This window comes from Periplaneta americana, chromosome 12, assembly GCF_040183065.1.
Source record: "Periplaneta americana isolate PAMFEO1 chromosome 12, P.americana_PAMFEO1_priV1, whole genome shotgun sequence".
Taxonomy (NCBI): domain Eukaryota; kingdom Metazoa; phylum Arthropoda; class Insecta; order Blattodea; family Blattidae; genus Periplaneta; species Periplaneta americana.
Window position 1 is genome coordinate 36,567,681 of NC_091128.1, and position 273,751 is coordinate 36,841,431.

The window sequence follows — 273,751 nt, forward strand, 5'->3', positions numbered from 1 at the left end:
AATACTGAATCGATTTGAATATAAAGCGGGAAGACGCAAACGACAATGGTAAATGTCAGCCAATAAGCAGTAAAATTAAATCTTATTGGTCGTCTCTATATGAATCACTCAACTCTTTGAATTAAAATTATATGTTATAATAACCCATTATTGACAAACCAAATATTAAGTATTTAACAGAGTTTTCAGTGTTAAATCACTTTTATAGACTATGCTTTTATGTGCTTTTAATAAGGGCAATAGAGAAAATCCCTCAATCCCTTTTCGATAAAAAAAAAATCCCTACGCCGAGCGATAAATCCCTCAACCTGGCAACACTGTAAATACCCACATCCAGAGCATGGATAAATATATATATATATATATATATATATATATATATTTATCCATGTCCAGAGCCATTCAATTTTATATATTAAGATGTTCAGGACTTTTTTACCCCAACTCCTGATCGCTAGATCATCGGAAGCGTTCGAGTAGGCGGTGACTTAGATACAATGTAATGCGTGTTCGTATTCCATGTGGTCTGGAATCTCAGCAGTCTTGAATCCTATATGTTGGGAACATGCAGTGAAATCAAATTTCAGTCCTGGAAGTGGGCGAATATTAAAGACAACGTTTAATGTAGGTATGTATTTTATAGGTATATTTGGATAACTTACAGAACACGGATTCTTTGCTTTCCCTCTTACTTCAAAATTCCAACCTTGTGCACACAAAATAAATTACTGTCACTTGAAATGTGCCTTTTCGTAAGCATGATGATGCGCATTCGACAAATACAGACAAATCTGCTCTTTTTAGTATTCTAAGATATAAATTATTAGTGACGAATCCGTATACTGAAACTTTCCCAAACGTTTTTGCTTAAAGGAGCAGTCCGCGATAAAATTAAGTTAGCTTTAATCAAACACGTTTTTAAATCTAAGTAGAATGTAATTTACCGCTTGTCAATGCGAGGCATGGTTCTTGAGTTACTGACTCCGCACAAATACTTATGACCTCACAGCCACTGAACTGGTGTGATTGCGTAGTAGGCCGAGAACATCCCGAGTGCAGCGCTTTGTTTTAAATAATCTCGCGCCGTAATACACGTGAACAGAATTTCGGACTTAGTTGTGAAGTTATGTTTTCCTTTTCATTTAATCATAAAATAGCACATACCAACGTTGTGGTTTTATGTAGGGCTATTTTCTTTTATAAGAACGACTTTGAACTACAGTAGACTAAACAGAAAAAATTGTATTGTAATACAGTTTAAAATGCCGTGGTGTTGTGATTTTTCATGTTCAGAGGGAAGAACAAAAGCAGAACATGGAGAAGGGATATCATTTCATGTATTTCACTTCTTGTCTACGCGGATGATGTGAATATGTTAGGAGAAAATCCACAAACGATTAGGGAAAACTCGGAAATTCTACTTGAAGCAAGTATAGAGATAAGGTTGGAAATAAATCCCGAAAAGACTAAGTATATGATTATGTCTCGTGATCAGAATATTGTACGAAATGGAACTATAAAAGTTGGAGATTTATACTTTGAAGAGGTGGAAAAATTCAAATATCTTGGAGCAACAGTAACAAATATAAATGACGCTCAGGAGGAAATGCCTGTTATTATTCAGTTGAGAAACTTTTGTCATCTAGTCTGCTGTCAAAAAATCTGAACGTTAGAATTTATAAAGCATTTATATTACCGGCTGTTCTGTATGGCTATGAAACTTGGACTCTCACTTTGAGAGAGGAACAGAGATTGAGGTTTTTTGAGAATAAGGTTCTTAGGAAAATATTTGGGGCTAAAAGGGATGAAGTTACAGGAGAATGGAGAAAGTTACACAACGCAGAGCTGCACGCATTGTATCCTTCACCTGACGTAATTAGGAACATTAAATCCAGACGTTTGAGATGGGCAGGGCATGTAGCATGTATGGGCGAATCCAGAAATGCATATAGAATGTTAGTTGGGAAGCCAGAGGGGAAAAGACCTTTGGGGAGGCCGAGACTTAGATGGGAAGATAATATTAAAATGGATTTGAGGGAGGTGGGATATGATGATAGAGACTGGATTAATCTTGCTCAGGATAGGGACCAGTGGCAGGCTTATGTGAGGGCGGCAATGAACCTCCGGGTTCCTTAAAAGCCAGTAAGTATTTATATATACAGGGTGTATCAAAAATACGTGTACAAACTTCAGGCATGGGTTCCTTACACCAAAAGAAGGAAAAAAGTTCATATGAACATATGTCCCATAATCCTTTGTTTCCCCGTTATTCATTTATTACTAAAAGTTTGCATTCAACGGCCTTCGAGGTCCAACCTCAAAACTTCATTTCTTTATGCACTCATTCATAGAAGGCTGTGACTCGTATCAGAAATGGACTGCAGATGGCGAAGTGTTGCCATGGAGACTTGTTTACATGTGTCATTTGTCATTAGTCTGTCTTCAACGTTGCAATTGTGAACGTGGAGTGAGTTAACGTGTTTCGTTCAACCATGGCAGGACGATATTCATTTCGTGAGCAGGCTGACATCATTTTTATGTATGGTCGCGCGAATGGTAATGGACGCGAGGCTGTACGGCTGTATCAGATGGCGTTTCCAGACCGAAGACAACCGAATCATCAAACCTTTGTTGCTGTGTATCATCGCGTTGCTGAGACAGGAACCGTTGCACCACAGATTGGTGATCGAGAAAGACCAAGAGTTGTTCGTATGCCGAACCTCGAAGAAGACATTTTACACTGTGTCGAAGACAATCCAGGTATCAGTACAAGACAATTGGCTGTGGCAACTGGTACATCTCACAGTACAGCATGGAGGGTACATCACGAGCAGCTCTTGTATCCGTATCATATGCAACGTCTGCAGGGCCTTTCGCCTGCCGATTATCCACCACGGGAGAACTTTTGCCGATGGTTTCTAGCACAAATAGCCAATCCATTGTTTGTCTCATCAGTTTTGTTTACAGACGAGGCAACGTTTGGGAGAGATGGAATTACCAATTTCCACAATGAACACGTATGGGCAGATCGTAATCCTCGTGCTGTATTTCAGGCTAGACATTAGCAACAATTTAGGATTAATGTGTGGGCTGGAATTGTAGGTGACTGTCTGGTAGGTCCATACGTTCTACCAGCACGTTTTACAGGTGCTATCTACAGGAACTTTATCCAAAACACTCTTCCAGAATTACTGTACGAAGATGTGCCTCTGAACATAAGACAAAACATGTGGTTCATGCATGATGGGGCTCCAGCACATTTTAGTCGCCTTGTTCGAGATACACTGACTGGTGTCTACCATGACAGATGGATAGGCAGAAGAGGACCAGTTCAATGGCCAGAACGTTCTCCCGACCTCAATACTTTGGATTTTTATCTTTGGGGGCACCTTAAACAATTGGTTTATGGAGCAGACATCCCGGATCAAGAAACTCTTCATCGACGTGTCACGGAAGCCTGCGAAACCATTCAACATCATCCCGGAGTATTTGAAAGGGTGCGACAGTCCATGATTCGATGAGTGCATGCATGTCTAGAAGCAAGAGGAGGACATTTCGAGCATTGGTTATGAGTTTTGTGTGTTGGCATATTATGAGTGTACCAATGTGTTGAACAGTTCCTAACGGGGAAACAAAGGATTATGGGACATATGTTCATATGAACTTTTTTCCTTCTTTTGGTGTAAGGAACCCATGCCTGAAGTTTGTACACGTATTTTTGATACACCCTGTATATATATATATATATATATATATATGTATATATGTATATATATTATATAATAGACACAGAACCTGTACCACTGACATTAACAAATAAATATATTAATGTCAGTGGTACAGATATCATACTATGAATATTATTTGAGTAATAGGATAAAGCTCCATATTTTTACATACATCATACTGCTGAGGTCACAGAAGCATGGGGTTTTTCTTTATATGTCCATATGCGCCTAAATGCTGTGCATATTTAAGAAATTCACGTTCCAACCTTTCATATTATAGAGTCAGAGAGTGCTAAATCAGAATTGGGTGTTATTTTATTTTAATTTCAGTAAAAATGATCACTCCACGGTTTGAACTGAATCAGACGACAACCCTTGTGACTATTACCATCCACGCACCATATGCCAGTGTGAAAGATGCTGAGGTATATGTTGATGGGACTGATTTTCGTTTTGCATCCTCTCCATACTATCTCAGGTAAGCAAGTTACAGCATAACTTTTGTAAAGTAACATGCTGCTGGCTGCAAATGATACACTTAAAGTAAGTCAAAATAGAAGACTGAATGATACTTTTACAATAAGGTGTTCTCAGTCTACAATGGTTCTTGCGAAACAGATCATTAAGTACAATTCAAGTCCCAGTATGCTTGATATGAGCTTAGATTATAAACAACTCACTGGATTCTTATTGGCCAACATGTATGAAGAATTAACATGCTGATGTCAATAACAACTCGAGTATTGGATGAAGATACATTGGTACTGGTACTAAGACAATTTTATTTAGGAAATGAGGTGTGAAATCTGAGGAGATAAAGATGATGTTCAGTTTTAAAAACTATAGATTGCATAATAGCTGAATACAAATCTGCTAGAAAGCACAAGAAGCTCTAGTAAATTCTGTTCAAACTGAACTGTGTATAGAAGCTTTGGTTTATACTTCAGCAAAAGAACTGGAGGTTTTTTTTTATCTGTCTGTCTATATATCTGCCTGCCTGCCACCTGCCCGCTCATCGATCCATCCATCCACCTACCTACCTACCTTTTTTTCCTTTTTTTTTATGAAAATGCAGTTAAGTCCCTGTTATCGGTAAAATAGAGATTATGTCCCTTTCTTCCTTTTGATTGTGATGATCCAAAGCCACAACCAGATCCGCCCTTCAGCTGTCTCAAACCACATGGGAGTACAGTAATGTTTTCTGTGAGTGTCGATGTCCAACCTCCCAAGATGGGATCTTCAAGCAAAGATATTTTTGACTTCACGTATTCAGTTAATCTAGCCATGTGTTAGTAGAATTTTGACTGAAGTACTTTCTGATACCTGCTGAAGACGGACAGTACATCGGCCAGAAATGTTAAGAAGCTCAAGTTATCCAAGCAGAGAAATTTCAGGTGACCATAGCAAGAGGTATTCTCACAGTTTTTTGTGAAGTACAAAACTGAAGCCTATCAAGACCATAGCACGGCCTCCACCATTGCATACGTAAATTCAGTCCAGCTTTGATCATTTCGGAAAGAGTGACTAAATCAACATTATTCTTCTTAGCTATGATGCTGAATTCCCTGGTTCTGAGTCCAGACACTTGGAAAGAACTGCAAATTAAAGACATGTTCTGAAGCATGATATTCAGTTCTGGAACTGTATTGCAGACACTTCTCCATGCTAGGTTTGACCTGTGTATGCAGCACCATATCTTCAGAAGGGGTGGAGCCTTACTGCCTTGGGCATTTGTCAGATTGCTTCACCTCGCTAATACATTCAGTAGGGACTACAGTCCTGCCTTTTCACTTGTATTTAAGGATGCCCCATCTGTGACCATCGATGACATATTCTATAAAATGAAAGTGGTTGCCTTCTGTCCTACAACACTCTTCATTCAGTCACTCATTGTGGACAACATTTCTCTCCGCATAGAAGGCTCCTTGGCCACTAAGAATATCTTTTCCTCTTTACCATTGTATCAGCTATTTTTGTCATTATATAAAATTTTATGACTGGAACCGTCGCACCGTAATGATATTGGTATAGTGTAAATCAGACTCTGATGTATCATAGGCGAATTCAACCACTGGGAATGAGATGCCTTGGCATTTCTTGCCAGTCTTCAGTGAAACAAAACCAAAAAAAAAAAAAACATTGTACCATCAGGACGATACTGTATTGCCCTCAGATCAGTTACAGTGGGATCATTAGTTCCTCTTCCTGGGCGAATTGAATCATACAGCCAAAATCTCTTGTCAGCATAATTTCTGAAGAAGGAATATTCTAAATGCTTAACACAGTAAGGTGTGGGTTTCTTTCTTGCTTCTCATGTTATTGAAACATACTGGCTGGGCAGCGTTATGTCTCTATTTTTTAAATTGCATTGAATTGCATTGTGAACTGAGTCACACTCCATCTGAGTGTAGAAATTGCTAGGCCAAGGAGGGCTAAAGACATGACTGCATTTCTATTTTGGTATGTACATCCATCAGAGTACATAATTAATGGCAGAGGATTTTCTTTTATGCAATCAATCAATGCATCTATGACACAACTGGCGAAAACCGATGCCACCAGTTCTGCCTGTGTTTTGTCGAACCAGTAACATACGACATCATGATTTTACAAGTTGTAAATTGTAAAGTTATGCACACATAACTTAGTCTTATAATACACAGAACTTCTCTGTATGTATGGAACTATTTTGACTATCCATGGAGACTACATTGCCCAGTTCCATTTGAGCATCTTCTTTATTCTTTTCTTTTTCTTTTCGAGCTTCCTTCTTCTTTTCATCATGTTGTGGCCATACAGCTTCACTTATATTTCCAGTTTTGTAACTACAACAGATATCACAATGATCTTTCTTCAGGCTGTAAATGCTGATGTTACTTTCCTGAAAAAGCAGGGTGAAATATCTCGGCTCAGAGGGTCAGTATTTTCATGTGCACATCTCTGTTTATAGAAATCATATAACTGAATTTTGGAATGAACTATAGGCTGTAAATAAAGTTTGCTTAATGACTGTCGACAATAATGGGAAGGTAATTTAGGGAGACTGTCAAAAAATGTCGTGAGAAATTGTTTACCTTCTTCCTTTTTGGCATGAGTGTGGAAAACAGTAGAACAAGAGGACATTCCATGCTTTGAATTTTCTAACCAATACTGACACTCCAAGCTTTTATTGCAAGAGTATTCAAGAACAGTTTCTTGCACACTTGTAACTTTTCATTGCCCACACGGAAATGATACAACAAAGTACCTTTTCTTCTTGACTCACCAGTACTCTTTCCAGGACATTGTGTAGGGATTGCATCCACAAGACTATTCACATATTGTTTTCTCTGATCCAAGGTCATTTTATTCAAGAATGTATAAAGAAATCTCATGTCTTTCAGCATTCCCAATGGCATTCTCTGACACATTTGGAATTACATGATGCCCCTACTTTCCTTGCATCCCTGTGTGTGTCATGCGTTACTTTTCCAGTTGTCAGCCTTTTATACCCAACATAGGCTCCCTTTTCTTGAAGTTTTCACAGAACATTGTGCATATTTGTTACAACGGAACTCAGTAACTAATAGGTACAGAAGTATTCTTGTGTCAGATAACTGCATACAGCTCGAATTGGCGAGAAAAAGATGCTTTGCGGCACACAGATTGACGTGCATGTTTCTTTAATATTGTTGAGAAGTATTAAATTCAATATTTTCCTTCAACGATCCATACAAACTCTTCCCTATCAAGTGAGCATGTATTACATTTCAATTTATTACCAAAAGAAATGTAAATCTCCTTTATATCATTTTGGGTATATTAAACTATTTTCCGCCATATGGATTACCGTAAGAAAATACCTAATTGGAGGATATACGGCTCACACACTTTGTCGATAAAATAGCTACAGCATTATTTTATTCTTCTGTGTTGAAATTTTTCTTATTCAGTTACACGGTATTTCCAATAAATTAACCTGGATGCAGTTGGGCGGTATTGCATGTAATCTAGTTACGCGGAATTTCAGTAATATTTCAATATTGTTTCAACTCCTTTTTCTCACATTGACATGGTGAAATTACACTTTCCCGCGCTATCAAATGGTGCTCGCAATGTCAGGGATGCCAATGCACCAAAAAACAAAAAATTATCAAAAGTCAGTTACTGGTATTTTTTCACCAACGATATATATATATATATATATATATATATATATACACACATATGTAGGTAGGTAGATAGATAGCTAGATAGGTAGATAGATAGATTAGATTAGATTAGATTAGATTAGATTAGATTAGATTAGATTAGATTAGATTAGAGTTAGATAGATAGGTAAGTAGATAGATAGATAGATAGACAGACAGACAGACAGACAGACAGATCCGGATCGGATCGGATCGATTCTCATGCTATGATATTACGTTATTCGTTATTCTTTCTTTCTGTTTTCTGTTAATTATTAGTAATTGACTAATTTCATGAAACAAATTTGTTCACAGAGGTTGTACTGCATGTTTTCAACCCTGCGATTTTATACCCTTGGAAGCACATTGATTGTTCTTGATGTCTTCGTAGGTACAGCAAGAGCTCTACAAATAGTGACACTTGTAAGCAAGGCTATTGAAAATTAGGTACTTACGAAAATCTTGAGAAACCGAATTTGAATTTTAAAATAGTAAACTAAACTTTTTCCATGTAGCAAACCAAAGTTTTCGCCAGTTTGGAATTTACTTTCCATCTAGCCCGAGCTTGTTTGTATGTGTTCATGTTGTCTTTAGAAGGTGGCCCCAGTTTCGAGCTGATCTCTGCATTGTCCGTGTCTCGTGTCTTATCCACAGAATTATCCCTGTCCTACAGGCACTGGCTTGTAAGACCAAGAAAGGAGGTTACACAGATGAAGATATGCCCTATAATAGAATGGAGAGACTGTTTAATCCCAAATTCAAACCAAAAATATTATAGAATGGTGCTTTGGTGTTGGGGAAAAGAGGATTCCCAGTACTATTGTTAAATTTAATAATAAAAGTAAGAACCACCAAGGCAATTATTGTTGCTTGTGTGGTATACACAACATTGCTCAGAAGCAAAGCGAATGTGAACCTCCTTCTGAGAAAGTACTACTTTATAAGCTTACAGAGTATATGTGTCATTGTTTTTTATGGTAGCTCACATGAGAAGCTTGCTCATTGAAGACTATTTTGCTGCGGTGCAAAATAATATGTTGTGGTGCAGGATTTCAGTAATAATACTCTTTTCTGTTGTTTTTAATCCTTCAATGTTGTATACACTCTTTTAACACTTAGCTGCACAATCACTGATTAACTGTTAAGTTGTTTAAATTAATAAATAACGACTTGACACTCACCTCCATAATAGGAAACCTTCACTGGAACTCACTAGGACTCAGCAAATGATGAAAATAACATCAAAACTAGTCAGTCAGGTACAAAAACATTATTATTTAAAATGTTAACACAGTTAAATCGTTATTTATTAACTTAAATAACTTAACAGTTAATCAGTATTTTTTTTTTAATGCAGAACTTTGATTTTCTTTTCATATTCCTCTCGTTTCTATTTTTTCTGTATTTAACACACTTTTCTTTTTCAAGGTAGAATTTTCTTTACCCCCAAACATCTCTTTTAGGTGTAAGCCTACTATTTTCTTCTTTTTATGGAAAGAATTTTAATAGTCCTTCTGACCAGGGCGACCACAATGTTCTTTATACAGTTATCCTGTAAACAGTGACGCATAACAGATATTATATCACATTTGTGTTATTCAATAGTAATGAAACATAGTGCTTACATAAGTATAAATAACTTGATATAGGCTACGTTTGTTGTAAGAAACCTGCCTTTTACCAGTTGTGTCAAATAACATTTGGACTGGATTCCAATTCAATAAAAATGTCTGTCTACAAGATAATCACTTTTTCCAAGACGAGTGAATGAAATGATATCACTATATTATTTTAGGGTGAATGTTACTTATGTCCCGCCCACTATAGAGACATAGGACAGTTTTACACTAATCCTAAACATATTTAGTGTGGGCCATCCCAAACCCCGATCTCCACCACTAAGAGCGCCAGTCCTTATATACCCATCAGTCAAGGCCTTCTGACAAATAAAAGCAATTGACAATAGATATCTCAGTCATGACAACCTCATAAAATATCCTATCAATTGAATAATCGATCTTGCTACGTACAACATAATTATATTATATTATTATTACCCATTTCAGCGAGTACTGACGACCACTGCAAAATAAAATTTGGTCCAGGGAACATTCTCTTTTGGCACAATTTGGTCCAGGGAGCATTCTCTTTTGGCACAAGGATGATTTATGTAACATGTTTCTAAATTATTAGTCTTTTAAATACCAGTACATTAGTACTAACGACCATGCAAAATACGATAATTTGGTCCAGGGAGCATTCTCTTTTGGCACAAGGATGATTTATGTAACATGTTTCTAAAATTATTAGTCTTTTAAATACCGGTACATTCTTTAATAAATCACTGAAAAACAAATGTGAATATAGGGATGTGGAGTGACTACGAAATTATTATTATTTTTGGCGCATCATTTTTACGTAAATAACGACAAATAAAAAGTAACATGTCACATAACATTATTTTAAGAAATACAGGAAACAAGCATGAATAATATTCACCTTTCTTAATGATCTTGGGATAGAAAAAAAACCTATGGAATAGAAATTACATACAATTAATGTGCGTGTAATAAACAATAAGCAAACCATCTTCGATTAATCATTTCAAAACAACGTGAATATACCGTGGATTGTGTAGCAAAATAATTTCTTATATGTTGCTGCCCATGTGCATCATTGTTAACTTATGAAAACAAATGAAAATTAACATGGCATATAAACACTATTTGAAGAAAGATAGGAGATATTAAGTAATATTCATCGTTCTTAATGATCTTTGGATGGGCAATAACAATGAAATATGTATAAAATAGAAATTACTTACAGGTGAGCATATAAAAAAACAGCAAGTAGAATCATATCTGATTAATAAGCTTAAATTACTACAGTTTAGTGTAAGAGTGGCCTATATCTAATGATATCTCCCAGCAAATTACTTAATTATTTAAAAACAAAAAAATCGTGTTAGATGACTGAATTTGTGTATTTTTTCTGAAACTATACAAATATCTGTAGGCAGTCTTTTACATTAGATTGCTGATAATTGGTTTATAGCGCAACATTGGCAGTGATAAAAGTGAAATATTCGTTCACTGGGCGTTGGATACTCTACATTGACCTATTTTAGTTGACATTCATGCATATTTTCAAAGAAATGTTTTAAAATAAAGGTAGTTTATTAGTAACTGGTACTCGTTACATAAGCTGTTAATTTTGCACTATATAAACCAATTTTCGGCAATCTAATGTAAAAGACTGCCTACAAATATTTGGAAAGTTTCAGAGAAAATACACAACTTCAATCTTCTAACACGATTTTTTTGTTTTTATGAATTAAGTAATTTGCTGGGAGACATCGTTAGATATAGACCACTCTTACGCTAAATCTGAAGTAATTTAAGCTTATTAACCAAATATGATTCTACTTACTGTTTTTTTATATGCTCACCTGTATGTAATTTCTATTTTATACATATTTCATTGTTATTTTCCATCCGAAGATCATTAAGAACGCTGAATATTACTTAATATCTCCTATCTTTCTTCAAATAGTGTTTATATGCCATGTTAATTTTCATTTGTTTTCATAAGTTAACAATGATGCACATTGGGAGCAATATATAAGAAATTATTTTCCTACACAATCCACGCTATATTCACGTTGTTTTGAAATGATTAATCGAAGATGGTTTGCTTATTGTTTATTACACGCACATTTGTATGTAATTTCTATTCCATACGTTTTTTTTCTATCCCACGATCATTAAGAATGGAGATTATTATTCATGCTTGTTTCCTGTATTTCTTAAAATAATGTTATGTGGCATGTTACTTTTTATTTGTCGTTATTTACGTAAAAATTATGCGCCAAAATATAAAAAAATAATAATAATTTCATACTCACTCCACACCCTATATACAAGTTATACTAAATATGTTAAACATAAAAACGACCTATGTAACGAGTACCGGATACTAGGAAATTATCAAAATAAAATAGCCAAGATTTAAAAGTATTGTTAGTGATAAATGTACAATCTTAGAAAAACGTTTTGTCGCACACATACTTTGTAAGTCCCAAAAAAGGAGGCAGTGTGCATGATCAGATATAGAACGAAACAAAACTAATTTCTGCCTCCTTTCTGGGACTTATAAAGTATCTGTGTGACAAAGCTTTTTTCTAATACTTTACCTATTGCATCACCATCCAGTCTAACGCACCAGTACCCATTAAACTCGTCAATATTTTAGGATTTTGTCAAATTTTGTGGGTGGCTTACTTCCCTATCTGTTAGAAAAAATAATAGTGTCTTCTCTTCAGCCAATTCTTCTTTCAATTTCTTTTTCAAATTTTCTTAGGCACATTATGTCTCAAATTTTTCTCCGTCTTTTGGTGCCACTTGCAACTTCAGATCTTTCGAATACTTCATCCTACACTTTATTTATCTGCTCTACGTTGCAGAATCTGTTTTCTTCTTTTCAACAATGTCCCTTTTCTCATTAATTTTCCGTAATATTTAAATTTCTTCTTCCTCTGAACAGAAATTTATCTGTGTGTTTCTTCTTTTGGATTTATATCAACAGCAACGAGTTAGATACTATAGAGAGGCTAAAGACCTCTGATAAGCGCTCCCTGCGGAGGCCAATAGTACTATGGATCATTCCCTACAAAACATGGCGGTCTATAGTACCACCAGCCTCCGCAAGGAGTGCTTATCAAAGGTACACTGCCTCTTTGAATAATGTGTCCCGTAGTTTCCAATGAATACTTAATTTCATATTCTTGTATGATACACTTTCAATAATAATATTTCACAACATATAATAATAATAATAATAATAATAATAATAATAATAATAATATTATTATTATTATTATTATTATTATTATTATTATTATTATTATTATTATTAATTTGTATTAATTGTAGACTTGGGTCAGTGGAAGAGCAGGCCTTAACTCTGCCAGATAAAATAAAATAAATTATATTTTTCGGATACATCAATATTTAATGTAAACATTTTGCTATAGGTTTTGTAAAAAGCTGATTTATAAATAAAAACGTAATAGTTAAGACTTTAAAATTTCCAAAAATGTCTCATTCCCTCGGATTTAAATGAAATGTACCGTAAATCATAATATTCGTTGCTGGATAATTAAACCCTCTCAATACAGGTACCATTGCCCCAGAGAATTATAAGGTAAGATGGACTGAGCATAAGCGAAATATCTGTATTAATAAGTTTGTACCATCAAGAGTTTAGTATTTATTGTGTTTATAGGGCCTACTCCAATTTTTCTTTTTATTAATGCGTAGGGCTCTTTTTGTTAACAAAGAGGAAAGTTAGTACTTGCATCACACACAATTTGTCATTATTGCGTCAAATGTAAGAACAGTTTTATTCTGTAAAAGCCTCTGCCTAGTTGCGAGACACGTGAGAGATCAATATTTGTTTCAAATTATATTAGAGTACACGATGTCTCCATCACGTGAAAAGACGTGTAGCTAGCTGTGGCTCCTGATGTTTCTGATAATAATGTTAATCGTAAGTATCTTATCGTTTCAATAAATGTGGTGAGTTATGATCATGAGTAACTTTCTGTTAGTACCATTCTTTAATTTTTATGTTGCTTGCTAAGAGGTAATTTGTAGTTTTAATAATTGCACTTTTCAAAAGTTCTCTGTGTTAATTCCAATTTCAAATGCTTTTTTCTAAATAATTATTGAATTTTTTTAAATTTTCGCCACTACTTTTCCTATATTTTACTCCTATTAGTTACATACGTCGTCTCTCTTGAAATCACCTGGTGAGCACTGAAATACATGATTTCATATTAGGTTAGATTAGCTGTAAGGTAATTAAATTTGTGACGAAGTCAAAAAATTATTTATTTTTCTTCTGCCGAATACATTCATCCGTCTTTATGTGCTTTGCTTTGGTTGCATAGAGATTAGCTTGTCATTTAATATCTGGGCTATATTTAGTGAAAGTAATAAAACATAGGCCTACAGCTGTTATAAAACGTAAAGTTTTGTTAGTATTTTACTTTTTACTTATTAACATAGTCTTAATATGTAACTCAAATCACAATAATACTAACTTCATCACAGTAATTTCCTACAACATCCGAGCCACGCCCCTTTGTTTTGACTAACCAAAATATGGCGGACCAATGTTCAATTATCTTCAACTTTCAGAGGTCTTCAGCCTCTCTATAGTATCTAGCTCATTGATCAACAGCCACAGAAAGCAATGAAAATAAATGACAATAGATCATAAACATCTGACAAAACGAATGTATCATTTGCTACAAATGTCGCATGAGTATGTTAACTGGGAGTAAACTGTGATTAGAAAATGGTAAGAACGAAACAATGTTTACTGTAACTTTACTCCTTCCGTAAAATTAACTGTACTGTAGGTTAACTTTACTCTTATTTAACTGGGCATTGTAAGAATGATCTTTAAAAATTTGGTAGTTATTTGAATTATTTTCAAAAATGTGTTTTTCCTGTAGTTCATTTATGTATTACAATATTGTATGCGTAGTTTGGACTTCTTTTGAAATTATCTTAACTTGTCGCAGATTGACTTTTCCTGATGAATTACTGGAGGTGGGGGCATCAGATTATATGTACGATGCCGACAATGGAACATTTATAATTTCAATGGAGAAAGTTAACAAAGGGCGCCACTTCGAGAATCTCGATCTAATATCAACATTACTTGTTCCACCAGGAAAAGTGTTTTCAAGGAAGCCACATATTACTGTATTAAGTAAGTAAATTTAAAATATTGGCATGTGATTGTACAGAGTGAACCGTAAGTAATGTTATTAATTTCAGGAGGTTATTCTTTGGGATATTTCAAACAAAAAAAGTTCATACATTTTTTTTTTTTTTTTCATTTTCGCATCCTTTTCGAGATAAAAATAGATTTATATGAAATATTTGATAGCGTGTTTTGGGAAATCATTGATTTAATTTCCAATAGCTCAGTCAGTTTACGAGAGCAGTGTATTGTGATAATAAATTATTAAACAAATTTTAGTTGTGTCCTTTAAATGTACAGAAATCTTATTACTAACAGTCTTAATATATAAAAGTGAATGTAGGTATGTATGTATATACTATATATATTCTCTAAATAAATCTACACCCTTTCACTGATATTTGTCAAAGTTTGCACATTTCATCTTCATAACCATGAGAAAAACATAGGCTACATTAAAAATGGACAAATTAATTTAAAATATAAAAATGAATACGATCAAATGTTCATGTATAATATTAAAATGCAATCTTCTACAGTCAATTGTTCTTTATTATTTTCTGTTGTATTCAGCATCAACTTCACGAGGCTTTGGGAAAAATAACACGAAATTTTATTATAGCATTGTTGATACATCATGAAGCCCAGTTCATACAATAGGTACCTTTATGCAACCCAGGACCGTATTAGGAGTTTCTCAATACAGTTGTAGATATGAGCAGGTTGTTTTCCCCAACTGAATTCTTGAATTATTTAAAACCACAAGGATTGCCACCACATAATTTAATACTTAATATTGATTGAATCACTAATAGTACTATTGCGAAATATTGACTGACCAAAATTTTGCAGTGGAACAAGAATTGGTGTGAAAAACTCATGCAAAACGTAATAGAAGTGGCAAAATTAATTGGCAAAAGAAAACGCGATGTTTTTATTCCATGTATTCCTATGATACCCACTAACATGCCTTTCGATTTTAAGCAACTGCAATTTCAGTGTGACTATCATTTGTAATGGCCATATTAAAATAAAGCTCAAGGACAGTCACTCAAAGTTGCTGATATTAACTTACACGGAAATATCACTCCATGTTAAGAAAACTTCCGAACAATTTATACACTGTTTGACTAGGTGGGCGTGAGGATTGAATGCGTGTTTTGTTGTCTCCAGCAATGTAGGGGGCGAGCTGTGACAGCAAGCAGAGCATTTCCTGAATGTAGCAAGGAGAGGTTACATACATTCAAATTAATAAAGAAAAAAAGTATGTTGACCAAAGGTCTAAACAATTTATACATCAATTTTGGAAATGTAATTCTCATACGTATTAAAATTGCTAATTTTACATAGCGTACTATTATATTGTGAGTGTGTGGGTGAGTGATCGGAAGGGGAATTTTAGACACATTACAGCAAATGCATATGAAATTCTCGAAACAAACATCAAATCAAAGATGTACTCACCAATAATGTAACAGTTCGTGCTTATTCCCCTTCAACAAATTCATTCTCCTGTGAATGATCATGATAGTTAGCAAAAAAATGTTCGAAACACAAAAGTTTCTTGCACCAACCACACTTCAGCAGAGAGAGTTGAGGACACTCACTTTCTTGCATATGAAATTCACATGTGCCAGTTTCCCTTCTATTACAATGGTCAGTGCTGTTTTCAAATGTTTCGTTCGTGCTGCCAATTTTCATCCATATCTATGAGACAAACGGAAGCATGGTAAACATTCTTGATAATAGATCAATGGCGTGTTTCGGAATATTGTTACGTTCTTGCAAGTTCACATCAAAGTTATTTAACACTATAAAATCACATACATGTCGGTCTATTGTTTTGAACATTCGGAAAAAAATGTCTGTTTAATGGTTGCAGTTCACAGATTGTTTTTGCAGGAATTATATGCACTCTTAATTTTTAAGGTCCAAAGTTATTAGATAACATTATTTCACGTACTAAATTCTTATCTCTGTGAGGTCCCCAGGAATCAAGTAACAAAGAGTGCAACATAGCAATGTGAGGCAAAAGCGCAAACTCAATAAATTCACTGAAAAATTCTCCTGTCATTTTTCCAGATTTCGACCATCGCACAATTAAACTATGCACCTTGCTGGATCCCTCCTGCAGCACTATAAAGAGTCAGGAAAAGAGACGTGTTTGATTAGATTTTTATTTCGATAATCTCATATGCATTCATTGTAATGTGTCTATAATTCCCCCTCCCTCCTCCGATCACTCACCCACACACTCACAATATAATAACAACACTCTATGTAAAATTAGCGGTTTTAATGCACCCCAGAATTATATTTTCAAAAATGATGTATAACTTGTTTATACCTTTTCTTAACATAGAGTTGCGTTTCCTTATTATCTTTAATGAATGTAACCTCTCCTTGCTAATTTAGGAAGTGTATTGCTCGCTCCCTATGCTGCTAGAGACAACACTATATACAGTATGTATTCAATCCTCGCGCCCACCTGGTCAAGCGTAATACTGCAGAATCCCATTGGATGGTGGAGACCGCTAATCCCGTCTCTTTAACTCTCTCTAGCTCGTTCATATGTGCATCACAGTATGTAATATTAGAGATTTCAACATATCTCATGATGCTCTTTCGAATGATATATATTGTGCACGCACCCGATAACAATGTGACTTTTATTTCTAATAATTCACCCTACAATAATGGGTAGTCCACTCAACACAGCAACACAGTAGTCGCTAATGCACTCCACAAAGCGACAATGGCAATACACGTGTATTATTGAGAAGAACAACAATGTACTCCTAATTTCAATTAATGTTCACAAAGCACTATGTGCAGAACAAAACTGTCAGTTCTCAGTTCACAGTTCGCTTGCCTTGGCTAGTTCTTCTAGTTCACTCAAGTTCACTGCACATCGAACTCCGGTCATGCTGCTATGGTCCACGACATGTCGAACTCGAGTCTCTCCAGTTGCTGTCCACAACACGTCGAACACCGGTCTTGAAGGCTGGCTTCCTTGCTCACTTGCAGACTCACTTGTAGACTGACTGACTGACTGACTGACGACACTCACAGTGTTATTTATTAAACCGCATGTTCTAGAGTCTTCGATTCGCGTGCCTTTCAGAATCTCCGTGAGAAATCTGCTTAAAGATGCTTCCTTAATTTCTTCACTCCACGCCGTCATCGAAGTTCTCCTCCCCTTGCTCCTTACCGCGGCTAGCGTCAGGGGTTAGTGTTTCCATTTCCCCGTGCCTTTCTTCTTGCTAGATGCACGTGCAAACCCCTGACGCAAAGAGAATATTCCGAATGGCGCCACACTGCTCCCTCTTTAGGACTGTACTTCCCGGACAGTTGCTTGGTAAGCTGCTAATCGGTCCAGGTGCACCACCATCATCTTCCCTCTGGGCTGTCGTTGGATGCGGTACACCATGTCATTGATCCTGGTTACCACGCGGTAGAGTCCTTCCTAGGTGCACTGCAGCTTCAGCGATTTCCAATTGGTCCTGGTTGGTCGATACAGCCACACTAGGTCGCCCTCCTGAATCTCGCAGAGTTGGCTAATCTGTCGTAACGCACTTTCATCCTGTCGCTGGCCATCTTGAGGTAGTCTCTAGTAGTTGATGGACTCCATCCAACTTCTCAGTCAGTTCTGCCACATAGTCAGTCGCTGACTGGTCGTCGCTTGGTTGGCATGCCAAACAGATCACAGGCCAAGGCGCCGCAGCTGTCTTCCAAAGACCATATTGGCCGATGTCATCCCTATTGTATCGTGGACTGAAGCTCGGTAGGCCAAAAGGAAGAGGGGGACTCTGGCATCACAATCTTGCTGATGGTTGGACACAACCTTCCGTAAGTGCTCTTCCACGGTTTTGATGTAGCATTCCACCATGCCGTCGGACTGTGGGTGGAGGAGAGTGGTCCTGATTTTATTCACCCCCAGACGCTCGAACAATTCTCTCATCAGGTTGGATTCGAAGTTGCGCCCCTGATCACTATGCAGTTCCCGGGGCACACTGAATCGGCAGATGAAGTTGTCAAGCAGTGCGTCTGCCACCATTGAAGCCTCTTGGTTTGGAATCGCGTACACCTCAAGCCATATTGTGAAATAATCCATGGCTACTAGTAGGTAGCAGTTCCCTCGATCCGTGGCCGGGAATGGTCCAGCAACATCGATGGCGATTGTACTGCTGCGTGGCTCCCCTGCTGCGTGTCCTTGGTCCGCGACTGACTGCACATGTGTCGCATCTCCGTGTCGGTTCTCTAATGCAGCCAATAGAACCTCTGCCTTAACTTGTCCAGTGTCTAGTTGGCTTCCAGGTAGCCTCCGGTCACACCAGCATGAGTCTCCTCGAGCACTTCCTTCACCTTGCTTCTGGGTAGGACAAGTTCTATTTGGGTCCTACCATCGGCCGACTCCCAAATCCTCTTCAGGATACCGACCTTGACCGTGAAGGATTCTCACTGGGCCCAGTAGCTCTTGTAAGTGGTGCTACGGTTGGCGATGTCGGCCCACACTGGTCTCTGACCGGACTCCATATCACGCAGTAGCTGTCCAATCTTTGGGTCCTCCAACTTCCCCCCTCCTTATGGCGGCGTTATCCCATCCTGGGGTCAGCTGTGCGGCGATTGCTCGGACTGCGTGGGCGCCATCTCGCTCTTCTACTTTCAGGCAGTGTCTGCAGCCATCCGGGCATCAGCGTTGGAATGTTTCTTTCATTGGCGGTGTTTGGAGATGAGGTTGTATTCCTGCAGGCATTGAACCAAATAGGTGGTCAGCTGCTCCAGATTATTGAAGCGCAATAGCCAGGAGAATGCAGAATGGTCTGTCATCAGATGGATTTCCTGGCCACATAAATATTTATGGAAATTCTTCAGGGCTTCCACAATAGCAAAAAGTTCTCTACGTGTCACACAATAGTTTTTCTCAGCCTTGGATAGTGTTCGGCTGAAGTAGGCAATCACCCTCTCTTGCCCGTCCTGTTCCTGAGAGATTACTCTGCCGATGCCTACATTACTAGCGTCCGTGTCGAGCGTGAACTTCCTTCCAGGGTTGGGGTATCCGAGTACAGGAGCAGTGCAGAGCGCCTCTTTCACTGTTTGGAAGGATGACTCCGCCTCATTTGTCCATTGGAATTGTCGTTTCTCCTTGGTCAGGTGGGTTAAAGGCTTGGCGATATTGGCGTACCCAGCTACGAACCTTCTATAATAAGTGCAGAGGCCGAGAAAGTGGCACAACTCTTGCTTGTCCCTCGGTCTTGGCCATCCCTTGACAGCTTGCAACTTCTCTGGGTCCGTGGCCACTCTGTTGGTCCATATTACGTGCTCCAGTTAGCCGACCTTCTGGAACAGATGACATTCCTTCGTGTTCAACTTCAGCCTGGCTTGTTGTAGTCTCTCGAACACTTTCTTCAGGTTCTACAGTTGTTCGCCGAAGGTCTTGCCGCTCACGATGACGTCATCAAGGTAGACCAGAGAGCTGTCGTATGTCAGGCCTCTCATTACGGACTCCATCAGTCTCTGGAATGTTGCCGGGGCGTTGCAGAGACTGAACGGCATGAAGGTGAACTGCCTATAGAGAATGCCGTTTTCTCCTTGTTCTCAGGATGTAACGCCACCTGCCAGTACCCTGATTTTAGATCCAACGTTGAGAACCACTCCACTCCTGCTAGGGTATCCAAGCTGTCGTCATTTCGAGGAAGAGGAAAGCAGTCCTTCTTGGTGACGTAATTCAGTCTTCTGTAGTCCACGCAGAAATGCAGGTCCCCACTCTTCTTCACCAGCACTACAGGTGATGACCAAGGGCTGTCGGATTCCTCGATGACCCCTCTTGCTCTCATGCCCTCCAGTTGGTTGTCAGTCTCCTTCTGTTTGGTTAGAGCGACATGTTGAGGAGGTTGTCTCATTGGGCAGGTATTTCCGGTGTCGATGTGATGCTCAACTTTCTCCATTCTCCCGTAGTCGTCTTCAGACAGACTGAACACGTCCTGAAACTGTCAATAGATCGTGGACTTGTCTTCTTTCTCCTCTGCTAAGATTCTCTGCCAATTCTCGAGCCAGCTCTTTCAATGATGGGTCTAGTTCTCGACGTGATTGGTGATGCTCTTCGTTATCACCCAGAGGCGTCACAGACATTACCTCCTCGATGTTTCACCACCACCAGGCACCACCTTGTCCCAATTGGTGACATTTAGAACCCTCACTGGTACCACCTTCTGGTTTGGGAGTAGTGATCTGGCCACATAAACCCCATCTATCGGAGTTACTTGCGAATCGAAGAGCAGGTTTCTCTTAGGCTGTCCATCCAGTCATGCCAGTCCTTCTCGCAGCCTGCTGGGATTATCACTTGATTCTCCAAGGTGAGTCTGCTGGTCATGGGTTGGTCTTCGACGTCCCTCAGGAAGACTTCATTCTGACCAAAACGGAGGATATGGCGCCGGACGTCCACCGTCGCATCGAATAAGTGCATGGCGTTGAGTCCCAGGACAACGTCTTCAGTGTTGTTGGCGACGAACACTCACATCTCCAGTTTCCTCTTTCCCAAGGTCAAATCCAGGAAGACTTCTCTCTGGATGTGCAAATTCTCGCCTGAAGCAGTACGAAGCTCATATCGATGCAGCGGCGTCTTCCCAGGTAAACCATGCACGACTTCTGGCCTGGTGATAGTGAGTGTCGCACCGGTGTCCACCAGTACTCTGCATGGACTGTCTCTTATCCATCCTTCAGCAATCAGCCCATTGTCATGTCTTGTGTTAACTGGCTTCAGAATTAGCGGAGGGGACGGTGATGACGGCGCCAACTGCCTCTCCTAGCATCGGCTCCCTGTCTCTTCTGACTGTGGCCAGATCGGTCGCAATACCTTCTTAAGTGTCCAGGTTTGCTGCATGTTCAGCAGGTGTGCATTCCTTGTCCCCGTCACTCGTAGGACGTAGTCTCCTTTTAAATAACTTATTGTATGACAGATTCTCAAGGAACGTTGGTTCTGAAGTGATTCCGTATCACAATGACAGCATGATAGAGTGGTAACTAAAACTTTCGTGGTTCGAATCCTGCCTGGGAAGGAAACTTTTTTTTGTTCCCTATTCAAATTTATTCCCAATACTTTTCGATTGCAGCGATATTTTACTACTTAATTAAATTATTATTCCCAGAACAGGAATTTTACCAGCTTATTTTCTAATAGCTTTCGAAATGGGCTATTCAGCAGTCGGAACTACATCAATTTCAATAGATTACTCGCTATCTTGTGAATGGGGGTGTGGCATGCGCAGTGGCTCATTACGGGGACTTCGATTCTTCCGTTGATTCGGTTTTTTTTGCCACTACTGTACATGACACGTCATGAAGGAAAATATTTTCTTTGAAGTTCAGTACTTGGTTACATATTACGTCATAAGAAGCTGCCTTTACACAATAATCTCTTTCTTGGTCTTGTACATTGTCGAGAGGTCCAAGACGAATTATTAGATTTTCGTCCTGTTAAATTACTCAGAAGTGCCTGTCTTTTAAACACCCTGTTTATATCCTGTCAGAATAACAAAATCGAAAAATTTCACTTCACATGCATTTATTCTGTTTACTTTCAATGCTACACTAGTTGCTCACCATTATCCTCAACAAACTAAACACTTTTATTGCCAATATTATCTTTTCCTCAGAAATCGTATACCTACCCATCATTCCAATTAATTAAATCATTGACAATGTTCCCCGTTCATTCCAAACATTATTTCCCCTGGATCCTCGAGTCGACTAACAAGATATCAAGAACACATGAAATTGTAAAAACAACTGCCACAGTAGAGCGGAGACTGGATCCGAGGAGGGATGATTCGAGTCTGTCTCGGGTATGAATTGTAATTAAATTGATGCATCTGATTATAGTAACATCACATAGAGAGAAAAGGGAAGAGAAAAGACACTTCAGAAGACATATATTCGAATGGCATTTTGTAAACAAATTTTGATCTTAACCCTGGTTCTTCTATTTCCTGACAGAAGGTTACCCTCTTCACCCTAAATTCTCCTCTTTCTCCATCACTTTATGCTTCTTGGGGTGAGAGAATGGAGGCAGTTCTCACAGCAGTGGTTCAGTTCTTTGGGAGAATTACCATTTAGTGTAATAAACTTTGTTGTCTGTGTTTGATGTAGATGGCCAGGGAGAAGACGACTCTTACTCTTACACAGAATGTGCTGCCGTGGACCATCGTACAGAACCTGATGATTCATGTGTAGTAGTCAAACCTAAATATGGTTTTTCAAGACACTCCTCTCAAGTTTTCATTGGATTTGAGGTAAGGTTTTGATTCTCTGTTTAATGTGTGACAACTTTTCTGAACCCAGACATTAACATTATTTTTTGTTTAAGACCTGTTCATTAAATAAATGCAACCTGTTCTTAATTGCTACATGGTTTCGAACTATATTGTTCAAAATTTCTAAGTCACATTCAGTAGTACTGTCATACTACTGAGCCATCATATTGTGCACATAGATCTACGCAGCAGTTGATATACCGTCGACCGGGTATACTTTACACAAGGGGGGTAACTTTACACATTTCTAGAAAAAATGTTTAGAAAGGCAGCACATTACAGACAATGTGTAGCAACTCCGTGGAACTGATTCTATGTGACAACAGCACATATGTGTAGTAGACTGAAGTGTGTGCCATTATTAAAGCTGTTATACACAATTTTTCTAGAAATGTGTAAAGTTACCCCCCTTGTGTAAAGTATACCCGGTCGACTGTATGAAAAACTAGCTACTGATATTAACTTCAAATGTGTGAATAATTTCTTTGAAAGTTGTATTATAATGAACAGTGCATGCTTAGAGAGAGTTGTTGAATCTGCCTCCTGGTGAGGTGCAGCTTGAACCACATGATATTATGAGTTCTTCTTTTAGGATGCTTATTGAATTCACTGTCCCCAAACGTAGTGGTAATGCCCCACCTCTGCACTAACACCAGTAAAATGATAAATGAGGCTGAAATCAAAATGCTGTTATGTCTACTATTTGTTAGTGCTTGTAATACTGTTAGTGCACTTTAAATCTGGAGTATTTTATTGAATCAATAATTAAATGAGTAGTGCCAACCATAGATCGAAACAGCTTTAATTTTTTGTGGAAATACAATATCACGATATGTAGTAAAGACAAATAGTTAATTATGAATGAAACAACAGCGTGCAAGATAAATTTGAACTCTCAAAAATCGTCACAAGAAGATTCCAGGAAATAGGACTTTCTATCAATCCGAACAAATCCACAGCAATTTGTATTGAGCAGGAGAAGTTCAATGAAGACCCATTTGAATTTCGGAATAGTGAAATTACAACTTTGCAACATGGAGGAGCAGTTCGTTAGGTGTAAATTTTTCCAATGAAATTACTTTTAAACCTGCTCAAGTACTTCAAGGACTGCAAAATAAAATAGAAAAACTCACTTCTTCTCCATTATTACAGGCAGACCGAAAATTTATTGTATTAATACCGTCATCTGTCCTGGACTGATTTACCCACTCCAAACTATCAGGCCACAAAAAATTCCTAAAAAATTAACTGCTACTGACATTTTGATAAGACCTTAAAAAAATACTTCAGGCACCTGCAGACATCCCTAATGGAATGGTGTATGCGGAAAGAAAGAATAAAGATTTGCGACTCTTCTGTGCTAAATGGGAAGTGTATCTCAAACATATTAACACATGTAAAGTGCTAACCCTCTCAAATAATGATTATATGTACGCCACAAGAAACCTGAAAGAAGAAATATCTCTATCACTACAATCACTTGATATCCCACCTTCTGATCACCTTAAACATTCTCGCCTCAATATTATCGATGCAAGGAAATTGAGAATGGAGCTAAGAACAAGAGCCTTCCTAGAGTAAAAGGAAACGCATATGTTTATACAAGGAGTACAGTATATCCACTAACTCATGGATCCAAGACCATCGTAGTTTGTCATGCAGTGAATGGCGAGAGAGTGTCAAGATGACAGCAAATGTTTCTGCAGGTAGATCTGTACCTCTGTAGGCGTTATCACAGAAAGAAGAAACTCTTGCACACGTTTTGGGACTCTGCTCTCACAGTGATTTATTAAGGAATACGCGTCATCATAATATTTGCTCCATTATAGCTGCAGCACTAAGAGATAATGACTTCAAGGTTTAAAAACAAAAGCAAAGCTTACATTATTGACCTAACCATCAGGTTTGAAAGCCATCAGTCCCAGCGTTTAGAAGTCCATCAAGAAAAGCAGAGCATATATACATCTACTTAACGATATAGAGGTAGTGGGTCTACTCATTGGTCTACAGGAACAGTTCCACGTTTTCGAGCAAAATTTTGGAAATCTCTTTGTCTGGCAACATCTATTTTAAAAGAAATAACTATTGTCACTATCAGGGGTTCCCTACAAATTTTTAAGAAACATTGCTATTATCTAGCTTAATTATTGAACTTTTCAGAATTTTTCACTCTTGTAAACTTGAATTTTCTTTAACTGAACATTGTATTTATTGCATTATATAAATTTATTATTATCTGGTATGCTTCCTCTATGGACAACCTCAAAATTGGAGGAAGCAATAAAATAAAATAATAAAATATGAATTAGATTATTTTATGATGAAGACTGAAAGATGAATCGCGTATAGTTGTGATGGGTCATTTGTAGGCATGGAGATGTTGACTAGAGCGAAAAATGACTGTTAGTTGTTTTGATGGGTAATTTAGAGGCACGGGGATGTTGACTAGAACAAGGAATGACTGCTAAATATTGTGATATGTAATTTATAGGCACCGTGCAAGCTATTGCCAGCAGCTTTATCCTGGAACTAAATGTAGGAGAGGCACGACACTGACAATGTGTTTGTGGTCTAACGCTCCAACTCTTGTACTCAATGGAGAGTAAAAGACGCAGAAAAAGCAATATTAATATTACGTAGTGTATTGTTCTAATACATACAATAATACAGGTGAAATAATATTTGATACATTTTCTACAAAAATAGCACAGAAGTAGAATAAAGCGAATAGACACTGCCTATAAATCACATACAATATTATTACCAGCTCTGATTTTTCTAAGCAGTTATTGTATAAATGAATGATATTAACTGCTGTGCTAAATTATAAAGCTTAAGATTATGAATTATACTGGTTCTAGTCCTGATGGGAACGAACTAAAAGTTCAAGGATATGCAATGTACACTTTGTTGGAAACATAAGGTTTGGTCATCGCCAAAACCTTGCCCTTGACCCCACCATATTACAGGCCAGAAGTATTTCATTACAGGAGTCGTAGAATGGATTCAAGAGGCTTGTGGAAAGAAATAAATTTAACGTTTTGACAAATGAATTAATTTCGAGATAATAAAATTAGCATATTCATAAGTATGCATTGTTCATGGCAGTGAACTAGTTTTCTGTTGCAACACGAATGAAAATTATGCATGTACACAAGCAAACATACTATAATCGCTGGCACAATTAAATAAGTTAAGACCTATGACACTAATCATGATCTTAAAATAAGAGTATGATTTCAGGGATAGTCTCCTATTAGACATAACACAGAGTTGCGTTACTTCAGTAACACCTGATGTATTAGCTGTTACCAAAATCGAAGTGTTATGCACTGTTTTTAATAAATGAAAATGGGTCTCTCCTATTTTGCTCTGAGAATATTCGGTACGTATTGAACCACACTGTTCCGAATATTTGTAAAAACACTGACGGAACTAGCATCAAGAAGGAACAAATTTATATTCTGGCAAAATAAACAAAGTATGCAAGAAACTATGCGAGCTGTTTTAAAAATAAATATCTGAACTGCAGAATCATAATTCACTGTACGGAGATTAAAGTAGAACAGCCATCTAGTAGATGAAGGTGAAATTCTTAATCGCCGTCACCCAAAGTTTTAAATCCAATTTTATTGTTATGATGGCAGAGTTAGTGATACATTCATAACAAATTATAGTAATCTGATTATGTCACTGGGCACAAAGATGAAGTTATTGCTGATAAGGGATTTCCAGGAATAAAAACAAAACTTTCTGGCCATGGTGTTGTAGTGATACTTCATTCTTGCACGAGGGAAAATTAACAGCTGATGCAATCGAAAGAGCAAACAGTGTAGCAAGTGTAAGAATTCATTGGAAATATGTGTTCAGAGGCTAAAAATATACTGTACTGTATTTTAAAAAAAGTATCAATTCTACTTCTTCACCATGTCAATCACATTATTCACGTGTGTTTTGTTTTATCAAACTTACAGCCTTCAGTAATACAATGAAATATATTATAAAGCCTTAATAATAATATCACATATATCATAATGTGCTTTGTGTATAAACATTCTATGTTATGTTCAAATTAAAAATGAAAATGACTTTCTTGTGAATAAGTAAATATTAATATCTAACAAAGTTTTGGAAAGTAATAATAAAAATAGAAGATCCATGTAACTAATGAGTGTTCAGTCTTAATTGCTGGTTCCTCCAAACCCTTCAGGAGACTGATATATTATCTCTTTACAAATATTTCGACCTGATAAAAATAAATAAAATAAGGATATCATGTTGTGGAATTCACAATATTTCGAGATTTTTAAATTGCAGTCGTAAATTGGTTTAATATTACATTGTTTACTTCAATAAGAGTGCTACATAAATGGAGATCGCTCAATGATACTCATTATTATAATAATGATGATAAAACTGTTCTCACACAATTATTGCCTCGGTTATCAACATTTTCAAATGCTGTAATTCTGTGTGACTCCCAAGCTGCAATATCTTCCATCACCAACAACTCTAACTCTCCACCTTGTCCTGATATACACGAATGCAGGAAAATAATGAGGAACCTTAGTGAGCAAAACAAAAAAGTGGTCCTGCAGTGGATACCATCCCATTATGGTATCCCCCGTAATGAAATAGCTATTCTCTTGCAAAAAAAAGCACTAAAATCCTGCCCTATGTTTGTGAAGTACCCTACAGTCGAGCATCAACCATCATACGATAGAAGGTAAAGGACACTTACAAAAATCTCTGCAAGATAACATAAGCACCTCTGAATGGAAAGACAATGTCACTTCGGTACCAGATTGGCCAAGGAGAGAAGCAGTTGCCAAATTCCGATTAGCAACTGGACATGATTGCTTGGTAAACATCTATGCCGCATTGGTTTACTCCAGAATCCTAGCTGCCCACTCTGCAACCAGAACATCGTAATGGACTCAGACCATCTAATGGATTGTCCTCCACAACACTGGTAGAGAAGTATTGGGAAGCAAGAGAGTAAATGATGGCCCTCCAAATATAGATATATTCCATCATTCTTGCTGAGATGAACTATTTTTGTACTCTTCTCACTGTTTATTTGTTTACTTATCTCACACTATTGCATGTTGCCATTATCACGGCTAAAGATAAACTCTACATCCCTGCATTAAATAAATAAATAAATAATGATGATGATAATATTATTACTATCTATGATTATTTTATGCTCAGATCTAATTTCACTTTGTAAGGTAAGACAGTTGCAAACATCGAATTACTTCTGCCATAATGAAACTATGTTCACATGTCCACTAATGCAAAGATTATCCTCTCTTTCAAGAGAGCTGTTTTTAATAAGCTGTCCATAGGCCTATTTATTGACTGAAACCCGCATTCAATGGTAATATCGCACAATTCTTCAGTTTAACTATCAACATTTATAAACACCAACTGAAACAAGTCGTCCCGTCTCTATGAAAACTTATACACCCTGCCATGGCAAGGCGCCACTAGTAGTACATGCATGGTGCCTATATTACACTCGACTGTGTCTGAACCTGCGTTGGATCTAGTTCCTATTCAGCCTTGTTAAAATTATGTGATTTTATACTATTATTTGCTATTTAATTGCAGTCTTCACATCACAGTGTCCTTTATTTATTAGGCAATCATAAGATCAATCTCATCTCATTTTTCTTACTCATTTCCTGTGGTCTTCTTCTCGTTTTTAGAATGCTAATCTGTCACGGTGTAGGAACTTCATAACAAAAACAGAGTCTAATTCAATATTTTGTGGGGAGTCGTATTTATTCAAAAATGGTAATATTCTCACTTCATGTTACAGTGGGAGGCCAAAGAAATGCTTGATTTAGAGCATCCAGATGACATTCCAGAGTGTGATCGCAGAAAGCTGAGGGAGGATGCCGAAATGGCTCAATTTAGTGATGAGCACTATCTTGCAGATCGAGCTGACAGAGATAATATTGATAGTCTCCTCAAATTTGTACCTGTGTGGCACCAACACATACTAAATGGAACTGAAGGTAATTTAATTTATATTACTGTCATTGAAAGTTAACTTAACAACTGAAATAACATTTTCTGCTGATCATTTGATCAGAAATAAAATTTCTTTAAATATATGAAACTACCATGAAAGTGATATAATAGCATAAGGATTTGAATCAGTTTAATAGGCTACACTTATTACCATTTGGTCATTCTGATGCAGTGACACTACAGCATGAAGATGTCCAGAAACTGAAGCAGATCAAAGTTCGTGAATATTTACTAACTGCCAGGGAGAAGAATGTACTTCTTCTTGGACTCGTGGATATTCTGGGAGCTTACTGCTATGATCATCGCACTACTGAGGGTGATCCGACTTCAGAATCAGGATGGACGATCAACAAGCTGAGTTCAACACTTTCTTGGTTTGATGTAAGATTTGTGTGTATTAATAGTGATATAGAGGATCAGTGGCGCCAACTTATGGGCTCATGGGACCCGAACCCATCTAATAATATTTTGTCGTTTTATCATTATTACCTATGAGATTTATCTTAACTTATACCTCAAGTGTTTGAACCCACCCAATGTTTTAAAAAAGTTGGCGCCACTGTAGAGGATTGTCAGAAACTGCACCCTGAGCGCACATCACGCACAGTATGGCTGTGTTTGGTTGATCACTTGGTTGTGTGTTTTTAATTTTTACCCAATAGTAAAGCGAATGAGGCTATCACATGTCAAATTGACCTCATCTCGCCAAATACTACTTACTATTACTAATTCACTCAATACTAAATAACCTAGTAGTTGATACAGCATCGTTAAATAATCAATTAAAAATTCAGAAGTAAAGTACGGATCAAAATAATGATATTTATGATAGGAATCTAGAAGTATGTCTCGAAATATTCCTCACTGGTCCATTAGGACATTGCAGGTTATCAATGTACAATGTTATTGCATAATAGGATAGTAGTTTGTTTGTACTAGCGTGCTCAACTTTCATCCAGGTATCTTGGGTTCGATCTCCGGCCAGGTCGTGATGGAATTTGTGGTGACAATGGTGACAAAGCATACATTGTCAGGGTACTCCCATTTCTATCCGTCTTTCCACCATCACTCTCAGTCTTCTCCTTATTTCCTGTATTGTCTGCAATAGTAAATATAGGTTGGAGTGAAGTCTTGGGGGTAGTGCAGGTTTCTGATGAAGTAATACTGTATTACCTTTCATGAATCATGTATTTCAATAAAGCAAAATGCTAATAGATACTGCATATAAGTCAAAATTATCTGCGGTCCTGGTTAATACGTGGTTTACACGCAGTCCCTTGAACAGCGACTTATCGGGGTTTTGCTGTAGTTTCATTATCACAATTTAAAACTAGGCTCCATTCTCGTAGTACAAATCGCGCCACTTTAGTTCCATTGTAGTTTCTGCAACAAGGATCTTTTCTAGCTTGCCGCGCTATAAGTAACTAGTAACTTATTCTTCTACTGATATATATTTTACATTATTGATATAAATATAAAAAGCTATCTAGTTGTCATATTATGTTGCGTAATCTATTCTGCATATAATGTAGTTGGTGTTTATTGACTTCTGCTTTAAATGTTTGAGAGCAAATATCGAGTTTTGCAAAAGATGACAATTTTCATTGTCTTATAACTGCGACAACTTTTGCTAAAACTGATTTCACAGGGATACGCGTAACATGAATGTTGACATGTAACCACCAAAGACTCAATTTTGAAAATACTGACATTTAGCGATTTTTCAAAAAATGCTCCACAATTGTGTCTAGTAAGTGAGTTTAGAGACGTCTGATGAAAAATAAGGCAACAAGAGCTTTCATGGACAAACTTTATTTCCCGGGCAGATATACTGATATACACTAGTAGGGCTCTGGTACGCATTACTTTTCAACATAGTCACCATGTTTGTCCAAACACTTGACTGAGGCATTGATGCTAGCATGGAAGAAGTCTGCTCAAGTCCATGAAGCCATGTTATAATGGCTTGCTGAACGACTGTATCAGTGTTGAATCGCTTACCACCCAAGTGCTTCTTGATTGTGTTGATTAATGTCCACTATATTATTTTGAAATATGCCACAATAATTTTCTTTCATTTTCCTAAACTTACTTCTGCTGTTTTAACTGACACACCAATTAAAGACATTGTCAGATACTACTTAAGTGGCTTTAAGTAATATTTGTAAAAGAGAAAGTTGTAATTTGAAAAGTAAGGCTGTTATACGAATTGTAATTCAAGATCATAAAATTGTTAAATGAATTTCATTTGGTTTGCAAAAATGTTGAAATCTGTAGCTATAAAAGTCTGACAAATTTTGGATTAGTGGATAAACTAATGCTATGCACACATCAGTTAAATATGATATTTTATATTTAGATGAAAATGTTCAGTCTTCAACGTGTATCAGTCTCATTGTAACTTGCCGTGTTAAAACTAAATATTACTTTATTGTACGTCGTCTTGTAGGAATTTCAGACCGTCAGGGATGTTCTGGTAGCCCTCATGAGGCGGAGTCTGTGCTATCCCCTTTACAGAAGTTGGGACTTGTCAGTAGCAGTTGTGAAAGATTTGCAGCAGCTTCTAAAACTTGGTGAGTGCAAATATTCGTCCATTCAGCTTGGTTACCTGTCATTCTTCCTGTACTGTCTTATTGTCTTGAATATGTCTGGAGCTATGTGCTTACTGAGATGGGATACGAATGAACAAGTGGGGAACAGAGATTTGGACACATTATGAGGAATAGATTGTAAGGAACCAATTACTGTGCGGGTTAAGAGTTGCAGCCAAGACGTTCTTGACTGTCTCCCCAACTGAAGTAGAAGAATGGAGTATGAGGTGGTGAGAACATTATTCATGTTTGACGTATTTATACAGTGTGTTTGTAGCTCAGCCGGACCGTTCCGCAGTGGCCTTGGACTGGGTGAAGAATGGCGCGTGTGCCACCAGAGTACATGTAAACGACCGGCAAGTCATGGGTACGGAACACTAACTACGTTATTAACAGAGGCTTACCTGCATCACACCAGGTGTTGAAAGTGATGACCTTCAACTCGAACACATTCCCTATATCTCCGAAAACAATTCTGGTTCACTTACAAAAGTTCATGTTGACTCATTGCCTGTATTTCTCTCGTGATGTTGTCCTTCAATTCTTGTAACGTGTGAGGATTTGATGCGTACACTTTACTCTTTAACATTCTTCATAAAGAAAAATCGCACCGGTCGAGCTGGGTTCCTCCAAGTTGGTGACCAGGGAGTGCAATGGTGGCTCTTGTCCTCTTCTTTTCGGCCATTTTTCGTAATGTAATCAACCACAAGTACCCTGAAGCTTTGTGGTGTCGGATTATTCGGCTTAAGAGGTTGGGCGAGCTTTTCATGAGTCGGGTTGTGGAAGCTGGATAGTCCTGGGATTGTTCAATGTAGAGTGGGGAGCCACGGGCAGTTATTCCCGTGGTAGGAGCATAAAATTGTGTATCGCCTCTGGTGTATGACTTGCTGTTAGGTTTTTAATGTCCAGTTTGAAGGGTAGCTTGCGTGAGGTGGGTTGCTGGGATCGGGCTGTGGGGGGGTCCCCATGGCCGGCACAGACCAAGAAGAATTTTTAGGTGTTTTTCTCTTACCTCCCTCCCCTCCCGGTAGCAGGCTGACGCCGACGGTTCCGTAGTGGAGGCCAGTTCCAAAATGGCCTCTATGCGCACATCCTGCTGCTGCTGCACAGTTGTTTTTTCTCTGACACATATCATCAAGTGAGATGTACTGCCTGATATTGTATGTACATATCAGCCAGAACCACAATCAGAGACACTCAAGGAATTATGACCCGGAATTAATTTCTAAAAATCAAAGATGCTGCGGAATAACGAAACCTAAATTTTATATCTTATAACATAGAATATTACAATGCACTGTTCACATCCAAGGAGTTGCAGGCGGCACTAGACACATCCCCTGACACCTCTCCTGGCTCTGATAACATGCTTCGCCACCTCCCAGCAGCTGTTAAATCCTTTCTGCTGAGAATATACAACAGACTCTGGACTGAGGGGATAGTTCCATCTGCATGGCAATCCACCATTGTAATCCCAGTCGAGAAACTGGGAAAGGATCCTCCTTTCTGTAGAAGCTACAGATCAATTTGTCTCACCAGCTGTGTATGTAAGGTTATGGTAAAGATTACAAGTAAATGCTGAATATGGGTACTTGTATCAGAAAACCGATTATCTAATATCCAATGTGGTTTTCGTAAACTCGGATCACCCACGGACCATCTGGTTTGGTTGGAGACCACCATTAGAGATGCTTTCATCAAGGAGCAACTTGTGGTGGTCTTCATTGATCTAGAAAAAGTTTACGATACCACATGGCGTTATGAAATTTTTAAAACTCTTCATGTTTAGAGATTTAGTGGCTGTGTTTTTTTGCATTGCAATCAATGAAATTGCCTACTATGTAGGTAGACGAGTATCTTGTCTGTTGTACGTTGATGACTGCAATTTATATTACTGCTTGATATCTTCCATCTATCAGTCGACAGTTGCAAATGGTCATCAGCGTCTTTTCACAATGGCTTTAAATTCTCCACTTAGAAAATGCAGTACGTTCACTTGCACAACCATCGTCGACTGCATCCACATCCTGAACTGCGTCTTAATAGAGTGGAGTTGCAGTATACAGACATTGCAAAATTTTGGGCCTTGTCAGTGATTCTAAATTAACGTGGGAGGCCCATGTACGAGATTTGAGAAGGCGTGAAAAATCGTTAAATATTTTACGCTTTTTTTGGAAGTTTGCTGGGGTGCAGACCGTGCAATGTTTTATATATGGCTCAGCAAATAAATTGAAATTACGTCTTTTAAATGTTATCCATCACCATGGGATATTACTTGCTACAGGGGCCTTACGAACGAGTCTGATAGAGAGCCTGTATTGCAAAGCGGGAGAACCATGACTGTATCGGCGACACTGTATTGTTGTGCTCATATGCTGTTAAGTCTGCTCGCAATCTGAGCACAATTCTTATGACTGATTTCACCATTCAGCTCTTTACTGCTGGTACAGTGAGAATCCATTTAAACTTCATCCAGCAGATGTCCGGTTTCGTGAACTGCTCTCAGAGCTTGACATCTGCCTACCACCAGTCAGCACACTGAAATATACCACTACTGCACTCTGGATTATGCGTCATCCATGTATTCTTTTAAGAACTTTACACCAGCTTTTCTTGATTGACTTGTTTAGTGAACTTTTATCATGGTTTTCAAATTATTCTTTAGTTCATAATGACGGATATTTGGTAAATGATTGTGTTTCTTGTTCCTTTGTTGCAAATGGACATATATTCAAATGTAAACGGAGCCAACATACCAGTGTTTTTCCTGCGGAATTCTATGGTTTTTACAGAGCTTTATTGTTTTCAATTAGACAACCTCAGGGCAGATTCCTTATCTACTCCGACTCTTTAAGTACCATTCAGTCTCTGGAGTCTTTGAGTTCTGATGATCCACTTTTGTTGAGAACCCAGGAGCTTTTGCACACACTCCTAAGGTCTGATACTGAGATTGGAGTAGTTGGATTCCAGGTCATGTTGGGATTCTCGGTAACGAGACAGCAGATTCTGCAGCAAGGGACGGTTCTATGAATGGCTCTGTGGTGTATTGGCGCGAGAGGTGGTGGCAAGCATTCAAAATTACTTGAAATATAAAATTTGGTGGCAATGGGAAAGAGATTGGTCTCCACAAGATGGAAATAATTTGCGAAATACCATTAATACTGGTCGAGTTTGAGATTCATCTACAAGAACGTCACAGCACGAAGAAGTTTTACTTACCCGGTTGAGAATTGGCCAGCTGACACACGGCGAGTCTGAACCAGAGTGTGACTTATGCCGTGCACCACTTACGGTCGAACATATTTTATTGCATTGCAGGAAATAAAATTGTGTCTGTCGTCAATACACAATTCGGGAACTCTATATGACGCCCTTGGAAATTATTTTAATTCTGCAAATGCAGTTCTGGGATTTTTATCTTATACAGGACTTGACAGGGTGATATAGTTGTTATTGACTTGTTGTTGCTTATCCTCCAGATTCTATACATCTGGAGGTTACATCTGTTGTTTTATACTTAGTGTTATTTATACTTGACATTTCGGAGCTTCTACATCCGAATATTTTATGGAATGTTATTGTTTTGAATTTCGCAAGATAATTTCTGTCTGGTGGTGTTTGTTTTATTGTTTCGTTTTTAAACACTCCCTTTAGTCAAAGAACTGCTCATTTTTATAATTGCTACGAATCACCTTGTTGGTAAAACATTTGTGTACCTCCATTTTAATGTGACAACATTTTTATTTCGTGTTTGAATTCATTTTTTGTGTTTTTGAAAAAATTTTAGATAAGGGTGCAAATAGCCATATTAGCTGACGCCCTCCCCCTTTTTTTAAACCCTATTATCTAACTTCTGTATCATGCTGTCAGAAGCATGTATATTTTATTGTCCCTAATTTTGTTAATGATTTGTTGATACAGCTAGTAATTTTATAAGTTTTGTGATCAACCTTAAAAGGATGTAGGTACCTAAATTGCGTGTATGTTTATAAATTTAGCGGTTTTATTTCAGTTTTTATATATTATTTTGAAATAGTTAAGTCTAATAAATTATCCACGCATTTGCATGACTGATTCTTGTTGCAGGCAAACAGATGGCGCTGAAATGTCTGTTGGAGATACACAATGTCTTTAATAACTGTCCTCCTCGCTACATCTTAAATCGGCTGTATATAGAAGATTATTGTATTTGGATTCAGAGTGTTAATTCTGATAATCTCTTCCTGCTAGCAGATAAGATTGACGAGGTAATTTTATTTAATATTTATTTGCTTTATTATTGTAATGCATCATTTGCCTAAGATTTAAAACGTCAACTTGAAACACCAGACACCTGGGTTAAAATACTGGTCTTCATTGTTGTACTCCCGGCTTCCTTGTCAGGAATCCATTATATTATTATTGTTATTATTTTATCAGTTACTGTTGATAATATCTTCATTATTCATTATTTTTTCGTAGTGTGTTACAATCCAACTCTGCGACAGCTGAGTGACTCACGAAGTTCAACACTTCGCTAATAGAGGAAGATGCTCCAAGTGATTAAAAAAATTCTTATACTATCCTCATATATACGGGGTGGAAGTGAAATAACCTTGCAGATTGAAAGGGATGATAGGGTACACTGAAATGAGTCGAACGTCAATGTTACGTTTTGTGATTAAATGCACAGTTAATTAGAAAATTGAGTTGGACGTTTCAGCAGTCTGGGAACATTGCCCATAAGTCTCCTTTTGTATCACAATACAGATGTAAGAGGTCAACGAACTCAGCATATGTGTACTGTCTCGCACTGCCTTCTCTAGCTACAACGTTGCGATGTGGATTGCATCATTCAGTGGTTTTAAATTTATACTAAAACTGCCGACTTGTTGAAATACGATGGAGGAATAAATTATTCTTTGTTAGATTTTTTATCGATATGGAAAAAAAATCACGATGCAATTAGCAAAAGTTAACCGAATAAGAGTGTGTTAAACATTTGGGGGAAGAAAAAAGGTTTTTTTTTTTTTTTTCTGAGAAAACTATGAACTTTCCATCAATATGGTGTTACAGTTTTTTGTTACATATAACATGAGCTATTCGCTCTGAAGATGTGCAGAGCTGTTTCACTTCCACTCTGTATATTTGTATTATATTTTAATAACTCTTTCCATTTAATGAACTATGTTTCATCTTATTTATATTTGATTTTTGCTGTGAACCTCTATCTTGCCGACTGACTGCTCAATGTAACTAGATCAGGTGGCAGTGCATTGACAGCTGCTCAAACTTAGGTTCGATTCCTCCTTGGACTGGTTACCTGGCTTGTTGTTTTCAGACGTTTTCTCGAACTATAAGGCGAATGGCCAGTAATCACATAGGAAATCCTCAGCCTCATTTCCCTATCTCGAATTTCACTGACCGTAAAATAACGTAGTATTTGATAGAGCATCATTAAATGTATTTATAAAAAAAGTTAGCTATTTGTTATCTTACCATTTCCTTCTTAGTACAATGATTGGACAATGTTTATTTCTTTCTTTTAATTGTAGACAGCCTGAACACAATTCTTATGACTCATTTCACCATTCACCTCTTTACTGCCAAAATCCAAGAAGACTTCGTCCAGCAGATGTTCAGTTTCGTAAACTGCTCTCTGAGCTTGACATCCACTTACCACCAGTTTACACACTGGAATATATCATTACTGCACTGGATAATCATATACATTTGAAAATACGAGAATTGTGCAAATTCATTTCTATTCCAATAACTTTGTAGCTTGTTACTAATTAAAAATGTTGTGAACAAAGCAACTCGAAATTATACCATTGCTTTGCATTTTCTTATTGACATCAACTGTACACCTCTTTGCTTTTCCTCATGTAACCCAGGACGCCGCAAGGAGAATACAACAAATCAAACCGCTAGATGGCAGCACAGTCACTTTTTGCCGCTGCTTGCAATGCTAATCAGGAAAGCTTTCCAGCATTATTGTTAGAGTGTATTTGGTGCTATGAATGGCAGCTAGATGGCAGCACAATCACTTTTTGCCGCTGCTTGCAACACTAATCAGGAAAGTTTTCCAGCATTATTGTTAGAGTGTATTTGGTGCTATGAATGGCTTTTTGGTATATTGGCGTGAGGGATGGCAAGACATACAAAATTACTTGAAATATACAATATGGTGGCAACGGGAAGGAAAATGGTCTGCACTAGAGGGAAATAAATTTCGAAGCATGTAGAATACATTCAAAGATTGGGATTCATCCACAAGAGCATCACAGTATGAGGAATTTTACTTACCCTGTTGAGGATTGGCCACTGTAGTCTGACACATGTCCATCTCCTACATGATGAGCCTCACTGCAATGATATATGCCATGTAATAGATACAGTCAAACATATTTAATGGGCCAGAACCAGTACTTGGCATTCCTAATACCATAACCGAGGGAGTCATCAAGACATGGATTAATGCAAGACAGCAAAGTAGATGGACTCATCTGGATGGACATCGACACAGCAAATCTGTGATGGAGGAAATATCCCATCATTAACTGCTGTAATACTGCACCTAAGCAGACCGAAAATCAGAATAGTAGTTGGACTATTAACTGTCACTGCCATCTGAGGAAACATCTGCACACAATGGGTATCTTTAGAGATGCAGATTTTGTAATGAAGAGGACGAATCAGCCTCACATATATTCTTCGAATGTGATGCATTAGCCAACAGGAGATAGAACTTTTTCGCTGCATCAACTAAGAAGAAAATCTCCAAAAGGCTTCATTGTTAAGGTATAGCTAACCCCACTTCTGCTTCATGTCAATCTAATGTAATCTATGGTGAAACATAATTTATTGCATTGTAGGAAGTATGACTGTGTTCCTTGTCAATGCTTAATTCGGCAAAATCTATGTGACACTCTTGAAAATTATTTTAATTGTGCAAATTCAGTTGCGAGGTTTAATCCAGCACAGGATTTGATAAGGTGATTCAGTTTTTATTGGGTCGTTGTTGCTTACCCTCCAGACGCTTTATGTCCAGAGGTTACTTCTGTTGGTTTATATTTGTTTTACTGAAACTTGACATTTCGGACTTGTATATCCAAATGTTTTATAGAATTTTGTTTAGAAATTGCTGAATAATTTGTTTCTGTTGGCATTTGTTTTATTATTTTATTGTTTCTTTTAAGAATTGTTTGTTATGATATTTTCTAATCACCTTGTTCGTAATACATTTGCGTACCTTTTTTAACGTTACAGCATTTTTAGTTCATGTTCGCATCCATGTTATGGTATTGCTTGTGTTTTTGTTTTTGAAAGAATTTTAGATAAGTCTGCAAATAGCCATAGCCACTGACGCGCCCTTTTTAAACCACACTAACTTACACCTGCTATTTGAAAGCATATATATATGTTGTTAATATATATTTCATTTTACTGTATTACAGGATAGTACAGAGCTATTATTATCATATGTCCCAGAAAAGAGCGGCCAGCTAGTCGGCTGCACCCTGTGTGGTTTCTGCCGAGTGCATAACCATTTCTCCAGTGTTTCTCCAATATATAACAGTACTAACAATGAATGTTCAATAATTTGGACTGACCATGCTCACAGTCTTGCTGAAAATGGCCCCCGTTTGATGCCACACACAACTGACATCTTCTCATATATAGTCTTTTACTTCATCTATAGAATGAGGATTTTTCCTATAAACTCTATCTTTTAGTGTTCCTCATAAATAAAAGTCACAGGGTGTTATATCTGGGCTTTGTGGAGGCCTCAAATTATTACTGATTAGTCTCATATCGAAAATACGCCTCAATTCCCTCATTGACATGGCAGCTATATGAGCAGTGGCAGAATCTTGTTGGTAATAAACTGACACTTGTTCCACGTAAGAACATTACGTTTTGTGCTTGATTTTCGATTCTTCACTGAGCCTGTTTCTTTAAATCTTTTAGCGAGTCGTCTAATTGTTTTGGCAGAAGGCACAGGTCTGTTTGGAAACTTCATTCGAAATTTTCGTCTTGTTTGCTGCCTTTTATGTACGTATTGTACATAATTATACACATGTTCACACAGTGAGAATTTGTTGCTAGGCATTACCTAAATACACAATAATCCTAACTTTATACACTAACGTTGTACACTTGAAGAATCGAGAGTTTCATTACACGACTTCTAAGCACACTGAAAGACCGGGTAGCTCAGTTGATAGAGGGCTGGTACGTTCAACCAGAGGTCCCAGGATCGATACCCGACCCCAGAACAATTTTTTCCCTTGAAATTATTCAAATCTGCTTTACAGGGAGCTTTACCTGAAAGACTAGATTTGCATAATATATACGTCACTGTGTACGTTAACAGAAAACCACAATTCCAAGTCATACAGAGATTGTGTGCACTCGATGTGGGTCTCTGGCGTTTCGTCAGCCCACGCGAGTTGTATGGATATAAAGGGAAAAGTTGAGACGGTGTCGGGTGGAGTTCCCGGGTAGCTCAGGTGGTAGAGCACTGCTACATTCAACCAGAGGTACCGGGATCGATACCCGGCCCCGGAACAATTTTTCCCTTGAAATTATTCAAATAGTGTGTTCATCACTTTATATGACTATCAGTTTAAAACGTTACAAAATGTTTTATCATATTAAAATGACTTAGAACCACATTTTATATCATATTGTTTTTGAACAGTTTTGATTTTTATTTATAATGTGTGTGTGTGTGTATGTATGTGTGTGTGTGTGCGTGCGTGTGCGCGTGTGTGTGTGGTTTTTTTTGTAACTTTTATTCACACAAAACAAGAACGTAATTTTATTTTCACACCAATAATAATCATTTTCTACAATTTAATTCTACTCCCGTCAACAATGGGATTTGCACTCCACACATGACAATGACAATTTACTTGGATTATTGAGAACAACAATGAACTGTTAATCTTAACTAATGTTCACAAAGCACTATTTACAAATCAGAACTGTCAGTTCTCAGTTCACAGGTCGTTTGCCTTGGCTAGTTCTAGCTCAGTCACTCGAGTTCACAGTATCTCGAACCCCAGACCTTCAGAAACAATCCGCTGAACTTCGAACTCAGGTTCCCCAACTGCGGTCCACTGCACTCAAACTCAGGACTTCCGGCTCCACAGTTACGGACACAACTCAAGTCGAACTTCGGTCTCGAAGCTGGCTTCACTGCTACACAAGACTGGCTGGCTTGCTGCCCAACGATTACAACACTGCTCAAGTTCACTCGCGTCTCTTCTTTTATAACCAAACCATAGCTACGAGAAGCTACGATCTCGCGAACAATCTTCAGTTGTCGAGAAGATGACGCCTATCCAGACCTCTCTGGATTTCTCCCCTCAGTCACCAGCTGCTTACTTCCCCCTCACCCTTCGTCGCGTCTGCACTGCCACCTCGCGCCCCCCTCTTACGTCTGTCCCCTCCAGACCCGAGCGGCCGCAACCTTCGCTGCAGCGCTCGTTTTCTCGTGCGCCCCCGACCTCTGTGGGACGCGATCGACTCCTGACTGTCACAATATATATCAATTTGTCAATTTATGCCTCTGCACCTGAAGATGGTTTCTAAAAAATCGAAAATATTTGTGGATATACAACCTTGTGATATGAAATAACAGAAAATTGTTTCTGTATTAATTGATAAGTTGTTGAATGAAATTATAACAGCTTATTATTATATATACTTCAACTTGTCTGAAATCTTAACCACAATATGATTTTTCAAAAATATTAGTCTAGGCTGAGGAACGATAAAATTTGAACTCAGTGAACTCATCTGAAAGCTGCCATACTCTTGTCGGGGAAACCAAGTCTATCACATGATGTCACATTGACCCACTCATCCACACTTTTTCATCATCCAAATGTAGCTGATTCAGATAACTTCCTCACTCTACGGGCCTTTTGGTGATGGTTGGAGTTAACCCTCCTTTTCACAATTCTTTTAGTATACCCATATGAAACGTTTTCATTTCTTAACTAACATATCAGTTTTATCGTTACCATTCAGCCCATGATGGTTGGGGATCCATTGTAAAACTCTATCCTTATTTACATTTTTGATTTGTTTTACTGATGCAATGGGTTTCTTTAATCTTGTTCCATTTTAGGAGATGTAATTGAAGTAATGGACTGGATTGCAGCTTTAGAATCGGCTGGGAAAACTATATTTTTGCATTTGTGTACCCAAACAAATATATTTTGGAGTAATGAGAATGCAGCTATGGAACATGTCCTATCTGTGTGACAATGTAACATGCACTCTCACGCTTTCTTTCTAATTTTGTTATTGTACTCTTTTTGCTGAAGAATATGCCGAGCAAAGAAGATTTAGGACTAGATATTGTGGAGCTGGAGATGGCTGCTGATGTTGTTGTGGAAGAGGAAAGACACGCAGAAATGTTGAAATCTTTTGATGAAATGGCGTTGAATGCAGATCAGACAAGGTATGTAGTAGCATGCAGCTCTGCTTTGCAAATCTTAGCTGCTTGTTCTTGACAAATTCTGTTCAGTACGATAATTTGTAAGGAAAATTGCTTATGTTAAGTATGGCGAGGACTGTATTAGGCTTTATGATTGCTACAATTTCAGTTCACTGGAAGAGACAGCATCATCATCATCTGAAGATGAAGACAGTGATGAAGATGATAGTGAAGATGAACATCAGTCTGAGGTCCTCGATTCAGATGATTTGAGTTCGTGAGTGAGTAAATTAGTGCTGTCCCTAACCACGAATGTTTGTGCTTTATAAGTTGTAGTACGAAATCTTTTACTTTTCAACAAGACGAATTAGTTGGAGTTGGAATATTTTACCGACTGTGGTATTTGTACCATTTGCAGATGTGGTTTATACAGGTGGCCATTCCATTTGCATCGATTGTCCTGGGCAATTCCATTTTATAGGACTTACTGTGTTTGGAATGACAAATGTTCCATTGCTTTCAAGTCCTAACATGCATCTCTTATAAAGGATACTTATTTTTCACCATTCTAACAGCTGGAAACAATGGATCGAAGCAAATAAATCCAAAAAAGAAAAAAAGAGTTGGCAGATTAGACAATTTCTTGCCATATAGTATACCTATTCAACATCTTGTGTTCACAGAAGGACTAAGTAGCAGCTGATTCGTCGGCTGGCTAGACTACTTGAGTGAATATGTGATGTGGTTATTCCATTTGCAGAGAAATAAGGTCAAGGACACTCTGTTGAATACGCACTTCAGTTATTAGTCTATAAACATCATTACACTATTTTTACAAAGAAAAAGTATGTTTATACCTCAATCTTACGTTATTCGACTATGATGATGCTGCTGCTGAATCATTACCAGTAGTTGTAATTATATGTTCGATATTGTCAGTTCTGTTGTTAATTTCTCAACAGTTAGGGTCCTCTCAGACGAGGCCACTTTAGTGGCAAATTAGTTGCGCTGTGAACGCGAGTCAGTGGAGCTGTGAACGCACGTTAGTGCGCTCCTTAATACACTGAATTTTTGTAGAGAATTGTTCAGTCTTCCAGTTAACATGGTCGTAGAAGGAGATATACTTTTGGCAATTTTGCTCAAAGGGAGAAAGAAGAAGAGTCTGGGTACATCTATTAGTTTTGGAAACACTGAATCGAGAACTATTTCATACCTTGTTTGTTAATTTACATCAGGACAATAACAAATAATAATTTGAAAATTACGCAAATGAGGGACAATATAGCATAAAACATAAAACATAAAAAAAAGGTAAAGGTATCCCCGTAACATGCCATGAAGGCACTTGGGGGCATGGAGGTAGAGCCCCATGCTTTCCATGACCTCGGCACTAGAATGAGGTGGTGTGGTTGGCACCATGTTCTGACCGCCTTTTACCCCCGGGAAAGACCCGGTACTCAATTTTATAGGAGGCTGAGTGAACCTCGGGGCCGTTCTGAAATTTTGGCAACGAGAAAAAATCCTGTCACCACCTGGGATCGAACCCCGGACCTTCCAGTCCGTAGTCAGCTGCTCTACCAACTGAGCTACCCGGCCGCCACATATTTTTGTTTAATATTTAAGAATTCAAAATTAAATATAATAGGCAGCAAACATAATACCATTCATAGCACATAACACAACTAATAGGTTATCCTACAATATGTGGCTGTAGTGTAATGGTAAAGTCAATGGCAGTGATGTAATTGAACGCAGGTTCGAACCTGGGATCAACTCATTTTTTTTTATCTCTTTGCTAATTTATTTACATTATTTTAAATGCGTTATTTTATTTTAACATGAAATAAAGGAGATTTTACTACATAAATAGTATATCCATAATTGACACTAGTCCAGGTATTTAGTTGTTTATTATTACGATGTACCGACGTATATACGATATTTCCGTGCAGAAATTCTGCGTCATCATATGATGAAGGATGAGTGGAACAGAGAAAAATTCTCTCCGGCACCGGGATTTGAACCCAGGTTTTCAGCTGTACGTGCTGAAGCTCTATCCACTAAGGCACACCAGATTCCCATCCCGATGCCGGATCGAATTCTCTGAGTTTAAGTTTCACCTCTTGGGTCCCCTCTAGTGGCCTACCCTAATGCACTACGTCATAGATGTATGACAGTGGCACAATGCCCATACATGTGCAGAGGTGCACTTGTTATGAGTGACTAAGTGGATAGTGGACAGAGCATCAGCATGTAGAGCTGAAAACCCAGATTCAAATCCCAGAGCCATAGAGAATTGTTCTCCATTCCACTCATCCTTCATCATATGATGACGCAGAATTTCTGCACGGAAATATCATATGTACAGTTCCCCTTAAAAAAAATGAGACGACTCTTGGTCATTGGAAGTTAAAGTTCTACTGTACAACACGGTTCACTCGATATCGATGTAGCTAGGAAGACATCTGGTCGTGCATGCGTAGGCCTATTTTCATCCTACTCCAAAGTGCACACCAGTGCAAAATATTATCAGTTTCTGGTGTAGGTCTCTTTTTACGTCCTTGATCGTTTACCTTTAATGAAAGATTGAAATATATCGTGTAACACGAATGTCATTCGCCAAAATGCAAAAACAATATTAATTTTGAAATGACAAATGTAAGACATATGGCAAAGTCAGCAAGGACCACGACAAAGACAACAAGGACCGCGAGAAGAACAAATATCAGGACCATGGTTACATAGAAGAAACATGACAAACACCACGACAACGATTATGCCACGACATAGACCACCATAAGGATTAAAAGGACCAGGACCACGAAAAGGACTATTAGAAAGACAACAAGGACCGCGATAAGGATCAAAATCAGGACCTTGATAATATACTACGAGAAACACGACAAACACCACGACAAGGATTACGATAAATACCACGACATGGACCACGATAAGGACTTTGAAATTTACCAAGTTAAGGACTGTGACAAAGACAACAAATACTTATTAAGAACCATGACAAAAACAGAAAGAACGATAAGGGCCATTACAATAACTAGGACCACGACAAAGATAACAATGTTCACGAAAAAAAATATGACAAAGGCAACAATTATCACGGTAGGGACCATGCTCTAGAGACAACTAGAGACCCCATCTATCAGAGTTATTCGCAAATCGAGGAGCAGGTTTCTCTTAGGCTGTCCATCCAGTCGTGCCATCACCACCATCTCGCAGCTTGCTGGGATTATCACTTGACTCTCCAAGGTGAGTCTGCTGGCCATGGGTTGGTCCTCGACGTCCCTCAGGAACACTTCATCCTGACCAAAACGGAGGACACGGTGCCGGATGTCTACCATCTCGTCGAAGATCCGCATGGCATCGAGTCCCAGGATGACGTCTTCAGTGATGTTGGCGACGAACACCCACATTTCCAGTCTCCTCTTTTCCAAAGTCAAATGCAGGAAAACCTCTTTCTGGATGGGCAGGCCAGCGAATAGGGATTATAAAGAATGGACACTTCGCGTCGGTACCTTTGATGTAGCCGGGCTGATTTCAATGACCTTCAAACCAGCTAAAGTGTGAGATTCTGCTTTCTCCCTAGAGTTGGCGCTGACATCACACCAGCTAGCAGTCTACACAGCGGAAATATAACACACATAATTAATACATCTAGGTACATTATGTACTCAAATAAAATAAATTGAATCCATAAAACAATAAATCCATCATTAACTGTAATGTCTAGACTCTAGAGTTCCTTTATAATGAGAGTTGAGATGTTGACTCCAACAACAATTAAAATATGTAATGATTTGATAGCGCTGAAAATGGAAAAACAAAACTCTTACGAGAAGTAAAACCATATACCTATATTATATTATACACAAATATTAAATGAATTCGATACTTAATTTTATAACGTATTATATTATTTTATAATATAATTGATTATATCTGAAATATAAAATATTATTATTACAACAAGTTTGTCACTGAGAAATAAGGAAAAGCTGTTAACTTGAATTTATTTGAAGCAAAGCGTTACTGGATTATGCAATAAGGTAGGCGATGTTTGGATCCTGTGTCTCAATTCTATTCTCAACTATTATCTTAGCGTATGCTCGATTAGACTAACCTCTTGCGCTTGAAAGTGGAATTAAACGCTGCGCACAGAGAAACAAAACACAGGAAAATTCGCTCAGTGTCCATTCTTTATAATCCCTATTCGCTGGGCAGGCTGTCGCTTGAAGCAGTACATAGCTCATATTGGCGCAGCGGCGTCCTCCCAGGTAGGTCACGCAGGACTTCTGGTCTAGCGATGGTGAGCGACGCCCCGGTGTCTACCAGTACTCTGCATGGGCGGCCTCTTATCCATCCGTCAGCAATCAGCCCATCGTCGCATCTTCTGTTAACAGTCTTCAAGATCAGCCGAGGGGATGGTGATGACGGCACCGATGTACCCCTCCTCGCATCGGCCCCTTCTAGTTTTCCTGTTGGTGACCAGATCGTTCACAGTCCCTCCTTAAGGGTCGTATTCATAGACGAGACTTTGGACCAAAGTTGGCTTTGAAAAGTACAAAGTCACCATTTTCCTATTCACAGATGACACTTTGAGGAAAGTAAACTTCAGTCGTGACTTTACTTCGAAGTCGCCGAAAATCTAGACTTCGACTTTGACTTTCGTTCGTGGACAACAGGAAAATGACTGATATTTGGGAAATTGTTGAATTTGTCGAAAATATTGAAGACATCTAAGAGATTATTAAAGCTGCCCATGTTCCTTAGCGTATTATTATAGGTTATAAATTCAAATCGAGGTATAGATTTGATAAACAAACGGTATTAAAATATCCTCGTCATGTTTCAACTTTCATTGATGAATAATCAAAGAGATTATCTGTTCCACCAATAAATAATACAATTTATTTCATCGCGATTTTACTCTATTTTTACTATTTAATTCTATAGAGGATAGGTTATACAGTTGGAAATGCAGTCGTCATAATAATGTTTTCTGCATATTGATTTTAGATAATTTGTAAGTAATTTCTGTACACACATATAGAGAACGTCTCTTTCATAGGCTGTCATTGGTGGAATCTTATCTTCCATATCTTCACAACAAAATTATTTTACAATGAAATAATTTCAGGGCTTAATGTGAAACGAACGTAACTACAATAGATGTTTTATTCACAACAAAATTCTTAACAGGCAATACTATTTCAGATAAACTATACCATCATGTTTTGTAGTTATGAATTGTGTTATATAAAAGACTGAGTTACGATTTTTTGTGGCCAGGCAGAAGAACAAATTATCGATTGGTGTAAAGACCTAAAAATGTCAATTTTTGTACTTACGTTAGTTTCACAATAAGCCTTCGAATAATATTATTATTCTTATGTAAAGCTGCAAGAAATATTAACAATTACTTAACATGTACCGATGTTCAATCGTTTCATTGATTTGTGACTCAAAAGATGGCTTTGATTGTTGCAATGCCTACTCTATTTAAACTATCATTAATTTAATTCGTTTAGAAGGCAGTGATTTTGATTGCCAACATTAGAACAAGATCGTCAAATCTTGACTTACCAAAGCCAAAGTCAAATTCTCAGAAGTATTGTCTATGAATAGGACTTTTAACTAAGTTAAACTTTACTACGAAAGTCGACTTTGGGAAGTCTTCCTCCAAAGTCTCGTTTATGAATACGGCCCTAAGTGTCCAGGTTCGCCGCAGGACCAGCAGGTGGGCACTCCTCGTCTCCGTCGCTCGGGTGACTTCGGTTGACGTTCCTCGACGTCGGCCGCCGCGACGCTCCTAATCCGGTGCGATGCCGAAACGTTCGCCGTCAACTTGGCCGCCTCCATCCTGAGGGCCGCCGCCAGAACTTCGTTGATGGTTCGATGCTCAGCCAAGAGTAGCTGTTGTCTGATCTTGGGGTCTCGAACTCCGCTGCCGAAGGTGTAGGCCGCCTTTCAATCGACGAAGTTAGGAGATAGGCCTCTGAGGGCCTTATGGGCCAGTTTCACCGCCATCGCAAATTCTTGTAGGGACTCGTCTGACTGTTGAGTTTTTAGTTGGGTCCTAAATGCTGCCGCAAGTTGATGGTCACCATAACGTCCCTCCAAGACCTCCATTATCTCAGCGGCTGTCCCATCTTCTGGAACGCTGTGAAGTATCTCCGACGCCTGTCCCTGAAGCACGGTCAGCAGCTGGGTAGTCTTCTCCGCTGGCGTCCACTCATTATGTGCCGCGGTTGCCTCGAACTGGCGACGGAAAATCGCCCAAGACGTACTGTCGAACTTCGGCGTCTTGACGTTCGAATGTCTGGCTGAAGCCGATGGTTCCACAAGGCCACTATATGGGGTCCTCAAATCTGTTGCCGCTTCTTCCATGGCCCGTTGAACCTCTTTGGGAACCATCTGTTTATGTTGTCTAGCCTGGCTATCCACTAACGCGAGTATGTTCTTGTTTTCTTCACCATGTTGATCCACTAGCGCGAGTATGTGCTTGTTTTCTTTAGCATGTTGATGCATTAGCGCGAGTATGTGCTTGTTTTCTTTAGCATGTTGTTCCATTAGCGCGAGTATGTGCTTATTTTCTTTAGCATGTTGTTCCATTAACGTGAGAATGTTGTTGTTTTTCTCAGAACTTTTATCCAGCAACCGGTCTGCTCTTGATGATGCTCGAGAGCGCGAATTTTGCTGTCGAAATGGTCTACGTCCTGTCTTAATTCGGTCACTGCTTTGTTTACAGTTGCGAAATTCTCGTTTAGTTTGTCGAAATCGGATTTAAGTTCATCTTTGATGATGGAAACAATTCCATCCACTTGTGTCGAAACGCTACCAATTTGCATAGTGACGTCATTTTTAATCTCCGTTTTGACTTCATTTGTATCGCTTTTCATGCCTGACTTTATTTATTTATGTCTATAACAGGGCAAAGCCCCAATTACAATAGACAGTACAGATTTGTTTAAAAAAAACATAGAATTGCATCTAACATGAAAAAAAGAGATAAAACAGAAACAGATGCAAGATACAAGTGTAATTACAAATTAAAAATAAAAAATGAAAAAAAAAAACAAATAGAAACTACCTAAATAAAAAGACACATATATAGATATAAATGAAAAATACCAAATAAAAGTAAATTAAAAAGAGTTAAGTATAGATATCATAGCCAAAAATGTTGTTGTTGTTTTCTAATGCCAGGCGTTTGACAATAAAGTCATTTGATCTCTTGCACTCCAATATTTTTCAAAGATATTATCAATATTAGCCAACAATGTAAAATGTAGCTATAAGTGGCAAATTAATAATAACCCGTGCCGCTAGCACCTGTGAAGGGCCTAGACTGAACAGCGGGCTGCTGACCTCACGCCCACATGTCGAATCAGAGGTGGACGATCATCCAACCAGAATGGAGGTATCGTGTGGTTAGCATGATGATCCCCCCAGCCATTATAGCTGGCATTCGCAACCGGATTTCGCTACCTATCGTAGCTCCCCAAGTGCATCACGATGCTGGGTAAGCACCTGTTCCATAGACTGGCCGAAATTTCTTGAGAAAATTTCTTCCCCCATGAGGACTCGAACCAGCGTGCATTCTGTAACGCGAGTCCTAGGCAGGATGCCTTAGACCGTGATGCCATAGTGCAGGACAATTGGCAAATTACAGAGTAAATATAACACTATGTTAATAAATTCAGTATACAGAATTATATAGTAGGATTAATAGGCTTAATTTATTTATTTAAGAAATTCACTACTACAATGTGTCCCAATTTACTTCACTTAGGTCGTTTTTCACATGTCTGCTTTTACTACACGTATGTCGTTCTTTACCTCACTGATGTGTTTGTTCATTTCTGCTTTCATTTCCGTGATGACTTGCAGGATCCACTGTAGGTTCTCCATTTTGTCGACAATATCCTGCTTCTGACACCAAATGTGACTTTTAATTCAACAATAATGTTACTTTTATTCACAACAATAATGGCTTTCTATTTCTCAATTTAAACACTCCCGTCAACAATGGGTATTCCACGCCACACAGCAACACAGTATTCGTTATTGCACTCCACAGACGACAATGACAATTGACGTGGATTATTGAGAACAACAGTGTACTCCTAATCTCAACTAATGTTCACAAAGCACTATTTACAAAAATTAGGAATGGTCAGGGTCCGTCTGTGCTTATCTGCTTAACAGATATTAATTATTAGAATATTTGTCACATTATTTATTCAGTTTAACGTTTTCGGCTTAAATAAGACATCTTCAGAAGAAAATATTATGCCTAAAAATACATGAATAGAATTAGTACATGCATATGTATAGTAAAATATGGATAAATTAGTTAATTATGAGTCTATACCATGACAATAGTGAACTTAAATTAATTAAAATGTTAAAGGAAGTGCTATAAGAGCCATGGTCATAGATTATTAAACTACATACTAAAATGTTAAAACATATAAGGTATTATTATAACTGCAATATGTTGGGCTATCTGTGACAATTTCCAATGCTGACTTGAGTGAAGATGATTCAACTGTAAAGCGGAATGAAAAATTATATCAAAATATGGCCAATATAAACGAACATAATGAGAGGTTACATATAAGAACAATGAAATGTACATGTGTGAATCTTAAAGCTGTTGAAACTATAACAAGCTTAATGTAAGTTACATAAATCTGGTTACAAACACCGGGAAGCAAATTATGTACACGAACGCACGGAACAGTTGTACTGAATGTAAGTGAAGTTTGTAATATAATTTATATTGGAGCGGAATTTACTAATTGAGAGTAAATGTAATTTGTTAAGATGGCATTGACTTAGGTTATGAAAAGAAGGAGGTAATCAAAATCCAACTTAATATCGTGCGTACGGTGATGGTAGCTCTGTAGTCAGTATATGGTGGAAAGACAACTGTTTGGTACGCTGCATTTACAGTTCATTACAAAACCTAGGTAACAGCTGACGGTTGAAGGGGGGGAAGGATGGTTATAGGCTGATAAGCATGCACGTGGGTTGTGTGCATTCAAATTGAACAACGGGTTACACAAGTTTTGAATCTGTTCATTTAAAAGTGGTATGCCTAAATTGGTGGCCCGGGCTGTATGAAAGTCTTCAGCTGCATTAATATGTATACTATTATTTAGGGGAAGGATTATGTACAAAGCCTTCCTTATGTTGGTTAATAATATGATGAAAGGATCACCCGAATGGATATTAGTTATTCTTCGCTATACTCAGAGACTGATTTTGTTCTTGCACGGCACTCTGTGATGTGATATTGTTTGCATCTCTGCCCACACACGCATTCGGCGTTCGGGGTATGGAATGTCTTGTTTCTGCAAATTTTGTGGTGAAAGCCGTGTATGGCTAGTCTTGTAATGATATGTCTCTCTCTGCTCTTGATTCTCTCTGGTCCACTTGCGGTCAATCATTGCAGTCGTCCTGTAGAAGTCGGTCTATCTCCACTCTCTTCGCTCTTCTTTGATCCAGTAATTTGATGCTGGCTCCAGTAGATGGCAGATTGAGTCTTAGATCTTCTATGTAAAAAGTTTCCTTGGCCAATTCGTATGCTAATCTTGATGGTGCATACTTTCCCACTCTGAGGGCACACTTTACAAACCATGCTTTCACTTTCTCAATGCATTCTAAGTCATTGACTGTCAGCTTTTCCCATATTAAATCTAGTCCATACATCACTATTGGGGATATTGCCGTGTCGAGAAAACTAGTGGCTGTCTTTAGAGATAATGATGCAATGTTCTTTATCCTATATATGGCTTTCATGGCCTCTGCTGTCCTCTCCCTGATGTGGCAAGTGAATGAGTTCCTTGTCGTTTGTAGGATTACACCTAAATATTTGAATCTATTGACCGTTGTTAAGGGCTCGCTGTTAGCATCACTATGTCCTTTGTTGAAGTTCTCCCTCCCTTCCTGAATGTCATCAGCAGGTCTTTTGCATGTTGATGCTCAGTTGGTTTTCCTCTGCCCATCTATCTAGTTCCAGAAGGGTTTCCTGTAGCTCTTCTCGGTTAGGAGATCCTAGGACCATGTCGTCTGCATACATGATTAATTTGGTTGAAGTCTTTCTTTCGAGTATCTCGACAATGTCTGCCATCATTATATTAAACAGTAGTGGGCTTATGGGGTTGCCCTGTAGGAATCCATTTGTCTGTGTGATGGTCTTTGATCTGCTGACTCCATCGTCTATTTCGATGTAGTTGTATTGGAGAGCGTCTTCTATTATGCTGCCGAGTGGGTGTTCAGTGCCGATCATGTTCTTTATTTTTTGTATCACTAGTTTTCTGCTCAGGGAGTCGAATGCCTTGGTGTAATCTATAAACACAGTAAAATATTTCCCTTTGGGTTTATGTAAGGCTTCTTCTATTTCGCCCATTAGGTACCTGACCGCCTGTAGTGTGTTTCAGCCTTAAGTGAATCCAAATTGACATTAAGGAATTGCGACTTCTGCTTCCAGCCTATTCGTAACTGTCTTCATATATAATATAGCTTGATGAGGTTGTTTTCGAGTGCCACACCTCTGTAAGCATTGGGGTCACTTGTGTCGTCCTTTCCTTTGTAAAGCACTTTAATGATAGATCTCCTCCAGCTGTTTGGTATACCTGAGGTTAGGCATCTGTTGAAGATATTGGTCCATAATGGAAGCAGTGTACTGAGGGACTCTTTGATGTGTTCTGTGCAGATCTGATCCGGGCCTGGTGCTTTTTTATTTTTTGCCTTTCGTATAATGTCCTCTATTTCCTCTGGGGTTGTCGTGATTTTGATTCCATCATTGTGCCTTGTTATCGTTTCCCCTCTGTTCCTGGTGCAAGCGATGTCTATGTTGGTTCTGTTTAGTAGATTTTGAAAGTGTGACTCCCATTTACACATTGGTATTTCTTTGGCTCTTGTAACTGTTTTTCTTCTCAGTGCTATGAAAGGGTCATTCTTCGCTTCTTCGGCCATCTTCTTGGCCTCTTGTTCTATGAAGCTATCTTTGTATTCCTTTCTGTAGTGTGCATATATTTGGTGTTCCCTCTCTGTTTGTGTTGTCCTCACCCTGTGTAGTGCTGCTAGAGTTTCTTTTCTCTTTAATAGCACTCTGAATCAAACCATGTTTGTGCTCTTCTGTTTGGTTTTTTGATGGCTGCGTCTAGTATCATTTTCGTGGTGAGTTCGAGGGCTTCATCTGCTTTTCCTTCCATGACAAGCTCTTCTGCTTTTGCGGTATTCCATGTCGTTAGTTTCTCCATGTCTAATCTCCGTGATATCCTTTGTCGCTGGGTGTCGGCTGTGATTGTAGTGGTCGTGAGATGAGTATGTCCATTGCTAGTGGTATGTGTTTCCTGATGATGGCAGCGCCAGATGTCCAGAGCCCTCCATGCTTCTTGATGCTTAGTCTTCCTTTGTACAATATTAAATCAATTATACTGGATCCATTGTGTCCAAAGTAAGTTTTTTCGTCCTTTTGGTTTACTAACGAGTAGCCTTCCTCCAACAGAGTTTCTATTACTATTTGTGTTTTTTGATTGGGTTTGTCAATTCTGCAGTTAAGATCTCCGGAAATTATTATGTTTGCGTCTTTGTTTATCTTTGACAATGCAGTTGATAGTTTTTCGATGTCTTCTGCTGAGCTGTCGGGGTTCATATATATTCCAATGATTATTAGCCTAGATGTTTGAGCTATGACCATGTTTTCTTCCTTGTATGTCTCTTCTAGTTCTCCTGCAGATCCTCTTAGGAAGCATGAGACTCCTTCTGGTCTGCCTCTTGTTGGTTTGGCAAGTGCGTGAATCCCATAGAAATCAGGGATGTCGATTGGTTCAAGAAGGAATGTTTCTGTTGCAATTATTATGTCCGATGTGTTTAATGTCGGTCCGGTATGTGGCTCAGTGCGTTTTTCAGTCCTTCCACATTCCATAATATGATTCTTAGATGTCTCGTCTGAATTGATTGAAGCTCCTTCGTTCCTTTGTTGTTCTCGTAACAAGCGAAACCGCCTTACTAGGATCCCCTGTGGCGAGAATTGCGGTTCCGAGGTTCTGTCTAGCTAGTGGAAAGGAATACCAACTTTGAAGGCCTTCTTTTCCCCGAGCGTTGTCAATTCTTCATATTCTATTTGTCCTTCGATTCCATTTTTTTCCAAGAAATTTGTCACTTCTCCAGCTGTTGTTCCTTTTTTCGCTTTTCCCACATATAACCATGCTGTTTTTGTTCCTGCTTGCAGTTGGTCTTCCTGTTGTCTTGTGCCTATTAGGGGTTGGTCTCTTGATTGTGGGTTCTGTCTTCGTTTGTCTCGTAATTGATGACGCGTCTCATGATCTTCTCCTTCGTGTACAACTGGATTTACTTCTGCTAGTGTGTCCACTATCCTGCTATTTCGTCTCTTGTGAGTCCTGCTGTATGATACTTCTATGAAGTCTTCGTTCTCCATAAGGTCCTTGTCAACTTCCTCTGCCAGTTCCTCGGTTTTTTCTGCGTCTTTTATTTCATCTGTGCGTTCCCTGCTCAGTTCTCCCCTCGCCATAACTGCCTCCTTGTCAATTTGCTCTTGATCCTCTTGTATAGTGGGGATTGGAGGTGTCGGGTATCTTTGTGTTGGATATCTTTCCTTGCTGTGGTGTTAGTCTCTTGTTAGCCCCGTTCCGGGTTTTCACAAATTGTTCTTGCATCTTGTTTATGGATATGGTCAATTCATTAAGCTTCCTGTTCAGATATTCCCTTGTGCGGTCTATTTCTTGCTTGATCGTCCAATTTCCTGCTTTGTGGATTAGAAAGTCTTGTTTGCATTGGAAGCATAGCTATAAAAGTTTAGATTTCTTTTTCCTTGTTGTCTTCAGCGCGTTGTGTTGTCCCTGTTGTAGTTCTGCGCAGGCCATGTGGTGCCGTCTCTGGCAAGTTCCTTCACATTCTACTCAGCTGTCTGAGTCTTTGACAGGCAAGGGTCCAAGAGACAAAAGTCTTAGGCTTTTTTCTCACAGATGAGGCATTTGACTTTTTTCTCACAGATGGGGCAAGTGTCCACAACCCTGAGGAGATCATTTTCCTGCTGCGTGTGCTGGGTGCAAGCGTGTGGCGTGTTGGGAGTCTATACTTGTTTTTTTGAACATGACAGTTAAGCGGCCGAACTTGGAACTACAGTGCCATGTTGCCAATATGGACTATCACACTGCCAGCTGATGGTAGCTAACAATTGTCATTAAGATGGCTGACGTTAAAACATCCTTTGACAATTGACGCGAAGGTAAGAAAACAATACAAAAATCGACAGAGAATCAAAGACGAAACGTGCCAATGCTAACATTGTGTGCACAATAAATGTTGCCAAGAGAGCTATTAAGCACTCGCCATGTGGGAACTGTAAGTTTGGCAACTCAACCGTTGTTACCATAGCAACAGGCCTACCACGCTATATGACATTCATTTGTTTTTCCGATCGCAACGCTGCTGTCATGTCCCATCTCTCAAAAAAACAAGTATAGTAGGCTGTGACAATATGGCGGCTTTCGTTCATCTCCACGTGGGATTTTGTTTTTCCTTTGTGTTTGCACTATTTTGAGTATTAGGCAGTACTACCACTGGTTTGGCTGTAGATTTGTTTTGTCTTTGTGAGGCTCTTTCTCTTGTTATCTGCTGTCTTCCTATCTTGTTTTTGATTCGCTGCTCCTGCTCACAGCACTATCGATCACTACCGATCTATACATGTTGGTTAATTCGTGGCCCTTCTCGATTAGATGAGTGGCAAACTTGGATTTTCTTCTGTTAAGTTTGAAGTCTGCAATGTGTTCGCTATACCCAGTTTTAAAGTTTCTGTCCTATATATTTATGTGAGCAGTTCTTGCATTGTAGCATGTATATGCCTCCACTTTGGTGTTTGTCAATGGTATTAAGTTTATTAGGGATAATGTTATTTAGTTTATTATTTGTTCGGAAGGTTATTTCAATGCCATGTTTTTTTTTTTTTTTTTTTTTTTTTATAGAAGTTACTCAGTTGGTTAGAAACTTTTCCGAAATACGTCGTACTAACTCGATCTTTTTTAGTGGTGGGAGAGTTTACCATAGCCTAAGTGTGGTGTGTTGATAGTGCGAAAATTTGCTTTTGCGTTTGCAAAATAATTTGTCTATTACCTGTTTATTGAAGCCATTAGATCTCGCTAAATTAACAATATAATCATATTCTTATTTCTGCTTAAAGGAACCAATAACAATCTATCAATGAGAAACCTAAATTTACTAAACTTGTGTGTTTCAGGATGATTGGAATCATTACTTACGGAATGGTCGGTAGAAGTAGGTTTTCTAAAAATATCAAAGTTAATTTTAGAATTCATTGTAAATATACGTAAATCCACAAAAATTTATAGACTGGTTTTTAGCTGATTCGAAGGTGAATTTTATATTCGGATGCAAATGATTAAAGGAATTAGTAATACTGTCGTTAATGTTGTTGTCATTTTCATAAAAAAGCAATGTATCATCTACATGTCTAATGTAGGTAGTGATATTAAACTGATTTGAAAGAGTGTGTACACTATTGCTTTCCAAGTCCTGCAAGAAAACTTCTGCTAAAAAACCAGACAGTGGGCCACCCATTGCCAGACCTTTATTCTGCTGATATAAGGTGTTATTGAACGAGAAATAATTTTGCTTTAATGAAACATTAAGAAAGGTGAACCACTTGGTCTATTAAGGTAGAATTTAATTGAACCTCGGTGAGCTTTATTTTATGTTCAGGGTCTCATCAATAGGAATGTTTGTGTATAAATTGGAAATGTCTAGGGATAACAATTTAGTTCTTTTTGAGGGTTTTAATTTGGAAAGTAACTTAATTAAATTTCTAGTATTGGTAATTGTGTATTTATTGTCCAATGTCGAGTTGCGTTTCAAAAAATTACGTAAGAAATTGTTGACTTTGCAATTGGGCGCGTTTTGACTGTTTACTGTCGTGCGTACTGTGATGCTAGCTCTGTAGTCAGTGATGGTGCAAAGACAACTGTTTGGTGCGCTGCGTGTACAGGTTATTACAAAACCTAGGTAACAGCTGACGGTAGAAGGGGGAAGGATGGTTATAGGCTGATAAGCATGCACGTGGGTTGTGTGCGTTCAAATTGAAGAACGGGTTACGCAAGTTTTGAATCTGTTCATTTAAAAGTGGTATGCCTAAATTGGTGGCCCAGGCTATATGAAAGTCTTCAGCAGCATTAATATGTATACCACTATTTAGGGGAAGGATTATGTGCAAAGCCTCTCTTATGTTGGATAATTCGTGGCCCTTCTCGATTAGATGAGTGGCAAACTTGGATTTTCTCCTGTTATGTTTGAAGTCTGCAACGTGAGGTGAATTTTGTTCAGACAAAATAAATAGAGATACTCCTTGTACAAAAAAGAAAACTTCGTATCTTTATAACTTCGATTAATATCACATGCATCGAAAGAGAGAGCTTTCCTTTTATCTTCTGTCTTTGGGAAATGACAAAGAATTTGCAGGCTTCTTCATGCCAGCGCCGTTTTAAATCCACATCTGACAGCTCACTGTGACGCCACAAATGCCAAAGAAATTGAGCAAAAAGATCTGGAGATGCATTCGTCTGTGCAAAGAGTACAATAGAGAAGTCATATCTTTTTAAAACCGTATTGTTACAAGGGTACATGCATTTTTCGCCAAATGTACTTTTTAGTATTGAAGTACTGTAATTGACACTAACTTTTCATTTATCACCTTTCAATGACTTCTCTCGCCTATATGCTTGCGTGAATGTTTTCGTAAGTGTCCTGATTGTGAGAAACTAGTACCACACATATCGCATTTGAAAGGCTTCTCACCAGTGTGCTTACGTGAATGTATTCGTAAGTGTCCAGACTGCGAGAAGGAAGAACCACAGACTTGGCATGTGAAGGGCTTCTTGCCTGTGTGCACTACTGCATGCGCTTTTAGACCTGAAGCAGAGGAGAAACACTTCACACAGAAATCACACTTGAACGGCTTCTCGCCCGTATGCACGACTGCGTGTCTCTTGAGAGTTCCCGTGGAATCAAAGCACTTTCCACAAACATCGCATTTAAATGGCTTCTCGCCTGCATGTCTGCGTTCGTGCACATTCAAGTTTGAGGAACTCGAGAAACACTTCGCACAAACGTCGCACTTGAACGGCTTGTCCCCCGTATGCACGCGTGCATGCCTTCTTAAATGCTCTGACCGCGAGAAACGCATTTCACATACTTCGCACTTGAATGGTTTTTCGCCTGTATGTACGCGTGCATGCATTTTTAGATTACAGCACTGCGAGAAAGTCTTTTCACACACGTCGCATTTAAATTGTCGCTCACCTGTATGTTTTCGTGTGTGTATATTAAGATCTTCCAACTCCCAGAAACAGTTTCCACAGACATCGCATTTGAACGGTTTGGGCATCAGATCTTCTTCCGCTGTGTCCACGTCATATGATTCTTCCTGCAAAGTAGGAAGTAGACGACATGCACCGAATTTCTATGAAAACGTTTCAAGTTCACATTTAATATTTCGCATTCCACCACTCTGGAGTAATGGATAGCATGTCTGATGGTGAAGCGAGTGAATCTGCATTGAAATCCTGTTTGAGATTTTTTCCTGAGTTTTCCCGCAGTCCATTAAGGGCAAATTCTGCGTAACTTTCGGCGCTGGACTCTGGACTCATTTCGCTGGCATTATCACCATCTCACTCAGACGGTAGATAATCATAGAAGTTGATAAAGCATAATAAAGTAAGCGAATTAAAAACAGACTAAAGTTGAGCATAGAAGTCTGACAATCGCGATCTTTGGCAAATGGTACAACATGCAAAGTCAAAGACGTACTAGTAAGTGCTAACCTATGAAAAAACAGAAGGAAGAGATTTATATTACATGCAAGCATGTCATAGTGACAGCGTGACAATTAGCTTCATTCTGTTTACTTCAAACTCCTTGACAGATATTTATACAAAGCAGTATTTTAATAAATATATAATGGTCACTCAGTAAGTCAGCTTAGTGAGTATGGGTTCTTTGTTTCCAGTTTTCATATTCTGCTTGGAATTTCTTTTCTTATTTGTGATTTGAAATTACAATACGAAAAATAGCGGAATATAAATATCACCGAGATTATGAAATTTAAAATCTGCAAATCAGACACTCAGAAGACCTGTGATTTAATTTCAGGTTATAAAAGTTTCACAGCCAAACAAAACTGATTTAGAATTAATATATTACAATGCTTTCAGCTTAGATGATTATTCAATAATGAAATTCACGATCGAGAAAAGTGCGCCAAATTTTTCCTCAAGCCCTGGTCTTCGATGTGTCTTCAATCTACTACATGTGGCGCACAGCTTTACTCTCGTTCCACAGAAAGCTATGGTGAGGATTTCAGCAGCCTTTAAAATTCATCGTCCATAGCTGACTTCAGTTCCACTGCATGGTAACCTTGTGGCCAAAGAACATGAGACTAATGCTTATTGCACATGAATGTTTTCTTTGATTGTGAATAAAGAATGAAAGTTAGAAAAAGTTGTTTCTTTTTAGAAGTCCTATCCAAAAGTTCCTCACGCGACATAAGTTAACATTTCAAAGTTGAAAATGGAAAAACCATGAATTGATCTTTTATGTAGGTTTTAGTAACGATTTTTTCTTCAAACACTCAGTATCACATAGTTTTCGAGAAAAAGAGTTGACACCATTGTATTTTATGTTCCCGAATGAAAAAGGATGAAACTACGTCTGAAAATTCCGAAAAGTAGGAAAATTTTTAAGAAAACACATTAAGGAAAAACGTTGATGATTCTTGAGAAATGAAGTACAAATTATGAAGAGAGTATTCGCGGTTTTCAATGTAAATGTTGAATCTCAGGTCAAAGTTTGACAAACTTCGACAACAAATTAAATTTGACGTACATGGCAGCAATATGGGCAGGGCACATTACTACATATATAGTAAACTCGCATATTAAAGTACAAGTATGTTATTTTCGCCCCACTCGAAATTTCTTCACTCACTTCCAAATATATGGGCCATTTCTTTCTTTTTCTATTGGGAATGTTATTTGGACTAGTATGGGGCATTTGTTTCTTCTTCGATTAAATATTTTCCTTCTATGAGCATTCTAGTCAACCCATATATAGGCTACAACAGACACATATACTGGTACGAGGAGAGAGATATGTCCTCATGAGGAGGGCAGTGTTGGCGCAGGCCCCTGCTGTCACGAGGACTATGGCTGTACGTGGAGAGATAGTTACACCGACATGGTGAGAGTAGCTGATTTTCATCTGAACCTTGAGTTTGTGGGACAATTTGACATTACAAGTCATCAGCAACAGGGGTTGTTGTGCCAGTGATTGGTGGTGGTATAAGAATGTTACATGGTGCGATTGTGGTTATCTTGGCAAGGTATGTACTTTGTGGCAATTCCAGTTGTATGTGTTATTACGGAGTTCAGTCTGGAGGGAAAAGCTCGGCTTGGTGATAGTCGAGAAGTTATGATGTGCAAACATTGGAACTAGCAGTGTAGCCAGGGAGAAGCGTGTTATATTTATTGGTAGCCATATTGTCACCTTCATGTACCTCTTTATATATCATTGTAATAGTCATTGTTAAGGTCTTTCATTGTTAATTTTCCATTCATGTTCATTGACGTTAATTTAGTTGTTAATAATTATGTACCAATGGGGCAACTCAGAAATCGTTATGTAAAGGGAAGGGAAGTGGACTCCACACTGTAATGATTTATTCCAGGAAATTTCCTTCCTGCAGAGTACAGAGGTAACATAACATAAGTTACTAATTAAAATTACTCTACATCAAAGTTCTTAAATATGTCGGTCACTCCACTATAATTTGCTTTACTACGATTATGACCGAGTGAGGTGGCTCATGAGTTCCACACACGACTCCATCCAGAGATCTACAGTTCAATCCCCAGACTGACCAACCTGACTGTGGTTTTTCCGTGCTTTTCCACAGATACTTAGATAAATTTCTGGTTGGAATTTTCATTGCCACGGTCCATTTCCCTTTCTCTTACCTGTAGAAAAAGAATTTAGATTTCATATCATATCATTCATCTTTATCATCTCATTCCATAGGCATATTCGAGTCATGATGCATATCTTAGTCTGCTTGCAGTAACGGCATCCTCTCCGAAATCCTCTCTGGAATGTTAAATGTTATGGTTTATTTAACGACGCTCGCAACTGCAGAGGTTACATCAGCTTCGCCGGATGTGCCGGAATTTTGTCCCGCAGGAGTTCTTTTACATGCCAGTAAATCTACTGACATGAGCCTGTCGCATTTAAGCACACTTAAATGCCGTCGACCTGGCCCGGGATCGAACCCGCAACCTTGTGCATAAAGGCCAGCGCTATACCAACTTGCCAACCAGGTCGACTCCTCTCTGGATTGCAAGCCTTTCGGAATATCTCATTCCTTAATAGCACTTCTGAGAGCGCTCTGACTAGCCACTCAATACTACTGTGATTCTACTGGGAAGTGTGTCCTCTTCCAAAAATCAAAGTGTCCCAAGTTCCTCCATCTCCTAAGAAGTAATTTTTTAGTGAAGAGGGGTTCAGCATAAACGAACATAATGAGGACATTTCACAGAATGGGTCGTAACCGAGCAGGGGAGATGTAATTTCTTCTTCCTCTTCTTTTTTTTTTTAGGCTCTACAACTTTATTTGCTGAATGTTTTGGCCTTCTGTACAATTTTTCACCATTCCTTCCTATCTTGTTCATTATATATTATATTTTTAATTGGACATGCAATTTAAAGTGCAATAAAATACTGAGCATGGCTTTCTCTGGAAGGTAAGTACAGCTGAGGATTCCAAGTCATAGATTTACAGCACGTGACATTGGCGTGGCCCTGATAGAAAATTTTAGGTAAAATTTCTCGGTCATTTGTGATCCTTTGTACTGAATATCGTTTGCAGGGCTCGCAACAGACTGAAACATTCAGGAAACTTTCTGTTCTGTCTCACAAGAAATGGCTATTCTCCATTCCGGATCGTTTTAATTTCGTATTAATTAAAATCTGTATTACTTTTTTTTATTTGTTTTAGTAGGTTATTTTACGACGCTTTATCAAATCTTAGGTTATTTAGCGTCTGAATGAGATGACGGTGATAATGCCGGTGAAATGAGTCCAGAGTCCAGCACCGAAAGTTACCAGCATTTGCTCATATTGGGTTGAGGGAAACCCCCTGAAAAAATCTCAACCAGATAACTTGCCCCGACCGGGAATCGAACCCGGGCCACCTGGTTTCGTGGCCAGACACGCTGACCATTACTCCACAGATGTGAACTATTAATCCTCATAGGTACAGCGGCATAATAACTGTCTGTGACGAAAAGAACACAAGATCGATACTGGCGCAAGAAAAGGCAGCACACTCCAAGGGCTCCACTTACCTCAAGTTTATAGTTTATCGTATCGCAATTGGTTGGCACTGCAGTTTCCTCAGCTTTAATCTCCGATGTGAGATCACAGCTGTAGTTCTCGCATTCCATCTTTATTCCAGCCACGTGGAGATCCAATAAATTTCCTTCCTGTAGAACACAGACATCATGCATACGTAACTTATAACATCATCATAAAAGAAGTGCTTCCAGTGATTAACAGATGGCCATGACATCAATCGACATTATTCAAGATAAAATGTGCAGCTCCGAATATTTGCTTTCCTAGTTTGGCTATTTAATTATTGTACTTAGCATTAAATCCACATCAAAGATAAAATTCTTAAGAAATACAAATAATCTGAGAACAACTCCACATTCATTATTTACGTTCAAGTTCAATATAAGGAGCACGAGTAATGTGTAAGACATAATATAGTAGCAATATTCAGTCGAGAGGCACAGTATATCATTATCAATTTAAGTGCTGGCATGTCTGATCCATGTCTACAATTTCTTCACTGTCAGTGCAAGGTGGGGACGTATACAGAGCCCTTCACAAAACCCAACGAAAAGATAGAGAGTGTGATATGTTAGGCAGTCTTGGGCGAAAACTGCACAGCGACCTTGAGCTTCACCGAAAGCTGACGAAGTCATTGCGTAATAGGATGATTTCTTACCTGACCGAACTAAAGAATTTTAAGGGCAGTGAACATACCCACTAGTTTGTAGAATATCAAAAATATATTCTCATCTTAGCAAACGTTCTTTTCCACTCTATCTGAAGTGACAATGAACAGCTATCGATCAGTTAGTTAAGTTTAAAAAGGGCGTGTCAGCTACTATGGCTATTTGCGCCCTTCCTATCGATCATGCCGAAGGGGGAAAATTCCAAAATTATTTACCAAGAAGACGATTTCCCATTTCTTTTTATAATGATGTGAGATATGATCTCACTCGAACGGACTCAAAGACTCTCAGGAATGAACTTAAACATCGTGTGGTCTCACGCCAATAGACCAAAGATTAAGGAAGAAAATGTCTACAGTCCCTTCAAGTCACAAAAAGTATATAAGAGAGAAATTCTTCGGTATTTTCAGTATGTCATAGCTGTACAAACTCTCAACTTTTTTTTAGCTTATCAATTGCATCATGGTTACTGGCGTAGCTCAGTCGGCTGACCCGCAGCTCCGCCTGGGCGTGGATTCGATCCCCGCTTGGAGTGGTTACCATTGGTTTTTTCCGAGATTTTCCCTAACTGTAAGGCAAATGTCAGATAACCTATGGCGAATACTCGGCCTCATCTCGCCAAATACCATCCCATCGACGCTGAATACCCTAGTAGTTGATACAGAGTCGTTACATAACCAACAAACATATTGCATCATATAGGCAAAAAATGAAAGGGGTATCCTATCTTGTGGATGTTCTCAAATGCTTTGTGCAGTGAGCATATATGTAATGACGAGAGGAACCACAGAAGTTAAAAATGGATATCATTCAGAATTAGAGACTATAACCTTCGCAGGAACAAATAACAGATAAAATGAATAATTGTACAGAAAGGTGAAATCAAATGAATAAATAGGATAATAAATGAGTATAGGGAAAAAACAATCAAAGTCACAATCCTCTTATGGGTGGTGTTATTATCTAATTCAGTATATTACTGCAACATTTATTGATATTTATGATGCAAAAGAAGGAAAAGATGACTGTATCCAAGGTGATAATTCTTCTATACCAGTTTTGATCAGAAAACACTTACCAGTACAGTTTGTAGTAATATACGTACGGTACTGAATTACATTGCCCTTATGAAAATTGTGACTTTGATTGTTTTTTTCCCGTGTACTCTTCAAATATTTAGGTATATCATCAAGAACACTCAAAAACTATGGCATGAAGTCAACAAGATATCATCTTGTCAGTGGCGGCTCGTGAACTTGTGGATTGGGAGAGCTGCAGTAGATTTCAGTACATACAAATTTCACTTCTTGATATCATTACTAATAAGTATAGGACAAAAATAAATGCACTACATATCGAAAAACCAAAACTTCCTGACTTAGTTGGGAGATGTCTTTGGGACCATTTGCTAATCCCTAAGAAAAACAAATACCATCGATTTCAGTCTGAATTTCAGATCGGCAGACACTCAACTTACAATCTACCAGTTCATTCTGAATTGTCTTAGAATAACCTTAAACAGTGGCATGTTCCAAATGATTATTGAGAGACTCGTTTAGATTACTCACGAACTGTAGCAACCCACGAAATACATTAGGGTTCTTCGAATCGTTTTTTCATCATGTCCCCTAAGGGGAAGTTCATATTGGCCACAAAATTTGATACAATCAATATATATATTTTTTTAATAATTTCACGATTTTTTCTCACTTCTTGATCATGTTTGTTCTGTTCGTTTCACTTAATTGCACAGCAGTATGAGTTGCGTAATATAGCCAATGAAACAACATTTTTCAGGTGAGACTGCGAAGATTCGTGCATTTTGCTTTTTAGGGGCAAATGTCCTAAATCTGTCACACCACTCCTAGTCCATGCAGCATCACCACCGAAGAGGAGGCAAGAAAAACAAAATACAGATTTTTTTTTGTTCACATCCACGTAACCACAAATGCTTAGCGTAAATTTCATTTATATACTTCCTTACATACATGCACTATTTCGGCTGGATGAAGATTAAGTGAGATTTAAGTCGGGTAACGGACGACCCTTTAATTTCACTTCATTACATCAATATTCTCCGCAAGGGAAAGTTGAGTAAAAATAAAATTATTATTCTGTAATTCACACACACTCATGCTTGCAAATTTGCACTGGTTAAGTTACGGTATTAAGACGTCACACCAAAGCAACACTCAGATATACTGATGGTAATTTTCTAAAACTGGAAAAGAAGTCTCTTTCATATTTTACGTGCTTTATCTAAAGGATTCTACTCGTGTAATCATTTTTAGTTAAGGCAAATATTAGGTTCTGCTGGATATATACGTAATAATAAGGCAAAAGAGAATATTAATTTCGTTATATAACTCGATAAGATTCTACAACAATAAGTATGCAAAAAGAAAATAAAAATTTTGTCATTAAATTTCAAGGGAATAGAGAATCCATTTGACGCAGCATTACAATAGCAGTGTGGGAGGAGAGGAAAGATCCCTTGTGGCCTGGCTCTGCAAGCCACTGCAGCGAGATATGGGTTTCAAACAGCGGCAGTTTCCCTCTGCTTCCCTTCACCTCTCTACCCCCTGACCATGCAAGACACACTCTCTATGAGCTGACCACCCTGCAGATCACAGGACGACTTTGAATGCAGTGTCAATTCCAATACAGTCGACGTGCAAAAAGATTATGCATAAGATAATAGTACATATTCCCGGCCAGATGAAATATAAAGCAATTTACCAATAAAAGCTGTAACAATTATTCTACAAATTAAAAATAAATATTATTTTTATTTTCCTGTCAAAACAGGGAGTGCTGCAGCTCCGCAGCTCTTATGGACGAGCCGCCTCTGCATCTTGTGCGTCATAAAATAAGGATATAATTAATTTATATTGTAATATGTCTCACTGGCTAACTATATTTTGAAAGTTAGTTTGATTTCATTTATTTAGAAACACCCTGTATGGTCCGAAATTTTTACATTTGTGTTAATTCATATTCTGAAACCAAAATCACTGTCAATATACAAAATATTACTGGCAATAAAACGAATAATCATGTAAGTATAAAGTTATTGGCGTGCAAAAATATATATCAATAATTCGTAACGAGTTCACCTTTGAATTTATATTCTCCTCCCTCAATTTGAGAGAGAACTGTTGTAGAATGTTACTAGGAAGTAAAAATTATTTATTTATTATTATTTACGTATGCACTTCATCCGAAAGTACGCCATAATGGACTATTTATTGAAAATTAAACACACGAAAACATTGAAAAGTAATTCAACTCTCTTTATTAATACAAAACTTAAGTCACTGTCAATTTATTAACTGAACTTAATTCAATATACTGATACGAAATCAGTTTAAATCACCGTCATTGTCATGGCCGACTCCCTAGAGATTAACTTATTAAACAACAATAAGAAGACGTTTTATATTTCTTTAATCTGTGACGGTCTGTTACTATAGTTCTGCATTACGTGTATATAATCATGGCAGTCTAATATTTTATTATATATTTAGTTTCATCACACAACAGCATTAAAGATTTATATATGTTGTTGTTTAGTCAACTGTCCGAAGACACGTCTGGACCTCACAAGCGATACCAAGAAGGCACCACTTATGAGGCAACTAGGCCAGGAGATAATGGGGTACGGTAGCCAGTTCCTTTCCCCCTCCATCGCATACATTACCAACTAGCTACATATTACACTAGTCAGACTTCAGATGCATACAAACAATTGTTCTTCCTCATACACATATTGTCAAGAGAGGTGTGTGTCTAATAATAGATGTACATAACAGCCAGATCTTCAACCAGAGGACCATTTATATATATATATATATATATATACCTAAGCTGTAAAAATATCGAAGTTGACAGTCCCGTATTCATCCTTTTTTTTTTTTAAGTAAAATCAATATGAACATACCATTTTAAAGTGTTGTCGACAAAAATTCCAAGAAACTTAGGACTATTCACACCTGTAATATAATAATTATCAAAATTAAAAGAGAGTTCAATACTTGTTCGTAAGAGACCAATAATTTCTGAACTATGTAGCTGCTTTTTTTTTTTTTTGCAGTTGTACATCAATTCATTGTCACCTTCAGTGCAGAGAGTTATTGCTGTATCATAAGCATATTATCATTATTCGTAATTATAATGTTCCATAACAAATATTTATTTTCATCAATGATGCCTTCGGATAACATACCGGTAATTAAGATCAGAACTGCCTCAGTGTATTGCTTTATGTTATGTCTCTGAAGGCAAGGCTGGATCTTGCTCCCAGCGTGACGTCATCTGTGCTAACGACACCTGCGCACCACCTCATCATTATTCTTACACTATGGGCATTATGCAATCCTACCTCTGGTTCAGTAGCGACTCTTAGCAGAAGCTAGCTGCAATGCTGAATATAAGTATTATGTCTCAACAGTCGCCGTATCCATCAGGAGGAATTTCATTCACGATTTCAAGACTTGAACGTATGGAGTCAGATTTTAAGATTTTCATAGCATATTGTTGGGAGGGTTCTCTGAGTGTTCCGGTTCGAAGAGAGTATTAGTTCCAAAAAACAGTTCCGAAATAACAGCAAGCATCTGGCAACGTAATAATCAACAAAATATTATATTATTTCGGAACTAATTCCATTTCCAAAAATCTTAGACCATAATGCATTTCGAACCACGGCAACTGTTAGTCAGGTGTACTTACTTACTTACAAATGGCTTTTAAGGAAGCCGAAGGTTCATTGCTGCCCTCACATAAGCCCACCATCGGTCCCTATCCTGTGCAAGATTAATCCAGTCTCTATCATCATATCCCACCTCCCTCAAATCAATTTTAATATTATCCTCCCATCTACGTCTCGGCCTCCCCAAAGGTCTTTTTCCCTCCGGTCTCCCAACTAACACTCTGTATGCAGTTAGTCAGGTGTAAGTACAGTAATTTATACATACTATAAAACGTCGCAATGATTTGATCATTCCTTCTGCGAAATAAAGGAAATTACTACAGTACTACGTGATATTAGTCTCTATTAAAGCTTCGTTATTTTATTTGTAATAAACATTCAGGTTAGTTGGGCTACATTTGCACTGTTATGTTACCATAAACAAATTTTATAACACAACACAAATGCTATATAAATTGGATATAATAAGACAAAGATTTTATAAAATAATAATAGACACAATCTTACTATATGAAATTTCATTTTTTCTTGTTACTATAATAGGGTCATTCCATATCAAATCAACAAGGCGCTGAACCCGACCGACTCAGATTTCTTTCAAATTTTGAGGGTTTGTTTTACCTGCCGCGCCAACTAAAACTGCCGAGTTTCACATGTCCTGTGCTTTTCGTTTTCTGTCACTGGCGTTTCAAACATGAAGAAAAATCATATTTTTGTAAGCACACCGCTTCAATTAAAATTATATATCTCAACAACGTCTCCAGATAAATTTACAAAAATTGGGTGATACATTCTTAATATGTGATAGTTTTTATTGCTTATATTGATTTCTGCATGTATTCAATTACACTAAAAAAAACATGGTGAAACAATTTTCATATATTCATATTTAAAAATTCGGGGGTTCTATTTTAAGGAAAAAAATATTTAGTACGGCTCAATTAGTGATATAATGAACTGATAAGTTTCAACTTGGAATCATCATAGGTTACAAAGATAAAAATTACTATGTCACTGCAAGCGTAAGCTAACCGTATAAGTCGCGATAATTGTGTCCCACACATTCGTTGTATTTAATTATATTTGATCATATTCTTGAATGTCGCTGTGTAATTTAACATGTATTACATAATTCGAATTTTTTAAATTACTACTTGAAATAAATTATTGTCACATGGATTTTGTTAAACCTGAAGTTCTGTAAGAAATGCTTACCTTTCATTGTTGAGATGAAATAGCCTGATCATCTTTCCAGACAGGATGCTGCGTTGTTTCAGCTGCATTTTAAAACTGCTTAGCAAGTATAATACCCATCCTAAACAGCAAGACTGTATGAAACTTGTGTTCCAGGCACTGCGGTGGATTTTGCAAATCGAAGAGCAAGCATTTTTTCCTCTTCAATATAGCTTTTTTCAGTCACATAAACGATATTAATGTTTGGGAGATGATCTGTTGTCCAGTCGTACAATTCCCTAGGTGTAGTTATTTGTTTATCGGATGGTCTCTGCAAACTAGCACAAACCGCAAACCTTTTAAATGTCCCACCTACAACGTCGCTTGCTCTTTTGCCATGTGATATGCAAAAATAATGCAATTCTGTTAGAAATCCAAAATCTTCTTCATGTAATGTGAGGTTCAGGAAATTTTTTTCTATTTTTATACTGAGCAGAGAATCCTTCGGAGAAATACATAATTTTTGTGGTGAATTACAGATGTTAGTTTTAATGACTCCATTAGTTATTTTTTAAATAGATGTACAGCTGTAGTGTCATATTTCGGGCAGTGTGAAATTATTACCAGATTTTTAATAGAGACTGTATCAGATGACGATTCGTTATAATATATTACGAAAGTATGAATGGTTGTCTGCACATTAGTCCTATGATATGACTGAATTTCATCTTGGATTATGAAATAATAGTTTTCAGCGAACTCGCATAACACAACAAGCTGGCGTGGCTGTAGAAATGATTTCATATCACGTAGAAACTTACTCTGTTCAGATGATATAAATAAGTGAATCAGTAAATCACCAAGTTTCTCCAAGAGACAGTCGAAAAATTTGTCTGTGGGTTTCATTATGGTCTGAAGCATTGATCGGTCAGTCGTCCACTGCTTGTAGGTCACTGATTCACTGAAGTTTTATACGAAACATTTCTCTAAACCCTCTCTTATTTTGAATGGTTCAGGACATTCTGTACATTTCCTGAACAAGCAATTTATATGAGGAGGATTGCACACCATAGTAGCCAAGAAATGTTAAGTTGGAAGATATAAAGAAAAATTTTCTTGAAATCCACGTAGACCTGAAACTTTAATAAATTGCTTCCGGTATAAGTTTTACATTCTGATAAGGACACAAACACAGACAGTATAGTCCACTAACTCCAGCTAGAATACAATTTCTTGGTCAGGGTTAGAATTTTTAAACACTGCATATAATTAATTTCTGCTCATGTGATTTACTCCCTGATTCTTTAATCACAACAAATATTTCTTACCAGGCATCATTCTGCTTATCTCGTCAGAACAACAGAATTCTTTAACTTTACCGGCAACAGCCGCGAGCAAGGGTTTTCCAGGTTTCGGATTTGGTGAACACAAAATTCCCTTTCCCTTTGCCAAGACTTTTACTTTCCGAATTATGTATTCGAAAGCTGAAAGAAACTCTTTTTTATATTATTTACGCTCCAGCTTTTAGGTAGTAGTGTTAAAATGGTGATTTTCTCACTTTTACCTGAATTTTGAAAATTTTCCTGCAACTGAGACAAAATTTTAGAATCAGAAAGGTCCTGGTTCCTCAGCGTCTTTAATATCGAAGACTTTATCTTTTACAATATTTTCAAATTCCTGTCTCTTATATTTCTCTTGTTGTAGACTTTCTTGTTTAATAAGGAACACACCTTGGTCAAAATGACTTGTATTTAATGAACTTACATTTGCTGTAGAGTCGACGTATTCTACATTACTAGGGTCATTATGAGGATTCTGCGTAATAGCATCATATTATATTTTTATTTCTTTGCGACACATAGCGCACACCTTTTGTTCCTATTTTAAATCAGGAAATACATTACGCATCCACGATATAACACTTCTTAAATTTTTCCTCTAATTACAAAGCCCTGATTTCTCGAAGGGATTGCAGCAAACATAGGCCTATAACTTAAAACGCGACTTCATTACATCGCACAAAACTACCACATAGTACAAAAACTAACGACACTGCACTTGAAAGAGATCTCACGTTTTGTATAAATTGAAGACTGTATAAACTGCCACTCATGACGGCCTGACAGATCGATGACGCAGCTTATCAGACAAGTACGAACTCGTGCGCATGCAGTGTTGGTGTAAGACGGGTTTAAGTGCTACAAACCAATACATTGATATATTTTTTTTACTGATATTCCTGAAACGTTTCCAAAATGAAACTTACACCAAGGGGAGAATACTCTTACCTCTATAACATACATTTTTCGCGAAATAATTTATGTCCCGCATTTATAGATATTCAATGTTAAAATGTGTTTCACGTGACTATTCAATAAAGAATTCATTACTTTGATGTAAACCTATTTTTATTGAAACGTATGATCCATTAGCTTTAAAATAAGCCCAAGTTTACGAGTCTACCTCAATTAGAAGAGAAGTTATGAATTATTTTTGTTGACAAAGTATGCGACATTTTTACATTTTTTCTCGTATTGACAGAATTGCTGTATGGATATCGTGCATTATTGACGGCTAAAATTTTACATGATTAATTAACTTAAGGTTCTTTACCATCCCACCAAATTTAATGAAAATCTGAGGTGGTCGGGTTGAAAAGTCCACTTTTTGTGTTGATTTGACATGGAATGGCCCAATAATAACAATGTAAATGAAGCTGATTGCCAATCAGACTGAATGTTTAATAATAAAACGCACCCTACAAATTCATTAGAGTTAAAAATTTCGCTCTGTCCCTATCATACTCACCTGTGACGGAACTACTGTACATCCAAGGACAACACCTTGGCTGAAACTGTTATGGTTGGTGCGTGAAAAAGAGGATAAAAAAACCCGAAAAATCGCTACCATTCTTGAGTAAACTTCATTCGTGCTTCACAAATAGTAATGCAACATTTATTTTTGCTCTGTTCCTTTCGTAAATAATTGATAGTTACTCATTTGAATTATTTATCTCCTTTCAAACTTAAAACATTATGTTCATGCTTAATTCTGTATGTAGTATACATGAAAGGATTTTATTAATTTAAATATTAAGTATTTAATTGAAATTGTGCCAGTAATATGGAACAATTGTTCTGCTGCTATTTAATGTCTTATTCTGATTGCATATGCAATATATAAATATTCTAATCCAATAATAAAATTAATGTTCATTTATTCAAATCATGTCCAATAGAGACACTGCCACTGCACCTCTGCTCCGTTACCACACACTCAGTTGCTCAGGGCAAGTGAGCGAGCTAGGGAGATGCATAGTGCAAATCAGTTGATGACCACTGATGTATACCATACGTTATATTATGAGCAGTGGCAGCTGAAGCCACTTTGTCAGAGCAGTGCCAGGAAATTCAAGTTATAAACGAATAGTAACAATAATGTATCATTTTATGTCGTGAATATTTAATAATAATAATAATAATAATAATAATAATAATAATAATAATAATAATAATAATAATAATAATAGACATACTAATAAAATAATATAATAAATTCACGGAACCTTGAAGTTTTCTAAACTGTTCTATATTTGAATTTTATTTTCCTGTCATTTTCAGCAATGAGTTAAATGACTTTCTGGCTAAAAATGGGAAATCTCCCTACCAGATGTAAACTAAATTCATCACACCTTTCTTAGACTAATGCCAGTTGTAACTGAAAAGCATACAAGAAAAACAGAAGAAAAAATTTTTAATATCAGATCAACAAATCCATTTGTTTTTTGCAAAAACATTTTAACATTGTTTCCATGTTTATGTTCAAATCTAGTTAGTCTTTTCATTATGCATTTACTTTCTGCTTATCTTCATATGATGTACAAAGTGGATTTTATAATGGAATATTTTATTAATTCATAATTTATTGTTTCTCATCAACACAGCACAATTACATGCTTATGTAATGCCAGATACCGTACTGTTTTGCTTACACTCTTTTGAGTAATGTATTTGCTGGCAAGAAACCTTAAAGTCTGTGGTCTACCAGTTCATGACATAATGGCAAACAGGACAAACAAGTCTAGATTTGGAATTTCTTAGTCTAGATACTGTAAGAGCTGACTAGAAACTGGGATATACATCCCGGTAACTGTATGTAATATTGTACAGATACAGAATTAAAATTTGGAGCGAGTCTTGATGGCAGTACACCTGCATGTAGACAACAGTTTCGCATGGCTGTCCACAAGTAGCATATATACAGGGGCTCTTGTTTACCGCACATACACAGTGTGTTGTAAGAGAAACTTATACAATAAGGGAGCTCCAAATTTTATTTCCGTATCTGTAAAGTTTTACACGTCACATGTAGAAATCAGAACCAGTGACTTTCAATTTACCTCTGATAAGGGCTTCTTCTCTTCTGTATCAGTGTTATCAATGAATTGTACAGCCAACGGATCAATGTCGGGTTCCTTCTTGATCACATCCATCACAACTGAAACTGATTGACACATCATTCTGTATAATGTAAGCTATTGATATAATTTACAATATATCCTGCTGAAAATTTGGAATTTGTTCTAAACTAAATAGGCTACATACTATTAATAGCGAAATATAAAATACTTTTAATATAGATATTAATTTGTATGTTGGTATGAATTCGATAATTATGTGTAAAATAAGGTCGTGTGCATATGTGTGTGTATACATACAGGCTCACATGCATTATTGAAGGGTGCTAGTACCAGGAATACTCGTAAGTTACGGCATTTTATTTAATCAAGAAACACTTGGTCACGTGCTGTGGCGTCACGGTTTAACGCATCCTATAGGTCTAGTTTTAAGTGAAGTTCGATTAGACTTTTTTTTTGCGTGTTCCGAGAAAAATTACGGGGACGCAGGACAGTTATGCAAAAAAAAAAGGACTGTGCCGTATTTCACGGGACCAAACTAGGTTATTGTACGACGCTTTATCAACATCTTAGGTTATTTAGCGTCTGAATGAGATGAAGGTGATAACGCCGGTGAAATGAGTCCAGGCTCCAGCACTAATAGTTACCTAGCATTTGCTCATATTGGGTTGAGGGAAAACCCCAGAAAAAAACTCTATCAGGTAACTTGCCCCGACCTGGAATCGAACCCGGACCACCTGGTTTCGCGGCCAGACGCGCTGACCGTTACTCCACAGGTGTGAACATCTCTATGTTACTGATAACAGGAACTTAACCGCCATATTCGTGGAAGGGAAGGAAGGCCTCATAAATTTCTTAAGCGACTGGTTCAATCTAGATTAAAGGATGACTGACATTGTGAAGCCATTTTGCGAGCTGTCCAAGGATGCAGATATAAAGGCTGTATTTAATACCGTTGGCATTGATCTCGATTTATCAGAAATAGTCCCTGAGTATCGAGATCTTAAGGGTTTGCCAAATATAGACATCCTCTCCGTCAAAACACTTGCAGAAAAAGTGAAATATTTTGCCTCTTCAGCTATTTAAAAAATCTAGTAACTCTTTTTGCTCGTATCCTTGTGGCTAAGCCTCACAGTGCTGACGTGAAGCGGTACGTGAGCTCAGATACCTCCTTGAAGAGCACGAAACGTGCCAGAATGAGTACGGTACTGAAACCGAGAATCTTTATTTCTTTGTTCACTATAACATTCCACCTCTGGCTGAATGGAACCATCGGGAAGCAGTACCGTTCTGGCTCCGGAAGTGTGAAGGACGTACCCGACATCGTCCGATGCTGTCACAACAAGAGTACCTACTTCACTGGCATATCCAGACGTGCCGAGAAACACCTAGGAGACAGCCCACAGGTGGATAACGCCACAAAAACAAAGAAGGAGACATTTTAAGATACTGTTGGTGTTACGAGTTAATTTCTTACATCAATTTTGCATAATTATTGTACAACTGTTTACCGGTACATTACTTGTGCTTTTCTGTTTATTGTAAATGTGTGTAACTTATATAGGTCTAGACCTAATGAAAATTTCGATGAATACAAGGTTATTGCTTTCACTTCGTACCGGTATCTGTTGTTGTCTTTTAACTTTTATTAATGCTGCACAAAATTTGTTTTATTAATGCACAAATGGGGTATGACTGCACACTAAAAAAACTCTGCAAACAACACTGTTGTATACTGTATAATATGTGATCAAGTGCTTAACTAAACCATGTGTTTTTTTTTTTTTTTTTGTTATCGTTACTCTTTTTTATCGTTTCTATGCTTCTTTTTATGAGCTCTGCGATTTTCTTTTTTTAATGAACTACTTTTTATCCTGTATATTATGCCTTGTCCAATGAGGCAATCCCATAACTAGGAAAGCTGGAAGTGTATATTTTCTTTTGTAAATATAAATACTGTTTTCGTCATGTAAGAAAACGTCTGTTCGTAGCCGATATTACGGCACACTTGATCGTAGCGGAAGCTAGTTCGTCATTTCAATTGGAATCTTGTGTAGGACATACTGAACCTCTGTCATACTGAAAGGGAAGTGATGTTATCTGTATTTCTGGTTCATTTTGATGATATAATATTCATAGAGGTAAGTCTGTAACTGTGAAAATTACCAATTTTTCCATTCGGTGCATTATAATTCCAATATTATTGGAGTGGTCGGCGATGGTAAACTTTAGCGGTCCCTGCTTAGGTCGTTTGTTAAACGGGTTTCTCGGAAGCACACTGATGCAGTGTCGGTCAAATGCGAGATTGTTTGTAATATTGTACATCATGATTGTTTTTGTTTTAGGTAGGTGAGTAAATCGCCATAGCCTACTAGTAAGACACAATATGGGGAAATATATATTGGCAGTGATAGGCTACTGGAACAAAATTTATGTGAAACTAAGTACAAACTTTAAAAAATCGAATAATAAGCTGGACTCGAACTTTTGTTTGATGCTGGCAAGTACTGGTAATGAGTGACGTCGCCATAATCACAGCATTGGGGGTGCGGATGGGGTGCGAGCTTTAAAAATGGGATGGGAGCTATAAAAATGTGGTACATAAAAAATCCAAAATGTTCTCTCTCGTGCACTTGCGCACATACTATACATCTGTTTATTGATATTATTATTATTATTATTATTATTATTATTATTATTATTATTATTACTACTACTACTACTACTACTACTACTACTACTACTACTACTTACCTGGGAATGTGTGTTGAGTTTCCTAATGTAAAGCTATACGTCGATTACCATGGGCAGCATCATATGTGTTGATTAGATCCTCAGTGTCCAGCGCCTTTAGGATATCCTGCTCTACAGCAAGGACTGCATGGCCTGTTCTTTTCCGCAAGTCAGTTTTAATGCTGCGTAAACATGAAAATGTAGGTTCACATCCCGCACTAGATGCTGGTGTTATGATAGAAATTATGGAAAGTTTATGAATTTCGTGAAATGCCAATTTATACTCCTGAAGAAAATTAAGAAATTTTGAAATGTTGTCAATAGTGACATCATGTTCATTCTTACAATGTTCAATTGTTTTAGGGATTAGTTTCACTTCTGCTTCCACACTTTGTTCATCACATCCATAATGATGCACTAAGAGACGTGGTTGTTTCACATCCAACAAATTCTTAGAGCTGGGTTGCAAACACTTCATGCCTTTAATGATTGAGCTGTGTTCAGAAAATCTGCGTTCCAATTCATTTAAAATTTTATCAAGAATTGGCAGAAAGGCATGTGCATAGTAATCATCTTATGACTCAAGTTTCTCTTTATGACAATACTGTACAGTTGTCAAAAGAAAAAGTGGGCGCTCTCTAGACACAAATTTCCCTTTGGGTATCTCCGCTACAATTGGGAGACAGGTAATGTTACATGTTGTTGGACCACGTAGCCTGATATCTACAGCACAGTCTAATATATACAGTCGCGCAACTTCAACACTTTTTTTGCCAACGTTCACGACACTAGCGCTCAAGCGGCAGGCAAGGCGCTGGTCATAGGGTTGATACAGCCAACACGTGCTTTAAAGGTATGCGAGATGTTATAATAACGTTTTAATCATGCGTCGGAATAAAGGCAATGTGTGCAATGACGAAAATTGCAGTAACAACAAGTTTAAATCTCCGAATTTGTCGTTCTTCAGATTCCCTAAAGACCAAGAGAAAATCATAACTCAATCATAACCTATAATCCACGCTGTAGGTAGCCTACGTATTGTGTTCTATAAAACATTTATTAGTTATCAGTTACCTATTTGTCAGGAAGGGGAGTTTAAATAAAAACAAAGTAAATACAGTACCTGTTACAGTATATTATTGTTTTGCAGAGATCATGTGTAAATGTGTAACCATTCCGATTTTGGATAATGTATCTACAGTTTTTAATGCAAGTAATTCCATAATTTTTGTATTCGTGGTTTTTTCTTTATATTTTTCAGAAGTTGAATGTTATATTGCATTCAAGTAGGGATTATTGTGTTAATTTTTTTCAAGAATTCATGGCGTATTATAATCCTTTTGCAAAATATTCACTTCTTGAATAAATCCAGACTGTGTCGATTGAATAAATCCAGACTGTGTCGATAAATTTCTGATGTGTTGGTGTAGATTCATATGGCAGACGTATTAAGTTCTCAAGAAATAAAAGAGCCTTTTTAAATTTAATATAAAAAGCAATCTTTTCTGAAATAATTTGCATGACTGTTATTGGTGTTGATTTTACATTACCAGTGATTATTTGAGCCGTTCAGAGCAGAAGTGGTATAAGTCAAAATTAGGTAATGAGGTTTAAAGTAAAAATTCTGTAAAATACAGCGCAAAGTAGCAATTAATATATCCTTCGTGCTATTCACTGACTACTAATAGTTTAGATAAATTCAATATTAACTGCTACTTTGCGCTGTATTTTACAGAATGTTTACTTTAACCCTCATTACCCATTTTTGACTTACACCACTTCTGCTCTGAAAATAAAATTAGGCCTACATTTTCTGAGTTAATTGAAGTTACAATTTTTCAACAAAGTTGTGTATTCATTTGTTCTCACCTACGTCATAATAACAGTAAATGCATGTAAATTACGTATTATATAGGTAGGGTCAGTTAAAATTAAGCTTATGTGTGAAAACTGGAAATGTAATATAAAATGCGGTAAACTTTCCATAAAAATTCAAACCTTAATATCAGCACTATTAGCGACTCAAAATAATAATAAAAAAAATGGAAAAATAATGAACTTCATAAATCAATTTCTGTCAAATTAAGGTTTATATCTTCCCCTTTTTAATTTTTAAGTTTACGTCAGCGGCCGAGTTTGCCCCAATTTGCGGTATGGAAAATAGTTAATTTCTCAGGAAATAGGGAGAGGAGTTCACCATGCGATGTACCCTACGAGATGATATGCCCTACAATTTTGACTCTTCTCACAGGAAATATAGAGTTCCAATGGTTTATAAATATATTTAGGAATGAATTGAATTAACCGTCCACGTACAAACAATTATATTATTTCAAACCGTGATACGTGATCAGGGCCATGATTCAGTTGTAAGGAGCAGAAAGAATTATGTTTATTCCCAGCTTCTGAAACTTGTAGATTAACTGCGTGTGAATTTCTTCCAGGATTCTAAAGAAGAATTAGTAAGAACCATATACACTTATTGTATAGCATAAAAATATAAAATAAATTACGCAAAACCCGTTTTCTGATGTGTTATCATATGTAGTGTGCACACTTTTAACTTGCCTGCCGCTAGAGGCTACTGTCGCGCCAGCTGTCAAATGTTGGCATATTTTATACGTATGAGTTGCGTGACTGTATCTATTAGACTGTGATCTCCAGTCAGAATGAAAGTTTTTGCGTCTTAATCTGCAGCGCAATGGTAGCGTTTCAGGCAAGTGTTCGTAAGGTCGTGCGTTCGAACACAACCTAACGCGTTTTGTTTTTTTTTTTTTTTAGGAGAGAGAAAAAATATAATTGTTTCCGTTTCTTTTATGACTGTTTTAGTAATTAACATCAGGTTCATGAATGTATTGTGCCATGACTGTGTCATTATTCATTATGACATTATGGCTGCAAATGGAAAGAAATATTATATTTTCAACAAAAATATCTTTCGTGGCATAAACAAAACAAACTTACAGGCGTCTGCCTTAAAAGATTAAAGCAATTAAAAGTTAAAAAAAAAGCAAAACAAAACAAAAAGCCACGATTCAATATTTAGTCCATCTTCCTACCATCTCGATCACATCTGGCAGTCGAGTGGGCATGGAATCGACTAGTGTTTTCAAATACCGACTGTTCTCAGTCACGGCATCTCAGGGACCATGGACGAGCTTCCACAAATCATCAGGGCGTCTTGGAGGGAGAATTGGGCCAATTTTTCCGCATATGCCTCTTTACTTGTGCCCATATATTCTCTAAAGAGTTCAAGTCCGGAGAGCGACGAGGCCAGTCTATCAATTCAATATCCTGTCTCCTCGCAAACCAATCCCGAATCAATTGAGATGTGTGGACTGGATGATTATCCTGCTGAAATTGAAGAATTCCAACACGACACAGATAATCTACCACTGCGGGTACGCATGGCAGCGTATCTGTGGTCGAATCGGTACCAGGAGGACGATATACAAAAGTGGGTCCTTCATTTGTAGTATAAAAGGTGACTTCATCAGAAAAGCTTATTCTTTTCCAATCCCGATCACCATTTCCCACTGCGAAGACTAAACGATTCTCTATATGCTCTTCCTTATGAACTTCCCTAGGAATGGTACGTCGAAATCTCAAATTGGCGGCCCTTAAACGATTTCTCACGGCCTGGTCGTGGCCAGGGAAATTAACAACTGCCTTCAAAGTAGCAGCGGTATGAAAGGGATTCCTTTCAACCTCTGCCACTAATCTGGCGTCCTGTTGTGGTATTGAAATTTTCCTTCTACCACTCCCAGCTTTTCGGCCAAAAATTGCCGAGCGTTGATAAATCTGCACCCATCTCCGGGCTGTCCTTTCTGAAACGTTGAAACGCCTGCCTGCCTCGGATGCCGAAAAACCAAGATAAACCACAGCCCGTATTATACTTTCATTCGTTCCTGCACCTCTTTGTGGAGCCATGTCAGTCAAAGGCGCAGGCAGAAATGGCGTCGTGGTTTCCTCAGAAAATTAGCCTCTACCTAGGTCTTAAAATAACAGCAAAACATTCATTATACTAAAAGTATATATTCTTCAATAATTAGGAAATAATAATATAAATACTAGTTAGAGTCTTAGTAATAACTATATCATTTTCAAACATGAAGTCCACAGAGTTAAGAAGAATATAATTATTTTATAATCTCGACCTCAGTGTCGTAATTTCTTTTCGAAAAATCTGTATTGAACTGTATCCACGCAATACGTCCTTAATCATTGCTGCTGTTGCAGTTGGTATTACGACTACTAATATTATTGTCATAAACGGAGCCTTTTTATATCATTATTAAATATTCAGAATATAATTGAAATGAATGTTCAGTTGTAGTGTTTCTGACAATGCACTGAATTACGTTAATACCAGGTAAATGACATAGCTCAGTCTGAAGAACGTAGGAACGTCGGACGTCGTGAAATTCGGAATTGAAAGAATTGAAATGTCAACGTATCAGGCTCAAATCCTCGTGACACCTTTCCAATTTATTATGTTACAGAATAGTATAATGTAGTAATATAACAGTATAAGAAGAAAAAACTAACACTCGTATTAGGCAGCTGTATTGTTCTAAACCTAACATAAAAAATTTATATTACTTATACCGCTAACGAACGATAACAGAATACAAATGGTAATTTAAATATTATTTATATCGCTAACGAACGATAACAGAATACAAATGATAATTTTATTATTATTTATATCGCTAATGAACGATAACAGAATACAAATGATAATTTTAATATTATTCACGTCGCTGAAAACGATAACAGAATATAACAAATTATAACTTGAATATTATATATAGCGCTAAAGGAACGATAACATATAAATAACTTGAATATTATTCATATCGATAAAGAACGATAACAGAATATAAATGATAATTTGAATAATGCAGTACCTATTTATATCGCTAAAGAACGATTAAAAAATAAAATGAAAACTTGGACAAGGCCCGAACTCACAATCTTCAAATCATTAAGCGAGCTCTCTGCTTCTGGTCTACGAGGCGCAGATATGGAATGATTCCATAGTTCCGGAACTGCTTCTAAAAGCACATGCATCGTGTAACATCGCCGTGACTCGAAGTGGACTTAGAAAATATTCGCTGTTCACGAATGCGACCACTTTTTTTTTTTTTGACAACTGTACATAAATTTTTCCAAGTGCTCAGGAAGACGGCGTGACTTTTCACGCCTGCTGTCTTGAATTCCATTTTCTTTTTTTTTAGTAAACAAGCTTCTAGCCATATTTTCTAAAATCCTTCCTACAGTTTCGTATAATCTTAAGGTGATCAATAGTGCTTTCAATCAAAGTATACACACTACCATTGTCACAATCTTTACTCTGCAGAACATCAGACACAATTTTTATATCTTTCAACAAGGCTCTAAATACGCACAAATGAGCTAAAAATTGCATGTCTATTGAATTAAGTAACCCATAAGCCTCTTGTGATCGATCTCCTCTTCCTCTATCTTCCACTAGTCTGTGAACCGTGACAATAATGGCAGACAACATTTTCTTCGTAGTTTCGCAGGCTGCTGCTTGGCAAATCCACCTCGTCTCAATCAGAGCTTTCAGTTCTGTAACAGAGTTTTTCATTTCATGCTGAACATTAATAAAAAGGGAATGTGTGGCTGATCCTGATATAAAAACGTACAACTTCTGTAGTAACGAGAAAAAGCTATTGGCACTTTCAACATTTTTACAAACATCAACAATAACAATATTAAGTCTATGATGTATGCAATGAGTATAAATCATTAATTGAGGTACATCATTCTGAATAGAGTTTGTACACCACTAACTGATCCTTTCAATACACTGGCACCATCATACTGTAAGAGTTCACACCTGTGGAGTAATAGCTAGTGCGTCTGACCGCGAAATCAGGTGGCTCGGGTTCGAATCCCGGTCGGGGCAAGTTACCTGGGTGAGGGTTTTTCCGGGGTTTTCCCTCAACCCATTATGAGCAAATGCTGGGTAACTTTCGGTGCTGGACCCCGGACTCATTTCATCAGCATTATCACCTTCACTTCACTCAGACGCTAAATAACCTGAGATGTTGATATAGCGTCGTAAAATAACCCACTAAAAAAAAAAAAAAAGGAAAAACCATCATAAGTGTGTGCAATACAGTTTTGCATATTTATACTACACTTACTCAGTTTTTCGTTTATGTAAATTAGACGTGAAGTGGCGTCTAACTCGTTAGCTGGTCTAAAACCTAAAAAGCGTTCATGAACTTTGTCATTTAGGTAAAAACGAACGGTCCACGCCTGTGGAGTAACAGCGCGTCTGGCCGCGAAACCAGGTGGCCCAGGTTCGGTTCCTGGTCGGGGCAAGTTGCCTAGTTGAGGTTTTTTTCCAGGGTTTTCCCCCAACCCAATATGAATAAATTCTGGGTAACTTTCGGTGCTGGGCTCCAGACTCATTTCTCCAACATTATCATCTTCATCTCATTCAGATGTAAATAATGATAAAGGGTCGTAAAATAACTTACAAAAATAAAAACGAACGACGACAGATAACTGTTCAGTTTTACTTACATCTTTAGTTTCGTCTACCATAATAGCAAAATAATATTTGTTTGCTTACAACTTTAAGAGTAGCACTAGCAAGGACATTTAATATTTCATTTTGAATTGATGGATGAGTATATTTAGTTTGTTTTCTACAATGGGATTGTTTTTAGATATTAGCTGTAGTAACTCTAAGTAATTTCCGCGGTTTTCACTATCTTAGGTTTCATTGTTGCCGCTCTGAATGGTACCTAGTTCAGCAGTAAACTTGAGGATTTCTATTATTTGTCGAACATAGTTACGTACGATTTTCTCGCACCTTACTTGCATATGCTATCCTTATCAAGGTCCCAACTGATGTTTGTGGATCTCTTATTTTCATGTGTCGGTATTCTTCCCATGCAGCACAACTTTTCTTATGTGATTCAACATTTTCAATGTTTTTTATCCCTGTGTTGGCGGAAAGTGCTCTTTGCTAGTTGTTATATCCACCCTTTGTTATTAGAGACGAACAACGACCACTTTCAGTCGAAAAGAAATGGCACGCAAAACAAAATGCAGTATCTTGGGAAACACTATACTCCAGCCAGGGGAAAGTTTTAAACTATTCAGATTGGTAACTTCTCGCTTTTTCCAAATGTTCTTTTCGGGTATTTATTTAACACGAACTGTTGAGGAACATCGGAGACTGATTTAGCTATATCGAGGGGAAACCCTTTGCACTCTCATTAAGCGCGAGTACATCACACTCTATCGCTTTTGCTTCACTTTCAAACTCTATCGTAACATCTTCATCTTCACTTACTTTTCTTTGTTCTTGCTTAATTTTTGAAAATAAGTCCGAAATATAACGTTTTTTGCCTGGTAGACATTATAACAGACTGTAGAATTTGGCTTTTTACAACCAAATCACTTAATATATTATAATTATGAACAAAATATTATTTAAACTGTTAACTCGTAAGAACACACGCACTATGTTAGAAGTCGACTGAGTACTGCACTGTCGTACTAATGAAAGATTTCCTCATAGGTACATTATTGTCGTGATACGCACTCAGTTCGTAACACAGCTTAACAGTAATATGACGTCATATTATGAAAATTCAAATTCAATCTTCCTGAAACTTCACACATAGTCTTGTTGTTTTACGTAAATTATAATCATGTTAATTTCATTTAACAAACATGTTAAAAAATAATTAAAATAATCTATAGGCTTACCAGTAACGAATCTGACATCTGGGAATGTTCATTGTCGAGTTGACTGCATTGCACCAATACATATTAACTCTAACGACGTTCAAACAGATGTAACACTATTTAATGATGGAATGAAAACAAGAATAACGTTGATTTGTGTTTAACTGTGAATCCTGTAAAATGTCAAATGCTATGTACAGTTTGAATAATGACTAGTTTTTATTTCTAGTGTTTAATGAAATTTTTTTTACAATTATACAGGAATATGTTTGTTTTTGTTCTTCAAAATAACTTATGTATAATATTTTTTTAATTCCCCAAATCACGGCTTTAAATGCCCTTTGGAGTGTGGAAAGGGGTGCTCCGATTCTTTATGGGGTGTTTGCATACCCTTTTCACCCTCCTAGCAATGTCCCTGCCGGTAATGAAACACCTTTGAGCTGCCACTCACTTTGACAGCAAGCCTTTGTTAATGGCCTTTCCACATGTGTGCGTTGTGTACATTGAGGCATCTGGAAAATTGTTTGCTGTTAAATTCTTGTATTTTGAAGTTTCGTGAGTTAGATAGGCTATGTCATTATCCAAACTAGAGAAGATAACAGCAGAAAGGTGTGACAGGGAAAGCAGTAAGTGGAATCATAGAAATAGTTGTTTAGTCAAATATCCGAAGACAGTTTGAACTTCACAAGTGACACCAATAAGTCATAACTCGTATAGTATGATGCAAAATTTCGGTACAGTTGTACTGCCATGTAAACTTTTCTATGCCGGTCATTTTTCCTTTCAATGGGTGTACATGTATGTATGTATGTATGTATGTATGTATGTATGTATGTATGTATGTATGTATGTATGTATGTATGTATGTATATATATATATATATATATATATATATATATATATATATATATAATATAGTGAATAGGCCAGTTTCAGCAGCTTACATTCTGCAGCTAACTCTCAATCACTGAAATATCTGTTACAGTTGTGATGGATGTGATCAAGAAGGAACCCAGCATTGACCCATTGGCTCTAGACTTAAGTGATAAAACTGATCCAGAAGAGAAAAAGCCATTATCAGAGGTAAATTCAAAGTCAGTGGTTATGATTTCTACATGTGATGTTTATAACAATGTACAATATGACATAATGTTACATATATCACATTTTATAGTTAGGATACTTATAGTATATAGACTAAGAAATTTTTAGTCTAAAGTTGTTTGCCCTTTTTGCGTTTATTTCAGATGTTATATGCTCCTTTTATAATGTTTCAACAGCTGACAATCAGTGGTGGTTTCAACGGAATTTTTAAATAACCTGCAGCCAAAGTGCGTTTAATAGATCCTATTAATTAGTTGATATCTTCTATGTTTTGATGAATACAGTACCTAGACATATGTAAGTTCAAAAAGTTGAATCTTACTGCTTGTGACTAGGCACATGCATTGGCTCCCTGACGTTCTGCTTATAGCAGGACAGTCTCGGATGTCTGACATCTGTCCACCTGTTCTGAAAGAGAGTCTGGGATGCCATATGTCCCAGTTTTCCTGCAATATATAAGATAATATTGTTCATGCAATATTTAAAATTTCCCGATTTTATTAGCAATCTATATTCACCTAGAATGAATTCAATCCTCTCCAACATTCAATGAGCATGTGTTAGTACGAGCTAGAGTAGCATGACTGTACGTTTTTACTATTTCCTATGTTGGTCGTTCTGATTTTCTTTGCTTCTGGAATTTGCAGTTGCAGTTAGGCTACATTTCAATGTGAGCATCTTGTTTTACTTTTATTTATCGAAAATTGAAAAACTGCCTGTAGAAAGTGTAGTCTCTTCTTTTAGTGTAGTTTTGTAGTTATCAGTTTTTTACCATCATGCCTAAGTGAAAGTTTAATTTTTCAAACAATTTAAAAGTGCATTATCTTTATCTAAAAGAATTTTACAAAATTAACTCAAAAGTTGAGTATACTATATGCAGATCAGTGTTCAGCATCAGTAACGGAGGTAGTGCAGATATTGTGTACCATATAAAAACTAAAAAGCACGAAACTGTAGAATCGGAAAAATGCTCTTGTCTACATTCTTTAAGTACAAATGTATACGTAAGAAAGAATTGACTGCTCAAGAAGTCGTTTTTCTGTTCCACAATGTTAAACACAATAAGAGTTCAATGCATGGATTGTACAGTACTTTTATCACCGCACGAGATAGTAGCAGAGAAACATTTTATGTGGGGAAGGGGGAAGCTGTGGATTAGCAGTATTATGTGCATGTGCTGCAACCTCGGCCTCCTCCTGCCCCACCTAGAACATTTCTCTGCCATCTCTTAGTGCAACAATTGTATCTCTACTCTCTTGAAACAATTCATGAATAAGAAATGTACTGGTTCACAGACTAAAGGCAAATTCACAGCTCTTTAAATTTAACACTGCATGTTCAGAAGGAGCTCATTGAAGATTTAACAGATTTCCACTTTTGTGTATTATCAATAGACAAGAAAATGACATCTTATTGCAAAACTCCAAATTTTGAAAGTAAAATTAAATATCAGAATTCACCAGTTCTTGGAATGCATGATATTTCAGAGAAAATAATAGTAATGTCGGCAGAGAATGGAAATGTGTGGAGTAGCCTGTGTATACAATAATAGTTCACAATACTGTACACACCACTGTAGATATTCTGCCACTTGACGTTCAAACTGTTAGAGGAAAGATCTCTCAATGTTTTCGTTTCATTATTGTCAGAGTGAAGAGTTTAAAATTATTCTGTGAATTTACTGTCAGTTGATCAGTCATATTTATTTGTCAGAATTACAATTACGTAATCATATACAATAGTCAATAGAAACATAATCAAATTAAAATGTTAAAATTCCAAGTTTATATGGCTGTCAAAATATTCATTAATATGATAAGCCATTTTTAAAACAAATTTGAATCTTAATAAGCCAACTGAGTGAGTATTCTTAGGCAATCTGTTAAACATATCTAAAGAAATTACATTGAACCATTTCTTAGTCTTTGTCAACCTGACCATAAGTGTTGCAATATAAGTGGATATTCGTAGTAAAATACTTGTGAAGCTGGGATTGAGAAGTATGACTATTTAAATTAATTTTAGTATGGACTAAACATTTTTAAATATATTGACTAATTACAGTAAGAATATTAGCATTACGAAATAAAGGTCGACAATGAGCATTAAAGGATGAATTAGTAATAATTCGTTATGCTTTTTTCTGCAGAATTAGAACACTGTTAACAGTAGCACCATTACCCCACAAATGAATACCATAATGAAATACACTATGAAAAAATGCATAATATGCCAGTTTAAAATAAATACTAGGTACAAGAGCTTTTAATTTACACAAGAGATAAAGTACCTGGGAAAACCTTCTACACACAGATGCAATGTGACTCGCCCAAGTAAGCTTTGAGTCTAATGTAATGCCAAGAAGTTTAACTTCTGAAATCATTTTATCAGGAACATTATTTAATGAAAATAGTATTCGCTGAGTTCTAGTTCTGTTAAGTTTCAACCTGTTAGCTTCGAACCAACCAGCACCATCACATAAATAGGAATCAATTAATAAAGACAAATGATATATGTCATACGTAGTAGACAAAAAGGAAGTGTCATCAGCCAAAAGGATTGTGTCATTTATATTAAAAGACAGATCATTTATCATAATAAGAAACAATAGACGACCCACAACAGATCCTTGAGGAACTCCAGTAATATTAACAGCATTAGAAAACTCCCCATTGGTACACATAATTTGAGTATGATTATTTAGATAGGATCTAATTAAGTGCAATTCTTTACCTATGACTCCATAGAAGTAAAGTTTGGAACAAACGGTTTCATGAGATACACAGTCAAAAGCCTTGAACAGATCACAAAGTGTAGACATGGTACTATCATGCCTCTCAAAACCAATAACAACAGACTGTACTAAATAATTAAATGCATCAAGGTTGGATAATCCTGATCGAAAACCATATTGTGAATTGGAGATTCAAAATACCGAGTCAACTGTTATTTAATGATATTTTCTATTATCTTATAAAAACAAGAATTATTGATATAGGTCTATAATTTTCAATTTTTGAAGGGTCACCTTTTTTTTTATAAACATCCCTGTTTGAGTTTGTTACCTTTGAAGATACAGGGAAAACACTACTTGATATGCATTGATGGAATAAATAATAAACTTAATAAAATCAATATTAATGTCATACAAATCTTTACATTTAGAATTTTTGAGATCAAAAACTATTTTCATAACTTCTTGAGTAACAAATTTGTATTTAAAATCTGTTTCTATTATGAATCCAGTATTAGAAAGATAGTCCATAGAAGCGATTAACCTTTTCTAAAATATGTTAAAACAGAATTTATAAAAAAGTTATTAAAGTTATCGATATTAAATTCATAGTCGCACATGCGATTAGAATTTTTACATTCAGTATTTATGATATGCCAAGCCGATTTGCATTTGTTCAAAAATGAAATTGATATAAAATTCGTTAAATGTGCGTTTCCCTTCTTTTATGGCCAATGCATACTCCTTTTTGGCTGCAGTATATTAAACTTTGACATCAGAAACATTAGCTTTATAGTAAATTGCCCATTCAAGATACCTGTAGATTTTCAGTAAATAATCTTTTAAAATACTTAAATCCTTGGTATACCAACCCAACTTCTGTTCACGCATTTTGTTTGAATTAGTACTGTTCTCACTTATAACATGGAAGAAATAGTTGAATCCATATAAAAATGCAGCTAAAAGGTATCAAAATTACACTCAATATTAAAATTAAGTATACTATTCCAATCAATAGTATATAAATAGTCCATAAAAATAGCTTGTTGTCATTACTAAATTTACGTACGATACTTGTAGGTAATTTACTGTTGGATATAGAATCACCAAATACAATTTTAGTGGACAAACAATTATAGTCAGAAAAAGGAACATTAAAAATAATTGAAATTATTAAAGATCGAGATATATTGGTAACAATGTTACCAAGACAAGATTTCCCCCTATTAGGGTTGGTATTATTGCAGTAACAATTTGCAGCTCTTAAAATGTTAAAAAAATTGTAATCTAAAATCCGTATTAATATTAACATTTATATCAAAATCACCGCATAACACAAGACAATTTAAAAGAATCAAAAATCTAAACAACTTCTCCAATAACTGTAAAAACAAAAGTTTGTCACCTTTAGGGAATGATATATAGATAATAAAATCGTTTTAAAACTGGATAACACAGCAGCAACCACAAAATATCGTTTGTAACAAAACTTATCAACATCAGTTGTTCTATAGTGAATGTTTACATCGAGAAAAATAGCAACACCAACATGTAACTTGATTTCTTTATAAAATCTAGCAATGCAAATGTAACCATGTAGTATGATGAAGTCGGACTTATAAGGATTACACCAATGTTCCGTTAAACAAACAGCTAAGAATTTGTTTACATATAATAGTATTTCCAGTTCACCAATTTTATTACATATAGATTGAACATTTAGGCAGAGTAAAGTATCACCATACTGGCAACATCCAACACAGCAGAGATTAACCGGTGCTGGTTTTTTGTGGAACGTGAAAAATTTGTCTAACATAGGCATTGACAAGCCATATACTGGGATCCAATGCTGCACTTATGTGTTCTTAAAATGTATCCAGCTTAACAGAAGAATATAATTCTAGATTCCTGGATTCAAGCTTTTCACCAGATACTTCTGGAAATTTAGGCTACAGAAATTCTAAAACAGTCTCTAATATTTAGTATGAGGGACAAGTCTGTAAACATAAAGTGAGATAAGCTTAGGAACACCAACTAATGAAACAACATCAGAAGCACAAGAAGTCATATTACTAATTACTAACTATCGGAATATGCTTTTGTTTGTGTCCATAACTCTTCTTGAACAGTTTTCGTCCTTTCACCATCATCATTCTTATTAACTATATTCACAATTTAAAGGCTTACTGGTTGAATTTATTCTAGATTCCTCAATTCTGTTCTCACAAAGCACTTGATTTACAACACTAGTTGCAGGATTAGATTTGATTTCATTAACATAACGTACCTGCACATATCCCGGATCCACTGACATCTGTTACTTGATTTGTTGTTGCGTTGACTTGAGTTGACATTTTTTTTTTGTGATCCTTCGTCTTCTGACGAGTTACATGATTAGCAGAACATGCAATAGGCGAGTCGTTATCATTATGAGAGGACTTAACTGATTTATCAGTAGATGCAGAAATATCACTAGACACATTCACTTATAGCACTTGTAAATATTTTGTAAACAAGGTCACCTCATCGACTAAAATCTTGACTTTTTCTTTTAGTTCGTTACTAACACAATCCTTTTGATTCAGTAGAAACTTAATGACAGGAAGTTCAATAGAGCCTTCGTTATCGCACATATCAACCAATGTTTCATAAATGTCGTTATCATTATAATCACTTTTGTTATTCTCACTTTCAAACTTCGTTTAGTAGACTCGTCAATAAACTTAATTTCACTAATTAATTTTGCACAACTCGGATGATAACTGCATTGCATACAGTTTACACCATTAGCTAATTTTGACTTACATCACCTACAACATCGTGTAGAGACAGGTCCGTTTTCAGTCATGTGGTTAAGATACAATATGCAGATGGAGCGAGTACAGGCACGTCCAGTCACTACAGCAAACTCATTTAATGTCTGGTAGGCACTGACAAATCACACAAGACTTATGCCCGTAACTGCCTGCCGTCAGGCTTGGGTTCCGATGAAGCAACAAAGCAAGTTAACTTTTAAGACTGAACCCATTCAGCCCGGGTTTTATAAGTCCAGTCCAGGCGGGACCCAAGAAAGCCTGCCTGTTTGCTCGTATTCACGGAAGCCAGTCTGCTCTGATTAAGATGAAACAGTACTAGTTTGAAATCTAAGTTCGTTGGCTATTTAGTCACTTCAAAAAATTTTTAATTTATGGTCCAACACTGCAGAAAATTCTTGATTAAAGAAATATAGTTTTACAATTTATTGCATTACAGAATTTCATAAAATAATAAGATAAATATTATACATTTCATTTTTCTACAAAGTGTATGTCACTCAAGAAATAACGGCAGATAATTCTTGATTAAGGAAACACAGTTTTACAATTTATTGCACTACAGAATTCATAAAATAATAAGACAATATTATACATTTCATATATTCCTGCAAAGTGTATTTGACTCAACAAAATAGTAAAATTTCGTAACTTGTGACTAGTTGAGAAGGGAAGGGAAGAGAGAAGAGAAGGAAATATGTTGAAAAGATATTGGTAACAATTATTGTGAATATCAACAACTATTATAGAAAAATATTCCATTTTAACTTTTTCCTTATCAACATGAAGACCTGTAAAATGTATAAAAATTTTTCGTTCTTCAGAATATTGATTTGCTATTTAACTTCTGACAGACAGATTTCTTTTTATTTATGAAGCTGAAAGTTTGAAGGGTTTGCATTAAATTTATATTACTACGATGAAAAGGAAAGTACAAGTAATTTATAATAACTGTTGGCATTTAATGGATATTATGTTGACGAGAATTAGTTTTCTTTGTCTTTATTAACAGTACGTTTCAGAAGACAACAAATTAAGTTTTCAGTAGTTGGTCTATATCTGTAGGGTCTTGTCAAGTTTGAATGACTTGGTTGATATTTATTATGCATCTGAAAGCAGCACAGTCTGGCGCAGGTCAGTGAAACACACCAGTCCTTTCGGGTCACTATAGAGTCATTCCAAGTCAAATCGCACAGCAATAAAACACGACCTTCTCGTAAATGGTCAAGGTTTTTTTTCATGAATTCCACACGTCAAATAAGGAGACCCGTATTGTTTTATTTTCATAATTATTAATGATTTGTGTAGTTATGACTATTTGAAATTACGCAAATTATGCGCGCACTGTTACAAAAACTCACTTGGAACTCTGTGTCTACAAATAATTGTGGTTTGCGGTTTGGCGCATTTGAAAGACTAAATACAACACTTTTATTACTTTAGGCTAATCACAAATAAATTTAAAACTTGGTCTAATTTTTTAATTGTTTATTTTTCAAAGCAAAATTACTATATTATATAGCCAAGTTAAAAATCTGAAAAAAATATAGACTTGTTCCCTGATGTATTATCTGGAAACTACTGCATTTAGAAATGTGGGATCTGCATACATACATTTGTAACAATTTATTTTCCGGAGACATGCACGCACTCGCGATCCCCAGCTAATGAACTGCTTGTGGCCATGGGCTAGAAGGCTGCCCACGGGAAGTTTTACGAAATCCCCCGTTGCATGTAATAACTGACGTCACCACACTACAAAACAAATGCATTCATTCATCAAATGATTAATACCTTAAGGAACAGTAAATATCTTATCTAAAGTAATTTTATTATTGATGTAGATTCATTTTCCGGGCTGAGAGGCCGTGGCCACGGCCTCTCAGCCCGGAAAATGAATCTACATCTATAGACTCCGGCCGTGAAAGCCTACACTGCAAAATTTTATTATTGTCAGCTCAGCTAAGAGCGGGAGCCCTTCACAAAGCTGAATGTTTATACTGTAATATAGCCAAGTGTTTAACGATAGCAAGGCTGGGTAAGGCAGTAAACTTTATGACAGTAAACAGATGGCAGGAGACAAAATATAGAAGAGAAAAATAATCAGTCAGGGTTTGAACTTCATGGAGTGACGTGACTTCTATAATATGACATTAGTGACAGCAAAGATCGCGTGATATATAACAAGTGTTTAAATTCATTTGACCTTCCTAATCACGCTTTTCTATCAACTTCCGGATAGGTCAGGTGAAATTATATGTGAAGCTGGTAGTTCTTGTGATATTAATAAACATGAATCAAATGAAAGTGCAGACAGTTCACAATACAAAAACAAAAAGAATTTTAAAAATAATTGCTTACATGAAGACGATTATGGAATTAGCGCCGAATGACACTTCTTTGCGTCGACCTGGTTGGCGAGTTGGTATAGCACTGGCTTCTATGTCCAAGGTTGCGGGTTCGATCCCAGGCGAGGTCGATGGCATTTAAGTGTGCAAAATTTCGGCACATCCAGCGACGCTGAAATAACCTCTGCAGTTGCAAGCGTCGTTAAATAAAACATAACATAACACTTCTTTGCAACGTCGCATGGTAAAGGTCCATGTGATGGCATTGGAGGAACTGTTAAAAGACTTGACATGAGAGCCAGCCTATACAACATCCTATAACACCCTAAAAAAAAAACTGTTTGATTGGTCACAAAAAACATTTCTAACGTGTCATTTATATTTTGTCCATTGAATAAGCACAAAAATCACACTTAAAATTTGCAGGCCAGATACCACAATCTAAAAGCAATAACTGGTACATTAAAATTACATTCTTTTACTCCATTGTCAGAAACTGAAGATTTAATAAAACAATTTTCTTTCGAGAAAGGAGGTAGGCGAATGAAAATTTAAAGTGTAGTGCTTCTGTTTCTGTCACTATATATTCAAAGCAGAACAACATTTCCTTACATATATTGGCATTGAGAATGTGTCTTTGATGTTCTATAAACTAGTAGGTATATTGAGTGCTCAAGATTCTTATAGAATTGTTAAAATTCTTCAGTTCAGACATGTAAGATGCATTCTATTACAAAATGACTTCCTCTGCTTTTGGTGTAGCTCAAGGTCTCTGTGCAGTTTTCACCCAAGACTGCCTAACATATCAGCACTCTGTATCTTTTCGTTGGATTTTTTGAAGAGCTGTGTCTACATCCCTCCTTGCAACATAGATCAGTCATTCCTGCGCTTAAAACCCGTTTAATCCCATTGTCCTATGGAACGTAATTCACTTCATAACCGACTGCTGTGTCGAGTGCTTACTCTCAGTCAAATAATTCGACAATGTTTTCTGAACGCACTCTGTCAAAGATTTTCAACAATTGCTTGGTTTATTCCCACCTAATCACCAATGGTTGAAGTAACTGCTTGCTGGCTACGTCATGTCTACAGGTATGCAGACTTATTTATATTTCTGTTAGGGGTATATAATTCTAAATTTTCTATAACATTGTTGTCTGGAAATGTATGTGTGAGCCTCTATAGATGAACTCAAGTCGATGTTTCTACCAGTGTTCAAGATAAATGTGTTTACATTCAGTGTCATATCTATAAGACATTGGGACAATATAGATTATTTCTCTACTATGATTTTTTTCAGACAAGAGGTAATGCAACTTGGTGTCATCTAGAATTACCAGACTCCTCTTTTGTCTGGACCTTTCCTCCTAAGAGGCCTTTGTTTGGGGTCTGGGTGGATTTAAAAAAAAATCAAGAAATGTCCTTTTCGTAACTTGTAGATATGTCTGATCTTTTGAAATTACCTGATTTGACGCCTTTTTCAAGTAATTTGCCTGTAGGTGGCAGCAGCATCGACGAAATATACTCTTTGCCAACGATCATAACTCTCTTTGGTTACAAAATAATATTAAATTCACATTTTGTACGGTCTTTTTATGTATTTTGATAGTAATTATACATCCATTGGCTTTCATATTTAGTTAACTGTAAAATCATTTTATATTATTAAGTTTTATCATAAGTATGCTGCAATAAAATAGATACTGACATAATTTCAAGTATAATGTAGGTCTAAGCCTAAATTTAATTAGATATTTTCTGTCCTCTTTAATAATTATAGTTCCCTTGACTTTCTTATGTAGCTAAGTGTAACATCATAATTATTTTACTTTTAAGTATGATATAAGCCTAAATCTGTACAGTAAATATTTTGTAAGAAAATAGATATTGACGTAATTTATAGTATAATATAGGCCTAAGCGTAAATCTAAGTACATATTTTTTGTCCTCTTTTTTTTCGAACAATGTCCTCCTTTTTGAAGCTTTGTGACCTCTTTTTATCGATGTGAATCTGGTCATCCTACTGTCATCTGACAACCAATTAGGACAAATAATCAACCCAGCAATAAAGAAACGACTTTACTAATGTCTCCAAAATGGGGGGGGGGGAATGGATGGAAGGTATCCCCAATATCCCGATTTTCTTCACAAAATTCCTCTTTCAATGAAGGAATCCATACAGGATAGTGTGCAAGGGGAATCTGCCCCTGACATTTTATTTCTATGTCCAACAACATTTTTGACAAGATATTAGAACAGACACAAGTATACAGTCAACAGATTGCAGCATGGAAACTGCTGCTGACTGCGTGTCACATAATAGATTCCAAGAGATAAAAAAGAACCTTCATTTTAACGACAGAGAAGACAGATACTACAAAGTGAGGCAATTGTATGATTTAGCTAATGAATCTCTGAAGAAATACGTTTTCTTTGTGATAAGTTATCAATTTTATTGACGAAAGGATGGTGAAGTATTGAGGCAAGCACATATTGAAAATACATATGAGGGGAAAACCAGTAAAATTTTGGTATAAACTCTGGATACTAGCCTATGTAGTTATGATGGATATCCGTTTCAAGTTTTGCCATACCTACCAGGGAAAAAAGGATAACAATAATGAACCATTGTCGTTTAGATTTGTGAAATTGCTTGCATCCTTAATTGAAAACCCTAAAAAGCATGCTATTTATATGGATAACTTCTTCACATCCTACAAACTAGCTGTCATGATGAAAGAAAAAGGTTTCTTTGTGACAGGAACTATTCAGGAAAATCGCATCGAAAAATGTCCACCCAATCCATCTTTCAAAATGAAGAAAATGAAAGATGGGCTATCGACAAATGTTTGGATACAAATAATAATAATATTAGCATAGTTTGCTGGAATGATAACAAAGTTGTGACAGTTGTCACCACTTTTGAATGCCTCGACCCTAAAAAGGAGAAGTGCAATGAAGGACAAAAGGCTCAAGAACTAACAACGCAATCTCACATCCTATAATAAGTACAAGAATGGAGTTGACCTCTTCGATAACCTGATGGCTGTATACCACATCTGGATTTGAGACAAGAAGTGGTACTTCCCTCTATTCACAAATATCTTGGACACCATGGTGGTAACATCCTGGAAGCTCTACACTACTGCAGAGCTGGGTATTCATGACCTGCATATGTTTCGAAGAGAGTAAGTAATCAACTTATTTTATGATATTAGTAACCATATGACATACACTGCATATTTATTATTATTATTGTCCACACCTGTGGAGTAACGGTCAGCGTGTCTGGCCGCGAAACCAGGTGGCCTGGGTTCGAATCCCGGTCGGGGCAAGTTACCTGGTTGAGGTTTTTTTCCGGGGTTTTCCCTCAACCCAATATGAGCAAATGCTGGGTAACTTTTGGTGCTGGACCCCGGTCTCATTTCATCCGCATTATCACCTTCATTTCATTCAGATGCTACATAACCTGAGATGTTGATACAGCGTCGTAAAATAACCCAATATTATTATTATTATTATTATTATTATTATTATTATTATTATTATTATTATTATTATTATTTTCAGACTGGCAACGTTTTTCTTGAAGAGTAGTGGTACGCCGAAATCCAGACCAGGGCCAGAGTCGAAAAGAAAATGTCTTATGGGCGTCAGATTCGACAACATGGGCATTTCACAGCAAAAAAGTCGTCAGGAAAACAACTTCGGTGTGTCTGCTGTCCAAAGAGAAAGCCAACAACAATGTGTGTGAAGTGTAAAATGGAATTCTGTGCCAAATGTTTTGAGAAATATACATAGTAAAATTAATGGATGAAGATGTGAAAGAAAATTAATGTTTCTTAGTAATGTAAATTAATATACTAATAGATTTCTCATATAGCCACAATGTCCTATGTATAGGACACACTATATATTTGAAATTTGACTTTTTTTTTTTTTTAATCCAGTGTATACCCATTGAAACAATGTATCTGCGTTCGTTTAATAAAAAAATATTAAAATAAATTACGGATTACTCTTGTTCCTTATATTGAACTTCAACATAAATAATAAATGTGGAGTTGTTCATCAGATTATATTATGTACTTCGTAAGTCTATCTTTATGATCAGTACCATAATAAAATATCTACCCACATCTGAAAATAAACTTTCAGAGATATATATTTTATATATTACGTATACCTAGCAAACTTTTTATGTTTAACTTTTCACTTGTGTAATGTGAATTGGACGCCATTAGACATTACATTTAGACAGACATTGATCACTCTCAAACATGTTACATAATATACAGTATGTCCCACTCTTCTGCAGGAAGGCAGTTTATTGCATCTCCATATGACTCAAATAAAGACAGAGTTCGAGGACGACAGCTGTGATCTCACATCAGAGATTAAAGTTGAAGAAACTGCAGTGCCAACTAATTCTGTTCTGCTAAAGTGTAAAGATGAGGTAAGTGGAGCTCATGGGATGCAGTGACTTTTCTTCTAGTATTAAAGGGCCTGTTAACTTATGCATTTGTAGATAGAAAATTATTATAATAGATCAGATACAGAGTTTAGTTTCTGTGAAAACTCGACCATCATATGATAAATAGATTAATCCTCCTGCTGAACAGCGATGCAGTTGTTCATCCATTTCTAATTCCGAATGGTTGGGTAAGATGCACTTTGCTGAAGGGAAAATATTTATTTTGTAAAGGTATTTTGCAAGGCAGTCGTGAACTGTTCTTAGGTGAGTTGCCGGAATTAGAGTAGTGACGTCACACATCCCAGCTCTGCTAAGCTTGTTCGCTGCATCACTGGTTAGTGTGTCTTTTCTAGTGCAAGTACCTGGAGTTGCAACGTATCTTATAGTTATTTCCACGAGTTACAGCCGGAATTAGGTCATGGGCTATGAAAAGCCCAGAAGAGGTTGTATTAAATGAATATAGAAAGGAAACAGCGAGCATACAGACTGTCAAAGGAGCACAGATTGGCGTGTCTGCAGTCCATGTGTTTCTTCAACAACTCATCAACATTGCTCCTGCTGTTGTGAAATTGTCATGAAAGGAAGTGCTGAGTGCATTACATTTTTATAATGACTTTACACATTGAACACTGCTAAAATAACGGGAACATACATACACACTTATCGTTTACTCTTACAGACTATTCACTAGATTAATTCTTGAAATCCTCTAGATAGTGGAAAGAAAACATAATTAATAAAATCGTGAATAATACCCTGAGCCTAACATTGGGTATAGTCCACCACTTTGGAGTAATGGTTAGGATGCCTGACCGTGAAATGATTGGACCTGAGTTCAAATCCTGGTTGAGGCAAGTTATCTGGTTGAAATTTTTTCTGGGGTTTTCCCTCAGCTCATTAAGAACAAATGCTGGGTAGCTTTTGGCAGTAGACACTAGACTCACTTCACTGGCATTATCACCTTCATCTCATTCAGACACTAGATAATCATAGCAGTTGACAAAGTGTCGTAAAATAACGAATAAAAATATCTGTATATACATTTCAAACTGCCGGAAAGGAACATTTTATTTTTTTATTTTATTTTCAGTCTGACTCATAGCTGAGCTCGACATATCGACAGAATAACAAGCAGTTTGAATAGCATGTATAATGTGACCTCGATTTTGTCGAAATGCTATAACTCGAATATTCTATTTCTCGAAGAATTTTCTAGGTCCCGACCATATTATATGTACTTTACATGTTAATAGGTCGATAAATCGAAATTCGATATTTAGAATTTTCGATATCTAGAAGCAAAATTTTGATCCTAAAAGACAGGAAATACTCTATATTAGGAATTCTGTAGTGGCTGAGATGAACGGATATTCGCTTGATGATAGTAATTCAGTTCTCAGTATTGCATGTCCCAATGACGATGAAGAAGATGAAGAGGAGGTAGCCATCCATACTCCTGATGAATGGTTACAGTACCAACAAATTGTCAGTTGTGACACTAACTATGATATCTTCGTTAATGTGGACGCTCAAATTATCATGACTGAGAATTCAAGGGATGCAGATGTAGATAGTGCAAGAATGGACCAGAGTAGTGTAACAGGGGATTCAGAAGAAGATGACTTTGTCGAGATTCGGCAGGTCGAATGTTATCCACCACCATCTGCGAACCAGGCTTAGGTGCTCTAGCAATTCGACAGTCATATGTGAATGATAATCTTTTCAGTGCTGTTAATGTGTTGGAAAATTACGTGGAAGAAAACAAGATGAAAAGAAAATGACAGACTATTTGCAGTAGTACAGTATTTCTCTTGTCAAAAATAATCGTGCATGTACAGGTAATCTTTTAAAGACATGGTACGGTACGTTATATTGTAATTTTTCAATTAAATTTCAATAACTCGAAATTTCTATAAGTCGAACTATTCTTTTGATCCCTTTGCGATTCGAGAAATCAAATTCAGACTGTCAGATTGTAATACATAAATTTCAGTAGTGAAAAATAAATTAGTTTATTATCGAAAGTACAGTAATAAAAGGAATCAGAATTGGAAATCGGTTTAAATTAAAAACATAATATATATTCCACCATTATTACTGATTTCTTTCAATAAACATTCTAAACCTAAGAAAAAGAACTAAATTCTCTATACCTTTATAATAATAAGGTTACTTCAAAATGTTACCAAATGTTTCTTCTTTTTGCAAATTTTTAATAACTTTACCTCTCACATACATCTTTTGCGATGTTAATGATAACTCGTTTGGAAAAAAAATATATATTAATAATGGATTCCAAAAACCTGTTATAATGAGATTTTTTAAGTAAATTCAAAGTTTTGACTCTTATATACGATAGAAAAAGACGAATGGCTTTTTACCAAGAGTCTTGGCTATTAAATAAATATTTTATAGCAATAGAGGCCTACATATCGGGAGTTTTTATTGGGCAAAATTATTATTTTCAAAGTTCCTTGAACCACAAGGAAAAGGAACTCTTCACAGCTTCCAGCTTCTCAGGACAGTACACCGGAGCGATACATCATGGAACATCTTTGGCTACATAAAGACCTTACTCCTATTCAGTGCTTAACGTTCATATAATCTAATTTTTCTATACAAAATCTTTATTATGAGAACCCCTTTCATTTTAAGATAACAGGACCTTTAGCTTTACATCATTTTCATCACAGTTATTATACCTATACTGTACGTACAGGGATTTTGGCATATCACAGAGCCATTAATATTGTTTATGAAAATTATTTACTCCTTTATTTCAGTATACCCTGAATTTTAAATAGGCCTATGGTAATGTGTTAATATTTATATTCAAAATTAGTTTCATCTCTTACTGTTTTAAGGGCGGGGATGCAGTGCCTAGGGACAACCTGCATTTTGATTTTACAACTTTCTTCCTGTAACCTGAGTTCTTGTTATGATTTTTTAGCAACTAAGCATTGCTGTATATGCAAATGTTAATACTCGACTTACTGGTTTCTATACTTGTATCATATTCACGTGTTGTACCATACATTCATGGAAGAAAAAGTGGCCGGCTTAGAAACGTCTTCATAGTAGCCATGCAGTACAGCTGTACAGACATTTTGCATCATATTATCTTTAAGATTCCACTCACTATTTTCTCTCCCATGCCTTCAGAATGAAACTAAACTTGTTCTGCTGTTATCAATCTCTAATTTAGATTATGATATAAGTCACGAAATTTCTAAATATATGAATTTGACAATGAATGAAATTTCATGTGCACTTCATTTGTTCACTGTACACACATATGGAAGGGACATTGGCAGGACCGTATTTAGATATTCTGCCACCCGGGGGGGGGGGCAGTTTATATTCTGCTGCCCCATTCCTTATGCGATTAAGTGCAATGTAAAGAGTCATACAACTTAACTGAAAAAGTTCTTTAAAAACATTTCATGTAATTTACTGCAAAAACAAGTTTTTAAAATAACAGTTATCAAATAATTTTGATAAATTAATTTAATGTACTTCATGTTCCATTGAGCTCACCCAGCCGCAAACAATGCGAACATGTTCATTACGTCATCGTACTCCATACCGTTACCAGTCCAGATTCAATATAGAGTACAGTCAAGGCATCTAGACGGTCAATGAACTGACTCGATGACTGTTGGTAAGTTTTCACACTACAGTAATCATTGTTCATAATTAAATAATCACTAAATCACATACCAATCAACCTATCAGGCTACAATCACTTCATATATGCAATTATTCCAAATAAACAAACAGTGAGCATTATTAACTACGCCTCAGTTCAGTTTCGAAAATGAGTAAGGACGTTTTGGTTCAAAATTGTTTGCTAAATTAAATTCTAAGTCCAATGCCACTAATTTAATTTGTCAATCCCTTTCCATTAATTTCTTAGATTATTAAATGTTATTACCTCATTTCTCATTATTGTCACTCTTTTTGTAGCATAATCTCAAACAGGTATATTGACTGTTTAATGGATGTTACATGTTTATTGTCGCTTTGAGAATGAGAACGACATCGCGCCTTTTCACAGGTTAATTATTGGTAACCGCTCTTTTTTTTGTAGCAAACGTATTTTTTATGTGTTTCTGGCTTGTTCGAATGTCGTAACAAGATATTTTCTTGGAAAGATTTTATTACACGATTAAAATTTATTTACCAATATCAATTTTTAAGTTTATTTTTTCATTACTTATAACGAAATTCACGAACTCAAAAATGTCACCCCCTAGATTCTGCGGCCCCAGACTGCCTGCCCTCCGATAAATGTTGGTACACACATTGGCAGAGGTTTGTGTGGCAGCTCAGTGATGTAGTGCTTGCTCGTCTGTTTTTCTGCACATCTGCTTTTAATCCGTCTGTATTTCTCTCCATCTGCCTTTCTATTCGTCTGTTTTTCTATCCATCTGCTTTCTATTCGTCTGTTTTCTGCCCATCTGCCTTTCTATCCGTATGTTTTTATGCATATTTGCTTCCTAGCCATCTGATTCTCTGCATACCTGCCTTTCTATCCGTCTATTTTTCCGCACATCTGCCTTTCTAACCATCTATTTTTCCGCACATCTGCCTTCCCATCCATCTGTTTCTCCACACATCTGCCTTCTATCCATCTGTTTTTCTGCACATCTGCCTTTTTATCCGTCTGTTTATCTGCACTTATGCCTTTCCATCCGTCTGTTTCCACACACATCTGCCTTTCTACCCGCCTGTTTCTCCACACATCACCCTTTTTATCCATCTGTTTTTCAGTACATCTGCCTTTCTACCCGTCTGTTTCTCCGCACATCACCCTTTTTATCCATCTGTTTTTCAGTATATCTGCCTTTCTATCAGTCTGTTTTTCTGCACATGGACCTTTGTATCCGTTTGTTTTTCTGCACATCTGCCTTTCTATCCGTCTGTTTTTCTGCACATCTGCCTTCAATCCGACTCTTTTTCTGCACATTTTCCTTCTATCCGTTTGATTTCCTGCACATCTGCCTTTGTATCCGTTTGTTTTTCTGCACATCTGCCTTTCTATCCGTTTGTTTTTCTGCATTTCTGCCTTTGTATCCGTCTGGTTCCACACACATCTGACTTTCCATCCATCTGAGTCTCTGCACATCTACTCTTCTATCCGTCTTTTTTCATGCATATCTGCTTTCTATCGGAAGGAGGTTGCAACTGTAGCAATGATCAGTTGTAGTTACGTCACAGACACTGTACTGTAACACGCCTCGATGTTCTTACTTGAATCCGATGCTGACTGGTGGACCATTCTGCTTCAGTTGGTGATAGAGCCAAAATCCGTCCGAAGACAACTAGATAAGCCCCAAGTCCCTCCTATATAAACATCGGAAACCCATACTGCCCCCAGACTTCATCCCAGCCTATTTTCATTATTGTAGATGATGAAATGAGGAGTAGGTGAAGTGAGTTGGTGAAATGATAAAATGAAATGAGAGCACCCTGACAGAAACCCTCTGCATTATTTGTTTGTCCACCACAAATTTTTAATGAGCTGGTAGAGGATCGAACCCAGGCTGCCTGGATGGAGGACTATCGTGCTAAGCGGCCATTTGTGTAGGTTAACTTTCTTGTTTCTGTGCAAGTCACGTGATCTGGCTATGATACCATCCACACGAGCAGGGACAGATTTAAGTATATTGCCACCTGTAGGCAGTGCTAAAATTTTCCGCCCTCCAACTCGCACAAACAATTTATAAGCAGCTGTTATGCAGGTCATGTTTAGTTTAAATTAGTTTTAAATGAAATGTTACAATTCAGAAAAAAGTAAATTATGGGAATCAAAATACATGCATCTTACTTGTGAATTATAAATATTTCATTCCCACTTTCTTCACAGCATTGATAATGATGTCATGCTTATCTGACAAAGAACATCAGATTCGATGCAAAGAAACATATTCAAATTTTTCATTGTTGAAACAAAATTGGTTTGTGAAAGCCAGGCTGTGGTTTATTTTTGAGCATTGATTTTGTTGGTGATTTAACTATTAGGCATACGAGTATTTCTTACTTCTATAAAGAGTATATTAAGTAGGCTAAATTGAAAAATAAACTCCAACTCTTTATGGATACACATACACTCGCCTAATACACGACATAACTCTACACAGATACATATCATGCATAACGTGGCGCTTCGAAGTGGTGTGCAACTTGGAAATGTGTCACAGTCCTGCCATCTATCCGCAGTATGTAGAACCTGAATCACGTTAAGTGAAGCAGGTAGACATTAGACACACACACAACTTTCATATCGAATTTTATAGTGCATATGTTGGAAAGTGATTAAATAGTATTGTTCACGATATACATTTTAAATACAACTGAGAGTTGTGATTACTATTCATAGCGATAAAATAATAGACACACATCCAATTTGATTTTTAACAATACATTCTTGTTTATACAAGAAGTTAAATTTAAGCATTGTCATAGTATAATAATATGATACCAGTATTACAGTATAATTATTCAGCTGTACACTTTCCTTTTACTCTCGCCTTGACCGCGACAATGCGATAACAAAACAATATCCGACTTCCGCAAGGTGTGTAAGAACAAAGATTTACCAAACAGTCTTTTAAAAACACATTTCACTATAAAATTAAAATGCAAAGTAAGGAAGAGAGAGAAAATGCCGCCCTAGGCAGTTGCCTAGTCTTAAATCCGACACTGCCCACCAGGCAACAGTCACTCTGTGGTCCAACGAGGCCTTGTGTTAAACTGCAGATCTTTATCTCCTCTTTAAATTACAATTATCCCCAGACATTCGTCAGTATGTTGTTGGACATCGAATTTACATTCACGATAATTTTCTCAAATCACATTCACTTTGAAGAGTGCTTCGTGGACAGTCACATATTATGCATTGCTTGTACATTAATCAGTAAGTCGGGTTTTCAGACTTTGCATCTTTGCTTTAATTATTGTCTCGTTCGTTTTAATTATTTAAGGCTTTACTAGGCCTGTTTAGTTTACAGCGGAGTGTATTAGTAAACTCACTTTTATTAGATAATTATTGTGTGGGATCACGTACATAATATTTGAAGTAGTATTTTTAATGCTTCTAACCTTTTCGAATTTTGATTACAGTTTCTATATTAACTTTCACTGCTGCTTCTGCTCATTCTGTAGACTGAGTATGAGATAGTTACGCGTGTCTCTTTGCTGAATCACAAAATTCAACTACATTAGACAAATCTCCTCTTTTTCCATGAAACACAAGACGACTTTGGACGGACTGCTTCACCAAACACTCATGTGTGCTTTATTAAGTAATGGAAAACAATGTATTCACCCATGTGCATTCTGTTCTGCGAGCGATAGAGTAATGCAATAAATTTAGTTCCAATACGGTTGGCGCTTGTTTCCTCTAGTTTTTCAGCTATTACATCGTCAAAAGTTTCTTCTTTTTTTTTTCTTTGCAGGAAATGAGTGACGTTGACGTAGTGGAAAAGGATCTCGTGTTGAAATCTTTCAAATGCGATGTCTGTGGACAGAGTTTCTGTGAGCTTACAGACCTGGAAATTCATGCATGCATGCTAAAATGCGTTTGCTGCGGTGAATATTTCTCTTGTCTGCAGTCGTTAGACAGACATGCACGGTTGCATTCACTCGAGAAACCATTCAAATGCGGTATCTGTCAGAAGTGCTTTTCGCAGTCGACACATTTACGGATTCACCTACGCGTGCACACAGGCGAGAAACCTTATAAATGCCATGTTTGTGGAAAGCTCTTCTCCACTTCTTCACAGCTAAATGTGCATGCACGTCAACATACCGGCGAGAAACCATATAAATGCGACGTGTGTGGAAAGTTTTTCTCGCAATGTTCAAACCTGAAAATTCACGAACGTCATCATACTGGCGAGAAACCATATAAATGTGACGTGTGTGAAAAGACTTTCTCTCAACATTCAGGCCTGAAACTTCACGCACTCGTCCATGAAGGCGAGAAACCATTTAAATGCGGTACTTGTGGAAAGTGCTTTTCCCGTTCAGCGAATTTCAATCGACACTCTCGTGTGCACACAGGGGAGAAGCCATTCAAGTGCGATGTGTGTGGAAAGTGTTTCTCGAATTCTTCTTATTTGAAAATGCATGCGAGCCAACACACAGGCAAGAAACTGTTCAAGTGCGATATTTGTGGAAAATGTTTTTTTCAACTGCGGATTTTGAAAACTCACGCGCGTGTGCACACCGGCGAGAAACCGTTTAAGTGTGATGTTTGTGGAAGGTGTTTTTCACAGTCGGGTTGCCTGAGTACGCATTCACGCGTTCACACTGGCGAGAAGCCTTTTCAGTGCGATATCTGTGGAAAATGCTTCTCGCATTCCGGATCGTTGACTACACATTCTCGTAAGCACATCGGCCCGAACTCGTTGAATTGCAGTCTTCGTTAATAGTGGTATACAGATCTACCGATAAGAAGTTACTGGTTTTCAATGAATTTATTTTTTATGGGATTTTCAAAACTACAAATTTGTGTATTGATCGCCGAAATTAATTTATTATGTCTCATTCATCCCCGACAATAAAGTTTAGCCTTTGAAAGTGTGATATGCAAATGAGTGACATCGGCTTGTTGAATGATTTGTTCTTGTTGGGCAACGCGATGATTGTTGTTGCGTATTGTGCTAGTCGTCAGTTATTATTACAGTAATATAATCTGTGTACTGAAGTTGGACATTTACAAGACTATTAAACTGCCAACGCGACTCAAAGAGGTTTAAGGCGTTAGTGAGCGTGTAGCATTGCCACGGTTCCAGCGTTTCAGTAATAGACGAGACCTTAAACATTTACATTGCCATGGACGACTTGCAGCTTTGGAAGGAAATCTTAAAAAAAAAAAAAAAAAAAAATAGGAAGAAAAAAAACCGCGTGTCAGAAGAACTTGGTGCATGAAAAATACAATACATCCCACATTAAGGTGCATAGAAAATCATACAATTTTTATAGATCTGCACCTCATTAATTGACACGTGAACAGGCTCAATGCAGAGTGAATTTCTGTCATCAGCTTATCGCTAATCCCATGGATGATAGGTTTACCACTTGTGATGAGAAATGGATCTATTACTGTAACTGTGTCACCATCAGCCTACTAAAGTCAATTCCATCCCAAAGTAAGGTTATGTGTCCGGTGAAATTTTGAAGATCTGAATCACTGAGAGTTTCTTCCAAATGGACATGCAACCGCTGCGAATACGAGTTCATGAAGCTAGAACGAGTTCAAGAAGTTTTGAGAGAGATATGCAGCATTAGTTGTTCAGAATAGAATTTGCTTGCAGAAGGACAATGTCATCCCCATTCCACTCCAACAATCATGGAAAAAATCCAGGAGTAGTGAGGAATCTAATTTCTAGATCAGCCAGTGTATAGCCCTGATCTTGTGCCTTGAGATTGCTGTTTCAATCCATGGTCTATATCCTGCGTGGAAGAAACTTCCAAACTTCTCTATCCATTGGAATCGATATCCAATTCTTTACATCGAAACCAAAAATTGGTACCGTCTGGGATAACAAACCTCACTGTAAAGTGGCTCAAGACCTTAGAATCCAATGGTATTTACTTTGAAGATTACGTTAATTTCTTGTCACATCACAATCCAACTGAATTTTTGCTCCCAAACGGACATTACTTACAAGACTGTATCTATGTAGACTTCAAATTTTATATTTCACTTGATTATTTCTATTATTAGACAAATACGCATGTCATATATAATGATTGCAAAAGAAAGCAAGATATTACTTACAATCACACTATATAATGCTTTTTCCCATTCTGCCATGGAGAAGGAAAGGTTGACCTCTGTACAAGCGCCACCTTCAAGTCCGAATACGCATGGAAGTCTAAATTTTTTAGTAAAAGAAGGAGAATATTATGAGGAGCTGGCGTACAGAAAGCAACATATCCTTATTAACAAATGATGAAGGATGGATAGAACAAATAAAAATTCTCTTCGGCACCAGGACTTGATCCGGGTGTTCACCTCTACGTGCTGACGCTTTATCCACTTAGCCACACCAGATTCCAGTTCTGATGCCGGATCGAGTCTCCTCAGTTTAAGTTCTAAGTCTCAGTTTTCCCTTTGGTGGCCTAACCTCATGTATTGTGTCACAGAATATGTGACAGTGGCATAATGTCCAATGCACTACGTACAGAGGTGCACTCATTACGACTAAATGGCCGGGATCCGACGGGATGAGCGCCGTCTTGAATCACTAAGTGATTACTTACGCATATCATATTATTATGAGGTACCGAAGTACATATGATATTTCCGTGAAAGAATTCTGCGTTACTATATGATGAAGGGTGGATAGAACAGAGAAGAATTCTCGGAACTGGAATTCGGTGTGGCTTAGCGGATAAAGCGTCAGCACGTAGAGCTGAAAACCCGGGTTCGAGTCACAGTACCAGAGAGAATTTTCTCTGTTCTATCCATCCTTCACCACAATATGGTAATGCAGAATTCCTGCACTGAAATATATGTACTTCGGTACATCATAATAACTTGTTAACAGAGTTTTCAGGAAGAGAGAAATTCTGATGAAGGATATATACAACAATTGAAGCCATGAATTCCAAAACAACACAAGTCCTTATTTTGACGCTATATGAGTTATGGGTATCACTGGAATCACCTTGTCATAAACTTTCATATGACATTCAGAACGGCACAAAAATTTTCATTTTCAAACATGTTTCTCGAATGATGATAATCAAAACATCACAAAGGCATTAATAAATGTTGTTCTGATTCTCAACGCAGATGTACTTTTAGTAAGTGCGGCTCATTTCCAGAACAACACAAGTATACATTCCACCGACTCTCGCTGAGCGGAGCTGCTTCCACATCAGCTGTTACATTGTATTCTTGCGAAAAATGTTTCTGTTTTGGATCATTTTATTAAACATTACATTGCCCAGAGTGTGAAAAAAACTGTATATTTTCACTGATGCATGTACAGCTCGAAACTGAAACAACACTGTTGTCAAATATTTACGTCACTTAGTGGAAAGTGAACGTTTTCAATAGGCCTACATGAGATATGTTTTTTTTAGTGGGTTACTTTACGACGCTGTATAAACATTCATGTTATTTAGCGTCTCAATGAAATGAAGGTCATAATGCCGGTGAAATGAGTCCGGGGTCCAGCAGTGATAGATACTCAGCATTTGCTCATATTGGGTTGAGGGAGTTACTACCAGGATTCGAACCCGGGCCGCCTGGTTTCACGGTCAGAAGCGCTAATCGTTACTCCACAGGTGTGGACTGAGACATGTTTATCCTACAAAAGGCCACTCCTATCTACCCTGCGATAGAGATTTTGCTCGAATAGAGTTAAAGAAGATGAAGCAGGATACTGTATACACTCATCAGCAATGCATGGATATAATGGAGAAGATTGCAAGTAATATAAACATTGTTCACGTCGATCAATCCATGATTATGGATTACGAAACCTTCTTTGAAAAAGTGAAAGAACCTGAGCCATTGTCGAAACATGAAGAAAAGTGGAAAGTGACATCAGACAAGAATACTTAGTATCGCAGTATCTCTGACTGTTTGCACATCATCTAGTGGACTAGTGACACAGACTTTTCAGTTCAAACAAAATAGTGTTTCTAATTTGACAGTTTTAAAGAAAGCTTACAACAGTGAAATTACTACTATAGTTTTAAACCTATGAAAGCAAAATACATTTTGAAGTATATATCTTCCATTGATGGATTGCATCGGCCATACTTTGATTATGGAACCTCAGACAATGATAACGCTGCCTCAGAAAGTGAAGCCTGGGACTCAGAGTAAATATTTTCAGTGCCATGTATCTTCTGAAATCTTTCTAATATGATTTAACAAAAATTGAAGTGTTGCCATTTATTGTTTATGCAATTAAAAATTAACACTTCATAGTTAAAAAAAGTTTCAATGATTTCCAAATCAGCACAGAAACACGATTTTTTTTAATTTTTTATACTGAACCTATTCATAGAGTAGATGTAATACTTTTTAAGGCACAAAGTCATTATAATGTCTATGTACAGAAAAAGAAATCAAAGTAATATCTTTATTAGATTTAAAGATATACAAAAGAAACTGTTTATCTCAAAGGTTTGGTAAGTGGACTTGTACTTTTCTGGAATCTATGGCTTCAATTGTTTACCTGTTTCATGTGTTCTTCATATTCTTAAGATGTATAAAAAAGAATTGTATATAATGAACATAAAGTATTGAGTATATTATTTTATGGGTACTGTTTGGATTAAACATACTGACACCATTTCCACAATACAAGTTCCTACCCTTCCCCCTCCCATCTTCGACAGAATATGCTTTGGTACCTGTACACACTGCCATTCACGTCGACAACCCTTCTAATTATGAAATCCTAAATTAGACTGTTCACAACAATATTCACAGTCCTCCAAGGCAAACGCCGACGATGTTCGTCGAGCCCAGCGACGCTCGTTGATGTTCATCGCCGTAAAGAAACCATGCACATTCAAATCAACGGGACAGAATCCCAGCGAAGATCGCCGTAGCCAAACCGTAGCTTAAGCTAATAGGGGACGGTCGTTCAATTTTCTTCAAACTTGGCGGCGTAATGACCGCTCTATATTCTCTTTCTAACTCGTTGCTTCAACCAGAAGCCGTTGTCGCCTCTCTATATTTATATCAAATGCCTTACTTTAATAATACCGAACAGCTAGCAGTTTTGCTTGCGAACGACGCTGGTGCTGCTACCTACCTGCCGGTGTGTGGTGATACTCGCGAAACAAGCTGTAATCAACTGCAATGTATACTGTTGCTGGGCTAGTTAATAGTTTTATTAATTAGTGCTGTCTTAAAATGTCAGGGTGTATGTATGCTGTTTATAATTGTGACAATTGCAGCATTACAAATTGCTCCAAATCGTACTATCGATTTCTGACAGTTCATAAAACGTGAGTCAACAAAATTCGTTATTAGGCCTAATGCCTTTGTCTCTGTTGATAGAACAATAAAAATTAGCTTTTTTTTATTTAGGCGTAATAAATGAATAGAAGTTAAAATATATTGGAAATATTTCCGACAGTTCATAAAACGTGAGTCAACAAAATTCGTTATTAGGCCTAATGCCTTTGTCTCTGTGTTGATAGAACGATAAAAATTAGCTTTTTTATTTAGGCCTAATAAATGAATAGAAGTTAAAATATATTGGAAATTTTAAGGTTTTAGCAAATTAAGTTTTAATGTTGTCTACATGCCTATTATTACAAGCATCAGAATACTACCATTTTTATTTTTGCAGTTGTCAGCAATGGGTATATAAAGCATTATCACTAAAGCAAAGAAAAATATGTAACAATTAATAATTACAGAAAGTAATATGAAGTATGCAATATTCTCATAATATACAGCTCTGATATAAGGTAATTTTGCATTAAATACTATTCAACATTTCTAAAGTGTTTCATACATTATTCCTCATTAGTAACTCACGTTTTAAACAATAGTCCGAATCCCGCTATGTTAATATTTGTATATGTGGACGTAATTCCATCCCCCTCCGCTAGATGTCAGGTCCGCGATATTTCGTACTCACGGCAGTGCTACTAGTATAGTGTATATAGCTGTCCGGTATTCTTATAGGCCTAATACCGGTAAGGTATTTGGTTATATAACTCGTCCCAAAAACAGGTACTATTAGGCAGGGTGCACACAATCAGACGCGGCGCAACGCGACATTTTGTCTGTTGGTACTTGTCTCCCATTGATTTCTTATGATGCGATGCACACAGAATCAGACGCGGCGCGACGGTCGCTAGGAGACACAAGGAGACACGAAGAGACAACATCGAATGACTGCTTGAAGTTCGTCGCGAGGAGACTGTCTGATAGCTGCAGTGTACTGCGCATGCGTTACTAGTGGCTATGATTGCACGCTTTCCTTATCTACAAAAAATACTATTGTTGTGTAGTGCACATCATTCATAATGGAGCTTGATGCGGATGAATTAGGTGTTTTAGTACAGGAAAGATACGTTCTGTACAATCTTTGAAACAATATCACGACATTAATGTGGTTTCTAAAAATATGTGAAAAATTGCAGATGAGATGAAAGCACCAGGTGAATAATAATAATAATAATAATAATAATAATAATAATAATAATAATAATAATAATAATAACAACAACACTGCGTAACAAATTTTAACTTTTTTTTTTTTGCGCTGGGCATATGATACATGTTTTTATATGATTTGAGCCTCCTGAATACGAATATGACAATAAAAACAGTTGGTTACGGATTTTGAGAAATTTTAGAATTTATATCTATTCAAAATATTGCTTTATATAATGACACTAAGGTTAAATATTCACTGTTCAGAAGCAGTGGCGTATACTGTTTAAAGGGTTTGGGCTACCGCTGATCCTATTATTACACAAAATATATCTAACAATTACTTTAATTTTAATTACTATGGTAAAACTAATAATACAAAATTATTACATTATGTTATATTATAAACTTTTTCTTTTGTAATTTCCTTGGGCTACCGCCGGTAGCCCGCAAAATACGCCCCTGTTCAGAAGATTAGAGCTTTCTTTTACTGCATTTTCTTTTACACTGGGCATCAGGTACATCACGAACTAAAGTCCAACAATAGTCTGCTAGCATATTGATACTCCACTGTCCTTGGTATCTTTTTTCCATAGTTGAAATTTCTTGCTGAAAGCACTCACCATGCTCATCACTGAAATCGCCACAATTCTCGGCACACAAGTTGAGATGTGTGTGAAGGAAGTGAATTTTCAGGGACATTTTACAACCAATAGTTTCATACGTCAACCAGTGGCGGTTTTTCGGGGGAGGGAAGGGAGGAACGTCCTCCTCACATTTTTCTTCTTCTGCAAGTCAATACTAAATAAAATATGTGCCTTGAAATTCGAGAAAGATTCGATAATTTTTTATGTTCACAGCTCTAAGAAAACCTGGGTTGATTGAGTTTTAAACGACACGCGCTCATGTGCTGCGCGAAAACTGTGAGAAGGATGCGAGATTGTTAGTGGTGAGGAAAGGCACTCCGTTCCTCCTCTACTGCAGGCAATACACATAGATAACAGCGCACTAGCGGCCAGAGAAAGAAGCAGAGTTTTAAAGCAAGCGAATGAACGTGGTGGGAGGAGTTCCTCTCTGATTCTTCGCATGCGCGGTACATAGTGTAGCAGACAAACCGACAGGTCGCGTGGCAAGCTGGCTACTGCTGCCATCTAGCGATATTGCATTTAACCAGACTATAACACCATAGGAGCCATAATAAAAACAGTTTTAACACAAATCTGTGAAAGACAACATAATATGAACTTGTTGCTTAATTATAAATCAAATATTATTTATTGCACTTTATAGAGGATACTATTTATGGTTTGAAATTTTCGAGGATATTTGAAAATTAAAAGTCGGGTTTATATAGAAGAAAGCGGAAGTAGTTCTATATTACTAGACAGACGACAGCCAAGTTGCCAGTTTTATACAAATATTTTTGAAATTGAAAGTACTCTATTTTTAACATAAACAAAAAGAAATTAATCGGCCACCGGCAGCTCCTTTAAACCTTAAATGTTCAAACTATATTTTAACAATAATGGTAGTATGACTAGTATGACTTTACAAGAACTGACATTCTTCAAAATCTTGTTGTAAAATGTAGTCTACATGTGGCAACACAGACCACGTGGGTGGTTGCATTGTTCTCGCTTTTCTAACACTTCCGGTTCCGTGTTAGTAGCTAGTGTCTTCCAACACGTGTGATGCTGTAGTGTGCTCGAAAAATGCTGCGAGGTTGTGAACTTTTTGTAATTGTTAATTTGTGTAGTTATTCAATAATGAATGGAAGTGAAAACATATTATACAGACGTGGACAAATTATTAACAAAGTTGACGATTTTTATGACAAATCTGTTTACAAAATTTGACTTTTCAATTTAGACCACAGTTGACAATTTTGCATATTTCTATCATTACAATAGATAGAAATATGCAAAAATGTCAACTGTAGTTTAAATCGAAGAGTCAAATTTTGTAAAGATATATAATAAAAATCTTCATATTTTGCTAATAATTTGTAAATGTGCAAAAATGCCAACTGCTGTTTAAATTGAAGAGTCAAATTTTGTAAAAATATAAAATAAACATTTTCAGTTTTGCTAATAATTTGGAAATATCCAAAATGTAAACTGTAGTCCAAATTGAAGAGTCAAATTTTGTAAAAACATATAATAAAAATCTTCAGTTTTGCTAATAATTTGTAAATATGCAAAAATATCAAATGTAGTCCAAATCGAAGAGTCAAATTTTGTAGAAAAAAAATATACAATACAAATCTTCAATTTTGCTAATAATTTCGAAATACGCAAAAATTTCAACTGTAGTCTAAGCTGAAGAATCATATTTTGTAAAAAATATGTAATAAAAATCTTCAATTTTGCTAATAATTTGTCCACGTCTGTATTTTGGACAATTTAGAAAACTCAGTTTACAAGAACAGATTATTGCTATACAAAAAGGAAGGCCAACCCCAACACTATCTGGTCTTACATGTGGAACCAGCAAAGGCGGGAAACTGCAATTTTCCACAACATGGTACCAGAAAGCATCCTGGTTAACAGGTTGTGAACAAAGACAAATTCTTTTCTGTTTTCCGTGTGTTTTGTTTTCAATTTCCAAGGATGTTTGGTCCTTTAGTGGATTCAGTGACATTAAGAATCTGGGCCGCGTGATTCAAAGGCACGTAAAATCACGGGAGCATCTCGATAGCTCACTAAAATTAACATTCTTCGGTAAAAAAGAATATCGCATTGACCTAGCATTAAGTGAAGCAGCCAGGGTTTCTCGTGCGAAACACAATGAACAGGTGAAACAAAATCGGCATGTTTTATCCACTTTAGTGGACATTGTGTGTCTATTAGGAAGGCAAGAACTCGCGTTCAGGGGCGATGACGAAAGTGAAACATCGTCAAACCAAGGAAATTATCGCGAACTTTTCAAACTACTAATGAAGCGCGATGAAGTACTGCAAACGCATTTAAACAATTCTAAAGCGTTTGTTGGTTTGTCAAAAACAATACAAAATGATTTAATTGAATCAGTTGCCTGTCTTCTAAGAAAAGAAATAGAGGACGAAATTCATAAATCTGACTTCTTTGCTGTGGAAGCTGATGAAACTTCAGATGTGTCTCTCACTGAACAGTGCTCCATAATTTTGAGGTATGTAGATCCATGTGGTTATATTCAAGAACGCTTTTTTGGTTTCCACACTGTCACTGCCGATAGAACAGCCACTGCCCTGTACAATTTACTGGACCAACAACTGCAGCCATTGAATTACGAGGGAAAACTTGTTGCGCAATCTTATGATGATGCAGCAGTTATGGCGGGAGAATTAAACGGTCTACAGGCGAAGATCAAGCAGAAAGCTAAACGGGCATTATTTGTGCACTGTCATGCACACAGACTAAACCTAGTGTTGTCTAAGAGCTGCAGTAACATAGCAGGATGTAGGCTTTTCTTTGCCAGTATCGGTGGTTTCCCTTCGTTTTTTCACCAGTCTTCGAAACGTATGGAGGCGCTTACAAATGTGACTAAACTCAGATTACCAAAAGATACCCAAACTCGATGGAACTTCAAATCTCGTTTGGTTGAATCTGTAAAAGTGCTTAAGGAAAGTCTTCTAGTAATGTTTGTTGGAATTTTGGAAGACGACTCGAGGAAGTGGGATGATACGACAATTAGGGAAGCTAATGGATTTATTCGTCTATTAGAAGACTTTGAATTTAATTTCTTGCTTTCTGTTTTCAGCAAAGTGTTTTCGAAAACTAGTATTCTCTTCGACATTCTCCAAACGAAAACTAGTGATATTGATTTCTGCGCTAACCGTGTGAGTGAAATGATTGAATTTCTGAAGAAATCAAGAAGTGATGCAGCATATGAGAGACATTTTAAATCAGCTGCTAATGGAACTGGAGACTCTCTTCCTAAAATCAAGAGAAGATGCTTTGCAGCTGAAGATCCAGAAACACATTTCCGTCAGCTGTACTTTAATTTATTGATACACTGACAACACAAATGCAAGTGAGATTCGATGACCTAAAGAAATTATATTTTCTAAAATTACTCGATGCTACAAAATTTGAATGTTTTTCTAAGAACTTTCCAACTGTTGCATTTTCATCACTAGTGAACTATTTCCCTGATCACTTCGACAGTGAGAGTCTTAAAAATGAATTGATAGTGTTTTACAACAGTCGTGATCTACAGCAGAACTGTACTAAACTTCAAGAGTTACTAGTGTACTTTGTTAAGGAAAACATTTGCAAATGTCTTCCTAATATATACAAATTAGCGTGCTTATTTGCGACGATACCAGTGTCTACAGCAAGTGCTGAACGAAGCTTCTCAGCACTGAAGAGAATAAAAACTTATTGTCGAAACACTATGGGTCAAGACAGGCTATCTTCTCTTGCACTTATGTCAATCGAGAAAGAACTGTTGCTGCAAATGGAAAAAGATCCGAAATGGCATGATCAAGTGATGGAACATTTCGCAACAGCAAAGCAGCGACGAGCAGAATTCTTCTATCAGTAATGACTCTCATAAAAGGTAATCAACTTTGTTTTTACATATTCATGTAGACTAATTTATTGCATGTATAATTCAAGGTGGTGTCAATTTGTGCGGTTAACATCTTTCCTCCTCTTAAGAAATAAGCAGGAACCGCCACTGACGTCAACAGTAAATTTTTCACATAGTTCTCACTTCTACAGTTACCCAGAAAATTTAATACAACCTCCTTGAATGCAATCCAGACGGATCTCTCTTTTCCTTCCAACAAAGATTCGAAGTGATTGTCCTTCATTATTTTTCTAATGTGTGCTCCATTGAGAACTCCCTGTTTTATTTTTGAATCACTAATAGCAGGAAATGTTACAGAATGCGCGCTGGTTCAAGTCCACAAGGGGGAAGAAAGTTTCTCAGGAAATTTCGGCCAGTGTATGGGACCGGTGCAAACCCCGCATCTTGATGCACTTGGGGAGCTACGATAGGTAGCGAAATCCGGTTGCGAAAGCCATCTATAACTGCTGGAGGGATCATCGTGCTAACCACACGATATCTCCACTCTGGTTGAATGATCGTCCACCTCTGCTTCGGCATGTAGACGTGAGGCCAGCAGCCCTTGACGGGCTGTAGCGCCACGGATTATTAATAGCAGGAAATTTTTCCTGGATATGTTTAAATGCTTCAGTTTTATGATTCATTCCTTTAACAAAATTCTTCATTAACGCTAACTTAATGTGTAAAGGAGGTAAAATTACTTTACTTTGAGGCACAAGGGGTTGATGTATAATATTTTTCTTCTCTGGCTCTAGTAATTGTCGTTTTATTTTATAATGCTTATCTCGAGCGAGACTGTCCCATTCGCTCAGAAAGCAGCAAAATATTGTGTAGCCTAATTGCATTCCAAAAAGCAATGCTACAACCTTCAAATCCGCACATATAAACCATTCGTACTTAGAATATTATCATTAAAGCACACTTTAAAGAAATACATGTCTTACACAGAATACTAACACTACGGAAATCTCCTGGTAAACTGAAGCGATTTCGTATAGCGAATCTGTTTCTTCCCCTCCAAGTGGAACCGAAAAGGACAATATAACAATTTCCGCTTCTAGAAGTGGTTTTGATATGGTAGTCTATTGCAAAATATAAACTATAGTAATGTAATTAAAGCTCAGTGAAAGAAATACACATCTCAAGTAAAATTAGGTAAACTCAAGCGAATTCATACTACGAACCTGTTTCACCCCCTCCAAATAGACTCGTAGAAATGCAATGAAATAATTTCCCTTTCTACAAGTGCTTCTAACATGGTGGCCTACTTATACTAATATTATTTTCACATAATGGGTCTTCACATTTGTAAAACAAAATAATTACACACGAAATACGGTGATTTTTTTTATTAAAATGCATAGAAAATGAATTATATTGTACATTTCGAAAACAAGAATAGATGTAACATTGTGCTTGTTATTTTTTAATTCAGGAGATCGAAATGAGCAAGAACTTGTTAGTTTTATGTCTGACGCAAAATGGCTGTTGACCAGTGTATTTTGTAGTAGGTCTACTTCTCTGCTCTCACTATCACTCATTATTGATTTAATATTATATTATTTTCCTTTACTGTGAGTCGTGAAGTAGTCATAAACATAAAAATTACGTTTGTGCAGTACATTTAATTTTAAGACCTTCAATCGTAGTATAGATTTTTAGGCATATTAAGCGTCCTTAGGAAGTAATAAGTAAATACAATAGAAATTTTCATATCCACAGTCCTCTTTTATTGACGCCATTTTCTAGCATAGGCCAGTTTTTCAAATCCACACAGCCAGCAAATCAGTTGTCGCGAGGCGTTGTAAAGCAAAACGTAGCATAGCGTCGCGTCGCGTCTGATTCTGTGTGCACCCGGCCTTACAGTTGCGATGGAAGGGAGGATTATTCATTATTGATTTATATAGTGGTGTTGAGATAGCAGTTGCGAATCTATGTAGCAGTGAAATCAATAAATTTATTTATTTATTTTCTTTGTTATTTATTTATCCGGGCGTGTTGATTATGTTGGCTGAGATATAATTTTCCGTTGAAAGTGACGCGTAGACATTTGAGGTAACGTTTGTAGTGTAGTCATTGCTGGGGATTGGGTATCTTACTCTAGCTTGGGCAGGCCTGAATTTCCCAAGAGGCCTCATAGGCCCGGGTCTAGGGCGGAAATGGCCCCATTTGAAGAATAACTATTTTTGAAATGCCTTAGTCTGTGTGTCCGGAAAAAGAGGCATTTGAAACATCACGAACAATATTTGTAAGAGACACCTATAGGCTAGTAGTACGAACTCTTCGGAATTGCATTATTGAAAACTAGCTTGTTGGCACAACCTTAATTTAAATTACCCCGCTGTACTCTAGACGGTAAGTTGTGATATTATTATTATTATTATTATTATTATTATTATTATTATTATTATTATTATTAAAAATTTAGGTGGTATGTGGGTGTAAGTCAATGTTTGTTTAGTGATTTCTGACTTTTAAGTTACCGGTACAAAATCATTAGGCCCTACACCACTCATCTTGAGTGATCAAAGAGTAAGACTCAGTGGCTCACAATACAGAAATACAAGCGAGAGAAATATATATATATATATATATATATATATATATATATATATATATATATATTCTATACTGTAATTTCACACAACTATGGTCCAAACATCCGCGCTCACGAACACTTCGATATCTGAATTCCTAGTGACATTTAGTGATTACTTAAGAATTCAAGTAGAGAGCATAGATAGAGTAATATTGTGAGGTTTATGGAACGCACCCTGTCTACCACGCTTTTTCGCTAGTGAACTGTCAATAATTGACAATTATTGGAGTTATGTTTTGCACGTTACCTCGTCAGTTGCAAACCTTCTCGGCCACCGGTTACTACAACAAGCAGTTCTGTGTTCTTGGTGGTCTACATGACAGGTGATTTAGTGCTTACATACATTTAAGCAATATTTCTACAGTTGCATATGTATTTTCATATTTATTGCAAGAATAATAGGGAATGGTACTTGGAGTTCAACTATGGTCGTATAATTTTTGCGGACCATAGTTGTCTTCAGACTTCTGGTTTCGGCTCTTACATTACAGAATGTTTTTTTATAGTTTCTGATGGAGCCGCCTAATAAAATACTCACTAGAATACTACTACGAATACTTACTATGAATATTATTACTACCAATACAACTACTACGAATACTGCTACTACGAATACTGCTACTACTAATACATCCACTACGAATACTGCTAATACGAATACTACTACTACTACGAATAGTGCTACTACGAATACTACTACAATACTGCTACTACGATTACTACTACTAATACAACTACTACGAATACTGCTACTATGAATACTACTACTATGAATACTGCTACTACGAATACAACTACTACCAATACAACTACTACGAACACTACCACTACTGATACAACTACTACGAATACTACTACTACCAATACAGCTACTACAAATACCGCTACTACGAATACTGCTACTACGAATACAACTACTACGAATATTGCTACTACGAATACTACTACTACGACTACAACTACTACGAATACTACTACTACGAATACGGCTACTACGAATACTGCTACTACGAATACAGCTATTACGAATACTGCTACTACGAATAAAATTACTACGAATACAACTACTACGAATACTGCTACTACGAACACAACTAATACGAATAATGCTATTACGAATACTGTTACTACGAATACTACTACGAATACAACTACTACGAATACTACTACTACGAATACTGCTACTACGAATACTGCTACTACGAATACTGCTACTACGAATACAACTATTACGAATATTGCTAATACGAATACTGCTACCACGAATACTACTACGAATACAACTACTACGAAACAACTACTACGAATACAACTACTACGAATACTACTACTACGAATACAACTACCACGAATACAACTACTACGAATACAACTACCACGAATACAACTACCACGAATACTGCTACTACGAATACTGCTACTACGAATAAAACTACTACGAATACTGCTACTACGAATACTGCTACTACGAATACTGCTACTACGAATACTGCTACTACGAATACAACTATTACGAATATTGCTAATACGAATACTGCTACCACGAATACTACTACGAATACAACTACTACGAAACAACTACTACGAATACAACTACTACGAATACTACTACTACGAATACAACTACCACGAATACAACTACTACGAATACAACTACCACGAATACAACTACCACGAATACTGCTACTACGAATACTGCTACTACGAATAAAACTACTACGAATACTGCTACTACGAATACTACTACTACTACTACTACTACGAATACTGGTACTACGAATACTACTACTGCGAATACTACTACTACGAATACTACTAATACGAATACAACTAATACGAATACTGCTACTATGAATACTGCTACTACGAATACTGCTACTACTACTACGAATACTATTACTACTACGAATTCAAGTGATATGAATACTACTACTACGAATACTACTACTGCGAATACTATTACGAATACTGCTACTACAAATACTGCTACTACGAATACTACTACTACGAATACTACTACTACGAATACTGCTACTACAAATACTGCTACTACGAATACTACTACTACGAGTACTGCTACTACGAATACAGCTACTACGAATACAGCTACTACGAATACTGCTACTACGAATACAGCTACTACGAATACTACTACTACGAATACTACTACGAATACTGCTACTACGAGTACTGCTACTACGAATACAGCTACTACGAATACACCTACTAGGAATACTGCTACTACGAATACTGCTACTACGAATACTACTACTACGAATACTGCTACTACTACGAATACTGCTACTTCTACTACGATTACTTCTAATACTACTACGAATACTACTACTAGTACTACTACGAACACTGCTACTACTACTACGAATACTACTAATGCTATTCCGAATACTACTATTACTACTACGAATACTACTACTACTACGAATACTGCTACTACTACTACTACTACGAATACTACTACTACTACTCCTATTACGAAAACTACTACTACTATTACGAATACTACTATTACTATTACGAATACTACTGCTACTACTACTACGAATACTGCTACTACTACTACTACTACTACTTCGAATGCTGCTGCTACTACTACTACTACGAATACTGCTGCTACTACTACGAATACTACTACTACTACGAATATTGCTACTACTGCTACTACTACGAATACTACTACTACCCGCGAATACTACTACTACTACTACTACTACGAATACTGCTACCACTACTACTACTGCGAATACTACTACTACTACGAATGCTACAACTACTGCTACTACTACTACGAATTATGCTAGTACTACTACTGCTACGAATACTGCTACTACTACGAATACTACAACTACTGCTACTACTACGAATACTACTACTACTACGAATAATGCTACTACTACTACTACTACTACTACGAATACTGCTACTACTACTACTATGAATACTACTACTACTACTACGTATACTACTACTACGAATACTACTAATACTACTACGAATACTGCTACTACTACTACTACTTCTACTACTACGAATACTGCTACTACTACTACTACGAAAACTACTACTACGAATACTGCTACTACTACTACTTCTACTACTACGAATACTGCTACTACTACTACGAATACTACTAATACTACTACGAATACTGCTACTACTACGAATAATACTACTACTACTACGATTACTGCTGCTACTACTACTATTACTACGAATACTACTACGAATACTGCTACTACGAATACTACTATTACTACTACTACGAAAACTACTACGACGAATACTGCTGCTACTACTACTACTACTACTACTACGAATATTGCTACTACTACTACTACTACTACTACTACTACGAATACTGCTACTACTACTACGATTACTGTTACTACTGCTAAGAATACTACTACTGCTACAAATACTACTACTACTACGAATACTGCTACTATTTGAGAGCTTATTTGAGACATTGCCAAAGTTTATATCTCATCTGGTTCCAGAGAAAATCGTAATTAACTTCTTCAAGATGTGGCATTGTTTGATAGATATGAAAATTGATACTTAATAACTTTTGAATGGAAGGCAAAAAAATTTGTTCTTACGATTTCTATGCGTAACTATGTAACGTTACATTATAGTGATATTCATCAAAATCTTAGAGTTCAAGGGAGATTTTAATTCATAACTGTGTTGATTTGACATGGAATGACTCAAGAACCGTAACAGTGTCAACTTGTAGCAAGAAGTCAAATCTCTCCACAATCTAATACAACCTATTTGAACTGTCCTGGACAAAGTAAATAGACCTAAGTTGCTTACCATTTGTAATGCATCTGTAACATTCAAATATCAATAGAATTGTAAAAATTCTTATTGCTCAATTATTCCTTTTCCCTGTTTCCTTAATTTTCGTTGAATTACAAGGTGAAAACCCCACAATAGTAGAAGCATGTATTACTGTCTAAATATGTTGGAAAATGAAGTTTTGAAACCCTATGAAACAAATTCAAAACAACGTTTCTATTCAAATAGTAACACCTGCTCATATTATCTTGGCTTACATGCTAAATGAAAAATAGTGCAGAACAAAATTCTCTTAAGAGCACGAGGGAGAAGTGAGAAAGTAAATGTTACAAATGAAATCATCTTTCTTGCCATTAGTGGTAGCACTTCTGGTTGAAGCCATTTCCAGGAACATATTTTACTTCACACATGAAAGACAAAGATGACATGTTTGCTTGTGAAAATGTAACAAAATAAACAAAAAACATTGACAGTGAATTTATGGATTTTGTGCTTCTTGACAGAAATGTGATGCAAGTTCCGCATGCATTGAATGTATCTTCTCAAATTTCATCTTTAAAAAATAATAAATTGCCTAGACTTAGAAACAGCTATGTTAGTTGCATGTTACAAGCCATTAAATAAAACAGGTTTGCAGGAAGCTGCATTGTAGCTCTTAATGCAAATATCAAAGTAAACGCAAAAATAGCTCTACCAGTATGTAAATTCCAGACTTATTCTAATTTGTCATGTTTTCTGTAAGAAAACTGTACAATGTCAGTATAATATTACCGTATCAGTGCCAATATGAACTATCGTTAAACCTGCAAAAAATATCCTGGATTAACTTACAGGTAAAAAAATGCCGAATGTGTAGGCTTTGTGATGTATCTTGAATAAGATGACCATATTCGTCAGAATCGAAGCTGAAGCCAAGTGCGTAACTACCGTAAGAACCCCCCCCCCCTCTACCTATCAATGAATTTTACCGATCAGGTACAAATATTATTCTACACGTCCTCTATGCTTCTACACTTACGGGACATCAACTTATGAACCATGAAAAGGCGAACAAACTTGTGATTGAGAAACTGATTCAATAATATCATATTATATTATTAAATGCTAGAGTGGCATATATAACGTGCTAGGACTTTTACTAATAACTCTATTTTGTAATTGGGTTTATGTGATGAAATGCGAGAAACATTGTTATGTCATGAAAAGGTACGTTGTGTCACGATTTTTTTTCTTTTACCCACGACTGAACCTAATGTTCTAACTCTGCCTATATTTTTTACTCATAACTGTTCACTATAACCTAATGCTTTTCATGCAACTTAGTTCATATGTTCCATCTTCTTCATGGCTACAATATTTTGTCTGGGAGCATGTTATATTTAACTTACCATAACTAGCAGCGACTCAATTTTAACAGTACAACTAGGCAACGTTGCTTAAGCATTAATGGCTCATGTTGCTATGGGCAGCTAAAAAACTAGGCTTACTACTCCCATGAACTAAGTCATATGGAAAGGTTTTTTTTTCATAGTGTTGAAAGTTAAGCAATTTCATTTACAGTCTCAAATCATTGCTCATTTCATTTGACTTGGAAATCCGGAACATTCAAGCATCCAGCCGAACCTGGCAGGAACATGACCCTGAAAACCGAAACTGTCCCAGCCAAATCAGGACGTCTGGTGACCTTATCTTAAAATTATAGTAATTGTAAAATAATGCATTTCATTTCTTTTTTCTGGGTAACAACGTTACTACTACATAAAACAAGAGTTACATATACCTAACCTCAAATTCTCATTTTGTTTTGGATTCTAGCAAATACTCTCTAACATTAATACTGGAAAGCTTTCCTGTTTAGCATTGCAAGCGGCGGCGAAAAGTAATAATGCTGCCATCTAGCGGCTTGAAACGTTCGCACACTCCGTGCCATAGACAAATAACAGAGGCTCCGTGCGTCGTGCTGGGTTACGTGAAGAAAAGAGGAAAGGTGTGCATTTGATTTCAATAAGAAGCTGCAAAGCAATAAATAGTATACTTTAGAGTCACTTTGTTCATAATATTTTTAATTAATAACAAATTACAAAGTTATTAGAATAGAAATGAATTGATAAATTCTCATATTTTCAAATTTGATGAAATTTAGTTGTGCATGACTTTAGCAGCTTTCATACATCGCTTGTTTTGTTTTTTAACTGTATGGTTGTCCATTTTATTTTTGATGTAACAGTTTATTAGTGATGGGCCGCTCATGAGCGAGTCGTTTCGAATGAACGACTCCCGCTCTGGAGCGGCTCTCCGCTCCCTCCTTACAAAAGAGCGAGTCGTTCATTACATTTCGCTCCCTACTCTTGGGAGAGCAAGGCAACTTCACCTCGCTCTCTTGCTTCTGGCTCATTCCCAACGATCCGCTCCCTCCACAACAGCACAGCGCTCCACAGCTCCATTACAGCTGTAACGATACGCAGCACGTCTGTCAGTGTGGTCATGCGCAATGACAAAGAGTGAGACGTGCGATGTTTAAATTACACTTCAATGCAGACACGTTTAAACGTTGCCTATTGTCATGTTTCTGTTCTCCTTATTGTTAAATAGATCATGTTTGCACATTAGCCGTTTTTATGTACCATTGTACACTTTCATAATTGCTATTTATACTACTTTACCAACAGTGACGTCGCCAGGATCAGAGCAAGGGAGGTGCGGATGGGGTGCGAGATTTAAAAATGGGGTGTGAGCTGTAAAAATGTGGTACATAAAAATTTAAAATGTTCTTTCATGCACTTGCGCGCATACTATACATCTGTTTATTATTATTATTATTATTATTATTATTATTATTATTATTATTATTATTATTATTATTATTATTGCTCATCACATCCATTACGATACACTATGGGACGCAGTTTTTTCACATCCAAGAAATTGTTTGTTTTTATTCTTAAAATAATTTATTCCTAGTATTTTGTTAATAAGTTGCCCTTTGGGGTGTGGAAAGGGGTGCTCCGATTTTTTATGGGGTGCTTGCGCACCCTTTCGCACCCCCCTAGCGACGTCCCTGTTTACCAACACTTTCAGAACTGTTTTTAATTGATCTGTTTATACTACATATCGATACTTCACGATTGGTACTGGTTCGTAAAATAGCGTAAGTAATGTAAATGGGCTCTCTCCCTCTGGGATAACATGGAAACTTACCTTACTGTACGTGTACAAGAAGCTTTTCTCCGCATTCACAGACCGATGCAAACCGATTCGAATGTCTATTGCAATGGCATCTATTGAGAAGCATGTGTATTGTCATACAGTTAACAACCCGCTCTGCATTTATCGTAGAAGAGTCGGAGCGGTGCGGTGGTGAAGCGTGGGGTGAGTGATCACTAGGAGCGAGCTGGTTGAGAAAGAGGGAGGGCACTGTACCGCTCCGCTCTTTTGAACGACTCTCAATGAACGACTCCTCAAAAGGAGCGGGAGTCAAAGAGCTAGCTCGCATCAATGAACGACTCCGACCCATCTCTACAGTTTATTAACACAGTGAAATATTTATCAATGAAGACATTGGCACAGTCACTGCAAATGGATATGTTAACAGGGAGCACTACCATTTTAACTAGTTCTTTTTTTACACCAATTCTAGTTTTACAAATAACATGATCAATTTCTTTGAAAACATCAGAACACAATTGGCTGAGCATTAGAGAAACATCATTAGGGAAAACAATTTTTGAATCTTTACAGTATTTTTTATTTGCGATGTGCGTTGTTACGTCATCGTTGGGGTTTTCTTTACAAGATATATTTCTTCGACAAATTTATTATATGATTTATTCTGCTACACACCCAACCTGCAACGTAAGCCCTTGCATTTTCTTGCAACACGGTTTCTTCATTTGTATGCTGTACATTTTTGTCTTCAACAGTTACATCCAAATCGGAGACATCTGTAATACCGCCTTCCCATTTTTTTCTTTCTTTTCAAGCGCACTTGCGACATAATGAATTCATCATTAGAAACAATTTTGATTAAATAAGTATTTGAACTGGTTGTCTTCAGAGCTCTCACTTCCGTCCGAAGAGATGAAATAATTTTTTTGTGTTTAGATACCAACTTTTGAGCTGCAATCAGTTTCTTAGAAAGTGTCTTTATCTGAAGATCTTGAGCCATCTTTGACCTTTTAGGATTTCTTGCATCTTAAAAAATAAACAGGAACTTAATTTAGTGAAATATTAATAACGTCTTGAAAGTCTAGGGCTAAGTAAATAATATTTTGCGAATAACTAACTGAATCAGTTTTTATGAGAAAACATGAGTTCACACACTTTCTTCACAAAATCAGTGATTCGTATTTTTATGTTACGTATCACAATATGCGTCTATTTAGTTTGAAAAAGTCATGACATTCAGTATTTTATATGGAGAAACTATAAAGAAATTGTGCTTGGTATGATGGAAGTAAAGTAGTTTTATGCAGTTTAATAACTGATTCACTTAGCACAGAGAACATGTTATTGCTAATGTACTATCTGATTATGAGGTACCTGGTAGAGGACTATCATCGTTTCTGTCTGGAATCGGAGAACCCGTCGCCTCCTCGATGGAAGGTCTAATGCGTTTCTTTGGGGACCTTCGCGGTTCTTTCATCGTACTTTGACCCATATTTTCGGAAGAAGGAGCTGTTAAATTCAGTGAAGGAATAGCTGTTCTCTTCAGTCTGTTATTAAAAAAAATATATTAAAAATTAACAGGTCTATGACTCATTTGAAACTTCGGTACTTTTCCAATTACATCGTATTTTTACTTACCCCTGACTTTTCAAATTAGGGTTATTGAAGTCCGATGATCTAAAGTGATCTGAACATATTCTGTGATTTTTTACAGATACTCTGTTCCTCTAGTTTTAAACGTTTCGTCTAGGTCCTGTATTTTACATTTATTTACCCATATGGCACATCTATAAGACAAAAACAAATAACAGTAATAATAATAATAATAATAATAATAATAATAATAATAATAATATGATGATGATGATGATGATGATGATGATGATGGTGAGGACACGAGATCTGTCATGTGAATCGTGCGAGTGGGGAAAGAATGAGCTAACAGAAAGAGAGTTTGTTTCATGATTAAAATTATACGAATCTACTGACACGAAAGTTCATCTCAGACTAATTATCTTCCTTCTCCATACCCATTGGTGATAGCGACAACACATGATAAGGTCACAGACCAAGTTATCTACTGTCTCCTCTACTGTAATAATAATAATAATAATAATAATAATAATAATAATAATAATAATAATAATAATCATAATCATCATCATCATCATCCTGTGGCAGAAAAGTAATAGACTACTCGTATTTACATGACTACTCACTCACCTATCTGTATCTTTCGGAAATCTGAAGAACGATCTAGCATCTTTTTGCCAAGCGTAGTTTTTACAGAAGAACACAGTACAAACAATTCCACTTTTCCCTGACATTTTGTGGAACAACCATGAGAATAATCCTTACGACTTACACCACGTGTTGAAGTACAAAACTCTTGTTAGATGCAGTTTACCGCGCTACGTGTCACGTTATTCTCACTGTCAACATTCCCTGCCGCTAGATAGCACTGATGAGTCATTCGCCTCTCTTATCGTGAACTTTCCAGTATTAATGTTAGAGAGTATTTGATTCTAGCTATTTTTCAACTGATATTGTCAATAGATGCGCCCTGGATCAAGGTCGTACGTAGAGCAAATGCAGGAAGCCATCCAAGCTGTCAGAAAACGCAGAGTATAAGGAAGGCTGCAATAATGTATAAGGTCAAGAGAGAAGCTTTGTGCAAAACGATGTAACAATGTAGAGACAGCCTATTCAGACTGAAAATGATGAGGCATTATTTCGTTGCTATATTGTTCAACTTGCAGAATAGGGGTTTCCTATCACCAGCTTAGATCTTCGTTGACTTGTACGTAGTTAAGGCTGGTCCACAATAACCGGGAACGGAAACTGCAACGAGAACGGGAACGGAATAATGTAAAAATTAATGTATTTAAATGTGAGCATTCATAATAGTTAATTGTAATGTTTGCTGCCTTCATTTGTAGTTTATAAGACAGATATGTCAATGATCTTTCGGTTAATGGTGGGTCTATTGGTATCAGGTAGTGATATGCATCATCCACAGTGGATGGTTTGAAAGTACAGCCTTTGAAGACAGGGCCGGATTTAGGTATAGCGCCGTCCCTAAGCAGTGCTAAAATTTGCCCTCTCCGAACTCCCTCAAATAGTTTATGAGCAGCTATGTTTAGTTTAAATTAATTTTAGTTGAAATGTTACAATTCAGAAAAAAAAATTGATTGCTGGAATAAAAATACATGCTTCTTACTTCTGAATTACTGTATAAAAAATTGCTTTGCACTTTCTTCACAGAAAAGCACTGATGGTGTCATCAAGACTATCTGATGAAGCAAATCAGACTCGATGCAAAGAAACATATTCAAAATTATTCATTGTTGAAAGAAAATTGATTTGTGAAAGGCAGGCTCTGGTTTATTTTTAAATTTTTTTTTTTTTTTATGTTTGGTGCTTCAATTATTGCGAGTATTTCTTACTTCGAGAGGAAGTATAAAGTAAATTGAAAAATAAAACTTCAACTCTTTACAGAATAAACCTTTCATATCGAATTATATAGTGTACATGCTGGAAAGTGATTAAATAGTATTGTTGACGATTTATTTTATTGGAGATATAACAGAATTGTGGTTACTATTCATAGTGATAAATAATAAACACAGATCCAATTTGGTTTTCAACAATGCATTCTTGTTTATACAAGCAGTTAAATTTAAGCAGTTTTATAGCATAATAACGTGATACTGGCATTAGAATATAATTATGCAGCTGCACACTTACCTTTTACTCATACTGTTGGTTTTTAAATAATTCTACCCATAAATGCTAGTTTTGTCATTTGACCATTTTGGTGACTTTTGTGATCAGAATTGATTTTAGCCAGGATGGTTGAAACTGGTTAAACTAGTCAAAACTACCAACCCTGCACAAGGTTTTACTTTAAAGTAGCTAATAACAAAAGTATCATGACCACATGAACCTTGAATTCTCCAGCTTTAATTAGTAATTAAAATCCTATCCATAGGATCAGCATGCTTACCAGGCCCTTTAGCCAATAATGTTTCGTAATTAACTGTTTATGTAGACATGCTTGTTTGTGTAAGTGTATGCTCCTGTGTGTGATTGTATGTGTGTAGACACGCACACACGCATCTTGAAAGTGTGGACAGCAGTAAGAGTAATCAATATGTATGTACAGTATAATGACTTGTCCACTGCCGATAGTAGGATATTCCACATTCTTGAAAAGCAGAGAATAAGTTTGTAAACAGATGATGATAAGTCTTCGTCAACAGCTCACATTCTGCAATTGAATACAGATTTCTTAATCATCTCTTTCAGGTGCGATGGATGTGATCAAGGCGGAACCTGATGTCGATCCGTTGGCTATAGAAGCAAGTGATGATACTGGTTTGAAGGAGAAGAAGCCTTTGTCTGAGGTATATTGAAAGTGACTACTATCTGTTTTGTAAATGCGACTTTTATGAGAATATACATTTCGATTGAAAAGTGTTCAGGACATTAATTGTAACTGCCTTAACCAGAGTCAAAGTAAACAAGCCTAGGGTTCCTCGTCTATATGTAATAGGTAGTATATTTCTTTCACGTGCTTCTTATCGAGAAATGATCAGAATTCTTGATTCCAAGTGTGGTTTATAATATCCCTTAATGGAAGCTTCGTTTATAAACCCTACAAGTCACATTTCTATTTCTAACTGATTACAGCAGGCTATTTGATATGAATGTTCACGTGCACTAGTGCCAATTGAAAGTGATAGCATGATTTAGTTGCACCTTTATAACAAACAAACACCAGAGTTTGTTAGCATGATAATCAGCTCAGTCTGTACAGAATTGTCTTCGTCCAGGGTTTAGACTTGAGTCCATTCCTCCCAATTGATAAAACCATCCACGCAACGTATGGTTAATCAAACACAAATTTTTGTAAGCATTGCACTGTCCAGTTTAGAGGATGTTTCCAAATTACTTTATTTCTTATGATTTTTTATGTCCAGCTTATAAGATCACTTTGCTCCTGGCCTAGCAGGCAACATCCAGTTACTGGGAGTGGAAATGTCATTTAACCCAGGAGAAGGTACATAGTGGGGAAAAGACCGCACTTCGTTTTAATCTACACTGCTTTAATGGCAGAAAACCTCTGACACCCTCAGTCTTTGATATCCTTGTTGACAATTTGTGCACCTGAAATAATCAAAGTTCTGCTCTATTTCGAACAGATATTTGTTCTTTTTATAGTGTGGTGTTTTTCACCGCGTGCACTCTCTCATGCTACAACATGAAAATGCATTCTCCCATATCCCAATATGGCGCACGTTGCACTAAACTGGCAACATTGTGATGGTGTGACTTCCCCATGCCATCATAACCTTAATCAGAGCATTGTTAATATTTTGTGTATTTGCAACACTCACGGCTACCGGTGTGCACTTACAATTCTTTTCGTGTTGTGAAACAATCCTCACGTTATATAAATAACAGATTTCTTTCCTGTTTTGCGATTCTGCATTATTCATAAAATAATGATGTATTAGTTGTGTAACTTTATTAATTCTGTTAACATTACTTCCGTAAAATTAGATTGAATTTATTGTGAAATGTAAAACATGTTCCATATTTTCTAATAAGAATGTAATATTCATATCTGCAGATCTTTTCGTGTTATGTTACTTTATTTTTATAAAAGCACTAAGTATGATATTTTCCCCATTTGCATTAGACATTTAATTCAATCATTGTGTTGCTGTAATTTAGATTATAGCATTAAAGAAAACATAAATACTGTAAATAACTTTTGGGACACAAAGAAAGTAATGTGAGAAAGTAATAAAATGTTCCAAGGTTGTATTATTAAAAATCTTGTAATATATATAATAAAAATGTTATCACGAGACAAAATGCTCCTGCAAAAATCGATAAGTTAAGCTTAATAACATATTTTCAGTACCACGGTCTTTCTGACTGCATGTTATAATGCATATATGCCTTCCCCTGGGTTAAGGAACATTAAAACAGGCATTGATTTATATAATTCAGTTCGTCTATTAAGACCAATTCTTTATTTTATTGTTCCATACTTACCATTAAATTGTTTTGTAATGGTTTGGTGAAAAATGTCGTGTATTTTTCTAACTTAGATTTGTAGACTTTTGTTAAGTGTGGCAGTTCGAGGCATGGTTTACCTATTTTAATAATTTTCAACTTTTTGCTAAATGTTAAGGTGGAAATCTTTATATTACTACGTTCCTTTGAAGATTGACTAAGTTTCATTATAAATAAATAATAGCTAAACTTAATACTAAGTGACATTCATTCATCCATTCATAGTGTTCTGCAAACCTAGCATTGTGCAGTCTTTCCTGTTTTCTGCCTTCCTCTTAGTCTCCGCATATGATCCATACCGTATATCTTAAAATCGTCTATCATCTGATATCTTCTTCTGCCCCAAACTCTTCTTCCATTCACCATGCCTTCCAGTGCATCTTCAGAAGCGACATATTAAACATTATTTTTAAAGTAACACGTTGAAAATTTACTAGAAAACAACAGCAGCATTCACTGAACTTGACGTGCCTTCACAACAGCCATCTGTTCATGGCTTAGGTGATACATCTTCACTTCAGAGGGAAAGGGAACTGACAGCTAATGGAACAGGACGCATTCCCAAGCCAAAATCTGCACACTTCCACCCTAGCCTGAACACCGGGATCACGAAATCTGATGAGAGCAGTTGAATGCTGCCGCAGCTTACTGTGTGAAGGTGTTCGACATATCATCAGAGAACTGAACTGCAGCATAATTTTTACGTAATAAAATACTTGGTTAAACTATTATTTTAAACATTCTTTTCTCGTTAAAATTATGTGTGTGTTGCACATCCCGCACACATACAGAAAACGCCATTGGTGGATTTCATTATGAATGCCTATTCTGCCGTGATATGATATCCCATGTAGTCAATGCTGGAATCGCCTTCTCCTATGTTTCACTTTATTACCAGGCCTATTTAATTGTTGAACCTTTCCTTTATTGTAAAACATTTTCATATTATAATCTTTCATAGTTACGTACAATTGATTCTGCCATATTCATATAGTTAAGAAGTAAAATTGGTAACAGCCTGCCTTGTTTGACGGCATGGCTTGTTGCTATAGTTACTGTTCCCAACTTGCTAAGTTTGTCTATCTTAATTACCGTGTTTATATAAATTTCTCTTATTAATTTTATTACATGTTTGACCCTTAGCATGTTGGCTCGAATTCTAATTTTTGAAAATAATTTGTTATTTGAAAATCTAGCTTTCAGGTAAAGCTTCCTGTGAAGCAGACTTGAATAAATTCAAGGGAAAAATGGTTCCGGGATCGGGTATCGATCCCGGGACCTTTGGCTTAGCGCACTAACACTCTACCGACTGAGCTACCCAGGAATTTCACCTGATATGTCACAATTTTTCTCTTTTTTATCCACATAACTCGAAACTCGAGTGGGCTGACAAAATGCCAAAAACCGACATTGAGTGCACACAAACTCTGTGTGACTTAATTTGTTATTTCCTGAGGTGGTCTGTGAGGTCCCAAAGCTGTTGTCTTCTACGACTTTCTTGATCAGCAGTTTTCATTCCTATGTAAAATAGGTTCGTTGAAATAAAAATTTAACCACAAATTCGTACGTGAAATAGTAAAAAATTATAACAGAAGTGAAAGAACAAATTTTTAGCAATTTCTTTCTGTAAGTGCTGTTCTTAATATGGGTTTCCATGTAATTGTCTTGGATTGGCATGTTTGAAAATCTATTCTATGTGCAAACCATTGCTATCTAATGAAGTTCGTCTTGATTTCTTCTGCTTTAGTTAGGCCTACATAAGATATGCACTTTTATTCATCATAATCCGTTTACTTTCAAGAGGAACATAATGAACCTGGAACGTAAGGCTTGTAAATGCCTGTTATCTGTATTTGAACATCTTTTTCAGTCGCTATGAATGTATTGTCCCCTTCTTATTTTAATTTTTATAATTCTGGCCTACCAATATGCTGTAAGTACTGGAAATCACTGATGTAACATTTGAAATTATTCTTTAAACACGAAGTAGGACTATAAATTACCTGTTTAAGATGTCTGTGTTCTCCAGGAGGGAAATTCATTGCATCTACTCTCGACTGAGGTAAAGAAGGAATGCAAGGACCACAGCTATGATCTTACATCAGAGATGAAGTTCGAAGGAACGCCAGTACCAATTGATTTTCCTACAGTGAAATGTGAAGCTGAGGTAAGTGGCACTCATGAAGACGTATTTTTGTACGTTATGCTGTTCGTCATATACACCATCTCTATAGATTTCTCCTGCATAAAGCCATTAATACTCTTGAAAGCACTGTTCATTAAATATTTGTTCCATAGTTCTGTTATAAACTGCTCACATGCAGATAATACATCACTATTTATGTCCTTGTCTTCTGCAAATTGAAATGATCCGATTTCCCTGTGAACTGTAAATTCGGAATGCTAGGACTCTAGCTACAATGACATACCTATTAGATTTGAAATGTTAGCAAATTGCTGTGTGAATTAATTTTCTCATCCTGAAATGTAAGCTGCTGTGAACCGGAGGTTTTAGGATGTGGTGGTTCTTCTCTTTCTGAAGATAATTACGTTCTTTCTATTCTATTATTAAAAACGCCATCTCTTACTGCAGTTCCCACAGATATTATCGGTTTCTAATTAAACTGTAGCCTACTGCTGTTGTTAAGTTGCTCCTTGTTGCACATTAGCTTTATGATTTACCTTCTTAAATTTGAAAACTCTTGCTTTACAGGGACATACACGCGAATGTGTTGTGTGAAGAGAGACTGTTTAGGTTTGATTTTTATAATTTGTTGTCTGATTACTCGAAAGTGTTAAGATTTCTTATTAAAGAAACTAAATAAAGCATCACTTCTTTTGTGATGCTATTTTACATACTTTTTAAATTTCGATATGCCTGCAGTACGCTTAGGTTCTAAGTTAGATTGTACGTATGAAAAGCTTACATTGCAGCTTGAGACAAGTCAACTAGATCATCTTTTAAATCAAAAGTAAATTTAAAATATGAAGAAATGGTTAATTTCAAAACAAACAATAAGTTATACCTTACCGTACATTACAATATATTTGTAAATGGGAATAAGAATCTTCAATGAGACATACAGTACGAAACATACTACAAAAGAAATGCAGAATATTTTATCTTAGCATTCTCTGTAATTATTACTTTTTGTAGTGTCTGGTATGCATTTGAAAGATAGGAGGAATATTGTACTGAAGCTAAGATATGTCATCACAACAAAAATTTCTTCTAGAAATTGAGTTTTAAAAGTTTCCGAAATAAATTATTTCCATTATTTTGTCAGCAACATATTCCTGTTAAGTTGTGATTCATATTTCAGTATTTTTTGTCAGATTCATTTATGGTTTTAACAAATCCTGCTGAAGAAGATATCTGCTCTTTATAAATATAATTTTTTAGAAAATGAATGTACTCGTCCTTCAAAGCAGCAATCCAATTGTTTTGACTTCCATCTCGCCACTGTTTTCCCGAGAGAATGATTCTTAGAAATAGTATGAGGTGAGTTAGCTGAGTAGTCGCATAGCTACAGCAGTAGGCCAGTTGTCACAGTCAGTTGCTTCCTCATTCCGTGCAATTTAGTCGTTAACAAAATGCCTCAGTGTTCAGTTTATGGGTGTTCCAACACCTGGATATATAGGCAAGGACAGAAAGGAGAGAATATTCTTCTACTCATTTCTAAAAAGAGACCACTCTCCAAAGAAGCACTCGCATAGGTGCAATTCATTAAGAGAAAACACTTCATCCCAACATCTAATGAGCCATCCACACCTGTGGAGTAACTGTCAGGTGGCCCAGGTTCGAACCCGGTCGGGGCAAGTTACCTGGTTGAGGTTTTTTCCGGGGTTCTCCCTCAACCCAATACGAGCAAATGCTGGCTAACTTTCGGTGCTGGACCCCGGACTCATTTCACCGGCATTATCACTTTCATATCATTCAGACGCTAAATAACCTAGATGTTGATACAGCGTCATAAAATAACCCAATAAAATAAAAATAAAATCTAATGAGCCACCGGCATAGCTCGGTCGGCTAAAGTGCCTGCCTGCCGATCTGAAGTTGCGTTCGGGCGCGGGTTCAATTCCCGCTTGGGCTGATTATCTGGTTGGTTTTTTCCAAGGTTTTCTCCAAGCATAAGGCAAATGTCAGGTAATGTATGGCGAATCCTCGGCCTTATCTCGCCAAATACCAATTCCATCGACGCTAAATAATCTCATAGGTGATACAGCGTCGTTAAATAACCAAGTAAACAAAAAAACATATATTGCTGTTATCTGTTCTGATAATTTTTTAAATCTGATTATGTCGAATCTGAAGTTACGGAGTTTAAATTAATGCTCGATAAGAGAAGAGGGCTTACCCTTAAATGTGTGGTAATATCAACTGTAAGAGCTATGAATATATTGAATGTACAAGATAAGAAACGACGAAATTTACGATATGAGATAAATGAGAGGAAGAGGATTGTTTCCACGCTTCTTCAAACACCATGTAAGTTACTTCTACTTGTGACGTGATAATTAATGAGGACATTTCATCCCATCTTGTTGCTGAGTGCAAAGAAATAAATATAGGCCTCTACAGTAATATGGAAACTTAATGTGATGGACAACGTAATGATTAAATTATCTACAAGGACAAGTCAATTGGTCTGTGATAAGAATGCTTCCATCCAGAGTTCATCTTTTTTTTGGAGCCTATAGACCTCTCTATTCCTCGAAACCTCGCTCCAGTACCTAAGTTATCTGCAGGGGAATTGAGTCACAGAAAGTTCACCTGATTTCCAACACAACACTGATAAGAGGTAGGGTAGTTTATACTTTTTAAAATAATTTAATGTCAGACACAATCCAGAAGTTCGTGATAGAATTTTATTAGTATTGATTTAAAGAAAAAATTAGCCTTCATTAGAAAAAATACACTTCATATTATTACAACAAAATGATGTTTGCATGTAAAATTTAAACTACTTATTTAATTAATGACATTAATTATATAGATATTGTTGTGAATAAGTTGTTAACAATGGTTATACGCGGAAGAAGAAACAGGCCCCTGAACTGGGTCTCACCTTCTAATGTCTCTGTGGCCACTGCGAAAGACGACGAAACCCCACATAATTACCATCAGGTTCAGAAATTATTTGTAGTAGTTCAGAGGCAACACAGGAAGGAATCACAAATCTATTGTTTTTCCAATAGAAATCCAAAAGTTAATTCAAGAAATGGCAGTATACCACCATAATCTGTTGCTTGGTACTTTACATTGAAGGCTCCGTTTTTTGGATACATGCTTTGTGTTTACTGCTAAATTATGACTGGTAATAGCCTATTTAACATATCCATATCTAAAATTAATTTAGAAAACACCAGATTGTGTACAACACAACAGTAATTGCAAATCAAACTTTCAGGTATAACTCCCTGTAAAGTTGAATTGAATAATTTCGATTATTATTCAAATCAACTTTACAGGGAGTTATACCTGAAAGCTTGATTTGCATAATACACGTCACTGTACATTAAAGAAAACCACAATTTAAGTCACACAGAGTTAGTGTGCACTTAATGTTGTTTGCTTGACGGTTGTCAGCCCACTTTGAGGTGTGTGGATATAGATCGGTGTCGGGTAGAGTTCCTGGGTAGCTCAGTTGGTAGAGCATTGGTACGTTTAACCAAAGGTCCCGGGTTCGATGCCCGGCCCCGTAACAATTTTTCCCTCGAAATTATTATTCGCAACAGTAATTGTTTTTCACTTTGCACACTGTTTCACTCTCAACACAAAACATACACTCGCAATCAGCTGGCATGATATTACATTTTGCACATTTACACCAATAAAGTGTGTCTTTTCCCTCAAAATTAATATCTAGTGTTGGTTGGTCATTACACGTATACCTTGAGTCACTTCATGTTCAGGTTCGAACTGATAAGGCTTGATACGTGAAGCCATTTAACTGGCGTATTAAATAACGTGACTCAAGCAGACTGCGTGGTCAGCACCTGGCTAACTGACGTCACATGGAAGTTTTAAATTGCCAATAACTCAAGTTCCAATTGTTGCAGAGAGACTAAAGTTGCGCCATTCTATTCTCAGTTATCCAGCATTAAACTAACATTCGATATCTGTGTTATGTTCCCCTTTAAACAATTACTTTATTTGAATTAGGTTGTTTAGCTTCTTCTGTTTCTATTTTCACAGTATTTCCCATTTCATATCTGTTGCTTTTCTTATAAGAGTATATTAGCATATTGAACAAATAAAGTGTGACTCAGGTTACGTTAAGTAGGCCTACCTCTGTGTTTTGCTAGAGACACTTCACAAGGTACAATGACAGTTCTTATATATTAATGAAATATTTATGTAATGGCAGATTAGTTAATAACCACAGATCATTCTTTTAATCCAACATATAATTTTATGTTATTGCTGTCACATTTCTATGAGAGATTCAATTCAGTGATGATCCTTTTCTTTGTGCTTGAAGGATACAGGTTCAGTATATGATGTGTGTAAAATACCATGTTAACAGAATATGACATATCAGTTGAAGGAAGACTTAATTTTTTGTTGAAGTACGTAAAGAATGTTCTGATCACCGAGCAAAAGCAATTTGAGGAAGCTGCTGTCACTGCAGCCTTCAATTCACTCATAAACAGAGACATTAAAGTAGATGAAGGAAGTCAGCCTACCTAGAACGAGGATGAGATATTACGTGGCTTTCATATTATTATTATTATTATTATTATTATTATTATTATTATTATTATTATTATTATTATTATTATTATTATTATTAAATATAAAAATTGGAGATTTATCCTTCGAAGGGGTGGAAAAATTCAAATATCTTGGAGCAACAGTAACGAATATAAATGACACTCGGGAGGAAATTAAACGCAGAATAAATATGGGAAATGCGTGTTATTATTCGGTTGAGAAGCTTTTATCATCTAGTCTGCTGTCAAAAAATGTGAAAGTTAGAATTTATAAAACAGTTATATTACCGGTTGTTCTGTATGGTTGTGAAACTTGGACTCTCACTCCGCGAGAGGAACATAGGTTAAGGGTGTTTGAGAATAAGGTGCTTAGGAAAATATTTGGGGCTAAGCGGGATGAAGTTACAGGAGAATGGAGAAAGTTACACAACGCAGAACTGCACGCATTGTATTCTTCACCTGACATAATTAGGAACATTAAATCCAGACGTTTGAGATGGGCAGGGCATGTAGCACATATGGGCGAATCAAGAAATGCATATAGAGTGTTAGTTGGGAGACCGGAGGGAAAAAGACCTTTGGGGAGGCCGAGACGTAGATGAGAGGATGGTATTAAAATGGATTTGAGGGAGGTGGGATATGATGATAGAGACTGGATTGGTCTTGCACAGGATAGGGACCGATGGCGGGCTTATGTGAGGGCGGCAATGAGCCTTCGGGGTCTTTAAAAGCCATTTGTAAGTAAGTAAGTATTATTATTATTATTATTATTATTACTACTACTACTACTACTACTACTACTACTACTACTACTACTACTACTACTACTACTATTATTATTATTACTATTACTATTATTACTATTACTACTACTATTATTATTATTGTTATTATTATTGTTATTATTATCATTATTATTATTATTATTATTATTATTATTATTATTATTATTATTATTATTATTATTATTATTATTATTGTCTTATTTTGGAACTTCATGGAAGAGAGTTACTTTGATTTTGCATCGATACGATTACTCTAAAGAACGCAGTGTTTCATGGAGAACTTTATTTTCATTTTAACAAATAGCCTAATTTGGAACTGGTATACTCAAGTATTTGGAGTTAAGTCAATCAACAATAAATCTACATACAATGAACAATTAGAAATTCTAGAACGGAAGGATAGGATGTATGTGGTAAATTAATATACAGTATATAATGCAAGTTTTTTGAGAACAGTGGTTAAAATTTCGTAAACCTAATTGTTTTGTAAAATTAAGAAATAATTAGGAATGACAGCATCCTACAAAAAACATGCCTTTACTAGTATGGTACATAGTACATATTTATTTAAAGATCTATAAAAATTGTTCTTTCATTGGTTCAAAATAGCAATAAAAACTAAGGAAGACATGTATTAGCATTATTTGCAATTTCATTGTTTATTTCTATGTAATATTTGATCAACAATGGACACACGTATACTTCTTTTGTATGTGATATGTACGGTATTTCCTTATAAACCTTTATATTTCTTATATTAAATGTCAGACTGCAGTTAATTTAAGCAGAAGTATTTGGTTTTGAAGCTGTGTCACAAGCTTTCCCTGTATCCTCCTTTCTAAAAATATGTATATTGAAATTCCCACCACAGGGAAAACTGTTCACGTAACAATTGAACAAGCAGGAAGAAAATCATTTTATCTTACTCTTGTTCCAGGAGAAAAATAATGTGGTTGAACAATATCCTTTTATCGTTTTCTTCAGGATTATTGAGACGATCCTAATCTCTGTGTACTGTACCCATAGTTCTCAACTCAGAAATATAAATAACATTTTCAAATTCCTTTAGAGAACGAAAAGTTACTTTTGTTCAGATCAAATTTTTGAACATGAGAGGACAAAACTAAAATTCTTTCAATAATTTATTTTAATACACTGCTTTCTTAAATTGACTGAACATATTGGGAATTAAATAAATGGCTTTCCCAAATCACTATAAATTAAATTAACATTGCAATTAATGACATTATTTACTGTTCACCCTGTCTATGGGGCCTTAGAGGACCATACTGGTAGCAAATGCGGGATGGATGTTGAGTCATCGCCTCACATTCTATTGGGTCCAGGTCTATGCTACATCGCCACTTCAGGCATTGATACCTTCAGAGGCTCACAGTGTCTCCTGAGGAAAAATGAAATACAGCTGCATTGTGAAGCTGGCCATCCACTGCAATCCCCTGGGTTGGTTTATAGTTTATGGGATGCATACATTGCCGTTCTTCCCTAATTATTTGCGTAGTAGCTGTCTGCTCTCTTGGTTAGAAAGAAGAAGAGATATTTATTTCTAAATAACGCACAACTAAAGTGAACTGAAGCCTGAATGACAGTCTTTAAGAAATATGAATTTTGAGTTTAATGAGTAGAGCCCGGAATTTTATGTGCTAAAAGTTAAGAATGACACTGAGTGATAGATGTGGTGCCTGTGAGGAGGGTTTTAAGCCTAGTTCACAGGAGTCCAATATAAATATAATAATAGACAACAGAGTCACAAGGACTGGGTAATGAATCTTGTAAACTGTACGCTAATTTATAAGTGGTAGTTAAGAGGATTACAGACCTGTAATGGTGCTAAAAGGAAAATACTGAATGACAAGAATGACGTGTCAAAGAAGTGGGGGCATGGCTTCTATTTCATAAACTATGCCAAGGAACAATATTAACTTTTAGCACCTAAAATTCTGGGCTCTATTAGTGAGTCATTAATAATCTTCATTCTTGATACACTTAATGCTCTTTTCATTATACATTTATGACATTCTTTTTAAGTACCGGTAGTAGAGTTTATATACCGGTAGCAATCAGCTATGCATGTAGCTCAGTGTTGATGACGACAATGGGGATGAAGATTAAGAACTGTTTTCTTCTACTAAATATTGTAATTGGAGTTCATAGGAATAAATTTCAAATCATCAAGATACCAACTGTATGTACTAGTTTCTTCTGTCTTGTTTACTGTCGACCTGGTTGGCGAGTCGGTATAGATCTGGCCTTCTATGCCCAAGATTGCGGGTTCGATCCCGGGCCAGGTCGATGGCATTTAAGTGTGCTTAAATGCGACAGGCTCATGTCAGTAGATTTACTGGCATGTAAAAGAACTCCTGCGGGACAAAATTCCGGCACATCCAGCGATTCTGATATAACCTCTGCTGTTGCGAGCGTCGTTAAATAAAACATAACATTAACATTGTCTTGTTTACTGCTCTCTTTCAGGATGAGTGTTGTGATGTAGACACAGTGAAGGAGGAGCTTTTGACGGAAGCAACAGCACAGGAGGGTGATGTCATGGCGAAGAGGTGAGTGTAGCCTTGTTTGTTTACCCTTCGATTTTACTGTTTCAGATATATTTTCATGACATAATTCATTAACCTCCGCTCTTTTACGGCATTTTCTTCACCTCAGGAATTAATTATTGTGCAAGTGAACGTTTATATATCGCAGTGAAATGGCATCATTTCCACTACTACTACTTACTGTTCCTAGTACTACTACTGCTACAACTACTACTAATATTGCTAATACCATTTCGGCAAATAAGTGTAACTCAATTCCTTGTAAAGTATCCTACACTGAAATCTGTGTTCTGGCATCAGAACAATGGGATAATTATGGTACATTATTATCATGCCACATGCTCTGAAATCTCTCGCTGTGAACAGAGATGAATTAAAGAGTTTGTTTCTTTTAAAATTCAGATGTTGACTGTTTTGTGTGTCCTGTAGAGCCTATATTTAACAAAAAATACTTACATTACCAGTATCACTTGAAATGATTAATGTGGCTATAATGTTTCGTTTATTATATGCAAAAGAAAAGTTCTACACTGACAGAAAAAAGTAGGCTATCATATGATTTTCCCTTTTCATCGTAATATTATACTTAGTGTAAGAAGGAATATCGCAAAAAGTATGAGATAATTGGTTTATATTGTAAACATCAACATTAATGCCCAGTTTCCGATTAACTATAACGAAGAGTATTAACAAAATTCCTCCTTAACTTTATAACTTTGTAAGATAAAGCAGTGTAAAATTACATTTTCACTGGCGCAACAATGAGGAGTAAGGAGTAAGATTTATCCCCACCCCCAAAAATTCAGAGGGATAAATAGTACACTCCTAAAATAATGAGAGATATACGACATAGTTTTCAGCCTTCTTTGTGGCCAAAATTTCAATTGTACCTATAACTTTTAATTCATTTTAATAAGATGAAACAACTTCAAAATCACTTTACTCCAATAACGAAAATAACAAAATTCGAACCACTGCGACAAACTAAACGAATATTCTTTTTGTCTGCTCGAAACATCAAAATACTCAATTTTTTCATATGGGTGCTCAACATACTGTTTCGTGTTTTGTGTGCTCATTAATTTGTTAGTGCTACATTTTCATTAAATTGTTTTATAGTGCAAGGTTTTGGTTTTTTTATTTATCGATCGGAGTATTATTAATATTAAGTCATAATTATAATCTGTTCATTATTTAGCCTCTGTTCAAAGATTTGATCTGAGAGTCTATTGACTTTTGTTTGTCATTGTGAGGAATGAAAACAGTTTTAAGATAGTTGATAGTAGGCCTATAGCATAGTTAATCCACATTAGAATTATGTTGATAATAAATTATACATAACAAAATTCTTACCTTCCTCCCAAGCAAATTATGTTGTTGCGACAGTGTAAATTTCACTTATTAAAAATAAATATTGACATGCCAAGAACGAGGAGATTTTATAATTCCAATATTTAATTTGTATTTCAAAAACCTTGAGCTATATCTATTATATTCTCTATAGTATACACTTCCTTCTATCTACAATTTTTGCCTTCAATATTTCAATACGATATTGTAAGGTTGCAGTTCTTATATTCACTTATTTACATCTACTTTCCCTCATACACTTATATTTCCACATATCACAGTGATGGAAAATAGAACCCTCGACTCTAGGTAGGTATAAGTTAGAGCAATAAATTACATTAAAGGTGCATAAATTTAACACAGAAGTCCACATCTGTGGAGTAACGGTTAGCGAGTCTAGCCGCGAAACCAGGTGGCCTGGGTTCGATTCCCGGTCAGGGCAATTTACCTGGTTGAGGTTTTATCCGGGGTTTTCCCTCAACTCAATATGAGGAAATGGTGGGTAACTTTCGTTGTTGGACCCTGCACTCATTTCACCGGCATTATCACCTTCATCTCATTAGGTGCTAAATAACCTAAGCTGTTGATAAAGCGTCGTAAAATAACCTACTAAAAATATATAAAAAAATTTAACACAGAAGAACAAATTTATTTTCAATTTCAATATGAGTATTAATCACGTATGAACAGGTATGTACAATACATGCATACTCTGACCATACAACATACTGTATCTCTTATTTCCTCTGGGGAAATAAACGGTGATAAATTCGTAATTGCTATACAAGAGAGTCCAATAGGCATTTGAGCAAACTTTCTCACTCAGTCTACAGTTTTTCAAGTGAGAATTTCTACACGTCAGATAGTATGCATACAAGGTCGCTCAAGCCACCCTCGCTAAACCCAGCGAATAGTTTGTCTTTATGCAAATCTGGCTTTCAGGTAAAACTCCCTATCAAGCAGACTTGAATAATTTCAAGGAAAAAATTGTTCCGGGACTGGGTATCGGTCCCGGGACCTCTGGCTGAACGCACTAGCGCTCTACCGAGTGAGGAATTTCATCCGACACTGTCTCAATTTTTTCCCTAATATCCACACACATCGATTCCCGACCCCGGAACAAGTCTGCTTCACAGGGAGCTTTATCTGAAAGCTAGATTTGCATAATATATATGTTACTGTAGGCATGTTAACAGAGAACCATAATTTCAAGTCACACAGAGTCTGTGTGCACTCAATGTGGGTTCTGCTGTCTCGTCAGCCCACTCGTGGTGTGTGGATATAAGAGGAAAAATTGAGACAGTGTCAGGTGAAGTTCTTGGGCGCTGGTGCTTTCTGCTACAGGTCCCAGAATCGATAACCGGCCCCGGATCAATTTTTCCCTTGAAATTATTCAGTTTCTGCCTTTGTCTCACATATTTGCTGAATCTTATCTTCACGTCTTTCACAACATGCATCTACTATATTTGATAGATTTACGTTTATTTTATTTTATTTCATTTACGTTTATTTTATTTTATTTCACGTAATTGTAATTATTGTATATTATATATCATTACCACCGTGTGTATACCCAATTGTAGTATTAATAAATACATACACACACATAACATGTGCCAATGCTACACTGTTTCCAGCACTCTATTGGCTTAGGCCAGATGCCTTCTGATTCAGAAATTGCTGTAGTCAGCGATGTGTGCAATGGAGGAGGAAAGAAATTAGCCACCCTACCGCATTATCTCGAGGCTTAGTTGCCTCATAAGTGGTGCCTTGTTGGTATCACTTGTGAGGTTCAGACTTGTCTTGGAACTGTTGGCTAAACAACACCTCACAAAGGATAGGGCCTGGAGTACTCCAAATACTTATTTCATTCATCATGTGTGAAAGTACTAGGCAGCCCATCCTTTGCTCTATCACTAAATTGTGAACGTTCTGTGAACAGTATTCTCACGCCATTCTTTCAGAATTGAGAAGATGCTGAAAAAACATTATGGCTGTGTTCAGGAGAATGGGGCACTAGCCCACACAGTGAGAAACTCAATTACGCGAATTTAAAATGTGTTTAACGAACCTCCTTTAATCATGGCTTGTGGCCTGTAAGATGTTCAGATTTTAAACCCTGCAATTTTTATTTGTGGGGCAATCTTAAAGGTAAAGAGTATAGGAGCAATCCCTTACAGTGCAGGAACTTGAGAACAACTGGACCGGTTGTCCATCAGCCTTATGAGGGCAGTTAAAAGGAAACTTCATGGTGAACAGAATTGTTCATCCTCCATCATAAGACCACTTGCTGCCCGCCAACTGATTTTGTAAGGTAGAGGGTGGAGTGGGACTATCTGCCTAGCAATTAACTTGTTTTCAGTTTAATATAACTTGTTGAATGTACAGTTTGATGCTACATCGCAATTTCCTTCCACCTTATTCTCCTTCTTGATTTAAACCATCCTCTGTTCACAATTTTGCTCTCTACCATGGCATAAAACTTTGTACATATGTCAAATCCACTAGTCTTTTTCATACTTCATTTATTTACCACATGCTGCTAGTTTGTGGCTTTTCTGTTGTCACGTGACTCGTACCTTACATGAAGTGCATCTTTTGATTGCAGCAGTTTGAATGAAATGCTGCAGAAGATGCGCACAACTCCTGGAAATGCTGCATCCTCAGAAACTTCTACCTTCGACTGTGCCCTGGAACATCAGATTGACGGCGAAATTCTTATGACAGACAGTGCCTCCTTTAAGTGTGATATTTGTGGAAAATTGTTTCATACAGTCCACAGTCTCAAAAAGCATCTCCACACACACGCCGGCGAAAGGAGATTCATATGCGATTTCTGTGGGAAATGTTTTGCAGTATCAGGGAATTTAAAAACTCATGTACGTACTCACACAGGCGAGAAACCATTCAGATGCGATATTTGTGGGAAATGTTTTTCAGCATCTGCTACTTTAAAAACGCACTTACGTACTCACACGGGAGAGAAACACTTTAAATGCCATATTTGTGGAAAATCTTTCTCGGCATCATTTAATGTAAAAGATCATATACGTACACATACCGGCGAGAAACCTTTCAAATGCGATATCTGTGGGAAATGTTTCTCATCTTCAGCTAATTTAAAACCTCATGTCCGTACTCACACAGGCGAGAAACCATTCAAATGCGATATTTGTGGGAAATGTTTCTCTGCATCAGGTACTGCAAAAGATCACATTCGCACCCACACGGGCGAAAAACCGTTCAAATGTGATTGCTGTGGAAAACTTTTCTCGACAACAAGCATTCTAAAAGCCCATGTACGTACACACACGGGCGAGAAACCGTTCAAATGTCATAATTGTGGGAGATGTTTCTCAACTTCCGGTGATCTAAGAGTACATGTACGTACTCACACGGGCGAGAAACCATTAAAATGTGATTTGTGTGGGAAATGTTTCTCTGCATCAACTACTCTAAAGACCCATGTACGCACTCATACTGGTGAAAAACCATTCAAATGCGATATCTGTGGGAAATGTTTTTCATCATCGGGAAATCTTAAACCCCATGTACGTACACACACCGGCGAGAGACCATTCAAATGCGATGTCTGTGGGAAATGTTTCTCACATTTGGGAAGGCTCAGAGAACATATTCGTACACATACGAAGGAAACACATTGAAATATGCTAGCTGAGTCAAGTATTTCTCACATATTGCGGCTCTTGTACCAACACCAGACCTCTCCACTGAAACAAAACGATCGACAAAAGAGTCAACTGTTGGATAATAGTTATGATTTTTTAAAAATGAAAATATTTTGACTGGAGATTCTTATACTGTTCTTAAAGTAAATGACCATTCTTTACCAATAGTACAAAAACTGAGACCTACTAAACTTTAACAGGAAATTGTTTTAAGTATGGGAGATTATCAGTGGCTGCTCGTGGGTATTGAATTGGGGGGGGGGGGCTGCATACAAAAATGAACCAACAATTTATTTTATTTTGTGATTAGTTCCATGTGCCTTGTCTTGTCGGTTGCAAACTTTTGAATCATCTTATTAAAATCCGGTATGTCGTTTAACACAATCTTTACAATGGGAAACATAGCTAATGCGGTCACTTCTCTCATCGTATTTCTAAGATAGGATTTTACTCTCTTCAAACACGAAAAGCAATGTTCTGGTTCGGAAGTTGTGATTGGTATGGTGATAGCTATGCCTAGTAGTTTCACAACTTCTGAAAATGAGGTCTGCAAGCTCTCAGATAGAGCTTGACTGCGTCACTGATATTTCTGAATTCTTGTCTCTGATACAGCACAGTGAGTTGCGTTTTTAGTTTGTCTTTATCGAACACTGGAAAAAGCTTCAAACATACATTTAGGTCATTTTCAGGAAATGAGCTTTTGTAGCATTCAAATTTTTCTTGACACAAATGAGAAGATAATATCGGATGATCTATGAACTGGAATCGGGTGTTAGCTTGTGTGATAATGAGGTTACGCACTTCCTTGGCTGCTGCAACCCTTGTCTGAATCCCTTCGACCTTACGACGCTTGTTAGGGTTTTAATTTTCACAGATCTCGCTGCTCAACTTTGCACTGTTTTGTGCTTGCCTCATTTACTGTGATGTTGTTAGATGTTTCAGATTCCATTATGGTTTGAAAACATTCTAGCAATGGCTCCTTCCTCTCATGAACAACATTTACTGTTCTTCTTTTAAAACTCCATCTTGTTGCCCCAGCTGATGGAATTGTCTTTGAAAACATTAATCTAATACAGACTGTGAAGAGATCGAGATAAGAAAGCAGGGATACTGGATAAATTAGTAAAAAGTATGCGAGCCTTTGTATTTTGTTTAGCAGCTCTTTCCATTATGAGATTCAACTGATGGACACTTAATTTCACATTTCTCCTGAATTGTTAAAGTACTGAACTGAATAGACTGTAATATTGTACAGAATTGAACATTGTTACACATGTTATACTCACAACATTAAAGAAAATATATTTAAAACTGCTCGCTACTGACAAACTGCTGCAAATTTTGCAGCACCTGGAAACTCTGGATTCGCGGCAAGGGGCAGTGGGGGGAGGGGTAAAACTAACGCAGAAAGCATCCGAGACGAGACTGGCAGCTCCAGGGGAGGATGAAGCCAACCTATAGTCCTTGTCTCTAGTTTCGCTCTGGCAGCACCAGGGGAGGAAGTGACTTCACTAACGATTGCGTGCATGTTAAGGAGAGCGAAATTTTGAAAAAAAATTGGAGCCGCTAAATAGAGACTGTATAATAAATGTATTTCACAATATAAAACGAGACAAGAGCCACAAATATCTGGGGGTGCTGCAGCAATGCAGCCCCCCTTCGAAAGCTGCCCCTGGAGATTACTGAAAATGAAGTTTTATTGATATTCATGTCGTCATGTTTATGCTGTAATACAATGTGAGTTATGGAATAAATTGATAAAGTAATTTCTGAGTTTTCCTATATTTTCCAACACATCTTGTATAAGAAACTTAATTTGATAAAATAATACGACATATCTGCTTATGTCATCTAGGCACAAAAATTGTTTGGTTCATACCCTAACATTCTCTTCCTTTGATGATCACCACAACCATTATTATCATTCGAAAATAATTATTTTCCTATTTGCACTATAAAATGGATTAATTATTCTTTATACAACGAAACTGAAAAGTATGTAGTCTATCAGCTAATGCAAATAATACAATTTTCCTGTTTTAATTTTAAAATGAAAAAGTTAGGCAGACTTACAAGCAAAATCCATTGCAATGTCAATATCATTATGGTTTATTGGACAATATAGTTCCTTTCCTAGAACTGAACGTCCTTGTTTCACAGTTTCTCTTTTCGGTATAGTTATTCAACAATACTGCATATTTGTCGCTGACCAAATTAATTTCTGCACACTGTCCTTTTAAACAGACTTCTGGTTCCCATAGGAAGACGCTCATGTTCATAAAGTAGTGACATGGCCATTTCAACTAAAACTTCCGTCTGGTTTTTCACTTTCAAGAATTCTGCCTTGAAGATAGAATTTTCTGAACAAGTATGTAATTACGCAGAATAACATCGACCACTGATAATTCTGGTTTCATGAGGTTCCGTCTGTTTTTATTTTCTATTAAGAAATGCACAAGGCAAAGCCTCATCAAACACAAGAATGCCTTACAGTACGTACATTGGCTGCTTCAGGAATACAAAATAACAATACCCTGAGATATACAGTGCACTGCTCAATGCCACTTTTTGAGACAGAAATGTTCTCAAGCACATACAGTAGGTTTTATATGGAAGTGTGTGACATTGTGGCACAAAGTTAGTTCCTTGGACGTCAGAAATATCTAGCTTGCCAAATACCTAAGATTTCAATGTGATCAATAGCGAACTCTGCATCCTACTTCATATCACTCACACATACAGTAAATTGCCCACCAACCACCTCCCTATATTGGCCAATCCTATTTTCAAGCATGTCTGTCTGCAGCATAAATCTAGTTTATAGGTAAAGCTCCCTGTGAAGCAGACTTGAATACTTTCAAGGGAAAAATTGTTCCGGGGCCAGGTATCAATCCTGAGATCTTTGGCCGAACAGACCAATACTTTATCGACTGAACTACCCAGGAACTTCATCCGACACCATCTCAATTTTTTCCTTTACATCCATAATTAGTTTTATGAGAATTGATTTGTGATAACGCCCTTCATTCTGAACGTGCATGTACCGGTATCATGAATCTCTGTTCATGATTTGATCATATTTCACATCTCTCTAAATTATCATAAACAATCAACATCTCGATAAGTAATTGAGAACTAATTTCTAGCGGGAACATCAACACTAGCAAATAGCAGAAAACACACGATGTGGTATAATGGTATAGGAGATAGTACACCTCCATCCTTTCATATACGTCAATATTTTTGTTATGTAAATTCAGGCAGTAATGCCAACCATACCATATTATGGTATCCATACCATAATTTAGCTAATCGTACCATTTACGATAATGTTTCTATTATGGTACGCAAAAATCCCATAATTTCCTAAACACAAAAATACTCTAATTTGCTAAGTAGTAAAAAAAATCATCATACTTGTTCCATAATGTAGAATGTATTCAGAGTTGAAAGTATGAAAATTTATTAAATTTCTCTGTTGAATGTAATGTAATATAATACTTTATTGATACTGTAAATAAACACTTTCATTAATGTATAATCCTGCCTGAAACAGCAAAGAACTCGCCTCTCAACAGTAACTCAGTTATTCTGTTTATTTTAACATTTGCTATATAAGCCTACATTTATTATTCATTTATTCAGATCCGGTCTAGGTGGATTCCATCAAGTTGGTGACCAGGGGATGTAATGGTGGCTCTCGTGCATACCTTTTCGTACATTATTGTCTTATCACTACCCAGACCTCTTCGTTCTCTCGTCTTTTTCATCATTCTATTTCTCTCCTCCAGCCACCATTGCATGCGGAATGCCCAACATCATCACAGTCATTTCACCTTTCCACTCTGCTGTTAGATTTTGCCACGTCCATCTACATGACGGGATTTGTTAAGAATGCCTGGTTAGGCATCAGCATGGATGAATATATCCATGACATCAGTCTTCCTCCTCTTCTAGTTATTTATATAATACATATCACAGATCACAAACAGAAAGATGTGCAGCTCAATGCTTAAACGATGCCAACGTAGGATGCCAGAACAACTGTAAAGCCATCTGCAGGCAATTGCAAATCTGAAATCAGTAACAGCATTTACTATCTTACCAGCCACCTCTTTTTCTGTGTTGGTAACAATATTCACTACTATACCAGACAATTTTATTCACTGCTGCAATGTACATAATTTATATTCCATTTCAATTACAATTTTATGCTCCTTTTTACAGCCCACCTGCCAGTAACAATAGTCAGTAGTTATCAGCTTCGTATTTCGGGTTGGGAAGGGAATGGAAAGAGCATTTTTTATAACTCTTAAGAGAAGTATTATACGTGTTATATGTGTTCTTTTATTCTGTTCAACAGATTATCAGGTAAGGAGTTGATACTTACTGGGTTTTAAATTGAAACGTATTTACTGAAGTTTTATTGTAAATATAAATGAAACATAACTAGAATAATGATTAATGATTCGCTTCAAGCAAACAAATGTAAAAGAATTAAATTAATTGCTTGGTGCAGAAACCCATCATGTCCACATTTTGCAGTTTTTGAGATTTTTTGCTCATATGATACTATTTACATAGACGCATTGATTGGTATCAAAATCCCTCATGTCCGAGTTGAATTGTGGATGCAAGAATTGGCTAAATTTTTCATTTGGTGCAGCAACCCCTCATGTCCTGGACATGGGAGATTTTTATTCAAATTGTTAGGTTGCCTACATTTCGCGCGCATTTCTGCTGTTTTTTCTTAATGTTCTTAATGTGAAGAATATGTGGAAATTTTTTCAGTCTTGAGCACTCTGAAATGAAAGTATCATATTGATTTTACTGCAAAATATTCAATGACAATTTCAATTTAAAATTTGGTCGACCTCAAGTTGATACATGTTGTGTCTGTGAACAATTAATAGTAAAAATAAAAAAGTCCCATCTTAAATGAGAACGCTAAGCTTGTGGCAGTAGCAGAATAGATAGTTCACAGAAGAAGAGCCGATAAATTTTATAAGAACATAGACCATGTGAAAAACATGTGTCGAGAACGTGAAGATGTTTCCGGCATCTGCATTGATTACATACAAAATCTGATGCTTCCAGTTATTCCCATTCAAGACGCATTCTATTTGCGCCAACTTACTTACAATGTTTTCAATATACATAATTTAAAATCTGACAAAGCAATATTTTACACATACGGTGAAACAATAGAAAAAAAAGAGTCCCAACGAAAATATGTGTTCATTCAATCTCAGTTACATAATGAATATGTTAGCCCAACATTCGGCATTTCTATCTTTTCTTCAATGGCTGCACTGGCCAGAACAAAAATCATTGTGTCATTCGGCTCATGTTGGCATTAGTAGCGAAAGGAAGATTCGATTCCATCCATCAATATTTTCCCATCAGAGGACACATCTACCTGCCTTGTGACAGGGATTTCAGTATTGTGAAGAGAAATGTAAGGAAAAAAAGACAAAGTGTACTTTACCTCTGAATTACACAGAATTTGGTATCTCTTCTAGCTTTAAAAGTCCTTTCACAATACACATGGTCCATAAAGAAGAATTTCTCGATTTTAAATTAAATTATGGTTTATTTAACGACGTTCGCAACTGCAGAGGTTATATCAGCGTCGCCGGTGTACCGGAATTTTGTCCCGCAGGAGTTCTTTTACATGCTAGTAAATCTACTGACATGAGCCTATCGCATTTAAGCACACTTCTATGCCATCGACCTGGGTCGGGATCGAAGGTAAGTGTTCACTACATCGTATCGCACTGCTCGTATGAATACCCAACGGATATTTTAAGTGCAGTGCGTTCACTGTAACGGCTGTACTTGATCGTTTCATCGGATTCCCTATCAGCTGTTTAAAACATGACGTCGTACGATATTGACATTGCTGAAAACGGAGAAGTTTAAGGTTAGGTCTAGTAATTATGAGTGTTAGCGAATAAGAATTTGTAATTGCTTCATGCGTCTTAATTGAAGAGGAAGAAAGAAAGAGATATTGGTTACACAATATATATATATATATATATATATATATATATATATATATATATATATACATAAGAAAACAACTTGATTACTGTAATGGGAACTCCTCAAATTATACTGTATAATTATTCGCAATTTTCTACAAGCGAAACAAGTTTTCCGCCTGCCATTCTGGCGCGACACTGAACATGGCACAACATAATAGTAACAGTTGAGCAATCAAAATTTATTTATTAAAGAAGGCCTAAATAGGAGAAATGAGTGTTATTATTCGGTTGAGAAGCTTTTATCATACAGTCTGCTGTCAAAAAATCTGAAAGTTAGAATTTATAAAACAGTTATATTACTAGTTGTTCTGTATGGTTGTGAAACTTAGACTCTCACTCTAAGAGAGGAACATAGGTTAAGGGTGTTTGAGAATAAGGTGCTTAGGAAAATATTTGGGGCTAAGCGGGATGAAGTTACAGAGAATGGAGAAAGTTACACAACGCAGAACTGCACGCATTGTATTGTTCACCTGACATAATTAGGAACATTAAATCCAGACGTTTGAGATGGGCAGGGCATGTAGCACGTATGGGCGAATCCAGAAATACATATAGAGTGTTAGTTGGGAGACCGGAGGGAAAAAGACCTTTGGGGAGACCGAGACGTAGATGGGAGGATAATATTAAAATGGATTTGAGGGAGGTGGGATATGATGATAGAGACTGGATTAATCTTGCACAGGATAGGGACCGATGGCGGGCTTATGTGAGGGCGACAATGAACCTTCGGGTTCCTTAAAAGCCATTTGTAAGTAAGTAAGTAAAGAAGGCCATTATCGCACGCAACGGAAAAGTTGCTTATCCGAGAAACGTGGACGGATTTGCCGAGAGCCGATGCGTGCGATACGATGTAGTGAACGCGGTTACATAACAATTACAGTAAAGATTGTCATTTTCCGATCCGTGCGATTCGTTCGATGAGTGCGATATGATGTAGTGAACGCTTACTTTAAGGCAAGTTTGCAAGTCGACCAATAAATAGATTTAAAAAGGGTTAATTTCACTATAGAACTAGATTGCCGCGAACATATCTATCAATTAAAATGAATTTCCCAATTTCCATATGTAATTAATTTTGATGCAAAATTATTTTTGGTCACTGCAGACTTGTTCTCGCTACGTGCTGAAAATGCAGTTATGTATATCAAGTAATGTTGCGCTGATGGTCGTGTGACGTGATGAATATTTTAATACCGAACGATGTAAACAGGTATTACGCGATAGTATATTTATTCTTACTCAGTGTATGTCATGTTGTTAACATTGTTTGAGAAAATAGTCGAATTTGTAAGGATTTCTTGCGAATATGGATTTCAAAAGTTAAGGGATTTTATAGGGAAATATTTCAAGGAAAGGAACTTGTTCAGAAATGTAGTAAATTAAGTATGAAATGAGAGGTGCGTGGTAATGGAAGCGCAAATGTTGTGATTTATAGTGAAAGAAAGGAACGTACATACATAATACACGCGATACGATGTAATGTGAAGAACGCAAAACTTGTATTAATGCAATAACCACTGTAATACAGTGAAGCAGAACATATAATAATGAAATAGATTCAAAATGTCTATTGTAACTTACTTTCCACTTTGGCCATTATGGTAACTTAGCTCATACTGACATCACTACATAAAAATCATCAGGCTTTGAAAATCCTACAGTCGTATATGCAAGGTATAACAAAAGCCTAAACTATCCTAGCCGAACCTTTCACAGATTAGTAGGCCTATATACAAGACGTAACAAAAGCCTTAACTTAACTAAACAAAACTAACCTAATCTAACCTATCACATATTCGTATATGCAAGGTATAGCCTGAGAGCACACTAGCGTGAAACTTTCAAATTGTCAGCAAAGTCATGTTTTTATTACAGAGGAGACAGCTGGAGGTGTGAAAGCGAAGTAGGAAGGAAACTACCTCAACGCTGGTTTAACTGCATATTAAGTTACATGATTTATTTTATTCTTGATAATGTTATATTGGTTCAAATGAAGAAATTATCTATATTCCAAAGCACTGTTAAGTAGGGTTGCCAGATTCTCAAATTGAAAATAAGGAACGACTAGACAGACTGTGAACTAGACTAGACAGGCGATTACTGATTGCAGGCAGTGGAGTCTGATCGGAAAATATATTTCCTTTAAATATAACCATAATGAAGTTTATTCCTAGTCAATCAAAACTTAGCTATGTTACTTAAAATTTTCAGATATTATTTGCGAAGTATGCATAAGATATGCACACATCACAGCTTGTAGTGAATTAAAACTGACCATTTTTCATACTTATTGCTCTTTCTAGCGACCCTTAACAAAACATTATTGGAAAGATTACTATTATGCAGTTATCTGCATGATGTGTTGTAAATTAAATGTCAACAGCTTATATTTTATTTAGTTAAATGAACTCCTGTTTCTGTCATCCCTCCATTTGAAATTCATTGCAGAAAATATTCTTCCATTTAAATCATTGGATAAAGACATACAAATTTTATCAATACCAAAACGTTTTTAAGTTTTCCTTTGCCACTTGATTCAACAACAAGAACCCTTCTCTCAAAAATGGTCATTGGACATTCTTGTAACATTTTCCTGAAAATGTGTATTTTTATCATGACAATAAAGTTCTTTAATTAAAAAGATTTCTGAGTAGGTCTATATATCATCAATACACATGTTATCAACTTATCAACAAAAGAATGTGATTCAGCTATACTTAAACTTCAAAAACCAGGTGAATTTCTCAGGGTAATACATTCCATTGTAGAAAACATGTTGATTGCCAAACCAAAAAATTTATTTATGTGACTTGCACAAGCTTAATACATCAAGAAATTATTTTGTATACTTCATATCATTAGCATTAGGCCTATCGAGCCTATTGAATCATTGGTGCACTTTGTATAAAAAATAAACAATTCTTTGTTCAGGCTTCCTTTTAAATTCTTCATTACTGGTACTTGATAAACTTCACAGAATGTATTTTTGATAAAAACTCGGCAATCATAATTACTAATAAAAATAGGAAAAATACACTAGGTAGTGAGATTTTTAAGTAACGTGAAGTGCATTTTTTCTGATTTTGAATTTAAATATTTAAAATAATCCTAATTATTAACTCAAACAGCAAAAACAAACATTCTTTATACCATACCATTGTGACCATTCTTCCAATAAGGCAGCAAAGAACTGATCCTTATTTGAGTAACTTCTATGATGAACACGATCCAGTTCTTCCCAAAGTTGTTCAATAGGGTTAAGATCCAGACTCTGGCTTGGCCAATCCAAAAGTTTGATTTTTTTATATGCAAAAAAAGTTTTTTAAATGGCCGGAAGTGTGTTCTGGATCATGTCCTGCTGAAAAATCCAATTACGTGGCATATTCTTGCTCCCATGTGGAACCATATTCTTTTCAAAAAATATCACTATACATGAAATACTCCATATTTCCTTCTACTTGGTCGACCTGGTTGGCAAGTTGGTATAGCGCTGGCTTTCTATGCCCAAGGTTGCGGGTTCGATCCCGGGCCAGATCGATGGCATTTAAGTGTGCTTAAATGCGACAGGCTCATGTCAGTAGATTTACTGGCACGTAAAAGAACTCCTGCGGGACAAAATTCCAGCACATCCGGCGACGCTGATATAACCTCTGCAGTTGTGAGCGTCGTTAAATAAACCATAACATTTCCTTCTACTTGGTTTGGAGGACCAACTCTAGTTCTACAAAAACATCCCCACATCATGATGCTACCACTACCGTGCTTAATGGTTGGTACCTGGTATTTTTTATCGTCTCTTTAGTTTTATGGTCAACCTGCATACTGCACACCATTAGAAGAAAATAAATTAAATTTACTCTCATCACTCCATAACACCTTATACCAGTATGTAGTGTTCCATGTTTGATACATTTTTACAAACTCTAACCTGGCCTTCCTATTTTTTGGATTTATGAGTGGTTTTCGTGAAGGTCGCCTATCATTTAAATCACCAGCTACTAGGCGACGTTTCACAGTAGAGACATGTAGGTTCAGTCCATGGTGCTGCTCAAGATCGTCCCTAATTTGTCGAGCCCATTTTAGTGGATCAGCAACCGACTGCTTTCAAATCATTCTGTCCTCCTCACTGTTGTTTTTCGAGGACGACTAGACCTTGGTTTATTGTCTACTGACCCTTCTTGTTTTTGCCGTTGACTCCATATAGTTATGAGTTTTTGTGGTATATCAAAATCTTTAGCAATGCTAGACTGCGACTTTCCCTTCTCAAAGCGTTTAAAACAGTTTGTCTCACATCCACAGAGTATTCCTTTTGTTTTGGCGTGCCTGCTGTGGTCTATACAAATAAACAAGCACTGTCTAAATACCTGAACACCAATATTTAATGTACCATGCTACCAAATCAAACCACAAAATACTTATGAGTTAATGGAATATACATTTATATTGTTATTCTATGAACTTATCTGTTTCCTAGATACGAAACCACAGCACTATGATGCTACTCATAGAATGACATAGCTGTGTGCTTTGCGTTGTAACTGCATGCAAACAGCACTGTCAACATAAAACCTTTACTACAAAATACTTTTGAGCACTACTGTACATACTAAACTACAATGCTAACCTTCTGCTTATGGCAAGAACCAAAAAGCTGCAACATGAGAGAGAGAGAGAGAGAGAGAGAGGGGGGGGGAGAGCGAGAGAGATATCTCAGTTCCTCGCTGCACTGCACTGCAATCTGCATCTTGTGCAGAGGGAACAGTTTTGAGCTGAAAGTATGCTTTTTTTTTTTTTTTTGGGAGTACCTACTTAGAAATTCATTCTCTTTATACCTGACAAGTTAATAGATTTAAGAGTAAAATGTATCTGAGCACCAGTTGTCCCCCTTCATAGTGATCCTCTTTGATTAGGCAATGCTGCACTCCTGTGATTCATGGGAGCTGTGAAGCCATTGAAAGTCATATTCAAGGAGTCTATTGCAAAGTATGATACCGTACTAAAGATGTTCCATCCTTTTTTGTACAAAAGATGGTCCATACTTTTGTACACTAAAGATTTTCCATACTTTTGTGTAGCTGGTAATTAGTTTGTAAGGCATTTCCAGCAGCTAAAAATTTGCAGATATTTGCCAATTCCCGTAATCGTCTCTTTCAGCTCTGATGGATATCATAAAGACAGAACACGAGGTCGACCCATTGGCTATACGAACAAGTGATACCAGAGATGTCGAAGAGGAGAGGCCTTTATCAGAGGTGAATTGAAGATCATCACAATGTATTATCAGTGTGCAACAATATAGCGCATGGTGACCAGACGTACTCTATAAAGAGTACATGTAGGCCTACTCTTTTTCAGGTGCTTCTCTAAGTACTAATCATTTTTCAGGTATTTGCTTACACTTTACTCTTTTTGTGCTTCCAATGATTCCTTCACCAAAAATGCTTGTCAATTGTTTTCCACACAAAGTTGGCAGGATTTGTGCCATTTGGTTTGGAGAGAAATATGACTGCGCCAGAATACAGAGCAACCTGCTGGCATCCTATCCTGCCCTTACTCATGGTTGCAGTTACAAGTAGGGATGGGAGGTTACTCGAAAATAACCGGTTATCAGTTAACCAGTTATTTTAAAATTAATTTAACGTGAAGGAAGTTAACCTACCAAAAATAACTGGTTATTTTTTTAAACATTTTAAAGTCAGCCCGTCATTAGATGCTGGAGTTCATCAATAACGTCCTTAAACAAAATACAGAAAATAATAAGAGCTTATGAAATTGCATCTAGTTGATTACTTCACTCACAGTAAGGTTTATAGGCAAGATAAGTAAAAAATAACAGGAAATACATAATTTTGACACTTTTGACTTTGATTATGGCATATGTCGAAGGGCACTCTATTCTCTTACAACCAATAAATATTGATGTCAGAGTTTCTCGTCGTATGGATAGAAAACATCTACGACAATGTCCATCCCTGAAGTTCACCTGTGAAAGTGATCGCTATTAAGAAGCTAGAGACCTAATGAGACAATGACATAAAAATCTCAGTAATGTATGCCATTTGAAACAAAGCTTATCACCATTTGAAATGTTCCAATACCCGCAGATATATTATAAGTCAGTCAGACAAAGTCAGCCATTAACATAGGCAATATTATTGACTGATTCAAAGTCGAATTTCACTTTTCCGTCTATGTACAGATGAAGTAAGTAAAGCAGGAACCCATACCCCATCTAGGAATGGCCTACGAAACAGTTTGTACACAGGGTTGATTACATAGAGTACAAAATAATAAAAATAAAAAAATGTTCGGCTGATATTAAATTTGAGATAAACTTTAAACTCATTTTATTCAAGTGTACATTAAAAGAAATAACTGATTATTCAGTTATTGAGGAAAATTACCGGTTATCAAGTTAAACTGGAAAGCAAAAATAACTGGTAATTAATCAGTTAACTGTATGAAAATAACCGGTTATCAAAATAACAGATTAGTTTTGCTGATCCCTAGTTACAAGAACAGTGTGTCAGTCTGTGTTGACACATTTCGTTTATGTTTTTACTCGCATGTTTCATTACCTTCTCAGCTTCTCTGGAACTTAGAAATGTGTTCCTTAGTGCCTGCGTGTGGACCAAACTGGTACAAAACCCCTCAGTCAGGCTGTGTAACAAGTGGAAATGGCATGTCAGAAATGTAAATTTCAAAATTATTTTGAAAGTGATTTTCCGTGCATAGATCAAGTGAAAGACGATGATTACAAGGTTAGATGTATTACCTGTAACATAGGTTTGCCAATTCAAAACAAAGGAAAGCATGACATAGAGCGGCATGTATAAACAGTACTGAGTCATCCCATCACTGATTAAGTTTACATAGTAGATGTACAGTATGTCTCTAGATGCAAAAGGTCTCTAGTAGCGAGACTACTGCTATTAAACTTTGTGTTTGGACACTATTAAGGAAATTTAATGCAGAATATTTTTGTACAGTATGCTTGGAAAATTCACTGTCCAGAAAGTTAAAAGTGGAGGAACTCTCTGAAGTGACCTGTAACATTGTATCTACCGTTCTTTGACATAACAGTGCAATTATTATGGCGAATTTCTTATTTGCTTATTAGTGATTTTAATGTCACTGTATTAAGACTCAAGAATTTGCGAGCGGTGTGCTCTGTCTGCTTTGTACACTAATCATGTGATTTTCTCTATGGTTAAGTAATATTTTGTATGAGCTACGGAAGTTCATTGTTGAAATTTTAAAATTATTGTTTATTTAACGACGCTCGCAACTGCCGACGTTATCAGAGTCGCCAGTGTGCCAGAATTTTGTCCCGTGGGAATTCTTTTACTTGTCCATAAATCTACTGACATGAGCCTGTCACATTTAAGCACACTCAAATGCCATCGACCTGGACCGGGATCGAACCCGCAGCCTCGAGCACAGAAGGCCAGCACTATACCTACTACACTTCATTGTTGATCATAGGCAAGCTATAAGACAAATCAAGAAGGGATTCTGTCTCTGAACATAAATTGTACCTTAGTAAGTTTTTAATGTCTTGAAGTACTTCACAAACCTGAAGTCAGATTTTGTTCTCTATATCAGTGCTAGTATGTGAACATAATCCACATTTTCATCGCTTGAGATTTTCTTTTTATGAGTGTTGGTGCAGAGGAATGATAGCATCATAAAAGAAATACAGATAACACATAGATAAACCAGGCAGATAGATGAAGTTTGATATCGAATTCAATGACTATTTCCTCATTATTATTACAGCTGTCACTGAGTCAAGATTGTAGATGAATCAATGTCACTTGAAGACGTGGAATTAATCTGTGAGCTATCTGTTATGACAGTCTGGAAACTGCTGTTTTACCAAAATATTTATATAAGTGTGACATAATCCAATCCAAGCTCCTGCTTGCTAGCTTCAAAGGATTATCATTGAAATACTAAATACAGTTAGAACAAATCACGAGTGTTCCTAAAAGAGAACATTATGTGATGTGATAGTGGTGGTTCTCAGTTATTCCTTTGATAGCAGTCAGCTATGGGATAATGCCACTACAACTGTGTACATTTACAACATATTGCAATTGGACTTGATAGGATTTAAATTCGGGTCTCTGTCATTGGAAATTGCTGTACAAAGTACTAAGCTGGTGGTGTATCATTTCTTGTCTTATTCAATCTTTCAGGGAGATTCTTGTATCTTAATCACAATGAAGGACGAGCTGAAGCAGGAAGTCACTGTAGAGGAGGATGAAGTCTTCACTGAAAGGTGAGAGTAGTGTGGGAACCTTCGCTTCTTTTTTTCTTCCAGTGCTTCATTAAAATAATATGACGACGGAGCTATATATGATTATGACGACTTTATCGAGAAGTGCAACCATGCCAATGTGGAATTCCTTAGTTTTTTGAGTAGGTACGACAAGCTGTATCTTCATAGGGAGATGCAGAGTGTGAATATATGGCTTGAGACTGAGGAACAACACATTGATTTGATAGATGTGAGCCCTATTAGAAGATCTCATGGGCTGCATCTGCATTATAGAGGGAAGTAGCACCTTCTGCCTCTTACTGCCAATAGTATTAGAGATAGTCATGTTCAAAGATAAGAGTTATTCTTTGTTAGTTAATGTTAGGGCTTCACCCTTGTTAGGTTAAACCTCCAACAGTAAGAGGTTTGCAGCAAGTTGAATTAAGTGATTGAAGTTTGAAATAATGAATATTCTAAACATTGTAATTTAACTATTGTTCATTAAAATATTAGAGGATTAAAACAAAAAAACTGATGAATTGATGACTGCCTTAGAATTTCAAAGTTACGAACCGCCGAACATTAGTGCTATAAATAAATTAATAAATTTACTATGTTACCTGTACATGCAGTACACAAATTGCCACAAATTGCCACTGTTTAAATAAATCATTCGGACAAAGTTCCACAAATATGCAGTTTACAGGAAAAAAGCCCAGATGTATGAACTACACATACTGTCAAGCAGTCGCCTCACAAACGCGACAATCCTACTGGAATTATGAGATGATATTGCCACTTTCGCTGAAATCGCAAATCTGAGAGCATAAGCAGCGTATTACAATATTGTATTTTTAATTGTTATAAAGTCTACTATTATTTTATGTACCAGTAACTTTCACTAATGTGACTTTTCATTGCAGTTCTTGGAATATGGACGAGAACGAAACACCAGAGGCGAAGCGCCCCAGTGATGAAAGTTGTCGTCCTTCAGATGATCCTGCGTGGGAAAGTGCACTGCATCCCCAGCTGCTTCGAAGAAACGAGAATTTGCAGTTGCTCACCCTTAGTCGCACAGACAGTGGCTCATTGAAGTTTGATATTTGTCGAAAGATCGTACCATTCACCTACAGTCCTGGAGTACATCACAGCAGTCACGGTGCGGGAAGGAAATTCAAATGTGAGATCTGTGGGAAATGCTTCGCACGATCGGTTACTCTGACAGAACACGCGCGGACTCACACTGGCGAGAAGCCAATGCAATGCGATGTCTGTGAGAAGCGCTTCGCCGCGGCGAGACTTCTTGCAGCGCATCTGCGCACGCACGGAGGCGACAAGCCGTACGAGTGTGACGTGTGCGGAAAGCGCTTCTCACAGAAACGAAGTCTCAAAACACACTTACGTAAGCACGTGGAGCCAAGCAATTCAAACTACGAGAAACATTCTTCACTATCTCTGTAGTTGAAGTAGGTGTTCACTGCATGCACATAAACTGTAACTCATGTTTCAAGGGGAAGCAAAACAATTACGGAGGCTCTGGCCGACCTTTCACCCAGCCGCCATTATCAGCTTGTTGAATTTTTCTCCAGTGCCTCCAGTGTTGTTACTTACTTTCGATTAATTGTCGACATAACATAGTTTTCACCATTCTTAATGATGATTTCATCATATGTGTCAACACAAAAGCAGACGCAATAATGAGAATCGCACTCCAGTTCCAAGTGGCTTGGCACTCCCATGCCCCAGCTGTTGGGCGTTAAGTAACTGCACTAGCGTTCGATCTTCTAGGTCAAAGCCACGAGTTTTGCTAGTACAGTACATGTTTATTCAGCTATTGAATGCAATAATTTATTGTTACAAATGAATGCTTCAGAATTACTTTCAAACCTAAGTCACATATTTTAATTATTTGATGTTACAATCATTCTCTGGGGAGATCTTCAGTTGTGCAGACATTCATAAAACGGACCGGTCCCACTCCAGAATCTGCTGGTGAGTGGCGACTGGTCATATGCTGGTATACGAACACTTTCCTGTGCAGAGCAGTTTCCTGAGGATGGCCACTCTACCCTGTGACAGTCTGCTCAGTACTGCCATCATTTGTTCACTTGTTTCCTCCAACAAAGCCTAAGTCCCAAGATATTTATGTACCAATTTGTTTATGTAAGACTATATATGTCTGCATTTTTATATAAGGAAAATACGCAATATCTATTTGGATTTGTTACAGTTTTATTGCTGATGTCCCAGAATGGTTTGAATTTGTTCATTGCATTCTGTTTGAAATGACGAAGGTCTATCTTTAGTCCTACTTTAAAAGTGAGGGCAATTATTGCATTTAATTTTGTATTCTCGTCAGGTTACAGTTATTTGTTTCTCTTCAGTGTTTAGATATCTGTGTAATGTATTTTGTGTTTTATATGCTATAATAGGTTTAATTTTCTCAATGTAGACATTTTTATTTGTTATTCTGATAGATTCATGTAATGATTCTTTTCTTTTTGTGTTTGTGTATTGGTGCTGTTATTTAGCTTTTAATGTGTATATATTTTTATTAATGCGTAATTTTGTTAACAATGGGAATAATTTTAAGAGCAAGTTCTTCTTATATGCCACACATAATTAAGTATAATACGCCTATACTTTCTATTTTTAAACTCAAACCAGAGCGTTTAGAATAGAAAGTGTGGTAACTTGGCAAGGGTCTAATGCAAGATGATGTGCACGCGCAGCTTTGGATGAAAGTCGTCAGACCACTTTAACTGTTCTACTGTCAGAATATCACTCTTTCACGTAATTTATGTAATATAGTACTGTATTTAAATATTGTTTTTGTAAAATATACACTTGTAAAAATGGTAACTACAGTTTACACAACACTGCACTTTTAAAACTAATCACCTACAACCAATTCTATTTAATGTCCACCACTTTACTCTCACTTTGAAGTGAATAGTTCTTTATTATGGCCTGAGATTTTGTCAGTGAAACAAAAGAATGAAGTTGTTAAGATACCTCGTACCACTTTTGCTTGTTGGTACCTTCACTAGAAAATATGGTTATGTTATTTGTATTCATTAATGGTAAAAATTTAAAAGAAATATTATAAATAATATTAATTCCATCAAGCATTAATTTAACATTTTCATGATGAACATAGACACAAACTGAGTGCGTGCCACTTGTTCCAGGGACTACACGCTCTACGTCCTGCGGAATCTCGATATCCAAACTGGGTTATTAAGAAGACGGACTGGGTCGGACTTTCGGAGTCCATATCATTCGATGAGAACAGACATGAAAGTGTGGACTCCGTAGTAGAGCACTTTTCAAATGAAGTTATTAAGTCAGCGGAATTATCTATTCCCCGGTCGTCCTGGTGGACGGATGCCTGCAGAGATGCAATCCGAGACCGCAAACGTGCCTTACGCCAATTTGAGCGCCATCTGACCCAAGAAATTTTTGTCCAGTTTAAACGTCTTCGAGCTAAAGCTCGTTGCACTGTGTGCGATGCTAAGAAGAGTCCTGGACAAACTACGTCAATTCATTGAAAAAGAACGTCCCAGCTAACACTGTATGGGACAAAGCCTTATTGTTTTTAATTAGGCAACCCCGGGGCAGATTCCTTATCTGTTCTCACTCTCTAAGTGCCATTCATTCCTTGCAGTCTTTTAATTATGATGATCCACTTGTGTTAAGGACTCAGGAGCTGTTCCACACTCTCCTTAGCTCTGATTATGAGATTGGAGTAGTGTGGATTCCTGGTCATGTAGGAACTCCAGGAAATGAGGCCGTGGATGCTGCAGCCAGGGTTGGTGCACTGAATGGCTCTCTGGTATATTGGCGCGAGAGGTGGCAGGACATTCGAAACTCCTTGAAATATAAAATATGGTGGCAATGGGAAGGAGAATGGTCTGCACAAGAGTGAAGCAAATTACGAAATATAAAAAATACTGTTCGTGTTTGGGATTCGTCCACAAGAGCATCACGACACGAGGAGGTTTTACTCACCCGGTTGAGGATTGGCCACTGTCATCTGACACATGGCCATCTTCTACGTGGCGAGCTCAGCCAGAGTGTGATATGTGGTGTGGTCCACTTACGGTGGAACATTTTTTATTGCATTGCAGAAAATATGACCGTGTTCGCCGGCAATATGGAATTCGGCTGACACTACGTGACGCTCTTGGAAATGATTTTAATTGTATAAATGCAGTTCTGAGATTTTTATCGAATACTGGACAGGACAAGGTGATTTAGTTTTTTACTGACCCGTTTTACTTATCCTCCGGACCCTTTACATCCGGAGGTTACACTTGTTTTATATTTGATTTTACATTGTTGACATTTCGGACTTTATACATCTGAATATTTTATTGTTTTTGAAATGTGATACACAATTTATCTCTGGTGGCCTTAGTTTTATTATTTTATTTGTTCGTTTTGAATACCATCTAGGGTCGTAGAATTTCTCAATTTTATGATTGTGTACAAATCACCTTGTGTGTACTGCATTTGTGTACCTCGTTTTTACCGTAACAACGATTATTTATTTCTTTTAGCGTTGTGATTATTATATTATTTATGTCTTTGTTTTATTAAGAATTTTAGATAAGGGGCGCAAATAGCCATAGTAGCTTACGCGCCCTTTTTAAACCCTAATACTGTTACTACTACTACAATTAGCTGAAACTTTCGTAATATGCTAATCTATGTAATACAGAGATAATACTGAGGAAACAGACGAAAAGCTTGTAGCTGTATTGAAGATGCAGTGCTATTAGCAAAATACGAAGGGAATTATACTAATATTCAGCCTTTGACATTCGCGTCAGTTTTTTGCGTAGTAAGGAGTCACGGCAGTCTTGATACATTAGTAGTCTTGCTGTAATGGTCGTCGTGAATAGGCTAGGCTACAAATAGGTAAGTAAGTACATTTAATTTGTAATCAGGACAGTCTTATAGACTCCGCGCAGAGCGGTGGAGTAGGCATTGCACACACAATCACTCACAGGAGTAAAATGTAAATTATCTGTAAAATATACTTAAATGTTTTTCTACTTCCAACAAAATAAGTGTTTCGACATTTGAAAAAACATGAAAGATTAATCACAACATTGAAGTAACGGTCAGCGCGTCTGACTGCGAAACCAGGTGGCCCAGCTACGAATCTTGGTCGGGTCACGTTATCTGGTTGAGGTTTTTTCAGGAGTTTTCCCCCTCAATCCAATACGAGCAAATGCTGGGTAACTTTCGGTGCTGATTCCGGACTAATTTCACCGACATTATTACCTTCATTCATTTATTTTATTTCATAGATATTACTTGAGCAATGAAGCTTTAAGATGTGGAACAAGTCAAAATTTTACAATTACAATTTTTACAAATTTTTACAGTTTTACAATTTAGTAATTTTGTGCAATTTTTTACATTATTTTGGCGAGATGTAGTGAGATGAGGTGAGGTCCGAGGATTCGCCAAAATATTACCCGGCATTTGCCTTTTGGTTGGAGAAACCTCGGAAAAACCCAACCAGGTAATCAAATCAAAGAGGATGATTCATTTCATTCAGACGCTAAATAACCTGAGATGTTGATACAGCGTCGTAAAGTAACAAGAAAGTCACCACAAAGGATAGGACAATACTATATGGGCCTTGAACTTGAAAAACATTTCACTATAATAATGGGGCAATATTTTACGTTACGGTGCCGAATTATGCCTGACGCGCTCAAAGCTACCTACTAGTTACACGAGAGAAATGATTAATTACAGTGTTAATGATACCAACAAAGTATCAATATTTATCTGATATAGTTTCCGTTGAGAGAGTGTGTGCCAAGTGAAAGCGGTTACCGGCACCGCTTCGTTGAAGTAGTTTATGTACTGCAATGGACAATAGAGTTGCATCATGAACGATGTCGTGACCGATTGCTCGGCCGGCAAACAATAAAAACACTTGCCAATAACAATCCAATACGGAAGTAACGGAACAGAGGTTTATTTTTTTACTTGGTTATTTAACGATGCTATATCAACTACGATGTTATTTAGCGTTGATGGGATTGGTGATAGCGAGATGATATTTGGCAAGATAAGGACGAGGATTCGCCAGAGGTTACCTGACATTTGCTTTATGGTTGGGGAAAATCTCGGAAAAAATTCAACCAGGTAATCAGCCCAAGTGGGAATCGAACGCAAATCCGGAATGGCAGGCAAGTGCCTTAGGCGACTGAAACAGGTGGTCGTGCTAGTTACTGAAGTTGAATTGAGAGTGATCCCACTTAAAACTCTTCCTGCTAAGCATGTTAAGTTGATTCCTCTTGGAAGCAAAAATCCTATTTTCAATGCTACGAACAAGAGTGCTTCTTCATAAACCTAATCTGAATGCAACGTTTTCTAATATGCAAATTAAGCGCCAGTGCACAAACTTACATATAAAAATATCACAAAATATGGTGTGTTGCATCAACATTCACACTCAAAACAGTTTTCAACCCTTAGCTATGGAAGACAGTATGGAGCAAACTTCTACTGCTTCTACCTTTCAACATGAAAAAAATTCCCCCTATCTGCTTAAAGAACATTGAGAACTATCAGCTCTTATTACAAAGCATACATAGGCCTAATCATGTACAAACAGAATTTCATACAGAGTTGAAAGGTACAATCATAAAAATATACGCATCAATATCTTATGATTTTAAATCAATTATTACTATGATTCAATCCGTCAGCAATATTATACCTATAAAAATCCCGCTGAAAATATGTTTTCTGCTGTTATTTGAAATGTACCCTGCTCTCTCAGAGTTCAAGAAGATAAAAGTCGTCCTTGAAGGACTTAACTATCCATTACATAAAGTAACGAGACTTCTAGGAAAGAACAAACCCTCCACTGGGCAGCAATGACTAAGGTAAATCAATCCTAAATCTCACTTGCCTACTTACTACACAGTGTAGTTAAAGTTGAAACCGGTCGAGGTGGGTGCTTCCAAGCTGGTGACTGGGGGTGCAATGGTGTCTCTCGTGCTCTTCTTTTCGCCATTTTTCTTCTTATCACCAACCACTCCTTTTCGTCCTCTCGTTTTTTCATCACTCTGTTTCTCTCTGCTGGCTACCATAGCATGCGGAATGCCCACCACATCATCACAACCAATTACATCTCTCCATCCCCGCTGTTAGTTTTTGCCATGACCACCATCATGACGGGATTTGTTAAGGATGCTTGATGAGGTTTCATTCTTCTTCCCCTTCTAGTTATATTCATTCTTAGGTTAAGGCTCTTAGGCTTATAACTCCTGTCTCACCAGCAGGGATCTTTCCTATTTCCGTGGTCCTGTCCCACGGTTTGGTGCGCGACTTCCGAATTGTGTAGCCTGTCAGGGCGCCCAGCAATGAAGCAATAGTGGACCTTTCATACTGCCCCTATATGCAAGTTTAGGTGCCAAGCCAGGACCAGAGGTCAAATACATTCACGTAGAGCTTCAATGGGGGCCCGGGGTGATTTAGACGTCCTGGTGACCGACTCTGCTCGCCGGGGTGGATATAGCACTCTGAAGTGTTACCACTGACTTATGGGTGTCGCAGTGTAATCAACCACAAGTCCCCTGAAGCTGGATAGTCCTGGGATTGTTCAGCGTAGAGTGGGGAGCCACGGGCGGTTACTCCCTTAGTAGGGGTATAAAACTGCTACACGCCTCTGGTGTAAGACTTGCTATTAGGTGTGTAATGTCCAGTTTGAATGGTAACTTGCGTGAGGTGTGTAGCTTGGGATCGGGCTGTGGGGGGGGGGGGGGTCCTCATAGCCGGCACAGACCATGGAGAATTTTTTACGTATCTTTTTCTTTCGCAGCCCTCCCCCCCGGTGGCAGGCTGACGCCGACGGTTCCATAGTGGGGGCCAGTTTAAATGTCCTCGCGCTCTTCTCCCCCTCCCTCAGAAGAAAATAAAAAACAAAAGACAGGAATAGAGACGACTGGTGGTCATTTAACGAACATTACAATGGAATTGGATCCTGAGAAAGTAACTGTTAAAGTGCCGCCTCCAGAGTTTATTAGTATCACGTTGGACGGAACAAAAGACAATGAAGAACATCAGTCCATTTCACGTGAGACGCGCACGCGACGGACTCGTTGGGAAGGTCAAAAATGCAACTCGACTACGCAACAGTAGTCTCCTCATCGAGACTATATCTCCAAAACAGAGTGAGATGCTGTTGAAAGCGAAGTTGCTAGGGTCTTTCCTTTTAAAGTGGAATGGCACTCCTCGCTGAACACCACGCAGGGAGTAGTGCATGCTGATTCTCTGGACGGTATGTCTGATGAAGAGATCCAACTAGAACTGGCGGAGCAGTCCGTGTTCAAGGCTTACTGCTTATTACGTAAGCGGGATGGACAGACTGTTCCCCTGAGCACTCTCTTTTTGTTTTGACCTTCGAAAATCCTGTCCTATCAGAATACATCCTTGTCGGGTACGAGCGTGTTCCAGTTCGTGCATATGTGCCGAACCCAATGCAGTGCTTTAGGTGCCAATGGTTCGGACATACGCAAAAACGTTGCACTAACAACATCATATGTGCAAAGTGCGGCGGTGCTGACCATGATGATTCTCCATGTGCCGGAGCCGAGCACTGTGTAAATTGCTCTGGGGACCACGCCGCTAATTCTAAAAATTGTCAGAAGTATATGGCAGAGAAGGATATTCAAGAGCTCCGAGTCCGGGAAAAAATTGCGTTTTTCGAGGCGCTTAAGCGTATTTTAGATCAACAGAAAATGGCAACGGAAAAGTCCTATGCAGCAGTATTGCACAATGCAACAGAGGCAATTACTGCATCAACGCAAACGCCATCTCTTGCAAGTATACTTGGGAATCGTGTTGAGACCGCTACCCAGACGTATATGGACGTTGCTACTCAGACTGCTGAGTCAGTTGACTCGTGCGGCCTTGATATTATGCCTTACATTCCTAAAAAGATGACAACTGTGGCGACAGAGAAAGATTCAAGGCCTGATAGATCGCCGCGACGTCGCACTACTTGTTCGGGTGACAGATCGAGATCACGGCCTCGATCAAGATCACGATCAGGTCTGCGACGATCTGCGAGTGTATCGCCACTGTCAAGGGCTAAGCAGTCTCAGTCAATGGCACCAAATCATAGAAGAAATAAGAAGAGAAAATCACCTGTAAAGCCACCAACATGATTTAGCTCCTCATAAAGATTGATAATGTATAGTGGAACGGTGTTCGCAGCAGATATACAGAACTACAAAAATTGATCTATCGTGAGAACCCTGCTATTTTATGTCTACAGGAGACACACCTCTGACCTGAACACTCCCTGAATGTATCAGGATACAGTGTTCACCAGTACGATCATCTTGCTGGTATTTGGGCCAATGGAGGTTGTGCCATCCTACTCCGCCAAAGCAACTTTTCCTCTGTTATCAACAATAACACTCCACATCAATGCATAGGCGCTACAATAACTTTACTTGCTATTTATTTTTTCAATAGTCTGTCTCTATATGCCCACAGAAACTCCTTTTACAGTAAATGAAATTGAACATGTCCTGTTGCAGGTGCCTGCTCCATATCTGGTAGTGGGGGATGTCAATGCATCCCACCACTCAAGGGCCTCAAATTCCGACGAGAACAGAGAAAATAAAATAGCAGAGGTATGTATCCGTCTAAATCTTGTTACCCTGAATTCAGGGGAAGCAACACACCTCTCTGTGGCTTACGGTACATACTTCATAGTAGATATCTCCATTTGTAGCCCAGTTTTGTCCACGCATTTCGAATGGTCTGTGATTCATGACCTACATGGTAGTGACCACTACCCCATTCGAATGTGTATGTCCGCTATACGTCCTGTGGAATCTCGATCTCCAAACTGGGTTATTAAAAAGGTGGACTGGGTCGGATTTTCGGAGTCTATATCATTCCATGATAATGGACATGAGACTGTGGACTCCGTAGTAGAACATTACTCAAATGTGGTTATAAAGTCAGCGGAATTATCTATCCCCCGGTCGTCCTGCAGGCCGACGGATGCCTCCAGAGATGCAATCCGAGACCGCAAATGTGCCTTACGGCAATTTGAGCGCCATCCGACCCAACAAATTTTTGTCCAGTTTAAACGTATTCGAGCCAAAGCTCGTCGCACTTTGTGCGATGCTAAGAAAACATCCTGGACAAACTACGTCAATTCCTTGAAAAAGAACGTCCCAGCTAAAATCGTATGGGACAAAATCCACCAAATAATGGGGAAACGTAGTTCTGTAATTCCGAGCCTTCTGAAGAATGGCGTAACGACCACCAGTCCCATAGAAATTGCTGAAATATCTGCTACCACTTTTGCACAGGTAAGCAGCTCAAATAATTATGTCTCACAATTTCTAAAAGCAAAGATGTTGCAGAAAAACGAAAATTAAATATTAAATCTGATGACACTGAACACTACAATGCACCGTTCACATTCAAGGAGCTGGAGGCAGTATTAGACACTTCCCCTGACACCTCCCCTGGCCCTGACAACATCCATAACCGCATCCTTCGCCATCTACCACCAGCTGGTAAATCTTTCCTGTTGACAAAGTACAACCGAATCTGGACTGAGGGAATATTTCCATCTTCTTGGCGTTCCGCCATTGTTATCCCCGTCCAGAAACTGGGAAACGATCCTTCATTGTTTGGAAGCTACAGACCAATTTCTCTCAACAGCTGCATATGTAAGGTTATGGAAAGAAAGATAAGCAAACGTCTGATGTGGGTACTCGAATCGGAAAACTGATTATCTAATATCCAATGTGGTTTTCATAAGCACAGATCCGCCGCAGACCATCTTTTTCGGCTGGAGACCGCCAATAGAAATGCTTTCCTGAAGAAGGAACATCTTGTGGTGGTCTAATTTGATCTAGAAAAGACTTACGATACCACATGGCGGAATGGCATTCTGCAAACTCTGCATGATTGGGGATTTCGTGGCAGTCTACCAACGTTTATTGTGAAGTTCATGGCAGAGCGGTATTTCCTAGTTCGAGTAGGCACCACACTTTCTAACGAACAAGTCCAAGAAAACGGCGCTCCGCATGGGTCTGTATTAAACGTTCTTTTCTGCATTGCGATCAATGGAATTGCCCACTGTGTGGGTGACCGAGTATCTTCCCTGTTGTACGTTGATGACTTCAGTTTATATTACTGCTCCCGATATCTTCCATCCATCGGTCGACAGTTGCAACTGGTCATCAACGTCCTATCAGAATGGGCTGTTCGCAATGGCTTTAAATTCTCCACTCTAAAAATGCAGTGTGTCTCCTTTTACAACCATCGTGGACTGCATCCACATCCAGAACTGCGTCTTAATGGAGTGGAGTAGCAATATACAGACACTGCGAGATTTTTGGGCCTTATCTTTGATTATAAATTAACGTGGGAAGCGCATATACGTGATTTGAGAGCGCGTTGCTAGAATCCTTAAATATTTTACGCGTTTTGTCAGGGATTCGCTGGGGTGCAGACCGTACAGTGCTTTTACGCCTTTACCGAGCTGTTATCCAATCAAAGCTGGATTATGGCTGTTTTATTTATGGCTCAGCAAATAAATCTAAATTATGTCTTTTAGACACTATCCATCACCATGGGATGCGACTTTCTACAGGGGTCTTCCAAACTAGTTGGACAGTGAGCCTGTATTGTGAAGCAGGAGAACCATCCCTGTATCAGCGACGTAATGTCTTGTTATGCTCATATGTGGTTAAGCTCCGCTCACAGCCTGAGCACAATTGTTACGACTCTTTCCATCATTCGTCTCTTTACGACCGATACAGTGAAAATCCACGGAGACTTCGTCCATCAGGTGTGCGATTTCGAGAATTGCTTTCTGAGCTCGACATGCATCTACCATCAGTTCGCACACTGGAGTATACCACCATTCTATGGTGGATTATGCGACGTCCCATGTTTGATGTAAGTCTGAGCCAAAGTTTCAAGAATTTTACATCAGCTTTTGTGTATAGACTTCGCTTTAATAAACTTTTGTCAAGTTTTTCAAACCATTCTTTAGTTTTTACTCACGGATCCCGGGTAAATGATTGTATTGGTTGCTCCTTTTTACAGTGAATGGATGTACTGTGAATAATTCCCATTTCTTGATGCAGCTGCTGATTTCTCAAAAACTATGGAGCATCTTTTGCTGTTCGTTCGCAGGAACTTGTTCTGAAGAACTTGTAGATGATGCATGCGAGTCTTATTTGCCGTCCCCTACTCTGAAGCTACATTAGTTAAAAGAGGTCGTACAAGCGAGGTGTAGAGCATATTGAACAATTCTATCCAATTTGTGAACGACTACTAACCAAAGGGTATTATTTTCGATTTCTGGAAGACGATAGCATAAAAATGCGAGTTATATTGGCATTCCATGTAAATTTCGTATCTAATAATATGCCCAGATATTTTACAGCTCGTTGACAAGATAGCCATGTAACTTGTTCACTTAGAAGAACCAAAGGAGCCACCGACGTGGCTCAGTCAGTTAAGGCGCTTGCCTGCTGGTCTGAAGTTGCGCTTGGGCTCGGGTTCGATCCCCGCTTGAGCAGATTACTTGATTTTTTCCGAAGTTTTCCCCCACCGTAAGGTGAATGCCAGGTAATCTATAGTGAATCCTAGGCCTCATCTCGCCAAATACCATCTCGCTATCACCAATCTCATCGACGCTAAATAACTTAGTAGTTGATTCAGCGTCGTTAAATAGCCAACTTAAAAAAAAAAAAAGGAAGAACCAAAGGAGGCGGATTATGAATAGACCTTAAAGAGAAGATTTTAGTCTCTGTCTTGGTAATGTTGCCAGTGAGAGAACCAGTTAGATAGTGCATGTAAGGATGTCTGAAATTGCAGGATTTATATTATATAGCTATGTGTGACGATCGTAAACATGGAATGTCATATGTGAAGAGATTGAAGAGAAGTGGTGACAGTATAGATCCTTGTGGTACTCCGGCTAAAATTGGACAAAGCGTTGATTTGGTGCCATCTATACATATTGAGAACTGATGCTCAGATAAAAAAGCTTTTCATGATACTTGTGAGATAGTGAGGAAAACCAGTTCTGTATAATTTTAGCATCAAACCATCATGCCAAACAGTATCAATGCTTGAGCATTATCCAGAAACAGCAGCAGTATACTGTCTTTTTTTCAAAATCTTTTATAATGCATTCACTGACTGTTTGCAATTGATGTACTGTAAAATGTTTCGGCCGAAAGCCAAACTGAAGATCTGGTATAATCTTATTGCTGAACGTAAATTTGCAGATGCGATGATGAATAACTGTCTCAAACAATTTCGATAGCGTAGGCAGTAAGCTAATTGGTCGATAACTAAATGGCAAGTGTTTAGGTTTGTTCGGCTTGTGAAAAATAATGGTTTCAGCAAGCTTCGAAATTCTAGGAAAATACCCAATTGAAAGGCCAGCATTGAAAATTATCCTCAAATATATAACAGCTTTGTGCGTAAGCTTCTTTAATACAATGTTGGAGATTTATTATTTGCAAGCCTTTGATTGAAGTAGACAGTTCTTGTGGAGTAATATAGAGAATTCTCTCTGGCACATTCGGTTTAAAAATATTTTGTATAGGCCTAAGATCTTTTTCAAATTCAGAGGTAGTCTGTTCATTTTTAATCTCGTTTGGACAGAATACATGTTCATAATCAGATGCAAGCAAATTACATTTGGATTCTGTGTCTGTGGCTATTTGAGAGTCTACACAAAGTGTTGGGATAGCTGTTGGCTCACTCAGAATACAGTACACTTTGTAGTGTGCCAAAGAGTATTATCACCTTCAGGTTCAGATAATAAGATCTGATACGACTATAGACGAAGTTGTTCAAGATTTGTCTTGAGTAGTCATATGAGATAATACATCATTTGAACTGTAACCTAATATAACCTGTCACAACCTAAAGTAACATAGCTTAATCGTAACTAACCCTAAGCAAGACTAAGGTAAAGTAACCTAACCTAATTAATATTTAACAATTAATATGTACCTAACCTAAGCTAACATAACATTACCAGGTTAGCTTAGTTTTGTTTTGGGTAATTGACGTTAATTAAGATTAGGTTAGGTTGGTTTAGAATGTGATAGGTCATGTTTGGTTACAGTCGAAAGTATGTGTTTCCTAAATTTTTTTGTATTACCTTTCGAAAAACGAGCATTAAATCGTCGTAGGTGAAAAAAGAAAAGTTCGAAGATCTTGGAGTGATTATCTCCAGAACTACCATCTTTATTATAGCATTACCAAGATAAGGCAGACTGCACATTCTTCGACAATTTTCAATATATGCAAGACACACCAAAGTCCAAAGTGACATAACCTAACCTGTCATTGATTCGTCTATGCAAGAATACCAAAAGCCAAAACTGCCTGCCCATTCTTACTAAAGATATTGCATACTTTTGTATAGGAGATAATTAGTAACAAGAAGTTAGTAAGTCATTTCCAAGAGCTGAAATTAATATTTACTTAATCACCTCTTTCAGTTGTGATGGATGTGATCAAGATGGAGCACGAGGTTGACCCGTTGGCTATACAGACAAGTGATAACACAGATGTGGAAGGGAAGAAGCCTTCATCAGAGGTAAATTGAAATTTATTACTGTGTACTACCCATGTAGATACAACTTTCATACCAACATACCATAAGTCAGAAATGTGTATACACTTCCCAAAGTAAATTCAACAAAGTTAATCATCAGAAAGAAGCCCAAGCCTAGAGTTCGTTTATAACAAGCATTCACGGGAGTTTCTTTCGAAAAGAATGTGAACATTTTTTTCAATCTTACCGGCATAAGTAATAAAATATATATATTTTTTTTTTAACTGAATTATTCATTTAATAAAATATCCACATGAACGACAGTCGAACAGACTTGGTGAAGCAGATCAAGTTTTTGTTTTGCACTTCTGTAGCAAGATCTGTCTGGTGAACATGTCATCCTGGTTTCATTAAAGCTGGACACATAGTTTACATTCCTTACACAAGCGACACTTAACATGTTTGCTTGAATTGTGTTTCCTGAAATTGATTTCTCATCACCTGCGTGATATAATGTTCCAGCTTTTATCTTCTCTGACTTCATGAGAGCACTGGTGTGGTTGTATACTTGTAAGGAGAAGCCACTCTCAATTGTGGGATTGAATCCTGTTTGGACTCAATACTTAGTTGGTTGGTCTCCGAGATTTTCCCCAACTGTTTCACTATTACGATCACTGCTGTTCTACTCATATTAGTTCTAGTTGGTTTCTTTACAATATTCAGCGTGGATTGGTGTTCATTGCTCTGGATTGACTTGTCTTAAAATTGACATCGATTATCGATTCAGTTAGTTACTGGGGTTTAAAAGGGGCGCGTCAGCTACTATGGCTATTTGCGCCCTTATCTAAAATCATTCAACAAATCAGAAACACAATACAATAATCAGAATGCTTAAAAGAACTAAAAAGCGTTGTCACGGTTAAAACGAGGTTCACAAATGCAGTTTCAACAAGGTGATGCATAAAAATCATAAAAGTGAGCAGTTCTCTTTTGGACATCAGTCGTGAGATCTTCGAAATAAAGAAATTCGTCCACTTTAAGAGAATAATTATTAAATTCAATTTCTTCTCTGAGTTTGACCTCATCGAATATTACCACTCTGTAACATTTATTTTCATATATTTCATCATTTCGGTAAATTAGGAAAAATTTGATGTACAGCTCCTGGTTGTAATTTTCAACGCATGCACGGTATTTCTGTCTTATGACTTTTTATAATAAAACAGTCTGGTTTTATAATCATGTATTCGGAAAAATGCACATCACAAATACAGTTATTTACTGAAAGCTGCCTATTTTTCTGCGGAATCGCTCTGTCCCATTTCCCAAACTCATCTTTTTCTTTTGGAGATGAAAAGAAATGTCTTGTGACACTATTTCTACTGTATTCCTATCTACAACCCGGAACAAAACAGTATGGCATTCTTGTAATTATTTTGTAAACCACCACACAATATTCTTTTGACACTGATTAATTCAGAGCACAACAAACTGAAGACATCTACATAACTCTCAACAATAAAGCATATTAACAACCCCTAGAAACTTTCATCATTAAACGCGAGAGAAATATATTTTCGAGGTATCTGACTTCAGACAACTGATAGATCCTGCCGATCGAAGCACCACTAGTTGTCAGGTGTGCCACCAACAGTGGGAAAGCATAGAAGTGCATACACTATTTCTTCTATTCGTCCTGCTTAAATGACGACTCGATGCTTGAGAGCTCCTCTCAATGGCTTCTCAAATATGTTCTAAAATCTGCTCAGGCATAGAAGGTCTACCAGAATGTTGCTCATCGGCAACATTTTCTGTCCTCTGAAATTTATCGACAAGACATAGTCGGATGTTTGCTAGTGTTGCACCAGTTTTCGATATTTACGTGTAATCTTCTGTTGCACCTTTGCTTATGTTAAAACATGCAATTGAGGGGTTTGGGGGAAAAACCAGGCAGCTCCAATTTTTTTTTTTTTTTTTAGTTATTATGCACAGAGGACATAAAAGTACGCTCTATCGTTTGGTCGAAGAACCAAGTAGTTCCAAGAATTACATTCACAGTTATAATGCATTTTGGACCTGCCTCTTCTGTACATGCTTATTGTTTGACGGTAAGTTTTTCTTCATTGTCTCGGAAAGTACTGAATTGGAACTGCCTGGTTTATGCCCCCTCAGTTGACACCGATAAGAGTCACCCGATTTTAATACTCAGCATAGTAATTGGTCTGAAACAATAAAGTAATCCCAACATTTACTAAAAAATGGATCGAGACTTAGTATCTACCCTGTATGTTCTATAGCAAAAACGACGATATTCACTGTAAGAAAACCGCTTAGCTGCTATTGAACAATGAGTGATCATCACTAGCATTGTTTGCGGTGATGATCACCATAGCGAATCTTCCAACTTATCTCACTGTTGTGATAACATCACATTTGGTGCAGCGCCTTTAAATAGATTGTTAAGATGAAAAGATTATGAGTCTCTTGATCACTGTCTGTGATGGAGTACCAAAAAATTACATCCAAATACAAATTTAGCCAGAATTTGACATTGAAAGCTCTCAAAATTGTGGTTTTACTGGATAAAGAGCTGAGGACTATTTGCATTCCAGGTTGTCTGGAGATAATTTGTATTACTGTGTTGCTATCTTGAGCTGGCAGGGAGTGAAGTCTTGATTCTACACACATCAGAATTGTGGGAGGAACAGATAAAATTTTATAGAAAATTCTTTGCATACTCAAATAAATAATGAACATAAGGTACATACACTATCTCCCAAAAAGTAATGGGCACTGTTTTTGCCCCTTTAGAAACTCGTGGTACCACCTCTTGTTGGTATAACAGTAGCCACCCTGTCAGGCATGCTGTCCACTAGTTTTTGTAGGATATCCACTGGAATGTCTCGCCATTCCCCTTGCAACATGGCACTCAGTTGGACAATGGAAGTTGGCCACATCTCCCGAGACCTCAATTACCGGTCCAATTCATCTCAAAGGTGCTCAATGGGATTGAGATCAGGACTCTGTGCAGGCCAGTCCAACCTGTGAACATTATTGTCCGCGTACCACTGCATAGTAGCCGCCAAAACATAGGGCTCAAAATTGCAACTTCATTCAGAAAACTAAAATACAAGATAGCATACAAAACAAATAACACAACACATAAATATCTAAATAATCACATCAAACATTTAAATAAATATAATTCATCTGTGGTTTACAAACTGAAATGCAATAGTTGCCCACGTTTTTACATAGGACAGACAGGAAGAACCTTTCAAACCTTTCAAACAAGATATAAAGAACAAATTAAAGCTATAACCAAACCCTACATCACATCAAATTACGCATAACATATTATGAACAATAATCATGACTACAGTAATATAGAAACAGATATGGATATTCTACACATCACACCAAAAAGTCTACAGTTAAACATCTTGGAACAATACGAAATATACAAACATACAATAACATACCCACGACATATACTTAATACACAATTACAGTTCAATTCCCACACATTATTCGATATCATGATACATAACACACAAACAACCACCCCCCACCACAGGAACAACACACCCCCATCCCTACAACTGACGAATGCAAATAGCAATATGCAAGATCAACAGAACATCAGTAGTTCGTAGGACACTGAAGATGACGCAGAACCGGCGTCGAAACAAGCCTTCTGTCTGAGGTACATAACCTTTTTTTTTTTTTTTAATTTTAACACTTTTAACATGTCGTTAAACAGTTTTAAGTTTTTTAAACAAAGTGTTAACGTGAACCAGAATCAATGAATTAACAAGTCCCTAATAGAAACAACAACCACGAAATTTCTTTTTTTTTATTTTAGGAGGTTATTTTACGACGCTTTATCAACAGCTTAGGTTATTTAGCATCTGAATGAGATGACGGTGATAGTGCCGGTGAAATGAATCTGGGGTCCAGCACGTAAAGTTACTCAGCATTTGCTCATATTGGGTTGAGGGAAAACCCCAGAAAAAACCTCAACCAGGTAACTTGCCCCAACCGGGAATCGAACCCAGGCCACCTGGTTTCACAGCCAGACTTGCTAACCATTACTCCACAGGTGTGGACCGAAATTTCTTGCCTTACAAATCGATAATGTGTTCAATTGGAAATATGACATTAAATTAATTACCCCCAAACTAAATTCAGCCCATGTTTTGCTATTAGATTTATGCAAGAGATAGTAAATATCAATACTTTAAAAACAATATACTTTGAACAGTTCCACTCGGTAAATGAGTTTCGGAATAATATTCTGAGGAAATTCTACAGATAGCAACAGTATATTCCTACTACAAAAGAGAGTAATTAGAATAATAGGAGGTGTCAGATCTAGGGAATGGTGTAGGAGCATTTGAAAAAAAAAACTACAAATAATGGCCATGGCTTGTCAGTATATTTTTTCATTAATATATTTCCTCGAATGTAATCGTGAAAACTATGTAATTAATTAAACAGTTCATAGCATAAATATTGGTCAAAAAATTACTTTCATACTCCATCAGCAAGTTTATCGCGCTGTGTGTTATATGACAGTAAACATTTTTAATAGCCTCCCTATGAATATAAAAAATCAAACTCAAAATGTAAGATTATTTAGGGCCAAATTAAAGAAGTATCTTATTTCTGACGGCTCCTATTCTGTAGGTGAATTTATGACATTCAATAATGGTGCATGAATATTTCTGTCATGTAATAAGTATCGATACTAACCCCTTATGTTATAATAATATGTTCTAAAACTTCTTTATATATTTGAACTAGACTGTGACTATAATTAAGACTTTGTAGTAACTTACTATTAAGATTTTATTGACATGTTCCATATTCTGTGAAGCTATGTACGAATCACATGGAATGTAAATACAATAAACTGAAACACTATTATCTGTGCATTTCGAACTGGCAGCTCAGGGTCAAATGATGGACTGCATTTGCCATGTGTGCTTACCCCAATCCTGGACCATTCTCCTCAACTAAAGTCAGCTGGGACAGGCAGAATACCAGTGCTTCAGTTCACAGTTTTCAGTTGAGTGACTTGTGCGTGGTTTGTACTTTTGTATGTTTGTACGTGATCTTGATCCGCCAGTTCGAAATGCACAGATAATAGTTAGCAAATTCTCTAGTGGATAGACAAATGATTAACTCACTTATATATACCCAGCGTTCATGATTTATTTGAGCATACAAAGAATTTTCTATAAAATTTCATCTGTTCCTTACACAATTTTGATGTATGCATTTAACGATCTTGTCTATTATACAAATCTGGCTTTCAGATAGTAGCTCCCTGTAAAGCAGGTTTGAATAATTTCAAGGAAAAATTGGTCCGGGGCCGGGTATCAATCCCGGGACCCTTCGCTTAGCGCGCGAACGCTCTTCCGACAGAGCTACCCCAGGAACTATACACGACAGTCACAATTTTTCATTCGTTACTGGAGGTACATTAACAGAAAGCCACAATTAAAGTCACACAAGGTATTTGTGTGCACTCATAGTTGAGTTCTGGCGTCTTGTCAGCTCATATGAGTTGTGTGGATACAAAGGAAAAATTGTGACGGTGTCGTGTATAGTTCCTGGGGTAGCTCAGTCGGAAGAGCGTTCGCGCGCTAAGCGAAGGGTCCTGGGATCAATACCCGGCCCCGGAACAATTTTTCCTTGAAATTATTCAAATTATTCGATCTTGCCTATTATTTTTTCTCGAAGTTTGCTGTTGAATATTTGTGCACACTATAGGTGTATTTTCTTGCTCTTAAAAGAAAAATATTTATTCTTGGTGACAGCCATGCAAATGCATTCATATGCGTATGCAAGCAGCATACCTCAGTTGTTCTCTGCAACCCTCCATCCTACTGTCCTCTTGTAGCCCTGGTGTAAGTTATGGCTAAAAATTCGAAGTACTCCTAGAAACACAAGTTACTCATCTGTTCTCCAGGAATTGCAATTATTTAATCTGCACTCAACTTGGATAAAGGTGGAATGTGAGGACCACAGCTGTGACGTCACATCAGAGATAAAATTGGAGGAAACTCCGCTGCCAAATATGAAGCATGAAACTGAGGTGAGTATTCTGCTTCTACTTATTCTTTGACTTTCTAACTTGTATTGTGCTCCTCAGACACCATCTGTGTACAACTGTCCAACAGTATTGTTTGCATATAGAGAGAGAGCCATCAGCATTTTCAGTGTACCATTACTCTATTCATAATACATATTTTTTTGTTGTAATAATACACCTGAGGTATGAACTTTGATTTGGCTCTTTATTTTGAAATAATCTTTTTGCAATAATAATAATTTTTTTAAACGTACAGAAAATGGTGTTGTAATTAAGGGTAAGTTTTTGGAATATATAGTTTATTGCTTTCACATGTTAAATACTAGGTTACGGTATCTTGTTGACTAGTTTCACCTTGTTGTGAGGTATCTTCAGAATTGGGTGCTCCTGGTCTTCACACCTTCTGTTTGCTTTTCCTGTAGTGTAATGTGGAGTAAGTTTTCTTTAAATTTACAGTTTGTCTGCATTTTGCCATTACAGCAGTGTCTCGTGACATTGAAGTGAGCCACTTGAATATTTTCAATGAATTGTTTCTTTCCTCAGATATAGGCCTGTCCTAAATAAATGTAGTGTTTGGTTTTAATCTTTAAATTTCAGAGAATTTGCTTCCTATACTTTTTCATTTGGATGGAATATATTGGTTAGCCTATATGTGCAAATACTACGATATTTCTTGATTCATCCGTCAACCAACCAACTGTTGTGTAATTGTGATGCTTAATATTTTATAAATAATTTTCGTAGAGATGATGTGATGTGTTGAAGTTCATTGCATTTAGAGTAAAGTCAGCTGGTTTTTGCAGGAACAGGTTTCATATTTTTTAAGAATGTGCTCATACAGTGCATCCCACTTGCTATTTTACCCAACTATTATTTAACCAGCAGTTTGGTGATAACTTTGACAAGAAAAGATATCGAAACGAAACATGAACTACATAAGACTCATTTCGCGAGGGAGATAGGGAATTGGATGTGTGACGTCATGCTATTGCCAAAGGGACATGTTAAATGATGAGTGATTGTTTTGTGACAGCAAGACAGTGGGATGAGTGTGTCGACAGGAATGGCTGGTGTTGGGAGGTGTGATTTGTGAACAGGACAGTTGGAAAATATACTGGTATACTGTACAGGAGATGTGTTTACTGTACGCACATCTTGGAAAACGGAATTGCTAAAGACGTGTCAACAGATATTTGTAAGAAGGTTTGAAAGCAGCATGCATTTTGGCATTGGCGAGGAAATTGAAAGCCACAGGGACCTTGTTCAATGCACAGAGGGGTGGGTGTCCCAGAATGTGGAAGAACAGCTGTCTCTGACATGATTGGCACAACAATCGTGTCTGTCCAAGAGCAACGAAATTGGCGAAACTGCGTGCATGTCGCATCGAAGCAAAATGAGTGGCACATTGTCAGTGGTTTCAGACCTTTGTTCCAGAAGGAACATCTGGAAATATTCGACATCACTTACTTCACGGACGAGGCATGGTTTCACCTGTCTGGATACATCAATTCACAAAATTCACGCCTTTGAGCAAGTGAATATCCTCATGCCATGCATGAAGATCGTTGTTTGGTGTGCATTATCAATCCAATGTTCTTCGACGCAACTGTCACAGCTGCTGCGTACATGACAAGCTTTGAGACATTTACAAACCAATTGGACGACGTGGAACTTACCACTGAATGTTTTCAACAGTGGCGCAACATGCCATGTTTCTCACAACAATATGGCCAAAATTTAGTCCTTTTTCGGTGACTATATCATTTCGAAGGGAATGGCAACACAATTACTCAATCTGTTGTCAGTGTTGTCACTGTATTACTTCTTATAGGACTATATGATGTAATAATTTGAACTTTTTGTTCTCATGGAATATATTTTCTAAGGTTAATAAATGTACCACAAAACAACAATACCTCTGCATTTAATTGTTTCTGCTTATCCATAAACAAACATGAATAGAATGGTTTAAAAATCGGTGCTGTTTCAGTGGCAAATGCTATACATTAGTTTTTTAGATTTTTGATATCATTCAGAGGCAGAAAAAGCCGTTAACTGTGTGAGTGATAGGAAATTTTTTTCTACATTGGACTGTAATGACTTTTCCTTGTATAATGAATAAGTCAGCAAATATTTAAATATATAAATTTTAACACTGAAATTGCTGTTCTCATGTTCTAATTTAACACTTCTTATATATACCAGGTGTACCTAAAATGCTGCAACAAACTTTGGGCCGTGGTTCCATAGAGAATAAGAATGAAAAGATTTCACAACCAAATCATTTCAGAGCTAGAGTCCCATCTGTAATATGTAGAATTCCCCAGGTGTTCGAAATGCGATCCTCCCATCTGAATTCAGGCCTGGGCACAATGATGCACGAGATTCAACATTCTGGGCATTAAGGAAATGGTTGCTCGTGCTTAAAAAATACACTGTTGCTAGGTGTCCACATGATCCACTGTGATCCCATAAACTAAAAATATCAAATTTTTCCACAAGGAAGTCTAAAGGATTGAGATCTGGTGAGTGAAGGGGCCACATAATTGGCCCACCACGTCTTATCCATTCCCCAGGAAATACATTATGAAGATGACGACAAAGATTTTTTAGGAAATGTACTCGTGCTTACTTATGCATAAACTATGTATTGGTATATCTTGAAGTTTGAGAATATATTGATAAGGAAGTTATTTTGTTTGGCAAAACATAAGGTCCGATTAATCAGTACCTGAGGATTCCTGCCCATATATTAAGGGAAAATCTTCACTGATGCATTGTCTGAACTGTTACTTGTGGATTTTTATCTGCCTACATGTATAATTTTTTTCAGCTAATAACCTCGTCTCTGGTAACTGCTGCTTCATCAGTGAATAAAATGGTTTCGATTTGGAACATACAGTGTGCGAAGCAACTCGGCCAAGGTACTCAATTGGTATAAGACCGTGAACCCATTGAATAGAATTTCTGTTCACACAGACATCCTTATATCTGCTGCAACTCTTCTTGAATCCTCTTCTACATGGTTTAGCAAATGTTCCATTTCGAATGATATACTTGAGAACCTTTGTCTTACAATATCGTCTGCCAATCCATACATATAAACCATGTCCACCATTTTTGAATTTGTATAATTCATCGTATGAAACAAGAACACAACAGAGTCTGTGAAAGGATGAAGTGCTATTGACGGTGTGCTGTAGGGACAGCAGAGCAGTCGCTGTGTACATGCACTGCTGTGCATTTATGGTGGATGAATGTAAAGAAGATATTCCTACTTATGTCTGCATTACTCTAACTCCCTACTGCCACCTTCTCGAACTACCATTAGTGGTAGTAAGTGTATGTTACATGTATCACATATGGCATTCCTCTGGTAAATGCTACTTCATCGCTGAATGAAATGGTTTCAAGGAAGCATAAAAAATCGTGTGGGTTCGAAGGAATTCCCCACTCCCATTAATGGTGATTCAGTCTAAACGATGAGAAGTCATTTCATACAGGTCGGGGTAGTGAGTTAAGAGTGGGAGAGACATAGGTAGGAATGTCTAATTTACATTCATACACCATTAATGCAAAGCAGAGCAACTGCCACTGTCCTGTGGTCCGAATACTTGTGCTTGCAAACACTTCATGCTTTTACTCAGTCAGTTCTGTTGTTGCTACGGTCAATTACACAAATTCAGAAATGGTGAACATGGTTTATATGTATGGACTGGCAGACGGTATTAATAGAGCAAAGATTTTTCACTGCCTGATTGAAAATGGAATATTTACACCAACCTCCACCTATCAAGGTCAGTGAGGGCTCCTGATTTGGAGGACAGCATATTACACCACCTGGAGACAAACACGAGAAGAGTTGGAGCGACCACAGGCATTTCTAAGCATGTCATGGATGACTGAATAAACAGAAACTCCTTTCAAAGACCGGAAGTTTAGGCATTATAAATCTTTAAAATAGACAGGCAAAAAGGCATTATAAACAACTGAAATAGGCAAAAAAAATGCAACTAAAACAACTATACTATTAGATTTATATATTTAATTATTTACCTGATTAATCAATCCGCATATTTATGTTGACATTGTGGTGATTGCTTCGTTGCAATTTTTAAGTTTAAAAATGTTTCTGTGTACACTTGACAGCAAAGTTTTATGAAATTGTATTGGCTTATTGATTACACATTACAGCCAAATGGTTTTTTTTTTTCCATACGAAAAAATGACCTCTCAACATTCACAGAAGTTATGGCGGCAAATCGGAAGCACAGCAAGATAGAAGGGTCCATTTCAACTTCAATAGAAGTGTCCTCCTATAGACTTTTTATTTTTTTTTTTAAGTTTGTCCAAATCATTATTTTGAGAAAACACTCCTTACACTTTTCCCTTACCAATGAACCCTTTCCCCTGGAACACTGTCTAATCATTTTACTGCATCTTCTATAAGCTTCACTGACTTCTACAGAGACTGTTCTCTTTCTTGAAGTCGAGTGACCACTGCTGGTAGGAAACCCAACTTCGCTGCAGTGAAAGTTACATCATCTTTCACCTCTATAGATTCTAGAAGTTTTTTAGCTGCTATGATCGATGATACTTCATGCTCCAAAGCGTTGACCTCCTTACTTACACTCGTGTAATTTGAAGTGTAGTAAATTACTTCTGAAATCCATGTTCCCTGTAGGCTTGGGAGGCAGAACTACCCTGGAGCAATGTCTTTAAATGTCTGAATTCGTGACAGGGATTTCAGAAAGATTTTCTTAATACTGGAAACCAATTTATCGACATCTCTAAACAAGCATTGTACCTCTTCTGACACCCTGTGGAATCCATGGGCTATGCAGGTCACATATAGCATATTTGTAAATAACACTTTTAAAGTTTCTCCAGCCTTTTTCATATATGGCGCGGCATCAGTAATGAACAGTAATACATTGTCGTGGTTATTTTCTTTGGGCCACATTAATTTCAATGAATTGGTCAATAACTGTGAGATAGTTGCACTATTAACCTTTTCCAGACATTCTGTTGTAAGCAGGAATAGTTTCACATGTTCTATAGAAGGATCTAATGGACAACAATGACATTCGCAATACAGCAAGTTGTAGGTGTAGGAACAGGTGACTCATTGATTGAGATTCAGATCTTCTTATTTTTAATTTTGTCTTGAAAAAAATAATAACTTTCATTAAGGAATCGTAAAATTCATTTAAGTAAGATTTTCGTAAAGTTGACCCACTAAGCACAGATTCGTTGGCATACTTCTCCAAAACTGTCCTAATATAGAGTTTTTTAATTTCCATAAAGGGATTACAGCATTCACAAAAACTTTACTTAAGTCGAATGCAAATTGTGATTTTCGACTTGATGCTGCAATTACCGTAGGTAGTGGAGAAATCTTCTTTTTCTTAGTAGCCTTTCAAAGTGCATTTATGTGTTTGGCGTTTGCATTGTGTTGAAGTATGAAATATTTCTTTTCAATGTTTACAGCCTGCTCAGTATTTTACATAGAAGAATTTTGCCATCAGTTCAAAACACGTCGGATCCAAAATGTATTAACGTAAGTTTGCAATTTACTGCGTAAAGGCATACTGAATTTAGGCATTTTACTAGTAGCTACTTTATGCAACAACAACTGAAAGAAAGATATATAAAATAAGAAGTTAATATCAGTCTTTGCCGTTGTATTTGTAACTGTCGCACTCATTGTTGGTTTCAAAGAAAGTATTGTAACTTTTATACAACAATGTGACTTTCATTTCTAACTTCAACCGCACACCCGTCAATGACAATACACGTGTATTATTGAGAAGAACAACAATATACTCTTAATTTCAACTAATGTTCACAAAGCACTATGTGCAGAACAAAACTGTCAGTTCACAGTTCGTTCGCCTTGGCTAGTTCTTCTAACTCACTCACTCACTCAAGTTCACTGTACGTCGAACTCAAGCCTTCCAGATACAGTTTACTGCACTTCGAACCCAACACTTCCGGATACGCCGCACTCGCCTGGATACTGCCACAGTTACGGACTCACTCAAGTTCACTACACCTCGAACTCAGATCCTCTGCATACGTCTCCACTGTCCAAGACTAACTAGCTCTCTCGCAGCTGACTAGCTAATTAACTTGGTCGGCACTCACGGTGTTATTTATTTACCACCATCATCTAGAATGTTCTGCGTCACAAAGCCTCTGGTCCTCCACAACAAACCACATCTAGGCGCTTCCTTACTTCTGCTCTCTCTCCGCTCCGTGCCAGGACTGCAGTTTCCCTTCCCCTCGTCCCGTACTGCGCTTAAGCCCGAATTTCGCTTCCTCGCACCTCCCTCTCGCTCCGTGCAGCACTGGATGCGCACGCACACTCCTGAGGCCACCAGGATTTTCCAGAACACTCGAGACCGGTGTCACAGTATGAACTTATCAGAAGACAAATATAAGCAATAATTTAAACTTTTAATTTTATAGTTCTACAATGCAAAACTCATTGTCACTTTTAAAGTTAAAATGAACTGACAGCAAAGCTTCAATATATATATAGTGTTTATTACAGTTACAGAAATAAATTAAATGTACATGCAGACAGTTTTAATTTAAACAATAAATAAATATCGGTAATTATAGTCCCGTCGCTCTAATTTCCGGCAGCCAATCGCGTTGCAGGTCGCCTACATTTAAACGTGTTCGTCTTGTCATTCGCTGATTCATTTCTTAAGGCTCGATAAATACTTAATATAATCGCCCGCCATTTTAGCTCTTTTTTTGGCATTCGCAGAAAACACACGAAGACGTTATTTGCCGCTCAATTATTTGCTGAATTACATTGCGTTTGATTTAGTATCATAGGAGCTACGACATGATAATGTTTAACGATGCGGCAAATAGATTCCTCGTATGGTAGCTCGGCAATGTGAGAACAAAAATGGCGAACGATACTACCTACCTAGACTTCATAGAGCCTTTACTTTCTAAGACGTAAGCAAAGGGGCGGAGTCACGCCGGAAATAACAGCGTCGGGACTATAATTTGATACAGTAAAAGACAAATATGGCATTTATATTAAAAAAAGGCAGAAAAAGGCAAATTAATACTTCCATTAGGCCATATCGACCCCAAAGATGTAATTCGTACAGATTCACTTTTAAATTTAACACAGAGTAACATATTTAAAAAGGCATTCTGCCATAATTCTGGTCATTAGACCTAGTCCTTACCATATGCAATGGGTTCATGGTCTTACAGTGAACTTTACCTCCTGGACGAGTTGAATTCTTTGAATGCCTTTGCTCACTGTGTGTTCCAAATCCAGGATTCCTTGAAACTATTTTATTCACAAAGAAGAGGCATTTATAGGGACGAGGTTTTTTTTTTTTTTTTTTTTCAAAATAACGATGTATATGTAAACGAAAATCCACAGACACGGTATCAAAGATTCATTGGACCTTATGTTTTCCCAAACAAATTATCAGCACAGTCATTTTTTTTATCCAGGAAGATTCACAGTAGGGTTCATGCAGACAGAACAGTGGTAAATTTCCTACGGAAGTTTGTCGCCATCTTTGTAATGCATTTCCTGGACACTGGATAGATCGTGATGGGCCTATTATATGGCCTTTCGCTCTCCAGATCTTAATCCTTTAGACTTCGTCTTGTGGGACATTTGAAATGTTTGGTTTATGGGACCCTGTGGATGATGCGGACATTTGCAACAGCTTATGAACAAACAATCCCCGAACGTCTGGGATGTTGCTTAGTGTATGGCAGTCCACGCATTTACATGATATTCTACATGGAGTGAACGCCATTTATAATTAGATCTCCATCATGAAATAAACTGATGTGTTGGATACTGAGTTGTTGGTGTATCATGTCTTTCAGGGAGATTCGTATGAGTTGGACGGAGTGAAGCACGAGCTGAAGCAGGAAGTCACTGCAGAGGAGGATCAAGTATTTACGGAAAGGTGAGACTTCACTGCTAGATATCAATTTGTCGTCTTATGACATATATATATGAAAATGATTTTTGTTGAAATGAATTGATGGGGACAGAAATGACAACAGGCGGGTTACTGAGACTGTTAGTAGTACAGTAACTGCATCACTGTGTTAGGTACTAGCCAGCATCATTTCGCATTAAGTTGTTTAAGAACATTCTTCTTATTTACGTGTTCTTTTGACTCGTTTCTTGGCTGGCTTGCAAATCGTTTCTGATCCGTCCTCACAAATCCCATTTCTTTCTTTTCATTCTCATGCTTGCTCATCTGGAATATTCTACAACTCGGAATTCTCAAGTGGGCTTACCTTAATGATAAGAACGTTTTGCTAACTTCCGTATATTTTTTTGCTCCGTTGTTATCAAGTCATATTAATTTGTTTCATATGCAAGCTTTATTCATGTTAAATAAACTTTGTTAGTCTCATAACCTTTACAGACATTGAATATGTGAAGTGTGTACTGCCTTGACTGTTGAGATATCTTATCATTTGAATTACTCTTTTATTCAAAGACAAATAACTGGCCTCAGAACGGACATTTCTTTCAGACGATGACTGGATTGGAAACAGACTTTGAGAATGGGAAGCTAGAATATTAAAACCGTATTTGGAAAGGAACCGGAATTAGTACAAGAAATGAAGAGCCACAAAGTTGAAATATTGGGATTAAGCGAGGTTAAAAAGAAAGGGAGTGGAACCAAAATTATTTAAGGAGGATACACATTAAGGTACTCGGGTGTGAGCTTTGATAAAAGAGCAAAGGAAGGATTTGGAATAATAACAAACGAACAATGTGAACAGAAAGTTAGTGGATGGATAGCAGTTAATTCCGGAATAATTGTACTAAGATTGGAATTGGAAACATCTATATCATTTATACAAATATATGCACGCACAGGAGATTCAAACATACTAGAAAAAAGAAGAATTCTACGTGGAGCTACTGAGAACAATTGATAAAGAAGAAATAAATAGAAGAAGTATAATAATATCAGTAGACTATAATGCAAGAACAGGAAAAGACCAAGGAATAGCAAAGAGGTGAAAGAACATTAAACGAAAACGGGAAAAGGCTGATCGAATTCTGTATGCATATTCAATTACTAATTGAAAATTCCTTTGATCAACACAAGGAAGCACAAAATAACTTTTGAAGCAGAGGAAAGAAATGCTAAAAGCCTTATCGACTATATTGTATACTCAAGATCCATCAGAAGAAACATAATGGATGTAAAAGTAATTATAAGGGCAGAATTAACAACCGATCACAGACTAGTGGTGGTAGATACGAGATTCCAAGAGCCAAGGAATAGTAGAACCAAGAAAATCAAGTAATTAAAATAAAAGAACTGGAAAAACATTAAAAAAGAGACGAATATAAAAAACTAATTACATTAAAACTACAAGAAGAACAATTCGGAGAGGAAGAGCAAAATACAAATCATCTATGGAATGTATTTAAAAAAGTAACATTAAATAGTGCTAAAGCTATATGCGGAGAAACAATAATAAACACAAAGAGGGAGAGAATTGCTTGGTGGAATGAAAAAATAAAAGAGAAAGTATTAAATGAAAAGAAGGTGCGGAAAAAATATATAGGAAGTAAAAGAGAAGAAAATAGTTATTTATAAATAAAAGAAATGAAGCAAAATCTGCAATAAGAGGAGCAAAAACTAAAGCATGGGAAGAATTTAGTAATGATATTGAAGAGAAGGCAAAAGATAAAAACAATAAGCAGGCCTGGAAAACAATTAAGTCTATTAGGGAAAAATATGGTAAGGGAATAAGATCAATAAAAAAGGAAACTAGACAATAACTGAGAAGAAACAAATAGTTGATGTTTGGAAACAATTCTACGAAAGGAAATTCGGAGACACGGAAAGTGAGGATGATAACACATAAAATAGAAGAACATAGATAGGAACAGAGGTACAAGATAAAGAAATAGAAGGAGAAATTGAACAAATAGGAATCGAAATAGCAAATACTCAGGATAAGAACAGGAAGAGCTGCGGGAATAGACGTGATAGTACCAGAACTCATCAAATATGGTGGCGAAGGACTGGTTAAGGCAATCACCAAAATATGCCAAAAAGCTTTGATAGATAAGACTATACTGGAGGAGTGGAGAAAGAATATCATTATACCCATCTATAAAAAAAAGGAGATAGCTTGAACTGCGATAACTATAGAGCAATTAGTCTCCCACCGGTAGTGTATAAAATATGCACCAGGATCTTATAGAGAAGGCTTAGATTAGTACTTGAAAATGATTTGAAAGAAGAGCAAGCTTCGTTTAGACCAGAAAGACAAACACAGGACCATATATTCACAATAAGAAGTGTAATAGAAAAGAACAAGGATATCTACTTTGCTTTTATAGACTTAAAAGCAGCATTTGATTTGGTACCAAGAAAATATATATATGGGAAAGACTAAAAGCAAAGGAGTACTACAAAGAGTTATTAAGGCTATTGAAAGAACATATGAAGAGATGGTTGGATTAGTACGAATGGATGGGATAATGTCAGAAGAATTTAAAATGCGAAAAAGAGTGAAACAAGGGGATAGCCTTATCCCACTCCTGTTCATCATATTTATGGATGAAATACATAAGATATGTAAACGGAGAATGGTACAAACTAAAGTTGGGAATTGGAGACTGACCATTTTATCTCCAAGCACTACTGTAGGCAGATGACATTGTATTAATAGCAGACACACAACAAAGACTACAAAACATGATAACTGAATGGAATGAAGAATTATTAAGAAAAGGGATGCTGATTTTATATTAATAAGAGTAAGCCCATGTGGATATCTAAAGAAAATAAACATAATGAAGAATTAAATATTATATGCAACGATCAGGTACTGGAAAGAGTAGATAGTTATAAATATTTAGGTACTATTATCAGCAGTGATGGCAGAACAGAATAAGAGATACCACCTAAATAGAATTAGAAATGCAACAACAGCCTATTACCAAATAAGCAACACAATAGTTGGAAAAAAAAAAAAAAAAAAAAGAGATCAATATTAAGACCAAAATGCAAAGATATACTCTAAGTCAATAATAAAACCAATGCTACAATATGGAACAGAAAGTGTACCGTTAACTGAGAAATACAAAAACAAGATAACTGCTATAAAAATGAAGCATCTCCAGAGAATGATAGGAAAAACTAGAAGGGATCGAATAAGAAACGAAAAAGTAAGAGAAGAGGTAAAACTAAAGAAATCCGTAATAGAGAATATAGAAGAATAGCAACTGAAGTAATTCGGACATGTGCACAGAAAGGCAGAGGAAAAGAAAGTTAAACAGGTAATGGAGATCCGAGTGGAAGGAAGTATAGGAAGAGATAGACCAAGATTTAAGTGGGAAAATACTATAGAGAAAATAGTACAACAACGTGGAAAGACAATGGCAGATATTAATAAAACTGCTTGAGAATAAGTGAGATGTATCAGACAACTCAGTGAGTGGTAAAGGATCGTGTGAGTGATTAGTCTGAATTTCATATTAATAAATATTTTGCCCTCCTGGATATAACTCACTCCTGACTCTGAGTTGTTATTTACATTTTATCATCTAGACATACTATGCAAGTTATTAATGTTTAGACTAGAACTCCTTGCAGAGGGAAGTCTTCGTCACATTCGGTTTGTAAATATACTTTTGTTTCGATCATAAAGGAGGAAAGTGTGCAATTTCAGATATCGTTTGTTACTATTTTGAAACAACACCGCGTATTATTCACCAAATCAGATACCGGAAGTGAGAAGTGGGAAGTGTGTTTCTGTCATTGAAGACTTGAAGACACATGCATAGGAATTTGCAACATGGTCTTCACTGAGGCAAAAAAAAAAAAAAAAAAAAAAAAAAAAAAAAAAAAAAAAAAAACTTATTAATGTGTAACAATACAATGTGATGATGAACTTACCTATATGTGTATGCTGTATATTATTAGTATTTCCTTTCTAATGACTCATTAGAGTGATACAACCTGTTTGCTAATTCTACTCTATCTTTCTCCACTTCGTCCTATAGTAATGGAACGTCATAATCTTCATTGTGCGATATAACGCAGCATGATATGATTAAAGGCACTTTCCGTTGCAACTCTTCTTTTTTTTTTCGTAGAATTGGAAATCGTTGCTCTCTTGGCCAAAACATCTCTCTATAATCGCACGTTCTTTCGTTACTGGTATACATTTATTGTAGGCTCTTTACTGTAGAGTGATGAGCTGTTAAAATGACTCATTGTATATTTTTACTTTAGTCTTCCAGATATTCATGGCAGCACTGTACTATCAGAGTGGGAAGATAATGCGCTAGAAGATCACGTGACTGTAAATTTAGGTCTCAAGAACTCTGTTTCCCTGACAAAACCTGTGCAGACATGTGAGAAGCGATTCAAATGTGACCTGTGTGAAAAGTTGTTCTTATATTCGGCAAGTTTGAAAAGGCATGTACTGATGCACACGAGCAATAAGACTTACAAATGCGACATCTGTGGAAAATGTTTCTTAGAGCAGTGTCGTTTGAATAGACATACGCGTTTACACACGGGCGAGAAGCCATTCAGATGCAATTTTTGTGGAAAGTGCTTCTCGGAGTCTAGTGCTTTAAAAAGGCATGAACGGCAACACACAGGCGAAAAGCCGTTCATATGCGGTGTTTGTGGAAAGTGTTTCTCCCATTCTGGTCACTTGAAAAGTCATAAACGTATGCACACTGGGGAGAAACCGTTCAAGTGCAATGTGTGTGGAAAGTGTTTTTCTCAACCTAGTTCCTTACGACCCCACGAACTCAAACATACTGGCGAGAAACCATTCAAATGTGATGCGTGTGGGAAATGTTGTTCTCAGTTGTCACATTTAATAAGACATCAGCGCCTCCATACTGGCGAAAAACCGTTCAAGTGCGATGTGTGTGGCATGTGTTTTTCACAGGCTGGCACTCTTAAAAATCATGAACGCCGACATACAGGTGAGAAGCCATTCAAGTGTGATGTTTGTGGTAAATGTTTCTCACAGGCTGGGACGCTGAAGATTCATGAACGTCATCACACTGGTGAGAAACCATTTACGTGCGATGTCTGTGGAACGCGTTTTTCAAATAGTGGTAATTTGAAAAGACACGTTATTAGGCACAAAAAGTAGATTGCATGTAATGTAATATTTTTTAAATGTTCCTTTGATTCGGAATGTCCAACTACATGCGCGCTACAAACAGACGAGAAGCCATTGAATTGCTACGTTTCTACAAATTGTCCCTTACTATAGGGAATTTCCTATTGACTATAGTGTCCATTCACTGATGTATTAGCTATGGGGTGATCGTGGAGTGCAGCATATTTTTGGAGAGGCCTTCATAGTACGTGATCTATGTATTTGAAAATTTTACGTCAATGCACACTGGCAAGAAAAAACAGAAATACTAAATGTGTGGAAAATGATTCCCAGAGACGGGGGGAATTCATTGAACATAACAGGCAGTGTATTAAACGCGTGAACAAATAAAAACTAAACTGTATCTAGTTGCTACAATCATCATGTCTCAATATGGAACATAGGTGGGCCACAGTGAGACAACCGTTACATAATTGATTTGCATTTTTTATAAATAACTTTGGGAGTTTCAGTAATTTAAACTATGCAAACTGAAGAGTAAGAATAAGGTAACATTGCAGCCTATAAACTGTTTCCTCTACTAAGAAAAATTAATCAGCATAATACGATATTCTTTTGTGTCACTCTGACCTACTTTCCACTAGATATATTTGTTTTTTGGATTCCGTACCTCAGCTGCAGCTTCTAAACGGCTTGTAGTCTATGTGTAGATTTACAAGCACTTTCAAATTGAAAGAAACCTAAAAATAAGTTGCAGAAACACCCAATTGGATCGATAAAGTATTTGTTTACACGAGCGAGAAACCATACAAATGCCATTTCTTGGAAACCCGTTTCTCGAAGACTGAACATGTAAAAGTGCATGTATGGAAGAATATTGATGAGAAATCATTCAGATGCGCTTATTATGAAACATAATTCTTGTTATAAACGTTTGTCCGCCGCACATTGGTTAGGATGTTCGTTGATTACTTTTTTTCCAAATGACAATGTCTTAAAAATATGCATACCAGCAAACAGGCGAGATTCGATCCTGTTGGGTGTTTCTGCAACTTATTTTTGGGTTACTCTCAATTTGATACTGCTTGTAAATCTACACACGGACTAGAAGCCGTTTAGAAGTAGCAGCTGAAGTATTAAATCAAAAAACAAATATATGTAGTGGAAAGTGGGCCAGAGTGTCACAAAAGAATATCGTCTTGTGCTGATTCATTTTTCTAAGTACAGGAAACTCTTCATACACTGTAATGTTACCTTTTCTTACTTTTCAGTTTGCATAGTTTAAATTACTGAAACTCCCAAAGTTATTTATAAAAAATGCAAATCATATTATATAATGGCTGTCTCCTTGGCCCACCTATGTTCCACAGTGAGACATGATGATCCACAATGAATGTGTACCTCGTTTTACCGTGACAACGCTTTTTAGTTTCTTTAGCACTCGGATTGCTATATTATTTATGTCTTTGTTTTATGAAGAATTTTAGATAAGGGCGCAAATACCCATAGTAGCTGACGCGCCCTTTTTAAACACTACTACTACTCCACAATGAAGAGAAGCAGAAGGTAGTAAAAACCTGTTTATTTTAAAACAAACATTGAAATTATGAATGGATACATGAAAAACAACACACAACATTAAGTTTTTCATAGTTTACACAAAATTTGAGATCTGCTTTCTGTCTTTTCGTTTTGCATGTGTATAGTCCGGGTCAGCTTACTTCATATCCCAAGGATAAAACCTAACTCATTTTCCCCCATTACTACATATGCTAGTGTATTATTGTGATTTTCTAGTTTGCAGGTTGAATTTTCTTTTGCCAACTTCGTTTCGAAAGTTGGTGGTGAAAAATACTACGAATGGTAGTGATTTTGTAACCGTTATGTTGGCAGTTGAGACACGTTGTCGGTACTGGAGTTCCATGGAATTAAAATTGTACTAGATTTCTGAGCTGGTTACTGGAAGCTACTGGAGTAAAAAGGGTAAATGTATCCCCGTAACATGCCATGAAGGCACTTGGGGGGCATGGAAGTAGAGCCCCATGTTTTCCATGACCTCGGCACTAGAATGAGGTGGTGTGGTCGGCACCACGCTCTGACCACCTTTTACCCCCGGGAAAGACCCGGTACTCAATGAACCTCAGGACCATTCTGAAAGTTTGGCAACAAGAAAAAATCCTGTCACCACCTGGGATCGAACTCCGGACCTTCCAGTCCGTAGCCAGCTGCTCTACCAACTGAGCTACCCGGCCCCAATTTGAACATATTAATAATTGATATCAGAATTAATATTAATACATAATAGTTATTTTATGTGTTGTGGTTACAATTCAAGCCTATAGTCAAGTAACAGTAAATAAATATAACATATTTGGGTGTTATAATGCAGGTGGGTAATCGATTGAAATAATATTTCACATTTTAATTAATTTCTTTCGAGTTTAGATTTTTGTTACAATGATGTCAGAGAGAGGAGAAAGGATGGCAGCGACTCCACCAAGAAAGCAAAATGCAAATGAAACTGACAAAGTAGTCCGTAATTACGTAACATTAGCATTCAAGTTCCTAATATTGTCGTGTATTGGGAATTAATGAACGTCCACATCAATGGTTGCGAAATAACATAAATACGTTCCCCATTCAATTGAATACATCGTTTCGAACAGACAAAAAAACACCAAGCCTAATTACGTGAAATCCAATGACAGTCGTTCCGGGTGCAAGACATTTCCTATTAATTCCAGAAAACTCAGGAATTTTCGGTCACATTGGGTTCCAAGAGTAATCAGCAATTAACAGTTAGTAAGACTATAAATTGATTAATTACAACCAGGCTTTGCTACCAAATGAAATGCCTTCCCCTCTCGGGTTTCTACGTATTGGCACATGTGTACTTTATCAAGATGTCAAAAGTGATGAGGATAGTCAAGAAAAATATTTATTATACTATTGTTAAATCAGACTGTTTTATAAGTAAACCTTACTAAAATAGCAACTATTAAACTGACAAATATGGCAGTGCTGTGAGATGGCGGGAAAAATCCCGCAAAACGGGAATTTGAGATACTTGGTGGAATAGCGGTAGTTATCTAACAAAAATGGATAATTTTGAGATTTTTTTTAGTCTTGTGAGTATCTTTATTATTATTATTTGGAGTTTACCACTATAGACGTAGTATAAATTTATCTCTTCAAGACTCATTTTTATAAATTACTGGTTGAAAGCACCCAGCGCTCTCTGGGTTTTCCTTTCTGCTTCCATTTTTAATTAAATGGTTTTAGACTTTTCGGAAAACTAGGAAAATCAACTATAGACGACAAAAACGAATTGTCTTTAATAAGCTTTCCTCGTCCATAAAGATGAATCTTTACATAGCGTCACTTACATGAATTAATGAAATTCTTAGCCAAAGCCCTGCCAGGGTTAACTCAAAACAGGTGTAGATCAAATACCAAAAAGAAAACTTTTCACCGTATGTGTTATGTTCAAATGTTTTTTTAAATTTAATTATATATATGTTTATGTTTTTTATTTATTTAATCTGGTGTAGTTAAGGCCATCAGGCAATCTCTTTCATACCACAAGAAATACAAATAAAATAATACTAAGAAAATTAAACTATAAACAAAGAAATCAAACAACAGTCACTCAAACTTTAAATGAGTTGGCATTGTCTTTAAGTTCAAAAAACAATAACACCCATTTGTCCCTATACACCCACTTAGCGTTGATTCAGTGTTCTACTGATTTTACATTTAATCTCTGCCGGACAGTGACCATTACGTTCCAAGTGTTTTATCTTATTCGTGGGTGTCAGCGTATTAAAAAGCATTACGACATTTATACCATCTCCTTTCCTCCATGCCACAAATTTTACGTTATACAGAGCCAGAGATAAAATAATTATAGGATCTATACATGGTGTGAAGCTGTCCCGACACACATTTCACGGAATATCATGAATATGTGTACTTTCACTTGAATTTCATAGACAGCTGACGATAAATAGGAAATACTCTTATTAATAGTCTTAACCCGTTGGGATGCCGTTAGCCAAAATTTATTTCTCTATCAATTATACCAAAGAATCAATATATATGTATGTTTAATATAATATATAATTTTTTTTACCCCTTGCCTGCTGTACACCAGCTTATATCATATTCTTTTTTTTTTAATGTGACATGAGAAATGATCTCAGAAATAAAATAAAATATATTAATTATATTCATTTGTCATTCTGCCCAAAGGCAGGTCTTTCACTGCAAACACAGCACTGCCCAGTCTTCCCTATTTCCAGCCTTCCTCTTTGGCTCTTCGTATGATCTATATATCTTAATGTCGTATTTTATCTGATATCTTCTTCTGCCCCGAACTCTTCACCCATTCAACATTTCTTCTAGTGCATCCTTCAGAAGGCAGTTTCTTCACCCACTCTTTCCAACAGCTTCCTTTCTCATTCTGTCCATTTCACACGCTGCATCCTTCTCCATATCAACATTTCAAATGCTTCTAGTTCCTTCTCTTCACTTCGTCGTAATGTCCATGTTTCTGCCTCAGAAAGTTAGTTAGTGGGGTTTAAAAAGGACACGTCAGTTACTATGGTTATTTGCGCCCTTATATTAAATCCTTCACAAAACAGAAACGCAATACAATAATCAGAATGCTTAATAAAACTAAAAAGCGTTGTCACGGTAAAAATAAGGTACACAAATGCAATTTCAACAAGGTCATGCATAAAAACCATGAAAGTGAGCAGTTCTCAAACCCTAGCTAGTATTTACAAAGAAACAGTAAAATAGTAAAACAAATGCAACCAGAAATAAATTATCTGGCGCTTTTGTAAAATGCTCGACTGTAAAAGGTCCAAATGTCAAGTTTGTTAAAAACATATATTAAAAAACAAATGTAACCTCCGGATGGAAATGGTGCGCAGGATAAGTAAAAGGGTCAATAAAAATCTAAATCACCATGTCAAGTCCTGTATTCGATAAAAAATCTCAGAATTGCATTTGTACAATTGAAATCATTTTCAAGAGCGTCACATGGAGTATTTTCTACAATGCAATAAAAACTGTTCCAACGTAAGTGGATCATGGCATATATCACACTCCGGCTGAAGCTCGCAACGTAGGAGTTGGCCAATCCTCAACCAGGTGAGTAAAACCTCTTCATGTCGTGACGCTCTTGTGGACAAATCCCAAACTTTTTATTCTTCCTAAATTATTTCCCTCTTGCGCAGACCATTCTACTTCACATTGCCACTATATTGTATCTTTCAGATAATATTGAATATTATGCCATATCTCACGCCAATACACCTCAGACCCATTCATAGCACCGTCCCTTGCTGCAGCATCCGCTGCTTCATTACCAGGAATGCCAACATGATCCTCAGTCTACGCTATTACAACCCCATTATTAGATGTTAGGAGAGTGTGGAAAATTTCCTGGATTCTCAACACAAGTGGATCATCAGAATTCAAATGCTGCAGGAACTGAATGGTGCTTAAAGAGTTGGAGCAGATAAGAAATCTGCCCTGGGGTTGTCTAGTTAAAAACAATAAAGCTCAATAAAAAGCATATAATTCTGCAGTTAAAACGCTAGTTTACTGGCTCAATTTAAATATCTGTCCATTTGCAAACAACACAATTACTTATTGGGGATCCGTCAGTAAAAACTATTGAATAATTTGGAAACTGTGATAAAAGTTCAATAAAACGAAGTCTATAAACAAAAACTGGTGTAAAATTCCTAAAACTTCGACTCAGACTTACCTCAAACATGGGACGTTGCATAATCCACGGTAGAGTGGTCGTATATTCCAGTGTGTAAACTGTTGGCAGGCGGATGTCGAGGTCAGAGAGCAGTTCACAAAACCGCACATCTGCTGGACGAAGTCTCCGTAGATTTTCACTGTATCGGCCATAAAGAGATGGTCGGTGAAAGTAGTCGTTAGAATTGTGTTCAGGCTGTGAGCGGAGCTTAACCACATATGACCACAACAACACATTACGTCGCCGATACAGTGGTGGTTCTCCCGCTTCGCAATACAAGCTCTCTATCCGACTCGTTTGGAAGGCCCCTGTAGCGAGTTGTATCCCATGATGATGGATAGTGTCCAAGAAAGATAACTTCCATTTATTTGCTGAGCCATAAATAAAACAGCCATAATCCAGCTTTGATAGGATAAGAGTACAAAGACGTAAAAGCACTATGTGGACTGCACCTCTATGAACCCCTCACAACAGGCGTAAAATATTTAACGATTTTTCACAATGAATTATCAAATCACTTATATGCGTTTCCGGCGTTAAATTATAATCAAGGATAAGGCCCAAAAATCTCGCAGTGTCTGTATATTGGAACTCCACTCCATAAAGACGTAGTTCACGATGTGGATGAAGTCCACGATGATTGTAGAAGTGGAGACACTGACTTTTTTGAGTGGAGAATTTAAAGCCATTGCGAAGACCACGTTGATGAGCAAATGCAACTGTCGACCAATGGATGGAATATATCGGGAGCTGTGATAGAAGCTGAAATCATCAACGTACAACAGAGAAAATACTCAGTCACCCACACAGTGGAAAATTCCATTGCTCGCAATACAGAGAAGAAGAACGCTTAATACAGACCCCTGTGGAACGCCATATTCTTGAAGATATCCGTTAGATATTGTGGTGCCTACTGGAACTCGGAAATACCGCTCTGCCATGAACGTCGTAATAGACGTTGGGAGACTGCCACGAAGTCCAGTCATGCAGAGTTTGCAGAATTCCTATAAAGCCATGTGGCATCGTAAGCTTTTTCTAGATCAAAGAAGACCGCCACAAGTTCCGTCTTGATGAAATCATCTCTAATGGCAGTCTCAAGCTGGACTGCGGCTGATCTATCCATACGAAAACCACATTGGATATTAGATAATCGGTTTTCCGATTCGAGTACCCACATCAGGCGTTTGCTTATCATTCTTTTCATAACTTTACATACACAGCTGGTGACACAAATTGGCCTATAGCTCCCAAGTAAACAAGGATCCTTTCCCGATTTCTGAACTGGGATGACAGTGGTGGAACGCCAAGCAGATGGATATATCCCTCAGTCCAGATTTTGTTGTACATTGCCAGAAGAAAGGATTCTCCAGCTGACGGCAGATGGCGAATCATGCGGTTATGGATATTATGACGGCCAGGGGAGGTGTCAGGGGATGCGTCTAGTGCCGTCTCCAGCTCCTCGAATGTGAACGGTGGATTGTTATGATCAGTGTTATCAGATTTAAAATTTAGGTTTTGTTTTTCTGCAGCATCCTTGAATTTTAGAAATTCTGGGTCATAATTATTTGAGCTGGTTCTGCGCAAATGAGCTAGTTAATATTTAAGCAATTTCTATGGCATTGGTGGTCGTTACTCCGTTGTTCAAAAGACCCGGAATTACAGAACTACGTTTCCCCATTATTCTACAGACTTCGATCTATACGGTGTTAGCTGGGACATTCTTTTTGCAATGAAGTGACGTAGTTTGCCCAGGACGTCTCCTTAGCATCGCACACAGAGCGACGAGCTTTAGCTCGAAGACGTTTTATACTGGACAAAATTTTCTTGGGTCGGGTGGCGCTCAAATTGGCGTAAGGCACGTTTGCGTTCTCGGATTGCATCCCTGCAGGCATCCGTCCAACAAGGGACAGAGGAGCCTTTTGGCCTGCAGGACGAACGAGGGATAGATAATTCCGCTGACATTATAACCACGTTTGAGAAATGTTATACTACGGAGTCCACACAAACATTCATGTCAGCTTTCATTGAATGATATGGACTCCGAAAATTCCGAACCAGGCAGCTTTATTAATAAATGAGTTTGGACAGCGAGATTCCGCAAGACGTAAAACAGTCATACGTATTCGGATGGGATAGTGGTCACTACCATGTAGATCATGAATAACTGATCACTCGAAATGCGGGGACAAAACTAGGCTAAAAATCGAGACATCTATCATGGAGAAAGTGCTGTAAGCCGAGGATAGATGTGTTACTTCCCCGGAATTCAGGGTAATCTCTGCTTTTTTATTTATTCTCTCATCATCAGAATTAGAGTCCCAAGAGCGGTGGGATGCATTAAAATTCTCCACTAACAAGTATGGAGACGGTACCTGCGACAGAATGTGTTCCACGCCATTAACTCTGTAAGGTATATCGGGGGCATATAAACACAAACTATGGAAAACTGGACGCTAGATAAAGTTTTCTTAGACGCTATACATTGATGACGTGTGTTAATATTGATGACAGAGGAAAAGATATCTTGCCGGAGTGGGATGGCGCAACATTCATTGGCCCGAATACCGGCAAGATGATCGTACCGTTAAGCATTGTATCCTAAAGTAGCTATTCAGGAAGTCTTCAGGTCGGAGGTGTGTCTCCTGAAGATATAAAAAAGCATGGTTCTCATGATAGATTAATTGTTGTAGTTCTGTATATCTGCTGCGTACACCGTTCACGTTCCACTGTACAATATCAGTCTTCGCGAGGAACTAAATCATATATTCTCTCTCCTTATCTTTTCTATGAGTTGATGCATTTGCCTGCGACTGCTTTGTCTTCGAATATGGCGACTCACTTGCAGTTTTTCGCACTCCTGAGGCCTGTTTCACAATGTTTACAATCTTTGTAAATTGTAAACTTTTGTTTCACAATCTTTTTTTTGTAATGTTGTACTTTACAAAGGAAATCAAATCTTTACAAATTAAATTTTGCTCACTTTACAAGTATTCTGTTTCACAATGAAGAGTAATTTTACAAACATGAATATTTTACTTGTAAAATTAGCACATTTTCTACAATACCTCTGAGATGTGTAAAGTTTGATATTGCAACAAATTATGAATAAATACAATAAAGAAATACTTATTAAATTAATTTTTGAGTAACTGGATAATATTAAGAATTAAACTAAAGCAGTTTTGATGTTATTAAGGAGTTCTAGTGACTCAGACGAAGATAATGAATTTAGGCCTAATCAAACGAAGACGTATACGTAAAATTCTCCGGCCAAGAATTAATAGCACGTTCGTATCATTGTATAAATTTAATGAAAGGTTTCCAATGAGCCCCGAGCTATACTTCAGAATACCGCGTAAGTATTTATATACGAAGACTGTATGTAATAAATACTCGCACTTAATAAAGAAGTACCCTGCACCAAAAATAAATAATTCAATAATGCAATAGCAACACTACTTACGCAGTATTCTGAAGTCGTTTCGAGTCCCGTTTCTCTGGAATCTCTTCTACAAGATATGGGACATCATATATCCAACATCCAAAAGAGAAAAATGATGCCCTAACCTCAAAGCGAGAACTGTATTGTTTTGCATTGGATGCAGTCAGTTCCGTGGGTTAGCAGATAAGCACGGAATTTCTAAAATATCAATGTGCAAAAGTGCGCACAGGGTAGTTGATGTTGTTAAAAGAGTTAAATTCGGGGCAGGTTTTTGATCACCAAAATGTTATTTACTATAGCACAGAATTTTTATGCTGCTGATGGGATCACTAATGTTTGTGAGGTTAGGGATGAAACATTAATAAATACTGATGGATCAACACAAAAAATTAACCTGATATTGTGTTTAGACATCGTAATTCTTTTATCAATTGCATATTTGTACGTAGACCAAATCTGTTATTTACTTATTTGACCGAATTTTGTGCTAACTTTGGTCATTTAAGTAATAGACGTATTGGTATACTCGACCAATCACATCACATGAAACTCCATTGTCGCCAATATATAAAAAATCTAAATACTTTTAATTTTTTTAAACAATATTTTATATTTTCTGTTGGTGAAATATGAATCAGCAAGCTTAGAATAATCTATTTTAGTACCAAATATAAACATATGTATCGATAGTAGTAAAAATACAGCGACTTTAGCTCTGCTCCTTAGCGATTTTTGTAAACTGTCGTTGGCGATATCATGGATAAATATATATATATATATATATATATATATATATATATATATATATATATATATATATATATATATATTTATCCATGGCGATATTATGTAACCAATAATGCGTATTTGTAAATTTCTTTAGCTGATTTTGTAAAGTTCGTCAGACTTTACAAACTAATAAAATAGCATTGTGAAACACAATTTACAAGCATTTGTAATCTTTTACTTGTTATTTGTAAATTATTAATTTGTAATCTGTAAGGATTGTGAAACGGGCCCCGATCGTAATCTTAATCGAGGATGTGATCGAGAGCGAGATCTCGACCCGCCACCCGCACTAGGAGCGCGACGTTCTGGTGTTCTACCAGGCCTAGAATCCTTCTCTGCTGTCACGGCAGCGATCTTTCTATGGACGTTGAACCGTCGCTGGGTCTGGTAGGACTTTTGATTGCTGAAATAAATGATAAATATCTTAATTATACCAAATAACTCTGCCCTGAAACGTTATGATCAGGTTGGTAATCTGCATGTCGAGGTAATTGAGTAACAACACACATCCCCTAAGTTTAAGACAAACATTTATTTTGCATAGACAACAAAATAACTTCTTCACACAGAGCATATCTTCGTCACAGGCTCATGTTAATCAAACCCAACTAGTTACCTTACATTGATAGTTACTCCTCCTTGCTGACATCCATCTTGTCGACGCATCTCACGCATAACCAATACTCAACACATACACAAACCGTTACACTCAAATTGGTCACCCCTTAAACTTCACACAACAATGGATGCCTCCATTTCGAATTTCATACTCAGCAAATACGTTCTGCTGTAATGCCTAAGTAAAACGTAAACCAAAACTAAGTAATAGAACTTCTTGTAGTTTGTGGTAGACTTTTAGTTACATCACAGCTTGAGATTCAATAACATCAAATTAAAATACCGACCGATATTTGGCCAGAATTGACTGCACGATAGCCAGACAGAAAATCGAATGCAGTTCAAGGTTAGTAACACATCAAAACCCACTGAGTCTAAACTTTCCAACTAGGAGAGTAAATGTTACCACCCACTACGAATAATGACTGTAATCACGTACTAAAGGTTTGCACATCAGTAGCCACATACACTATGACACCCTTCCAGCTAGAAGGCGTTAACCAAATCCACAACTTTCCTCATGAAAGATACGACGCCAAATCTCTCGCTACAACAATCTTCCCGTCGCTGGCCCACCAGCACACGTTTTACCTCCATGCACCCTCGTCGCAGACTGACTCCAGAACCAAAAAAACAACAAGCTTCTCAGGCAAAATTCAAACTAGAGCTACAGTCAAAACCAATCAGCAAACGATATTATAAAATACTAACTGCTCCCTAGTCAGATATTAACTGGGCTCTCGGTCTCAACCAATCAGCGTAAAATACTAACCGCTCCCCAGCCAGATATTAACTGCGCCCTCGGTTTCAACTCATCACAGATAAAGCAACAAAATCAGAGAATACGGAAAGACGGAAAAGTGAGAGGAAGTAAGCCATCTGTGAAAAGCAACGAGTTAGATACTATAGAGAGGCTGAAGTCCTCTGATAAGCGCTCCCTGCGGAGGCCAACAGTACTATGGATCGTTCCCTAAAAAACATGGCGGTCTATAGCACCGCCAGCCTCCGCAAGGAGTGCTTACCAAAGGTACACTGCAACGAGTTTGTACATGTATTATATTCTTCAGATACATCAATATTTAACTTAAACATTTCGCTATAGGTTTTGTAAAAATCTGATTTATAAATGAAAAAGTAATAATTAAGACTTTAAAATTTCCAAAAATGTCTCATTCCCTCGGATTTAAATGAAATGTACCGTAAATCATAATATTCGTTGCTGGATAATTAAACCCTCTCAATACAGGTACCATTGCCCCAGAGAATTATAAGATAAGACGGATGAATATAAGCGAAATATCTGTATTAATAAGTTTGACCATCAAGAGTTTAGTATTTATTGTGTTTATAGGGCCTACTCCAATTTTCTTTTTATTAATGCGTAGGGCTCTTTTTGTTAACAAAGAGGAAAGTTAGCACTTGCATCACACACAATTTGTCAATATTGTTCAAAATAATGACAAATTGTGTGTGATGCAAAAGCCTCTGCCTAGTTGCGAGACACGTGTGAGAACGTTTGTTTCAAATTATATTAGACTACACGATGTCTCCATCACGCGAAAAGAAGTGTACCTAGCTGTGGCTCCTGTTGTTTCTGATAACAATGTTAATCGTAAGTATCTTATCGTTTCAATAAATGTGGTGAGTTATGATCACGAGAAACTTTCTATTAGTGTCATTCTTTAATTATTATGTTGCATGCTAAGAGGTTATTTGTAGTTTTAATAATTGCAGTTTTCAAAAGTTCTCTGTGTTAATTCCAATGTCAAATGAATTTTTCTCAATAACTTAATTACTGGATATTTTTTTTTTTATTTTCGCCACTACTTTTCCTCTATTTTACTCCTACTAGTTGCATACGTCGTCTCTCTTGAAATCACCTGGTGAGCACTGAATTACATAATTTCATATTAGGTTAGAAGAGCTGTAAGGTAATTAAATTTGTGACGATGTCAAAAAATTATTTATTTTTCTTCTGCCGAATACATTCATCCGTCTTTAGGTGCTTTGCTTTGGTTGCATCGAGTATAGCTTGTCATTTAATATCTGGGCTATATTTAGTGAAACTAATAAAACATAGGTCTACAGCTGTTATAAAACGTAAAGTTTTGTGTGTATTTTACTTTTTACTTATTAACATAGTCTTAATATGTAGCTCAGTTCCCAGTCATTTCCTACAACATCCGAGCCACGCCCCTTTGTTTTGACTAACCGAAACATGGCGGACCAATGTTCAATTGTCTTCAACTTTCTGAGGTCTTTGTCCTCTCTATAGTATCTAGCTCGTTGGTGAAAAGTAAGAAGAACTAGATCAGAAAGGAAAAAACTACAAGCCATCTCAGTTGGCTGTGGTACGCGGTGGAGAGCAGTGCTAGTCAGTTGGTAGCTGCGTCTTGTTGCGTACAGTGCTTACATTGTGTTTAACTTTCACTAGTGTTCAGATTATTTAAAATTTGTGCTGAAAGCAAGTTCTTAATTTTTGTGTGTTAATTACAATTATTATATTTATTTGAGTTACATTCTCTTCGTTTTTGGGCCGTCTGTAGACGGACCCATTGTGTTGTTTATTCAATATGACTTCTAATGAAAATTCGAGTGATTTCAGTGAAATTATAACTACTGCTCAGGTTCATTCAGACATCTATGATGCTGCTATAAATCCACAACTGGAGAAGAATGCCATTTCTTCGCATATTGATGAAGTTCATAACTCTTCTGGAACACGGCGTAAAGTCGGAAAAATGTCCTCAGCTAGAGAAGCCGACATACATGAATTTAAATTCAAGTCAGTACATAGTAAAATGAAGGGAGTTCTTTCCCGAACTTTAGCTACTCGTTTGTATAAGAAAATGGGAACTACAGTTCCGGTGAAAACTAACAATGTTTTCCAACCACTATTAGAAGATCCAGAAATTGAAATAGATAATTCTATAAGTCAACAACCTACATCACAAATGGATTTTTCCACCACAGAAGAAAAATCTGCAAATTCCCAAAATGGAAGTCGGAAACATAAGCCACCACCCCCTATTGTGGTAACAAGTAAAGTTGATTACTTTAAGTTGCAACAAACTTTGAAGAACTCGCTTCAAATATTAGCAGAAGGAAAGTTTAGTCCTGTCGGTCTGAAACTATATGTTTCAACAAAAGATGATTTTGAGAAATTACAAGATTATTTGATTCTCCAAAAATATAATTTCTATACCTTTCCTTATAACATTTCAAAAGTATTGAAAGTTGTTCTAAAAGGACTTCCAAATGAATCCTCGTCTGAAGAAATCCTAACTGAACTTCGGAGTTTAAATTATCCTATTGAGTCAGTTCGACAATTAAGGAAAAAAGTCCAAGATTAAAACACAGGCTTAATGACATGGTTGCCTATGCCAATTTGGGTCCTGACAGTAAATAAATTACAAGACAAACCCGATATTCGTCAGTTACGCAGTCTTTGCCATCTTAGAGTGGAAATTGAAGATTACATCTCCCAGCAAGGGGCGATTCAATGTTACAAGTGCCAAGGGTTTGGCCACAAGGCTCATTCATGCCACATCCAACCACGATGTGTTAAATGTGGTGAGAACCATGAATCATATTCTTGTCAAAAACCTACTTCTATTCCTGCAAAATGTGCAAATTGCCAAGGGGATCATCCTGCTAATTTTAGACAGTGCCCAAAATACCAAGCTTACGTAAATGGAGTGAAAACCAGGAATCCTACCCATAAGAAGCAGCCAGATCTTTCTGCCCAGTCTTTTCCTCCACTTCCTGTCACTCAACAGGTTATTAAAGGATTCCGAAAGGTAAATATCGATAATAATACTCGACAGGCACCAGATCAATTTGCTGACAGTTCATCTTTCAGTCAATTTTTTCATGAATTGAGAGAATGGTGGAACTTTTTAAAAACATTCAATATCAGTTATTATTTAAGATGTTTACATCAAACCTTCTTGCAAGTGAAGCAACAAAATGATATTTTTAATAAAATATCAGTGTTCATTGATGGTGTTTCTAGTCTGTTTGGAAATGGAACAAAATAGACCCAGACAAAAGTTACACAAGCCACTAAAAATAGTGACCTGGAATGCCAATGGAGTGACTAGGGATAAAAATGTACTTGATGACTTTTTACATCAGCATGATATAGATGTGTTTTTAATCACAGAAACTCAATTAACACCTAATAAGGACTCAGCGTTAAAAATTATACAGTGTATCGCTCTGATGGAAGTAATGGCCCTTTTGGTGGAACAGCTATCTTAATTAAAAATTGTATTAGACACTACAGAATACAATCACCCCAGCTTACACACATATCTATAACTTTAATTGAAATTCAGTACAATAACGAAACCATTTTAATTGGATTGATGTATTGCTCCCCAAATAAGCCTTTCTTAGTTTCAGAACTTGATGCAATATCCTGTATATCAAATAATTTTATAATTGGCGGTGACTTCAACGCTAAGAACATTGAGTGGAATTCACGCGTAACAACCAGAGGTCGCATACTCTCAAAACATGCTGACAAGCACGGCTATCAAATCTTAGCTCCTAACAAACCTACTTTCTACCCTCAAAATGCAAATCATAAACCAGATGTACTTGATGGATTTCTTTTCAGATGTAATACTGTACCCCTGTTTATAGACACTTTACAAGAACTGTCCTCTGATCATAACCCTGTTGTTTTAATCATTGAAAGAGCAACTACTGAGAGGCTATTTCCTCAAGCTTTCTTAAGCAGCATGGATTGGTCGTCCTATCGGGGATATATTTCACAATCAATTTCTGCTAATCCATTGATTACAACAAAAGAAGACATTGATGAAGGAATTAAAATCTTTGAAAATACTTTGAAAGCAGCAAAATATGCTTCACTAGAGAAAGAACCAATACAAAGTTATCTCCATCAAAACTCGAATTTACGTCTACTAAGAATGGCTAAACAGAGAGCTCGTAAGCGCTGGCAAAAAAATAGATCACAAATTGACAAAAACGTATATAACATTATGAAAAATAGAGTGCACAAAATGGCACTAGAAATCAAAGTTTCGAAATTTGAAAAAGATGTTGCTGATGCAGGACAGTCAAATAAAATTTGGACAATCACCAAACGGTTAACCAAACATGATTCCCACTCTAAAAATCAACCTTTACATGGCAAAGATGGCCCAGTTTATAAGTCTTGTGAAAAAGCTGAACTTATAGCCGATTGTTTTGAGAACCAATTTAAACCTGCTAATGAATGTGACAGCTTAGTTGAACATTATCGCCATGTCGAGGAAACTGTCAGCACATTCCTACTATGTCCCGTATCCCAGTACATTTGTTTAACGAGCCCGTCAGAAGTCAAAACCATTATTAAACGCCTTAAACCTAAAAAGGCACCAGGTCCTGATAAAATTAACAACATGGAACTTAAAAACTTACCTAGAAAGGCACTTATGTATATTACCAAGCTTTTCAATCAGTGTATAGCTCATCGATATTTTCCAGATGCTTGGAAACTTGCATATATTACTGCCATTCCCAAACAAAAGAAAAATCCAAAGGTTCCAGCAAATCGCAGACCAATAAGTTTGATTAATGCCCTTGGCAAAGTATTTGAACGAATTCTTATGACCAGACTTCTACAAAGTGCACCAAACCTTATTTCACCCTATCAGGCTGCATATCAACAAGGTCTCTCCACAACACACCAACTGCTGCGTCTTGTTGAACAAACAACTATCGGTTTCAACAACAGAGCTACTACCGTAGCAATATTTCTCGATGTCAAAAGTGCATTTGACTCTGTGTGGCATACTGGTATAATTTATAAATTAATCCAATCAGAGGTTCCTGATGCACTGATTCATATTATTGCTGATTTTCTTCGGAACAGAAGTTTCTGTGTTAAGGAAGACGGCTGTTTATCAAGACAAAAGAAAATTCAAGGAGGAGTTCCGCAAGGCTCAGTACTGGGCCCTTACTTATATTGTGCATATACTTCAGATCTTCCGGAAACTGACGTCACCAGGTTAGCCTTATATGCAGATGATACACTAGCATACACTACACATCGTAATGCCGATCTAGCCATTGGTCGACTTCAACGGCATGTCCACCTTATAGAAGAATGGTTCCAACATTGGCGCTTAACTGTAAATACAATGAAGAGTCAAGTCATAGCTTTCAGTAGAACTCGAAGTGCACCACAAACTAAACTCACACTGTATGGTACTGCCCTTGAATTTCAGGATTCTGTTAAGTATCTTGGAATCCATTTGGATAGTCGTCTGTTATGGCATACCAACATTGCAAATACACGAGCAAAAACAATAGCAAGAATGGTACAACTGTATCCCCTTTTAAAAACACGTGCATTGTCAACATCTAAAAAAGTGACAATTTATAAATTGCTGATTAGATCAGTGCTTTTGTATGGTTCTACAGTATGGGGATACGCACCTAAGACAACATTAGATCCCAGTTGTACAAAATAAAGTATTACGTGTAATTCATAACAGCGGGTGGTACACAAGAAACGAAGAGATACATCAAGATCTAAAAGTAGAAAGTATCCCAGTTATCATTAGGAGATTCGCTGAAACATTTTATAAACAGGCACATTCCCACCAAAATGTGTATGTATCAAAACTAGGAACTTATAACCCTCAGTACTACACAAGACATCGTACACCTTTGTTCCTCTTCTCATAGTTATCTGTCAAATTTGTTTTCACGCTGTTCATCCTGGTTATGACGGGAGTGCAGCATCATAAATGAACTACCTCTCAGCAATAAGTAAAAGTAATTAGGAACAGTCGTGAGATCACCCAAGATTTCGATACTGTATCCAAAAGTTGACGAATTTAACAAAAAAAAAAATACAAGCCATCTATGAAGAGTTAGAATAATCAAAACAAACAGAGAAACGCTTAAGGATAGAAGAACAGGAAAGAAATGGAAAGGAAAAGAATGACGTGCCGAAATATAAACGGCACAACGTAAGGCCTGATGTCAACCCCACACGAGTCGTCTGACTCAGCAGTCTGTGTGGCAGCGTCCACATATGTATGGTTTCAATTCGCTTCTCAGGCATACTTGTAAGAGGAGGCGTGTGCGTGGATGCATCAATTGCCTCTGTTGCCTTCTGCAATATTGATGCTTTGGACTTTCCCGTCGCCTTTTTTCCTTGATCGAAAATACACTTACGCCCCTCGAAAAATGTAATATTTTCTCAGACTCGGAGCACTTGAATATCCTTCGTTACCATGTACTTCAGACAATTTTTAGAATTAGCGGCGTGGTCCCCAGAACAATTCACACAGTGCTCGGCACAGGCACATGGGGAATCCCCATGGTTAGCACCGCCGCAATTTGCACATATGATGTTGTTAAGAGCAACGTTTTTGCGTATGTCCGAACCGTTGGCACCTAAAACACCGCATTGGGTTCGGCACATACGCAGGCACAGGGACACGCTCGTACCCGACAAAGATGTATTCTGGCAAGAGAGACGTCTCAAAGGTCAGAGATACTGTGCTCAGGGGTTCAGTTCGTCCGTCTCGCTTACGCAGTAAACGGTAAGCCTTGGAGACGGACTGTTCCGCCAGTTCTAATTGTAACTTTTCATCGGACATACCATCTAGAGCAGGCCTGCAGAACTCATAAGACGAGATGCTCGGGGCAGGATCATCGATCGTGTGAGATGGCCAAGAGATGGTTGTGAGATTGCTAATTGCGCATGCGCGGCCATCTCATGCATTGCCAGTGGGATCCTTACCGGTGTTATTTCATGCGAGTAAACGGAAGTTTGTTATTCGAATATTTACATGTGAATATACAAAGAAATATTGCGTACCTGCTTCTAAAGTTCTGTCTGTTGCTGTTACAATGGAAGGTTCCGGAGTTGCTGTTGTTGCGTTTGATTTGGAAGGAAGAGGATCGCCAACAGTAGATAAATTATCAAATTCCGTGTCATCTTTCATTCGTGAATGTGTTGTCACATGTCTACTAATTTCCACTCCGCAATGTTTGTTTTTTAAATGTCTACTTAAATTGCTTGTTGAACCAGAACTGAAGATAGAATTGAATTACAGTGTCCGCCTTTTGCTTTTCCCGGCGCTACTTCTGCAAAAGACATCCAAATAGGGTATAACTGCGTTTTCTGGAATTGTCTCCATTATTACGTAATTTAACAGGCCCGAAGTACAAATGAATACAAAGGGAAAAGACATGATCATGTGATCAGCATGAAGAGTTGCCAACAGATAAATAATTTAAATCATGTTGATATTCTTCTTGTGCCTCTTTCAGTTATGGACAACCAATGCCCGTTTTGGGTAACAATTATTATTATTATTATTATTATTATTATTATTATTATTATTATTATTATTATTATTATTATTATTTCCTCTTACTCAACATAACAGTAATGAGGTAATCTCTGTTGTCGTACGCTCGGACGATAGCACTGTTGCGTTATCAAATAACGTTGACTCTGATGGTTTTCAAACTGTAACTTGTAAAAGAGTTAAGAAACGAGATCCTAAAGTTGGCGCTCTAACTAATAGCAACTTAGAAATGGCTCCAGAGAGAATCAGAACCAAATCCCTTTCTGTTTCTAGATTTAGTCCTAATGTAAACGAGAATGATATTAAGGATTCACTCTTTAATCAAGTTAAATTAAGGTCTCTCGTAATAACGAAATTGAAAACTAAATACCAATCGTATTCCTCTTTTCACATCTCAGTTGATGAGAGGGATTTCGAGTTAATTAATAATTCTGATGTTTGGCCTGCGGGATGCCTCATTGCACCCTTTTTTGGTAAACTTAAACCTGAGCAGCATTTTGCTCCACCAAGTACTTCTGTTGATTCTAGGGTTAATGCCTCGTAATATTATTCTCTAAGTTTCAATGCACAGTTGTAATAATCATCTTGAGATATTTTACCAAAATGTTCGTGCTCTTAATACAAAAATTGATGAAATTTTTCAAAATGTAGTAAGTAATAATGATATCATTATCTGTCTTACTGAAACATGGTTATCTGAATCAGTATTAAATACAAATATATTCCCTAACAATTATACTGTGTTTCGTGCAGACAGAACCTACGAGAACACCAATAAAAAAAGAGGTGGGCGATTAACAAGCAGTTACCGGTACCTTTTACGTGTCGGCGATATGATTTAGAAATTATTAACGAATGTGTTTGGATAGAAATTAAAATGGCTGATGGTATTAATTTATTAATTGGAAATCATTACTTCCCACCTGATTTCGGTCATAATGACTTAAAATCTTACCTCAATTTTCTTGAAAAAACCTTGATACTCATAATTTTAGAATAGTAATTATTGGCGATTTCAATTGTCCTGGTATGGATTAGTCAACTGGTTTTAATCTTACTGATACTCATTACTACTCTAAAATTAAGTCCAGTGATTTATATTCCTCGTCTTGCATTCTGGGATTAAACCAAATTAATTTTACTGTTTCTAGTAAAAATCTACTTGATCTTGTCCTTACTAATATCATTAATAGTACAGTAAAACTAGCCAATCTTTCTCTAGTTTTGGAGAACTTTTATCATCCATCTATCTCCATTAATCTTGAAGTGTATTTGTCGCTACCTGATCACTGCCCACCTAGTACCTTCATGAATTATTCTCAAGGTGATTACTTGAAACTCTATTCCACTCTATACAATCATGATTGGAATTCCATATATTAGACTATTGATGTTAACGTTGCTACTAACTCGTTATCTCAAATTATAAACAATGCTATAATATCTCTTGCTGTTCCTGTCACCTTCGTAAAAAAATCGCACTATCCTAAATGGTTTTCAAATAGCTTGCGTATACTTATTAAGAAAAGGAACAAAGCACATAGAAATTTTAAGAAATTAAAAACTGATCACCATTATCCATTTTTTTTTTTCCAATTACAGAAAACAAGTTAAAGCTACAGTATGATTAAATCTGATAAATTTAAATGGTTACAATCCATTGATGAAAATTTGAAGAATGAATCCAAGAAATTTTGGAAATATGTAGAATCTTTTCGAAAATCCAATAATTATCCCACCGAATTATTAATAAATGTGGTTCACATTACTGATCAGAAAGAAATTGCTAATGCATTTGCTAATCAATTTAAATCGATTCAAAAACAGCCTAATTCTAATCTCTGTTTGTTGGATTCTAATTCTACTGACTTCTTATCCTTACCTAAAATTGCAGTTGATGACGTTTCATTTGCCACAAGAAAGCTTAAACCTAATAAATCCAAGGGCACTGATGGCATTCCTAATTTTATTATTAAGGGATGTTCTAATATTCTAATATCCGTTTTAACTTTTATATTTCATTTAAGTTTATTAACCGGTACATACCCTATGCTTTGGAAAGAAACATCCATTATTCCTATCTTTAAGAATGGTAAAAAAATGTTGTTTCCAATTATAGCCCTATTTCAGTATTAAACAATTTCTCAAAAATATTTGAAAAAATAATCCACAAACATGTTTCATTTTATGTTAAGAATAAAATTAATTTAGCCCAACATGGTTTTACTAAAGGTAAATCAACAACTACAAATTAGTATCCTACCTTAATCTTGTTATGCCTGTTGTTGAAACTCAAGGTCAAATTGACTCAATTTATATCGACTTTAGCAAAGCGTTTTATGTTGTATCTCACAATATTTTGATAAATAAATTTAAAAACTTTGGTCTCTCTTCTAACTACGTGAGCTGGTTTGAAAACTATTTAATTAATAGACAATGTTGTGTTCGTCTAGGAGTTTCTCTCTTGGACCCATTTAATTTTTTATGTTGAGTTCCCCAAGGATCTACATTGGACCCTCAATTATTTTTATTATTTATAGATTGCATATGTAAAAGAATAAGTTCATACTACCTGTTATTTGCTGGTGATCTCAAAATCTTTCGCTCAATAAATAGTTCTGCCGATTGCCAAACTCTTCAAAATTATATTAACTCTATTGAACTTTGGTCTGACAATAATGGAATGAAAATTAATGAAACGAAAACTTTTGTCATTTCGCACTCACGAAAAACTACTTCCATAAAATTTAATTATTCTCTTAATAACGTCTGTATTATTAGGAAAAATTCTATTAGAGGTCTTGGTGTATTACTCGATTCTAAATTATACTTTAACGAGCATGTTCAATATATTTATAATCACTCAATAAGAATGCTTGGTTTAATAAGGTCTATAACTTATTCTTTTTCTACTCCAGAGTCTCTACTAATTCTATATTTTACTTAGGTTCGATCTAAACTTGAATATGCATCTGTAGCCTTGAATTCCATTACTTCAACTGATTCGGTTAAATTGGGAAATATTCAGTGGCGGCTCGTGGGTAGTGAATTCAGGGGGGCTGCATACAAAAATAAACTATGCAACTTACCTTATTTAAAGATTAGTTCCATGTACCTTGTCTTGTAGGCTGCAAACTTTTGAATCATCTTCTTATTAAAATCCGATATGTCGTTTAACATAATCTTTACAATGGAAAACATACATAGCTAATTCGGTCAGTCTCTCTTCTCTCATCATATTTCTGAGATAGGATTTTACTCTCTTCCAACACGAAAACCAACGTTCTGGTTCGGAAGTTGTCATTGGTAGGGTGATAGCTATGCGTAGTAGTTCCACAACTTCTGAAAATGAGGCCTGCAAGTTCTCGGATAGAAGAAACTGCAAGAGCTTGACTGCGTCTCTGATACAACACAGTGACTTCCGTTTGTAGTTTGTCTTTATCGACGATTGGAAAAAAGCTTCACACATACATTTACATCATTTTCAGGAAATGAGCTTTTGTACCTTTCAAATTTTTCTTGACACAGAAGAGAAGATAATATCAGATGATCTATGAACTGGACTCGGGTGTTAGCAGTGGCTTATACTGGTTAAAGGGTTTGGGCTACCGCTGACCCTATTATTACACAAAATATATCTAACAATTACTTTAATTTTAATTACTATGGTAAAACTAATAATACAAAATTATTACATTATGTTATATTATAAACTTTTTCTTTTGTAATTTCCTTGGGCTACCACCGGTAGCCCCGGTAGCCCGCAAAATACGTCCCTTGGTGTTAGCTTGTGTGAAAATGAGGTCACACACTTCCTTGGCTGCTGCAACCCTTGTCTGAATCCCTTCGACCTTACAACGCTTTTTAGGGTTTCCATTTTCACAGATCTCGCTGCTCAACTGTGCACTGTTTCGTATTGTCTGTATGGCATTAACAAAGCTTGATATGCAGAGTCGGCATTGGTAGGATAGTCGGTTGCGGGTTCGATCCCGGCTCAGTCCGATGGTATTTAAGTGTGTTTAAATGAGACAGGCTCATGTCACTAGATTCACTGGCATTTAAAAGAATCCTGCGGTACAAAATTCCGGCACACCGGCGACGCTGATGTAACCTTTGCAGTTGCGAGTGTCGTTAAACAAACCATAATTTAATTTTTATATGCAGATTTGAACCTTAGAAATATCTAACTGGCGATGTTGTAGTTGGATGTATAATATATCTACATGATACGTCAATAAATGAAAAAAAAAAAAATTGAGCCAGAAATTTAATTCAGGATCTTCAAGAGTACGCACCAGGGCGCTTGACTCATTTATTGTGATGTTGTTAGATGTTTCAGATTCCATTATGGTTTGAAAAAATTCTAGCAATGGCTCCTTCTTCTCATGAACAACATTTAGTTTTCTTATTTTAAAACTCCATCTTGTTGCCCCAGCTGATGGAATTGTCTTTCAAACACATTAATTTAATACAGACTCTGTGGAGATCGAGAGAAGAAAGCAGGGATACTGGATACATTAGCAAAAAATATGCGAGCTTTGTAGGCTATTTTGTTTAGCGGCTCTTTCCATTATGAGATTCAACTGATGGGCACTTAAATTCACATTTTTCCTGAATTGTTAAGGTACTGAACTGAATAGACTGTAAATATTGTACAGAATTAAACATTGTTGCACTTGTTATACTCACAACTTTAAAGAAAAGGTATTTAAAACTTCGCGCTACTGACAAACTGCTGCAAATTTTGCAGCTCCTGGAAACTCAGGATTCACGGCGTGGGCAGCAGGAGGAGGGGTAAAACTAACGCGCAAAGCATCCGAGACGAGACTGGCAGCTCCAGGGGAGGAAGTGGCTTCACCGATCCGTCCTTGTCTTTCGTTTCGCTCTGGCAGCAACAGGGGAGGAAGTGACTTCACTAACTATTGCGTGCATGTCAATGAGAGCGAAATTTAAAAAAAAAATTCGAGCCAGCCCAGATGCAAAACCAGCTAACTTCCAAAAAAAATTAAAAATGAGATAATGGTAACCATGGTTTCAGTTCGTCATTAGCTACGTAATAAGCCATACATTCGGTTACAAATCCAACTCTAAACCCTTTAAATCTAGTAAATAAAATTGCATACGGTTGCAAAACCTGCTAAGTGTGGAGAGCGTAAGGATGCAATACCTGCTAACTGCACAATGCCGTGTTTACTTTTGCAAAACCTGCTAAATGTCACTGATACAACATGGCCATATTGAGAGTTACGGATGCAAAAGCTGCTATTTCGATCTCCATAAGGATTACATTGAGCATACTAAAATAACGAATAAGATATTATTAGACGCTGATAATAAAGCTACTTTTTGCTCGTAGAGTTAAATTGACTATACTGCTGCATCTAATACATCAGCTGAGAGTTTCTGCCCGCGCTTTATCGGAGACTTATAACCTTTTGTGTTAAGTGTGTTGAAGTCTTGAAGTGGTTACTGTGATTATCTTGTACTTTTTTCGACTTTTGCCGAAATGAGTGTGGATGGATATGGTGTATCCTGTTTCTATAACTCTGTTAGTGTTGAGGGAGAAGATGATGAGAATGGTACCAGTGAAAAGGCGAATCCAAAAGTTTAAACAATAAAGGTAAACATTTCCAAAAGGACTACATACCAATGGGTGTCATCCTTAAAGAAGCAAACATCAGGGACATTGAAAGACTTCTGGAATTGCATTTCGGGTAGGACTGGTTTCGGAATGCAAACCTGACCTACACCGAAATATTCAACCAGCAGCAAGACCTTGCTGTTGCAGACCTGAGTGAAGATGAGGATGAACATACCGACGTAGTGGACTTCGAACTCATGGATGAGGAAGAACCGAACATTTTGTAAAGTGTTATATTACATTGATGTTTGTAGAAATTGCAACATCAAGAAGGATACATGTGACTGAAATGAAATTGATATCACAGTTTATATACATGACAATACACAAAGGATTAGAATTACAGAACTGTACCTGATCTGTGACCGTGAGATTTCAGTATGGACTGAAGCCTCCATGCGCTGCAATCAGAGCTTCTAAGCGTCGTGGTATGGAATCAAAGAGTTCCTGGATATGTTCCAGGGGAATCTCCCTCCACGCAGTGTGTATGCGAGTCCACAAAGCGTCAAGAGTGTGTGCTGGAGGACCATGACGAACAAGTTGCCGACCAACCATATCCCAGACATGTTCGATGGGCGAAATGTCTGGCGAACGTGCAGGCCAGGAAAGCAGTGATACCCGTCGTTCTTCGAAGAAGACTTGCACAATCCTCGCCACATGTGACCGGACATTGTCCCGCTGAAATATTGCATGTGGAGTTGCCTGAGGGAGGGGCAGTACCTCGGACTCTAAGACCTCTCTAATGTAGCGGTTGAAGTTCAGATTTCCTGAGTACGTAGGAAGCGAGATCGCATATTGCATCACACTAGGAACTTGTCCGCAATGCCGCTCAACAATGCAGGCTCTCAGACTGCGTTCACGATGGTAGCGCTTAACACGTATGTGACCATCACTGTAGGACAAGTTGAAGCGGGACTCGTACGAACACACTACATTTGGTACTCTGTTTTACACATCTCCCGAGTTTGGGGTCGTTCGGGCCATTTTTTCTGGGTGTTCTTTTCACAAACAGTAGTACATAAGGAAACCTTCAAACTATAACATTAGTATTCTGTTTTTTTACTTTTTTATAGTACAATATTTGTGTGTTTAATAATATTTAGGTATGTAACGAAAATAAGAATGTTCTCTTCTACCGTCAGTTTGTTTCCAAGTTAGTCTTGTCAGATAAACTGTTAACATTGATCAAATACCAGGTTTTGCAAACTAATGTATCGTTAATATGGCTACCTATAGAGTTGCAAATCCTGCTAACTGCTCTGTTCGGCTGCAAAACCTGCTATTTGCAAATTAATATACAATATAACTAATTACCTATTAATTATATATTTCTGAGCTGTAGGAAGACAAAGTAAATATTTTTTCCCCATTTATTAAACTAGAAATCATGCCTCTAGCATCTGTGGTTAAGTTTTTACACAATTTTCCTCATTTGCCAAAATTCGTCTAACTTGCAAATAGTTGGTTTTGCAAATTGGCTACTCGTATAATAAATGTATTTCATAACATAAAACGAGACAAGAGCCACAAATGTCTGGAGGTGCTGCAGCTCTGCAGCCCCCCTTCGAAAGCCGCCCCTGGAAATATTCAAAGAAAATTTATTTCCTTATGTGCTTTTCGATTTATACCCAATTCCTCTGACTTTAACTATGAGATTACCTGTAAATATTTTAACTGTTGTAGCCTTTATCAATTTCTTGATTATCAATTTCTTTGCAAAGTTATCAAGGGTGATATTGATTGTGAGTCTATCATAAACAATATCAGCCTTCGTATTCCTACAAAAGGTTTAAGATTTCAAAAAAAATTTTTATAACAGAAATTCAAAATCACTTTCTCCAGTCTGTAGATGCATGAATATGCCAATTTTCATGGGCACAATTTAGATCCTTTTAAGGTATATTTTCGTTTTGATTATTAGTATTTACTGTTCTTCTTCTCAATTTTATTTATGTATGTTTTTGTTTATTTAAGATATTATTTATTTTGTTTTTGCACCTTTGTATCCTGTGTTTGTGTATTGTGCTGAACTATAATTGGCCTCTGGCTGTTGTTCAGCACACAAATATTAATAATAAAGTAATAAAAAATTATTATTATTATTATTATTATTATTATTATTATTATTATTATTATTATTATTATTATTATTATTTTACTTTTTACCATGTTGGAGGAAAGTCTTAACTTTCACTTCCATAGATAATAGCTAGTTTTGGAGTTATGTATGGTATCTAATTTCAGTTTCTTTTCCATCTGTTTACCAAAGTTTCTTTGAAACATTTAATTCAATTGCTATTATTACTATTATTTTAAGAAGTAAAAAGAAAGAAGCGGGGCGCTCCCATGTTGCGGAAAAACGACGAGTACCTGGGCGGCGCCCTGGCACGACTACACCCACAGTCTAATATATATATATATATATATATATATATATATATATATATATATATATATGACTGTGCTACACCCCTGCTACTATGACTTTAATATCTTTGCAACCAGTGGACGACCGCGTCAACTCTCCACTAACGCAGTGAACTGCAATGTGCTGTCATCTAGTGAGCAAAAAGTAAACATGAAGTAAATACTGTAGGAACGAACAATATCGCTGAATAGAAATGGATATCCAGTGTAATTCGTTAAAACTTGTATTGGATCATCTGTGAATTAAATTAACTAATCACATTAGGGACTCATTCTTACTGAACCGATTCTTCAAAATGAATCGGACTTCCCATCTCTATTGCCAACACATATATTATATCCCCGTAAATAAGTCTAAACACCTGGAAATCCGTCAGAATCAGTCAAAATTAAAAATAAATAAGACACTGAATATATCTGTATAAAAATAAAAGAAAATATTAACGCAACATCCTTACCAATCGCAGTTAAAATAATTATAATACATCTACTTCATCTGCCTCTTGTTCTGGAGTTGATGTAAATCGTAATTTCCGCCAGAAAATCTGTCACCCGTCAAAGCCAAATTTTTCCCTCCGCTGACAGAATTTCCGTCCTGTTGACAACACTGTAAGGATCGCACAGTCAGTAAATACCGGTAAGGATCCCATTGGCAGAGCATGGGAAGGCCGCGTATGCGCAGTTATCAATGTCACGACCTGCTCTTGGCCATCTCGCACGGTCCATGATCCTGCCCCGAGCCTCTCGTCCCGTCGGCTGTTCAATTTGGGAGCATAACACTAGCGACAGTGAGCGGTCTAGCGGTTATTTAGTAAGTCTATGGTTTCAACCGTGGTGGGAATATAATGGTGAAGCAGTGCGCAGCCTCGCCCGTTCTCCTACTACGTGATGACGTCACGCGGGAAGCATTGCAGACTCTCTCGCAGCTTGCTAGCTTAGCTTAGCTTAGCTCAGCTCCGTAAGGTTTTGGAAGTGGGATAGGTTAATTGATATGAATACCAAAAAGCTGTATTAACTAATCCGTTCCCTACTAACGTTTTGTCAGGAACGTGATGCGCTCCCAATGCATAGCCGTCTAGACATGACGTCTTTGTGACCCTGCGACTTTTATTGACAGTTTTCATTCAGGCTGTCAAATGCAGTTTTTTCAAGCTGTCTATTTAGAGGGTTGTTGTATGCTGTTAAACGATCTTTCGTGAAGAAGAGGAGTTATTTTCGTCTAAATATACGCGAAAGGTTTTCCAGAATTCTAACCCTTTGAATAAAAGTGCATTGAAGTTCTGTCCTGCATTACAAGTGAATGAACAAAGTTTAAGAAAGGGAATCAGAATCGAGGTCTTGTAAGAGTTACTGGCAGTAAAGTGACATGACAGAAAAGATCTGTGTACGAAGCACAACATTCACATGGTCAACATAAAGGAAAAAAGGGTAACAATGAAGGGGAATAAACAGTGGTGAAACTGAAGGGCGTAATAGAGTACAATAACGTTATGTTGTGGGTTGACTGTCAGGTCAGCGTCAGAATGAAGTCTTATATCCCTTCTCCATTATGGGAAAATACGTAGAAAAACTACAGAAATATTTCTTCAATATAATGTTTATGGTACTTTTCAGCTTTTCAATGTCTACGTAATTGCATATAAGACCGTGAAGGGAAGCAAACCCAGGAAGGAAAGGATCTATACAAATCTTCGGCTTGACCTGTAAGCAGGCATTTTATAGAGGGTTAACCTTGTCTAACTGAAGTGTTAGTGAAAGGGGAGGGGATGCTGGAGTTAGGACGACAATATTACAAACAAGCTGTTGGGCTTATTCCCCCCCCCCGTCATATACCTACCACCCACAGAAAAAGAAGCCAGCGAGAACCTGCAAAGTTTGTAAATCTCACAAGAAAGAAGCGAAACAACGTGGGGGTGCAAACAATGTTTTGTACTGGAGTCTTTCGAAACTTAAAATACTGTTCAAACTGTTACCAAATTATGAGTATAATATCACAATTTGTAGTAACAGACCCATGTTTATTGCAAACGACCTCCACCTGCATTTAAATGCCACTTACCGCACACCACCAATTCACTGTCTGCGCGTGAAGATTTAAATAGAGATTCCAGGTAATAAACCCGTCCTTTTAAATCTTACTGCATGAACTTAAAGGTAGCAACAAGCAAACTTTAGAAAAGAGTCAATAATGAACATTTGTTAAAGGCAGGTGTCGAATTAAATACGTTCATTCTGGTGTACTGCTTTCGTTAAAAGATATCTTAAGTTCATGGACTCAACTCGGTTTGATCTATTCAGGGTGATGGACAGAATACGTTCTGAATCAGACCTTCAATTTCAGGCTGGCTTTGAAGAGGCTGAAAATGTGAATTGCAACAAATGTCAAGTGTAGCATGATGAAGTGTCCCTAAAAGAAGGCAAATTCGAAAAAAAAAAAAAACACATTCTCGATCAAATGTGGACTTAACACGTTTTGATTACGAGCTCCTGAAATACGTTCAATAAAGTTTCATCGTCAACATTTTTACATTACTTAAAAAAAACACACATCAGTTTTTCATTCCAGTGATTCTGCATATTTCTTTTCGTAAAATGCTCGTGAACACAATTTTAATATCTGAATATTTTTTACACAAATTAAGTCCACATCTGACATTAATTTTCGTAATGTGAACGGCTTTCTTGTTAGCAGCTATTGTACTATACTGTAAAATATAGTGTTGAATATGTATGACAAATTTTGATGTACTGTAACTATTTTATAAATAGCGGACACTTCTCAATAACGGACATTTGATTTTTCCCCGGTGGTGTTCGCTATTGGGAACTTTCACTTTATTATTTTCAATGCAACATCTCTGACAACTTTGTATTCCTGACGTCGCTCTAATTTCCGGCAGCCAGTCGCGTTGCAGGTCGCCTACATTTAAACGTGTGCGTCTTGTGATTCGCTGATTCATTTCTTAAGGCTCGATAAATACTTAATATAATCGCCCGCCATTTTAGCTCTTTTTTGGCGTTCGCAGAAAACACACGAAGACGTTATTTGCCGCTCAATTATTTGCTGAATTAACTTACATTGCGTTTGATTTATTATCATAGGAGCTACGACATGATAATGTTTAAGGGTGCGGCAAATAGATTCCTCGTATGGTAGCTCGGCAATGTGAGAACAAAAATGGCGAACGATATTACCTACCTAGACTTCATAGAGCCTTTACTTTCTAAGACGTAAGCAAAGGGGCGGAGTACGCCGGAAATAACAGCGTCGGGACTATAGGACTTGAAATAGACCTTGATTCACCCTCACCAACCACTTCTGTATTATCTTCCTCACTACCACTTTCTTTCTTCATCTCCACCTGTAAATCAATTTCCAATAGCACTATAATATCACTTTCACACAAAACATTAAGGCTGCTATTATCCACAAAACAACTCATGTCTATGTTCTGTATCCCTGAATACAACTAGATTTGAATAAACACCAATAAAGAAGGAACAAATTTATCAACTCAAGTTTCTACACTGCAAGTAAATGGTAAAGTGGAGAATTGAAACAGTAAACGACTTTAACGGCATTACAAACAGTTACAACAATGGACAAAAAACACAGAATTCAAACTAAAAAATGTTTAAAAGTGTAGGTCATATGAATTTCCAAGGGTGGGTAAAATCTGTCCACTAACAAATACTTCAAATTATTAGTGTGCTATATTTGAAATCTAAAACAGTACACATGTGTGCATACTTTATCATGATAGAGACAAATAGAGTAAAGGTGAAAGCTGTCAGATTTCATTAATTCAAAAAAATTTAGAAAATAAAAAGGGTGGGCAATTTTTTCCCAACCGTGATAATGCTAGGGTTAAGCGAGAAAATAATTATTTTATGCCCATTGATTGACGCCTTTTTTGCTCCTCTATTGACATTCGAGACAATTGAATCCTTCCATTTACTGAAGCCTTTTCTGTCTGGAAGTTGTTAAAAGATATCACTGCTTTAACATTTTATGAGGCATGTAATTAAGTCCTTTTAGCTTAGAAAGTTTTGAAGAACTATGAGAAAATTATTCCCTTCTGCGGAGCGACTCATGTGTGAAAATTTTTAACAATATGATACACAGGAACATACTAGTTAATAGTTATTATAATGCTGTAATTACTCATGTTTCGTTATTTAGGTCTAATGCACTATCCTCTGATACATGTTCGTCTGAATTGGTTTTGAAGTGGCCTGAAGAGTACATGATGTCATGAATTTCTTTTCTCCTTTTCGGTTTTTCACATCTGTCCAATCTCAGATTATTTGTTGATTTTCGTTCCAAGCAAGACTGCGCCAGAGCTTTTCTGGGTGCAGCGTCTACTTTCAGAATACGACTGCTTTTTGGTTCATAATTTAGGAGTTTCTGCTTTAAAGGTACTTCGTAGCTTGACTCCTCAAAATGAAGTGAACATATTCGAGCTGAAACAACATTAAGTCTTAAGATTTTTACCCCCTTTCTTTTCCCTCAAAGCAATCTATGGAATAAGTCAAACAATAAGTTTAACATGAAAATATATTTTGCAAATGAGTTGCGAAGCAAATAAAATTTAGTAACATGCGAGAAAATTCATCGTGCTGTAAATTGACTTCATCCTCCCTTCTACAAGCATGCAACCATTGTCTTTCCAAGTCTTCATTCTTCGGAAACCTATAATATTTTACGTCAGTTCCTTTTGTTTTTCGATTGTAACTCAAACAACCAGATACTGCACATCCAGGCATACTAATAGCATGTGTCACATTAATAGCATTACTGATACAAGAGTAACATTATATATATATATATATATATATATATATATATATATAAACAAAGAATTAACACCGAGCACGTACACACAACAGCTGTTTGTTTTGTTCCTCGAGCACTGCGGCGCGAATTAGCGCACCGCCGCTGCTTCCCAAGTGACGACATGCTCAGTAGAAAAAGAGTTTGAGTCAACCGTCTGCTACACCATTATATTCCAACCACGGTTTCAACCATATTAATTAGTTTGAATTCATAAAGAGTAACGTATGTTTCTCTAAAATGTAGTGTAATTGGATTAATAGAATTTAAAATAATGAATATGGGACACTTCAGACATAACTCATTTGCGAGTAATATTATTTTTGCTGTGAAAATTACGTTGTTCGTATCTGTAATACCTGCCTTTATTTCCATTAAATATTGCGAAATTCCTGTACATTCATTTAAGCACGATTAAATAATTGTCAGTTCCACTGCACGGATATTTAGATAGGTTGAAATTATAGGTTATGTTTACTGTACCAGTTGCCTCTTTCTGTCTAATTTTAGTGATCTCCAATGCCCTCCCATTACATATGTATGTTATACAACTCGTTGATGTTATGTCATATGGAAATTATAGGTTATGATTACTATATTTAACTTATATTCCAATATTCGCAATTATACATTATAATCAAACATAATGTCATGTATGAAACCCCAGACATTCAATTTGACTGTATTTTAATACTACAATAGAGTACTGAATTATTGTATTTATCTACTACCTAAGAGACGAAGTAACACAATCGTACGTACACTAATTTCATAGGAGTGGTTTGGTAAATTTTCTGTCTACAATTAAGGAAGGTAGGCTAGATGTGCTAAATTAAAATCACAATATAAATTCTTTTTTATTAAACCTCAAAATAGCTCCAATTCTAAACTTAAAAGTTGATTCGAACAGATTATGTTAACACATTAAAATAACACAGTTTTGTAATAATTATTTCTGCAACATATTATGCAACAAGAAGTAAACGGAACTTATGGATACATTACACTAAATAAAACTTAGCAATGATACGCAATCAAGTCTATAATATTTCACTGAGTTCCATACACTGAAATAGAAAACTCGAACATATAGTACATTACGGTTTGGATCGAAAAGGCATTGACTGTGCCGTATTTCGCATTCTTGTGAAAAGTTGTGTAAACTGTGAAATGTTCATTACGGGTGTAATAACTGCAAATATCTAAAATACAATAATTTCAATAATACTATGCGACAAGGAGATGTTTGTAGCAATATACTGTAGATTGTAGGAAAAAGAAGTCAGATTTATCCCTCTTCCGAAAGATCCAGGAAGGTGAGTTTATAGAATATCATATATATTTGCGTTAGTAAACAAACCAGAAATGAAAACCTACCTCGCCATAAACGGTTTCAGCCCAATTGACTTAGTATTATATAGAGGGGACACAATATCAAACACGGAAGACAAACAGGAGAATGGAAGTCCGGAACAACACCCCTCAGAAAACACGTACCAGTCGTCACAGAAATGAACTTCATCAAAACAAATTAAGGCAAACACCAAAAGGAAAAACCTAAGAGAACAAGGAAACTCAACATTGAGTTACTATCAGAGGAAGAGATCACAATCAAAACCACACACCAGTACATAACAGAGGAAGATTTAAACACAGCAGTAGATATACTAAGAAATTTAATAGAAAAAGGAACAATGCCAGCAAAAAACAAGCAGGGAAAGCCATGGTTCGACCGAGAATGCAGCAGAAGAGGCAGCAACTGCTATCACTGCTACACCAACTAATAGAACAACAGACGGAGGAGCTCCTACATACATACGCATCCACTCGCAAGGAATACAAAAATCTCATAAAGCACAGAAAAGAAAAACATGTAGAAATGGAAGGAAGGAAAATGGCGGAAAATGCAAGATCGGATCCTTTCCTCGCACTAAAACAAAGGAAAACGAAGTCATCAAACACAATTCACATAGAGGAATGGGAAGAACACTTTGAATCAATCTTAAACAGAAATGGACAAAATGCAACTGTAACAAGAGCCAGGAACACACCTAGTCAAGACTTCACCCCCATCTCAGAAGAAGAGGTGACAAATACAATAATAAGTCTCAGAAAAAACAAGGCAGCCGGCCCGGATAGCATATATAATGAGCACGCGATACTCAGCAGCACTTGGACAAAACTCTTCAACAAGTGTATGGAGACTGGAAATATCCCCGACCAATGGATATCGTCAAGGATGCGAGTTATGTACAAAGGAAAAGGACCCATAGACGACGCAGACTTCTGCAGGGGCATCGCACTTGAAAATAACATCTTCAAAGTTCTCACAAAGATCCAAACTGAGAGGATATACACGAAAGTTGTCAACCAAATACCAGAATGCCAATTTGGCTTCCAGAAAGGAAGGTCCACACTACAAGCCATTGAAAACCTAGAGAGATATAGTAGATGCCCAGAAGCCCCCAAAAGGAAAATTTTACGTCGTCTTTATAGACTATAAGAAAGCTTTTGACCTCATAGACAGGGGAATCCTGGTCAAAAAACTGGAGCAAATTATGGGAGAAAATGATCATATCACAATACTCATTAGAAGCATCCTGGCAGAAAATAAAATCACAATAAACGACAAAATCGCAACATCCAAAGAAATAACACAGACAAATGGGGTGCTGCAGGGAGACCCCCTAAGCCCTCTCCTTTTCAATATTGCCACTTCAGACATTGTAGATGCACTAAAAGACACACCCATCACAACTCTACATGTATGCCGATGACATGATACTGGGGTCAAAGGACCCCTACAAACTACAGAAAGCTTTGAACAAACTTTCAAGCTGGGCAGATATAAACAGCCTATAAATAAATGAAAACAAAACTGTACAAATCATTTTCAGAAAAGGAGGCAAAATAGCAGAAAAAGAACACATCACGCTCGACGGAAAGAAGTTACAGATTGCGAAACACTTCAAATATCTAGGAGTGACTCTTCAAACCACCGGCACATCCTTACATTAGCACACAAGAGAAAGAGCAATCGCCGCGACAAAAGCAGTTTATGACATCACACAACTACCGCAATGGCCTTATTCACAGCAAAAATTCTACCAATCCTGACTTATGGAATAGCAATAACCTGGACACACCTCTCCGAAAAGGCCCTAGAAATCATAGAAGCAACAAAGGCGAGTTTCCTAAAGAAAACTCTAGACCTATCTATACACACACCATCGCGCCTAGTATACGAGCTTGGAAGGGAAAACTTTCTCATCGAGGATCTACGCTCGCAACTGCTACTGCCATCAACAGAAAAATCAGAAGTTCTACACGACCGACGGAGAAAGAAAGACGAAATCTGGGAAGACTTCTACTCCACAGATGCCATGGTCGATCGCAGCTGGACAAGACCAAACTAGGAATTACGCAGCGCCCTAACAAGACTGTCGGTGCATGGTTTCCACCACAAGCTGTGAATCAAACAAGGATACTACGAGCCAGCGGACAATTGTGTGTGCAACCTATGCGGGAAAGGAACGATACAGGTAAGTGTTCACTACATCATATCGCACCCCTCGTACGAATTGCACGCAACGGATATTTTAAGTGCAGTGCGTTCACTGTAACGGCTTCACCTCATCGCCTCACCGGATTCCCCTATCAGCTGTTTAAAACATGACGTCGTACGATATTGACATTACTGAAAGCAGAGGAGTTGAGATTAGGTCTATTAATTACGTCTGTTAGCGAATAAGAATTTGTAATTGCTTCATGCGTCTTAGTTGAAGAGGAAGAAACGAAAGAAATATTGGTTACATAGTATATTTGCAAGAAACGACTTGATTACTGTAATGGGAACGCCTCAAATTATATAATTCTTCGCAATTTTCTACACGCGAAATAAGTCTTCCGTCTGCCATTTTGGCGCGACACTGAACATGGCACAACATAATAGTAACAGTTGCCCAATTAAAATTGATTTATTAAAGAAGGCCATGATCGCACGCGTCGGAAAAGTTGCCCATCCGAGAAACGTGGACAGATTTGCCGAAAGGCGATGCGTCCGATACGATGTAGTGAACGCGGTTACATAACAATTACAGCAAAGATAGTCTTTTTCCGATCCGTGCGATTCGTCCGATGCGTGCGATACGATGTAGTGAACGCTTACCTTACCACTTCTCGATTTGCACTAAAAGAACACGATCCCTGACAGAGTATAGTAGGGAACCAACGAGTTAGATTCTAACTCGTTGTAGGGAACATCAATGCACATTAGTGCGCTTTCATTTATGTATTTAATATACACAGTGTTTCAAAAATACGGGGCATAATTTCAGGTATGTATTTCCCACATTTAGACAATCAAAATAGTTCATTACAACATGTGTCCGGAAATGCTTCATTTCCGAGTTATGGCCTTCACAACATTGAAAGTCACCGGAACGTTTTTCTTTCCGCAGGTCGTTGTCAATACAGAAGATGTTCAAAATGTCCACCTCCTGCTTGAATACAGACCTCACATCGATGTCTCATTGACCTGCGAACACGATCCCAAACTCCAGGAGTATTGCGTATGTCCTCAGAACATGCCACAATTCGATTCCGAAGAGATTCTAAATCAGGCACCGGAGACGAATAAACCAATGATTTTAAATGGCCCCACAAGTAAAAATCGAGAGGGTTCAGATCAGGTGAGCGTGGAGGCCAAGCAATTGGGCCACCTCTACCTATCCATCTATCAGGAAATCTTCGATCCAAGTACCGGCGAACCGTACGACTGAAGTGTGCAGGAGCGCCATCATGCAAGAAATGAATGTGTTGACGATTGTATTCTAAAACATAAGGTATGGTGTTTTCCAGGTAGTTTGTGTACGCCTGCCCCGTCCGTAAGTCTGTTTACAAGTACATGGGGTCCAACTAATCGATCACCAATGATACCGGCCCACATGTTGAGGGAGAATCGCACCTGATGAAGAGATGGAACAGTTGCACGTGGGTTTTCATACGCCCATACATGCTGATTGTGGAAATTTGTTATGCCATCTCGTGTGAACTGTGCTTCACCTGTAAATAATACTAATGCAGGAAAGTTCGGATTTACACCACACTGCTGCAAGAACCACTGACAGAACCTAACTCCTGCAGGGTAATCTGCTGGTGACAGGGCCTGTACACGTTGCAAATGATAAAGATACAGTTGATACTCTTTCAACAGTCTCCAGACAGTCGTATGAGGAACATTGACTTGCAACGCTACCCTTCGTGTGCTGATAGAAGAAGTCATGTTCACAGCCTCCAGAATCTCCTCCTGTACTTCTGGAGTTGTAGATCTTGGTCGTCCCCTTCCCTTCCCAAACCAGGAGAGTAAAATTTTTCATACTCGTAAAGACGGTAATGGAGATGTACAAATGTCTTCCGATCTGGACATTGTCGCTGTGGGTAACTCTCCTGGTACAAACGACGAGCCAGCGCAGGATTGCCGTCCGCCTTACCGTACATGAAGTGTATCTCTGCCAGCTCTTGATTTGAATACATGTCGCACAGTCTAACGCCTACACAACACTGAATGTAACCTTCTCCTCGGAATGAACTGTCAGAGTGCCCTCTTAATGTCTCCTTTGACGGCAACGACCTGCGGAAAGAAAAACGTTCCGGTGAATTTCAATGTTGTGAAGGCCATAACTCGGAAATAAAGCATTTCCGGACACATGTTGTAATGAACTATTTTGATTGTCTACATGTGGGAAATACATACCTGAAATTATGCCCCGTATTTTGAAACATCCTGTATATTTTATGAAAATAATATATCAATCTGATGTATTTCATATTTCAATAGTGGAAGGAAGGTGTTAATTTTTACAAAAGAACACGATATCGAAAATACAATACATTTTGTCGTCTGCTAGGGAAAGAATCTGTGATGAGGCGATAGTAGCGATTCTGGTGGTGAGCAAGTATCTATGCATATTTAGTAAGTATTGAGCTTCGTGACTGTATATATTAGACTGCTTAATTATACCCCTTGGTTAATAGACGTTCACAAATTGGATTGGATTGTCCAATGCTAGTCTACACCTCGCTTGTACGACCTCTTTTAACTTATGCAGCGCCAGTGTGGGGCACAGCAAATAAGACTCACATGCATCGCCTACAAGTTCTCCAGAACCAGTTCCTGCGAACAGCAGCAAATGCTCCGTGGTTTTTAAGAAATCAACAACTGCATCAAGAATTGGGAATTCTTCCACTAGAACAATACATCCACTCAATATCAAAATCCTTCTTCAACAAACTTCCTGACGTTCCTGGAGTTGTGACATATAACATTGGAGCAAGATCTTGTCAGCCATCTAGACTTAAAAGGAAACTTCCTCAAGACATCTTTTTTAGCGATACTGACGACTCTTCATAAATTTAACAATGAAATCATTATCATATTTTTATTCTCATAATTCACAAAATGATTCATTAATTAACAGTGGTCTGTATAGCAAGTTTGCTGGTCGACCAATAAATAAATAATAAAAAACAGACTGTGCTAGTACCCTCATAAACTCAAGGTTCGTGACTATATATACTAGACTGTGCACTGGTCAACGAGCTAGAAGAATATAGAGTGGCGATCGCGCCGCCAACTTTGAAACTTTTGAACCTATATCCGCTATGTAGCATAACTGATCAACAAGTGGGCGTGGTTCCTATAGGATAATACGGAAAGTGACTGTATAGAACATGTTGCATGTTGTAAATCTTATTTTATATCGCATTAACCCATATATTCCAATTTACTAATATTTATTTATTTTAACAGCTGTCAGGAAACCCATGCAGCAACAGTTTATTCCATATATCTTACGTTAATATCGAAAATTAAGGATGTGGATACAAGGAGCGATGTTCCTATAGGATGAGGCTGAAAGGATTGTATATAACGTGTTGCATCTTGTGAATTTTATTTTATATTGCAACAACTCATATATCCCATTTTTGCCAGTGGGAAGGAAACCTACGCAACATTTTATTCTATACATCTTACATTGACATTCAACCTTTAAGATGTGGAACAAGTACAGAAGTGGGGGTAATTCCTATGGAATGAGACGGAAAGGGTAGTTCAGGATAGTTGCATCTTGTGAATCATTTTATATCGCAATAACTCGTATGTTCCATTTTTACTAACACTTCTTTATTTTTAATAGTCGTCAGTAAATCCATGCAGCAACATTTTATTCCATACATCTCAGCTAACTGGAATTGACATGTTTTCTTCTTTTCGAGTGTAATGAATCGTCGATAGAGTGAAACGTAAGTAATGAGCATATTCAAATGTCTAAATACACATTATTATTATTATTATTATTATTATTATTATTATTATTATTATTATTATTATTATTATTATTATTATTAGCTTTTGTAAATTAGTAATGATGGCATTATGAAAATGCAGGCGAGATCGAACACGCTTTCTGTGAAAGACACGTAAAGCTTCAGTTTCGTCGGACAGACAAACGCTACTTGAAATCGTATTCATGCCAATATGTTATACCGCACAGACCTGAATTATGGTGGCTGGTGGTGTTATACTGAATTTTCCTCTGCCACAGAAGAGAAAGCTTCTTCGGTGGAGGCCTAGAAGTCTCTTTTCTTTTTAAATGAGATGGACAATCGAATATGGTTGGTACTGCATTGGGCAACAAACGTCTTCTCTCGTTTACAAAATACATGTATCAAAATACATGTATTTTGTATCGAAATGTGCGGAACACAAAACACTATGTATTGTGGGAAACCATTTCTCTCTCTTCATTTGTGAAACCGACTGCTTAGTTAACAAATAATTTTTCAGTGGGAATCTTTAAAAACAATAAACACGTTACACAATCTTTCTATCAATAACTGTTATTTGTATAGTAATACCAAATTATGGCAGATTCCCTACTTGGAATATGACATATTCTTTGTTTTATCGCTTCGGTTACTACTAGAGTTGGGTCGATTCGTGAATGAATCGTTCATTCCAACGACTAATAATAAAGAATCGTAAGAATCGATTCGTGGTATCAACGAATCGTCGTTCAAAAGAATAGTAACGAATTGACATGGTATCGTAACACACGATTCTATTTCCTTGTTTGATGTAACCAGTCAATGGACATTTCCGAACCGTGCCGAATACTCCCGAGCGAGAGTGAAATCAAAATACTGCATTTGTTAAGTATGGAAAATAATGAACACAAACCTGAAATTTGCATAGTTAAATAGAGATGTAATGCAAAAAATGTACTTCATAATAAGGTTCAGTTGATAAATTATAATTTAGAAACATTATCTTGGGTAATTTTGTAGACTAATGGAGGTCATGCTGAATGGTTCCAGCCAATGAGAAAGAGGCAATCATTTGTCTCGCCTCTTATGCCATCTATGCGAGAGATGTAGAACGTTTTTGTTGTACGCGTGGTTTGCAAAGGAAAGTGTCCTGCAAGTCGTTCGTTGACGAATCGTTGGAATCGCAGAGTAGGAAGAATCGTGAACTCGTTGACGATTCAAAAGAATAGTTGGAATCGCAGACTGAGAAGAATCGTGAACGAATCGTTAGAATCGATTCGTAATGTATGATTGAATCGTTGGAATCGACTTCTGAAAAAGAATCGTGTTGCCCAACTCTAGTTACTACAGTTATAAGCAGAGCACACAAGAGGCATCTTAATTACAGGATTTAAAAACTCCACGTGCTATACGTCTCCTGCTAAAGCGAGCTAACCTGTTAAAACATGGCGGCTGGTAGTTCAAGCTAGTACCACCAAGAGCGTTGATATAGACGTGAACGCCACTCTATATTCTTACTTCTAGTTCGTTGGGTGCGGTAGTCTGTCACTACTGTCACTAGACTGCATTAATTTCCTTGCATCTACGATCACGACGGGTATACAATCAATGACAGTTCCATGTGGATTCATGGACTTCTGAAGATTTATTAATCAAGGACGTCTTAAAACAAAACCTAAACGGCCATAACCAACCCACCAAATAGTTGCAGTGTACGCGAATTTCGTTGGTAACATCCGCTAAGGTAGGTAGAGAATAATATAAAACTACCTAAACAGATATATTTTTAATTAAGGTTCTACAAAATGAAGATTTCACCATGTTAATTTGAACTAAGTTCAGAAGTACCGTAGTTGACTAGTATCGGTTTGTGTGATATAGTGTTAAAAAAGTTGTGTAATCAAGGCATAGGCCTATATTTGTTTACTGTTTATTTTCAGTAGCGTGGAATTGCTAGCAAAGCATTTAATCGAAAACATCGTTGCTGTAACAGGGGTTATGTAATTTCTATGTGAACAGATTTCTGTATTTGGTGAATCTTTCTTATGTCCCAGCCACTATAGGAACTTGATAAAATACCTTGACAATGCCTTCGATTTATAGCATAGATTAGTAGAAATTGATGTGATCACTGGGAGAGCCATAAACGCAGCCAACCCGCCCTAAATACGTACCTTACTTACATATGAAAGTCGTCGTGCGTGAACGAAGAATACCACCATATTTTTTAAAATGTAGCAGTGAGTTTTAGTGTTGCCAACATAGTAATAATACTACACACCAAATCAAACCGTCCACACCCGTGGAGTAACGGTTAGCACGTCTGGCCGCGAAACCAGGTGGTCCGGGTTCGATTTCTGGTTGGGGCAAGTTACCTGGTTTAGGTTTTTTCCTGGGTTTTCCCTCAACCCAATATGAGCAAATGCTGGGTAACTTTCACTGTTGGACCCCAGACTCATTTCACCGGCATTATCACCTTCATCTCATTCAGACGCTAAATAACCTCAGATGTTGATAGATCGTCGTAAAATAACCTAACCTTTCTCATAATACTGCACACCTAATCAAACCTAATCTAACCTGTGACATAATACACACCAAATCAAACCTAACCTGTAACATAATACTAGATACCTGTAGTAACATTCCTCACATTTAGTATCAGTTCGTTTTCATGTATTGCCGGCTCTGCCAATCGTATCGGTTTCCATCTAGTGGAAGTGGATCGTACTAATAATTCGAAGAAGAAGCAATGGCGACTTTCATAATACATTTTACATGTTTCGTTATATACTAAATGTGTTAATGTAGTCATAATTCTGTATATGGTAAAATAAGATTTGAAATGTGTTGTGGTTGTGATAAAAGTATTGAAAATTAGTTTATAGCGCCACATTGGGAATGTGCAATATTCGTTCAGTGGCTGGTGGATGCTCTACATTGACTCTGTATTGAAAGTTTAGAATGTTTTTGTATCCGGAAATCTTATATAATTCACCATGAATCGAGAGAAATATTTCCTCAGTAGGGAGAGGGGAGAGATATATAACTTAACAATGATACACTTCATTATGTTCAGAAGAAAATCATGTACCTCAAGAAAATTGCGTTTCTGTCCTTTAATGTATAATATACCGGTACTATTTATTAACGTTTCTCTAAAATGAAATGTTCTGGAATGGAACTCTTAAATATACTGAGTAAATCGTAAGTAATGTCATTAATTTTAGGGAGGTTATTCTTTGAGATATTTCAAACAGAAAAGTTGGCAATTTTTATTATTATAACTCAGGACTGGGCATCGGGAGCGAATCAAAACTCTAAACAGGGACACTTACTATTCATCTGTTATAACATCAACGCTGCATAGTGTTCAGCGGAGAAGAAAGGGTTCAAAAGTCATATGGCTCCCCATGGGAGAGTAGAATTCGCTCTTGGTGCCCAGCCATGCTTTAGCGTAAAATAAGCATGTTGTATTTTTATTTTTTCCTTTAGAGCAGCCTTGAACACAATTTTCTGTTCCGTGAGACACTCAGTTTTAAATATTTTGTTTACTAGGAGGACAGAGTAGGCTGAGGAATGTAAACTGTGACCTGCACCCCTTATCGTAATCACTGTGTAATGTAAGATTCTCGAAAACTTTGATTTAAATTGGACAAATTAATTTGGCAGCTTTAATCATAAACCTCTTTATTGTTTCTCCGTCCCAGAACTGATTTAAATATCAGGCGAGTTCCAAGAAATTGCATAACTAGCCAATAATATTCCATCATGTATACATTTATTCTCTTGAATATTCTGACGTTTGGGCATTCCCATCTCCTTGAAGCTCCAGTTCACAAGATGACACAATTAAACCATGTAAATGTGCTGTATTTTGTTCTAAAATAAAACTAAGGGTTGATTCTAACTGCATCAGGCCTCTGAAGAGTGAAATAGCAATAAAACTGATAAATACTAAAGCTATCGAAACGGGATACACACCGCCAATTGCATTTGGAGATGGTTTACAAGAAGGCCTGATGTCGACCTGTTCAAATGACCTCCAAATTCACCTGATATGAATCCGATTGAAAATTGTGTGGGCTAGATTGAAAAGGATCCTACACTCTAATTGGGCAGAACCACCCATGTGAACAGTAGATGAATTGTGGGACAGAGTACTAGATGCATGGGAGGAGGTGGTGGCCACAATCTTGTGGACTCCATGCCGCGCAGAATGAGGGCAGTTGATGATGCAGGTGGTTTGTGGACGAAATACTAGTCCCTACCAAAGGCCTTTTTTCATATGTGTTCTTGCTTAATTTTTGTTTGTTTGTTTGTTTGTTTGTTTGTTTTTTTTTTTTTTCATATTTGATGTGCTTCTGATTTTTGAAGAAGGAAATAAACTTTTAATTTTGTATATAGGTCAGCTTCTTGCCTAATAATAGCTCGGGAGTGATGGGCTGTAATATGTTTGCAAGACTTGCATAACAAAGTTTATTAACAAATTCCACCAACACTTGTAATTAAAAATATAAAATAATACAATACAAAAATCAACCCTGCTGGGAAGCGAACTTACAACCTCTGGTTTCGAAATCAGAAACCTTACCCCTATGCTGCACCACCTCGTAGCACTTGCTGCATTGTAGACGGATCACTATCAAAGTATCAACGGGAACAAACATCACAGCATTGCCTTCGAATGCAATGAGTTTACTCGTGTGAACCTGACTTAAAAACTTTACATTTAAAGTACCAAGCGTCGGCCCATTCGTTTTGAACCCAATTATACATGGCAGTGACCTTCCAGTTCTTTCTTCTCAACAAGCCAGGTGAAGGGGTTGTTCAGAGCAACACAACTTGATATGCACTCCCTGCTGATTGCAACATTGCACGGTCTCATAATTAATGTATTTTGAAATGCATGTTTTTCTGAAAAACTATTAAAAACATAGCAAAATGGAATTTGACTTTTTTATGCTCTTTACTGAAGGAATCATCCACCAGAATTAATGATATTACCCACAGTTGATCAGATATAAACTGATATGAACACAACTCTCAGGATTGAGAATCATACTTTCAATGAAAATAAACAAAGGGATGTCATATTTACCTTCGAATTACAGGAACTGGGCAAAGGGTAATTCTACTGAAGAATTAGACCAAAGGAGGTACCATTTTTTTCTCTGAAACTTGCGTACTACGAATAATATAGAGTACTAAGCACGTGATTTTACTTTCTGGCAACCAATACTTTATACAGAACAACCTAGAACTATTCACCTGATGTACATAGTAATAAATAATATCGCCATAATGACAAGTGCTCATGAGACATGTAATAATAATAATAATAATAATAATAATAATAATAATAATAATAATAATAGGTGTTTGGGGGCCTGTGCTGCACCAGCATGAAAGCATCCAGTGCAAATAGAAGTTATTGTCGAAGGATGTCATATTTCGACATAATGAAGAATCGTGTTTTACATTTAAATGGCGATCCGTTCAGTTGTGACGTCATTTGTGGATAATATGTTGTTGTTCACGTACAACAGGTGAATAATTCTAGGTTAATATGTGGAAAATATTGGGTGCTGGAAAGTACCGGTACTCTATACTATTCGTAGTACACAATTGTTAAAAAAATGGTGCCTCCTTTGGTCTAGTTCTTCTGTAATAACTAGGAGGCTTAATGAAACCATGTACTGGTAGAAGGGTTTGAAGGACAATGATGTTTGCAGGTGAATTTAACATTTTAAATTTGTCTTATAAAGTAGAACATACACTGTTCAAAGCATAGTCTGCTTTTGTAGTTATCATAAAATTTCTTTTAGCCTATAAGTTAGGCCTAATTGAAATAAATATTTGAGGTAATTCTCCTGAGTAACTGAACCACTGCCACAAGACCCGACCAGGTTCCCCCCCCCCCACAAGAAGATTTTAGGCAATGGGAAATGAGGGTGTTTAAGGAAGGAAAGAAACAGACGTAATTCTAGATGTAACAGACAATAGAACATTGAAAATAGTAGCTGCCAGATGGCTCTTGAATCTTCTTGCTCCTTCCTCTCTCACCTCTGTCCATATTCTCCATTTATATCCTTCAGTCCCTTTTACTAGTTCAGATCTGATTCCTAACTGATCCTATGAACTTAGAACTTACCTCATGAGGATCTGAAGACTCTTCGTCACATCTGTAGATTCCTCAGCCATCTTGGCCACTACTGCTTCTGGTGAAACAGAATTTCAGATATTTCCAATGTAGTGTAACATGTGATACGACATTATTAACAACATTGAATGCTAAGAGTTCAGAAGGAATTTACTTGGGCAACAGACTCTATGCCAGACTTACATTTTGTTGTACGGTATCACTGAGGTCACAGTACTAGGAATTCGTTGTGGACATCTCGGAAAAGTAGAACCCAAGTAAGTGATTACATATAGTATAAAAAGATCATTATTCAGATGGCCCAAATTTTGTTTCTGGATCTGTACAGTAAACTTGAGGGAGGTGAAAAATGGGACGAACTTATTCAGTCTATAAGGATATACAACTAAATTTCTTTCTGTTATTATGTTGAAAGTATTTGCAGCCAGAAAGGAAAAATACGTATTCATGTAGGCTTCTCACAAGACATTGTGTGTCTTTTGTGGTTCAGGTACTTGGGAGAATTATGTACCATATTTTGCTTCATATCTGACATTTTGTTTTCCATTTCAAACATAACAGGCATAAGTAAGATTTTGACTCGTTATAGTACATTTTCATTCGCCTAATTGATGTTTCATCATCCATCATGTAAATTTGTACCGGTATATAATATTGTGCTTCTTATTCAATATTTTTCTACATAAGGAGAAAGTGACACAAGATCCAAATTTGTGTGAGAGTTTTTTATTCCAAACCTTAGATACATTTCACCCAATTATAATACCGGCTACATTAATATGAACCTGGTAGAAATGATTGGACTGAGGAAAAAAAGTACCAATATACAGACTTTGGATACACAACCTTAGTGTTAAGGATGATGTATATAACTATGATTGACATCAAATTCGTAATATTTAAGATGAAATTTGCAAAAATAAAGGTCTGTGTAATAAAGTTGCAATCTAGAGAACCAAACTTGGCTTTATTCGACATTATAAATCTAGCTACTAGGTTACATAAACAAATACCTTGGATACAGAAACAAAACGAAACAGAAGAATCGAATAGGGACAATTCGCCACATATAGACAATTTGCTCTTCAAGAAGCTCTATTTTGTGCGAATGGATACAGAGATTAATAACCGTAAATTCCACTAAGTATGTAAATTACTATGTACATGTAAATTTGGCTTCACCTTGTACCGCAGGTATTTTTCAACGATACGTGATATTCGTCTGTCCATGTCGATGTACTTCCACTTCTTTTTGGTAGGAGAATGACCACCTTCCAATCTCTCTATGCATCTGTCCACTTCTTCCACTTCCAACTGCAGTTGCTCGAGCACGTGATACAAGGAAGGATGCGCTTTCCCCATTAATAGGTTCAACCTCCTGTGCCAAGCGCCGCATGTATTAGTAGCTCTTGGCAGATTTTCAATGATACGATCGTAGTAGTTGCAAGTATTAGGTGCAAAGAGTGGCTGCTGTCTGCCTCGTCTATGTCGTCACCCTTTAATGTAGTTATCTTCTATGAAATCAAATACCCGACTCAGATCACCTTCCACTGTTTCCTAAATTTGGTCAAATGCTTCATGGCCATCCTCTACTGGAACAAAAGCTAGCGAGACGAGTGAGTGAAACTGTGCCCTCAGTTCTGAATTTTCAACATTATATTGCTGCACCAATCTTCCGGTCTGAAGTCATCTCCAGAAAGACTGAGCTAAGTGAAAAAGACAACCAGCTACCTTAACTCCGTCAAATACACTTTTGATTACGTTTATAACAGTTACTTCGTAATCAATAGTTATGAATCTTGAGTTTAATTGATTTTCAAAATGTCGCCCTACTTCTTGTTTCAATACTCAAAAGAGTGTTTCATACACCTCCCTGGCTTTCCATTCCATCAGCGTCATTACTACAGGCATCCATTCCCCTTGTACATTGACATGTATAGTGTAAAGTTGCAGCATGATTGAAGGAACGGACATAAAGGTCCCATCCATTATCCAAAAATGGGATCGTAACAATTTATGTAAATGTGAATTAGTGGCAAATATAATAACTTTCACGTTGTCCTCCGGTTCAAAATACAACAACCACCTTTCTCCTTGTATGGTCTTAGTGTATCTGTCGGCTATAATGTTCAGTTCGTCAATATTCCTTGGTTCAGGTGGTAGGTGCAGCTTCCTGGCACGGCACACAGTTTTTTTAATAGATGGTTTCTTTGGTAGATTCACAATGGCTTCGCTTGCAATACGCTGTAACTCATTTTGAATAATGACAGACGTTGGTTCTCGGGAAGTCCCCGCCCTTGCCTTCATGTTCTCTACACATTCCTTTGCCTTAATCCTTCCCCAGTCTGCAGAATGATTCTTGTGTTCAGACGGTTCTTTGACGACACTGCTTCCAGCTTCTGATAACATGACTGTTGCATTACATTCGCCATGCATGTCACAGCGCCAGACAACTCCATTCTTCTTTTATGTAAGTCTCGTGTACATGTAGCCAAGATAAATTAATTTGTCAGAGCCTCTTTCTGATTTTGTGAAGCGAATTTCTTCCGCCATAGTTCCGAATTAGTTTACAGCTTCTGGATTTGTCTTGTACTACCATAGGAATATAATATAAATTGTTGCAAATTTGAGTATTACCTTCATATATTACAAGTTGTAGCGAATTTTAGTATATGGCCAATTACCTTTCACACGAATTTTAATGTGTGGCTAATTGTCTTTGATACAGATTTCAATTATGTGGCGAGTTGCCTCTGTGGCCAATTTTCTGTGGTGAGTTGTCCCCAACCCATTCTCGTTTGACTTAGTCTCGCCATTCCTTCCATAAGACTCATTCAAATTGGAATCACCCCTTTCTGTTGTTCTCGGGCTTTGTGAAGGTTTAGAAATAGCTGTATTCTGATTGTCATCATTTTCGAAGTCTTCCATTTGAATTTCATCCCATTTCTCAAAAACAGATGTCTGTTCCTTCGGAACAAGTTGTCGATTCGATACAGTCATCTCCCTTCGAACATAAGAATAGGTAGGGTTTGTCTCTATCAACTGAACTTCCTCAACTAATGGATCGAACGTTTCTTCTCATGAATACAGTTTCCGGTGTTGTCAACCATGTCGGTAGCATAGATCCATTTGCAGAGCATCTGGAGTGTGAGAACATATGTTCATGTGGTGTTGTGTTAGTTGCTGTACATAACAGAGATCGAATAGCATTTAAGGATTCCTGAAGAACAGTCTCCCATTGTATAACTGGAAGACCTCGAGATTTTAAGGTCAGTTTTATAGTCTTCCAAATTATTCCGTTATATCTCTCAATTTGTCCGTTCCCTTGGGGATTATATGCTGTAGTGCGGCTAGTTGCTATTCCTTGTGAACAAAGATACTGTTTAAGTTGCTGCGACATAAAAGCAGAGCCTCGATCAGAATGGATAAATGACGGACTCCCAAAAATCGAGAATAAAGTTGATAATCTGTGTATGACCGTCGAAGTTGAAACTTCACTGCAAGGGAATGCAAATGGAAATCTGGAATACTCGTCGACAATTATTGTGAGTAAGTATACATTGCTAGTTTTTGAAGGTATTGGCCCTTTAAAATCTATATTCAGACGCTCGAAAGGTGATATTGCTTTAATTAGTCGATCTTCTCCTTTGTAGAAATGAGGTTTAATTTCTGCACACACCGGACATGATGCAGTCATCTTCTTGACATCTTCTAAGGAATACGGGAAATTACCACAACGAATAAAGTGTGCCATTCGCACTACACCAGGATGGCAGAGAGATTGGTGAAGCTGATAAAGAGTAGGAATTCTAACAGATAAGGATGAGCAGACTCTGGATAATGTATCAGCTACTGTGTTATCCTTTCCAGGACGATAGACAATATCAAATTTGTAACATGATAATTCCAATCTCCAGCGTTCAATCTTCTCATTTTTTATTTTTCCATTTTTAGTACAATTAAACATGAAAGATACTGACTTTTGATCGGTTAAAGCGAAAATGGGCGTCCTATTAGGTAATACTTCCATTTTCGCAGTGATTCAAAAATAGCGTAAGCCTCTTTCTCTACAGCAGAATGGCGACATTTACTTTCAAAAAGGGTTCTAGAAAAGAATGCTACTGGCCTTCCAGACTGGACAGAGTTGCAGCTATAGCAAAATCAGAAGTGTCAGTCTCAACCAAAAATGGAACTCCTTCCTCTACAGAAACTACAACTGACTTGGCGATATCAGATTTTATTTCCTTGAAGATAGTACAAACATGAATAGGAATAGGATATTCTCTGCTTTGTATTAAGGATCGTATTTTATCAGAAAAATTTCGTACCCATTTAGCATAGTGTGAAAACATCCCAATTGCTCTTTTTAGTGACTGTTGATCTTTAGAAATAGTTAGATCCAGTAAAGGACGAATACGATCAGGATCAGGTGTAATAATGTTTATAATTTGATAACCTAGGAGGTTAATGGATTTAGTAGAGAATTTACATTTGCTTTCATTGAGAGTAAGGCCATATTTCTTTACAGCTTCAAGAAACTTTCTCAAGTTTTTATCATGATCTAGTTGACTAGTACCACATACAGCAATATCGTCTAAGTAAGCATATACTCCATTTAGTTTTTCATTACTGATAATTAAATTAATCACTCTCTGGAAACATGCCACGCCATTCGTAACACCAAATGGAATTCGCAGAAATTGATAAAGTTGTCCACAGGCTTCAAAAGCTGTATAAGATCGCTCATGTTCAACAATGGGTATCTGATGATATGCACTCTTTAAATCGAGAGTACTGAAATATTGATATTTGGCTACTTCTGAAACAATGCTTTCAATACTAGGAAGAGGATACGCATCAAGTAGTGTAAATTTATTCATGGTTTGTGAATAGTCAACAACCATTCACTTCCTATGATTAGTACTCGAAGTAACAAGAACTTGTGCCCTCCACGGCGATGTACTCTTTTCAATTATGCCTTCACTTACAAGTTTGGAGATTTCAGATTCTATGAATTTGTTGTCTTCCCGTGAATGTTTACGAGACTTTATAGCAATAGGATGACAATCCTGAGTGAGATTAGAAAATAATGACACAGGCAATATGGAAGCAGTAGCAAGACCACAAACATAAAAGGGTTCACGAGGTCCCCCAAAAGCAATTTCAGTAGAAGAATGAAGTTGGAGTATATCATGCCCAAGTACTATATCAGCACACAAGTCATCCATAATTAATAGCACGACATCTCGATAAATGTGATCCTCAAGTTCTATAGTAGCATTACAGCTACCTCTCACATAAGAAATGAGTACTGATCATGCCATTGCAATCTGCACATTAGCAGGTATCGTTTCAAAATTATGCCTGTTTACTAAGGAACTGTTAATGAAGCTGGTGGTACTTCCTGTATCAGTGAGAGCTTTAGCTTGCACTCTATTAATTTTAAGTAGTAAGATAGATTTATTTAAAAGAGTAGTTGAAGCCCCACAGAGAGAACGACTCAACCTAATGCAAGCATCTGAAAGTTTATTGTTTCCATCTGTTGCAGCTGTTACAGCATCATAAACTTTCCTTTTAGATTGACATACCTTAGCAAAGCGTCCTTTCTTCTTGCAAGTATTACAAATAGCATTGAAAGTGGGACAATTAATTACTTCTCATGTGACGATTGAAACTATAGAAGAAACACTTGTTAAATTGTTTTAGCGCAATGGCTAGTACACTATCAGGACAATCAATCAATCTTCTTAATGTATCCAGGACTCTATCAGGATGATGTGATTCATTAGAATTCTTCCTTACTGGTATCTCTTGTACATTACCTGACACTGCACTGACTGATGACACATTATTATACCCATATTCTTGTGATTGTCTGAAAGCCATCTCCAAGGCTCGTGCTTGGGAAAATGCATCATCTAATTTTAATGTAATATTTTCTAAAAGACGTTGTCTAATCGGACATGATAATAGTCTAGTAATAAAAGCATCGCGGATGCATTCATTTGCGTTTTTTTCTGCTGAAACTGCTTTAAATTTGCAGTCCTTCCCCAATAGTTTAAGTGCTTGCAGATATTCATCTACAGATTCGTGTTGCTTTTGTCGTCTTGTAGCTAGACTGTGTCTTGCAAAAATTTCATTCGTGGGTTTTACAAACACAGATTCAAGGTAAACTATAGCTGCCGTATAGTTGTCACAATCTCTTATAAATGAATAAACTTTAGGAGATATGTGATTTATTAACAGCTGAAGTTTCAGCTCTTCTGTAAGTTGTTCTCCTGCATTGGCTGTCAAGAAATTAGTAAAAGTATTCTTCCAGTGCTCCCATTCCTGAGATAATGATTGCGATGCAGGGTCCAAATCTAGTCGTTCTGGACGTAAAAATTTCTCCATGTTCTATCTTCTTCCCCTTCTTACTTATTAAATTCGTTGAAGTACATATCTTAATAGAATTTAATCAGTACAATATTTGTTTCATATATGTCGAATAAATTGTAATAAAATTGCAATCTAGAGAACCAAAGTTGGCTTTATTCGACATATAAATCTAGCTAGCTACTAGGTTACATAAACAAATACCTTGGATACAGAAAAAAAAACAAAACAGAAGAATCGAGCATTATATACATATGGTCGATTTAACTATAAAACTCATTACAGTCTGCGATTTATTAATAACATAATATAACAATGCTTGCAAGTCAACTTATCACAAAAAACCAGACCTCAGAAACACACAAGGCTTTCCTTCCAGACATCTGTTGAAAGTATGCACTTATGATATCAAATTTGATTTCCGATATTTTTTTAGAAGAAATGTAATGTTAAAACTGTAGCCCATCATGACGGCCTTGTTTTTATTTTTGTTTTAATAATTGTCATATTTCACGGTTTTTCAAAAACGAAAATTACTGAGAAATGGCAGGAATGAAACATACAAATTTCGAATTTAAAAAATATCTAGAAATGAATAATGTGTATAAAATTGACAAATCGAACTGAAACCTGACCGAGTTACAACGTGAATGCTGGCTGCCTTGTGGGGGGGGGGGGGAAGCAAGGGTTGGAGGGAGACAGTACTATGAACTCAGCATTGCCGGATCAGTAGCAGTAACGATACAGGATCGGTGATACATGAGATTATTTATTATTATTATTATTATTATTATTATCATTATTATTATTGTTATTATTATTATTATCATTATTATTATTGTTATTATTATTATTATTATTATTATTATTATTATTATTATTATTATTATTATTATTATTATTATTATTATTATAGTTACTAAGAAATATACCTATACATGTCATCCAGTATGATATTTTGTTCTCTTTTCTGTTTTCACCCCATGTGGAAAACTTGGTGTGGTTGCTATCAGCTACTTTAACTTCTTTTCTGAATTTTATTTGAATGATTCCGATTTTCCTGTTGCTGTTGCAGTCGTATAGTTGCTTGTGGTAAATTAAATTAATCTTCGTTCTTTTCAGCATCAAAGAACTCAATTACCTTGGCGACAATATTTCTTCCTTCACTGTGTCAAATTTATTCTTGTCAGTCTCCATCTGGTGAAGTAAATAGTTGATAATACTGTAGTTATGTACTCAGGAACTTTTATACTCGCATGGACACAGCACAACTCATAGTCAACTAGAACGAAATTGGCAATGTTATGATTGCAGCTGTATTGTACTTGCAGGTCCAATCACAGTTTGTCAAACCTGCTAACAAAAGCTTTAAGAGGTTGACTAGTTGCTTGCAATGCTAGAATAATGGAACCTTCCTAGTTGACAGTGAAGGCAGAAGTAAAGAATCCGTAATTGTAGTAATACTGTAGGGTGGTTTCTTCTATTGACTACAATGAATTTACATTAAGATTACCCCATTTCCCAGGGACTGTCCCCGAATTTTGCTTTTTGTCCCCAGACAAAATTCATCCGCGATATATCCCTGATTTAATAACTTGTATGCATATATCCCCATATTTTCAGTGTCAATGTATTAATATCAAAGTTAGTAGAAAAACTGAACTCCATTAAACAATAGAACATTATTCCATCATCAGTTAAGCACCTTTTGGGAACTTTGGAAGAAGTGGTAATTATTCCATAACTGAATACTCGATGTCTCTTGTGAATTTTATGAAATTGCTATTAAGTATCTCAGTTCCTTGGTTATTAATTCACAAGAGATGTATGAAGTGTGTTTTTCTAGGATATCCTATGGAAAAAAGAGACATTTGAAGAGACAGTTCATAATTTTTTTTAAAATATAGATGGACTTGACCTGGATGCAGATAATTTGATGAAATTTACTGCTTGGGGAAATATGTGACTTCTGAGAAATATAAAGGTGTAATGAAGAAAATGCTGCTCTTTGCTCAAAATGGAGTGAAATTTTTAAACTTTTGTCTGAAAAAATTATTCCCTATACACAACTCCAGAAGTTCCTTGAACTTTATCTGTGTCTTCCTGAAAGTAATGCTTCAGTGGAGATTTTTTTCGATGGACATGATGTAGCCTATACATCTCAAAAGTCCAGAATGAGTTTAAAAACTATTCGAGCCATGCTTGCTATCTTAACCAGCTTCAACATGATCTGTCATATATTTGTTATGAAATTGATATCCAGAGATCTGTTTGAAAAATTCATTCTTCTCAACAATACTAGTAGTTTAAGTATTAGGTAAGCAGAATGAATAACTTTAGCGTGTAAATGGAATGAGTATTTTAATTCTTTAAAAAACAGAAAACCAACAGAAATGTTAAAAGTAGTTTTTCATATGTCGATATCTGTCCCCGGAAATTGTGAAAAATATCTGGTACTCTTACTATAAACACCTTCTCAGATTGGTGTTTGAAGGATGTGGGGCAAGGGACAGAAGAATGAAAGAGAGAAATACCAGAAGTTGGCGTGTTTTGCAGGGTTTCACTTGAAGTTGTCAGCTTGTAGGAAAAATAATTACTTTTCACAAACGTAACACAATTATGTTTCTTTTTTCCAATTTTCACTCCTAAAAACATGGCCAAAAACCAAAAAGTATAATATGTCACTAGTCCTACACCTTACAATAACTCGCTTTCTGCCTACCTACCTACCTACCTACCTACCTACCTACCAACCTACCTACCAAAACCGTCCATTCACAACAGCTGTTACACAATCTACTCGCTTCACTGGATCCTGCCTTCTCCATGATCTTTAACCAAAAGACTCAGTAAACTAACAGCCACTGGCGTAATTCTGTCAACTAAGGCACTTGCCTACCGATCTGGAGTTGTGCTCGAGCGTGGGTTCGATTCCTGCTTGGGCTGATTACCTGGTTGGGGTTTTTCCGAGGTTTTCCCCAATCATAAGGTAAATGTCAGGTAATCTACGGCGAATCCTCGGCCTCATTTCTCCAAATATCACTTCACTATCACCAATCTCATCGATGCTAAATAACCTCATAGTTGATACAGCCTCGTTAAATAACCAAGTAAAAAAATGAACTACGTGGAGTATGATCAAGTCCAACTAGTGGAAAATCCATACACTATCACAAATCACAGAAAAAAGATTGCCACAGCAACTCCACAATCTTAGAAGCATACTGACTTTTGGTGATTGAAGAGCCGTATAACAGATAAAATCACAAAATTCAAATAAACACGGAAGAAACTTTCTATTCAAACTGATATTAACTTCGAAAATATGTTTTTTTTTTAATTTTATCGATATTGTCACGCCAGGTAACATAATTACCAATATACTTAACTTATTTCAAGTGTCAACACATTTTTCTAGGCCCTTCAGCCTGTGTAAGTCAGTGGTTGGCAAAGATTACGTGATACAAAATGCAGCCTCCAATACACAGCAAAGGGGAGAATACCCAAACTGCATAACGTTGAATGAACAAGTGATGGTTAAGGGGATGGAGATCATGCCTTACCCTTCCACTCTGCTTGTGTATTTAGGGGTTGAATTGTGAGTTGCTGCTGTAAGTAATGGCTCTGTGTGCGTAGATGTAAACGTAGTGATATTTGATCCTTTAATACTTAAGATGCAGTATAGTATACCTTTGTTTGACACAGAATTAGTTTGTAACAAGACACTAATAATTATTTTGCAAAGTCTACAATTGAATGTCAATTTCTTTCAGTTGTAATGAATGTGAACAAGATGGAAGAGAATTTGTCGAATCTGCAGTCGACAGAGATAAAAGCAGAATGCGAGGACGACACCTGTGAGAAAACTGCAGCCACGATTAATTTTCCAATGGTGAAGTGTGAAGCTGAAGTGAGTTGTGCTAGTTCTTTTTATTTAATACCTTGCACTGTGCAATCATCCCACAATGCTCTTTTGCATATAAAAGAGCTAATAACATCCTCAGTATCCTGATATTTATTTATTTGTTTCACTATATTCTGGATTTCAGTTGTTTATTTATTTTATTTTTAAATAAATAAAGTTACAAAACATAACTACTTTCAATAGAGGACTGTGTAGAAATATGTCAGGAAAGGGAATTAAATATAAAGTTCTGATATCATTGTGCTCGTTTGTGAATGGTTTTTGAGATATTCATCAAATAAAAGCATACAGATGTAACAGTAGCGGTGAGCTGCAAGACAAATCGTAATTATGTACGTTACTGCACGAAAGATTCAAACTGAAAGCATCGCAGAGGAACAGTTCTTCTTCCTTCCCTAGTCTTGATTCTGCTATTACTGAATGCAGGGTTGCTACACCTTCCTGGCACACACTTTATTACAAAATGAAGTTACAGCCAAACCATCAATGTTACACAATACATCATGTTCAAACCCCCCTCCATATCTCCTTTTCTATATTATCCATGTTCTTGGAATATACATTCTAAAATGCAACTAAATATGCTATTTTTCTCAAAACCTGTTTACGAAAGACCACAATGATTATATTATACAGAGTGATTCACGAGAATTTACCGTCCCTTACAGAGCTTATTTCCGAATACATTCTGAGCAAAAAGTGTCATATAAACATTTATCCTAATCTCAATATTTTCAGAATAATACAAATTTGAAATTGCTTGTAATGTAATCTCCAAACCGGAACGTTTGGTATCCACTATCTTAAATATTTGTTACTATGTGCGAAACTGTAGTCTACCTTTCATAAATATTCCTTCTAGAATATATATTGCATGGTTCAGAGTTTATAAGATACGGTGTTAGTACTGTAATGCTTTTATGTATTCAGGATTCACCACTAGTAGTAAAGAAGAAAGAAACCCCAGTATGGCATGATGTGGGTGTAATCAAGGGCACTTCATGCACTGTCACCATGTTCTATGTTCAGCCAGAAAATAAGGACGACGTGAAGGAGCGAGATCAAGATACTATAACAATTGACAATCTTCCAGACTATTCTCTTCTAACAAAGATTCAGCTGGAGCCAGGGACAGCTTATAAATTTAGAGTTGCGGGTCTCAATTCCTGTGGACAGGGCCCTTGGAGTGAGGTAGGACCTACATATCTTGTATGCATGCCGACCAGGAAACCTATATAGAAACCCAATGATTTCCTCTTAAAAATGTTTAAATGATGAAATTGTCTTAGTGCATTTGGTTTTCATTTTTTAAATATTTACATTAAAGAAATTGTGAAAGGGACACAATAAAAGTGACTACATAGTTAACACCTTCACGATGGTGTTATTATTATTCTTTATGTTAACACAAATAACCACGCATTGAATCTTGCACTCATCTGCGGAAGTGTACACATGGGGAGAGAACTTGCTAAAATGAATACAGCCCAACTTTCCTTGCTTTCTTCTGTAACTGCTGGTGCATAAGTATTTACTGACATTTACATTACCCTAGAGAATCAAATTTATTATATTTTTTTACATGACTGTATGAAGTTTAATGTTTATAGTGTGATTCTTCAAAAATGTTGAATATGTATCATTGTCGCTTATGTCCATATATTTTTACCTTTAAGTAATTACCTGCATATTGAAAGCAAAACAACATATCTCACACTACAACTTGAAAACTAGTCAGCCTTGTGTTTAAAATAGTCACTGTTAAAGACACTTCTATACTTTCGTCTTTTAAGTCGATAGTTTTTGACTCAAATTAGGATTTGAATTCGATTGGCATTCCCACTCTTTTATTGTACAATTGACTTCAAAAACAATGGGCTGACTCTTGGTAGTTTAAATGTAAAGTTTTTAAGTCAGGTTCACACAAGTAAACTCATTGTGTTCGAAGGCAATGCTTGATGTTTGTTCCGGTTGATTCTTTGATAGTGATCCATCTATAATGCAGCAAGAGCAATGAGATGCTGTAGCGTAGGGATAAGGTTTCTAATTTCGGAATCAGAGGTTGTAAGTTCGCTTCCTGGTGGGGTTGATTTTGTATTGTATTATTTTATATTTTTAATGACAAGTGTTAGTGGAATTTGTTAATAAACTTGGTTATGCAAGTCTCCAAACATATTACAGCCCATTATTCGTGGACTATTATTGGGCACAACCTGGCCTGTATACAAAATTAATAGTTCATTTGCTTTCTCAAAATGAGAACCACATCAAATATAAGTAAACAAAATTTATGGTCAATTTCATGTTTTTACCATAGGACATTTATAATAATAATAATAATAATAATAATAATAATAATAATAATAATAATAATAATAATAATAATAATAATAATAATAATACTTACGGCTTTTAAGAAACCCGGAGGTTCATTGCCACCCTCACATAAGCCCACCATCGGTCCCTATTGTGAGCAAGATTAATCCATTCTCTATTATCATATCCCATTCCCTGAAATACATTTTAATATTATCCTCTCATCTACGTTTCGGCTTCCCCAAAGGTCTTACTCCCTCTGGCCTTCCAACTAACACATTATATGCATTTCAGGATTCATCTGTACGTGCTACATGCCCTGCCCATCTCAAACGTCTGAATTTAATGTTCCTAATTATGTCAGGTGAAGAATAAAATGCATGCAGTTCTGCGAATAATAATAATAATAATAATAATAATAATAATAATAATAATAATTATTATTATTATTATTATTATTATTATTATTATTATTATTATTATTATTATTTCCCAGACCCTTATACTTTGCAGAAATTAATAATTGTATGCAGTATTATTTATATAAGTATAACCATGCTACAAGGGAAAATTACAATTATATATCTCAAACAGAAGACTACAATAATAAATAGAGAGAACACGTAGATTGAATAGAATTACCTGGAATAACATATGAACTGCTTCATTACTAACTAATTGAAAGGAGAAACATAGGACTCTCAAGAAAATGCTGATCAGACAAATATTAAACCACTTTGAAACTGAAACAATCTTGACTTAATCCGTGTCGTAAAATATGATGATGTTGATGATGATGATGATGATATTTCTATTTGTTTGTTGACAAATGTTCCAGACCAAGGCACATAATCGCTGAGTGAAGACTTTCTCATTTTAATAGGATTCTCTTCTCTTGTTATAACACATTTGTAAGACGTGAGTGATCCTACTTTATGAGAGTTGTAAAACTTTCGTAGGTGTCCGGATGTTTTTTTAACGAAAATACAATTTATTTCTGAAGTTAATATTCAAAACACATATCAAAGTAAAATAATTTTAATATGTAGCGAAATAAAAAGACGAACTATCCTGCTCTACATCCCATTCAAATGTGATGGTTTAATTCGATATGTAGGCCCTAATTAATTTTTTCAATATGACTGGTCCAAAAAGGGGCTTCAAGAACCTAAACGGCTGCAAGTATTGGACATATGACTGACGAAGAATATGAAATGCAATTTTAATTTTTGTTTATTTGTAATATAATTTTATTATTTATGAAAATTGGCATTCAAACGTTGTCAACACTTCCTGTGAAGAATACAGGTAAACAAAAAATACAGAAAGCTGAACTCCAATATGAACTGAAGAATGGTAAACAGTATCACTTCAGTATTGCCATTATTGAAACAAATAGAACTAAATTAATGTTCATAAATGATAACATGTTTTAATGCTGTAGTTAAACATATTTTTAAAAGCTATAAATCATATATAAATGCAGATGGTTTTATTAACAGACAGTAGTGTTGTCCGGGGGACGGATTATGGTATTTACTAAACATTCAATCGACTTCCAGGCGATGTCGCCACTTGGTACTTGTATAAATGGTGTATATAAAAACGTATTATGGTAAATTTTTAATGTAAAAAATTAAAACTAATAGAGATTCGAACCTACTACAATCAACGCTATGTGGTTCAGACCCATACTTAAGCCACGTATGCTACAATGGCTCATACTTTAATCTGGCGTATTATGTAGCTTTCTCATTTGTCTTCGTTTCGATAAATGTTGTACCCCATTTTGCTAGATTTAGTATTTATCAATTTTATTGCTATTTCACTCTTCAAAAGCCCTGATGCAGCTAGAATCAACCCTTCGTTTTATTTTATAATATATTTTAGAACAAAATACAGCATATTTACATGGTTTAATTGTGTAATCTTGTGAACTGGAGCTTCAAGGAGACGGGCACGTGCACTATTCTGTTTCTGGAACAGACATTTGTTGCCAGTCTATTCTTTTTTAACCTTATTGTACATACTTCTTCTTTCATAAGTTGCAAATGAAGTTATCTGTATTTATACAGAATTGCTATCTTCATTTAACAAAATATCCACACACTTACAGGTACAATATCAGTAACACCACAGAACACAAAACTGCTGGAGTACATGTGTTATGTGGGTTGTTATGTTCTAATTTGAAACTCATTCTTAACGTGGGGGAATGGTAATAGAAGATGCTGTAAAATGCAAAGATAAATGCCAAATCTTTATTTCATATTAATATTCTACATTGTTCTTACTTACATGATCACAAATCTGTCTCATATCAATAATTTTTTTAATGCAGTGCAATCGTGTAGTTGTATTTCGTTAATGGAGACAGGGATTTCATTTTGTTTCTCTCGGCATTGAGGTACGTACACTTGGTAAATGTAATACAAAACAATCCTTGCCTTCGTATTTCATATGCCAAAACTGTAGAAAAGTTTATTAAAAACAGTTAGCGGAGTTGCTGCTAACACAGACAAGCATATGACACAGATACTGAAAAGGATGTTCCCTGACAATACAAAATTAGATCAATTGTTTCATTTTCTAACGAAAATAAATGTCGTACTTTCTTCAGGTATTCAAACCAAATATCCTCCAGATTAATCGTCTCTGGCTCTCATAGATACGGGCAAATCGTAAAACAGCGAACACTAAGCTCCGCCCATGATCCCTTTCCACTTTTCCCCTACCACGTCACCTACAAACTCACCACACACTCTAGCGGGAAAGAGTGGAAATAGGGGGTTTAGGGTGGGGTGACATCTAGTGGAGGAAGGTGGAACAAAAAGAGTGAATGCGGCATCTACGAAGCAAAAGAGGAACTTCGTCCTGTCTTCCTCACTCTCTCTCTCTCCCTCTCCCTCTCCCTCTCCCTCTCCAGCCTCTTCTTCTCTCTTCCTTGCTTGATGTCTCTCTCTTTTTTTTTTCTTATGACTTAGCAGAGGGTAGTATTCGATCTGTTGATCTTTCTAACGAAATGCACGCACGCTTTTTGGTCACACTTTAGATTTCTCGGCTTCCAAGGTGAGTTGGTGATAGAAGGAAAAATTAATCTATTTATGTTTGGGACAATGACCAAATAGCGTGGGTAGAAAGTGGCGGGCTTGTGAATTTGGCTTGGTAGGGGTTGACTGCGGGGGTGGCATAAGTGTTAACGTGCGCTGGTAGAGCTTCATTGTGTCTGTCCAGCTAAGGGTACAGACGGAATGACGTGTTGTGATGAGCTGTCACGTGGCAGGTCCTGATTACAGCAAATGAGGCTCTGGTGACTATTATGTTACTTCGAGGACAGTGCACAGTTAACAGATGAGTGTTGTTTTATTCAAAGTATGTGTTAGTTCGAGGAAAAAACTTATATATGGAACGTAAATATGAAATACGTGCGAGGCGGTAGGCAGTGATCCACCAGTGTTGTTTTATTCAAAGTATGTGTTAGTTCGAGATCCAAACGTTGTCTAATGCTCATCAAGGGCATCCCACATCAATTTGGTTGTATTGTCTTGTGTTGTAAAATATGAAATTCATGCGAGGCGGTAGGCAGTGATTTGCCGAAGTGGGGCAGATAGTAGAGAGAGAGAGAGAGAGCAAGGGAGCGAGGTGCCGAGTGGCGAGGGTGGAGATAAGTTCCCCTACTGGCGTTCACTGTTTCACGATTTATCCATGGATGCTATGACTTCAGTTACCTATGATATGTACCCAGTTCTGTCAGTTGACACTGAGATTTTGCGTGGACAAAGTTGATATAGCACTGGTTTCGTCACTATTTCCATCCATTATCTGTCTGTTATCTTTGTTATGTTTAGTTGTTTCTGGATGGAGACTTGTGAAAATCTTGTGTAGGTAAGACAGAGAGAATATTTAGACATGCTGACTGCTGTAAGCTGATATTGACATCTGAACAGAGAGGGTTATGGACATGAGACTGAATTTGCATACTGATAATCATTTATGCTAAGCTGTGCCACATTACTCTAATTTGTGTAAAATTGTTATTCTACAATAGTTTATATTTATTTGCGTATTTTGCAACAGGTTTCTGCTTTTAAAACCTGTCTGCCTGGATACCCCGGTGCTCCTTCTGCTATTAAGATAACAAAGTCTATGGAAGGAGCACATCTATCATGGGAGCCACCAGCAGGAGAGATAATTGAATATTCCGTCTATCTGGCAGTGCGCAGCGCTTCTTCGCAAACACAGGTATGCTTTTCCTCACTGCACTGGAGCTCTGAGTGTCGTTGCTAATTCATTACAGAAAACTGCAATGATTATTGAAACGGCAATGAAATAATTTAAACCCATGTTATAGCGATAGTGCATTCTAAAGATAAAACTTAGCTACAATAGTTACCTTATGGTGACTGAAAGCAGTGAAACTAATGAGCAATAGACAGATATATGCATTCTGTTTGATGTTCGATGGCTAGCACTACAGCCTCGAATTGGCTTGTGTACCTCACCACTATGTCTTTAAGGATGGTTGTTGCAGTTCGAACGGCCTTATTCTTTGTAAATATTGTGATTCAGTTATGTGGATTGAATCTTGTAGACATTTTCACTTCCTGCACACTCTGTGTGATAGTCACAATGGAGAGAGCAACACAAATGCGAGGCTGAATGTGCACAGTGCGTGAGAGGGGAAATGACGCTTCCTTGTGGAAGTTCATGAAGTAAATATTATCTGTATATTTGAAATAGATTTCTGGTGTTCAGAAGTTGCTGCAACCATCTTGCTTCTCGAAATAAATTTGTACTTTGTAGTTTTATAATGTTTCAAGCACATGACTGGATGCTCGAAATTGTGCAAGAACTGGACACTCCAAATAAATGTATTGGTATTCTATATGATTCTGCAAGAATATAATTAGTAAAATTTTGAAGATAATCGAATTTAATGCAATTAATTATCATATGACAGTAGGAATGATAACGGTAATCAAAGCTGCACTGTATTTTCAAATTGATCCAGACTTTAGATGTGTGTGCTTTTAATTAAAATAAATGGCAGTAAGAAGTATTCCACAACATTCTAAAGGGTAAACTTCTAGCACTACTGGATACAGGATACAGATGGTTAAATTGCTTATAATTGACAAAGTAAATGACTGAATCTGTTACTGAACTATTGAATCTCTTACTGAACTACTGAGTCACTAACTGAACTAATGAATCTCGTACTGAACTACTAAATCTCTTGTTGAACTACTGAATCTCTTGCTGAACAGCTGAATCTCTATAAATAATTTACTTACTTTATAATTAAGTGTGAATTTATATTTCTAGTTTCTCAGCCTCCCACCAGCCCTCCATCTTTTATGTTATTTTCAGTACATGGAGGAAACTTATGGAATAATTTTTAATATCTACCTTTCATCGAAGGAATTCTGAAAAAAATGTGTGGGTGGTGTGATTGTTGATACAGAATATTCATGTCAGATACTACACTGAGAGACATAACAAAGCGGGCACCTAAAATTTTTCACGTATAGAACTGATTTCTAGAATTTTGTATATTTATATAAGCCGAGGCAATTATGCAATGTTTAAAATTAGGAAATGTTAACAAATCAGTTTATTATGGAACTGATAAAATGAGAAAGAATCTGGAATAATTGACAGTGACAATTTTTTATTCAAAGTTTTTTACTGACCCTAACAGTGGTTTCTGTGGTAATGAAGGAGTTCTTGATAACATGTGTTACCTCCCCGTGCTCTGTTTACAACATCCAACCAGCAATTCATTCCAGCATTTAAGTTCTGGATATCATTCTGATCGATGTTGTCCCACTCCTCTGTAAGCACATTCCGGAGCTGATGGAGGATCTTGGGTGGAGATAGACGATTTCTAACACAATAAGTTCCAGATGTGTTCTATTGGATTCATATCAGGACTTCGTGCTGGCCATTCCATTCTGTTTACACCAAATTTCTGAAGGTACTCATTCACACATCTTGCAGTATGAGGGTGGACGTTGTCGTGCATATAAATGGAGCATAGAGAAGAACATACTTGCTGAGAATCTCTTCAATGTATCGGGGTGCAGTCAGAGAACTTCCTTCAAAGAAAATGAGGTCTGTGTGAGCTACATAAGAAATACCGGCCCACACCATCACACTTAGTCGAGTGGTGAAATTACAGGTAGCATAGCACTCTCCTCATCTTCTCCAAATCCGCTCATGTCCATCTGGAGATTGTAGACAAAATCTGGATTCGTCTGTGAACAGGACTTGACTAAATTTGCTCCGGATTTCAATCGACATGATTATGTGCAAAGTGTAATCATGTGACATGATGTTGTGGGAGCAATTCTGGACCTGGTGCTGGTTTCCTTGGGTGTAAACCAAAGTCATCTTACCATTCTGTCGCTCACATTGACATTTCTCACTTCCTGGAGGATGTTTTTTGTCTCTACTGCAGTAGAGTGACGATCTCTCAACATGTTCAGGACGATGAAGCAGTCGTTGCAAGCTGTTGTTGCTCGTTTTCGTTCTGAACCAGATCTCCTTCAGTACCTTCCAGTCTCCCTGTAGCGCTGGACCACTCTCTGAATGGATGATTGTGGTATATCAAGAGCTGCAGCAACGTTTCGCTGGCTTCTGTCTGCAATTGTAGCTACAATTTTTACTACGTCAGTTGCACTTAATAGCATTTCTATACAAATTTAGATAATTTGCTACAAGAAGAAGAACTTAAAATTTTATAGAAATGAATGAATCAATCAATCTTCTTAATGTATCCAGCTGTTTGCTGACGACATAAAATCCACTATAGTCTATTCAGTTGTTTTTCACGAGAAATGAGGGGTATTTTGATCGGTGTTCATTATAGTTGCCTGTTGCTAGCAGCCAGAGTTGGGGTGTAGTCAATATATACTGCAGGGCTGTGTCTTCTGCAACTGGTACTAATGATTTTAATTTACTTCTTTTGTGGTTTATGGATGGACAGTATAGAAGAATGTGTTCCAGATCTTTGTCATGATTATTACATCAAAGGCAAGTAGGATTATCGGAAATGTGAAATTGGTGTAGGTACAATTGTGTGACAATGTGACCTGTTCTGGCTCTTGTTAAAAGTGTTTGGACATGTCTGGGCAAGTTTTTGTACATTTCCAGGTCATTTGGTTTCTTCTGTACAGACTGTAAAATTTTTTCTTTGTCAGAAGAGAGCCAATTGTTGATCCATAGGTTTGTAAAATGAGACTTTACTGAAGCAAAAGCACTGAATAGAGATATCACTTGAAGAGGTCTTGGTTGCAAATATGTTGCCTGTTTTGCTATATTATCGACTTTCTCGTTTCCAGGTATACCACAATGACTAGGTATCCAATGAAATGTTATTTCCTTTTGGAGTTCTTTTAGTTTACTTAGTTGTTTCTGAATTGGAATAATTCTATGTGCATATAGGTTTGGTACATATTTAATTATATTAAATATAGTCCCCTTGGAGTCGGTAAGTATGCAAATAGATTTTTCAGAAATTTGAGTAACACACTGAAGAGCAGCATCAATAGCTAGCAATTCAGTGTCAAGACTGGAGGAGGATGAACATGGTATGAAGTAACTTTCTTGATATTTTGGAATACAATACCCTGCTCCTGATGTCCCATTATTAGGATTTAGAGATCCATCTGTATAAATTTGAAGGTGATCCTTATATGTGCTGCAAAGTAGTTCCATGGCATCTAACATAAGAATGTATGGAGTATCATTTTTTGAGTGATTTCTGGAATTTGTATGCTACATTCTGGAATCACCCATTTCCAGAGGAATTTCGTTCACAATTGGAGTTTTAGCAATGAGTGTGTCTGTGATATAGATTGGTATTTCTCCTTTGTTTATTTAATAGAAATTACACAGGATATTATCTGACAGTTTGAAGAATGTCTGCGATCTGGATGAGGCTTGCAATTTTAAATGCATTTTTAGATTCTTTTGTAATACATAGTGTCTGATTGGTTGAATATTACATTCAATTTCTAGGGCAACAGTTGATGTGGTTTTTGGTACTTCTAGACATAATCTTAAGGCTGAGTTTTGAAGAACAGAAATGTTTTGTAGATGAGTTGCTGATGCTCCTGCCCATATTTCACATCCATAGGTCAATTTTGATCGTATATAAGCATTATAAAACAGACGCATTGTCGTGATATCTGATCCCCATTCCTTATTAGCTATGATCTTCAAGAGATTTAATCGTGGTAGACACTGCGAAGCAACATTGGTTAAATGTGTTTACCATAAAAGTTTTTCATCAAAAATTAATCCTAGGATCTTAAGAGTTGGATTGTACTGAATTTCTTGATTATTCAAATAAATGTGAGGTTTATAGTCTTTTAAGCTATATCTTTTTATGAAGACATTATAGAGATGAATGAAAACGTGAAATTTTCACCAGATGATTAAACATTAGAACGTGATTACAAATCGCTATTTTACGACAATGGTATTCTGTACTATTTATTCTTTTTCCTGTAGATCTGCATTGTTGACAGATCTAAACTCTCTAGACATTGTTTCACTGTTACTAAGCAATGAAGGTTATTGAAAATAAAAAAAAATATCTCTTAATTTTTGGTTTTTGTAGATGGCCCACTTTTTTTTTGCCTCTCAGTGTATATTTGGAACACTCTAGATTTGATACCAATACACAAAATTTCAAATTTTGACTGCAGCTCCAATTTCGACTCTTCCATTAAAGCTCAGCATATATTGGTAATGGTAAGTAGGTAAAGGTCTTCCTTTACATGCTATGTGGGTACCTGAATGTAGTTGACACCACACTCTGACCACAGTATAAGAAGAATCTGTAGGAACAACTCTTGTCGGCACTTTTGATGTTATTATAGATACATATTAATTTGTCCTACAGAATTTATCTGTAATATTGACACTTAATATTTTAGGAGAAAAATTTGCTCCAGTGCCGGGGATCGAACCCGGGTCCTTGGTTCTACGTAGCAAGTGCTCGGCATAGCTCAGTGGTCAGAGCACTTAGAAGGAAGAGTATCTTCATTGCCCAGTGAGAAATCCTACAGTGATGAACACTCAGTGGCTATCGATGTAAAGGAGATTGACGATATTAGAAAGCTCCTATAGTATGATCCTGATGAACACATGGCATTCTATGGAGACATTGTTCAGTGGAAAACAGTTACAACGCCAGAAGAATCTGATGTAAATGAAGCATATTGTTAAACAGAAAGTTCAACTTCCTGAAAAGTTTTCATTTAATGACTTAGACTTAACCCCCTTTCAAAATAAATTCAAGTTTAATCCTCTAGTGGTCACATGGGTCACAATAGTGATTCAGTACTTGATTTTGGATTGGTGATCCAAGATAGCAGCACTTATCATATCTGCCATCTGGGTACCTTTCATTCGTATATTTCTTTGTTCTCTCAGTTTGTCATTGCAGTTGACAAGCATTAAGCAAGTGTTTTCTTGGCGTGTAACAAAGTGGCGGCTCGTGGTTTACTTGTGTGATGGGACTAATTGATATATTATTATTTGAATGCAGCCGGCACTTGATTCACATCACTGGGTGTGAGGAACTCATTCAGTTATACAAAATAGGAAATGACTATAAACTAAAGCAAACACAGCATAGATAAATAATAACGAGGACAAAAATTAGAGAGGAGAGTCAATCTTGGAGGCCTTACGTTACTCACCTTGCTTCCCAGTATTTCTTCCAGATGGAATTTGGTGACACTGCTGGACACGTTCTTAAATGCTGAGGCCATGATGGCTTGTTGGGAACTGTCTTCATTCTGGGCTATTTTTATTTTTTTATTGGGCTATTTTACGACGCTGTATCATCTAGGTTATTTAGCTTCTGAATGAAATGAAGGTGATAATGCCGGTGAAATGAGTCCGGGGTCCAGCACCGAAAGTTACCCAGCATTCTGGGCTATTAATGATGTCTAATTAATATATTCAACCTGTGAAAAACCATAACCTTGCCCATATTAAATAAATCGTAATGTAACACTTTATCCACAGACATCTACAAATACCTATTATTTTCTGTCTCTAAAATAAGCTCGCAAATACAGCATTAAAGCAATCATCTGTGCTCAAGTGAGGTTGACCACTGGTATCCTGAATTACGAACATCAGAATATAAAGAAAAAGTGACCGCTCTCTTGAAGCAAAGTTCCCTTTGGGTATCTTTGCTACAATTTGGAGACAGACGATGTTACATGTTGTTGGACCACGTTGCCTGATATCTACAGCATTGTGTGTGTTACTTGATAGTGTAATGGTAGTGTTCCGGCCTCCTATTTGTGAGGTCCTGCATTCAAATACAACCTCGTGCTTTTTATGTTCATTTTTGTTTTGTTTTTAAGAGAGAGACAAAGTATACATATAATTGCTCCTTTGTCTTTTACGATTATTTCAGTAATTAACATCAGGTTCATGACTTTATCATTATGACATTGTGATTGCAAATGGAAAGAAAAAATATTTTATTCTCAACAAAAATATCTTTCGTGGCATAAACAAAACAAACTTACTGGAGTTTGCCTTAGAACATTCAAACAATTAAGCGTTCAAAAAACAAAACAAAAAGCCAAGATTCAATATTTATCCCCTTATCTTGATCACATCTTGCGGTCGAGTGGGCATGGAATCAACTAGTCTTTGCAAATAGTGACTGTTCTTAGACACGACATTCCAGGAATTCTAGACATACATACATAAGTGTTCTGCTCATGGGCAGGTCTTTCATTGCAAAACCAGCATTATCCAGTCTGTCCTATTTTCTGCCTTCCTCTTAGTTTCCGCATGTGATCCACATATTTTGTCCATCCTATAGCATGGCTACAAATTAAAGTGTCAATGTTTTCATAGCAGTGCTACATCTGCATTCCCCAGACACTTGTTTTGTATAGTAACCAGGTGTGGCCAGACCTATTAAGTGAGACGTTCTTTTCGCCCTCCCCTTCTCCCATCTACCCAGGAATTACAGGATTATGGTATATGCATTCGTACCCAGGAATTAGAGGTAAGTTTTCAATTTCTCGTTCATTTTAATTGTATTGCAGTTAATGCGTTATTGGTACGTCTTATTTTTTTAGTTACGCGAGTGCGATGTCGAGTAAAAGAAAACTCTTATATTTTACCCATCAAGTGATATTCCAACTCGCAAACGATGTACGAAAAAGAGACAGAAGATAACTGATTATTGGATGTAAAATTGATGTGCAATTACAATATTAAATTCATTGAATTTTTGTTTATAATTTATGTGCTTAATGATCTCTCTTTCTTCCCACTTTTACCGAAAATATTTCTCAACCATTATCCGAAAAATCACATCCGAAATGGTTCTGCTCCTTATTTCGGATAAATAGGGTTCTGCTGTAATACCTTTCCCACAAAATTTGAACTAATAAAAGATGGGAGTGTCCCAATGCACAACAGAATATAAGAATAATTCCTGGTTATCCAAGTAGAAGTGCAGTTGCATCCTTTCGATTACTCAGGGCATGACTGCTTGTTAAAATATTTTGTCCATTGTGCAGTCTTCAGGAAGAAATGGCTCAGAATCATCATTATCGATCTCCAGCCCTTTTCCCTGAACCCACTGTATGAGAAATATTGGAGAGCAAGAGAGAAGTTATTCACGACTCTTTTGAATAGAAATCTTCAATTACTGAGCAATCTTTTCAAACTTTTACTGATTCATTGATGGACCAATACTAAGTGTTTTGTGGATGAAAAAAAAGTAATAAATAAATTGGGGAGGAGCACAAAAAATTATTTCTTAAAATAAATTTACATTTTTTTTTTTAAATTCTAACTTCTTAATGAATCATTTTAAATTCATTTTATTTTATTAAGAACATTCCTAGATGTGTGTTGAATGTGTGGAATCTCAGAAAGTTATGTAACCTACATTTTGAAATTTGAATTTTCTTTTTTTCTTTTCTTTTAGCGAGAGTGAATTTTCTTCAGTATTTTTTATTTCACAAAATTTTTGATTATGCAGATTTCTCAATTTTTTTTTTTCTTCAGAACACAGAGTATTTAATTTCCTTTAATGTTGTATAATGTGACACAATCATTTAAGATGCTGTTTGATGGAGATAACGAGAAACAAACTTGGGGAGATAAAGAACATTGTTACATGTACTTAAAAGTATTAAAATTGGCCTGTTCCATATAAGGTACCTTCCTGGAGAATTTTCTTGTCTTCCTTCATTTTCTTCTTCTTCCTACCCCTAAGGTATCTTCTGCGTGTTTTCATTTCAGGGGAGATTTGCTTGTCACTTAGAAATACCCTGGTCTTGTACGCTGCCTGAAGTTAGCCATCATATTCCTGCCTGAGAGGTGATAAACATCCTCTTGAGCACCTCTGCCTCAATGATGTTACCATAATTACTCCCCAGTTTTAGCATAGTAAGTCCCGTGTATACTTCTTTGGGACATCGATGCCTGACCTGGCTATTGAAGCACTCATTACTATTTTGTATTTCTACCTTGGAAGAAATAGTAACTTTACAGTATGAGAAAAATTTCTTCAACCAACGCCAAATTTAACTTATTTGTCACAGAAAAAAAACTTGAAAAGGACAGTTGTGCACTTGCAGACAGAAACTTGCGGTTCAAGGAATGACTGCTTCCAGTTAGAAAAATGCTAATAACGGGCAATTGAAGAAAGATATATGTAAACTATGTATGTAGAAATAGAAATAACAAGGAATCAGAAAATACAATTGCAAAAACCAAAATTTTGACCAAAACAGTCATTTAAAGGGTCACAAATACCTTAATGGCTTATTGCCAAGAACTCAGCATTAGTTAACAAAAACGTGCCTGATAATGTTCAGCTTTTATGCTCACCAAATAGAACACACACGAAATAAAATAAAGAGGCTTTATGTTCACTTGCAGTCCGCCATTGTGGAGTAACGGTTAGCATGCCTGACCGTGAAATGAGTAGGCCCGTGTTCGAATTATGGTTGGGAAAAGTTACCTGGTTGAGGTTTTTTTCCGGAGTTTTCCCTTAACTCATTAAGAGCAAATGCTGGGTAACTTTCGGCACTGGACCCTAAACTCATTTTGCCAGCATTATCACCTTCATGTCATTCAGGTGCTAGATTACCACAGCAGTTGATAAAGCGTCCTAAAAATAATCCACTAAAAAGATATGTCCACTTGCAATTAACCAGCTTTTCTCATAAAATCAGGCAGTAGAGAAAGATCCTTTCTGATCATTTCCACTTTGTTCATGCTCTTCATTTAATGAATAAAATGGTACCTATCTTTAATCCTCTCAACTTAGCTGCTTTAGAATTTCATGCTACTTATCTGGGATCTTTTTTGGCCCCAAGAATTTGTTCTTAATATATTTTACAGCTTAATGCACTTTTATATATTATAAGGAAGATGAAAATTTTTATTGAACCTAGAATTACTATGTTTAAGCATTGAATGAATTAATTCAATTAGTTTAATGGCAGACTTATTCTGTATGTATTTTTATTTTTTGTTTTCAATTTATCAGAGGGCACAGTCCCTTTCTTTGAAATATAATACAAGAAGGAAATTGTTATTTCATCAAGTGTTCATTAGTACTATATTTATACAAGTAATTAATTAATTACCTACTGCAGTAGAAAGAACAAGAAGCAAATTTTACAATTAGGCCTACAGATAATTACTATTGAACCTACAATATTTTACCCATAGCCTACATGACAGTTTATGTTGTATTTGTTTCATTTGTTCTCTTTTCAAAGTACATGTTAACAAAATACTACCCCTGCAAAATAATTCTAACTAGAAAATAAGGACGTGTTCTATAGCAATAAATATGAAAAAAATAATCAATATATATTTATGAAATACTAATTTTAATTTTAAAAGAAACTAAAATAACTAAGGATAGCATATCTAGGTTACTGGAATGTTTTGGAGCATATGGATGTAGATATTATCAATAAAATATGGTGTGGGGTCAAAAAAGACTCCAGATAAGTATCGAGGTTTAATACAGCATCTTATTCCCTTCATCCATGTCAGAACAACCCAGTATACAATGCAGAGTAATAAGGATTCACTGTTTATTAAAACTTGTAAGTTACTGTGCAGAGAAACCACTTTCTTTCCTTCGATGGAAAACAGAAAACTTGTAAGACTGTTGAATTCCGAAATATTTCTCCCCCTTCCTCCTCTGACTAGGGGAATGGAGACGTAGGCATGTTCCATAACACGAGGCTGCTATCTCAAGCCCTGTGGTAAACATTACACGTGACATCCTCCTCTGAGCTGAACACTTGGCAGCTTGCCTCTTGTGAAGAAGATGCAAGATCCACCGGTGCATCATGCATTCTGCCGCAATAAATTATATTTGAAATGCATAGTAAAATAATATGAAGGCAACTTGTTTTGCATAATGTTATGAAATTTCGGTGGGGCTGAGTCCCACCAGCCTTTGATTATGATTCAGAGCACCTCAATGAATTCTGAGGGAATGCTGTGAAATTGTTGGAAAATGATTCAAATATCCGAAAATTTATTTCTTCATGCAGTGTTCTAGAATGACTCCATACTCTACCTTCCATTTTCAGAAGAATATATTGAAAATTCTGTTCTAGAAATAAACACTTTTATATTGTAATGACTAAGTGTTTTGCAATGTTGTTAGGTCGTTATGTTGGTGCTACAATTGCACAATATATTTCATGTATAAAGTTTTCTCTTTGTTGTCAGGGTGAGACAAAGACCGTGTCAACCACCCCAACCCAATTGGCATTTGTACGTGTGTATTGCGGCCCCACAAACCAGTGCTCTGTGCCAGACTCATCACTTGCAGCAGCTCATATCGACAAAACAACTAAACCAGCCATCATTTTCAGAATTGCTGCTCGAAATAAAAAGGGATATGGGCCTGCCACCCAAGTCAGGTGGCTGCAGGTAAACCTCCAAGTGTCTAAGAATTGGTTAAGTAGCAAAACAAAATGTGGGAAGCTATCACGAAACATAATTTCTAATGATACCTTAAAACTTTCCATGGTAATATTTTGACAGAAGTTTTAATATTTAACAATGGCAGTCCAGAATCAGTGTAAACTGTTAATTTAGAGAGTATGTATTGTGACTATGCAAAGTCGAGTTGATCAGTCTCTGATGAAAGTGGAGTGAGAGAGTTAACAAAAGAGGTAGGAACACGCGTGCTGAAAAATGTTATGGTTATGATAAATTTGCATCATGGTGGTGCCTCATCATTTTTCTGATATTCATAAATGACACTATTAAGCCAAGCGATTTTATAACGTAGAAGATGACGTGATCCTTTAGAGATCGGTCTTGTAAACCAAAAATAAGGAACACCTTTTAAAACTTAAGAAAAAAGATAATTGTAAATTTAATAAATGCTCAAAAAATTCGTAAAGATTTAGAATCAAAAGGATGGAAGAAACATGGTGACATTTCCAAACATGTGCTCTCTTTGTCTTGTATAAGAATGCCTACAGTAACAATGCTGCACTATGAGAGATTTGTTACAATACCAAATAATACTTACATGTGGGTCATCCATTTCCAGAAACCGTTAAGTCCAAAAAAATTCAATTTTGAGTTTTGTACATCGTGATATATTGCATTGTCTTACACATTTTAAGCCACATTTACAGGTATTATAGAGTTCACAGTTCCAGAACCCGCTAAGTCCTTGACTATATAGAAGTCCAGAAAATGTTATGTCCATAAGAGCATACAGGAGCAAAATCTGTTAAGTTCTGTAGACAAAAGTGCATTATAGAAGATTCAGTTCCAAAGAACGTTATGTTCACACTTCCCTAATCAGTAATTTGTGCTAAATTAATAAATAAGAACCACATTATGTTAAGTAGCCCAAGAATCTACAACATCTGTAAAGAATATTATTCTACTGTTCTTCATTGTTCGTACCTAGTTAGAGTGTTTAGCCATATAGCAGAGCAAGTTCAAGCAAGAAGCCTTATCTTGAAACCCACTGATTATGAACAAGTTATTATTCAATTTAGAACAATATTAAAACTGGGAACTGATGTAAAAATATCTGACTGGAAATCAGTTGTCAAACATATAATAAAGCCTTCTTTAGCTTGGCATTTCCAGTTTAAGACTTGTAAAAGGCTCACTGTCAAGAAGAAAAGCACTACAAGCTCAGATGAGCAAAGCTACAACCTTGATGTTGGAGTAGGAAACGTATCTGCAGAAGAGGAAAGTCATTTGTGGAAACTCAACCCACAGAAATTGAAAAGGGTTTAGCTAAACAAAAACAAAGTGAAAGATGTCAATAATCACTTTGGGCCTGAATGGGAGAGTTACGAAGATCTTCTATTTAAAAACAATAGATACAGCCAGGAGAAGAGTGACATAGGTGAACTATCAAACCCACATGCTACAATGATAAACATTTAAGTGAAAAGGGGAAAATAATTATTAATTAGAAAGAGAGAATCATAAAAATTGTATTTATTTTCGTAACTTCTACCCATGTTATCATATCGTTTCATTAAAAATAACTTCTTAAAGGATTTGTTTGACTTACACACTTAATGTGCCACACATGAATCATAAAACTTCTATTACTTACATGTTCTACCTTCTTTTTTTTTTGCTAGAGATAAACTGATACTGATATACTATACTAACAGACTGATACTAGTCATGTTTTATTAATAATAAGTAATTAACTGATTTTTATCTAAAATGCCTTTATATATTCCCCCTTATTGTGTGCCCTCTTGAAAAGTCAAATACAGTCCCAGTTACAGAACTAATCCCATTAAATTCAACCTAAAACACTTAATTAAAATAAACCACTACAGAATATCAACACTAGATGTAGATCAGATAGGAATAACTGACCATATAAAACTAAACAAAGAAATTACAGAAAAGTGAATTTGGGAACAAATGACAGTTTTTCCTGATTTCTGTAAACTTTTGTTGGAAGGACTTAACAGATATTAGTGAGCAATTGTCACGCCTGGAAATGAGTTCAGATATTAGTGAGCAACTGACACACCTGGAAATGAGTTGCGTGGCTGCTGTAAGAGAATTGGGAGAAGTAATATTCAGTCTCCATTCAGTTAGAAGTGATATTAAAGGTGGTGTTGGCGCAAACTAGAAACCAGGCCTGCATTTTGCATTGACCATTGTAATATTTTAATCATCCATGTATGCAGTTTTATATAATATTGTGCCTATCTTATTTATAACACTCTGACAACAATGGTTATTGCACACAACACAGCAACAATGACAATTCTCGACGCATAGAATTAAGTAAACCAACAATATAATTCTAATCACGCCATTCTTCACAATATGAATAGTGTTTCACATTATTCTTAGGTTTCAAATCGTAATAGAAGTCATAAACCAATTTTGCAATCCATATTCTCTAAGGTAATGGACATCAAGTTACATTTGGTGCAAGTGTCTGCAGTTGTCATTACACTACAAACAGTAGTGACATCAACTTAAGCTCGATGAGTGGAAGTTCCTCTGACTAGTTGCTCTTCTGTTATTGAAACACTGGCTTCATTTCCAAAAGTCATATTTTAACTGGGAACAGAGATATACATGTCCATTATGGAAATGTTTAAAGTTGAAAGAGAGAGAGTAGTTTTTATGTTTTTACTTTAATGTATAACTGAAGCATTTTATTTAAATGTTTCATTAATTGACATGTGTAAATAATTGTACTTACAGTATGACATCAATATCATTTAATATCAACATGTGATCTGTTTGGTTCTGGATAAATGAAAATCATTTGAGGAGTGCAACAACAGTGAATATGGCAGCATTGTGTTCAGCTCTCAGTACTTCTCTATGTGCTGTGGAAAACATAATGTAGTAATGAGAGGAAAACTTCCTGTGGTTGTTTTAAGCTTCAAATTGTTAGAGCATTGTGACGTTGTATGTGTACCGCGAAGAAACCTGATCTGCTGATCAGATGTGTGCACACATCAGAAGTGGGCCACATCTGGGTTTAGTGAAGAGCACTACCTGTATAAATATCACCAGTTCTGTTGATTTCGAAGCTGTCATAATATGATTTCGCCCAAATTACATCTGAGGTGTTAAATCATACAAAGGAGGAATTAATCTCAACTTATGATTTCTTTTGTGTCACATTGAGATCTAATGTGGCTAAGTGAAGAAACTCCCATCTCTATAATATTGTTTACAAAATATTGAACAGTGAATAGAAAATATCTTCATTTTTTGCAGTATTTTTATCCATACTCAGATGGATCACTCTTTATTTGAAATACAACTTTTGTGGTTCGCAAATGATAGCACTGCTACCATAATTCATTTAATAGGTACCGATTAAATTTACTTATTCTGAGTAACCTAAAATCTGATCTTTACAGACCCTTCAACACGAGTCAAAATTGCTACAGGGATCAAATGCCCAGAAGCAGATGGGAAGCCATCCCCAGTAAGGAGAATGAAGGATGAAGATTCTCTGGCATGAACTCCAAAATAAATATAGTACTGGTACCTTGTTTCAGTCTCTAGTATCGGTCAGTCTTCTAAAAAGTTAATTTGTTCTTATCTGTTCATAAGTGTAGGAGTAATGTGAAGGGAGTTGAATTTTAGTGTTTATTAATAATTAGCATTATCAAGTTTTATAAAGTTCTAGCTTTTAATTATAAAGTCTCATAGTGTAAAGACTCCATTTCTTGGACTTTAATGTTACATCATGCAAACACGCAATGTTGAATATTCATCTGTTACTTGATACACATTTTCTGTCATCATCTTTATAGAAAGTAAAAGTATGCTCTTTTCGAGAACTTCCATTCTATTTACTTTCAGTCATTAGATATTACCTACTGCAATAACACAGTACTTAAGATAAAGTCTGAATATGCCTTTCAGAGGAAGTGCACCGATACTTGTATGCGGAATTCCTTCACAGAAATTCCGATAATAATTGACTATCTGTTCCGGTTCTTTTAATTTCTATGTATTTATGTACCTATTAAATAAATAGTACACATACATAGAGCCAATTTCACGAACATGTTGCTGAAGCTCTTATAACTAAAGATGATTTAACTTAAAAAGGGTAGTTAAAGCCAATTAAGTTTCTGTGCATTTCATTCTGATTTAAAATGAAGTTAATAAGCTAAGATTGATTTAATTTAATTAATTTTGTTTTAATTGTCACAGCCCTCTTGTGTTACAGTAAAAAATATATATCAGAAAGCCATGGTGTCTATTTAGGAACAGATCTTCATTTTGACATACAGTTTTTCCAAGTACTTTATTCTGAAACTAAATCAAGCCTTTTTAAGGTTAGCCAAAAGTAGTGTCATATTTTTAAAATTAAAGTACAGTATACTACAGAGTGTAACAAAAGTTTCTGTAACAGTATGTTAGAATTATTCTCTTTTATAGTTTCCATTTTTTCAGGAACCATGACCAAATTTTATGGTGTAGGAGTTGGTACTACTTGATTGTGGTGTGATGCAATCCTTTATTAATAATTTGGCTGAAAATGTGATATTTACCATCAAATATTTGAAAAAAAAAAAAAAACTAAAATTTTCACTGTACCAGAAACTTTTGTTACACTCTATATTTAGTCATTTTTTAAAACCGAGATAGCTTAATTTATAATCTACCAGTGAAAATACTAAGGATTAGTTATTTTAAAATTATGAGGTGATGACTATTTTCATTTTCCATGATCGCAACATACGACTTATAACATACTTTTAACATGAGGTAAAGAAGAGAATGTCAGAAACAGAAAAGCATGTATCACTGGAAATTATTTTCAAATATTATATTAAAATAATAAAGGATAATAAGATGTCAAAAAAAAAAAAAAGATTTTAATAACAGAAACCTTGTAGCCAGGTCATGGACAATATGTGAGAACCTGGAAACAGATGCCAGAAATCATCATGCTACATCAAAAGTAGGGAGACTGAAGGTCCAGTAAGAAATAATTTGTGTTTTCACAGGGAATAATGCGCTATCTCCAAAAGTGGGAAAAAATGAAATAATTCTACTGGCTTATACAAAATTTCATTGGCTACATCTGTGTATAGTGCACTAACCCCTACTCACTTTGTAGCCTAGTTCATTCAACTTGACACTTGCGTTATCTTCATAACAAGGGATCTGATGCAGGGTTCAGTGAGTTATGTCCTATGGGTACTCACATTACGCAGTTTACACTACCATTAAATGGGTATGATGAAGGGTTCAGTGATCTATGTCCTATGGGTACTCACATCACGCAGTTTACACTACCGTTAAATGGGTCTTCTGCAGGGTACAGTGAGTTATGTCCTACGGGTACTCACATCACGCAGTTTACACTACCGTTAAATGGATCTTCTGCCAGGTTCAGTGAGTTATGTCGTACGGGTACTCACATCACGCAGTCTACACCACCGTTAAATGGATCTGATGCAGGGTTCAGTGAGTTATGTCCTATGGTACTCACATCACGCAGTCTACACTACCGTTAAATGGGTCTGATGCAGGGTTCAGTAAGTTATGTCCTATGGTACTCACATCACGCAGTTTACACTACCGTTAAATGGCTCTGATGCAGGGTTCAGTGAGTTATGTCCTATGGGTACTCACATCACGCACTTTACACTATCGTTAAATGGGTCTGATGCAGGGTT

At 36.8% G+C, this 273,751-nt stretch overlaps 6 protein-coding genes and 1 long non-coding RNA gene across 14 annotated transcripts; 5 read left to right on the top strand and 2 right to left on the bottom strand.

The window, feature by feature from the left end:
* The first annotated feature begins 460 nt into the window (after positions 1-460).
* On the top strand, positions 461-42,989 carry LOC138710277 (protein SHQ1 homolog). Of its 2 annotated transcripts, XM_069841016.1 has the most exons (11): positions 461-628; positions 4,059-4,206; positions 14,487-14,677; positions 22,820-22,962; positions 28,811-29,009; positions 29,198-29,406; positions 31,475-31,598; positions 35,703-35,863; positions 41,939-42,075; positions 42,221-42,332; positions 42,470-42,989. In XM_069841016.1, exons 1-10 carry the CDS (start codon positions 520-522, stop codon positions 42,330-42,332), a joined length of 1,533 nt encoding a protein of 510 aa, XP_069697117.1. In that variant the 5' UTR covers positions 461-519; the 3' UTR covers positions 42,470-42,989. The 2 variants fall into 2 exon arrangements, with proteins under 2 accessions (XP_069697117.1, XP_069697119.1); XM_069841018.1 differs by having other exon boundaries at positions 504-624; positions 42,221-42,989.
* A 6,800-nt stretch (positions 42,990-49,789) lies between these two features.
* On the bottom strand, positions 49,790-73,969 carry LOC138710284 (zinc finger protein 664-like). The gene is made up of 3 exons (XM_069841044.1): positions 73,469-73,969; positions 62,511-62,648; positions 49,790-58,540 (listed from the first exon to the last, which is right to left on the bottom strand). The coding sequence occupies exons 1-3, from the start codon at positions 73,586-73,588 to the stop codon at positions 57,812-57,814; spliced, it is 987 nt and encodes a 328-aa protein (XP_069697145.1). The 5' UTR covers positions 73,589-73,969; the 3' UTR covers positions 49,790-57,811.
* A 1,384-nt stretch (positions 73,970-75,353) lies between these two features.
* LOC138709951 (zinc finger protein 271-like) lies at positions 75,354-148,683 on the top strand. The gene is made up of 9 exons (XM_069840636.1): positions 75,354-75,627; positions 84,943-85,040; positions 97,275-97,412; positions 104,891-105,862; positions 126,301-126,403; positions 130,025-130,122; positions 133,833-133,970; positions 141,799-141,881; positions 145,837-148,683. The coding sequence occupies exons 2-9, from the start codon at positions 84,948-84,950 to the stop codon at positions 146,891-146,893; spliced, it is 2,682 nt and encodes an 893-aa protein (XP_069696737.1). The 5' UTR covers positions 75,354-75,627; positions 84,943-84,947; the 3' UTR covers positions 146,894-148,683.
* Positions 148,684-150,481: 1,798 nt separating this feature from the next.
* LOC138710286 (uncharacterized) lies at positions 150,482-153,984 on the bottom strand. The gene is made up of 3 exons (XR_011335200.1): positions 153,913-153,984; positions 152,406-152,819; positions 150,482-150,991 (listed from the first exon to the last, which is right to left on the bottom strand). It is a non-coding gene; the product is annotated as an uncharacterized lncRNA (long non-coding RNA).
* Positions 153,985-154,086: 102 nt separating this feature from the next.
* On the top strand, positions 154,087-164,089 carry LOC138710285 (zinc finger protein 177-like). 5 transcript variants are annotated; one of them, XM_069841047.1, is made up of 4 exons: positions 154,087-154,174; positions 158,119-158,216; positions 161,166-161,248; positions 162,151-164,089. In XM_069841047.1, the coding sequence occupies exons 2-4, from the start codon at positions 158,124-158,126 to the stop codon at positions 162,686-162,688; spliced, it is 714 nt and encodes a 237-aa protein (XP_069697148.1). In that variant the 5' UTR covers positions 154,087-154,174; positions 158,119-158,123; the 3' UTR covers positions 162,689-164,089. The 5 variants fall into 5 exon arrangements, with proteins under 5 accessions (XP_069697148.1, XP_069697147.1, XP_069697146.1 ...); XM_069841046.1 differs by lacking the exon at positions 154,087-154,174 and adding an exon at positions 154,185-154,361; XM_069841045.1 differs by lacking the exon at positions 154,087-154,174 and adding an exon at positions 154,370-154,638.
* A 1,998-nt stretch (positions 164,090-166,087) lies between these two features.
* On the top strand, positions 166,088-195,298 carry LOC138710288 (zinc finger protein ZFP2-like). 3 transcript variants are annotated; one of them, XM_069841050.1, is made up of 6 exons: positions 166,088-166,150; positions 170,809-170,904; positions 175,771-175,868; positions 181,804-181,929; positions 189,808-189,890; positions 194,208-195,298. In XM_069841050.1, exons 3-6 carry the CDS (start codon positions 175,776-175,778, stop codon positions 195,088-195,090), a joined length of 1,185 nt encoding a protein of 394 aa, XP_069697151.1. In that variant the 5' UTR covers positions 166,088-166,150; positions 170,809-170,904; positions 175,771-175,775; the 3' UTR covers positions 195,091-195,298. The 3 variants fall into 3 exon arrangements, with proteins under 3 accessions (XP_069697151.1, XP_069697153.1, XP_069697152.1); XM_069841052.1 differs by lacking the exon at positions 194,208-195,298 and adding an exon at positions 190,473-193,797; XM_069841051.1 differs by lacking the exon at positions 170,809-170,904 and having other exon boundaries at positions 166,100-166,150.
* A 40,547-nt stretch (positions 195,299-235,845) lies between these two features.
* LOC138710289 (host cell factor 1-like) lies at positions 235,846-272,871 on the top strand. The gene is made up of 6 exons (XM_069841053.1): positions 235,846-236,008; positions 250,576-250,712; positions 251,658-251,918; positions 257,121-257,285; positions 267,807-268,010; positions 271,472-272,871. The coding sequence occupies exons 2-6, from the start codon at positions 250,581-250,583 to the stop codon at positions 271,541-271,543; spliced, it is 834 nt and encodes a 277-aa protein (XP_069697154.1). The 5' UTR covers positions 235,846-236,008; positions 250,576-250,580; the 3' UTR covers positions 271,544-272,871.
* The last annotated feature ends 880 nt before the right edge of the window (positions 272,872-273,751 follow it).

What these genes read in the sequence shown, in the direction of transcription:
- LOC138710277 (XM_069841016.1), top strand. Translation starts at nt 520, where the DNA reads ATGTGGTCTGGAATCTCAGCAGTCTTGAATCCTATATGTTGGGAACAT. An exon ending in AAGTTTTCATTGGATTTGAG is followed by an intron (nt 22,963 to 28,810) that starts GTAAGGTTTTGA and finishes TTCATGTTACAG; the next exon opens with TGGGAGGCCAAAGAAATGCT. An exon ending in CATACTAAATGGAACTGAAG is followed by an intron (nt 29,010 to 29,197) that starts GTAATTTAATTT and finishes ATTCTGATGCAG; the next exon opens with TGACACTACAGCATGAAGAT.
- LOC138710284 (XM_069841044.1), bottom strand. Translation starts at nt 73,588, where the DNA reads ATGATGTGTCAATCAGTTTCAGTTGTGATGGATGTGATCAAGAAGGAA. An exon ending in AGAAGAAGCCCTTATCAGAG is followed by an intron (nt 62,649 to 73,468) that starts GTAAATTGAAAG and finishes TGTGTTCTACAG; the next exon opens with GAAGGAAATTTATTGGATCT. An exon ending in CGATAAACTATAAACTTGAG is followed by an intron (nt 58,541 to 62,510) that starts GTAAGTGGAGCC and finishes CCTACTTTGCAG; the next exon opens with GAAGAATCATATGACGTGGA.
- LOC138709951 (XM_069840636.1), top strand. Translation starts at nt 84,948, where the DNA reads ATGGATGTGATCAAGAAGGAACCCAGCATTGACCCATTGGCTCTAGAC. An exon ending in TGCTAAAGTGTAAAGATGAG is followed by an intron (nt 97,413 to 104,890) that starts GTAAGTGGAGCT and finishes TTTTCTTTGCAG; the next exon opens with GAAATGAGTGACGTTGACGT. An exon ending in CAGTGAAATGTGAAGCTGAG is followed by an intron (nt 133,971 to 141,798) that starts GTAAGTGGCACT and finishes GCTCTCTTTCAG; the next exon opens with GATGAGTGTTGTGATGTAGA.
- LOC138710285 (XM_069841046.1), top strand. An exon ending in AGGAGAGGCCTTTATCAGAG is followed by an intron (nt 158,217 to 161,165) that starts GTGAATTGAAGA and finishes TCAATCTTTCAG; the next exon opens with GGAGATTCTTGTATCTTAAT. An exon ending in GATGAAGTCTTCACTGAAAG is followed by an intron (nt 161,249 to 162,150) that starts GTGAGAGTAGTG and finishes TTTTCATTGCAG; the next exon opens with TTCTTGGAATATGGACGAGA.
- LOC138710288 (XM_069841050.1), top strand. Translation starts at nt 175,776, where the DNA reads ATGGATGTGATCAAGATGGAGCACGAGGTTGACCCGTTGGCTATACAG. An exon ending in GGAAGAAGCCTTCATCAGAG is followed by an intron (nt 175,869 to 181,803) that starts GTAAATTGAAAT and finishes TCTGTTCTCCAG; the next exon opens with GAATTGCAATTATTTAATCT. An exon ending in ATATGAAGCATGAAACTGAG is followed by an intron (nt 181,930 to 189,807) that starts GTGAGTATTCTG and finishes CATGTCTTTCAG; the next exon opens with GGAGATTCGTATGAGTTGGA.
- LOC138710289 (XM_069841053.1), top strand. Translation starts at nt 250,581, where the DNA reads ATGAATGTGAACAAGATGGAAGAGAATTTGTCGAATCTGCAGTCGACA. An exon ending in TGGTGAAGTGTGAAGCTGAA is followed by an intron (nt 250,713 to 251,657) that starts GTGAGTTGTGCT and finishes TTATGTATTCAG; the next exon opens with GATTCACCACTAGTAGTAAA. An exon ending in CCCAAGTCAGGTGGCTGCAG is followed by an intron (nt 268,011 to 271,471) that starts GTAAACCTCCAA and finishes TGATCTTTACAG; the next exon opens with ACCCTTCAACACGAGTCAAA.